General features: G+C 30.6%; 1 protein-coding gene across 1 annotated transcript; it reads right to left on the minus strand.

Annotated features, from left to right (window-relative positions):
* Window positions 1-107,309: 107,309 nt before the first annotated feature.
* On the minus strand, window positions 107,310-243,464 carry LOC148282231 (acetylcholinesterase-like). The gene is made up of 7 exons (XM_088225411.1): window positions 243,308-243,464; window positions 187,300-188,876; window positions 163,527-163,669; window positions 160,737-160,889; window positions 125,655-125,818; window positions 117,501-117,658; window positions 107,310-114,598 (listed from the first exon to the last, which is right to left on the minus strand). Exons 2-7 carry the CDS (start codon window positions 188,486-188,488, stop codon window positions 114,465-114,467), a joined length of 1,941 nt encoding a protein of 646 aa, XP_088081537.1. The 5' UTR covers window positions 188,489-188,876; window positions 243,308-243,464; the 3' UTR covers window positions 107,310-114,464.
* Between the last annotated feature and the right edge of the window lie 27,752 nt (window positions 243,465-271,216).

Below are 271,216 nucleotides of genomic sequence, written 5' to 3' on the forward strand. Positions count from 1 at the left end.
TCACTTTTACGATCGGCGTTGGCATCGGCGTCGGATAGTTTTTTGAAAAAATGTTTTGTGTAATTTGAATTTATTTTAATAAAAAACAAAAATAGACAGTAAACACGTTAAGTTAGCGGATTATGCATTCAATATTCATACTTGGTTTTAGTAAGAAGTACAATATGTATATATATTTTTTTATTTTAAGCCTTGACGAAGGAACAGTCATGTTTTGAAACTGGTCGACATATTAATTATGTGTATTTATTGATTGTACGCTTTGGACCAGGAGCATGAAAAATTCAAGGAATGTTGCTAAGGAGACCTTCCATGATCTTTGTCACAAAGTGTCATCTCCAACCAACTTAGTTTTTCACAAGTTACTCAATAAAAAATATCTTTGAATTATCTTATCTTATCTTATCTTATCTTAAAGGAGATCTGACGAATATTAAATGAAATATGCCCAAATGGTATACTGCAAAGTTAATTACAAGTTAAAATGCAATATATAAATATGTATAAATATATCTAAAGATAAATAAAACCTAAAGCTCTAGTTTTAAATCCACGATCAACGACCAATTTTTATTTTAATGACTGGAAAACTATTAAGCTATCTAACTAGGTAAATTTAATAAAAATACAGATTTCTCAAAATTTCAATTATCTTCCTGAGGATAACCAGGGTGAGATCCATTTAATGGTCATTTTCTTCAAGAATTTTTCTAGCTCCCGAAGGTTTTTTATTGAGTGGGTAGTTTTTAACTTCCAGTTTCTTCTAGTTTCATACTTCAACAAAAGTAAAATATGTTTTTTTGACGGGATAACTCCCAGAATGATATAAATATGTTGTGGATTTCTCATCCAAAAGCTTTAATATTTCACCTTATTTGCAAGATGCAATTGAAAAATACATTCCAAGCTTATTCAAAGTATGAACATGACATTATATATTTAGGTTATATAGGGGGAGCCTTGTGTCAAAATTGAATCAGATTAGTAGTTCATTCAGTTTTACATTGGTCAAATAAAATATGGAGTTTCAACTCACGATTTGGCTCCCATCCTTGTAGTTTATGGTACCATTTCTATTTCTGTTTGGTTCACTTTAGCGATCCTGAATCAGGCGTGTTTTCTTGGGAACGCCATTGTGACAAGAGACGCGTTCAAGTAGCGACCTGTTTTATCGACTCCAAACTACAAAATAAATCATTCGAATATTTTTAATTTTTTATGACATGTTAGTCACTTAATCGGTAACATGACAACACGAAGTAAATATTTGTTTTATTTTTTGACATGAAAAATCTCAAAGATACTGCTTCAAATATTAATGTTATTATTATCAAGCTTACATTTGTTCTGTAACTCATTGGAATAAAATCTTATGTTCATTATGTAAAATCAAATCTGCACATTTTTATATTTGATTATTAAAGCACTGTTTGATTTTAAATGATGCAATATGCCTGAAAGCATATAATATATTATGGCTATTTCTTAAGTAAATAAATAATTTTATTTTAAACTATGGATTTTTAGATAATTTGCTATAATATATTGATATTCTATACGCATTATTGTTTTTGTAAAACCGTTTTATATTTATATTTATAATTTATTCATACACATTTGTAAATATGCACATATTTCGACTTATGTAGATAAAAGATAAGTGCAATACTACGCTAGCAATATAAAAATAATAATGATTTAAAAAGTATTTTCTTTATCATGTCTATCCACTCTAATCTCTTCGCAATTAATTTCAAAAAAACTATTTTCACAAGGTTGATGTGCTGACCAATTAATGCAATAGACGTAATTTACTATCGTAGTAACAAGTAGTCAAAGAAAATCTACCTAACAAAATACCGCAGTCATGCAGAGATCTTTGTGATAACCATTTTCCTTCAAAAGCTTTGAGGGTTAATAAATAATTTTTTTAAAATTGAAAATGTTGGCGATCTTATTATTTACCAAAATATTTCGATTTTGGGGGCATTTTCAGCGAGTTGTAAATTACTCACTATTAGAAAATGGGATACAAGTTGAATTAGAGTAAGGTTCGAACCTCAGAACTCTGATCCGTGAGTCCGCAACTCTAGCCACGGGACCACAACCCGATTCGACAATTACTGATACAAGTGATTAATTATTTATTTATGAATGAATTATACTGAAAAATACAAAAATGTTATTATCATCATCATCATTCCCTTTCCACACCTTATGGTGCCTAGGGAACTTCATTAGTACACCAATCGCATCGTATCTTTATTTTTGTTACATGAAGGCAAGATGATCAGTCTTGCCCTTCAAATATCAGTCCAGGGACTTTGAAATATACTAGCGTGAAAACACCCTTTTAAATATTTTGTTTTTTGTTTATTTTTTTTTATAAAACATAAAATTACACCATGTTAACAAAAAACAATACATAATAAAGCAAAAGTCCAGAAACAAAAACCGAAACGATATACCAAACCAAATAGAGGCAACCATGTCGAGAATCGAACCTGAGACCTCTTGCATGGTAGGCAAACGCGCTTACCATTACACCACAAGGCCGACAAAAAATGTTTTAAGAAATAATAATAAAATTAAACAATCACACACGCAGTCAAATGATCCAACATTATTATGTAAAGAAAAAAAAAAAAATCAATAATACATATATGCGGTTATGTTCGAGTTTGTTAAAATTATTATGCTCTTTATTATTTATTAGTTATTTATAACCATAATGCTTTTATGGTTTTTTTTGTTTTCGAATTTGTACTATTATTTTAAGTCAAAGTTATTTTTGGTTAACTACATTTTTTATTTTAAAAAATTATATCCTGATCGATTACAGTGCCGCTATTATGAACGCTATCTTCATCGGTATTTATAGATATGGTATAAACTAACATGGATATTTATGTACAAAAATGTGTGTATATTTGTACAAAAATTCTATGTATCTGCGTTGGTAACTTGTAATTGAGATTGTGAACATATTATAATTTTTATACAGAAAACTTAATTTTACTTTGAAGATAAAATTGAAGATGAATTTTTTACTCCCATTAAAATACGGACCCAAGACTTCAATTCTATTTCAATGTCTTTGAGAATATAAAAATATTGGTCAACAAAGCTGGTTTCCACCACCAAGGAAGATAACACGATAAAAAAAACAATGTAAAAGAGAAGGAACACATGTTTGAGATGGGAATAAAAAATTGATGGCAATTTCGAAGACCAGTCATTAGCTGCTTTAAATTATTATTAAACACACCGCGCTATTAATGTTAAGCAAACATTAGTCCAGAGCTTACTTCTTCCACTCCTTGACTATGCGGATGTATGTTATCCTGATGCTAACTCTGAATTACTTGATAAGTTAGAACGATTGCAGAATGTTTGCATACGTTATTTATTTGATCTTCGCAAATTTGACCACATAACCAAATATCGCACGCAACTACACTGGCTCAGTATTAGGCATAGAAAAAACATTGACATTCTATCACTTCTTTACAATATTTTTAATAATCCCACTTTGCCTGTTTATCTGAGAGAGCTTTTCCAACCTTTATCACAACACGGACTATTTCTTCGTTCTAGGAACGAGAGAACCCTTTTAATACCCGTTCACCGCTCTAATTTTCTTGCCTCCTCTTTCACAGTAGTAGCTGCTCAATTCTGGAAGAACATACTTACTAATGTTAGAGACGCCTCTTCTTTATTTACATTTAAGTCGAGATTGAAATGTCACTATCTAAATATTCAAATTGTTATTTTATCCTTCTTTCCTTCCCATCCCCTCTCCGCTCTTCATAGTAAGTGTTATTTTTTAATATTCATAGTTAAGTGATTATTTTTATATATTTTTGTTTTATTAATCTTTGTTTATAATTTTTGTATAAAATTGTAAGATTCAATGTGTCCATGTAGGGACTTGTAATTTTCTCCTAAAATTACAAAACTTAAAAAGATCATTGCGATGATAACACGATACATTAAAATATACGTTTTTGTTGTTGATTAGTTTGATAATCTATCAATATTTTTTTTATTTTTTAAACTACTTTACTTCCTTATTGTATGGATTTCTGATAGTTTTAAAAATTTTAAAGATACCAATATTTTTTTTTACAACAGAAATACTTTTAAATAACTCTTTAATATAAAACGTTAATATAAAACAGTAAAAGCGAAACATAAAATAATTTTGGAAAATTTCAATGGTTTTTGTTCTTGTCTTAGATTCTTAAGTATGAATTAGTCAAAACCGTGTACAGTTCTACGTTTTCGCGTTTAATAACGAGATTTAAAAAAAAGACTAAAGCTATTTAAGCTGATGAACCTATGAAACGTGAATTATTATTAAATCGGATAATACATGCGTATTTATATTTTCTTTATGTTTTTTATTATTCATTAATTACCTGTATTATAATTACTTGGCAGTTTTTTTTTAGATAATCAAAATACATTTTAAAGAAAAACCGTTTTTTTTTTGGCTTTGTTTATCCTAACTCTCATCTTCGGTAAAACGATCGATAATATATTATTTGTTTTTTATTAATTATACTATATTTTTTGAAAGTGTGACAAAATATGTACTTTTCTAGCAAATTATGTTTGGGAGATTTAAAAAATTCCCAGTTTTCATACTACAAAATTACTTTTTTTCGTATACGCATATATTCAACTAGATTTTTGTTGGCTCATACAACTGGACTGACAACTTGATGTTAATTTATATCAAAATTATCTTCAAAAGACGCATTTCATTTGCCATTAAGCGTGACTAATACGTTAACAAAACCTTTAAAAGTATTAGTGATACGCTGGAGTGACAACATGCGTTAAAAAAGTATCACAAATTTACTTCATAAATTTGGCAAATGTCTTATTTATTTTATTGTAAAACGTGGGCAGTTTGAAATATTATCTACCCACATGATAGTATAATCAAAATTATAATACATCAGACCACCACATTATATTATGATATGTGCTACATCAATTTGGTACTCCCAAAGGAAAAAAACACACTTTTTTATTATATTTATCCTTCTTTTCATTATTTCTCTTTTAAAGTAAATACATTTTAGCAGTAGCTATGAATTTTCTATTGGGAAGAGTAATCAGAACTTTATTTACAAAATGAGAAGCACAATTTGAACTTCTTCAACGATTCAGCTCTCCGCTATAAACGGAAGCTGGGTCGTTTATTTATTTAAACTAATCTTCCTCCCATATTAAAAAAAATACACACATTTCAAACACCACATTTCACATATCTCACTACACTCACCACACTCCAAACACAAAATAAACAGTAACAAAACAAGCATAAAAACTACTTTAGTGCTATGATAGAGTTAGATTTTTTGATATATTAAATATATTAAATAAAGAACATATGATTTTTATGCATTAGATAGGTTATAAATTATTTTAAGGACATCGGCTAACCCTTATCCGAATTAAATGATGCATAGGGTACTGAAGCTCTCGATTTGTTGTTATCAAGTTCTTACTTATGTACCTAATTAAAAATATGATTTATCGTTGTTGTAAAACTCTTTTACAAAAACGACGTTGTATACTAAGCCAAATAATATTTTGTAATGTTAATAGGATCTCTCGTACACCGAGAATATTATCAAAGAATGTGGATTGTGGTCTCACTGCTATGCAGATGATACGCAGATTTATTTTTATTGTAAACCGAGCGAGAGAAATGTGCTTGTTGATTTGATTAATGGATGCATTGGATGAAAATAGACTAACACTTAATCCATATAAAACGGAACAACTATGGATGGCTTCAGCCAGACGACAGAATTTAATTCAGGATACGGCACTACCCGATGTGAGGAGTACCGCTTTACCCACCGTTAAACTACTGGGAGTCATCCTTAATTCTGACCTTTCTCTTGACGCTCAAATTAGTAGAACGATAAGTTCATGCTTTTACCAGCTGAGACAGATTAAATTCATACGCAAAAATTTACCAGTTGATGCCGCCCGTCAATTAATAAATGCGTTTGTAGTGTCTAGAGTCGATTATTGTAATGGTATCTACGCAGGTCTTACCGATGAATAAAATGACTCGCCTACAGGCTGTATTAAATGCCGCAGCGAGACTTATTTTTGGAATCTCTAAATTCAGTCATATCACTCCACTACTTCGGGAATTGCACTGACTTCGTTTTTCACCGAGAGTGGAATACTAACTCTGTTGGCTTATGTATAAGTCACTGCACAACTCTGCTCCAAAATATTTAAGAGAACTCTGCATTCCAGATGGACTAGCTGACAGACGTCTCACGCTTAGATCAGCTACATCTACGTTGAAAGGAAAAGTTATTATACCTCTACGCAAACAGCGCACTAAATTCGGCGAACGTGCATTTGCGGTCGCAGGCCCTACGGCATGGAATGCTCTCCCAGCAGAGATCCGAAACTGTGAGAGTGAAGTGATGTTTCGGAAGAAACTTAAAACCCACTTGTTCTCTAAATCATTTGAATAAATTCTTAGCATGTGGTGGAAAAGTAGTATGAAAAAGTACATTATTTTTCTTAAATTAAAAAGTTAAAGTTAAAATTAAATTTATATCTTTATACAATCACTTTGTAAAGTGCCCTTGGGGTATTATATTACGAAAATGGCGCTATATAAGTTATCCATTATTATTATTATTATTATTATTATAAGGAGTGCAAAATGCTTATTTTTCTTTTAGGGTTCATTGTGTTTTTTTTAACAAGACTTAATTCATCCATCTGGTTTTGTCGTTTACAATAAAACAATTATTTTTTACTTTAAATTATTGAATAGTTTTCATTGCGAATTTCCGTACTGTATTTAAATAAGATGCGTGTTTTTTTTTCATTATGGAATACTTTTTTTTATAAAATAAATTGTTTAACTATACAATCTTAAAAACTATACTAGAAAATGTAAACCATTAAATCTCATTTACTTGTTCTGTTTTTAACGAATTTAATGTTTTATTCTTTTTTTTATTAAGAGGAAAAAATAAAATCAAAACTTCATAAGGTTATCATAAAAAATAACGTGATTCACCCATTTTATTACGGAAAATGTTATATTTTTTACTGCATAAGGCTAAAAATTAAAATACAGCAAAAAAAAATTATCTCTTATTTTTGCAATATAAACTTTATATACGCGTTTTTTTGATAATTGATTTTAACTTTGCTATAGAAAAAATGTGTTAAAATTATTAATTAAGATCATTTAATTAATAAAACCATGTTCTTCGAACACAAAACTGCATTAAAATAAAATGCAAAAATCAATATGAATATAATGTTATTAATTATTTGTGTACGTGACTTTTTTATTCCATTAGTTTTTACAGCTGTAATATTTTAAATTTTTTGACATATTTCTCTCCAATCAAATGTTAATATTGAACTGTATGACGCATCTTTGTCAAAATTATGTTCGAATTGGAACTTTGTATGATCGTTCTCACGTAGGACTCTCAGATATAAATTATGAATATGAGAAAATTGTATTCAGAATATTCTAAAGCAGACAAGCTGTCTCCAAATGAATGTTTGTGACTAACTCCTAATATATTCAGAGTCTACGTGCCACCAAAAGTAGATAAAAATAGCCATGAGTCGCTCAACTGATTTTAAGAGAAATCGATTAAATGTGGTTGTAAATGGGGGTTACTTTGAGTAGCCAGAAATTGCTAATTTTACAAACGTCTTTCGTAAAATATTTCAAAAAAACTATTTTGTCAACGGGACAGATGTAATAAAAAAATACAATTTGGTTTTATAGTATAATGGTTTTAGTGTTTAATTACTATGAACAAGATTTGAATTTGATTCTAAATATTACTTTATCTATATTCGCTTCCTTGGTGGAGCGGAGCGTATTGTGTCTACGAATTCTCACCAGCGTTTGCCAGTAACCAACTTTTAAGTGTCTTCCTAACAATTTTCGCGTCCTAAAGTTTAGACATGAACTATCGACAAACTGTCAGCAATGGGACTCTAGGATCTAAAACCCTGATATTTTTTTTGTAAAGTATGCAAGCGTAGTTGAGACTTTCTTAAAGCATGCGCATCATGTGGCCTAGTTAAACTTATTATCTCCGCTGTTACATAATTAATTATTCATATGTATTACAAGAAAGCTTACGCATTTGTTTTATCAATAAGTTCTTAACAAATGGGTTAAAATATAACAGATTTAAAAAACAAACATCGTCATCTTTCGGAAACACATAATTTAAAAAACATCGGTGTTTCAATGACATTAATACGAATATATGCTACATTTGTCAAAATAACGTTAGAAAAGAAAAAAAACACTTTTTTTGTTTTTCGTTTTGTTACATTGGTTTTTGCACCACAGCAGGCTAAAATGCCAATAAAATTGATTAAATACAACACAGAACACCCAGGTTTAAGACAAATCACACCGAATCATTGTAATCCTACCGGAAATGGTACCCAGAACCATCCGTACGTGAGGCAAGTATCTTAGCCATGACACCATGGGAGCCACGGATATGTTAACATATTTTAATGATTATAAATATTATAACCTTTATCTCATGTCTTGTCATGACGAACGCGGGCTCAATCGGAAAGGACGTACTATAAGATGTAAGGCAGTTATAGAAACAATGTAATGGATGTCATGATTCAAGATAAACGTATGTGGTTTTCTGTTCTCTCTGACTACGACTTTTGCAGGGAAATGGCGTAATATTACCTTTAATCTTTAATTTCAATGAATAACTAGAAATAATTCAATAACAACCGACGTTTATTAGGCTATTTTTACTTACCTCTACATGTTTTAAATATATATAAAATTACTCTCGGCTCAAGTAGCCTCACTTTACCGGTATACAATAATATCGTGAAGCAGTTAAACTGTCGTTAAAAAAAATGTTGAATGTGTCAACGGAGAGGTTAAAACACTTGATCGCATATGATAGAATGACGAAATCGATATTTTTAACGCTATTCAAAAACGGTTTTATAAATTCATAAATCCATAGAAAGCTGACTTTAGTATTATTTGTATCGTAAATGCGTAGTTTTCTATCAGAAAGTTGTTTTTACTGCTTGTAAAAAATAATATTAATTTAATAATGCTATAATTCAAAAATGTCACTGTAAATTTGCATAGAAAAATGAATTGGAAAAAGCGGAGGTTGCGCGCAGTCGATTATTCTATTTTTTTTTTCACGTGTTCAAAATTATTTATATGTTTCACATTATAACATTTTGTTTTTTACAGTTACAGATTACGCAAACGTAGTATCAGGGTAATCAAATCTTAACTTCGTTGCGCTGCACGAATTGTGCAATGTGCAGACAGAAAATAACGTTTTAACGTCCTTTTCTTTATTTTAGTACCACTTCATGGTGGAGATTGGGCATTATGGCAATTTGATTTTGTCCTCAGTTGCCCTGAATAAGGATTTGAAGCTAGAGTGGAACAACCTTTATTAGTTTTAAGCCAAGAGATAAATATTTGTCGTACGCCGTGTTTTTCTTCAAATTTTCATTACAAATAAAACGTTTTTACTAGGTTTTTCGAAATATATATTTTCTTCTTTTTTTTTACATCGGCTTCTAAGTGGAGCATGCAAACATCACTAGATGCTTTCAAGAGGCCCTATCGCCAGCCAGCATTCTTGCCTCCTCCCACATCAATCCAGCGTTCGTTAGTTTCAACTAATAAAATCGAAAGATCGTCATCGACGGCCTTCCAGGAAGGCGGGAGCCCGCAAGTTTGAAGAAGAAGCAACTTGCGTTTAGGTTCTCCTGAGGTATGCGCAGCACGTGTCCAAGCCAGGCCCACCGCCGCATTTTCAAGACGCTTTTTATATGAGGCTGCTGTGTTTGCTCTTGGACTTCAATGTAAGTTATAAAATCGAACCACCTTATGTCTTATATTCTCCTTTAAGCACTTACTCTAAAACATTGAAAAGTTTGGTGTTCTAAGATTCGCACCCATACAAGAGTACTAGAATTATACAAAAGTTGAATAATAAGCATTTAGTTTTGACCAACTATAGACAAGAATTCCAGACAACACGCATCGTGTAAAAAAAAATGGTTTAAAATTTCTTCACTACATGAGGCTCGATACTCTTTGATGGTGGAAAGAGTGCAGAAGAAATTTCTGCGCTATCTGTACCTAAAAGAGTGTGGATATTATCCTTGGCTCTTTCCAACCGACTTTTTGCTGGGGATGCTAGGCTATCAGTCATAATGAAGGAAGAAAAAAGTTCATTTGGGTGCTCACTTTTTCCAGATGATTGGTGGTCGCATACATAACTCAGAAATTCTAATGGATGTAGGTCTGTTCGTACTTGATAACTATCTTCGACAAAGACAACATCGATTTTTTTTACCTATCGTGATGCAGAACCAACCAGCAAATGGTTATGCCGGTTGGTAGAGCAATCTTGCTTCTTAATCGCATCGCCTCGGTTGTCGACATATTTCACGACAGTGGCACTTTCCAACTTTTCATTTTTCTTTCTACATTTTGTTATATTATTTTAATAACTATCTACTATAATTTGTAATCAATTATTGTATTTAGAATGAATTGTATTTTCTTTCTGTAATGTTCTAAATATATGAATAAAATCAATTAAATGAAATCAAAAAAGTGGCTCTAGCAATTCCTAGGCTTTTTTGGAGGTCTTTGTGCATTAAACTTGTCAATTTTTTTGATGCTCTGTTCCTTATTAAAGAGGCTGATCAGGGCCAAAACTGGATTTGTTGCACATAATCTAAGTCTTTTTGATATAAATATTAAGACAAAATTCGTAAGTTTTAAGACTCAAAAAGTAATTTAATTTTTGATTTTTCTGTAAGCGCTGTAATTACACTTTTTTTTCAAGTAGGTGACGTGTCATTATTTGGGTTTTTATCAGAAGTGTATTTGATGCAGATAAGTATATATTACGTTAAAATTACGAAAGCTCTTTGTCAAGACATTTGAAGTGCAGAGCATTTGAATGTATGCCTACGAGATATGGTACCGATTTAAAAGGGACAAAAAGAGACTTAAAGCGTTCGAGGTGTAGTCCTATTAAATAATTCTGGTAGATTTCCAGAGAGACCGCATTACAAATGACGAGGTTCCTAAAATAATCAAAAGAGAAAGGTACCTGCTTAAAACCCCCTCTGCTTAATGAATTGGTCAAATAATAGCGAGGGTGTCTCGCCGAAAATATCGAGAGGAAAACGCCAGGCACGTGTCATATGGAAACCTAAAGGTGACCAAAGCGGAGTGGCAGAGGAGATGCAAACATTTCCTGCTAACAAGTAATCTTAAAGGACTGAAACCAGGGAGAGGAAACCATATAATATGGTGTATTTTAATAAAATATAATAATTGTGAAAGGGATAGGAAGTTCAATTTTTTTTTTTTTTCATTTAAAAAAATGTATTTTCAGTTCACAAACGGTAAAAGATATCACAATATATTTACAATTCATAAGATACAAAAAATAACACTCAAACGTCTTTCATAAATTATATGTGAACACCAATAATCACAAAACAGTTAATAAAATATTATATATTCATTTTTACTTTTTTTATTCTTCCTTTTGATTCAATTTATTTTTTTTTTAAATTAACCACTTATTTCTTTGATTGTGTATTGCCTTAAGCAATTTTTTTTGTGGTTTATTTACAGTAATTTTATTTATTTAAAAAAATTCCTTAACGACTAACATTTATTAGGAATGTAACAAATTTTGAATGACTTATTTTCTCTTTCGGGTATGGCTTTGATTATAAAGACAACTTTATTAACCACTCTGATATTTTGTAATTTACATGCATTCGAATTCCCATATTATGAAAATCTGTTTTCACATAGAATATACAGAAACACGAAATTCTATTCATGTGTTGAAAACAGACACATTGAATAGATTTTATTATTGTTAGTCCAGTATATTAAAGTATTTTAAACCACTATAAATTATTCATATATAATATTCCTCTTCAGTTTGATTTGAGTCTGACGTCACGTGATGCATCTTACTAAAGTCATGAAGTCATCATTTCGGGGGTCAAATCTATTCAAGGGTCAAAAAACAAATCGACGTTTTTGATCGGAGCATTTTAGTACTCTTTTGATTTTATGATCTCAACTGAATGAGAGGGTTATCGGTTTGTTTGAAGTAGCGAAAACCATCATCCGGTCTGATCATACAAGCATTTTTTTTAATTTTTGTATCAGTTTAGCATGCAGTTTTACTTCAATTATGCATTTTCGTATTTTTGTAAAACTCACCGTTTTCCAAAATTACTATTGACTTATTATTATTGCCTTTTACATAAACATAGACCGGTTAATTAAAAACAATGAAATATACTAGTTTTATTAGATTTTGGTACGATTATAACTTTTATTCGAAACCCCATTTCTACAAATGGCACATATTCAATTCAATTGATTGGAGTAGTTTTACGTTTTGACCATTAGTTTCTTTGTAGATATCGCTCAGTACGCAACTCCCGATTTGAATTCAACTATGCCGTGTTGTGTCGTTCCAAAGTGTAGTTATGCTGCTGAGATAAAAGAAAAACAGGATTGGATCACATTTCATGTGTAAGTAGCAAATGCATGTGTAAATCTCATCTAATGAGAGAACTAACGAAAATTAGACCTTTCGGATTAAACAACGCCGTGGTGGACATTTGACCGACATTATCTTTGAAACATAATATCATCAAATATTATTTAACATGACATAAAAATATCCGCTTTGTGTACTCGTCTAGTAAAATTATTTTAATTTTTTAAGTTCAAAGTTTACTTATTCACTTACTCTTATTAAATGACCCTTTACTTATCTAGTTTGTTGTGTCAATAAATTTTTCCGCGTGCACAACAAAATTTTAGAGAAATATAAAAATTGTTTCTTCAAAAAATATAATTATTTATTTATGCTTAATTTAGTTAGTTCATAACATCTTAAGAACTAATATAAACTTTTAATAACATTACAATTTTTTTATCAAAATTTCTTAACATATTTTTTCAAATTAATTCAAAATCTTTCGATCTTTTCCATCTCCTTTATTTCTTCAGGTTACTCATTGTACAGTTTCAATCCTCTGAACAATGAGTTTTGAGATTCTGTTTTTCTTACATTTGTGTTATGATTATATTTTTCGCGATCTGGCAACATTACGCGGTGACTTCACGCATGCGCGCGGTGAAAGTGTTTTTTTTTTACACAGTTTGATGTATTTAAATATGAATCTACCCTCCTTCTGGACTGTTCTTGATTCTTTGCATATATAGATACATTATGAATTAATATTCATGTTATGGCGAAGTTCATCATTTCCAAAACAAATTTTAGAGTGGGGATATATATTTTTTTTAAAACGCACTGTTTGTTTATTATTGACATAAGCTTAAAAATTGTACTGGTATATGTTATGAATGGCGCATTGTTTAGTGTTTTATGTTTAAAACAAGTTTAAGTCAAAAACAAGTTCAAAATGAATTATTCATTAAGTGAAAAGGATGTTCAGAATTTACTTTTGACTGACACGGACAAAGTGGAGGATCAATATTTATTTACGAACAAAGTTTATTCGCCTATTGCGAAATAACGCCCCAAAAACATTTAGGAAACTGCAAAGAGTAAATTTAAAAAAAAAACATAACACAATTAATAAATAAATTAGATACTGAATTTTATTTTTATGTTTTAAGGAAAAACAACAGATGTTTTATAAGAATACAAAATATAAAAAAAGTACAAACATCCAGTTAAAGTTTTTCACAATTATAAATCATTTGAATAAATCCGTAGCATGTGACAACAAAATGAATTAATTTAATTAAACTACAAATTTAAAAGAATCACTATGTAAAGCGCTCTTGAGGTATTTTATTGCAAAAATGGCGCTTTATAAGTTATCCATAATAATAATAAGAACATGTTACACAGTAAAGAGAAAAATAATATATTATATAAGACATGAGAAAGAAAAAAAAAGAGCTCGTAAGAAGGTTAAGGGATGAGGAAATAGAGTGGAGGAGTAGAGAAGAGGGATTTTCATAATATAGTTGACCAATTCAAAATTTTGAAATAATAAAATAAACATATTTAAATAAACATAAACTTATTACACGCTGACAAATGTTTCATTTTACAGTGTTTCAAAAAGTTTTTTTTTTGAAGTCACAAAATTTTGTATTAAAAACACTAAATGGGGACAAAGTAAATTAAATTTAGAGCAGCTACGATAAATAAACGAGCTTTGAACTTTTTTTTTTTTGGGCAATGAATTAAAAAAAAAAAAGAACTTTTCATGTTGACTTTACGGGACAATTTATTGAAATACGCTCCAAGAGATATGGACTATCGATAATATTGTAAAATTTTGAAGAGGAAAGACAGATCAGAAATGTTTTTACGTTTAGTAAGCAATTATTAAATTTGCTAGACTGTTTTGTACGTAAATCATAAAACTTTGATTAGTCATATATTTATTTATAGGGCCTCACTTATAAACCTCGTGTAAAAGTTACGCCGAGGCATAGTGGCAGAATAAGAATGGGAATACCATCCTTATTATAGTAGTAGAATAAGGATGGTATTTCCATCCTAATTTTACCACTTTGCCTAGGCGTAACTTTATACCAGGTTTATAAGTAAAGCCCATTGATTATTTGAATATTTATTCACTATTTTGTCAAATTTTGTATGCAAATGAGAGATTAGCCTGTGATTTGAAATTTGTATATTTGATTCATAATATAATAACATAAAACTCGTTTGTTGAATTCCCTCCAAATTCTAATTGAAAAATGTTTTATGAACCAATTAAAACGACATTTAAAGAATTATATTATTTCTACAATATACATCTAATATCAACAAAATAATGTTTGGTGTTACAGTGTGTCCAAGTAATTAATTAACCAAGCAATAGGTCATTAGCTTTGTAATTATTTAGAAGTAATATTCTTTTACTAAAAATGGCGTCATTGGTACATATAACTGAATAAGTTTTTACCAAATAAATTTGAAGGTCAATTTCACATCAACCTTAAATAAAAAACCTCACGGTAATATTAGTGTGTTTATAATTTTAGTGTACAAAATAAGGGTAGTTAATTCCTAGACTTCCATTTTCCCCTTTAAAAAATGTATTCCGTCTATCGGCAACAAATAAAGATATTATTAGATTGTTAACCGGGACAAAATATGTTTAGTATTTTATGTGTTATATTGTTTGAAAAAAATGTAAATTTTTACGACCGTATATAATAAGCCGAACTGTAAATTGAACTAAATTTTTGGAAAAATATTGCGAGCTATGTTTATTTTACGCAAAAAGGAAGCTGCAGAAGATAAAATTGTTATGGTAAAAAAGTTTAATTTAAAATTAAGTATGCTAATCCCCTATTGACACTTTCACGAACTTAACTGGTTTTCTTTATGACAACTTTACAGGTGAATGTTATTATTAGACATGACATAAGTGTTGACTTATAATATTACTTGTCAATTTATTTTACTGGCGCATAACCCCTTCGTTTCTACAAACTTATCATAAAAAATATTTTTATCTATTTTATTCCATATTCCGAATCAAAGTACATATTTTTAAAAATAGGATTTAAACAATATTCAAATAGTTATAAGGCATGGGGACTTGTATTGTCTTGACTTCTTTTAAGAAGTCATATATTATAGATATAGTTAAGGCAATAAAAGCAGGATAGCAGGACACCAAATGCCGAACACTCTTCAAATAGCTCGGAAGGTCTATTAACGAAGGACAACAATATGCCTTCTCCCGGCGAGTTTTCTGTGGTTTTCTCGTCATTAGAGCAAATGCGCAAAAGGTTCTAAAACAGCCTACAGACGAAACATCCCACCTCATCCTTTTATACCTATTATAAACATAACAAATTTATAGTATTTTTTGTAATTTAAAAAATAAATCACCATCCCTATAAAGTAAATATAAACATTTTACCCACGTCAAAAGCAGGATAAAAATAGTTCATTTTCAATATAAAAAAAGCCGAATCATGTCTATAAGTCCACAAATGATTTAAAAGTTTTTCCTGATCTTAATTGCCGACTAACTGTCAGCATAAGATGTCCAGGCTTTGCAAAATAGACAAGCGTAATTAAGGCTCTTTCGGTCATAAAAATATTCATAAATAATAAATTATAAAATTTGTTTTATTGACATGTTTTATAGTTTTTATTTGCATCTCCATTATGAAACTCGAAATATTAAGAACATTCATAAAACTTATCAAAACTTTACTTAAAATTTCGTACAACAACCGATTTTTAAAGCGTTAGACTGACGTCCGTTTAAAATATTTTTGCATGAATAAGTAATTTTATTTACTGTTTTTGAAATGTTTTATTAGCCAGAGCATGTAATAAGTCACGTATGTATCAAAATAAATTATGTAGGTTTGATCGTTTTAAAGAGTAAGGAAAAACTCCTTTTTTTTAGGTTTTATTACAAAAAAATAAAACTGAATTTTTCTAATACCATTCGGTGACTCGGAGACAAAAAACAAATTTTCCAGTTATTGTTTTGATATCATTAGTTCCTATTTTCTATCACAACAAATTAGTATGTTAAATCAAAAATAAATATCGTAATAAACATGTTAAAACCTACTCTCTCTCTAAACACAAGCATCTTGTTCCATTATAAGGGAAGAAATGTTATGTTTATTTTTGAAAACTATAATTTTTTTTTATCCAATAAATAGAATAAAACGATGGATTTAACCGCTAATTAAAACCAATAAAAAAAAATTAAGAAACAGCACCATAAATATGAAACCAGAGATAGGAAATAAATATAATTACAAAAAAGAGAAAACATAGCTTTACATTCAAAGAAAAAAATGTGTTCGTGGTAATATATCATTTGTTATGAAAATTAAACACTTAGGTTTTTAGGTTCTATATAAAATAGTATTTTTTTGGTATTTGGGGTAAACAGTTTTACGTAAGAATAATAATTAAAAAAATTGGAAATTGGAAAACGACTACGACAAACCAGTGACTTTAGACAGAGAAAAATCATGTTTAGTTATTTGGATTCACCGAAAATCATGTAAGGCGCGCAAGACTCTCCGAAAAATCATGAGAACTATTGGTACACCTAATTTTTTAAAATATAAAGTCACATGTTTATTTTTATTTTAGCCCTATTTCAAACATATCACAGTTATAAGGCTCGATATAATTGATTTGTATTGTACAATTTGTGTCAAAAGCTTTTCTGTTAGCATGTATTTAGTACCTAAATACGAATTAAAAATGCGTTTTCTGCTCGCGCTTTTACGTTCAGAATACCACTCCTGGAACGATTTGACGTGGCAATAGAACATAACCAAATATTTATAGCAAACGTAATGTATTATTACATAGTCAGCATCAAGGTGTACTAATAAGTGCGTTTGCCTGCAATGCCCAAGTTTTTTGACAGTTGAATTTTGGCAGGAACGTTGAAATTATTTGTTTGAAAAAAACCATTCGAATTTTACCGTTATTTAAATAAACGCACCATATGAAATGAGCCCATTGCTGGTGAAATGTACTAATTGACATTTCAAAGATGAAGTATTTCATTTTGTTCACTATATAATTCATATTACATTTCTATAGGCACAATGTCCACAAAATTGAAACATTGAATATAAAAGTTTTGTGAGAGACCATTTTGTGAGTTCGATGACTTTGCCTGCAGTAGAAACTAAATAAAGTTGAATCCGGGTAAGTACTGAAGCAGAAATAAGTGTGTTAGGTATTTGTGAATTTTATTCGCAAATCTCACTGTTTTATTTTTTATGACGACGCGACGTTAAAATGTTAAAAAAATCTTCAATGATTAGTGAGCATAGGATAATAATATTATTTTTATCAAAATAATATTTTTACATTTAAATCCAACAAGCTTTTGCTATTGAAAATAGTATGCGTTGTATTTTTAATCGGCGATATAAAAATTCTATTAACTTATTCTTTCGAGTAGAGTACGGTTAATCGTCTAACAAAGATAATTAAATTGTGATTTGATTATATTGGGGTAAATTGATCCAAAATGCGTAGTTTATACACCTTGCATAATTTTATTACTCCAATAAAATACGAATTATTAATTTTGTTTTATATTTCGATCAAAGGGGTTAATAATTAATTTCGATAAAATTTTAATGGTTTCATTAAAAAACTGGTGATGAGTCATACATCGCCTATAACAGGTATTTTACAAACGTTAAAATTCAAATTCTTTACCAACAACGAAATGCTTTTAAAACCATTTTAACATATGGGTCTAACGACTTGATAAACTCTTTTCGTCCAAATTTATAGATATTTCATTAACTATAGAGTTTTTAATTTCTGGTTCGATGGTGAGATCATCGAAAAAACTGGAGATTCTAGATAAACTGTAATATGAATCGATCCATTAACTTATCATGTTAAAACTATTCGATCTTGAATGAGATTTCACATTTTTTAAATGAAGACTTTTTTTACGGGGTAAGTTTCCCCAGACATTTCAGTATTATTTTTGTCTGGGCAAGGGGAGATGAAACTTTTTATTTTATGTGTGTAAAAATTTGGACCACTGTTCTTAGTTAAATAGCTACTCTCAGGTAAAAATCCTAAAAAATATCCAGCACACACATCATCACTTGATTATCTTTTTCATGATTTAAACTGTCAACATTTACCCTGCGCTCAATAAAAAAAATATTTACTTCTCTTTCTCATTTTAAATAGGCTTCTGTGATAAAAAAACAGCCACCCTAAAATGATTTTAAATTTAAAACTATCGTAATTAAAGCAAATATTACTCCCTTGTACATTATTTTTGTCACATTCAGTGGATAGTTACCTGTATCGTTGGGTACAGGCCCCCTCAACGGCTATCGTTGAACTTTTATTAAAACTCGAATATGTATAGCTTCTGTATCTTCCAATACCCTATAGTGAAACAGTGTAAATTCATCGTGATGACTTTGTTTTCTTTTGAATAAGAGTCATGCTAGTGATACAAATCATTTTTTTAAACAAATAGATTATGAAAATACTAGGTACACTCAAAAGCAAGAAGAGAATACTTGTAATCGTAAGTAACCTAGTAAAAACATACAAAAATGTGATAATCTAAAAATTTTAATAATAATATAATTAACTCTACTGTATCTGTTGTGCTTCGCACCTCTATTACTGACCATTACACTACTGTAGTTGGTATTAAAACCACAGTTTACCACTCAAAAAAGTCGATAACTCCTCAAATTACATTTTTAAGATCCATATTTTTAAAAAGATTATCGTTTTTTATTTATTATTCAATTTTGAATTCATTTTCTCAAGATACCCCTAAAAAAAAATGCTGTATTTTATATTTAAAAAAATAATGCTGTCTCACTCAGAACAGGTACTTACTATACCTAGTGAGAATAGTCAGCGCTTAATATGTTTGCTTATATATTTTTAATTTTGCTTACTTTTTTTTACCGCCTTCACTGTTTTGCAAACAAAATATAAAAATACTATGCTAGTAATAAATGCCAATTTTCGGCTTTGAACTGAACTAAAAAAAAATTTTACTCAAACAAAAAACCTAATTCAATATTCTCTTCAACTCGGCTTTTATCAATTATACGTATTACTGGCGCCCCATTAAAACTATGATACTGGAAATAATTAAAGACTAATTATTTACCTAAATGTGAAAAAGATCCACTTATGGTACATTATTACTATTTCTTGGTATTATTGATGAGCCCGTTACACGGAATATTCCATTAAACTTGTCTCAAATATTTCCATTGAACTGTGAATGTTCGGAAATACTTGTTCATAATATAACGAATCATCACCGGAAGACTAGTTCCAAAAACATAAGTTACTTTTATTTTATAAATTTACTTTTTTTGTTGATTTTTTTATTAGAATTTTTTATTTATTTATTTATTTATACCTTTTATCAAAAATACAATTTTACGTTAACTTTGCCCGTCTAACAAAGGTTCATACCCCGTTCCAAGCTAGGCAATTACATTCTAATATATGATAATAGTTAACAAATTAAAAGAGAGCACAGACTAATACAATATAAACTTACTTGTATATGTTTATTTTGATACATATACATACATACATACACATATATACACATATATATACACATGTACTTACACACACACGTACATACACCCATGCGCATACATATATTCATAAAATATAGACAATGTATTTATAATGCGAAACTTTATGGTTACCATCGGTATATATTTTTTTAAAATTATTCTTTATTTTCATATTTTATTTTCGACATCCAGTAAGAATCTCCAACACGTGGCATGCATCAACTTTTCTGACTCCATACGACCAATGTCATGAAAGAGCGAGGTCAACACTTTTCGCAATTTGACATCACTCCCGTGTTTCCATGATTCTGGCAAAAGGTTATGGACCTTTTTGCCCACGTTATAGTGTTGTCTCGATGCCAGAACAGTGTTGACCCCTTCACTTAGTATCAGATCCCTATTGGAGTATCTTGTTTTATGGTTGTTATGCTTGTTAATATATTAAAAACAATACGTACTCCATCTATAATCCACCACTTCTACGGCCCTGCCAATTAGTAATCCGGCGTTTTTACACAGGCAGCTACCGGGTATAAGCAGGTTGCTGTTGATGCAAAACTACAGTAGTTCTGTATTGTAAGTTTTATTTATTCGTTATTGTAGTTTTAATTTAATGTGCATGGACTGATATATAGGAGAGAAGATTGGTCTACTTCTTTAAAGTGTACAACCTACTTCCATTGTCCATAAGTACAATAAGTTAATACTCGTACTATCACTAAAGAATCGCTATAAGGAAATGGATTATGGATGAGGAATGTGCACGGATTCATGAGTGAATCAGGCCAAATAAGCAAAAATATGTTTTTATTTGTAATGTTTTTATTTGTGAGTTTTATATATTTTTATAATGTTTTATATGTATTTGAGATAAAGATTTTATTTTCATTTATACAAACCGGGTTGTGGTCTCGTGGCTAGTATCTTGAAATCACGGCTCAAAGGTTTGTGGTTCGATTCCCACTCTACCCCAATTTCTTCACAGAGTATCGAACATCTGTTATTTCAGTGCCTATTTTTTAGTTTGCAACGCCATAATCTTGAAGCAGAATGCAGGAAAGATGGAATATCCTTAACATATATCCACACTGTAGTTAAAAGTAGTTATCACGCGCCATTGTTCTTGAACTTTGCAACAATGGTGATTGGACTCATAAAGGTAATAAACCAAAATCAGTGATCGAACATCCCATTTCTAAGACAAACAAAAACGATTTTTTCCGAGTACCTTAGCCTTGTACATGACACGTAAAGGTACTTAATACAGGGGTTCAAATATATTTTTAAAAAAATAAAAAAAACTCCAACTTAATTCCCTGTTTAATAGTGATTTATGTACAACTCGTTGAAAATTGCCCTAAACAATTTAATGTTTAAGTAAATCATGAGAACGCAAATATTTCTTTTTTATAAAAAAAATTATACGTGTTTAAAAAGGCATGTTTCAAAATTATATAAAATTTATTGTAAAAAAGTAATACATGCATTGTAAAGGAACTAATAAATAAAATTAAAATAAATAAATATATACTAAGGAATACAGTATTACATACTTATGTGTACGAGATGATGGAGAATGAAGTGCTCATTGTGAAATAGAACCAGAGCCCTTGGATGAATGCTTTTGACTCGGTATCTACTCTCTGGTAAAAATCCTACAAAAAAGCACAGATAATTTCGCCTTGAAGTGTAGTGGTTGGTGCGTTTGGCCCTCATGCTTTAGCTCAAGATTCCAAAATCCGCTGCAATTTTATTACCAATTCAATGCCTTTTACACCACTAGATTAGGGTTCGAAAATTATCATTTTTAATTTATTTTATTTATCTCATGTTTTTTTATGCATTCCACCGAATTTCGTGAAAAATAATCAGTTTCGATGAACTCCTGAAATCGTATTGTTTTATACCTATATTATAATCTTCTCCATCTCCATTCCCTTTCCGCACCTGATGGTGCATAGGGCACTGCATTGATACAATCATCGCAGCGTATCTTGATCATTTTTTTAACATCAAGGAAAAATGATCAGTCTTACGCTTCGGGTGCCAGTCCAGGGACTATGAAATATTCTAGTGTCGAACCACCGTTTTAAATAATTATTTCACATTAACCATGTCGGGAATCAAACCCGAGACTTCTGCATGGCAGGCAAATGCGCAGGCCACTATACCTTAAGGAAATGTAGAAAACTCAATAAGGAAGAAACTTCACCGAACAATCTATTCTAATGTATGAGATTGCTTCGGGAATAAATACGAGTATATAACATCGCTGCTGTCTTCATTATTATCCATATACGTAAATGTGTATTATTATAACACTTCTGCATTCCATTTTTCGACATATATAAATTTTACTACTTATATTTTTCTATTATTATTGTGTATATTGTTTTGATTATTTATATATTGTTTTAAAATGTTAATATCGGTTATCATCGAATTATTGTTTAACTTTTCTGCATTCCATTCTTCGACATGTACAAACTTTTATTATTTATATTTTTCTATTTTAATTTTTACCATCTATATTTTTCTATTATTATTTTGTACATTGTTTTGATTATTTTGCATATTGTTTTGATAACTTGTTTTTTATTATAATATGTAAATAAATATTTTTGATTTATATATCGAAGAGTCCCGACTCAACACTGAATTTTTAAACAAGTCAGGACATAAAAAACATATATTGTGTATTTTGTGCATTAAATAAATAAATCTGATGCTCTTATTCTTACTGCGCGTAAGAATACATTTTTTATACAATTTTCCGTAGGGCTAAACTTACTCATTAGATACCCATAAAAATTTAACCTCACAAAAGTGTTACAAACGAACATATTTGACATTGAATAATATTTGTAGACACGTAACAATATCAAACAAATTATACATAACCTTAAAATGGGTGTTAAACTTCGGTAATAAAATTTTAAACTATCGTGTTTTCTGTCCTTGCCATTTTGTCACCATTTGTTAATTGATGATCAAATCACTTTTGTGTTTTTGTAGACATTGTTTATTGCACGTTATATCATATAATATTCAATCAAAATACAAACATGAAAAAAAAGAATTTATTTGTCTATAAGAATGAAAATAACAACAAAAAGCTGTATTCTTACACATGAATATTGAACATTTAGACAAAAGAAATATCAACAATGCTTTGAGTTTGTCCATATGTTTGTACACTGGTCACATTTCTAAGCGAGTTATTAAGTTCTTAATCAATTGCAACAGCGAGGGAAAACATTTTTAAAAAGGTAATATGGAAGTCTAGGCCTTTACTGGGCCTGTCATTGGCAGGTTTAAGGGGCCACTTTACACACTGTGTAACATTTGCCGTTCTGCTTTTGTTTAAACATCCAAGATTTCAGGACTTTAACTTCACAAAAGTCGACAGATGAAAGAGCTGAGGATTGGTGAATTTAAACAGTGTTTAAAGTGGCCACTTAAACCAACCAATAATTGGTCATAAGCCCTGTAAATACCTAGAATTTCATATTCCCTTCTTGAAAATGTTTTCCCTCGCTGTTGCAACAAATTTAGAACGGACAAAAAATGCATACATAAAATTACTATTAACACATTGTCTGGCTTTTTCCTGACGGGATTGATACTTTAAACATTTGATATTTTAAACAGAAAATTAATCACTTTATACATATAACAATTTGCTGATTTTATTGAAATACTGTACCTATCTAAAAAAAACTATTTTTTCAATTAAATTTAATTAAATTTAATTTAAAAACAGGAACACGTTTTAAAATTTATTTACCTTCGAGTGTTCAATATTTTGGAAAAGCGTGTTAAGCTCTCAAGAACAAAATCTTTTGTCAAAAAGAGTTTCAGAACTAAATCTTCCTTGGGGTTTGAGTGAAAAACTCCTTAAATGGTTTTTAAATATCTGAGGTAGTTTATTTCAATTTTATTTTTTCATGTACTTCAATTTTTTTTTTCGTTGCATGTTTCTTTTATATGTTGATATGTCATGTATTTTATAATGATGTTTTTGTTCTGATCAATATACAAATAAAGTGATATTGATTTTTAAAGTGTTATACATATATTCGTTCCAACTTAACACAGGACATTGGTCCCATGGAGTTGGGATTTGTGTATCAATTGAATGAAATATAAATATGATGTATTGTATATATATATAATTTTTTTTAATAGGCTTTGAAGTCAAATACCTCATTCTCAGAAATATTACAATTTGTCTCAAGAGATAATGTCAGAAAACGTGTTTTTTTACTATATAATATACACGGCCTAAGCCAATTACATTAATCATACGAAAAAACAAATGTACAAGAAACTGAACAAAAATAACATAAAAATATCCAGCAAAGACAAACATGGACAATAAAACAAATGTACAATTTATTAAAAAACACGACCAACATATGAGACTTTGAGCTAACCCATGCCAATCCATCTTCATCCCATACTGTGTATACATACCAAACTACGAATTGACTTATCTACACAATCTGGACATTGGGGCATAAAAACTAATGTTACGCTTTGAAGATTTGATAAATAGCTGACTTTGACATCTGGTGACACTGCTGGGAACATAAAAAGAAATTTATAATTGTTATATTTCTAAGAAATTTGATGAATTACAGCATTCTTAAAATATTTTTATTTTCCTAATTTGTCAATAGCAAGACAAATTAAAGATATGTATATTAGTATATGTAAATATTTGTATGTATATGTTTGGCTACGAATTATGTGTATATGCATTGGACAAGTATTGTCACAACTTCTACATCCTTTGTACCCACAAAAACTTTTTACTTCCCACCTTAGTTTTCTTTGATCATCCGCCACATTAAGACCTCGTAACGTACATCGCGCGTTTATTTTGTTGAACGTGTGCTGCATCATAAACTTTGCTTCCACCAACCACCAGTGTTGAGCCACCACGGTGCCTGCCCTCGTGCTAGTGCCGCTTGCAAGTGACCAGACAGACCACAACAATTCTATCAAGAACAAAGATGAGATTAGTGGCCTCCATTCCTAATCCATCTCATTTGTTGGGGTTGTGACCGGTTGACACTGCATACCAAATATCGAGGATACTCACTTTTTTTAAAATTTAAATTAAATACCCTGTGTGTTGAATTTGTTTCGACGTTTCGGCTACCATTGCAGGAGCCATTTTTAGAGTAAACTGAGTGTTTTGTAAAAAAGAGCGTGTTAATTTGGGCACTATGATAAATCTGCGATTGCGGAACACTTTATAGACACCGGACATTTTTCGCCTTCAATCCGAAAATTTTACATAAACCCAGTCATTACAGTGCACGAATAATAAAAGAGGCAATTGAAATACACAAACACCCAAATAACATAAACAAAGACGACGAGTTTAAGTTAAACCCAACATGGTTTCCAGCACTACATACTACAAAAACGAATAGAAATATGCCTACTGCCGACTGCGACACGGTACAAATTACTAGTACTTAAACACACCTTTTTTTACAATACACTCAGTTTACCCCGAAGATGCCTCCTGCAATGGTAGCCGAAACGTCGGGACAAATCCAACACACACTGTATTACCTAAAAAAGAATCGTATTGGTTACAGTGGCCGTGAAAACCTTCGCACCTATATAATTACAGTTTACTCCGCTAAATAATATCGTGGAAGCCCTAGGGCTTCGTCTCCCGCTATTTTTCGCCCTGCGTCTGCGTGGGAATTTGTTTTACCACCGATGTAAATATGGTTGAGTGTTAATGCTGACTCCAATTAGCTTTATTAATTAAGGTAAAAATAAATTATTATATTTATCGAACCATCTCTACTGAAATTAGACATTTCCGTTTCTAAAATGGTTATAAAAGACTTATAAAAAAAGAAGGTTATATTTTCAGTATTCCTGATATTCTTTTTATCTACGTCTGAGCGGATGTTCGCATAAAGCATTGAAAATAGCACAAAGTGGTCCATCTCAGATTAGGGGTGTATGTTGCAGTATACAGTTTGGCAATGCGCATCCGGGACGGAAGTTTATACTCGGTGGCTATTCTCGGGTAAAAATACAGAAAATAGAAATCAAGTAGGGGTAAGTCCACTAGTATAGGGGATGGCACGCGGTTACTATACTTTGGGTCCCAAGTTCAATAGAAGGTTCAATAGAAACCGACGAGAAATATGTATTTTTACGTTGGTTTTAATCCTTAATATTTTACTGTCCCTGGACTGGCAACTGAAGCTTTAAACCGATCACCTTATCTTAAATGTAACAAAAAAGTATCAAACACACTGCAATTGGAATTTTTATCCAGTACCAAATGTACCTCTCGGTGCAGATATAAAAATGATGAGTAAAACCTTCTGACTTCCAAAAGTAAAATTATATTTTATAATGAATACGCTAGCCACCAAGATTCTTTCGAAATGTTTTATATTCAGACATGTAATTTTTAAACTTATACTGATGCGCGTAATCCATTAAGTAAAGTGCGTAAAAAACTATTAATTAAATATCAAATTACTTATAAAGTTGTAATTTTAAGTGCCAAGGATGTTTCCTGAGGCGATTTCGGCAAAAGTAATATCGACAGACAAGTGTTTAGACCCCAACAACGCGTTTTAATTAAATTCAATAAATCAAAAGACGAGTTGACTTAAAAATCATGTATATTTGTGTTCCGCTCGAGGTTTCAATGTTAATTTAACGGAAACGGTAAGCTGCCCTCAAACCGAGTTTTTTTTCTAACAAATATAAAATCATATTTTTTATAAAATACAACACAATATTTTAACATATAATTGCGTAGGAAAATAATTTTATTAAAAAAATCATTATTTCCATTTTCGCCCCAGTTGGGGAAAAGGGCTCAGAATTTGTAAACCAAATGCAGTGTATTTCCATCATATGTTACAAGATAAAAAAGTGATTAGTCTAACGTTTCAGGTGCCAGTCTAGAAACAATGAAATTTGGCATTGAAAACTACCTTTAAAACAAATATTTACGTTCACTCTGCCAAGAATTAAATCCAAGACATCAAAAATCGTCGGCGAATGCGCCACCTCAAAACATGGCGGACTAACCTCCACTCAATTTTCTCGTTCAGGATTTTTACCTGAGAGTACCCAGTGGGTCTTAATCCCTCGTCCAGGGTTCTGTTTCCATTTCACACAGATGACTGTATTCTTTGTACGTCTGAACACAGACAGATATTATATAAAATGCCCTGTAAATGGAGCATTAAACTAATAATATGTTTTGCAATATATATGAGGGATGATAATCGAGTTTATGTGCTCGTCCAGAATCACATTGCACTTATCTTCTCTAGGTACCGTATCAGGTCTCACTGACATTGGCAGCCACCGTGAAGTAGAACTCTCTATTTTTCGTCCTCTGGAACCGGAAACAGTCCACTCACGTTTGTTCGGAAGCCATGATATCCGGTGTCGTCCCATTCTTTCGTGTCACTTTAATTTGCCTTTAACAATAAGTTGTAGCAGTTTATACTTGTCCCCGCGCAGGAATATGCTTAAAATAATGAAATCAACAATGCTTTTAAAAATATCAAACATTTAACAATATTTTGAGGATGTCCAAAGCTTACCCCTTTTCGACAATGTATGTTGATTGTTTTCTCTCTACTTTTACTACTTTCATTTTTCTACTAACGGACCTAAAAAACGTTGTCCTGCTCTCACGTTGCTTTGTCTGATATTAGCTTGGAAAAAGACTTTTAATTGATTAGTAGGTACCTAGGTACTTGTTAATGATTAAATTCCAAAACTAAAAATTATTAATATTCAAATATTGAATTTAAGTAGGTAATACTTGTTTATGGCTGAATTCTAAAATATAAAATAATAACTTTTCAAATTTAGAATTTATTTTTGCAAATGTCAAACTTGGCTCTTCTCACCAACAGGGGTGCACTTTATTCATGAATGCAATTTTCAAAAATGTATTGAATGTCAGGTAATATTATTTTAGTATTACCGAAAATCCAGTAAAAAGAAGTAAATGGGTAGAAATTATAAAGAATTTCAGGAAATAATTGGGATCTATAAAAAGCAAATATTGTTTTTAAACATTCAAAAACAAACTTTTTTAAAACACAAAAAAACAACAATCTTTGATTTTTTTGTGTATGCATTCTCGTTGAATGCAACCCTGGTAGGTCAATGAAAAAAATATTTATGCTCTTAACTTTTTTTTACCGATTCGATTGAAAAAAATAATATCCACGAACACGCGCAGCGCAAAGATTTACATTTCGCTGAAAACCGCATGAAAATTGGTAATGCCGTTTAGGAGGAGTTCAGTGACATCACATGTACAGAAGAGTTATATATATAAAGATCGCAGGCGCAGTTGGTTAGACGGCTAACTGTGGAACTGGCGTCGTGGGTTCGATTTCTCCCAGCTGCGGGAAAAAAAAAGAAAGATTATTTCTCAATTGATCTGCGTATTATGGTGTATTATTCATAACCTCTTTCCATATCCTCTCTTTTCCAACTGCTAACAAGTCTCTAAATAGAGGCCATAATTATAATGGCCAAAAAACCTAACTTGAGCCTGGGTGTTCCGATTCAACACTATAATTGTATCGTCTCTTGGCCCGTTGCTGTGTAAAAAAAAAACAAAAACGTTAGTAAAAAAGTTTTTTTTTTTTTTAAATTATGAAAATTGGAAAAAGAAACTGTTCTATTGTGTGTCAACTTAATTTTTAAAAATGCATATATTCTTAGGTTAATGAAAAATAATAAAAAATATACTGGTCTTAATACGGGATAATAATTTTTGTTAGACTGGCAATAATACAATAAAAAATAATGGAAAAACAAATTACAAATTACAAAAAAATACAATAATAACGTATCTCAAACTCTATGAGGCCAAGGGCCCTGTGTTAAATTGGGATACAACATAATAGAAAGTGGAAGCATGTACAAATGTACATAATTCAATAATAGCAAAATTAAATATCATTAGAGAAACCAATATATATTTCAAAGGGCGTTTAGACAACACGCTTAATAGCATTTAAATCTATGCAATATCTCGCAGCAGTCTCTGTTTACTTTATAGATTTACATAGGTAGATAATAAGCATCGGTTTCCGGAGGAACATTTTTATTTTCCCAATGAATAAATATTTTTCTCTTGTGAACAAGGTGTGTAATTAAATGTTTCACCGGTTATAAATTTGTTGGAATTGTGTATTGATGCCAAGGATTTATATTTTTGCGTGTGTGTCCATCTACCTACGTGGGATTTCGGATTTATGCATCGGTTTTCTATGTGAAGGAAGTTGTGGTCAATAGAAACATAGGTCATTGCTTCACCGTTGCCCGAAGGAATGATTTTTTATGTGAGATTTGTTTTGTGTCCAACCAAAACCTTGTCTATTTTATCTCAAAATGCATCGTCCTTACAAAAGACAGCTAACCGAGGCTACAATTAAGAGTTTTGTTCTCAAGATATGATTTAAGATGTGAGTATTGTTCATCGTATTCCAACGTTATTATTCCTGCAACCAAATTTACGACAAAAAAGCTACGTATGAAAGTGGTTTGGTAAAAAAAATAATTAAAACAACCCCCTAACAACATTAAAAGCATCCACTACATACCTGAATCCGTTTTAAAGACTACATGTCTTTCTTCGGATTCACTCATACAAGCAAGCATTGTTTTTTTCACTACGAATTGATTATATTTCATCCTTTACTAACCAAATTCAGTTAGGAAAAGCGCGAACAAATATTTGCATTTACAGCTTTCAATGTCCCTTCTACTGTCGCTCTAAAACCACCCCTCATCGTCTACAAGGTAGGGACAAAGGGAAGTACACCCTAACAACAATAAACAAAGTTCTAAAAAAATATGTGTTTAACCAGTAAAAACGAAAGAATCTTAGGGCAATCTATCATGTTATTTAAAAATTTATATATAAAAATAGTGAAGGCGAGTTTAGAGAGTTTGGAGTTTAGGTGAGTTTGTAGATTTATCTGGACCTGTATTCCAATACAATACAAATTTTGAAAGTATCTAAAGACAATTTGGTTGATGTGTTTCACAGCAAAGAAATTTTTATAAAAGGGAAATAATGTGTTCACTTTTCGACGGATTATAATTATCAATAAAGTAATGTCTTGTCTCTGTAAAAGGAATAAATTTTCTATTTGTATGTTTTATTGTTTACATTTAGTTAAATGTTCTTTTGAATATGTTTTGTGAATCTCCAATAAATTTCTGCTGATATGCTAATTACTAGTCAAGTAATTATGAGTACAATTAATTATTTTTTTTTTACATTTTTTTACATTTTATTCATATTTTTTTTTTGCACCACAACAGGCCAGGAGGCCTAATTACAGTGGTGAATTACATCACAGAGCACCCAGGCTTGAGAAAAGTCACATTTTAATTTTTGTGTTCTCACCGGGAATCGAACCCGGAACCTTCCGTGCGTGAGTCAAGCGTCTTGACCACTACACCACGGAGGCCGCCAATGTTAATGTTAATTAATGTCCCAACGCGTATTGCAGTTAAAGAGTGCATAGACTGTTGGGGTTCTGTTTCTTCGTTTCTAATTATAATTTAATAAAAAAAAAAGATAGAAGCCAGATAACAGCATGTCTAAACGCTACAAACAGCATTAATGATATGAAATCTAGCTCCCATTTACACTATTTTAAATTAGAATTATTTTTTCAAAATCGTCGAAGATTACAATAAGTAATGTAGCTACAAAGCACATAGACGGTGGAAATTTCAGACCCTATTAATGAATTTAGAGTTTGAAAGAATTTGATTCGTAATATTAAAAATACTTAAAAATTACAAATCCGTTTTATTCGTAATATATGTTTAAAGATAACGTCCATAAAAGTAACTAATTATATTTAATAAAGATTGATCGACTCGCTATCATTTCGCAATTTCAATCAATCTGCTTAATATCATGTTGTTTACAAGTTGTTTTAATACAATATATCGATATTTTAAATTACTGACGTGTAAAAAATTTATTGAGATGTTCAGATAACTTTAATGGCCCCAAATGAGGTCGTTTATAAAGTCAGACAAACAGGGGGTCAGAGGCATTTGTAGTTATTCATAATTTAAAAAAATTTAAAGTATTACACTTGTTTATTTATTTATTTAACACTTTTTATACATATACAGTTTATATACATATAAGGGCGGGCAAATTGCCTTAAGGCAGTTTCTTCCTACCTACCCAAACCGATCAGTTTAAAAAAAATACTTGTACATATTGAATCTTACAATTTTATACAAAAATTAAAAACAAAGATTTAAAAAATAAAAATACACAAAAAATTAACACTATACTATAAGGAGAGGAAAGGGATGGGAAGAAAAGAAGAAGGAACAACTTAAATATTTAAATAGTGACATTTCTATCTTGACTTAAATGTAAATTAAGTAATATCTAACTTAAAAGGCTCATTTAAAAAAGCTCTGAGTGATTGTTATTTTTGATGGAATAAAATTGCACCTGGGCAACAATAGTGGAACAAGTCCAAAAATGACGTTTTTGAGCTTAGTATGCAAAAATGTTCTTGAATATTTTGAATCAGCATAATAACAGTATAATTCTTAAAAATATTACTGCGGTCCCAAAATCAATGACGCAGCTTTAAGCATCATCAACAAAGAGAGGGAGCTACGACCACTGTCAAACGAAGAAAAGCCTCATACTTTGGTCACGTATTCCGCAATGAGAAGTATGCCCATCTCCAACTTATTATGGAAGGAATGATAGATAGCAGGCGAGTTATGGGACAGAAAAGACCATCATGGCTCAGAAATGTTAGACGGTGTGTCGGTGCAGCAGCGCTGATTAGACTGGCCCAGGATCGTGATCAATTCATATAGACGGTCGCCAATTTCCGATAGGAGCAGCAAAAGAAGAAGAAGATGTAAATGAAGTGCGTCATTTTTAAAGTTTTTATAAACTCTAATTAAAGAAATAACATTAGCATAATGATCATTATATTTTGCCATTGTTATTTCTGAAAACATTAAAAACTAGATGGCTAGATGGCACAAGTTAGTGAACATTGAGTGGTGCCTTTGTTATTACGAATGAATGTTATTTTACTTATATCAAGGGCAGGTGGAACAGCTCTCTTTTGCAAATATTTTTTCGAAGTTGTTTTACTACCGGGGTGAGAAGCAATCTTTTTTTAAAAATCAAATGTAATGGTTTTTTCAAAATCAAGTAAGCACTATTCCTTTGATTAAGAGCTAGTTGCAAAAAAACAAGTTAAAAAATTGCTGCGATTTCATCCAAATGGACAAAAGAGTTCGGGCAAAAAAGTTTTTAAAAAAACACATTTTGACAAAAACGCAGTAGGTAATTATTTTATTATCTCTTAAATGTGTGTTTTTATCCTGGATTATCTCTCTATCTTCTTTCAAACTTATCTCTTGATCCAATATCCTATGCATTTCATACATCATCATGTAATATTTTTTTTTTTTACAAAATCACTAAAGTAATACGTTTCAATCTGTTTCAAATGTACTATCTACCCAAAAACAAAAACAAACATATCTAAAAGTTGGCAAGTTAATAAACCTTGATCAACTTACATAAGTCTGTTTTTAGTTATTTAAAAATAGTATTTATGGCTATAAGCCCGCCACCGTTAGTACATACATTTATTGCATTATAAATGGAGAACATTTTAGAGAGTGTAATGTTGAAATCTTGGCAGCTACAGGGCTTTTGATCGGTCATTGTCTGGTCTAAGCGGACAGTTAAATGCCTCGAATTCCTTATTTCTTCTCTTAAATGTTATTCGTCTCTGTTGTAATATGTTGACATTATTAATATTTTTTATAATACCTTAATACGACGAAAGTCATCACAAAAAATATTTTTTATAAAATCCTAACATTACATAAAATAAAAATACCTGTATCAAGAATGGAAACTGATTTTATTTGTTCAATTTTTCAGTTTTCCAACTTTTTTTATAAGCGATGATGAAGCTAGTGCCACAAAATTAATGATAATGTCTAATTGGTTTTTATAAGTCTATTGAAATATACCGCTCGCTCAATTATTGTATCATAATATACTTTTAACGACCCATGAAAACCAGCTTAAACATGTTTATAACTACTTGTTTTGTGTAGTTTTCATAATAATTATTAGTACCTCACGATAATTAACTTCTTCATTATTTCAAGCAAAAAATAACCACTGCACGACATTGGTACAATCATAATTTGAAAATTTAAGTTCACAATTTTTGAATTACATTCAAATCAATTCTTTTTACCAGAACCTTTGACGTGCGTTTTCCACTACATACCTACTAACTACTCTTAAGAGGATAGACGGTGTCTGGGAATTTTAATGGATAGGTATTTAAATATTTTCTTTCTGTCACTTTCTTGCAGATGACTTCCTGATACAGTGCGAAAAAGACAACTGCACTACTGATATTGGCTAACTAAACTAATTTTGATAAATTTTTTTAGGCAAAGTATCAGAATAAAAAAAATTGTAGCGGTACCTTTACCGTTTTTAAAAATTATTTATCTTGTTTATGTACCATATATTCGGAGATAACAGATAAAACTGGGCGCTGTTTTGGATTTTTGGATGGCCCTAGCTCCCATTAGAAACAATTATCGAAAAATCGAAACCATTAACACAAGCCAATAATGAATATCTATGGTGTGCAAATAACTGCTCTAGTGCCATAATTCAGGGAGGAAGTACGAGATTACGTTTGCATGAAGAAAGGTCTGACCTTTCCTCACACTCGAAAATTCCTGGAAATTGGAATCGAGTGGAAATAAGGCTGTTCCATGGTGCAGTGGTTGGCGTCTTTCTTTGGATGTTTGAGGTTTTCCGATCGATTTCTGTCAAAATCAATATGAACCTTGATTGAACGTAGTTATGCAGAAAGCAGCCAGTCCACAATTTTGGAAAAATAAGATATCGATGTTATCGGGTGCAGAAAGGTCAATTCTTTGTTCTGCTAAAATCAGCCAGACCGCATACAAAAAACTGTATTAATCATCTTCGGAAAAAGGTGTCGATCACAAAAACGGAATTTCTCAATTTGCAGAAAACACCCACAGCACTAGAAAAATCTTATGGTACTTTAAAAATCATACAAACTGGTCCAATACATTTTAAGATTCTTGATTGTAAAATATATAAAAAAACTAATGTATTTATTGTTTATCGTTTGTTAAAGTCAAAAATATTCTACTTGTTGTGTAGATTTTATAATTCACTCTTTCTAACAAAATGGCTATTATCTCAGTTTCCCTTTTTTATGGCTGGCTGCTTTCTGTATAACTACGTTCAATTGTCCCTTGACTGGCATATTTTGAAAGCAATCCCTGCTACATGCAAACATACAGGCAAACGGCTCAAAATTAGACGAAGAGGCTATGAATCTCTCTCACTTCTTTTTACTGTTCTTTATAGTCCTAACACTCATTTATACCTCTGTGAAAAATTTGAACGCTCATCAGTTAACCTTTTCGTTCTAGTTCTCAAAGCACCCTCTTATTACCCGTTTTGAATTTCCTTTTTCTTTTCTTACTCATATAGTGTCTGTGCGGCTCGTCTGTGGAATCATCTCCCATCCACTATCAAAGATGTTACTACAGTGTCTCTGTTTAAATCACGTCTAAAGAAACATTTTCTTTCTCTTCCTTAGTCTTTCCCTAGTTTTTCTCTATTCCCTTTTTCCATTGAGTATTGATTTATGGTCATTTATATGCAAATACAGTTAGTTATATTTTTAAATATCCTTGCCTTTTTAATTTTATTTTCTCTTGAATATGTTTTACACTTGAATTATAAAAAAAAAACTTTCTTTTACTGGTTGGTTGAAAGAATTTGCCATTTGGCAATAAACCCGCCAATGTACAATAAATATTATGTAGAAAATATAATAAATAAATAAAATGAAAAAAATTAAACCGTTTTAAGGACCGAGGGTTTTCCTATTAGTTTTGCTAATACTAAAAACTTTATTTTTCTGTAAACTCTAAACTTCAATTTTGTCTACCGCTGTTTTAATTGAATTTGAATCTACTGCTTTTGTTGCTCCTTTCACTGTGAGTTTGGTCAATTGTATGGAAAGCTTATGCCGGATATTGTTATTTTTCTTCATGAACAAATATAAATTACGATAACGGTTGCGAAATTCTTGGTTTATTAATTTAAATAATGCAGCCACGATAATTCGTTTGCATTGTGTAAATTTATATCAATTAACAATAGTGTTTCTTAACCGGTTCACCGGGGAGGACTGGTGCATTGCAAACTTGTTGCAAGTGCACCACGAAAAAAAAAAAAGAAAATTCCGCGAGATAGTAAATATCGAGAATAAGTCCCTTTAGGAAGAATCTCTAGTTTCGAAAACATTACTGGTCCACTAAAAACTGTACTTGAACAAGTTGTTAACATTATAAATTTTATCAAATTGACTCTTTTAAAAACACATAATTTTTAAAAAAACTTGGCTTTTTCACACTGGTATGAGGTGTTAATATTAAGAAAAACTTACAAATTAAACATTATTAAATGTTATTAAATATTCTTATTTAACCACATTACGACTTTTGCATATAAAACGGTTTTGAGACGTACCCGTCTCTTTGTCAGGACACCAATTAAACTAACATTCAAAAGCCTTCAGCATAGTTGGTGCAAAAGTATAAAACCAACATGCCGATCTTTTAGTAGTCATCTCTTACATGCACTGAGTATAGTTAACGAAAATGTTTAATGTTGTGGAAGAAAAAGTTTTTTTTAAAAAAAGGTTGGAGATGTAATGGAGGCGGTGGAGTGAGATGATAATATTAAGAAAATCTTACAAATGAAATTCTGTTTTGCTAAGGGTAATTTTAGTTGAAGTTTTTCCATTTATTTTCATTATTTTTTTCTTTCTATATTATTTTTTAAAAATTTTATATTAACACTTTGAGCACCGGCCAAATACACATAAAACTTACCCTGTGCCCGGCCCATTTTTTAAAATTTCATGCTTTGTGAAGCATTTCTTAAAAGTGTCATAATTATGAAAATACTCGGTTAAATCAATTGAAACTTCTCAGATTTATTTGAAATAATTAAATAAGTAATTTTTGTATGACGGTTTTGCGAACATTGGCCTTTATGAAGAGCCACATGGCGCATTGCAATGTTTGCAATGTTCGCACATTTACAGGACCTCACTCCTTTTTTATGCTTTGTATCCCGGAGCCGTGTAAACGCGTAATTATTATAACCATGCGTTGTGTCCCGGTCCCGTATTTTCACGTGGTTTACCAGCAGCGAAAAAGTACTAATAAAAGTCACTAGATGTCAATAAAATGCACTTTTTTATATAGCTGGTAAACTACGTGAAAACACGGGACCGGGACACAGCGAATGGTTATATAATCACGTGTTTACACGGCTCCGGGATACCAAGTGTTAATAAATTTCATAAAAGGTACAGGTTTAAAAAAAATTCTATACATGTCTACTTTTACGCATCTAGTAAATGTTTTCACTGCAACTCTCCAAAAAAAGAGACTAACTCTTGTGCTTGGAGAACGACTTACAATGTTGTCATTGTTTGTTTATAACTCTTATTTTATCAGTTTAATTCGTATTGAAAGTTGGGTCCTCTTGTTTCGACAATTTGATATCCGTAAATTGGTCCGTGAATTTGGAAAGTTTATGAGCCACTGATTTAACAACATCAATTTGGATTATTTTTATCATTATTTTTCCTTATCCTTATTTTACAAATGACTTAGACTCACTGCATTTAATGTGCCGATGCAATACTCTATGTAACATGTGTGTGGATAAGTAAAATATAGCGCTAACAGTTTTTTATTCCAACGTTAAACTCTGAGAGACCTCATCCAACCTCTTTCACAACACGGACTATCCCTTCGTTCTAGTAACGAAAGAACCCTTTAAATACCCTGTCATCGCTTTAATTTTCTTGCCTTCTCTTTTATAGTAGCCGCTTGATTGTGAAATAATCTACCCACTAATGTTAGAGACGCGCCTTCTTTATTGACATTTAAGTCAAGATTGAAATGTCACTATCTAAATTATTAAATTGTTCCTTTATCTTTCTTTTTTCCTTCCCATTCCCTCTCCTCTCCTCATAGTATAGTAATAATTTTTTTATACATTTTTATTTTTGTTAATCTTTCTTTTTAATTTTTGTATAAAATTGTAAGATTCAATATGTCATTTATTTATAATATTCTCAAACTGAATGGTTTGGGTAGGTAGGTAGAAATTACCTTAAGGCAATATGGCCACCCTTATATGTGTATATATTGTTTATGTATATAAAGTGTCAAATAAATAAATAAACTCCCTATCACATTCTTAAATGTAGTGAGAATGTCAGATATATAGAATTATAATAGTCAAGAAACCGCGTACGCGCATCAAACTGAAGCCGACTAAACTACTCATGAATTTTATTTTATTAAATTTTAATAATAATTTTAATATAAAAATAAATCATTAAACATAGATTTATTTTCAAATAATCTTAATGACGTTCGGTGTTTGCTTTCGAAATAATTCGTAGTATTTTTTCATTTCTTTTGGATTTACATTAAATTACTATTCATTTTATGTTCGAGAATTTTTTTTAATGTACTGTGATGCTACTTGTGAAAACCTGTAATTGGCTTATTTGTTATTTGTTTTGTTATACATGAATAATATAATTATAGCTGTTGGTTATCCAAATAAATAAAATAAATAAGATAAAATTAGTAGTTTTGCGTTTTGGCCATTAGTTATTCTGTAGACATCGTTTAATACGAAACTGCCGATTTAAATTCAATTATGCTGTGCTGTTTTGTTTGGAAATGTCTAAATACTGCTGGGATTAAAAAGGAATAGGGAGGGATAACATTTCATGTGTAACTAGCAAACTCACAAATAATATTATTTGAATTCGATTATTTTACCGTCCGTCAGATTGTTACATAAAAAAAAGTAGACATTTTGTTAGTATTACTGGAGTAGTCGATTCTTTTACCCGACTTTATTAAAACCGGAAAAATATTCATCATCATCATCATTCCCTTTCCGCACATAATGGTGCATAGGGCACTGCATTGGTACACCAATCGCAGAGTATCTTGATCATGTTTGTTTTAAGAAGGTTAGATGATCAGTCTTCCGCTTCGGGTACCAGTCCAGGGACTGAAATATTCTAGTGTGAAAACACCCCTTTAAATAAATACTTCATTTCAAATATGTCGGGAACCGATCCCGAGACCTCTCGCATGGCAGGCTGATGCACTGACCATTACACCACGAGGCCGACATTTTTTACTTAATTACTGAATGATTATTCAATATTTTTTTTACGCTTGCCTAATAAAAGCACTGTTATTTTCATGGTCCAGTGAGTAAAATATTTTTTTGCGGTAAAACATAACGTAACATTTGACAAAACTATCTCTTATTTTTGGTATGACATTATATTGTTCGCGGTCTGGTAACATTACGTGGACATGATTGTATCGATGTTAACATGATTCTTCGCTCCTTCTGGTATTTTTTAATTCTATGGTCAGATAGTTTTCAAATATGTTATAAGATACAACAGACAAACAAACCATAATAGCATGTCCCCGCAGGGATATAAAGAGAAGATAGAACGCCACATCATTATATTTTTGCATACATACCTGGCTTTCTCTCAGGGGCGAATCATCAAAATAAACAATTATGCACAGCTAACCATTATATTTGTCTTTCGATTATAATGTTTTAGAGTAATCATGTTTATGGGAATTTTTTTTAAGGAAATTGAGAAATACTAGAGCTTTTAATATTTACTCAAATATTTCAGTTTTCAGACCATATTCTAAAAGTCGTAAATAAATTTAGCTGGAAAAATGGAAATCGAGATGTGGTAGAGGGGGATTTGACCTTTGGTCCGTGAGTCTACAATTCTACCACGGGACCACGACCCAGTTCATTTATTACAAATCACCACCGCCGTTTCTATCTTCCAACAAAAATATCTATGAAGTGTACCCAGCCCGTTCTCAGTGAACGATAAAACAAACCGATTACCTCAGCCTATTTCTCCATACAAAAAAGTACACTGTATTATTTTACATCTCACCCAAGTCAGCTTTTTTAGTACTAAAACAAGCTTCCAGATTTAAAATATTATTTAATGATTCTCTTTTTGAAAACTTGTATTTCGAACATTATTTCCGAAAGACTATTTTTCTTTAATAGGATACCGTTGACATATTATGTGTCACATAGGACATGTGGCGTTTGCAGGAACCGATTTGGCATTATTAAGTTTAAAAGAAATCGGCCAACGCTCAGCGTTGATAGTTTAACCATAATCGAAATACCTGCTTAATATCATTGTGGTATTTGTTAATAAACTTTTGTACAAGTATTGTATGAAAATAGTGTAGAATGAAGCTACGTATATCGTGTGATTAGTAATAATTTTTGTTTGAGTTGATTTTTTCAGAACCACAGAAAATAAAGTCATTTATAATTATATTACTAACATATTATGTACTTATATGTAGGTATAAACAAATAAACATTTTTTGAAGATTACCTATAAAATTAATAACGGCTCGCCACTGCTTTCTCTACGTTTTTACTGCTACTCATTCACGCCCGTTGATTATTTTGACCTTTGACATGTCCATCTTAAAATATTTCTTAAATTTTGATGAAATCGATCGCCCTTGGCATGAGCCGTGTCTTTCTTTGTATTTTTAGTTTTCTTCATCCATCAAAATTTGCATCGTAAGTATTTTGTCGTTCTTTCGTTGTCCATTTGTTCAACATGTCCAATCCAACGCAGCACCCATTTCTTAATATTCTCGATAATGCTTAACTCTGATTTGCTAATGCACGAATTTTGTCATTATTAAACATTGTTACCACGCATTTGCTTGTGAGATCATATTTTGAGTCTACTTACACCTTTGTGTATCCAATTACATTTATTCTTCCAGGATGCAGGACAAATTTACCGCTGTTAATGCCTGTGTGGAGAATAATTGGTCTGTTTGACAGTCTACCGAGAGAGATGGATCTTTTCCATGCTGGGATTACCAGTTTTAGTCTCTTCCTCTCTAAATCACAATGTGTATTCGTCTTTTTTTACCATTGTTTTTGTAAACCTTAATAATCCATTGTACTTTTTTAACGTGTTTTTGTAGACAATTTATTAAATAATTTATGTACATTGTAATTAGCAGAAGTTCTGTATTGTACATTTAAATAAATAAACATATTTTATACTTAACTTATATACATTAGCTTCTTTACATTAGCTTCAGTACCAGGACTCTATTATGATTTGCTAATTTCAGCCTTTTTCGACAAAAAATGATTGATATAAAACGAGATGATACATAAAATCATTTTGAAATCATGCACACATGTTTTTACTTTATACTATTAAGTTATGTTTTCGTTGGTAATAAGGATCAATGGCGGCCTTTCTCTCAATTAATTACATGAAACATTGCATATTTGATAGGAAATCTAATTGATTTATTAAAAAAAACATTTGCCGAAATTCGAAAAGCGGAAGGTAGGTACCAAATAAAGATTTATTTAAGGTTACCAGTTTCTAACCGGTCAACACTTTATAATTGGAAGAAATTTTTGGCCATCGACCTTTCTTGGGCAATAAATTACCGTGTGACCACTTTAATTTTTTTAACGACCTTTTTCTCCTAAAGCCTGTTCAGAACAGGTACTGTGAGATTTATGAGATCGTCGAATTGAAATCAAGATGGTTAATAAATCGATCGTCTTGGTTATTAGTCAAGTATCTCCAAATTACAAATTAAAAAACATTGAGAAACGAAATATTTATATAGCCACCTAAAATTCGGTGTTCTTGATTTATGCCTTAATTATTTAAACACATACTAAGTAATATTTTTTATTTATAATTTCATTTTGTTTCAACTTAAAAAAACATTATCAATAATAATATACAAGGTGGCGCAAACGTCATCACCCCATAGGAAGATGCTTCAATTTTTGCAAATGCTGGAAAAATTCAGTTCTGTTTTGACATTCGTGAAGCTAACATAAACAAAATACACGTCAACAAGATATGAATCACAATACCTCTCAAGAACGTGGAAAAATTACTTCGATTTTTTTGCGGAATAATTCTTCGGTGATGTTGGCGCAGCGTGGATTAAAGCACAGATTTTCCAGCCGTCCGACACCAACTGGGTAAGCACTACGGCGTTTAGCCGCTCGCCTAGAAGTGTATGAAACATCAGAAGATGCGGCCAGGTCTGGCCGGCCCCGGAGTAGCATTTTTGCTGAGAATATCGCGGCTTTGGCTGAAGATGTTGCAGAGAACCCCGGAGTATCGACCAGACGACGAGCTACGCAATCGGGCATCAATTGGCGGTCTTTATAGAGAATTTTGGGATTGAAAAACAAGTGGTTTCAACAGAATCGATCAACGGCGCATGCTGCACGAGTCACAACCAATATTTTGAAGGCTGTATTTTCAGGTGGCCTAATCTCTCGTTTTGGTGATTTGCACTGGCCGACAAGATCACATAATTTGACCATTCCAGACTTCTTTTGGTGGAGTTTCTTTAAATCAAAAGTCTATGTCAACAAGTTTAGACTTTTAAAGCCCTTAAAGAGAATATTCGTCAAGAATGCGAGCACCTATCGCCGGAAACTCTGAAAAGAGTGATGTAAAATGCCATAAATCGGGCCCGTTCGGTCATCAATTCTGGCGGACAATTTTTTTGAGTTATTGGGAAAAAAATAAGATATCAAATAAACACAATCCAATAGCAGAACCACATTTTTTCTTTCATAAAAATATCAGAGAACATCGGATGACATTTTTTGCGCCACCTTGTACATATAACTTATTAAATTAATATTGGGTCTGAAATAAGTTATCACTGTTAAAAAAAACTGCAAAGCACAATTCAGTGAAAGTTTTATCTACCGCTAGCTACTATTTTCACCAATCTTTCTGGCAGCATATGAATACCATCTCGAAAGAACAACTCATCTTTTGAGTTATCCACGAGTTGAGCCATTTTTTGACATCTTCATAAGAATAGAAGTGCTGCTCAGCCAAGCCATCGATTGGAACAAGCAATAATCGGAAAGAGCAATGTCCGATGAATACGGGGGGGGGGACTGGGACTTCCCATTTGAGCATTTCCAAATATGTTTTGGCTGGCCTTGCAACATGTGGCCAAGTGTTGTCTTGCTGCAAAATTACTTTGACGTGTCTCTCCTGATGTTGCGGCCGTTTTTCTTTAATGCTCGGGTTAAAACAAATGAATTGTAGTCAATAGCAATCTCCCGTGATGGTTTCGTTGGGTTTGAGGAGCTCATAATAAACTTTTTGCATTACGCTACGATGCGGGCTGAAACTAATTACGTATAATAAAATAGACACGTTACAAGCGCGTAATATAAGGCATTTCAATTCATGTGTTCCCGTCCTTTCCAAAACTTTCATTTGTTTTTTATCGGACTTTCATCGTAATCTGACCTGATATTACGAAAAAAAGGCCGCCATGTGTAATGATTAAGTGTTTTAATTACTCAGTGACCCCGAGTGTAAAGAGAGGGTAAATTAAGGAAGAAAGGGGAATGTTTCTTCACACGTGATTTAAAAAGAGATGCTGAAGAAACTTCTTTGTTAGTGAATGGGAGGTGATTCCGCAGTCGAGCCGCATGAACACTTTATGAGAAGAAGCAAGAATTGTGGGTCGGTATTAAGAGGGTACTTTGAGAATAAGAACGAAGAGGTAAGAACTGATAAGCAATAACAATTTTTACGGGGTAATATAGGAAACGTAAGGCCTATGAAGTATAGTAAACTGATGTGAGAGGGAGATACATGCAAATATTTATAGGAGAAAGATATGCAAGAAAGGCAAGTGAATTGAAATACCTTTTGCTACGCACTTTTGATGTGTCTAATAACACGTCATTGGGCTGAATATTAAATGTTGAACAGTATGTAAAGTGATCACTTAAACAACCCTTGGACAGATCATAAGACTTGGACAGATCTATTTATTTATTTATTATGGATAACTTATATAGCGCCATTTTCGTAATAAAATACCTCAAGGGCGCTTTACATGGTGATTTTATTGTTAAGTTAATTTAATTGAAACTTTTAAATTTGTAATTTAATTAAAATAATTTATTTTGTTGTCACGTGCTACGGATTTATTCAAATGATTTAGAGAACAAGTGGGTTTTAAGTTTTTTCAGATCATAAGACTTGTAAAAATCAAGATTTCAAGATTAAATATCTCAAAACATTAGAATTGAATCGTCAATCAGTTTTTTTTACGTATGCAATGAAAAATGTTCTATGAGTCCTTTTTTATTATATTTAATTTTAAAAATACATAAAATAGCATCGTTTAGTAATAATTTGTTTAGTTAACCAACCCCCTGGAGAGATTTTTAATTGAATTAGTGAAGCAGGTTTGTATTTCGTTTTATATCAAAAGCCATTTGGACATATTGAAAGCTTTAGTGCAAGCAATTAAAAATCATGATTATTAATTACTGTTCACGATTAATTTAATATAAAATCGTATTTGGTATCAAATTATAAAAACAGACAAGCTTTTTAAAACATTTATTACATAAAATGTTTTAAATTTTGCTAACAATGTAATTAATTTTCTTTTTTGTATATTTTGTGTGACATACAAAATACTAAGGAATTTAGAGGTCACAGGTTTTTCCTAACATCATGTTTTTTTTGTTTTAAGTGTCTTATAAGTTTATTTTATACCCGTATGCAGAGACAAACCTTAAGGTGAGGAAAGTGCATTCTAATTTCAAATGCAGAGAATAACCCGAAGGTGAAGACAGTAGAATGTACTTTCCTCGCCTTAAGGTTTGTCTCTGCATACGGGTATAAGTGTTTGACTATTGTTAAACGTTTAATGAAAATACACGCATACCAATGTGCTTGTACGAAGGGGTACCCAAAAGAAACCGAAGTCATATCTTACAATTTAAAAAAAATATATTTATTCAATTATTTTATTTTTTAAATATTTTGTTGGCTTCAAAATACTCTCTGCTTTCGTACATTTATGAATATATACGCATAAATATGAAAATAGAGCAACTGAAAGAAGCGTGGAAACCTGGTACATTTGTCTATACATCAAAATAGTTTTATTATGAAAATAAAACTTTGTTATTAGTGTTACACAATTTTATTATTTTACGAGAACACAACTATAATTACAAAGTGAATGCCGATTCAATTAAAAATATCAAAACAGTTTTGTTCATCTTAGACCAAAAATGTTTATAAATCTGTTTTTGTTTAAATCAAATAATTTAAGTTGAGAAAACAAAGATTATTAAATAAATCGTAACGGACTCTGACAAAGAAACCATAAAAAGAAAAACCAAAAACACTGATATTATTAGATTTATTTTATCAGTGTATTTTATCAGTGATTATTAGTTTAGGTTTATCCTTTTGTTCAACCTCTCAAGAATCTTTAGAGCGGACATTTTTTCATCAACCTTATTTTATTGTGAAATGATTCATTTGTAATTTAAAAATAAATCAATTTATTCCTTTATAAGCCCAATAGTTGAAATCGTGTTTAATGTAAAATATATGAAAAACAACATTATAAGTGATATATTTTTAATGATTTATGTGTAAAAAGTTCAGACGGTTTGAAATTGAACTAAACGGAACATAATAAAAAAAGGGGACATGTTTTTAGGAGTACAAATGAATGAACACCACTTTCAAAAAAATATAAAACAGTTTCGATTTTGGCATTTACTGATAATTTTAGATTGGAAAGAAAGGAAAAACATTATAATACAACATAAATAATAGTCAATAATAAGCAATAGTTTTCTTTATAATAATATTAAAATGTTTAATTCGTTAAAAATTTTAATGATTTATTCTTGTGTGTTATGAGATACGTTAATAAAAAACTTACAACTGCAAAATACAATAAAAATATTGTATAATATTTTTTCAATTAAAAATAATAAATTGTACGAATGACGCAATATTTGGCGTACATCAACTTCTGTGCGTATAATGATAATAAATTTTTGAAACTGACGTTTTAAATAGCATAACTATTTCGAATGTTTACTTTGTATAAAATAGCTGTTTTTTGCTGTAAATTTTAAATGAATGTGGTTCTGACAGATGTTAGGCATTAGTAGATATAAACAAAATTGATTTGCTTAAATTTGCAAAATATAACTTAACTTGCGAATATTGGGTGGTCCCTCCCACACAAATTTTAATTTATGAGATTACACTACAAGTGACTTCATATTCAATACAAACGTAAATAAATTTAAGGATACTTGTCACGATAATATGGTATGCTTTTCCATTTATATAACAGGATATTTTATCAACTACTCTTGAAAATGAATTTGAATCAAAGCTTTTTGGGCTAAAGAAGTTTTTTCAAGGCCAAAACTGTCGACGTTATTTTGTTTTACCTACCAAATTCATTTCGTTTTTAAAATATTTTAAAACTACGGCATATTTAGAAAAACATATAATACCTATCAAATGATTTTGAAAAACTGAAACGACTCGCAGTTGGCATCACGTCATTTTGACGTCACGCGTTATGACCATCAACTGCGTTCCTAATAAAATTGCGTACAAGTTTGGCGCCAATACGCCATAATATGAGCCGTTTGTCCTAAAGGGCGCGATGCGTCTCGTTTTCGGGTAATTTAAAATATGCGTATTTTAGACCTTTTATCCAACGTCTATCGAAAAAAATATCAAAACCTTTACAATCGTAATTTTATAGCTTATTCAATAATAATAATCATCACTTTTAATCCTGTAAAATGGCTAGTGCAGAGCCAATTCTACAACATAAAACAAAAACGTATTTTATAACTAACATACTACAACAGAGATGAAGAACATTTAAGAGAAGGTAATATAGAAGTCTAGGCATCTACAGGGCTTATGACCTGTCAATGGCTGGTTTAAGTGGCCACTTTACACACTGTGTAACATTCACCATTCTGCCTATATTTGAACATATATATTCCTTCAATTCTTTCATCTGTTGATGTTTGTGAAGTTAAAGAGCTGAAACCTTTATTTATACGGGTGAGATTCATCTAATTGAATTATTTCACCTACATACTAGGCAACGCCTGAAAATATTATTTTTTCAATTTCTATACTTCTTCATGGACCAGGTAATTTATCAACAATATATTTTTTTATAACAATGAAGAGATAACTTACTAAATATAATATATATAATATACGAATATATTTTTTATAAATCAACTAAAATAGAAAAAATATATAATCAACTTTTTATTTTAAAACAAAAAACCGTGAAAAGACCCTATTTTTTCCAAAGTAGTTTTTTTTTCATTTTACTTGTCTCGTTTAGAATTTTTTAATTTTTTTTTTAAAACTTTATTTGTCTGTAATAAATCCTTCATTGTCAGCGCGTTTGCCTAGCATCCAAAATATTTCGGGTTCACTTTCCGACAAGGTTGACATAATGCACCTACGCACCATTAGGTGAGCAACTAATGAAAAATCAAGAAAATTAAATTATTGACCATAATGTTTTCGTTAATCCTTAAATGCTAATTTTCTAATTGAATGTTTTCAGTTTTTTCATTTAAATCACTCTTCATCTTCAAATCGCGTCATCAATTTTCTTAGTTCATTAAAATGCTGACTATTTTTTTCACCTGCTGTTATTAAGAATCTTAACAAAACCTTGATGACGTATTTTCTTTTTCCACCGATTTTGCACTTACCCAATACATCGTTTCACACGTTTATGATAAAAATTTGACACTGAATACAATTTTCTGTTAAAAAATTAATGGTTTCTAAACCAATCACCAGAAGACATACCTACGTCATTTTTAGGATATTATGTGCAAATAAATGCGTAAATAGGACATGTTTTTCCATAGTAAATTATCGTATCCTTAATGTTTTAAAAATATGTTTATGTATAAATTATATTATATGATTAATCATAGGCATAACAAGAAATTTACCATTTCTTGAAATATTTTGAATCATTATTTACAACGTCCGGGAGTCATGGAAAAATAAAAACGAGTGGAAGTTAGTCCACTTTCCAGTGTATTGGTTGCGTACTATAACTGAGGTTCAGGATTCGATTCCCGGCTAGATCGAGATGAAAAATTATTAAAGAAGGATTTCACTATAAATGATTTCAAAGTCCCCGGACTAGGTCAGATGTATAAGACTGAAGATGTTAAAAAGTTAAAGAGGACACGGGGTGTGAATTTTCATCATACACACGTATTCCAGTATTTTCTTCCTGGATTATTTTAATTTTATTTTTCTACATTTAATGATGCAAATACCCTCTACATATTTACATGTATTTATATATATATATAGTACATCGCACATATAGCTTACTTTAGATTAAATTGTACAGATGTAATAACTTAACACTAGATAATATAAAATATACTTAAATTTACAAAATACTGTATCTTTGAAGAACGAAAACATTAAAAAAAAACATAATATTATGTAGAATTGTTGAAAAAAATAGAAGGTTTATTATTTTAATATAAAAACCATTGACAAATTATACATAGACATGCCCTATAAAGTAAAATGTTTTCAAATTAGTGACACGAAAACATATCCATAATTACTAACTACTGTTTATTTTGACTAGGGCTGCATTCAATAAGCATGCAAATGCTAATGAGAATTGAAGGATACTCATTTTAGTAGACAAAGAAGTTTTCATTTTAACGTTGACAATCAATATTTGTTTTTAATGTATCCCAATCAGGTTCTTACAGAAATTTCTTATATTTTTACCCATTTATTTATTTTCACTGGATCTCTATGAACGAAAAGGTAATATTAACTCTCATTTATTATATTTTAAAGACGTATTCCTATTACTGAATCACTGTTACTAAGAAGAGCTTCGCAATTGCGCCGCCGCTCTTTCGGTCGGTTGCTGCTTGCAGTCAACTTTTACCTTCTACAGGCATTATACATAATTCATATGTTTTCCTTATCAGATAAATCGGAATCTCTTCTTTTTCTAGTATGTGTCTGAGTTTTTCAAAAGCTCATTCCTATTCTTCCTGGGATAGCTTTTATTATTGTACACATAAACATTGAGCTTGCGCACTCATTCTAAAAAAATAATTTGGTTGTATTAAGTTGATTTGTTTAGTCTGACTGGCTACAGGCGTATTTTATGGAAATTAGTCTTTTAAATGAACTTTAGAAATTCAAGTCACCAAGCCGTCTATAATAATGCTTGGATTTAGCATAATTTATATCTACAGCTACAAAATAAGGTATTTATAAACATGTAGATATTCAACTAATCAGCCGTTAAGATACCACAAATCTATTAGTTTTAGTAATCGATTTTATCACAATATTTCAAAGCATTTTTACAATATTTAATAGTCTCAGTATTCTAGTTTTATTCCCGGTTAGATCATTTTATGAATTTTGTCCCCAAAGCTCTGCAGCTTGAATAAAAAAAAAACAATGTCGTAGATCATAACATAACTTATAGGCGTTGATAAACATTCACATTTAGGCAGAATTGTGAATGTTACACATTGTGTAAAATAGCCACTTAAACCAACCAATGACAGATCATTAGCCCTGTAAATGCCTGAACTTTCATAAATGTTTTCCTTCTCTTTTTTACATATTTATATCTAAATAACTCTGTAGAAAGAAACTCCATCCTGCTGCAAACATTTGGACATACTAAAAAAATTGTAGATTCCATTACAATTTGATTAAATAAATCATATCGCAAAGTAAAATAAGTCAAGGTTTATCACCAAAAAAAATTGACAACCCGTAGGAATTTCACAGCTTTCACACGTAGGAATTTCACTGTTTTTAAATTTATTTATTTATTTATTCATTCAAAATTACACTAGTATATATATATAAACGAACTTATTAAGGCTTTCTAGGCTATGACCGTGTCAAGCCATAATAATTAACATTAAAAATACATAGTAAAATTAATTAGATAAACTGTTAATGACATGTGATGCAATAGAATAACTATCTAGGAAAAAAAAAAGAATGAAATTTCAAAGAATGCAATGCTAAAAAGATAATCAGAAATAATTTTTGAAATGAAATAATTCAAATTAAGATTCACACATAATCAAATATACATAATAATGGTATCATTAAATTCAACAAAACGATAGTAAAATATAGTAGTATTAAAAAAACAAACAAAATAAGACTATCATTGAAATCAACCGAAAAATAATGTATGTATAAAAACGTAATTGAAATGATAATTAAGATAAGTTTTTTAGAAACTCACTCAATACTATAGTAAGAAATAGGAGTAATAAATAATATGCCAAATAATAGTACGTACTAAATTAAGTGATACAAAAATACATAATAAAAAAACATAAAAATATCAAGATATGTAAAAAGCAAATTTTGTAATATTTATTGTATTATACCAAACCATTTGATGAAATGGACATTTTTCTTATTTTTTAATAAAAATAAATTTTTGCGTTCTTATGATTTCCCTAAATATTAATTTTTAGGGCCATTTTCAACAAGTTTTAAATAACTCACTATTAGAAAATGGGAATCAAGTTGGGGTAGAGTGGGATTCGAACCATGGACCTTTGAGCCGTGAGTCCGAGACACTAGCCGCTTAATCGAAACATTTAATTGAAAATTGAGATTAAAATCAATAAAAACTCCTTAGTTATGTTTTACTTTATTTAATTTAACCAACTTGTTGGTTTACTTATTTTAAACATTGAATAAAAGCGCTTGTGCTTTTATTCTAAGTTTAAAAAAAAAATATATATATTTTTTTGGTATATTTAACAATATACATAAGAGGTAAAACAGAGAACTAAAAAAATAAAGTCTAGTTACATAGCTGTGTAATATATATTTATAGTAAAAAATAGTAAACAAAAAATCCCACAAAGGCATGGCTTGTTCGTGGGTACACAAGAAAATGTTTATGAATTTTTGCTCCTGTAATAAATAGACAGTTTTAATATTTTTGTGTAACATAAGAAAGAGAAAATGAAATATTCTGTAGATCTTTCGCTTAAGTAGGCAGGCATCTTCAGCATTGATAAATTGTTTACAATATTTCCTACTTTTATACAATATAATTACAACTAGCTTGCAAAAAAGATCATTTGTATCTTGGGAAAGTTTTTTATGGGACCTGTTTTGCAAGTTAGTTTTAATTAATAGTGTCTAATAGTTGATGTTTCGTGATATATGGTTATATTTAAGCTTTTTTACATCGGGAAATACTACAGCCACCTTCATGGTGTAGCTCCACCAATCTTGAAATGACAATATATGTTATTTTGCCGACGTGTAAACAGCATACTTTTTCATAGCGTTAAACATAACTTTTTTTAAATTGTAGCTGAAGCACATTTTATTCTTGTGAAGAATTACGTGACCATGTTCTGTCGGAACACAAACAAATATCAGAATTATCTCTGCTCTGCACCGAGATCAGTTGTGTGAAGTGTATCATTAGCTCTTTACACCCAACAAATTGTTTTAACAATGTTTGAATATATCATTCATTTGGACATACTCAAACGTTGTTGAATTACTACATGGTAAAAGAAGAAGTATAAAAATTGAAAAATTGTTTTCAGACGTTGCCTAGTAGGTGATATGGTTCAGCCGGATGAATCTCACCCATGTGATAAAGGTTTCAGCTCTTTTACTTCACAAAAGTCAACAGATGGAAAAGTTGAGTTACACAGTGTGTAAAGTGGCCACTTAAACCAGCTAATGACAGGTCATTAGCCCTGTTAATTCCTAGTCTTCCATATTCCCTTCTCAAAAATGTTATTACTCTCTGTTGAAATAATTTTAAATACAATTGTTTTGTTTGAGCCGAGCAGTAAAGGAAAAATGGCCGCAACACGAAGAGAGATACGACAAAGTAATTTTATGGCATGACATACTTGGAAACCCTCAAATGGAAAGTCTTACCTCACCTGCCATATTCACCGGACATTGTTCCTGCCATTTGCCACTTATACAAATTGGTAACTCATAGCCTGGCTGAGCAGCACTTACATTCTTATGGAGATCCCAAATAATGTCGCGATTCTTGGATTTCTTCAAAAGATGAATTGTTCTTTTAGATGATATTCGTTTGCTGCAAGAAAGATGGAAGAAAGTATTCGCTAGCAATGGACTGGACAATACTTACAATGACATGACCTTCACTATTTTTTTTTTTAAATAACAAATAGAATTTTTGTTTTTTTCCCGAATTAAAATACGTATCTCATCTCCCCATATCCCAACCTTGTAAAAAATAGTAAAAAAGTTGAAAATTTTTAAAGCGCTCGTTGGTCAAATTAAATAAAAAGAAACTAAACCATGATTTTTTTAATGATTTAATCGAAATCGATGGAGATTCATCAAGAAATATCTACAAAACACGTCAATGTTTGTTCTAAAAAATAAAAATGAACATTATTTTTTTTTAAATGTTATCGAACAAAATGACCTTCGCGTCTAACAGTTACGCGGATTCTGTCTGTCCAATTTTTGCCCCCTTTTTGCAACAAACCCGGCATCATTTCCGAAATAGTTCGTATTTATTGAATTTCAATGCTTCAAAAGCTGTTAGTTTGTTTTTACAGACCGTAGACTTAACGTAGGCCCATATAATACAATTACGTCAACTTACAATTATATTAATAGAACCATTTCTGGAAATAACGTTGGCACCAAACTTGTCACACGGTATATTAAAGGTTTCGTATCGTACTGAACAGTGATTTTTAACTTTTAATTTCCAAAATTTGCAAACGTCGTTCGAGTGCAGAGCGTTCTGCCATTCATTTGAATTATGTGACAGCACAAATAATGTAAAAGAAAAAAACTTTTGTCGTTAGTTTGATAAGATGCAGTATTACCAATCGAAAGTTTTATCACGACAAAAAAAACATTCGATAAAATATGTAAGGTAATACTGGTTCCTATTTAAACTTCTCGGCGCTGTGACCACATTGACACCTGTTGCTTGGCGTGTTTATTCGGAAATAAGACAATAATTCAATAATGGAGAGAGAACCTTGGAAGACTGGTGCGGCGTCATGGAGTCTCAACGCCGCGGTGGGTAACAAGTGTCGTGTTAAGCTATATGTACTCCGGTTTACATACATAGACGAGACGACTAGAGGGAAAAACGATCAGGCTTAGTGAAAAAAAACTTTTATTACGAAGTAAAGCCCAGTCCAGGGCTCCAAAAAGGAGATATTCTTTTTTTAATTTTATGTAGTACGATAAAAGTATTAAACAATTATATAAATGTAGTTTAAAGTATATTTTCTATTTCTTTAGTTAAAAATGGCGGAGTCAGAGCTAATATTATTCATGTCCCAAATTGAGTTTTTGTAACTCCTAGGAATGTAATTTAACGTATTTTACTTGTAAAATACTTTGTTTTATATGATTTATAAATTTAAAAAAATAAAAAATAAAATGTGGCAGAAAAAAAATATTGAACCAAGAATGACCTTTACTGTTTTTTCTTAATTTTTGGTGCTCATTTAAAAAAAAACGTCAAGTTTGATTATTTAAAAAAAAAAAATATACTTTTTCAGTCGCGAAGTTATTTTTTATGTTTATTTTACAATTGAAATATTTGCAAAAATAATCGAATATCGATACAGTTGATCATCTTACCTCCATGTAATAAATAATAATAAAACGTTTTTTTTATTTATAAAGATAAGAATCCCATAAAAAATATAAAGAAGTGAACAAATGTATTTCTTTACTTTTTCGTCACAGTAAACCAAAAATAAATTGACACATATAATATTTAATTTGATCATATTATTTTATTACTAAAAGTTGTTGTATTCAATCTTTCATACTAATATTATAAATGCAAAAATGTGTTTGTGTGTTTCTTTGTGTTTCCTTTACGTCTCAACGGACATACCGATTTAGATTTTTTTTTCATAGGAATAGCCGGAGAATTGAAAAGTAAAATAAGATACTTCTCTTTTATATCGAACTAAAAAAAGTACAGTAAAAAAATAAATTATAAATTAACTGTGAGCAACATTATTTGAAAACGGGTACCAGCGCCCTTGAGGTGATTTTTTACAAAAATGGCCCTATATAAATCAGCCAAATATTATTATTATTATTAATGCGGTAAGGTGGAATGTCAAAAATAGTTCATTTTTAATATTTCTATAATTGACTTGCTTTCTATCTATCTATGGTTAGTTTGGATTGCTTTTCGTTTTGGTTTTAGAATATTGAGTTTGTTAACAGAATAACAATGATAAGTCGCCATAGACTAACACATCATTTTATTTATTGCATAGCGATAGTAAGACCAAGCTATTTACAATGGTAAACGAAAACTCTTATTAATTAAAGACACAATTAATAAACTATCTAAATCATTTCTCCCTAATATCACGTGAGTGAAGCCACGGGTAAAAGCTAGTAATTTATATTTAAATGTTTTTCTTTAATTAATCATTAATCATTGTGTGTAAGTTTTTTTTCAAATACCTAATGGTAATTTCTATCTGAAACTCGTAATGTAAAATTAGTTAATGATTTTGAAAATTATAAATAAAGTTATCAATAAAACTTGGTTTAATTTAACTTTTTATTACTTTTTTATTATTTACCATGTGTTTTTTCCCACCTTTTAAATAATAAATGCTGAATCCTATTTTGGTCCAATAACTCCCAAAAATGAACTGTTTAGCATTATGGTTGTAAATATTTATGGTTTCTGTCCCCTGTTAAAATACTTATTCGATCTCCTTTTCTCCAAAATATGTTAGAAGTAGTATAAAAGCTGTAAACTTTATAAACAATTTACCAGTCTCAAAGATGCCTACTTAAGCACAAGCGCTCGTTGGTCAAAATAAAAAAAAAGTAAAACAAAATCAAGAAGTTTTATTGAAAACTTTATTTATAACTATATCAAAATCATTGATTGTGGAGTTTTTCCAAGAAATCTCTCAATAAACATCAATATTATCAAATTAGTTAATGAAATAAAACCAGACTTGATCGTTTTTCCCCGCACAGTTTTCTTGGTGTATGTATAACGTAGGTAATAAGAACAAAATGGCCAAATGTCAAGACTGAGATAAACCTTCTCTTTTTCTCTATCTTTTTGTTGAATTTTACATAATTTATTTGCAACTGTCATTATTTGCCTGATCTTTTTAAATATACTTCATTTTAATGAGAGATTTTTCCTTGTTTTAATTCGTTATTTTAAGAATATAAAAACAGCAAAAAGAATTCTTGCCGTTGAGGTTGTTTTTTATTTTTTTCAATTGTTTTTTGTTTGAACTAGTAAGACAATCAAGCTTTTATCAATGTTGATTTATTTTGATTCAAATTAATTATCAAACCGCTGCTTGGACTATTATTAAAAATCGCAATGATTAGCGGCATTTCTAAAGTTCATACCATCATTAAAGGAATATGTACACAGCCTAGCACAAAAATTGTTATTACAATTACTTAATAGAAAAAAAAAACTTTGTTTATACTTTGCTTTATTTTGTTTTCATTCAAATAAAGAATTCTCCAGGATTTCTTATTTATATTATGTTATTTTTCAATAAATTATAATATGTTTGTGATATTTGTTTTGTAATGTGAAAAAAACTCTAAATTACGAAGACAAATGACAGTTAACAATGTTTTAAGTATGTTCAAAGGTTTGTAGATATGCTGGATACTCTTACTCGGTGATTATTTAGTTCTAAATTTGTTGCAATAGAGAAAGAAAACATTATGGAAAAGGGAACATGAAAATCTAGGCATTTACATGGCGTACAATATTTCATTGGCTGGTTTCAAATGACCACTTAAAAGACTCCGTAACATTCACCATTCTGCCTTTGTTTAAACATCCTTATTTTCCAAAACAAAACTTGATGAAAAAAATTACAAAAGCCAGCAGATGGAAGAGTTGAGGAAAAGTGAATATTTAAACGTAGGCAGAATGCTGAATAGTACACAGTGTGTAAAGTGGCCACTTAAATCAGCCAATTACAGGTCATAAACACAGTAAATGCCTAGACTTCCATATTCCTTTCTCAAAATATTTTCACTCTCTGTTGCAACAAATTTAGAAAACAATTACAGTAATAATAGTTTATACGAAATATTGAGTGCTTACCGTTTTACCGCATTAAAAAATAAGTTTAAAATAAATTGTCAGAATTAGTTTTAATTAATCGAAAGAAATACTGTAGCTATCTAAAAAGTTTTCCATTTTTATGGTCTTCGATACCATTAATGCCTATTTAATAGCTTGATCAATAAAATAAAATATATCAAAAATAGATAATTTACATTAATTTGTAGCATATTAGAGTTCTATACCGTCCACAAATTATTGCTTCCATTAAGTTCAGAAGACCCAATTACAGAGGGTAACCCTTTCGTCCCGTAACATTGAGATTGGTTTTCATTTTGAATTTTTAATAACAAACTTTTTGTGTAAAAAAAATACTGGTTTAAATGTTTACTGTCAGCTTCCAACACCATACAAGTAAATTTACAAAAACAAATGAAAAACCCGCATTGCATTTAAACCACTTTTTTTTTTTTAAAAACCTACTTTCTATCTTAATTATTATAATATTGAGGTTTGTAAATGAGATGTAATTTTCACAATCAAATGTGTGACAGCTGTACGCAAAACTGATCACCAGGAGTCATATTTTGGAACTAATTACTTTTCTGTTACTAAATATGTACCAAAGGTGAATATTTACAACAAATGTATTCTCATATAAGAATACTGATATCTATTATTATTAGTATGGAAATGATTGATTGCGTCTGTCCTCTCTCTGTACGAGCCCATTTTGCCCGCTGAACGTCCAGTCAACGTGGGGAAACAGCCGCAGACGCCCGACCTCAGACCATCCCCACGTCCATACCACCTTAACCGACCACCAAGTAACTGGATTACAAAAGACGCCATACTTCCAGTTAACGAGGACGACAAAAATATTATACATATATATATATGAAACGCCTAGCGGTCGAATCCTCACACGTGTAATTTTTTTATTATTATTCAAATGGCTGATAAAATATTTATATAAATTCTGATAAAACAATTTTTTTTCAATAAATAAAAAAAAAACAACTAAAATCTAAGCTTATATATTTAAACGTTTCACAGATCAGCCGCTTGATTCGTAAAAGCAGTTATTTTAATGTTTTTGTTTTGCTTATAAAATAATATCTAAAAAAAACATTTGGTTTTTTGTGTTAAAAAAATATAATAATTAAAAAATAAAAATAATAAAAAGCTTAGTAAAAAGTTGTATTAATCACATTTAATTATTATGTTCTCAGCAAAAATCGAACCTTGAACCTTCAATGCGTGAGTCAAGGGTCTCAACCACTTCACCACGGAGGCTGACGGAATTTTTAATATATTATAACTGAGTGGCTTTTGAAGCGTTATTCTGAGTGTCATTTTTTAAAAAAAAAAAGTATTTGTGTTTTAATCGTTTTTTGGGTGACAGATTATTATTTTAATGTTTTTTTTATGATTTACCCAACTATTTATTTATTACAAAATGAGAACCAATTTGTGGTAGAGCGTAGTGTGATGCTCGCACCTCTGATCCCTGGGTCCGCGACACTAGCCTCGAGACCACACCCCCGGTTCATTTATATATTAAGATTGCTCCTAACAGCAAAAAATAAATTGTGAGGCTCAAAAGGGTGAAATTTCACAGTGCCTGTGATTCAAATAATTTAATTGGGGCCCAAAGGACCGATCAACTGAGGCCCACAGGGCCGATAAAGGAAGGCCCGAGTGGCCGAATTTCCTAGTAAATATAGATTTTCGTAGATCTCGTCGCCATTAACACAGTGTTGGCTCAAATATTGATCATATTTTTGAATATATTGTTGCATATTACTTTATTGCTCTTTTTTTCTATTCAAATAACTAGTGGGATTGGCTTAGGCGGCATATTTAAAAATTAAAAATATGAGTTATTTTACACCTGGACAAATTTATACCGTCAAAAAGTAAAGGCCTTATTATATCAATGAACACACAGGGTTGAGAAAAATCAAGTTGAATTATATTTCTGGTTCTATTTCACGCACATAATCAGTGTTTGGCCGAAATAAATAATACAGTATTATTCATTCCGGCCGGGCACGGACTCTCTTTAGTAGCGAATTTATTTATTCATTCAAAATTACACTAGTTTACATATTAATGGATTTATTAAGGCTTTTTAGGCTATGCCCGTGTCAAGACACAATAAATAACAAAAAAATACACGGAAAAATTAATTAAATCAAATTATACTGACATGTGATGCAATAGAATAACAATCTAGAAAAAAAGGTATAAGTAACAAATAATAAAATTCCAAAGAATACAATGCAAAAATGGTAATCAGAAATAATTTTAAAAATATAAATTATAAAAATTAAGAATCACGCATAATCAAATATACAAAATAATAATTAAATCGTTTTAATCTGGAAAGTGGATAAAGTCCAGTCTTTGTTTACAAACATTCGTACAATCTTAAAATACTGTTCATGTAATCCAAATTGTTAAATATTATGTGTTCAAAAAAGTATTTATAAAAACTTTCTGAAATTGAAATGTATTCAATCACAACCTGATACGCGCGTCAAAGATTATCAATTACGTCACCATCCACGCCATTTCAACTTAAATAAACGCTAAATTAATTTAATAATGTGAAAATTATTAACTTTTTAAAACGCAGGATTTTACGATATTTGTGGATATTATGTTAATCCTATGGATATTTACTTATTACAGATGGGTCATACAAATCGACACGGCATGGTAAAATTAAGGTGGATTGGTTTTTATTATTTGTTTTTTTCATCATCATCACTTCCTTATTTATTTATTTATCATACGGCACAAGTGCCGTTTACAATTTGAAATAAAACAATATATTGAACAATAAATCAAGATAAAAAAAATAAAAAAACTTTAAACCAATATTAAAACATGGGTTTAAAAAGAAAATTCCAAGAAAAATACATGCATACATGTATGTATGTCAGCATACAAAAGATATAAAAAATATAAAATGAATAGACACCAGACCATAAGCATAAGTAACTTTTACAAATAATTCGTTAATCGTTACTATAGAACATCATAAAATATTTATAAAGAGATGATTTGAATTCACAGAGACTCGAGTTAAAAACTTTGAAATGAGGTACAAAGGGGAATGGATTAGTACTCCATTGCAGTGTATCTTGACCATTTACTACGTAAAATCAAGGTGATCAGTCGAACGCTTCAGGTCAAGTCCAGAATCTATGAAATACTGCAGTAAAAAATCACATATTAAACCAATATACCAAGTTATCAAGTTTATTTCCCGACATGGTTAACATGAAAAATTTATTTTAAATGTGTTTTTACTCTAGAATATTTCGTAGTTCTAAAACTTACACCTGGAGCGTAAAACTGAGCATCATATCTTTATAGAACAAAGGTGATTAAGATACGTTGTGGTTGGTTTACCAATGCTTTGCCGTATGCACTATTAGTGCGGAAAAGGAATAATGAATTAATAATGTTGCCATGGAGTCAAAAACTCTTGTCCGGGTTTCTGGTTGTATTTCACTAACAAAACTGTATTCTGCATTCCACTTGGACGCGGGAATAGTATAAGACAAATCAAGCCACTAAATAAATCAGAGCAAATGAAAAAGAACACAATTCAGTTTCAGTTTTAGTACCAAAATAAGACATTAATTGGACAAAAAAGAATATACCTACCTGCTCGCGTAAGAGCAAGTTTTTAAGAAGTTGCATGGAAATAACCCTTGCAGCTTCACTGGATACACAAATACCCGTTCTAAAGCTAGATAATATATAATATGATAGAATTACAATACAAATATGAGTATACTTATATGTTGGGGCCAAAACCAAATTGATCAATATTTCGTTTATTAAATAATACATTTTGAAAAGAACACATTTAAATTACTAACAACTTCGTTCCTAAGATTTGGCGGGTTAAAATAATGCTTTACAAAGAACGCTTTATTGGTTAATTTTGTATACCGACTAGCAATTTCGGATATTATTGTTCTGCTCTGCAACATGTTTATTTCAAAAGTGTCGTATATCGTGAATTATTGTTTTATGCCCTTTTAAATGTTGTCTACTGAAGTTGAGATATTTATTTTTCTGTGTATACTTTGTACCCTTGTATTTTTTATGTAATATTTTAAAAAACCGGGCATTTGTCCTATACTTAAGTGTTTAAATCCTAGTTTAGTTTATTGTTTTGTGTCCAGGATGTCACATATAATTTAATTTATTGAGGAAGAGAAATCTTGAAATTGTTTGAAAAGGTCGTAGAAATATTTTGTTTGGCACTAATTCAGCATTATTTTTTGTAGAATGCAATTAAAATAGCAATAATTGTTTTTTCTGTGACATTGACTAGTGAGCGATGACGGAAGGTCCTAAGTGATAGGCGAAGCTTGTACGCATCCTCGAGTGTTACGAGTTACGAGTGTGAGGGTATGATTGCCCTGTGGTTTTATTTGAGCTGATTTTTGTGTTTAATGAATATGTACCGGCTCAACTTTTTCAGACTATTTTCAATTGTGATTTATGTGACATTGCGGCATTTAGAAAAAAAAAATATTTTGAAGAAACTGTGTGTCTTTTTCCTCGTTCGCATGTCACCCGAGATTGGCGAGACCGTCAAAGCGAGAACCCTGCACCAGCTGGCGTGAACATATATAATAAATATTTTCATAAAAGATTTTTTTTTTTTTTTTTAATTTTGCAACTTGCCATCAATTTTTTTAAAAACTATAACGAGTTAAAAATAATTAGATTTAAAAAGTCGAGAAATAAATTAATGGAAAATAAAAAGATGAGTTATTAACCGAAAAAATATATTCTTGATGTCAGCATTAAATTTTTAGAACTTTTCTATCTGACTTTTTCCGATTCTGAGAAGTCACTTATTTAATGCTACAAGAAAGATTTAGCGATCCCTTGAGGTAACTTATAAATATTTCATTATAATTTATCACATTAATAACTGACAACTTAAAATTAATATATGTACATCAATGTTTCTTGTGCAAATATAAAAGACCTAACATATCATAATTCCGCTTTCCGAACCCAGTGGTGCAAAGGGCACTGGATTTATAAACCAAATACAGCGTACTTAAATCAGCTGTTACACCAAGTTAAGGTCATCGCTCTAAAAGGTCATTTACAGTTAGATATTACAATATTGTTTTGATCCAGGACTCGACTGTTGCCCGCGTGTGAACAGCAGATTGGAAAACAAAAAAATGTCCTGAGACATCGCCACTGAGGTAGACGGGCAGCCTATCCTCGCATTGCCTTCGTGTGAACACGTCGTAACGGCCGTTTACACGTGGACAATACGACAGATATGACAATTTTGTCATGTCCCAGCTCTGTGAACAGCCTTGACCGCGCAGGACATAAGACTAGGACAATTAGAAAATTCGGCCGGAGTTGAAACGTGAGGCCTGCAAGAATAAATACTTGACGGCGTTTGTTACGAGCGAATTCACGAAAAATAGTTTTGATTTTATACGAAGATATATTGAAATTGTTAAAAGAAGATCTAAATCATAATTCCTTGGGTGCTATTCTGAACTACTCTCGTGCCAAGAGAAAACAGTTTTTTTCGTGTGTTTTGTATGTAAATACACGAAATAATACGGCCATGAGAGCGTTTGGAATACCAGCCCTGGCGGCAGAATTTTTTGTTTGGCAGCGACAAATTGCTATTTTCACATGTTCAGCTTCGAGTGCTGGCCCAGGAAAAATGAAATATTACAGTTTGAACAACCTTAAAAAATCGGTATTTTACGTCTACTCTTACCTTGCGACAAATCGAACCGAGGCCATCAAAAATAATAAATTAATGTGCCAACCACCACACAATTAGACGGACTTATCCGTACACAATTTTTACCTGAGAGCAGTCATCGAGTCGAAAACACTCGTCCAGCGTTATGGTTCTATTTTATACACAGAACAGTTTTCTTTATCCGTCTGGATACGGAGATCTATAAAAAGCATGATTTTTTTTATTTTTTTTAATATTTGGTTTTCCATTCATTATTTTTCCTCTCTGCATCAATTTTTCAATTTGTGCAAAATTTCCGCTGATGATATATATATGGATTAATGTATGATTCACCAATACAGGTATGGCAATTAATATTCAGTACACCTGCGAAATACTTGCACCAGTCTAGCCAACATCCAGATTATCCGATTGCCATTGGTTTGACATTGTAAAACAGGAAATTAAACATTTTGCCTCGTCCAAACAGAAATCTTCACCTGAATAACCAAGTTATCGAAGATAATAAAATTGGCTTAGTGAAATAAATCAATAAGTTATTGATTATTCAAATGTAATCAAAGAAAAGGCTTCGAATGCAATTTATTTGCATAAAAAAAAAGTCTTTATAAATAAAAAAATATTCGTTTTTAATATTTTTAATTCGCGTTCGTGCTGCAACGGATATGCTTATTAATCTTCTGAACACATCCTGTGGTCTTGTATTTTTTCCTATCCCTATAAATACTGGATGGAGCTTTTTGGTACCACCGATGACCCTTTTATTAATTTTGTCGGATATCTATATCTGGTGGCTTCAATAAATTTAAAAACTTATTTTAACATAAATTATAATATTATTTCCAATATAAAAAGTCAAGTATCAACTGAATATTACACAGTGTGTAAAGTATTCACTTAAACTGGCTCATGACAAGTCATAAGCTCGGTAAATAAGATTTCCCTCTATGTTGCAATAATTAATATCAAGAAAGGTCATTTATGTTCACGTGATGTTTGTTAAAAATGACTTTTATTTTTTTTGATTTTTAAAGAAATATTTGCGTTTTTACAACTTACCCAAATATTTCAAGTTTATGGTAATTTTCAACGAGTTGTAAATAACTCACTATCAGAAAATGGATATCAAGTTGGAGTTGAGTGGGGTTTGAACCACGGGCCTCTGATCCGTGAGTCCGCAACACTTATCACGGGACAACAACCCGCTTCACTTACATAATCAATTGTAAAAGAAATCTTTGAAAATAACAGTAAAAACACATAGTTTTATCATAAAACCATACTTTAAAATTTTAATTAATATTTTCTTATTTTAATATAGTCATAATAATATCTTTATTTGGTATTTGAAAATTTACATATTTACATAGTATAAAATAATACAATTTACAATGTATACAAGAGAAAAAATATTTATCTATTATCCCTAATTGTACGGTACTATGTATATTTTCGAAAGTTTTTTTTGTATCTGCGATTACGTATGTTGGTAAATCAGTGAAAACATATATGCAAGTTGTATGTCTAATAGAGGTGGTAAAAAATATACAACTGCTGTTTTAAAACAGTTACTCTTCCGAAACACGTAAAACAGTTTCAGAAAAATAAATTAAATCATTAAACAAAACAAAAACCTAATCACCAACCGCAGAAGTAAATAAAAAAAACATTTCGCTTAGCTCGAATAAATCAAAGGCCCGCCGCAATCCATACCGCGCTTTGCCCTTCAAATCTGTATCCATAATACCTACCAAATCGTATTGTAATCTCCAAAGGAAGAAGTACATACACATATACGTAAGAAATCTCCCCAGCTCGTCTCCATATTAGTAGTAAAAAAAGAACAATAAAGAAATCTTATACTTTATTTTTAAGGGCATTCTGCTTTGTCCAAGAGCCACATCGCCATTGCTTAACACTTAATATTTAAACTTCAAGAAGATCGATATGTCGTTTTCAAGGAGTGTAAATTGAAATATTTAGGCGTACCATCTTGATATATCTTTTAATTCTATTTCTAATTTATGATATATAAAATATTTTATTCCGAAGGTGTGTGTTGAAATATTTTGGCGTAGTAATGGCAAAACACTGAGATGTTTTTTTTACTGATAATTCGTGATGGAACGCAATAATTGTGATCAAGTAGCAGATCAAAATAATGTTTGGCCATAGAAGATTGATAACTTTTGAATACAGAAGTATGTATGTATGTGTTATAAGAAATTCAATATACCTACACGTTGGCCGACTACTCGTATAAATCACGACAATACAGAATCAAATCCCGGATCTTAATTATAATAATATACATGATCTAAATTTATTTCAACAGAGAGGGAAAACATTTTTGAGAAGAGAATATGGAAGTATATAACTGCTGTTTTAAAATCGCAGTTATAAACTGGAGCGGCCTCCATGGTGTAGTGGTCAAGACGCTTGACTCACGCACGGAAAGTTCCGGGTTCGATTCCCGGTGAGAACACAAAAACTGAAATGTGATTTTTCTCAAGCCTGGGTGCTCTGTGATGTAATTCACCACTGTAATTGGGCCTCCTGGCCTGTTGTGGTGAAAAAAAAAATGTTTAAAAAAATGTAAGTCTAGGCATTTACAGGGCTTATGACCTGACCATTCTGCCTATGTTTGAAAATCCACATTTCCTCAACTCTTCCATCTGTTGACTTTTGTGAAGTAAAAGAGCTGAAACCTTTATCACATACATATATATACATGATCTGTTGTCAGATACCATTACCAAACCCAAAATAGAAAATAATTCATAATATTCATATTCAGTTAAATAAATAATACATGTTCAATTTACATCCAATTTCATGTTTTACCATCTTTTATTAATACATTATTTAATTTAAATTTTGATTGTAAGGCATTCAATAAAGTTTAAAAAAAAAAACAAACTTCTGAATTTTGTGTTTGAAAATAATGTTTTGTATAAGGTGGTTTGATTTTATTTATGTTGGAGTCCGAGAACGGACGCAGCAGCTTCCTATAACAAGTGTTAGAGTGCGTTGCTGGATTTGGCTTGAACACGAACTGTGGATGCCTCAGAAGAGGGTCAATCCAAGTTGCCCCTTCTTCACACTTGCGGACTTTTTTCGTGCTGGAAGATTGTCGATGACAATCTTTACGCTTTAATGGGTAGAACTTAAAGACGCGGGATAGCATAAAAGAAGACAATAGTGCTGGTTAGCAATAGAACTTCCTGGAAGCGTCTGTTTATATCCACATGCTTCACTTAGAAGAGGATTTGTAAATTTGAAACACTACAACTTGAGGTGGTATTTGATCATTTCTGGGCATGCTATCTATCGACGAAATTCAGAATTGGCTTCTCTAATGCGAAAATCCTGCAAAACAAAATCGAGTAGAGATTAGTTTACATCATGGTCAGCCTTGCCTAAAGTTCTGTGTTTAATTCCCGACGGAATCAACGTGATATATTTGTTTGGTGGTTGACTTTACTGCAGCATTTTAAAGTCCCAGGATTATGACTTTTACAAATTCAATGGTCAAGAAATACTGCAATTGACACCAATGCAGTAGCCTATGCAACACTTATGATGATAAAAAAATAACCCTTATTTTACCGTATCATCTGACTTTGTACAATCCTTCTGAAATAAGCATCCTACGGTTTTTGCAATTCCTACCCTACTCTTTATTAATTAATGCTCTTCCGCAGAATATATTCATGTCTTCCTTGATAAGAACTTTTGGTGCCCTGAGATCACCCATTTTATTTTTACATCCCGTCTATCGCATCGCAGCCTTTGCAACTTACAAAAGCTTCAACTTTTACACGAAAAAGGCAATAAAAAATATAATCAACAGAATAAATATCAAATAATAATTACGGATTTATGACTCCGTTGCATTATGTCATTTTTAGTAGCATCGATCGGGTTAATCAAACAAAGGTTATGATAAATTATTTCAATTTTTTGTCCATTACTATTTATTATTATTATTTGACACTTTATATTTATTTATTTATTTGTAAATTTACATTGTTTGTGTTTTTTTTTATACTGAATAATGTTCCCTCACTGGAGTGTCACGTGTCGAGGAAAACATTTTACAAAAATGTGAAACATGCCTAAGATAATAATATTTAACATAGTTATGAGATATATCAAATTCAACAAAGTTAAAAAAATTAACAAAATAAGAACAATAAAAAAAACGCAATTAATCTAATTATAATAAACATAATAAAAAACAAAAATATTCATAAAAATCATAACCAATTTATATAGACTAATTCATAAAATTCATAAACGGTGCATACATTTTACAAATTTGGCTTGATCCACTCATCGATCCGTGCGCAACCCACCTCCACTATCCATTTCTTAATAGCAATTTTATATTTTGAGAACTTACTTATTGTCCTTATGGATAATGGAAGTAGATTGTACACTTTAACCGAGTAGTAGGTCAATCCTCTTTGACCGAAGGTTGTATTTATTTTTTTATTTTTTTGCAGCATCAGGGTGGAGTATCTAGTAACTATTGTATTTGTAATGGAAGGTAGAGAATAATGTTTACGTGCGTATAGTAACAAAGCTTTTGTATAAAGTGGTTTTATAGAATTTACATTGAGATTTTCAAATGTACCGAGGGAGCTAGTTCGAACGGGACTCTTAGGATAATTTTTATTAAAACTTTTTGTCCAATTTTTATTTCCTTGATCAGTGTGTCATTTGCACATCCCCATCCAATTATCCCATATTCCAAAACTGATTGAGTAATTGCGTAATATATTTTTACAAGTTCTTATAGGCTAATTGTATTTCTTATAGTTTTGAAAAAGCAAATTTGTTTTTTCAATTTATTTTTAATATGATTAATTTGATGAGTCCATCTTTAATTCCCATCTATATGAATTCCCAAATATTTCATTGAATCTACTCTGTCCAACGCTTTACAAATACATTCAATATTCAGAATTTGGTTATTATAATTACAGCTGTGAATAGTTAAGGAAAGATTTGGATTACATATAGTTTTATTATTAATTTTAAATGTTATGTATTTTGTTTTCAAGTGATTTAGTGTTAGATAATTTGAGTCTAACCATTTTTTTACTAAGTTGAGGTCATTTTCAGCCTTTCAAAATACAATATCCCATGAGCTTCCTTGAGACAGTAGTACTTCCACAGTATCATCAGCAAAACTAATTATATAGCCTTTTATAGATAAGTTACAAAGATCATTTATATAGATAAGAAACAAAATTGGTCCAAGTATGCTTCCTTGAGGGACGCCATATGAAGTTTCGGTTTCATCGCTAGATTTATTATTAATCTTTACTATTTGCTCTCTGTTTTTCATGCAACTTTGGAACAGTTCCCATTCCTTATTAAGGATTCCTATATTCCTAAGTTTTTCAAAAAGTACATATACAATAAATATATATATAAGGGCGGGCATATTGCCTAAAGGCAATTTATTCCTACCTACCCAAACCGTACAGTTTGAGAAAATTATAAATACATGGACATATTGAATCTTACATTTTTATACAAAAATTAAAAGCAAAGATTAACAAAAATAAATACAGATATAAAAAAAATAATAACACTATACTATAAAGAGAGGAAAGGGGATGGGAAAGAAAGAAGAAGGATAACGGAACAATTTAAATATTTAGATAGTGACATTTCAATCTTGACTTAAATGTAAATAAAGAAGGGGCGTCTCTAACATTAGTGGGTAGATTATTCCATAATCGAGCGGCTACTACTGTGAAAGAGGAGGCAAGAAAATTAAAGCGATGACAGGGTATTAAAAGGGTTCTCTCGTTACTAGAACGAAGGGATAGTCCGTGTTTTGAAAGAAGTTGGAAGAGCTTTCTCAGATAAAAAGGCGAAGTGGGATTATTTAATATATTGTGAAGAAGTGATAGAATGTGAATGTTTTTTCTGTGCCTGATACTGAGCCAGTGTAGTTGCGTGCGATACTCGGTTATGTGATCAAATTTGCGAAGATTAAAGATATAACGAATTCAAATATTCTGCAATCGTTCTAACTTATCAAGCAATTCAGAGATAGCATTTGGATAACATGTATCCGCGTAGTCAAGGAGTGGAAAAGGTAAGCTCAGGACTAATCTTTGCTTAACATTAATTGGCAAGAAATTCTGTAATCTTTTAAGTGAGTGAAACTGCTATAAAGTTTACAACTAACTTCGTTAACCTGATCGTGTCCCCTAAATGCTTATGAATGATAATACCTAAGTTTTTGACTGAAGTCATGAATGGAATTTCTGTACCATCTATTTTGAAAAGAGGAAGTGTGGAAAAATTCACTTTTGAATACATTTGCTTACTACCAACAAGTACAATTTGGGTTTTTGTTGGATTTATGAGAAGTCCATGTTTTTTAGTCCATGAAGAGATATGCTCGAGTGCAAGTGACATTACTCTATGTGTTTCAACAATGTCGACGGGTTCAAAATGAATATACAATTGCAAATCATTGGCATATAAATGGTACAAACATTCGGTCATTACGGCCATTCAGATGCAGTACATATTTTGGAGTATGTCGTGTGTCGTTCGCACTCTTTTGGTTTCGATTCGCATATCGGCGTGCATCATCTGGGTTGTTGTTATTTTTATATCAATGTATGTATGTATCGTTATGTATTTAGGATAGTACCGCGATTGTTCGCAGTTGTTGCTATCCAGCCTGTAAAAAGGCGTAGACTGTGAAACGACATAAATTTAAAATTAATTGTATAGTTTAAAGGACCTGTATGTAAATATTGGTGTGATGTAGGTATTATACTCGCTGCCTACCCCTACGGGGAAACAGCGTGTTTTATGCAAGTTTTTTTACATGGCATCACTTATTATAATATAAAATAATAAATGTTTTCTTCACATAGTGTATTCACGACGAACTGAAATGAAACACACGTAAAGCTGGAGATCGTATCTGTTGACACTTTTCGCGGAATACAGAATCCACGTATTGGGTATGATATACTGGGTGGAAAGCATGATGATTAAACTTGTCTGATGTGACGCAACGAAAATAAAACAAAATGCATTTTTTTTTCTTATTTATCGCTTGAAAATAATATAATGATCGTGTCAAAAGATAATTATAAAAATAAAAGTCAAGTCATAAATTATTCTGCGATTTTGGAATCACCCGTAACCAATTTGATATTTCTACCACGAACTTTCACTTATAAACTTGAATTTAAAAGGAAAACTGACTAAGGCTGCAGTATTTTTTTATAAGTCTGTTAAACTGAAATTAATCAAATATTTTTCATCGGTACTAACGGACAGATCATAAATAATATTCGTTATGCCTATGATACTGACTTCCTAACGAATAATCTTATATCTATACATATTAAAATGAATGTATGAAAGTTTCTCCTTTATAGACTCGATAACTACCGGACTAATTTAAATGTAATTTTTTGCCAAATAATCTAATGTACGTGACTTAGGTTGGTAAATAATAATATCTCCAATACCTTCATTAGAAAAAAAGTAAGGAGTGAATATGTGTTTTTTATCGAATTTTCAGGGTTGCATTCGACTAAAATGCATATATTGCATATCCCTAAAACTCGGAGATTGTTGTTTTTTTGAATATTAAATAAGTTTGTATTATAACGTTTACAAACATCCATAACTTCCAATGGATACTGAATTGCTTAATTTTCCTACAATTTTAATTTTTTTTACACATTAACTAATTTTAAATGGATTTATAGTAATGCTTAAATAATTTATTTCTTTCTCAAAATGCACCACTGTTGGTAGGTAGCGCAAAGTTTGACATTTGCAAAAATAATAATATATTTGAAAATAAATTATTTTATGTTTTGGAATTCAACTATAAACTAATACCCGGGGTACCTAATTAAATTCAATATTTAAATACATTTTTTTGTAGTTTCAATGAAAAGTCTTTTTCTCCTTTTCAAATTATTTCGATCTGAAAAGGATAATCATAAGTCTACAAAACTATTTACGGGTGTTTTACGTGTCTAAAAGAAAATAAATCATTGTCTAAATTTTGACTGATTGTTTAAACCAACTAATTACTCTTATTTTTTTGCAACAAAGGGAAAACATTTTTGAGAAGGTAATATCCAAGTCTAGGCATTTACAGGGCTTATAGCCCATCAAAGGCTGATTTAAGTGACCACTTTACACACTGCGTAACATTCTTCATTCTTTAGTATATTGAGTTTTCTATTGACATTTCTTGGTGGAACTGCATTTTAATTATAATAAAAAATATACGTATATACTTTTAATTCCACTTTTACTTATAATTTTTTGGACTTATTTGAGCTCATTTTGAAGACCAGTCTTACGATTTTGGTCACGACGAAACCCGGTCACTGGTAAAAATTTATAAATAAAAGTAGAATAAACCTATATAGTATTTTTATTATTATAATTCACCATTCTCCCTATGTTTAAACTTCCGCATTTTCTCAACTCTCTCATCTGTTGACTTTTGTGATATAAAAGAGCTTGAACCTTTTATCATGTGGGTGAGATTTATACGGCTGAACCAAAAACAGTTTTACAATTTTTATACTTCTTCTTTTACCAGTTAGTTGATTCAACAATGTTGAATTCCTTGTTGGATTCCCTCAGTTGCAACCAATTTAAACTTGAAGAGGAAATTCAGCCGGTCTACAAACATTTCGACATACTCAAAACGTTGTCAAATAAACCTATTTCTTTTGCGTTGGTACTCAAGTTGCAGCGTAACTAGATCTGTTTTGATTCATGGAAGGTAAGGTAATCCATCAGTTTCAGGCTAAGGTGCCAGTCCAGGAACATTGCAGTGTATAATAACTTTTTTAACCAAAATTTCACGTAATTGCTCAAATCAAACCAAGGACCTCAAGCATGATAGGCGATAACGTAAACAAATATATAAAATGTTGTTTCAGTGATCATAAACTTACGCCGGTTTTCAGATTGATCTTCCGAATTTCTGAAAATCTTCAACTTATTTTAGCTCATTTCGAAAAACAACCAACATGCTAGCGGTATCAATATTTGTTACATGATCTGTTGCTGAGGCATGCGATATTGAAATTTACGCTTTTAGACGTGCGTGGAATATGTAATGCTCGAGGATTGAAGGCCAACAAACAGGTTCCTCTACCCACTTTCGATGCCAACTAGTCTGGTAAAATTTATCTTCTTTTAGAACTATACCAGAAGCATGTTAATTACTAAAGCGGCATCTATTTTATATTAGTTATCACTGTTATTAAACATATATCACTGACTTTGCAATTTGGTAGACATTTATACAAATATTCTATTAATAGTGTTATTAACGACAGTGAATTTAATAATTTAAAATTGCTTAAGTTAACTTTTTGTTTATTTTTATTGAGTGATAACAAAAGTAAATTGCTTAAGAATAATACAGTTCTGTGTTTAAACTGGAACTAGAATCTTACACTAGTGATGTTGACGTGACTGCTACTTTTCGGTAAAAATCCTGGAAAAGGAAATCAAGTGGACATAAATCCACCCCGTAGTGTAATGGTTGACATATTCGCCAATCATGCATACGGTCTCGGGCTCAATTTCTGATAGTGTTGACTTGAAATATTTATTTAAAACGTGTTTTTATATAGAACATTTTTCTCTCGGGCTTTATAAATCACGTCTGAAGAAACATCTCCTTTCTCTTCCTTAATCTCTCCTTCTTTCCCTTTTCCTCTTTCCTCTTTTTTCCCATTGAGTAATAGTTTTGATTTAAGGTAATTTAAAAACAAATACGTTTATTTCTATTTTTATACATCTTTTGCTTTTTAATCTTTTTTTTTATTGAATATGGTCGGTACTTTTAATTATAAAAATAAAACTTTTATTTTATTGGTTGGTGGAAGATATTGCCATTTGGCAATAAGCCCGCCAATGTACAAATAAGATTATGTACAAAAAAAAAATATATATAAATATTAATTTTTTTAAAGATGTCTAAGAATGTATCTCTAAAGAAAAAGACAATTCTAAAACTGCAAAACGTTTTGAAAAGATTTCTCTTTATTAATTGTCATAAAATAGCTGGTAAAGAGAGGTAGACGGGACTATTTTATCAAATCAGACTTGGTTGTCTCGGTCGTCTAACTAACTAATGTACTGTCATACCCTATCACCTACAAAATTGGGAAAATTAGAGTGATGATGACAGCCAACCTTAATATATTTACTGAGGTGCGCTGAAGGTGATAAGGGACATTGTAAGCAGTGAAAAGTGTTAATTATAAATAAAGCTAATCTTTTTATTTATAAAAGCGTTTCTAAAGAAAACTATTAACCGTTCATTGTAGCAATTTTTTTTTTGTTATACGTGGATCTGAAAAGAAGCCACAAGACCTCAAGAATATATCAGGGTAAATAGAAGGGGCCTCCAATGCAATTTTTTACTGTCCCTGGCACCTGAAGCGTAAGACCGATAACCTAACCTATATCTAGTATACAATGCACCTTCGGGTGCGTATAAAAGTATAAGTGATTTTCCTTTTGTTGGCCGGTCTTCCGCACGTTCTTAAATTTACGTTGACGATTATTTTTTATTTATCCTCTTGCATTCCAAAAATGTATGCTCGCGACCTCAGTGGTGTAGTGGTCAAGACGCTTGACTACACAAAAGGATCCGGATTCGATTCCCGGTGAGAACACAAACATTAAAATGTGATTTTTCTCAAGCCTGAGTGTTCTGTGATGTAATTCACCACTTTAATTGAGCCTCCTGGCCTGTTGTGGTGCAAAAATAAATAAATAAATAAGTACAATATAATGAGGAATTAATTTAATCATTTTAATTTTATTTTAAAGTGTATTTCTGGAGCAAATATATGAGTTTGTCATGCATAATCACCGCCATGAATGCTACAACGACTATTTCAAACAGCTAGTTCAACCGGTTTTCGACAGAAATAAGTTTGAAAAAGCATTAAACTATACTTATGAATGAATCAAGTCAATCCATACAACTCGACAAAAATGTCTCTGCCTACGTTTAATATTCATATTAAATACAAATTACTTACTTAACAAAAACTATGAGACACCCTGACGTTTATGAAAAAAACAACGTCTTAACAAAAGCGGACTTGCCATTATTTCCTGACTATTTAAGTGAAATTTTTATTTCGAAATAACTCTTTAATAATATTTTTTGGTCAATAAAGTTAACCTATAAAACGCAATGTTTTTTTTCAAATGGTCAAACACATTTTTATCACCAGCATTAGTTTCACAGTTTTTCATCGAATTTTTTTTAACAAAATGAATAGAAGTCTCAATCATATGAATGAATCAATTTGACATATGACCTTTGAACGTGTTTTTTTTTATTGTTAATTAAAGAAACCGCAAGATGGTATTTATGTGCTAGTTGGTTCATTGCAATACGAAACACTGCCTAACGATCACTAATACTGACGCATTTTTAACTGAAGTAAACTCTATGTAAACCCATATACACGAGTACATATTTTTTTCGTGAAATAAAATAATTGCCACATGAGTAAATAAAGCAACTGCGCAGGCTAATGGCGGCGAGCCGGTCGGTACGACTCGACGGAGTAAACGAATTATGCTAAATTTCATTTCTGAAATTATTAATTCCTTTGGGATAATCTAGAAAAAGGGGCGCTGTTTATTTGCCTCTGTGGAACTCAGTCCAATAACTATACTTGTAAAAAGTATGGCCAGACCAACCGTGGAATGTTTATGTCTCAACATTACAGGAATGAATAAATTCGCAATATTGATGTAAAATAAAAGAAATCATCGTGTGGATGCAATTTTGTGTTTAAAATGCTAATTTCGCATCCGAAAATAATAATCAAATTGAAAGTAGAGATCAAACGTTTGACCTCTAATTTAAATTATTATTTTTAAGGCACTAATTAAAATTATAATATTTGTGTCTAATTAAGTCCTTATGCTAAGTAAGAGCTTGTTTTGTAGAAGTTAATGAACAATAGCCGTGGTACCTACCTTAAATAGTTGTTAATTTATCAATACGTGTCGTCATCTTCTCATTGACTCACTGAATAAAATAAAAAAATTCAAATGTTTTTACGTGTCTAAAAAATTTTTATATTATTTTCCTTTTTTTTCTATTCTGAATAAACACTGTCAATTTTATTTAGTCTTCATTTAGAAGATAGAATAAACTAAACGTGTTTTTACAAAAACAATTTTTTTTATGCAAATATTGCTTGTGGAATATTTGACACCTTAGAATGAACATTTGACTGTCAAGTTTGAAGGGTTTAGATTAAAATTTTGACAATTGTAGAGCGATAAATGCCTGCTGGCATCTCGCTAAGTATATTATATATGTTTTTTTCTTTGAAATGTAAACATAAAATAGAGTTTTAAAATATAATATAAAGGTGAAAGGTTGAGGTTAGGTTTTCACTTAGTCAAATGGGGTCTGTTCAAATAACAATTACACAAAAATGTAAGAAAATCGATATTGGAGCTCACGCGATAGCAAAAATTAAACCACGAAGTCTTACGTCAAGTTTTGACGCCCTACGGGTTGCTTTGGGCTTACATCTCCTGATTCAAGTTCACCACGTTGTTTGGTGAAATATTCGGAAATCATATTTCGAAATTTGAATTTCGTCGTCGACGGATTTTTGAGAGAGAAGAAATTGTCCGGTTAGGTTGTTCAACCTTAGCTCGGAAAAAGCAGTTCTGACAACATTGCAAATTTGTGGCAAATTACGGGGCTAATTGACATAATGTACCTACGCATATGAATTAATTCGTTATACTGTGTATAATAAGATTAAGAATAATATTTGCGAATTTACGTTTTTTTTGTTTATGGTTAAATATTTAATTACTTTGAGTGTTAAATATTTAACAAACATTGTTAACGAACGTTTTGTTTTATTGATTTAAAGACAAAATCAACGATATCATTTCCACTATATGTAGACTATTTAAAGTAAGATAAATGAAACAAGTTTACATTTAAATTAGACATTTATTTGAATGTATTTATTATTCTATATTTATAAACGGGTTGTCAGTGTAAGATATTATTGCTTTCATTCGAAAAACCCACAATTTAATTAAAATAATAATACATAATGAAGCAAGTTCATTGCCAAATGCCAATTTACATTTATTATTTATAGAAATTTACTAAAAATTACTAATTAATTGTGACATTTAAATTATTAAACAATGTTCTTACGTTGGTTTTGATATTATAAAAAGGTAATAATAAATATTATGAAAAAAATATAACGTTATCAGCTCTAAAATTTACGTTAAAAAAAATAAAACTTACCTAATAGGTATAAAATGACTTACCTAATAGGTATATATAATAAAACTTACACAATATGTGTAAAACCTTTGTGCATATTTTTATATTAGAAAAATATCAAAACGGACTTACACATATTATTTTCCTCGCGAAGAGATTTTCCGTATCTTTTGAAGTGTTTTTTTATTGTTTTTATATAAAGGATTCACTTTACTGCTAAAAATTGGTAAAAAAAAACTGTTATTTTAAATAATTTTGTTGAGATATTATTTATATATATTTTTTAATTGAATTTTATTTTAGATTTGTTATAACGGTACATTACATAATAAAATAGTAATGTATCCTTAAAATTATATAAAATCTAAAGCCCTGAGTCAAATTGGGATACGATATAATGAAAAGTTGAAGCACACGTATTAAAAAAATACAAAAATAAACATTATAGCATAAATGAGAACTTCATATCACTATATAAAGTATATGCTATGCAGATGATGGACCTACATATAATAGTTATCTGAAAATGATCTACAAAGAATGTTGTACATGTTCCACCTAGTATCACGAAGGCTAAACATGTGAACATCAGGCAGCAAAACACAAAGTCTTACAGTATCCAGAAACCTTTAAAGTGGTAGCTGGCTATTGACAACAAGCCAGTGTGAAACAAGTCATCAGTTTCAGATACCCAGGAGTAGAAATCTCAAGTGATTGCAATGTGTACACTGAATTCCGAGAATAGAAGGTTAATCACAAATAACTATCGACGTGCTAATAAGCGACGTAATAACAATTTCGCACCATGGTTGTTTATCGTATTCGCGATCACAGTGGAACATCCGTGAACACTTACTATTAAATGTGGAAATATTTACGTTTCACGACATATAATCCTGCTGCGCAATTACATATTTAAATTTCACCGGTGTAAATATGGAAAATATTCGAAAACTGCTATTTTTATTTATTTACTTATTATATTTCATGCTATTTATTGTATTTTGCCGACGGTTGGCAAGCCAAATGTCAAAAAAAGCAGTCACCAAAGTAATCTTAATTTAATTTTATTTGCACTTTTTTTGCACCACAACAGGCTAGGAGGCCTAATTACAGTGGTGAATTACATCACAGAGCACCCAGGCTTGAGAAAAATCACATTTTTTTAATTTTTGTATTATTCGGGAATCGAACCCGGAACCTTCCGTACGTGAGTCAAGCGTCTTGACCACTACACCACGCAGGCCGCCAATTGAGACTTGTCAGCAAGTGGAATAGACGGAATATGGAAGGAGGTAATAAAAAGTTCACCACAACACCCAGACCAATTGAGAAAAAAACCTTTCCTAGATTTCCCTCTTGCAACTGGCGGGAATCAAACCCGCGACGCCAATTTCACAGTTGGCCATCTAACCAATTACGCCTGCTTTGTTTGAAAATTCATATTTAAATTGTTTAATTTACATAAGAAACTTTTAATACATAAAGTCATAACGTTTTAGTATATTTACAATTACTGTTGTATAATATTGTTGTTAAATGAACTCAGACATTTCTATTACTGTAAAAAGTTAATACATCTGTTGTTTTTCCAAATAAATATTAAAACTAGGAAAATTCAGCTTTTTGGACCTCATTTAAATTATTCGAATCTCGGGCACTGTGAAATTTCACCCTTTTGAGTCTAACAGTTTATTTTTCGCTGTTAGGCGCAATTTAAATATAATAATGAACCGGAGGTGTGGTCCCGTGGCTAGTGTCGCAGATCCAGGGATCCGAGGTCCGAGCATCGCACCACGCTCTACTACAAATTAGTTCCCATTTTCTAATAAATAAAGGGTTTGGGTAAATCATAAAAACACAAATATTCATTTAAAAAATAAATGAAAAAAGAACAATCTGTCACTCAAAATAACGCTTAGAACACAAATATTTTTTTTTATTTTTTTTTTTTTAAACTCACCTAAAATAACACTTCAAAAACCACGAAGTTATAATATTTTAAATATCCCGGCAGCCTCCATGATAAAGTGGTTAAGATGCTTGACTTACTCATCGAAGGTTCGTTTCCTGGTGAGAACACAAATATTAAATGTGATTTACGCTACTTTTTCTGCCTGTCTGTTATTATTTTTTTTTTTTAACTGCACCACAAACCAAATACTCACTTTTTTTTGTTTTCAAAACCAACTACTATTTTTGCCTGTCTGTTGCTATTTTCATGTTTTTATAGCCCAAAAAAAACGTTTAAAATAAATACATACCTATCCCACGTGAAACCGTTTTTATTTTATAAAAAAACGGCTTTTTATGAATTAAATTCTAACAAAGTCTACAGCAATCAAAAATACTATAAATTGTGTTTTGGTAGTTCGCCAATTTCTCTTTATAATAATATAATGTTAAATTATTCAAGTCAATTTTAAAATTTTAAGGTAGGCGCTAATATCATTTTGACATGTCAAATAGCCGGTTATATGAGTCACTTGACGTATGGTAAAATGATGATAATTTCTATCACAATCGAATAGATAGTGCGAAAAATGTTGCATCATCTTCCCTGTCCAATACTTATAGTTATTTGGTGAGAATTGCTTGAAATTAACCCCAAAAAGACGATTTCAAGAACTCTATACTTTTTTTAATTCCCATGCAAATAATCTTTTCTTTTTTTTCCAGATCAGAATCATGAGATCTAAAGGTAAGGAAAGCATGTTTTTAAAAGTTTGTTCATATCTTTTAATCGTTTTAAATTTACTGAACTGATCTGGAGGCCTATTCTGTTACAAATTCGTTTTGTAAGTTCGTTCGTTCGTCATATATCCATCTCACTCTAGCGCAATCAAAATCGTATTTCTGTCTTGTTCCCTCTTATACGATCCGAATGGATTTACGAAACGAATTAGTTACAGAATAAGGCCACTGGTGCTCGTTACATTTGTTTAGAAACATATTTTTTTTTTAAATTGACGCATGTTTTTACGTATAAAATAAAACCCTTTTTTTCCTTAAGGCATCGTCTTTAAATATCACAAACTGTATAAATTTTTATCAAAATGATGTTTTTTTTTATCTAAAGTCAATAATTTTACTACTTGACGTGAAAAAACACGTCCGTCAGTAAATAAAATCATAAAATTTAAATGATTAGCGCTGTGAAAAAGTTGGTTAGACTGCCATTTGTCAAACTAGCGTTGCGGATTCGATCCCCACCAGTTTCAAGAAAAAAATCCGAAAAACCTATTTTTCGCAATAAGTCTGGGTGTTTTGGTGTATTTTCATAACTTCCTTACATATTCTTTCCTTCCCACAAGCTTTTTTAATACTAAGGTCTCATGGCATTGAAAAGATCCTGAAGAATAGAGACGAAGTGTTGGCCTCTGTTCATACGGCCTTCTCCACCTCAATAATCTGCATAGAAGTTGTATTCTTTGGTAATATTTTGACTAACTTTTTGCCATGCGCAACTGGCAGAGACTCTTACAGGACTGCTGATGAATGGTGGGTTTTTTTAATCCTCTCAATATTTTAGTGGAGTTGTTGGATTAAAAAATTAATTGACTTTTGAATAAATGACCCCAATGGGCCTCTAGGGTTTTATAACCGTACCTATTAATATAATACATAGGTACCTACATACTCTCTACACACACTGGCTGACCTTTACAATGTGTATATCTGTCACTTCGTTGATGCCGTGTCAAATTGTTAAGGTGTGTTTATACTTAATGCGAATACACATCACTCGGATGAATCACAACCATTTTTGAATTGATTAACGCAAATGTAAACAATCAATCTTTTTGTTCATCATCTCGTTTAATGCTGAGCGTCCGTCGTGGTCTTCCGGGAAATCAGAGACTAAATAAATAATGTGTCGCCATTCCTTCCGATCTTAGGTCAATGTGAGGACACTGTTTAATGAGGGCCTTACTAAGTCTTGCTCGTATTCCCTCAACTGCTCCTGTTATTACCAACTTTTCTAGACTCTTCTCGTTCTTCCTTGCAATATATTTTATATACAGCATGTCCATCACAGTTAAGGAATGTTAAAGATTGTTAAGGATCTGGGCGTTAGATTTGTGAGCACCCTGACATTTTATGAACGCATAGAGACAATCGGTGGTAATGTATTGAAGATGTTAGGATTTGTTCTGCGTACTGCCAGGATTTTTGAAAATACCCACATACTGAGAACTCTTTACAACTCCTTGGTGCGAAGCAGACTCGAGAGTGGATTGATGATTTCGGGGCCACATGAACTGAAGTACTCTCTTATGATAGAGAATATCCAAAAGAAGTTTCTGAATTATCTCATTAAAAGATTGCGGGTATTATCCTTGGCTTGGAGTTTCTCCAGGGTATGCTTGGCTACATCAGTTAGGAGACTAGAAGGAATGTGTATTTGACTACACATTTTTATCGATTGTTGCGCGGTGTGATCGATAATTCTGAGATAATGATGATTATCAGCATTAGTTTGTATGTTCCTGATAATTATCTAAGACAGCGTCAGCATATATTGTTTAATATTCCGATATACAGGACCAACCTGCCTATAGTTATGCCTGTTGGAAGGGCTACCGCTATGCTTAACAACATCGTTCTGGATATTGATCTGTTCCATGTATCCGAAGGGGGTTTTCCGGAGCAGAATTCTCCTACTACTTTGACATGAGTCTCTTTCTTGTATTTTTTTTATTTTTTACAATATGTACTCATTGAATATATGTTTGTCATGTATATGTTATATTTAAATTAATGAATAAATTTAATTGAAAAATTTAATTTAATCAACAAGAAAAAATTGCTTGTTACTTAAAACGAAAATCTGCTCGAAGAAGATATATATAACCTATTTGGCATTTTTGTGCTGAAAAAAAGTAGTCCAAAAGTACGTAACTTATACTTTTAGATTACTTATTTATTTATTTATTTAACTTTTTGTACATAATGTTATTTGTACATTGGCGGGCTTATTGCCAAATGGCAATTTCTTCCAACCAACCAATAAAATAAAAGTTTTATTTTTATAATTCAAGTTACAGAACATATTCAATAGAAAAAAAAGATTTAAAATTTAAAGATATATAAAAATAGAAATAAACGTATTTGTTTATAAATTACCTTAAATCGAAACTATTACTCAATGGGAAAAAAGAGGAAAGAGGAAAGAGGAAAAAGGAAAGGAGGAGAGATTAAGGAAGAGAAAGGAGATGTTTCTTCAGACGTGATTTAAACAGAGATAATGTAGTAACATCTTTGATGGTGGATGGGAGATGATTCCACAGTCGAGCCGCATGGACACTATATGAGTTAGAGAAGAAAGAGGAATTGTGTATGGGTATTAAGAGAGTGCCTTGAGAATGAGAATGAACTGATAAGCGTTGAAATTTTTCACACAGGTATATAGGAGCGTTAGGACTATGAAGTACATTGAACAGAAGTGAGAGGGAGTGATAATCTCTCCGCTGTCTAATTTTGAGCCATTTCAGTTGCCTACGATAATCAGAAATGTGGTCATATTTTCTAAGACCAAAAATGTACCTTATGCATGTATTCTGAAGTCGTTCAAGTTTATCGAGTTGCTAACAGCTTAAATCAGTCATGGAAACATCAGCGTAATCTAGAATGGGTAGTAGTAATGCTTGTACAAGAGTGCATTTAGTACTAATGGGTAAGAATTTTTGCAACCTTCTAAGTGAGTGTAGACTGAAAAATATTTTGCGGCTTAATTCATTAGTATGAGCTCGCCAGCAGAGATGTTCATCCATTAGTACTCCTAGATTTTTTACGGATTTTTTACAGATTACCATTGGAAAGAAGAAAAAAAAACGTGAATTCTTCACTGACTGGGAATAATTTGACTGGACACAATCAATTTGCCGGAATTCAAATCGTTTTAAAAACCGTAAAATCCTATTTGGGACCTATCAGATCGGTATATACGATAGGACCTATTAAAAGGGAACGAACAGTAGCAAGAAGCTTCATTTGGTATTCAGAGAAAAAGTTCAAGCCAATTAGAACCTGGAGTCCCTTCGTCGAGTACGTCTTATATGCTCTAGCAAGATCCGAAGAGATTTTTTTTATCCAAAATAATTAACCTAAAAAATATAATGAACATCAGTGAGTGCCCAGTAGTCAGCTGCATAGCACACGTTGTTTACGTTAGTTGTTTTAAAATAGGCAATTTAAATTTTCAAAGAAAACCAAGAGATGGCTAAGCATGCAACTTTGTCGAAAGCTCTTGAAAATATAATCAAAATTTTCCTGAATATACAGCTTTTCTAGTATGAAAAATATAAGACAATTTTTTTCAAGAATTACATGAAGGTTGAAAACAGAATTTAAAGCTCGAAAAGGTGTTCCCAGGAATTCGATTGAAGGGGGACAGACAAGGATACTTTTCAATGATAAAATTGAGGTTGCATGAAGAGTATAACTTTATTTATTATGAATACCTTAGTTGATTCTTTCATTTAATGCACTGATTACATCACGTTTAAGAGTTCTACGGATATAACTCTCAATCAAAATCATTCCATCATCGAAAAAACTTTAATCATACATGACGAAGGATAGGAAAGTTTAAATTCATTAGACAAAAGTGTTCCCAAAACAGAGCTTTGAGAATAGCCAGGAGATGTCTTACTTGAAACGAATTTAATTCCACCAGAATCGTCGTTCTGGTTGGAGAATCAGCTTTTTGTAATTTTCAACAGATTTGCTGTTATTTATTGAAGTTGTAGATTGAGTAAAATCATTAGCTACTAAGCATGATTGAAGGCACCTTTTATGTCAACTAATAAATTAAGGACATATTTTATATTTGTATTTTCAACAAAATTTCTAATTAAAAAGATGGCATCTTCACTAGAAATGATAGATCTAAACCAAAATGTTTAGCAGATAGCGGTCGAATTAAGCTCAAATTACCAAATTTCTGAGTTTTTATAGTAAGTGCTTGAGGAAAACATTCGAGGTCATTCAATTTCATAATTAACATTAAAGTCCGAGAACGAAAGCAGAAGCCTCCTATAAAAGAATCTTCACCTAAGTTGCCACTTTTCCACACTTTCGGGCTTCCGTCATCCTGGAAGGCCATCGTTATCGATCTTTTGGCTTTATTTGGCGGAATTATTACAAAAGACACAGGGTTGACGTGGGAGGATGCGTGAGTGCTGGCTGGCGATGGGATCTCCTGGAGGCGTCAAATGTTGTCCATATACTCCATATTGGATCGGAAGTGGAAAAAAAGAAGAAATGCGCAGCAATCGATTTAAAAACACATAATAATTCTCTACCTTAAAAAATAAACCAGGGGAGTCACATTGAATGTTCAAGAAAAGAAATTTTGTGATTGTGCGATTTCCAAAACTTCATAACTTTTGTACCAAATGAGATAATTTCAACCTATAAAGGACTTTCAATGTATTTCTTTTTTATAATAATAGTACATATTAAAATAACGTATCTGAAATTACTGATGATTTTTGCATTGAAATAAAGTTGATTACAGATTTTTATTTCCATTTTTGAAAACAGTTTTATAACTTCGGTGTTTTAATCACGTATAAAATTGCTTATTGCGATAATTTCTGCATTTTAACATCAAAAAAGCAAAAAGTGAACTCCCGTGTTTTATCCTTTAAGGTATATGCATATCAAAAAAGGGTAAAATAAAAATCGTAATAATCACCTTCTCAATTATAGCAGTTTTTGCACAAATTCGTGTACATAACATTATCTAATAGTCATTAGGGTCTTAATTTATTTTTTTACATATCTTTGCATTATGAATATTCATGTCGACCTTGAATATCGTTCATGGGAAAATGTATTTTGTACAATAACGTAAGTTATCATTGTCAAATGTGTAGGCATGCACTAATGAATACATTCATTTGTTAGTATTGTTATTGAAAGTCTTGTTATGAGCTGTTCAGCGTTTATCTTATTACGATTATATTAAATCTAAGTATCAAATTTACATTCACATTACAACAAGTAAAAATTTTAAAGCATCATACAAACCAACCGAGGTTAAAATCAAATAAAAATCAATGCATTAGGTGTTAACATGCGTTTAGTTCGTTGTATCCAAATCTAAAAATTATCATCAAATGTAAAAGAAAATGTTCAGTTCTACAAAATGTTATGTTTGCTTTTTCTTTACACATATTATTTTATTTAATTACAAGTCGTAAACATGGAATGTTCAGTAGACGAAAGCGAGCATTTTTGACACCTCCTTCTGTTCGCGTTCAATCGAGAGAATAAAGCTTTCGATATCTGCCCGGTGAACAGTGCAAATACAACAGATTAGTGACATATTTGTTGGAAAAAAAATGAAACAGAACACATAATTTTGGCGCTTATTTTCATATTTTGAAAAAAACACAACTTACCAAATATAACAAATAATCATTTTAAAAAAAAAAGACAAAGTGATGACGCTCTATTCTCTCTGCCTACCCCTTATTGGGAAACGCGTGGTAGTAATTTTTTTTGTGGTTTTTTTTACTGAGAAAATAATTTTCAATATTTTATTAATGTATATTTGTAAAAAAATACAATAGGTATGGAAAATACCTTAAATAAGAGAATATGGAAGTCTTAACAGGGCTTATGACCTGTCATTGGCAGGTTTAAGTGGCCACTTTACACACTGTGTAACATTCACCATTTTGTCTACGAGCATTTGGACAAACTCAAATATTGTATTTATTTGTTTTTTAAATATTTGACTACAGAATTTTTTTTTTTGACATATGTTATTTTTCAGTTGTTATTTCTCAACACGAAAACAAAACGTACATTCTGTTTATCTTGTTTGTGAACACTGGTAAATAAATTCAATCAAAGTTGTCCGAATTATTTGTTATATGTTTTGACTCAAAGACCTGTCAAAACATCAGTTTGATTAACGTTTAGAGACATTGCTCAGAACATTTTCCTGTCAATATTTCATTTTATCAAATTAATATTCTTGTACTGATAATTTCGAAGCGTCATTTAAATAAATGTTGAGCCATTGTTTAAGGTGAGCCCTGACCTATAGCTCTCATATAAAATGTTTTTATTGTTTTTTTTATTTAGTTATATATTTATTTACTGCCTTTCTGTGACGCTAATGAAATATTATTTTGATTTCAAACTTCCTTAACCCTTTGCTCCCTGGCGGTATAATTTTGTCCTGGTGTAAAATAACTCAAATATCTCTTATACGAGAATGCATTTGATGTAACTACTCGTAATCACTATTTGAACATATTTGGAAATTTTTGAGTAGTTTCGGCCATTTCGAAGTAATTAGTTTCGATAAATGACACCTGGGAATCAGTTTCGCGTAGTGATATCACCCGTTTTGCTGAAAAAAATAATTTCAATACTATAACTGGACGTAGTTATGCAGAAAGAATCCAACCCTCAAAATGCTAAACATGCGTTTAATTCCGGTTTCAATAGCATACTGCGATAACTTTATGTGCTGAAAACGTCCAAGTTTCAAGTGCTATACTTTTTTGCCAATTAAAGAAATCAAAGTTTAAAAAAAAAAAGGAGCCGCAGAAAAACAGCAAAACTCTTTGAACGTTTTTAAAGTTAATACAACAGCAATAGCCGTGATGTGGGTTAGAAATTTCTTTAATTGGCTAAAAAAGCAAAGCACTTGGAGCTTGGACGTTTTTAGCACATACAGATATCGTAGTATGCTATCGAAACCGGTTCTACTCATTTTTGGCATTTTTAGCGTTTTTATGCTGTCTGCATAGCTACATCCAATTATCAGAGCGGGTAAGTTTTTTTTTGGAATATTTTTATCGGGCTTTTTGACTAATTTTTGTAAATTTGTCGTATTGAAAAATTATCCATTTTTATAGTGAAAATCCCCGACGTTACATAACCCTAATTTTTTTGGAGTTGGACAAAAAAAAAACAAAACAAATATGTAATCGTTTTAGCTACAAAAAACATAATTGAAAAATAAAAAGTTCAAAAACTCTAATAAATCTGGTGAATCGTGTAAATTGATTCACCTTTTGCATGTAAAATAAATTTGCGACGGCGGAGAGAACAATAAATTATTTTCTCCCAACTGACAATGTGAGCTAGTTAATTGTGCAGCCAACAATTTACCGGAGATGTACTCGGACCAGAGGAAATCAACATGTCTTCTTCCTTGTCAGCAATCAGCTCACACTATGAAGTGAATTGGTCTTCAGGAACACTGCAGGCTTACAATTTCGTCTGGAGGCGAAGGAGGATGATAAAAGGCGATGGATAGTGTTATATTTAATGTTTGTGACGTTGTGCGAGTGAAAGCGTACCAATAAAAAACTTACGCGGTGAAAAGCGGAAAACAGTTGTATCACTTGCAGGATGAATTATAAAATGCGCGCGTTTATATAAGCCGTCGAAAAAGCGAACCGGCGCGCGCGGGAGAAATCAGCGTAGCCAAACTAAAAATGTCCTGTCAGGTGTAGAAACCTCACAAAACCAAAATTAGCCAGTATCTACTTTCACATGACTTTTTTTGGCTAAAATACATTGAAACAAATTATCTGCTCAACTGAAATCAATGTTCAGCGATCAAAGGGTTAAATGTGTTTCAAAAAGTTATCTTGAATTTAAAATGGCGTCTCTAAAACTATTTTCTTCATCAAACTGTCGTTTAGAACAATCTTTCGCGTATAACTATAAAACGTCTTAAAAAAATACTATGCGAATATTGATGAATGCAAAAAACAAGTTAGACCGAAAAAAGACATGGCTTCACAAAATCCATCGAAGACGAACATGTCAGAATAATTGGCGTACGTGCCAGATAAGCATGTCTGATTATGTATGCAAAAAACGGAGTTTTGTAGCGTTCCATCCTTTCTGCCTTACCTAAAATTTGTAAATGTAGGTTTTATCTTTTTTTATTACGTAGGAAAAAATCAATTTAAAAATGGCTGTTTTATTCCGTGCTTGCAATTCTTTGGGACTTTTAATTCACCTGAGTAATCGTAAAAATATTTTTTTAAACACAAAAAAACATTCCTTTTCATGAAGATTCACCTAAAATATTTTTAAAAAAATACATCTTTCCTAAATATTGAATAAATGTATATATTGAACACTTCCTTTTTAACATCCATATAAAATGAACTCACAAAAAATGTCCATCCATCAAATGAAGATTTTATTGCCAATAAACTGCTAATGAGTTATCGCAACATTTTATTGGAATTTTCGTAATTCATCTTTTAATGACTTATACACCTCTCGCTTTAAAATATAAAATAAAACAACCAAAAACATTAAGTCTTTGTGGGCGCACTATAAGAAACGCTAAAAAATATTAAATACAATTGCAAAAAACATTGCGCACGACTAAGTGATTAAAATTCCTGATGAAACACAATACGTTTCCGTGTTGTTTGCATCAATAATGGAAACAAAACAGTATACTTTAATCATATTTTACATCTATCATTAGACGTTAATCTAATAATTCATAGTTGTTTTTTTACGGTTTTTTGTCATTATTTTAAAACGGAGATATAATTTAAACATGTCAAAACATCAACAAAACAAAAATGTTTACGAACATATACAAAAACACCTTTAAATAGTGAACTTTTTTGTGAATCTACTATGCCTGTTTCCTTTGCCGATATTTTTGTTTATATCATTTATCATAGGCTTTGTTTATATTTGAATGATTTCCAATTTTTTTCATATGAATATAACTTTTATTTTCAAAATGTTTTTGTTTGTCTTATTGCCTTTATAGTTTATTTTCATAAACTAATTATTTGTGCTACGTTGCATGCTGTAAACAATACATTATAAAGGATGGCGGGTCTAGAAATATTATACCCATATCTTGTATGTTATGTATGGATGCATGTCCAGTTGTGTGCTTTTGTTCGTTAATAAAATAAGTAAAAATAATAAAAACAATATGAAGCATTAAAACTATATTTTAAGCACCAGTTAAAATAAAGTTAAAAATAAAATATAAAGTTTATATTTGAAGCACTAACTTTGTGGTTATTCATTATAATAAAATAAATAAAACAACTTTGTTTTTCACCACTAATTTTTATTTTTCACCGACCGGTTTCAAAGCAAACAAGCTTCTTTGTTAAGGTTTACGTAACTAATGAATTGATTTATTTTATTTCTATCATGTTCACTAAATACTACACGTGGACCCTGGACGTAAACCTTGACAAAGAAGCTTGTTTGCTTTGAAACCGGTCGGTAAAAAATAAAAATTAGTGGTTAAAAACAAAGTTGTTTTATTTATTTTATTATAAATAAAAATTTAAATAACCGCAAATTTATGAAACTTTGGTTTATATACTTATTTTTATTCATTTACTTCACATTTTACAATAATTAAGGTTTATTTATACCAGTTTTATTCAATAAAAAGTCTTGGGGTTTTTAATAAACTATTCCTCTCCAAAAAGGAAACCAGCTTTAATGCTGGGAGAACGACTTACACAGAATTATTAATACAAATAAAATAAAATATTTTGTCTAGTAAAAGTATAAAACGTTGACATTATTCCTTTATCTATTATCTAGTTGTTTTTATGCAAGGTGTGTCTTTAACTTTTATTTATTTATTTATTTGTTTTAATAATTTATCGACAAGTATTCCGTTCCACTTGAAAAATGTTTGGTATTTTGAGTCCTGTATATTTTACCAATATCTCGCACTAACTTAACCGTGTTAGATACTACCTCTTATTTGAGTTTTTTTTTACGAATCACCGATCCGATGTCGGAAAGGTCCTCGCCCAAACTTCTGCATCGCGCCTCCAGTTGTTGTCTCTGAACGCTGAAAAAGAGGCAATGCATCAACAGGTGAGGGGCATCTTGAAGTGTTCATCATCACATGGGCAGCTGTCGATCTTGGGACGATGCAGGTAGCTCATGAACCCACCGTGACCCGTGAGAATTTGGGTTAGCTCAAAACCGGTTTTATGCATTCTCCGAAAATCAAAGGCATAATAAATGGTAGGGAAAAACATTTTACTAATTTGTCATGTAGTTTTATTCAAATAACGGTCATTCCTGAGTTGAGGGGCTTCATATTTTTTTTCTGGTATAGCTGAGCGGGAAGTTGGCAAAATCGGAGGCTGTCTTCTTAAGAGTAGCCTTGAGGAATAACCTTTTTGTCTTTTTCATTGTCAAGGATTCGGAAGTCCCCTTATCCAACCGATATAAACGTTCTGATGTCTGCATCTTAGCTTCTGGATATTTGTCTTAATGTCTTTATTTTTTTTTTTATTCAGAAAATATACAGTCATACATATAAAGTATTAAAAACAACAATTTTTTAATAAAAAAAGACCGATTTAGTTTTCATAAATTATGCAAAAAATATAAACATCAAATGGGACAAAAAAATAAAAAAAATAAATAAGAATTTCAAGTGAGAATAAAATCATTGTTAGCATTTGCGTTTTCCATGGAGGTAATAAATTAAAATAAATAAAAATACCGAATGCACACTCGAGCCATCCACGCATACACACATGAACGCACATATAAAACATACGCAAACATATACATTACATGCGGCAGATATACATAGCATAAACCACTCAAGATGCACATTCAGCAACTATCCCAAATAATCGACCCCATGAAGAAATTTGCTGTATAAATACAACGTGCAGTTAAAAATGTCTACATCAATACTGAGTCCATTATAATTTCTACAGGTACGTATGATGAATGAATTCGAGGAATAATTGTTTTGACAAGTTGGAATATAAAAAAGGTCTTTTACTAAAAGCCTTTTGTCTTTCCTGTCATTAGCTGATTCTTTGTATTAGTCTGCAGACGCACTTCATTTACATTACAATGTGCAATCAATTGCTCAACAACAAGTTCTGTGTAAGTCTACATTTTGACAATACGCGTCCAGGATTCTGTTTTGTCTTTTTCATATAGTTAAGTGTCATTTTACACGCAGCCAATTTTATTCTGCCTGTTTACCGGAAAATGTTACTCTCGATAATAATTAATTCCACAAATGTTTCTTCCCTCATAATATTAAGAACCCTAATTATTTTTTACATGGGTCTCGCTCAATCAAAATAATTCTTGAACAATTATTTTTTAACAGTTATATACATACATATTTACATAAAAATAGTTTATAAGATGCCACTGGAAAGACCACCCTCTTGAGATAGAGATATTATTTTTAAATAACAAACATTTTCAGTGTTTTACCTGCCATCTTAAAATTAGTATTGTTTTAACCTTTTCGAGCCCAAATGTGAAAAAAATTATCAAGTTCCTGAGGGGGTTAACAGGAATACCCAGCTCAAATAATATAAGTGTGACTTTAAAAAATAAAATAAAAAAACGTTTTGATTGTCATAATAATGTTTATAAAAGTGATTCAAAACATTTCTAGTTTTCTGCGAAATTCATATTTTTTTTCATAAAATACAGAGGATGCTGTGTGACTTCGCACTGTTTTCGCGGTGACACGACGCGTTGAACTTATTATTTTTATTTATTCATATATATATACATTACAATATGGAGTGTTTCTATTCATACATACAGAAATAGTTAAAATAAAATGTCAGTAAAATTAGGTTAATATAAAAATAATACATAAGTAAACATAATATCTTAAAAACAATATGTTAAAAAAATAAGAGAATCTTGTAACAAAAAACTCCCTCAGAGACGTTAAAAATGTCAAAATCCGAATTAATATTTTTCAACATAGAGATAGTTCTTCCAACAGGCATAATCATTGGCAGGTTGGTTTTGTATATTGGAATGTGGAACAGTCTTTATTGACGCTGTCTAAGGTAATTATCCGGAACACGAAAATTTTTGACTCGCATAATTTCAGGGTTGTCAATAATACCGCCGCAACAATCGAACGAAATACGTAGTTGAATATACATTCCTTCTGATATTCAAACTGTTGTAACCAAGCATACCCTGAAGAAACTTAGTTAGATAAAGCCAGCTAAAAGCTGATCTAATGTCACACAACCTATTTTTGGGGTGGTACAACGGGAAGTTATGAGTTGCGGGGAGTTGGAATGCACGTAAAATGTAAATCATGAAATCCGGATTCCTGTGGTTATGGCTAGAAATATACGTCCAAATAACAAAAGTACAAGTGCGAACTGACTAACATATTAAAAATGTGAATTATTATTCTAAGAATTCCGAAGAAAAATATTTTAGTAATTATGAAACAGTTTTATCATTATTTAGGATTATGCAAACAAAGAAGTTTATATGATGATTCAAAAAAGTTATTGAAAAAATATGCTATCTTGGAGATCCTAGATACTCCCCTTAGGGTTAGGTAAATATTTCATGAGAGTTGATGAAGTGTCTTATGCTAATATGAAGAGGACCATAACCTATAATGGCCCAGTTGGTTATAAAACAAGTAATTTTTTTTATTCGCGATGGTTTTTAAACGATAGGGTCACGTAGTTCTTGTCAAAATATTTTTTGAAATACATAATGATGTTGTTTTATGGCGCTCTTAAAAATCACATGAATATTTATTTGCCATTATGTTCTCTTAGAAAAAAAGTTTTTTATCTTCTGTACATCCGACCTTAAAAAGATTATATACATTGTTACCCAATGTTATTTTTTATAATGTTGTCTCCCTACAAGAGCATCTTACACCGTTTGAGATGAGATGTAAATAACATTTTACTAAGCTCTTTATTGTACCATTTTTAATACAATTTACAAGTTTTAAGCAAATATATTATTTTCATACTAACGCACCCATACAAACGCACCCTCTCCCTCTTTCATTCCCACACGCACATGTATCCTCTCCCTCATTCATTCACGCATACACACATTCACATACACATGAATACAAACGTCACACAAATACAATTACTAAACTTCTTTTCTTATATATTATGTGTCATTATATTTACAGTGGATTTTTTTAATTGGCTTTAGTATTTTTAAGATTTTTCTAATTATTTTGTTTATGTAATAGCTGTAAAAATCCCAAATAAAATGAAATAAATAAATAAATAAAATAAATAAATAAATAAATAAATAAACATAATATTTACGTCTTTTGTTATTATGGATAACTTATAAAGCACCAAAATTTATGAATATTGATTTTATTTATATTGTGGATAACTAATAAAGCGCAACCAATTGACCAATGCCCTTGAAGCCGATAAACTGAGGCCAAGCAAGGGGCAAGGCTGATCAAATCAGGCTCAAAGGGCTGACTTTACTAAAATGTAACAGTTGGCGATAGCTGACTATTATTATTTTTAATTTCTGATTATTTTCTACTTAATATTAATCAATGAACTGAACTATATTACTATATCTGTAATTTTGTGCAATTTTGGTAGAAATATTTTGAGGGTCTCCAAACAGCAAAAAAATCATTTGTAAGGCTTATTGAGGTGATATTTCAAGATGCCGAGATTCTTATCAACAAAAACCCAAAGGGCTGCTCATTTGAGGCCCATAGGGCCGATAAAACATTTCCCAGAGACCCGAATTTCTCAGTTAGTCATTAAATTATTGCGCTTATCGAGACCAGAAAATACTCTTTTACACGTTTTGTAGCTAACCCTTTTCTTATCATTTTACTGTGCTTATCAAATTCAGTTACACTTTAATTACGTGAAAAAACCCGATTTTTATTATTTTTTTGCCAAATTTATTCTAACTATAAAACAAGAAATAAAAAAAGCGGTTTAATTGTTTCTAAAAAACACGGGTACTTTTCAACAACAATATTGCAAATATTATGACTATTGATCATATATCATGTTTCTCAAATGACCAATTGATTTGATTCTCTAGTATTTTGAAAATAAATTATCATCATTTTATTATTATATGTAAATTTTAAAAATTGCTTTCTTATTTTCGTTCATTATAAAAACCGGATCTTCCTAGTTTTGCTATGCAACATTTCAATTAATTTTATGAATAAACAAGCCAAAATCTTAATTTTTAATAAGCATTATTTTAATTACTGTTTTCATTTAAGAATTTGTAAACATACAAAATTCACATTAGCAAAATCAGTAATAAAGAAGAAAGAAAGCGATAATAAGATCCCATACATAAATAAAAAACATAGAACATCAATACAAATTGAGATTTCTTTAAATTCAAAAACAAATTAATTAATAAATACAAAAGAAAGAAAAAAAACTCTTTTAATATGAACAATTGCATACGTGTATTTTTTAAAATTTATGAATGTTCATTTATTACCAATCATGAAATGGAAATAATTTAGTTTACTTTGTATGTACCACTTATTTTTTTATAATTTGATAATCAACTAGTTTCAGCAAAACACGCCTTCTTTAGAGTAAATTACGAACAAACATAATATTTATATAACATTTACTCAATGAGGGTGAGTGGGTGTGGCTAAGGAGGTGAGGGGTGGTAGAAACTGGGGAAAAGAAAATAAAATAAATAAAATAAATAAAATAAATAAAATAAATAAAATAAATAAAATAAATAAAATAAATAAAATAAATAAAATAAATAAAATAAATAAAATAAATAAAATAAATAAAATAAATAAAATAAATAAAATAAATAAAATAAATAAAATAAATAAAATAAATAAAATAAATAAAATAAATAAAATAATTAAAATAAATAAAATAATTGAAATAAATAAAATAATTAAAATAAATAAAATAAATAAAATAAATAAAATAAATAATATAAATAAAATAAATAAAATAAATAAAATAAATAATATAAATAAAATAAATATAATCAATAAAATAAATAAAATAAATATACTAAATAAAATAAATAGAATAAATAAAATAAATAAAATAAATAAGTAAAATAAATAAAATAAAAAAATATAAATAAAATAAAAACAATAAAATAAATAATCTTAAAGCAGAATGCAGGAAAGATGAAATATCCTTAACAGATATTCAAATTGTTGTTAAAGGTAGTTATCACGCGCCATTGCTCTCAAACTTTGCAACAATGGTGATTGGGCTCATAAAGGTGATTATGATGATTATGATTATGATTATGGTGACTTACTCACCAAAATCAGTGATCAAACATCCCATTTCCAAGATAAACAATAACGATTTTTTCCGTGTACCTTAGCCTTGAACATGACACGTAAGGCTATTAAATACAGGGGTTCAAATATATTTATAAAAAATCAAATATATTAATTATTGGACGCACTTGTGTGGCCGTTTTCACACCACAGCAAAAATCTACCCGGCGCGGCCCAGTAAAATAACATAGGGTGGTAAACGCACGAACCAGTACCCCATAAGGCTGACTTATTTTCACTCGAATGCATTAAGCAAAATTTCACCCGCGAGTAGAAACTAAAAAAACAAAACAAAAAAACGTAAGTATCCATCTACCCATATTTTACCGGACCGGGTGGATTTGGACGATACATGTGAAATGGGGTTATGAACAACTATTCTAAAATTCGGTTGATACGATCCGTCCGATGCGTGTAATGCGGGCACATGGGCGCCTACCTTTAATCAACGAAATCAAATACCTACGCGTACAGTAATGAAATTTAAATGTTTGTCTAATTAAAAAACAAAGATTTATATTAGGGTTTCTTATTAATTATTTACCAATCGTTTTGTTTTGCAGCAATTTATTTTTCTTAATTTGTTGCAACAAGAGGGAAAACTATTTTTGAGAAAGAAATATAGAAGTCTAGGCATTTACAAAGCCTATGAACCGTCATTGGCTGGTTTCAGTAGCCACTTTACACACTGAGTAACATACAATATTGCGTGCTCTAATAATAACATCAAATATTCCTATACAATGTCGGACTCGTTGTGTAGTGGTTAGTACTTTTGCGTACCATGAAAGAGGTATCAGGTTCCAAACCCGACTTGGGTAACGAGAAATATTTATTTTTACACCATAATATTTTATAGTCGCCGGACTGGCACCTGAAGCGTAAGATTGACCATATTTCCTTCATGTAAAAAACGCTGCGATTGGTGTACCAATGCAGTGCTTTATGCACCATTAAGTGCTGAAAGGGAATGATGATAATATCTTTTATACATTTCATTATATATTTTTCCATAAAGATGTTTTACTACCATTACTTTATTGAATTATTTTGTATATATTTTTACTATCAATTACCTAATTACCGAATTAAATTATAAAATTACTATTCATGATTAAATACATATTAAATAATTTATACATATTATTAAATAATTTATCTGCATTCCATTTCTTGACATGTATACATTTTTATAAGGTATATTTTTTATTATAGTTTTTTATATTCTTTTGAGTATTTTGTATATTGTTTTATATGTTTTTAAATGTTTTGATTTATATATAGAAGAGTCTCGACTAAACACGGAATTTTCTAACTAGTCGGGACATAAAAAATATAATTGTGCCATGATAAAATTGTGTATTAAAAACAACAAACATTGTTTAACGCTTACATTAATTTCAATAGTTGATATTTTTTTGTTTTTTCTCATTTTATAATACGTTTTTACTCGCCTTATATAAAATTAAATTCTGCGCCTTTGCTTTCATTCTAAATGAGAGTCTAATTTATTTTCTTTCTGATTTTCCTAGTATGTTGATGTTGACATTGTGTTTTTTTTTAAATAGTAATTTTAGTGTAAAATCTTATTTGCTTATATGTAAGCATTTGAAATTGTTTAAACATCGACTTAGATTTTTATGTTCACATTTTTTTAAAATTGTTATTTAAGCTTTGTTTTGTAATATATTTTTAAAATAATCTTTTTTCGATAAAAGTAAATTAATGCCAATTTCAATAGTTATTGTGTTGTTCATAATTTTCCATGAATCCTTCTCAACAATTTTCTTATTCTTACCAAAATAAAAATGGTTTAGATGCAAAACTTTATATGAATTTATTTAACAATATTATGAACAGTTGTGATTTAACATAGGAAACTTTTTGCTTAAACTTACCAAAAACGAGTCACTAAGGTGAATTTTGCGATAATATATGAGTAATAAAAATTGTGAACCGCATAATCTAAAATAAATTACTGGTTTCAGATTGAGTAGAATCCGCACAATTTTTTTTACCCAAATAAGTCTGACTCAATTCTGTCTCTAATCTAGCTAGTTTATAAGTGAAATATTGTCAATAATGACATTATCATATTTCGCTTTTTTTCCGATTATTGCATCATTTCTCAATACAAAGAATATTTGTCACTGACCTCAATGAGCAACCCTGGAACCTTATTTGATATTACAAAGTTTACTTATTCAATTGTCTCTAATCATAATTATATTGAGGTCACATATTATTTCAAACATTATCATAAACACACAAAATGCAGGTTTGAAAAGATGTAGCATTCAACTTTTGTAACGATTTATTTTGGTGTATTTTAAACAGTCGCTTGTGTTTGTTTTGCAAAAACTCTGAATAAAAAGGAACATCTTTTAAAATATTTGTCTTCCTGTTCTTCGAATTTTGTATATGTGTATTAACGAAATTCTTATCACTAACATGTGTTTTATTTCCTGGCCTTTTTGCAAAAAAAAATTTGAAATAAATAAGAAACTTCTTCGATAAGTCTGTCTTCTCAGAAGCACTATTATTCCATTTTTCGACAATTAAATTATATGTGGATGAAACATTAATATTTTTCTCATTGTTTCTTGCAATGTTGATTGAGAGGTTCTCAAAACCAACGAGCGCCTTGTTAGTGACATCTGTGGATTTTCCAGCACTAAACCACTCACACGCTGGATATTTTCATTAGTTGAAACAGATGGAGCAGACAGATGGAGTTTACAGCAGTCTCCGAAATTCTTTATCTAGTTCCCTAATTTCAAATTAACTTTATTGAGTGCGCTTTACTTATTTGTGCGAATATTGTTACGATAACATAACTTACGCCTGGCCAGCAAGCGAAAAATTTATTGTTGTGTGCCAACCAACAATCCATGGCAAATAAAAAATTGGCACTACCTGCAACTTCAAAGCCTCACCCCTCCCCTCTCAAGTTACTTGCATTCAAAAGTTGTTTATGATTAAAACATTAAATTTACTATTGGAAAACCGGACATCCTGTATGAAACTAGATACTATTGTAGTGATGTAAGATGTAATCATCAGATAAAATTACCGACGACGAAAAAAGAGAGTTGGAAAACACATTTTAAAGGGGTTTAATATTGAACTATGAGTTTCCTAAAGAAATAAAAGATTAAAAAAAACTCAAATATTTTTTTTAAATGTCGGCCTCGTGGCGTAGTGGTCAGCGCGGTTGCCTACCATGCAAGAGGTCTCATGTTCGATTTCTGACATGGCTGATTTAAAATATTTATTTACAAAGATGTTTTTACACTAGAATATTTTAGTCCCTGGACTGTGGCATCTGAAGCACAAGACTGATCACCTTACCTTTATGTAACAAAAAAATTATCAAGATACGCTGAAAAAAGTGTACTTATACAGTGCCCTATGCACCATGAGTGCGGCAAAGGAAATGACGATGACGAAAAAAAATGTTCTTGATAAATTTCGATATTAAATGGAAAATAAACATAAGTTTACATTCGTTCTTAAAATGTTATTAACTAACTTGTTATTGTTATTAACTATTTATTTTTAACAAACAAGTTAGTGTCTGCAATCAAATATTAATAATTTGCGTAATTGGTGTGAAAACAATTATTTCTGTTTTATTAATATATTAACTTTTAATTGCATTAACTTTGTGGTCCAACATTTTACTCAAAAATCTTATTGAATATTTGTATAAAACCACTTACCGACTTTTCTATATCTACCGGTTTCTAAACGGCATGTCTCGACGGGTACGTCTCGAAACTGGTAGGCATAGAAAAATCTGTAAGTAGTCATATACTAATAGTAAAATAATTTATTTCTTAACGTTGAAAAATGCAAAATGACCTTCGGCCGCGGCACGAATCCCATTGTTTTCACGTGTAACATTACATATTACATTACATTACATTATATTACATATTTTATTTGTACAAAGTATTCCCAATCAGCAAAAGGGCTGGTATGAGCGAATGTAATATATTATGACACTAATAAAAGTCGATAAAATAACATCACATATCACTCTTCACAAGGGCTGTAAAAACAGTTTTTTTACACAACAACAACAACAACAAACCATCACGCCGTTTCCCCGTAGGGGTAGGCAGAGAGGATAGAATGCTATAATACTCTTTTTTGGCATACAGACCTCGCTTCCTCTACATTCATACATCTTATCATGCACGCACGCCGATTATTCCTACTTTTGACATGTCCATCTTCAAGTATTTGATGGACTTGATCGTGCCATGTCTTTCTCGGTCTTCCTCGTTTTCTGCATCCATCAACATTTGCATCGTAGATCCTTTTAGCCGTTCTTTCGCTGTCCATTCGCTCTACATGTCCAAACCAACGCAGCACCCCTTTCTTGATTCTGTCAATAATGCATGTCTCAGCCTTACACACTTCACGGATCTCGACATTTGTGCACCTATCATACATCGTTTTACCACACATTCGCCTGAGGGATCGCATTTCGACAGCATTGAACCTACTTTCATCATTATTTTTCCAATTCCATACTTCGCTCCCATACATTAGAGTTGGAACTAGAACTCCGTTGTGAACTGCTAGTTTAGCCTCCTGCTATAAACATTTGTTTGCCAAAGTAGATTTTAGTGCACCGTTCACCCTGTTTCCGGCACTCACCATCCTTTCAATATCTTTCTCGGCCTTTCCGTCCCTAGCAAACATACATCCCAGGTACACAAATTCTTCTACCTGATTTAGAATATCTCCGTTCACGCTGATCTCACATTTAGTTATATTTTCATCCCTTTCAAAAACCATCACTTTCGATTTATCAACATTCATAAGCAAATCGCTTTTCTTGCATACATCGTAGACTTTTGTTACCAAGAATTGAAGGTCTTCTTTGCTGCTAGCAAGAAGCACGGCATCATCCGCATACAGAAGACAGTTAACAGTTATACCACTCATTTTTGCTCCCATTCTTAAATCTTTCAGTTCTTTCATACAGTTATCGATGTATATTTTTAAGATGTTTTTAAAGTGCGTATATGTTTTATATATATTTTAAATCATTAGAATGTGAATTGTGGAACTTTATTGTTGTAGACACAAAACTGTTTCTTTTTGTGTTAGTCTTAGGTTGTTCGTTAGTCAAATTATTTGACGCTCTTGTATTTCTTGAATGTACGAGTAAATTGAAGTTGAAATTTAATTTGAAATTCGTCATTATTTAAAAAACCATTATTGTTACTATTTTCACCCATTTTCGAGAAACTTCGCTGTACAATTAAATGTACATTGTTCACCATTAGAATCAGTTACACGGGTGTCATATTTAAGTATTCTGCTCGTATTTTATGAAAAACTGGGTTTTATTCAACATAAACAAAACATTACAAATAAAAACATCAGAAACTTGAGATTTTTGCTGCTGCGAGATTGCGAGTCTATAAAAATAATAAAAAAACTGTTTGTTGTCCTAGTGCGGAGTAAACTCGAAAATAACTCAATTATTTGGTCACCGTATTACAGGGTTTATGTTAAGGACTTAAGGAGTGTTCAGCATAAATTTTTGCGTTTTATCAATTTTAAACAAAATATACCGATTGAATATATAAATAACACGTATTTAAATGATTATTAAGGTATCCAAACATTAGGAAACCGACGTATTTTTTTTAAAATTTAAAATAATAACATCGATACAATGTAATTGCTCCAAAAATATTTAATGATTTATTGCCAATTATAAAAGACTCAAAATGTATAACAAATTTAAAAATAAAAGTAACTGCACATATTAATAGTGTAGCTAGAGATTTAAAAAAAAATATATGTAAATCAAAAAACGTAGAACTTTTTATAATTGGTACATATATAATTTTTATTTTTATGTATTTCATTGCTTTATATTTGTTTAATCATTTATTATACTATTTTATTTATGTTTAAGTAACATGTATTCTTGGCACATATGTATACTTCATATTTGTATAATAACTATTTTTAATTTCTTACATTTGATTAGCTAGGCATATATAATGAAGTAGTTTAAGTTTATCTTTTTTATGTTATTGTTTTATTAGTATAAGACTATTTTTACTCTAAAGATAGAAAACCTCCATCGTAGAACAGGCTGTGCCATGTTAGATGGAGACTATCATAAACAGAGAGCACTCCGTTTTGATTTTACGTTAATTGGTTTTATATAGTTTCCCTGTTATTAAGTATCTATGTTATTTTTTCGCAAGAAATTTGTAAATTAATAATAAACAATGTTTGATTGTTGTGAACTCATAAATTTTATTGATGTGCGAGTGCCTGGTCGAGTTACCTAATGTTATACTCTGTTGTACTGCGGTACATCATCGACCAATTACAGCTCGAATTTACCAGTAGTACGGATGCATTTACTTGCCAACCAATATACTAACGTCATCGACGCGACCCGACGTCTTTAACGTGAGTCTCGTAAATTTAAAAAAATAATGTACATGTTCCATATCAAATAGAAGTTGACATTATATCTTAATATTATGTACCTAGCTGCTTTTAACCTTTTAACTGTATTTCATTCATATGTTTGTATTTATTTGTTTATCTAATTTTTATTTTTAATATCTCATACAGCCTTTTCTATATTTTATTTCTTTATTTCGTATTTTTTATGTTGTTTATATACCTACTCGTGTTTTTTTATACATGTATGTAATAGCCACTGAATAGATAATACACAATATATCTATGGTAATAGCCTTATGGACGTGAAAAATTAATAAAATCAAAAATACAAAACAAAATATTTAATTGCTGTACTTGTTAGAGCTACATAGTTCAAAAACATTATCATTCTGATTTTTCTTTAGAAAATATATTTCTTTACGAGTTTACGGTTTCATATTTAAAAATAGCAAATCAACTATTTCAGTACTTTTTGTACAAAATCTTGCGTGCATTTATTTCCATATTTTTAGTTACGAGTTTTATCGATTCTCAGTTTTATTACGTGCAAAGCGTATACGAGTTTATATCTTTACGAATACAAATGCATAAACATATAAAGTCATAATGGTAAATAAATATATTTCATTATTTATATGCACTTAAATGTATTTCACACTTATTTTACGATCAATAAAAAATATTTCATTTAAAAGATTACTATCTCTTTGTAGGTGAATTTAGACTATGTCATCACTTTACTTAAAAGACGTTTTATTAAAGTACTTTGGTTTGGAATTTGAAAAAGCGTTTGTAATAAATGTATAAGTTATTTTGACGTAATTTAAGTTTTTTAATTTAGAAACGAAAAACAAAGCAACTGCAGGAATAATTAAAATTAAAAAATATAGATACGTCGTTATCGTTTTGTGTCAAATTTCTTAAGGCTCTAAACTTTTTAATTTTTATTTTACTTTTTGAATATTATTTTATTTCATTATATTGGTTTATCTTTTGACTAAGTTTTCTTTTTGTGTATTCTGTGTGTTTATATTTTCTTTACTTATGAATAAAACGATAAAAAGGTTTACAATATTTTGTTGATATTCATATAAAAATTAAGTAAAATAATGCTTTACATTAATTACAACCTAGAGTTTATTAATACCGCAAAATACGCTTATGCAACTAGAAATTAAATATGGCAAGCATTTTTCTATGGCTAAAAATAGCTTCAATTATCTAGCCCTAAAATTTTTAAACATGTTGCCAGTTGAAGTTAGAAAAGAAGAAACAATTTATCTTAAAAGATAAGTTACAGACTAGGTTACAAAAGGTATAGAAAATGTACAATTATTAAAAGAACCTGCATCTTTTGATGCCTATGTGAGAGTCTGCTATAACCTTATATTAATTATTATCATAAAATAATATTTAAAATAAATAACTACATTCTTTTAAAATAACATTTTTATTTACCTTTGTTTTAAATAAATGTTGTAGTTTTTATAATTCAGAATTGCTTCAGACAATTTTAAGATTGAAGAAAATGGTAGCGGTAAGGGCAGGTATGAAGGTCATAAAAACGTTAATAAGATGTTGTTATAAATTGAATATTACAACCAGAATAATCCTCTATAATATAAAAATATAATGAAATAAAAATGCAACTTTATAAAAAAAGATTTCAACTAAAATATTTCGATAAATATATTTTTTTAAGTATTACCGAAGGCATAATTTTACGTATAAATAAAGAAAAATGTCACAAAAATGTATGTGATTTAAAATACTTGTAATTCTTTTCAAAAATAAAAAAATAAGATTTTTTTGCCGCCACTTTTATATTAAATGTATTGTCTTTAAACTATTGACACAAATTATAGTTCAATACTTAGTCTTTATTGAGATCCCAGATACCTAAGTTAAGTCTTAATTTGAAATGGCGTAATCTGCCAGCTTAAAAGTAATTATATTTTACTAACATAAAACTTTTAAGTATATTTTTTAACAGAAATACATTGAAAAAATAGTTTTTATGTAATTTATGTTTTTATTTTTAAAAAAAACATTTGTTTTTAAATGGCAAAATCGTATGATTTCCTAATTTTGCGCGCGTTTTACCAGACTACAGCCTTAAGCAGTGAGCGAATCCGCAATACTATCATGGGACTACAAACCGACTCTGATTTAATGATTCCTAATAGTATTAAATTGACAATTACGTGTGCAAAGGATACGGATGTAGAATATACTCTAAAGGCCACACTAGAATACGAATGAGCAACTGGCGATCTTATAAAGATATACAAAATGTACATGCGTATTTTTATTTTATTAGCAAACTTAGTAATTTTTTTAAACCAGCAACTGAAAGCACATTCCAGGAAATAAGAGAAATCTAAATTTAACAATTTTTAGAGTATGTCCAAATGCTTGCAGACTGGCTGGATTTTCTCCCTGGGGAGTTGGTTGAGGATTGGATATATCTGATAGAGGTATAGAGAGGGGACCTAAGATTGAAATTTACTAAGTTAGATCCGTACATCAAATTTCTTTGTAACAAGCGTAACTGAATTTAATCATGAATTAGGCGGCAAGATATGTGTGTGTTTGTACTAAAATTCAATTGTCACTTTGTTTTATTATTGTTTTCATTTTTATTTTATTCCACTAAATTACATTTTCAATTTGTGTTTTGTAATCATTTCAGCTTCAGGGGTTTATATGTTTACACACATATTACAATATGATTTGAAAATTTACCTGCTGTTTACTTAAAAAAGATGCCGGCGGGGCATCTGACTTTGGAAAATACTACGGTGGGGCATGGCATAAAGAAGGCTGGGAAACACTGGTCTCACTCAAAAGATAACCTTATCTAATACAGCGTCATATATGATTTAAGTGAATATACCAGATACACGTGCAGATCAGATAACGACAACATGCCCTTCTGATAATCATCAATAATTTTGTAACCTTCCATCGTAATTACTCAAAGTTTATTATTTATAAACAAATTCATAAAGTTGACATGCAAATTATCGATTGTTATTTACTGTTAATGTTATTTTCAATACCAAACCTGTCGTAATTATGCTATTATTTTAATAAGTTCCGGAACCATCTTCCAATCAACTCGGATATCACATCCAATATAATCAATAATAAGAAAATACTTACCTGAAAACAGTGATTTATGCATGGAAATGATTTTACCATAAACTGCACCATTATCTATCTTTCATGATGCCATAAATATACAATTTATAGGTAATTCTCGGTTTCCCTATTAAAATATATTGAAGTTTTTGTTTACATTTACTCCGTAGAATTGTCGTTTTATTATGGAAATTTTCAGCTTGTTTAAATAGTTGAATTAAGTATATGAAATAAAGGTAGTAACTAAAGACTAACATAATAATAAAAAAAGTTTTATTTTACTTTTATTTATAATTTTTACCAGTGACCGGGTTTCGTCGTGGCCGACTGGTGGAAGATTAAATAAATGTCTATGTTATAAATGGATATGTTTTTTTAGATAAAATTTTCAAATCCAATATTACTACTGAATACAACTTTTACATGAATTAAAAACTTATATTTACAATAACGTTTCCCATTACGTAAAAGAAAAAAAACAATTCTTGTGTACGTAATGGGGGGTGACGTCTTAGAAAAGTTTGTTTATTTTATTTTTAATTATTAATATTTTTAGGATAACATGTATAAATTACAAAGAAATAAAAAACAATGTTTTTAATCAGTGGTACAAGTGCAAGCTATAAACGTATGTGCCCACTGCATATTATTATTATTAAAATGCAGTTCCACCAATAAATGTCATTAGAAAAACACAATCTATTGACTAACATGCTAAAAGTAAATTAAAAATTTTCAATTAAGAATATTACTCTTATTGTCATCAAAACATTTCGATTCTTAGAATGTGAATTGACTTGTGGGTTTTTTTTATTAAGTTTTGTAAAGAATTACTTCAAAACATTTTAACCTTATTTTCTACCAAATTCTGAGAAAATAAATTATTTTATTTTTTTAGGGATAAAAACGATATTTTTTTTAAAGTTCATACACATTCCATGTCCGCTCCCTAGTATGAGCACACAAAGAGCCTTCAGGTATCTCTGTCAGCTATCAGGTCATGTGCATCCTTCCAAGTCGGGTTGGCGTCCGTAGTACTGTCATGAACCGCCAACGAATGGTCAGCGGTGGCCGTCCAGGACGCCTAGAATCTGATGCCTTGTAAAGTAGGCACTCGTCTTTCATATGCATGGCCCAGCTAACCCTATGGCCTCCGTTTGTTGACAGTTGTCAGCGGAATTTTCTGCATCATTTCTCCTATTTTTTATTCATTACAATATCAACCGCTTTGGCGCTGTTGATTAAACAGCCAACTGTTAAACTAGCGTCCCACGGACTGCCCTACGGGAAATTGGATACAATAATTATTTTCTTACGCGCGGTAAAAAGAAGAGCATTGAATCTCTACCTCAGAGAAAAAAAAGGTACTCAATATCTAACAAAAAAAAATTCATTTATGGGAAGAGTACGAAATGTAATAGATATAAAAAAGTAGTATTCTTATATGTAGAACAATAATATGTCCACACATAAATTACTGTTCTTCTATTATTTTTTTATGTAATGAAGGAGAAATTTAAAATATACAAATTCTTCAAAATAAGGCGATGAGGATTATACTCAAAAGAAATATCTATTCTTATGTAGAAAGAATGCACAAAGAAATTAGCTTGCTCACAGTAAAGCAACCAATAAAATATAATGTAGCAATTTTTATGCATAAAATAATTAAGGGGATGAATAAAATAAAAACAATTATAAAATATAGCCAACAATATCATACATATGAAACACGGGGTAAAAAAAGATAAGAATACCAATGAGGAGAAAAACAGAATCTCAAAACTCATTGTACTAGAGATTGAAGCTGTATTGGTTGATTGAGTTACCTGAAGAAATAAAGGAAATATAAAAAATTGAAAAATTTAAAATTAATTTGAAAAAATATGTTTTTGAGAAATTTTGATAAAAAAATGGTTATATTATTAAAAGTTTATATTAGTTCTTAAGATGTTATGAACTAACTTAATAAAGCATAAATAAATAAATAGACGGATGCAAATCCAGATTTTGATGAAACGACATATCGATATTTGTATCCACTTTATGTCCATTGATTTTGAAGAAACGTCCTATAATGAAAGAACCAATTTATTAAGTATGCTAAAAATACAAATGAATGCTATAAATTATTAGAAATCAATTAGAGAAAGTAGATTCTTTAGACTATATTGAAAATTTCACGTTTGTATTTGCATCCGTCTGCCTCTAAGATGCAGAAATTATGCGGCAAACTTTCTCAAAAAAGTAAGAAAAAAACATTTGAAAAGATTTCAATAAAAACGAACTACATTAAACGACGTCAATGATCAGAAAGTTGTTGAAAAATTCCGGTTAAAAATCATATCGCTGATAATACGATACATAAGATTTTTTTGAATTGCTTAGTTTAATAGTATAGTGCATTTTACTTCAACCTAACTTCACTTTACATTTTTTATAGCCTTTTTAAACATGTTTTCATTATTAAATATTTTAATGGATAGTGGACGTAAGTCATGGATTTTTATTGCAAATACTACGTAATAGTATATTTGACCAAAAGTGGTGCATATCATTATTAGGTCTATAACAGCGCTTGATAAGTAGGTATATATATGATATAATGTTAGTTGTACACTTCATTCTAAAGAATTTATTTTGTAAGCGAAGAGTTAAAATAAAAATTGTAAATGAAAATTAAGCTTTTTCATAATTTTTTTCATTCCTACTATACAAATATTGAATAAGAATCAAGAATATTTGCATAACTTGGGTCGTGTCCTTAAACACAAGATAAAACGCGATTTCTTTATTCAATATTTGCACAATTATTCTAGCACTTATATGTTAATGGACAGAACGAATCTTAATTGTAAAACTAACATTAACATAATAATCGAGTGTACTTATTATTCAACTTTACTTAAATTCTTCATTACTATGCACGATGTCCACTGAAATGCTAAAATATTTTTACTCTTACCTTTACCACCTACGAGTACATGAACATCAATTTCCGTCATCTGCTTTTTTTAACTACATATAAATTAATTCATAAAAATACTTCCGTCATACTCGTAATATGTTGAAAAATGTGGAGCCGGATTTGAAAAGGAGTTTGAAAGAAGACTGGACGAGGATCTAGGAAAGGAAATGAATTGAAATTAAGAGAAAGTATGGTTCTACGGATATGTAGTTACCTTTTTGGCGTTTCCTAAAGGTGGCCAAAAAGGGTGCATATCGTACTAAGAGAAAAGGCGGTTTGGTTTGACTTTTCTTCATCCAATCAGACATTTTCAGGAGAAGTGTACAAGTTTGGATTTCGTCTAAGGGAAGACACCATTGCAGCGGACTGATGCGAGATATTGCATAGATTAATATACTATTAAGCGTGTTGTCCAGATGTTGATTGAAACCAATACTTATGTAATAATTTTCAATTTTATATTTGGTATTTTTTTTCGGCCTCGTGGTGTAATGGTCTGTAATGGTCTCGGGTTCGATTCCTGGCATGGTTAATATGAAATATTTATTTAAAAGGGTGTTTTCTTACTAGAATATTTCATAGTCGCTGAACTGGTACCTGGAGCGTAAGACTGATTATCTTACCTTCATGTAGCAAAAATGATCAAGACACGCTGCGTTTGGTGTACCAATGCATTGCCCTATGCACCGTAAGTGCGGAAAGGGAATATAGATTGATTGATATTTGGTAATATTTAATAATGTACATGCTTCCACTTTCCATTATGTTGTATCTCAACTCAACACAGGGCTCTTGGCCTCATAGAGTTAGGTATGCGTTGTGATTTTTTTTCGTAAAAAAAATATATTTGGATATTTATTTTTAAAAAAAAACGTACTGTCGCATTTTCTTCCTGGATTATGGCATTAGAGCGATATTTTTTTTTTAAACACTTTGAATATAAATTATTGACGTGTCCCTATCGTTTTTTTATAAATTGTTTCTTAGGGGAGCTTAGACCATTCCAAAACCCTAAAGTGAGTTCATTATATTGTAGCTTAAAAACACCTTTGACTTCTGATATATTTCAAGTCTTCGTTGACAGATTCATTGAATCGATCCTGAGACCTTATGCATGGCAGTCAATTGTTTAATCGGTGACTATAGGTATGCGCTAGTTATAAATAAAGTTACACTATTCGGTAGACTAAATATATTGGGTAATGAAAATATTTAAACAAACAAAAATATTCGTGTTCGTAATTCGTCTTGAATGTCGTTTGTAGAAAACACGTATTTTCGTCGTTTACGTACAAATCCAAAACCAAACGACTACAAACTTTTTTGTTCGTTTGGATCAGTGTTTTTTAACCTGTGGGTCGCGACTCCCAGGGGTGTTGGAAAGCCTTGTTTGGGGAGTCGCAATCGCAAGCTAGGTAAAAGAAAAAGCAATGGTTTGAGGTCCTATACTTACAATAACTTTCATAAGACTAAACCAGTTTTTTTAAACGATTTGTCGAATCGTGGTTCTGTTTTTTAAAGGCAAATAACCAAATCGTTTTTTAATTGGTGTATTTTTCTTTGGGTCCATCATTGACGAGAACGTTACTTCACATACATGCTAGTAGCATAATACATTAATGAATGGCACTAATAATTTAAAACTTCCCTTGCCAGCCCTGGGTGTTCTTCTTTTATCTTTATCCAGAAAACTTCAATCTAAAGTTTATTAAATCATAATTAAGGCATGACGTCAGTAGCAAGTTCTTCTTTTTAACTGGTTTTTCCGATTTTTATCGTATGGCTTCAATAGAAAGAAAATTAAATACCTCGTCTTTAAAATATCTGTCATACGAGAATTGAAATTAAATTAAGGTCGTATGGTGAGGAGGGGGGGGGGCAGATAGATTTTTCTCGTATAAGGGTAGTATTGTAGGAACCTCGCTGGTTTTTCACGACAAAACTTCAAAATCGTAATTCGAATTGCCGGGAGCCTTAACAAAACATCATATTTTACTATTATCAATGTATAAATAATAAACAACAATAAAAATGCAGGAATCCAACGTTAAAATATATTTTATTTCCATAGTCATACAAGGTTTTGTATATTCTAATGCTACCATAGTATATATGTTTGAACAGTAAGGTGAATTTTCTATGTAAATATTGATATGATTCATTTCATAAGAAGTGTTTACATTATAGGAAACCTACAAGTCGTTATATGAGATATTATTAAATATGAATGTAAATATGCTTTAAAAACTAACAATTCAAACGAAACATTTGTTTATTATAAATATCCTGTTACAAGTAGGTATTTAATACCTTAAATAACCTTCAATAAAATGGTACCAGATTCATGTAATATTTTTTATGTGTATTTTAAAATTGTGCTTCGGTGAAGTGTAGGTATATATTATTTTGTTTTTAATCTATTGAGTGAATTGAAAAGTTACTTTTGTGAACAAAGTATTTATTTGTTTGTTTATTTATATATCACTAAAAACATCAAAACACTGATATTATATTATGGATTTACGATAAGATACAGTTGGGCGGTGTGATTAACTACTAATACGAGTACATTGATTTTTCTTTGCATAATATGTTTTCAATACAAGCTTCGTAATTTTGAATCATTATATTTTTTAAATAATAAAACAGCGCTCTTTGAACGAATACGTCCAATTGAATTTGGCACTTCTCTATAAGATATTAATACATTTTCATATGAATAAAACGTACACGGAAAACGATTTTCGATCAAAAACATAAGAATCATTTGAATAAAGCGATACTACCGCAAACACTACGAAGGCGACAAATTAGGTGTCGCTTCTCCCACAGTAACTATCTGTGCGAAATAAATATACTCAGCAACAGGCTTGTTCTGTCACAGTTTCGTTTCGTAAGTTCGTTCGCTCGTCATATAATAATCTCACTCTAACGCAATCGAAATCGTATTTCGCTGTCGTTTTCCTCTCATACGATACGAATGAATTTACGAAACGAATTAGCTGCAAAATAAGGCCACAGACCTACTTAGCTGATCAGCAAAAATGTTGCAAAATAAAATTGTTCCTTTTGTTAGAATAATGTGACCAAAACACATATTTTCTTAAGCATACAAATAAATTCATATAAATATATTAATTTAGTATGTTTCCCAGAATCACATCAATTCATTCGGGGTGTCTTTAATTTATTTTACCTAAACTGAATACAAGAAACAAGCGACTTGTGTCCCTTGAAAACTTTACTCTTTTATTTTATTCAAAAAGTCTGTTTTCGTTCTCAGATCTGACTCCTTTTCATTTTAAAAACTTACACAAAAATAACAAGTACTTTTTGTGGAAATCGTTTGTCACTTTCATAAAATAAAAATGTTTGTAAAAGTTTGACTATGAAATACTATGTAAATTGGATATTAAACAAATAATATGGAAAAAAAATAAGTGTACTGAAATAAACGTACATTTTTTATTTGTTTCCGTTTTCTTTAGCTTTTTAGTAAAATATTTGACTTATGTTCGAGCACTCGATAATAAATTAAGAAGCGGCTTATCGAGACTTACATAACTGATTTTTTAAAAGTGAAAATGATTTTTTTTCTGAATAAAGACTTTGTATAAAAAAAGTGTGAGCAATGTTTAGAGAAAAATGTGTACGTTTCTTTCGTATAATTTTTCTTTTTCTTCGCCTTGTTTTTAAGCATTTTAAATTTAAATACCGCTCATTTCAATATGTTATATGAATATTAAAATAATAATTATACATACAAATACAACTTACTAATGAAAGCTTGTCGGTGGCCTTATTATGAATGTTTCTTTTGTAAACAGTGAAACAATGCAGCATTCGTCGGCGGTCCGTTCCGATTTTAAAAAAGCCACGACTGCGATTATCCACGACTGCTGAAATCCAGTTTTTAACCATTTATTTTGTTTGCCGCCACGCGTATTATTTCTATGGTTATGGGTTTCTTTGAATATGTGTGTTTTATTTCATCCGGTAGTGATAGTTTACTTAAAATTAATTCTACACAAGCTGGTAAGAAGTGTTTAAATACATTAAAAAAGAAAAATACTGGCGATTCAGGCCCAATAGGGAAATATCACAATTTTTCCTATATTTTCAAAGTAAAAAAGGGTCCGTAATTTTTTTTTTAATTCTTTCAAAAACGGTAATTGCATTGGCCACACCCCTAATACGTCACGATTCATGTTCATTTTCAACTTTGTTCCAAAGAATTCGATTTTTTTAAAACATCGTCACGAATCTTGACGTCACACCTATAAATGCCAAACATGTCGTGTTTTTCTAGTGACATATTTTTTTTTAAAGTTAAATATGAAAACATTTCTCCCCAATATCCATATTGATTTTGGGAATACAATTAATTGTTTTAAATCCATTTAATGTTTTTATTGGTATTCGTAGAAGATTATATTTTTATCCCCATTGCAACAAAAAAAGTAAATTTAAAAATTAAAAATAAAATTGCGTTTTATGTCAAAATTTAAAAAAATGAGTTGTTGTTTTTTTTATGAAACCTGTTTTGTTCGTGTTGACAAAAACACAAAAATTATTAACTTATTATAAATCAACTTTGTCTGATGCAACTGGCCCTAATAAAAACAAAGGTTTCGATAAAAAAAAACCATTTCACGCCAAGGAGCACTCCATGAAGCCGACTTATCTCTACCGGATTTCATTAAGCGGGATTTTTATTTGAGAATAGCCGCTAAATAAATTTTAAATAAACACAAAATATTACAATAAATGTCACTCTGCCCAAATTTTACCGTGCCGTGTGGATTTGGACAATACGTGTGAAGTGATCCAAATGACGATACTCCGGGAGATCGTTGGCATGTAGTTTATATAAATTTCATATTATCAATTAGACAGCCGTGCTCGAAAAGATCGAAATCGCATGTCGTGGACAAACAAACTTTTGTCGATAAAAAATACTGCTGACGATAAAAACATTCATAATCGGTCATCTTTTATGTTTTTTTGAGCTTCGTCCTAGCCACAGGCTGATAAAAAGATAAATAATAAACACAGTCTAGGCGAGGCCTAATCACATTTAAGGATACCTATCTTATTAATTAATATATTATCAAAATTCCTACATTAGTTGCACGACACCTAAAATTTGGAGTTTGTTTCCATACAAAAAAAAACACGAAAAAATATAACGTTTTTGAAAAAAACATCACACAAAGCATTTTTTCTACATAAAATCACTAGATGCATTTCAAAGCTTTAATTATATTTAAAAAATGTAAAATTTACTATAAAATCAAATAATTCAATACTTTTCCTCAATTTTACAAAAACAAGACTGTGGCAGTTATGATTATTGAAATAGGTACGAAATAAATCGATAACAATCAAAAATAATCTCTGAGATTATTTTTAAATAAATAAAACCCTAATATTTATTGTGGCTATCTTTGAAGAAATCAATATAACATTTGATATTTTTCAGTGGGAAGTAATTATATTAATTTCAGTAAGTTTTCGTAACGATACAATAACTATGCGTATTTATTTCTTAAAAGCTTTTTCTATTTGTGTTTATTGTTTTTTAAAAGTAATAATGTCTTCAATTGATTTGAATCTTGAAAATGTATATTATTATGTATTGTATTTTCTTGGAAATTTCTATTTTTTACTTATAGTGACATCTTTTGATAAAATATCCAAATGAATTTAGTTGGTGGTTAAGAATAGAGCTTAACTCGTAAAATCTTAGATGTCTCTACTACATCAAATTAAAAATGCATGAACTTGTATTATTTAATTCAAGAGTAACATAACTACTTCCAGGGTGCAATAATACTACAAAAAATAAACAAATAATTCTTCCTAATACTCATTTATAACATTGATTTTCACGACCATCTAATCTTATTTTCTAGTTATAGAAAAATTTCTAAAAAAGTAAAAAAAGAATCAAGGCTCATTACTCTATATAATTTGGTAAAATAACAATTAGTCATTTCGACATGTAAAGGTATAAGTATATTATTATTTTGTATGTAGTGCGTATAAAAGCTTTAAAACTAGAAATCCTCACTAAAATATTCTATCTCCAAACTGTGCACAATTATTTTATACGTAAATATTATATTAATATAAATTTCGCATCCAAAAAGCACTGAAAAAACTGAGGTATTATAGGGTTCTCTGGAACGGGCGTTCGTGTTGCCAATAAGAGAACTGGTAATAATAAATACTAACAAATAAATATTAATGTAATACAGGTGTTAATTAAAAGTATGTTCCTATAAAATATGAATCCGATTTTTTTTTATCAATTTCCATAAGATAAAAATAACTGTAATTTCAGTATTTTAAACCATAAATCTCCGTTAAAATCACTCATTTTTTAATCGGGCCATTTGCAAAAAAAAAGTTACGTTAAAAAGTTAGCTATAGTTTTTGTCAAAATCTTTTGTTGCTTGTAAACGTAATATAAAACAACATATTTTGACAAAAACGCAACAATTATTAAACTTCAAACCTTTTAAAAATTAACCTTTTTTGTACAACTGGCCAAACCTTTTTTTGTAAATATTTTTTCGCCTCGACAAAGGAACGGTTCAGTTCCGAAACCGTTAGGCATAGTTAAATTATGCAGTGTCATCTAATAAAGTTAAGTATATAAATAGTTTAATATTGAAAATCGCGATGTTAATTAATGAAAAAATTAGTAATTACTAGAATGTTTCTTTCATTATTAGTATGACTCGAAAATATGTGTCATTTGTATGTCCTCACAAGAGATCAGTTTGGTAGACACCAAAACGCTTTTTTTAAATTACTTTTTTTTTCCAGCGCTGATACGTTAGATGTTTTTCAAATTAAAATTTACGATGCAAAAGCCAAATCATGTTTTAATTTCATAAAGCTGACACCATTTTGCTGTAACCCTATTTTAACATTTATACTTTCTCCCTTAATCATTTTATACCACTTTACCATCAAACTGTTTATTTTCCTTTTTTTCTTATTTTTTTAAGTTTACTACTCACAATTTTTTTCTAAAGGCTAATTTAAATTCTACGTCTTACTACTTCTTTTTTAAAGAAGAGTTTACAGAAAATTCAATCGAATTGATATGCATTAAATATTATACCTACAAGTGTCGTATTGTCTACTTTTTTAGCATTCCGAGGTACTACCTACGTGTTAGAAAAACAAGAAGCATTTCAATTTAAAAAAAAATCCAACTGACGTTTTGACCTTAACCTTCCATTTTTTAAATCAAAAAGTTAAGGTTCAACAAAGTAGTTGTTTTATTTCGTTCAATTTTTTTTTTTAAAAAGATTCTTGACACGTCAAAGAATCACAAAGTAATGCAGGCGTTTATTTTTTTTAATAACTGGAATATTATTGGCGAACAATTATTTTAAATATTGATGATGCGTAAGTTCTTTTATAAACTTTTTTGCAAGTAAGCATTTAATGTATTACTTATAATCAAATACATAATCTTTTCTGAAAAGATTTATAATAATTAAAAACATATAAATATATATAATTTATTTTGTTTCTGAAGGTATAGCAATTTCTCAAACCTAAGCTCGTAGTGATTATTGGCTAGGATTATTTATTTAAAGATTTCCCAAAGACTTTTTAATTTCCTTTATACATGGACCAGCCACGTAGCTAAATGTTTGAAGTGTGCAAACATTATGTTAAAGCCGAAAAAAACACATGAATATATTTAGTACATTGTACACAAAAAGTGTAAATATTTAATTTATTGATAAGTGTCATCATAAGATAGGTTTCAATTAACTAATTTATCAAATTAATAATCCTAGTTTATAAATATGCTTATACTACTTAAGACAACATATATATAAATACTTGTGTCAATATGTATACAAAATATTTGTGTAAAAGCGATAGTATTTCTAGGACTTTGATAGAGTAAAAAAACCAGAGACATTTGGTTTAGTTAATAAGATGGTTAGAAAAAATATCTGAGCCATTTTAAGCCGTTTGTAAGCCGAATTCTCACTAATCTACGACAAAAAGAATATTTGGTCATATAAATATAAGGTGACACTTGTTATTTACATTTTTTTCTCGGGAAAATGTTGACCCCTTGCTGAAAAGTATCCAAAAAGTTTCGCCTAAAAATTAAATTATTTTTTGATAACTGCGATGTGAAGTAATGATTTACCATACAAAGTTTCATTTTTGAAGTAATAACCTAGGTAAAGTTTTTATTCTAAGAATTGAATGAATCGACCGCAAGTCTATTAATAATGCTTTCTAATTTTCAATAGCAACCGGTTTTAATATTTTCTTCGTTTACATATTTTTGGGTTATTAATTTGTTACTTGTTATTAAAGATTTGTTTTATCGTATTTCAAGAAAAAAATCTTAACGACGAAATAATTGAAATTTTAAAAGAGGACACCAAAAATACATCTTATGATTATTTTCTAGGTGTGTACGCGATACATGGTATAGTATTAATAGTTACATGACCCTCACACTACCGGGTAGCTTTGATTATCTAATCACAATTATTAATATTAACAAAGATCACAATGATTGACACAGTTATGCACATAAATGCACACAAAGCGACACTTAATATATCCAATAACGGAACATTTATTTATATTATATAATACGTAGTGACAACATTCAAACATCGAAATTGAAACCTGATTTTTTCATAGTTTACGTAATGTTCTATTGAAAATTAATCCGATTACTGTAAAATAAAAACGCTACCGAGGGTATTAGATGTGTACCTACTTTAAACAGCTCAAAATAAAACACATTAGCACATTTAAACCTACTGCAAAAATCGTCGTTTACTCTTTTTTGCGGTAATAATTAAATTCTAACACTTTGAAATCAATACGTCGAGTTGACAATAGTGCCTTATTTATTATGAAGTACGTATATGAACGTGTTAAAAACTACATTGTTATATAAATGCCCGAGAACTCCATGTACTTACAACAATTCGCTATAGTGCTGTGCATATCGTATTTGACTATCCTCTATAATATGAAAACTTTGCGAAATTCGTATCTACTTCGAAAACGTACATTTAGGCCTGACTTCTAGTCCTACTTAGTGCATATTTGCATTCCGTCTGCCTAAAGCATCCGTCTACTCTCATTTTGTATAATCACATTTTTTCCAACGGGTTTGATATGCATAAATTACAGCGCGAACAAAATGGCGGATAGGATTGGCAGTAAGATGGCCGCCGTCGCTAAGTGCAAGATGGCGAAAGAAGATGCAGCGCTGCTCAGGGGGTGTGTGACTGCGCCCTCACACGGCTGGGCAGGTGTGTCTGAAACATTGTTTTGTAAACAATCATCTATTTAAAATTATCTACTGAAAACTCAAACATGTATGAAATAAATAAAATACCCCAAGTTACGGGGTATAAAACATTTTCAATCCAATGATTTCTTGAAATAAATCCAAAGAAAATTTTTTATTGAAAAATTATGGTTTTTTAAATATTTTTAACAGTTCAATTTAAAGAAATGCTTATAGACACATGATATGCAATGGCAACGTTAACTTAGAATATTATATACCACATCAGAAAAAGTAGTCCTGATTTTCTGATTAAAACCATGCGATTTGAAAGATAATCCTTGTATTTTACTATTTTTTTTTTATCTAAAATAATCGATCAAACATCACAATAGTTCTCGAGGTGCTATTTTAAACCGCTCTTGCGGCACGAAAAAACAGTTTTTCTCGTGTATTTTGTACATAAATACGCGAGATAATACATTCGCGAGAGCGCTTCGAATACCACCCCAGCTAGAAAGTTCAAGACTCTCGAGACAAAGTCAAATCTTTTGTAAATCTTGCGAAATGTATGTAGATACGATAGTACACGTAGGAACTGGGTCGTTCAATCGTGATATTAGTTTTCATTTTGCTTTTAAAACCCGTGTAGTGCTACATTCAAATTATTTTTGGCTGAATTTAAACAATCATGGATTTCATGAATGCAAATTTTTGAATTCAAAAAATGAGAGGTCTATGCCTAGACTTTAATAGTTAGTTTTAAAAAACACTATTTATCGGCAGTTTAACTTCATTAGTTTGAAAATGTTCTAACACGGTGAAATAATGGTCCAATTTTTTTTTCTAAAAAATGAAACACACAAAATTAGTAGACTCAATTCAGTATTTGATTTTGATATTAAAGTTATTAGGGGCAATTTATATTTAGCCCAATCATGGCTACGGGCCAGTTTTTATACTTATTTTTTGTGACTGAAAATTTCATGATGATTTTAACGTTCTTTATTTTTTTGCAAGCTTTATAGTTCAACTCAATAGATATTGACTGAGACAAACATTTTTTTTTAATGAGTTGAAAATCTTTGCAAAAAAGGCTGATTTTGAATGTGTTAATAATTTTGTATATCAAATTGAGCTTTGCGCCAAACCACCCCAAACTCCCCCTAAGTTTGCTTCCAAAGACTCCCAGCTACCTAATTGATATCCAAAGACTAAGTCCACATACATAAGTCCATAAAGTGCAGCTTAACTTTGTTTCACCCTTCAGAATGTTAAGGGTGTTTGGTTGTTGAGCATTTAAGCCGCACCTTATAGGAAAACTTATCCTTTAACGTTACTATCAATTAGCTTTTGACTTATCTCAGAGAATCATTATGACATATATTTCAATAAACATACTATAGAAAATTCAAGATGGAAGGAGTTTCATGAGTTACCACCGAAAACACTTGTTTATTCCCTCTTTTTGATTTAAAAAAAGTTTGTCGAAACAAATTCACAAAACAGCAATCTAATTATGCCTTAAATTGATTAATATAAAGTGTTTTCTGATCGTTCGCTTATTTAACTCAATATTTTCATGAATACTTTCCAGTGCCTTAAAAGAACTCTTAAGAAAACTTGCTCATAAATATAATATACTTCCAATAATACTATATCAAAAACAATTCAAATAATATTTTCGAAAAAACTCTACAGATAATAAAAGTGATGATTTATTTGTGAAGTTTTTAGAAAAAATAATTCGATTAAATAATCAATATTTTTACAAAAAAATGAGAACGTCAACAAAAACGTCACAGTATGCACGATTGTCATAAAAATATTTCAATGATAAGGGTGGCTTAGATATTGAATTGTCAAGATTAGAAACAGAGAAAAACAATAAACTAAAACATTATATATTCGGTATGTTATTAATTATTTCGTATCACCATGATAGTTGTTGAATAGAAATACGGGTAAGAGAGCTGAATCTGAGGTTTAAGTATTTAAAACTTTGGCTTTCCGGTGTACCCTATATTTCAGTGTCCGAAACTGAAACTATAACATAATGGTATTATTTCTCAAGTACAAGTTCACTTTTCAGTACAATTCCCTGAAACAGTTAGCTAACTTCCTGAATAATTACTCGGGCGCTAGATAATGGAATAGAGTTTCTTGTTTACTTCACTTGACAGGAATTATGTAAATTAACTGTTAAGTACAGAGCACACGTACAGACATATCTTAGTGAATTGTTTGCATTTATCTGCAAAAACCACTAAATCCACAGTAATTTATTCTCAGGTAAATAAAATATGTATGTTTTTTTAATATAATAAACAAAATACTCGAATCGTTAAATAATCGAGAGTGAAAAGTTTTAAATTATACATTGAAATACACACATATATATTTATACTTAGAATAATAAAAACATAAAAAACGGCTCTTTGGATTTTACAAACATTAAATTTATAGTACGCATTCAAACCGCCTTCACTCTAATTTATTGTGTCCTTGATTCAATTCTATGTTTCACTTCCACATGAAAATTATTACAACTCTTTTATGCACTGCCAGTCTAGCAAAATTGTTTTTTTGTCTGCATATACCATTCATAAAAATAAAAAAACAAAACATAACGCCTATACTCTGTAGGGGTAGGCAGAGATGATAGAACCCCATATCACTCGGTCATTACATGCACCCTTCTTTCATCTTTTTTGTCCCTTGAAAACATAGCACCCAAATTTTACTTATTCCCATAAAAGATGCATATATATTCGATTTATAAATTGTTTATTTATTGTTTTGCCTACATTCACTCTCGTGTTGTATTGTTTATCTGTTTTTCCATCTTCGCATACAATTTCCTTTGCCACGACGCCTGCGATTTAATTTTTTCGACTTGTGCATATTTCGATTATTTGAATAGCTCTCACCTGGATTATTGTGCAGTCTCGGTAAGAATTGATTCCAAAATGCACAGGTTTGTGCTCTTGGTCCTTTGCCTATTCCAGAGCCATCCGCATTAAATATATAATAATTCGGTTTTTCCTTGCTGTAGAGGGGCCAATTTTCTTCTTCTGGTACCGGTCGTCTAAAAGGCAAATGAATATCTTAGTAAAAATAGAAAAAAAATTTGGAGTAAATAAGGAGAGCCTAAAAACCCACTGATAACAACAATCTGAGATCTTTGCGTGAGGTATGTATTAAACCAATTTGATAGTGAGCCATCCACCCCAAATCTCTGAAGTTTTAATAGTAGAATATTATGATTGACCTTATTAAAAGCTTTACAGAAATCTGTATATATGGCATCAACTTGCAAATTGTTATCGATGCTGTCACTCAGTTCTTACAGCCCGTGTAACGAGTGATATATGATGTTATTTTATCGATTTTTTATTAAAACTGTTATGTCAGTTCTTACAGCCCGTGTGACGAGTGATTTGTGATGTTATTTTATCGACTTTTTGTTGAAACTATTGTGTCATAATAAATTATATCCCCCCATACCAGCACTTTTGCTGCTTAGGAATATTTTGTACAAATAAAACATGTTATATAATATAATATGTAAAGTTAAAACTAATCATCTTGAAGTAATTGTTAATAAACTAAGACATATAACCTATGTGTTCAAAATACTAAGTATTTACTCCCAGCTAAATATGATTAAAATGGTATATTATGCACTTGTACAGTTATCGCTTTCCTATGGAGTAATTGGATGGGGGAGAACTTACAACAATCATATTAAACCATTAGAAACTGTTCAAAAATTTATAACAAAAATAATGCTTCACAAAAATCGCACTTTTTTCTCTTTCCAATTACTCCAAGAAGCTAAAGTTTTAGATCTAAGACAAATATATTGTTTTCAGTGTTTAAAATATATATTTAAGAACCAAAACTTATTTACTAGTAATTCAAATAGATCAAGTCAAAGAAGGAATCGTGTGTTAGAAATACCACATTGTAAAACGAGGCTCGCATAGAGACATGCATATTTTATAGGCCCAAAAATTTTAAATTCCACTGATAATATTTCATTGATTATTAACATTCAAAATTTTCCTTCGTTTAAAAAACATGCACTATCCTGGATTCAAACTAAAGATATGAACTCTTTTTTTTTATGATTTATTTTGTTGCTCTTTAATAATAGAGAATATTTTTGTGTTTTTTTTTAATATTTTTTATTTCCTTTTTTAATTACTATTAAAAAAAATACCATGTTATATTTTACGGAATATTTTATTTTTTCTTTCCTATATTACACAAAAATATTATAACTGTCCATTATTTATTATACGAGCAAAAATTCATTATCATTTTATTGTATACACACGAACTGGCCATGCCTTTGTGGGATTTTTTTGTTTACTATTTTTACAATTAATATGTATTCCATTGCTATGTAATTTTTCTTTATTTTTTTAATACTCATACAAGTTTTATCTATTATGTTTATTGTTAAAAAAAAAAAAAAAAACGATATTTTTTGTCATAAATAAATAAATCTATCTAGAAAAACTAAAAATGATACGAATTTTCTAAGCGAGCAGTAATGTGAACATAAACCGGTGCAGCCAACCTATGATAAAAAAAACCCTTTAACACATTCCGATGTATTGGAGGTGAACGATTATTCAAAAACTATAATTATCCGTTTTAAAATCTTACGAATTTCATTTCTAACCTTTGACTTATCTCACGCAATGTTTAATTGCGATTTAAGCGGGGTAATTCCGCATTTAACTTTGAACCACAGCATTATGTTCGCAATAAGTTAACCGACTATTATAATGCTACCTAATGCCATGTTACAAGGGTACTTTTGTTTCAAATTTTTGAATAATGATATAACTGGGCAGTAAATATTAATTCAGGCGAGCGATAAACCGATAACATTTTGACTGTGTTACGCAATAACAAGTCAACCTTTTCCGACACTTATATCTCCGCGAAAAATTTCAACCTTTGTTAGTTTATTTTTACAAATATAAACATATAAAAATAAAACTTCGTGACAATTGTTTCGCCTTATTAGGGCATTTTCAAACGAATGTCACGAAACAATTGTCACGAAGTTTTATTTTTATATGTTTATATTTGTAAAAATAAAATAAAGTATTCAGTAGACTCAAATCAGTGTTTATTAGTTTATGTTTATCTTTTCGTTTTTACTCTTAAAGCACCCCTCAATTCGGGGCGAATCATCAAAATAAACGACTGTGCACATCTTACCATTGTATTTGACTTTCGGTATTAATGTTGATTGGAAAATAAATAAAATAATTTTATTTTATTATAAATCACCATCACCGTTTACATCTTCCTACAAATAAAAATATATATGAAGTGCGCACAGCGCCCACTCCGTTCTCACTGAACAATGACACTAGCCAATTACCTCAGCTTATTGCTCCATACAAAAAGTACACTATATTTTACATATTTAACCCAAGTCAGCTTTTTTAGTACTAAAACAAGCTTGCGGATTACAAATATTATTAAAAGATTCTATATTTGCAAACTAGTATTTCGATATTTATTTCCGAAGGACTATTTTTCTTTGATAGGATACCGATACCGTTAAAGTTCCTATAATGAACATTGAAGAACTGTTACATATAAGTTATCATCACTATTCCCCTTTCGCGCCTTATAGTACATAGGGCACTGCGTTGGTACACCAATCGTAGCTTATGCTGACCATTTTTTGTTAAATAAAGGTAAGATGATTAGTATTACGCTTCGGGTTCCAGTCCATAAACTATGAAATATTATAGTGAACAACTTTTTAAATAAATGTTTCATGCCAACCATGCCGCTAATCGAACCCGAGGTCTCTTATATGTTATATGTAAAACAGCATTAACTATGGCTTGCATGCACAAATGTCCCGATTGTGTCATATTGTAAACTCAAGATAAGATCTGGACTTTTTGGTGTAAGTCTTTATAGATTTAAAAAATCATTAAGATAGACCGGATCTTGTCTTGAGGTAGTAATTTTTTTTTTGACCTAGCTATAATTTTTCTTTATTTGTATTTTATTTTATAAGTGCCTGTATTAATTATAAGAAATTGTATTAACCATCGTTAGAATGGACTGCATAAGTCCGTCAAATAAATAAATAAATAACAATTTTGATTACAAACCAAACAATAATGTGCTAATGAGAAAGCACGAAATTAAAGATCTTGGGATTGTTTTAGACTCAAAACTACTTTTCGAATCGCATATCAATAAAATTACCTCCAAAGCATTGAGCATGTTAGGTTTCATAATTCGAATGAGTAAACACTTTGATAATCCAAAGGCCTTTATTTCATTATATTATACATTTGTCAGAAGCCATTTGGAATACGCCTCTCAGATATGGAATCCCCAGTATGCCATATATATAAGTAGAATAGAACATATTCAAAACAAATTTATAAATTACCTTAAATACAAAACCGATATTTCTTATGTATCTACTCTCACTGCCTCCACCTTCCATGGAATCATTTCTTTACAATACCGCAGAGTGTGTGCGGACCAACTACTGCTGTACAAAATTATGACAGGAATGGTTGACTGTATAGAGCTGCTTGGTTTAATAACAATACATGTGCCAGCCAGGATTTGTAGACGGTACCACCTGTTTCATGTACCAATAAGTAAAACATCGTATGTTAAAAATGCTTTTTTTCGTAGGACTTTTTCAATGTACAATACAAAATTTAAAAATATAGATTACACAAACATCACTCTGTCAGATTTAAAATTTACACTAAAAATGTATTATGTAACTTAGTAGACATTATAATAATAAGTATGTACATCTCCCCTCCCCTCCTTATCCTCTCTTCAAGCATTTTTGTCCTTATCCCGCCCAATTTACAGTAACTTAATGTTCTTAAAATTAATATTTAAAAAATCTTTGATTATTGAGTACATGAAAATAACATTTTTATATGTATAAATTGTATGTATTTATTTGATATGAAATATATTTTCTTTACTAACTTTTTATACTATGCGGAAATCTGTTATTAGTTCTGAGTTTAAACACTATATGTATCTGTTTGTTTACTAAAAATATGTATGTAGAACTGTTGATTTCCCTAATAAAATAAAATAAAACAACGAACCAAAAATCTCTAAAAATAAACGAATTTGTACATTCAATATGTGCCTTTTACTGTGTCGTAATTTTATTAATAACTTACTTTAATGTACTCGTAAGTAAGGTTTAACAATAAGATCGCCTAATTTTTTATGTTTTAGAGTGACTTTCAATTTATTTTAAAATGTTTCTGTTTCTGCTAAACTGGAACAGAAGCTGAAATTCGGTTTCAGTTTCTGCTTAAAAACTTTTTTTTAGGTCGTTCACTAATAAAAAACACCTTTTATTTAAAAAAATTACATTAGGAATGGAGAACATCTTAGAGAAGGGATTGTGGAAATCAAGGCATTTACAAGGGAGTGAAATCCGGTAATTTTTCTACAACCATTTGGCCAAACTTAAAATATTGTAACTATTTATTCTATTGGTAATTTGGAAAAGTAAATCCATATGGCAATAAGCTCGCCAATATACGACTATTTAATATGATGAAGAAGTTAAATAAATAAAACAATTAGGTGCAATTCTAAAGTAAATTAAAAGTCTTTCTAATAAGGTGAAATCGAGGTCTAGGTAATAAAGTGGACCAATAACTTGTCATAAAAAAATAATTCTTAGAGTTATATCCAATTAAATTTTGGCGGAATCCAATTAATATAAAATTATTCGAATAACCAATAAATATTTATTTTTAAAAAAAAGAGCCGAAAAACTAATTTTGTGATATTTTTGAAAGTTCGAAATATTGCAAACAAACTCCATACAAAAATGTACGAAATAAGAGGTGACGTCAAGTTTTAAGGTCTATATTTTGAACCGATTTTACGTTATTTCTCAAAAAAAAAAATCCACCCTGAAGAAAGGTACACAGTGTATACATACAGTTGACAGAATTGTCACTATCATTCCCAAAAATATCAAAACTTATTTATAATATCATATTTGTCAACTATCGGCCGCCTTTTTTGTCACTTAACTTTTATCAGTATGGTTTATACAAGATTTGTAAGCTTCATATATTATTATAGCGTCACTTGAAACAATCGCTCAGAACTAGCGTTATTTTTAATAATTCACTTAGACCTCTTTTCCACAATCAGGAATAAAATTAATATTTAAGCACATAAACTAAGTATTTTATAAATGTCACTTGTACCAGTCTAGTTTTCCGGCCGTTAAAATATATTCAAATACCTATTCATCAAACCGCTCCTCCTCAGCATATCCCCTTAATAGAATAAATCAATATATAAATATACATTTACATTTTAACTAATATGATGGATGACTTACTTTTGCTTAACAGTGTCCATTAACAAGGACGCGCCAAGGTTAATTATACAAATTTTGAGTGAAATTTTACTTGAACTTGCTTGTAAATTAACGCCATGTAAATTGTCATAATGATTAATTACAAAATCTAAAAATTAGATTACACCAACAATATTTTGAGAATGTCTAAATGTTTGTTGACAGATTGATGAATTTTTAAGAGTGTGTAAAGTGATAAATCAAACCAGCAAATGATTGGACATAACCTCTGTAAATGCTTAGACTTCCATAAATCATTCTGAAAAAAAATCTCAATTTTTTTGAAAATTTGAAAATCACTGTATTTGATTTTATTCTTGAATACAGTGATATACCTACGTTAAAAAACGTGAAACAAGTTGTGGTAGAGCGGGGATCGAACCTTGAATCTTCTGATCCGGAGTACGTGACACTACCACCAGCCTACAATCTGGTTAATTTTTATTTTAGTAATTCATATTAGTTTTCTATATATCACCATCATCATTCCATGTCCGCTCCATAATTGGAGCACATGGTGTATATAAACAGTCTTCAGGCCTCTGTCGGATAAATTATTTAATACGAATGTGTGGAAAGGTAAAATAAAAAAAAATGGTTTATGTGGATAAAAAAATTGTACAAAATCAACAGGTTTTCAAAATTGGATGCGATGTTTAAAATTATTTAGAAAATATTTTTTTTCAAAAAAATAATAATTTGAGAAAATATATAAATAATACTGTTTTATTCTTTTATTATTTCATATACTACTATAATATAATCACAAAAATTCGTTATAATAATAAATAAGAAGAAGATTCAAAAAACATAATCATGAAATTTTGAAATGACGGCTATTTTATACTTGATACAACTTTATTGTTGAAATGAAAAAGTAAGCATTTAGTGTTTTTATTCATATTTTTATTGTTTTCGAAAATATTATGTGGCGTTTTCTGTCGGTCCTATTTTCCTAACAAATTTGGCATTATTTCCGAAATGGTGCGTGTTTTATTGGCTTCCAATGCTTCAAAGGTTGATAGTTTGTTTCCATATACAAAAGACTAAACGTAGCTTCATAGGAAATTACCCAATCACATCAAATCGCAAAAGTGTTGAGGACAATTAACAGAACTATTTCTTGAAATAATGATGCTAAGCAAATTTTGCAGGTAGTACATTTATCGTTTGAAATAAAACCTATGCGTTTGCAAATTAAAAACTGATTGTTAGACGAACTGAAAGTTAATTTTTTTACATTTTGAAGGCATTCTACAAGTGCACGGTGTTTTATTTTTATTTTAAGTGTTGCTTAAGACCGCAAATTAAAAAAAATATATAAGGTACAGTATTTATTAATTTATTTATTTCGACGGCTTACGCCTTTAGCAAAGTATAAATTAATATTGAAAAACAATTATAATAAAACAAAACACCTGAACACAGTATAAAAAATATAGATACATGAAATAAAATCATCGGAAAATAAGGAATTAATAAAAAAAATGAACAGTAAATTATAACATAAGTATGCAGCAAGTCAACAATAAATCAAGGGTTTAAATAAAAAAAGTATTGAAGTAACAGATGCAATGTATAATAGCATAAACAGTAAAACAAGTATAACACTTAGTATATATTTATAATTGAGAAAAGAAATGATTAAAAAGTAATGATTTTAATTGGTTTAAAGATGAATTAAATAAATCTCAGTTTCCATGTTTGTTTTCTAACATGTAAAATAGTGGAATAAGTGAGTATTTGGCATAGTTTAAACTATGCAAATCAACAGCAAAAGAAGTATTTTGTCTCGTCCCACGCTGTTTCACATAAAAATTCACACAATTTAAAAGTTAGGGACTATCAAGAACATTATTTAATAACTTGAAAAGCAGCACTAAATCTAAAACTTCCCTTCTATCACTAATACAAATTAATTTCAACGGCTTCATTAAGCATTTATAGTTAATCTCTTTAATTGAAATGTTTAATTTAAAATTTTAAAATGTTAAAAACTTGTGTTGGACTTTACATACTGTTTATTTGGGTAACATAATGAGGAGACCAAACTGAGGACCCATATTCTAACTGGCTTCTTACTTGGATCATGTTCAATAATAATATTTTAAAATCAAGGAACTTTAGATTGAGAGAATTTGCAGAAAGAGAGCGTGAACGGCTTTGCGTTCCTTTTTATGACATTTAAATTCATTCGGAACCAAGCAGTGTTTTTGATTTTACCAAAACAAGAAACACTTACATTAACTAATAAAAAAATCCATCTTATTACGAATCGAAATTTATACGACGACAAAAAAAACCACTCGCTTTTTCAAAAAATCGACAAAATTTCTTGCCAGTTTTATATAAAAATGAAAATAATTTACAAATATCGAAACTCCAATAAAATAACTGATTCCTAATCACATAAACAAACCTTCGCAGCAAATTGAGTTTTAAGATTATTCGAAGGTACATACCCACCAAAAATCATTCGAGTTTTTCTATTCTCAGTTAACCGAATTGGTCTTCTCAAAGCGTTATCAAATTATTCTTTAAAAAAATCTTTTGAGACGAACGATAAATTGTACAAAATATATTTTTTTTATTTTGCCCGTCTCTAAATGCTTTAATTCGGTTCTAAATTGAGCGTACGCGGTAAAAAGTGGTTTTTATTTACCCTGTGAGCGCAAATCTGGAGAAGGCTTGCATGATCTTGTTGCTGAGGTCCCTCTCTTTGGCGTTGTATTGCAGAGACATATTGAGCGGGTGGCCAAACACGTACTCCATTTCATCCCCGTGCATAACTCCCATCCACTCGCCCCATAGGGACGTGCTGGTACGCTGAAATATTACATTATTATTGGTATTAATCCACGATACTGTTTAGTACAAAGCAAGAAATTTTCCTTTGCCCCCCAAACGATAGGATATTGAATATAAGTATATAATGTTGTAAGAATAGGTACCTACATAACAAAATATTAAAAGACATTATGTTATTTGGGTGAAGTCACATTACTCAGACATTTAGAGCTTCAAATGCAAAACCACCACTGTGCATGATCACTGCTTTTGGGAAGACCAACTAAACCAGCAGCAAAAATTCTATTTTTTAAAAGTTCAATATGCATTTTAAGCCGAATGTGCACATTGAACTTATAATAAATTATTTTACCACTGGATCCGTTGATCTTCCCATAAATAGTGATCATGAACGGTGGTGGTTTTGCATTTAACCCCCTCATTTGTTATCTTAAAAACTTATATTACGCCATTTTTGTAATAGATAACACGCCTTCAAATGCTAAGGATCTATTCAAATAATTTAGAAAACAGGTGAGTTTTAAGTTTTTCTACGAAATAACACTTTGCTCTCACAGTTAATAACTTTTATGCTGGGAGAGCGATCCATGTCATTGTGCCTGCGACTGCAAATGCGTATTTACCGAATTTAGTGCACTGGTTAAGGTGAATTTTCATATTGCAGTAGATGTAGCCAACCTAAACGTAATACGCTTTTCAGCTTGTTCATCTGAAATACATAGTTCTTTTAGATATTCCGGAGCAGTTTTGTGTAGTGACGTTTTGAAAATAAGGCAACAGAGTTTATATTTTACCCTCTGTGAAAAGCGTAGCCAGTGTAATTTTCGAAGAAGTGAAGTAATGTGACCGAACTTAAAGATTACAAAAAAAATATTCTGGTAGCGTTTAATGCAAACTGTAGGTGATTCAATGATAACTAAATAAACGACAAGTTATGCAGAATAGGACGCGTTTAAAAATAGTAATTAAAACGAAAACATATTCAAATTTTAAGAAACTATTATTTTTATGTAACGCAATGTTTATATAAATTTTGAACAAACACAAAAAAGTTTTTGATTTTTTTAACCTTAAAAACCGATATAAGTAAAGTTGGAGATCTGGTACCGCGGAGTTGAATGTGAAAATGGGTAGGTGAGATAATTATTTATTAAAACATGATTTTGAATACAAGGGTTATCGATTTTTCTAACCAGCGTTCTTAACAAACGGATTTATTCAAGGATAACCTGCTTCCACTATAATTCGATCATAACTACATAATTATTGATGATTATACTTCAATTATGGTATATGTACAACTTTATGTACAATTCGCTTTATCTATATCTACATTAAATTTGAACTACTGCTGTAAATAGAAGTACAGTTTTCGCAATAATTCCATTTTACCTTCTTAACGGAATCTGTGATGTTCTATAATAAATTTTCTAATGATTCGGATTCAACAAATTAATATTATAAAAAAGAGCCAAAACTGGAACGTATAGAAAAAAATAAATTCATGATATTGGGAAAAAAACAAACACCTTGTTTCTTTCGTGCGTTTTAGGGTCAGGACCTACGTTTTACAATTTTATTTAATAAACTTACACTAGTTAATAGTAAAGTCAATTTCAGCCATAAAACTGGTGGAGTCTAAAACATAGAACTTTGATAGAAGCAGAAAAGCTGATTTTTTTTTCACTCAAGCTGTTTAACAAGCTTCCCACAGAAGTAAAGAGCTCTACCAGTTTTGAGGAAATAAGCGGACGAATAAAAGACTATCTTATCAAAAATCAAGACTTCAAAGTGTAAGCATGTGTTCAACTGCTAATTTTCTTTTTTTAAATTCGTAGTACAGTTTTATTTCTTGTTTATCTGATTTTTTATGATAATTTACTACGTTTTATATTAATATTGGAAATACGATAAAGAACTTGTATGTACTTTTAATTATACTCTAAAAAACTTACCTTAGGTATATAATGTAATTGCTCCAAATGTATTTAATGATTTATTGCCAAATATAAAAGACTCAAAATGTAAAAAAAAAAAATTAATTAAAAATAACCGCACATATAAATAGTGTAGCAAGAGATTTTTTTGAAAAATATATGTAAATCAAAACACGTAGTACTTTGTATAATTGGTACACGTATTATTAAAATTTTTATGTATTTATTGCTTTATATTGTTTTTTATTATATAATATACTATATTATTTATGTTTCAGTAAAATGTATTCTTGGCTCATATTTATATATACCTTATATTTGTATAATAACGATTTTTAATTTCTTACATTTGATTAGCTAGGCATTTATAATTAAGTAGTTTAAGTTTTTCTTTTTTATGTTATTGTTTTATTAGTATAGGACTACTTTTGCTCTAAAGATAAAAAATCTCCATCTGAAAACAGGCTTAGCCATGTTAGATGAAGACAATCCTAAACAGAGAATACTCCGTTTTCATTTTACATTAATTAGTTTTACATAGGATTCCTGTTATTAAGTATGTATATTAATTTTTTGCAATATTTTTTTTTTAATTATTAAATTAGGTTATATCTACATCAGACAATCAAATCGTTGCGCTTTACTTGAGACTCAATACGTCCTAAATAGGTCCTAAATTAGTATGAATTATATCCTAAATAGGCAAAATTGCTTAAAATCGTCACCATCATTCCATGTTCGCTCCCTAGTTGAAGCATATGGTGTATACAAAGAGCCTTTAGACCTATGTATGCTGCCAGCTCCTTTGTTTCTTTCCAAGTTAAGTTCGCGTCCCGTTGTTCTGTTATAAACTGCTGACGAACAATCAACAGTGGACGTCCAAGACGCTGAGAACAAGATGCCTTGTAAAGTGAGCAGGTTTGGTTAAATCCATCTTTTGTAAACTACAATTAAAATTTACTACGTTTTAAAGGTGGAATTCCAAGATTTCTAGGCATACATTATGTATTGCGAAGTAATAGAAATAAGTACGAAACTCCCTTTTGAAGTGATAAGTGACAGCGGAATAAATGGGTTTTAAAATAAACTTGACAGATACTTAAGAAAAAAATTAACTCAGTGATATATTAACATATTACAACAGATATGAAGAACATTTAAGAGAAGGTAATATAGAGGTCTAGGCATCTACAGGGCTTATGACCTGTCAATGGCTGGTTTAAGTGGCCACTTTACACACTGTGTAACATTCACCATTTTGCCTATATTTGAACATCTATATTCCTTCAATTCTTTCATCTGTTGATGTTTGTGAAGTTAAAGATATATGTTACCAGTTTTCAGTGATATATGTTACGAGTTTTATCGCGAGCTTATCAGTAGTTTTAACTGCCTTGCTTTTATGGGTTAGTTTAAATAATTAAGCCGAAAAAATTATTTCATTATGAGATTCGATAAGAAAAATTAATCAATTCAATTTGTATATGCATGCGTAACGATTTAAATAAACTATTTTTGCTTTATCATTTATCAGTAACGCTTAATCTCGCGTTCTAGTTATTTAAAGCTCAATTAAATTTGCACAATTTATGCTTGCGCTGTGTAAACGGGCTTCGCAATATGTCCGTAGCAACTTTTTAATAAATGTGAAACTTTTTAATTTCAAACTAAGACTATTAATCGACTATCTAAAGGGTTTGCTGCATTTTCTTTCTATGGCAAAGACAATAAAAAAAATATAAAATTATCAGCTCACTATTCAATCGATCAAACTTAAGTACCTGCCGACAAGTTAATGAATGTTTTGTCTTTCTGGAAACGTAATTAGCTCCGATTGAAATTTGATTTTATCCGAACTAATTATTAAAAACGAAAAATAATAAAAATATAAGATTTATGAAAATATTACAATTTTGGGGGCGTTTTTAACGAGTTGTAACAACTCACTATTAGAAAAAAGGAATCAAGTTGTGGTAGAGTGGGGTTCGGACCTCTGATCCGTGAGTCCGGGACACTTGCCGCGAGATCACAATCCGGTAAATCTTATTGTTGTTTAATTTTCACTAAGTTAATTAACTATTTATACATGTTTACTTAGTTTTTATTATAAAACTATTTATATTTTAATAACAGTTTTGTTTTGCTATAATATTACATCCTGGATTATATTATTCATCCTAACTTAACACAGTACTTCAGTGCCACGGAGTTATTTCCTATCTACCTATCTATAAGGGTAAATTAATAAATTTCAATGATAGATGAAAACAAATTCGAAAGATGAATGAGTTTGAACATGATTTTTTTGGGGCAATGGATTCTAAAAAAAATTAACCGGTTGTGTTTACATAATGGGACAACTCTAAGAGATAAGGACTACAGATATTAAAAATGGAAAAATTTGAGCACGGAAGTCAGATCAGAAATGCTTCAGCTAAAATTTTTGAGATTTCATTTGTAGCCCCGTTAAATATCAATGGTTCATATATTCACATTTAGTTTCTAAAAAAAAATTGAACAAATAAATTTATTTTAATGAAAAAATCGAGCGGTTTCAATTCTTTTTTTGTTAATCATAATATTTTACACTCATCCTGTGCAAGGAAAACTAAAACACGTTCTCTTGCTACGAGTATATTAAACCAGTACGTACGCTAGAGGGATATAAATATGTATGTAATCTACTATGCCAGGGGTCGGCAACCAGTGGCCCACAACATTCTAAAGGCGAGGTTACATTGTTATGTCGTGCTGTGGACTGACGTGTTGGAGAGCTATCGCAAGACACCAGTCCACAGAAATTGAACCCATTGGATCTGAGATATTTTTTTTATAAAAAAAGCAATGAGTTTAAGTGGCGCTAGCTTAATGCAACACAAATTGTTGTGGTGGTTAATTCCTTACAGTGTGCGGAATTAATCGAAATCGTGTATTGATCTTCAACGTCCTGTAGTAACAAAGTCATACGCAAGTAAATATTACTTCTACGATAACATTATGTTAAATGTACTTACAAAATGAAATTAAAACCGTCTGATCTCGCCACTTGCCGGATAGCAGATGGACTTTTTAATTTATTTATTTTTTGCCAAATTTTGCTTTTTTTACTTGTTCGCCGATTTGGCGTTTCTATGCGTTATCTTTATTTACTTTGCCAAATAAATGTTTTTGTGTACACGTGAATATTTAAAAATTTTGGCGTAGGATGAAATATCTCAAAAAAATAAATAAAAAATGTTAAAAATAGTATTCATTTTAAAATCGTAAAAAATGACGTCACTCCTTATATCAACGTGTAGTATTTCCGGTTTCCGCTCCCCCCCCCCGCACCTTGTAAGGAACGTTTTGACCATAGAAAAAAAAGAGTATAGAAATCCGGCCAATAATACTTTGTTGACATTTCATCCAGAGATTATGTCAACTTTCTAAGTTTATCTAAATCGTAACGTTCGTAAAAACAACCACAACTTAGAAATGAGCAAATTACGATATAGTAAATGAAGTAATCGAAGCAATATTCCATAGATTATTGTCAGTTTTGTTATTGGCTGAAGAAATACAACTGACCGCGGTCAGTGGAAGTAAGACGGCCAACCGTTTCATGACGTCACTTCTAAAAAGTGACACACTGATTACAGTCATTTGGCGCGGTATTTGATAAATGTAACTTTAAAAAATCATATCTTTGTAAATAACGCACAAAAAATTATAAATATATATTTTTGATTAGTTAAATAGTACGCTTATAGAAAAAAAAAAATAAGAAAACAGTGGAGTTCCTCATTGCCAATCTTGTACTGGGATTCTTCCAACATGAATATTTGAACATTTCTCTCGCGGCAGGCTCTATTAGATCCTGTGGTAGGATTTGCACTTGTCGGTTTCTTAATTATGGATTCATACTTTAACGCAACATAGTGGATTGGAACGACTTATTAATAGCTTAAATAACTTTTAAGCAATCGTGCTAAAAATATCAAAATCACATTTACATTCGGTGACATTTCGGTTGTTATTGGGCCGAGATGAGAGAGTAAAAGATCGTACCAACAGTAAGATAATTACAACATTCTCACTGGGGCTCAGTAGTTAGCAATAAATTTAACACAGCAACCTAGTAAATGTGCAATACACAATAAACATAGTACATTTGGCGCAACCACCGTGACTACCTAATTTCGTAAAGATACGAGTATATACTTTTTGCTTATTTTCTGATGTTAAAGTATTATATCATTTAATGTGAAATCATGTCATATCTGATGGCAACGTTAGCGTTTTGCTGACTGATGTATTACGTTGCGAGGGTGCGAGAATACACAAAATGAACTAGTATAAGAGATACAAAACATACGTAACTTGCTTTCTTTTAACCTAAAACTTTTGTACGGATTTGGCCGTTGTACGGCATTATCCTTCACTCCTCTATATTTATTAGCCAGAGAAAAAAAATTCTTAATTCCCGAAAAAATAAGCGCTGTTTTCGGTTATGAGACTCACATTTAAACGCAAAATTACGCGTTTAAAATTTTCAAAATACCATCTTCTATTTAAAAAAAATCAAGATTCAAATGCAGCTACATAAATTTCATTGATTTCATTAGCTTTAATGAATCGTAACAATATATCATTTTCATTTCATTTTTAAAACTAAAATATTTATTCACTTATGTATAATGTAGGTATACTGTCTTTATATATAGCCCAAGTGCGGCCCGCATTAATTCACGGGTAAAGTATTTGGTTCTCTTACAACAGAAGGTTACCGACCCATGTGCTATGATAAGGAAACGGAAACGACAATTTATAACAGCACAATAAGCTTAACGGGCAAATTGTTGTACAAATAGCGTTTGGAGATTAATCTCAAAGAACCATTACTCTTTTCTTATTTGCCGATTAATGAAAGCATGAAGTATCCAATGAATGTCTAAAACCTAATTATTTTATTTACTTTATTTATTATGGTTCACAAACATTAAACCATACATACTACATTTGCATAATAAACACAATTTGTTACTTCAACAATATTTGAGTATGCCCAAATGTTTGCAGACAGGCTGGATTTCCCTCTCTGTTGCAACAAATGTAGATCTAAATAACTACCTAGGGAGGAATGTGTATGTATGTACTTATATTATTTAAAATACTAAATATCGTAATTAGAAAATTACATAAAAATAAGGAAAATAAATGCCTTGAGACGAGTTATGCCCAGTGAAGTGTTCATATAGAAAAGAAAAAAAAAGTTTTACGTGAAAAAAATAAATAATAAAAACGTTGGTACCTACAGACTTTGGCCTACAATTACTAAATTCAAGAAATAATAATGGTACAATTATCATTATGGCACTGCTATTTCAGATTTTTTTTAAAACTAGATGAGACGAGTAAGTGAACATGAAGTTATGCCGTTATTTTTGCGAATAAATGTTTATTTATTGATAGCGCGGGAATGAGAGTAACTACTCTACCTTAAAAGTGAGTTTTTTTTTGTTGTGACACTAATATTCCCAAAGTACGACATATTGCCAATGCTTGTAACCATTTAAATAAAAAATAATAGTCATGTTCAAATCATCAATTTCATATTAATAATGACAGTTCATGTATTTTTAATATAAAGAAATACATTTTCGTATGACATCATTTGCTAGCCATCCTATTCCATTCGTATCGTAACATTTTTTCACTCCACAGGACAAATTAGAAAGAGTCCAGATGGACAACTTTGATATGTTGTGACCTTTGTCGTACATTTCGTGGACGGGTTAAGGTCGGAGGAAAGAATACATACCTACCCATCCCCCTCCGACAGCTGCCGTGAACCATTATTTCTCACACATCCGACAGCGACAGGGAGATTCCACCTCGTAACAAATTGTCTGTTTCGGCCGACAGATTACTTATGCCTCCATAGCTGTGTACGATTAACTTATGCTTATAAAGCCGCCTATCAGGCCAAAGCTGAAAACACAACGTTAAAATACTTCAATTTAATTTTAATTTTTCTCTTCAAGTTTTACCACGAGAAACTCTGATTGATGATAAATGATTTTTTATTTACTTTCTTTGTTAGTTAATTTAACATTCTTACTAGATTCAATCAATTATCATAACACAGACTGGAAATATAGCAATGGAACTTGTTAATTGACGTTTTCATTCTTAATTTTTTTTAAAGTTGTTTTTATTTTTATTTATTATAATTTTCTCTTTGCATTTTACAAAGGGTTACAAATACAAAAAAAACTTGCAAAAGCATGGTCCTTGTGTGGGAATAAATTTTATTTTCAATTGAAAAAAGTCTACTAGAAGAATACGATAGATATAAAAAAGTTATAAAATAAGTGCTTGTATTAGAACACAACTTTTTTGACGATAAAAATGAGAAAATTATTTTAAAAGTATATTCTATTCATTAAAAAAAAACTGTTTTAAATCTGTTTTTTTTTATCTATGATTTCAACAAAAGTTGTGATCGAAACAAATTCAATGAATTAATTTCTATCATATTGTCCTTTTAAAATTCATAAAACCGTTATGGAGCTATGAAAAATAAGTGTCATTGCCTAAGTTTGGATTTCAAATAAGAAATTTAATGTTAACTATTCAATCATCGACTAGATATGAGTTAGAAACTACTTTGAATATATCTCCTCTTCAAGACCGTCGAAATAAATCCGACCTATAGTCCTATTTAAAATTCTCAACTTACTCTTCGATGCGCCTGAACTACTGAGCTCAATAAAATTAAATATCCCAACTAGAAACCTCAGACAAAACTTACTCTTTCATACCGATAACCATAGAACTAACTATGGTTTTCATTCCCCTATGCCCAGAACTCTAAATGTGTCCATAAAAATGCCCATTGGGCGTATATATAAATAAATAAATAGACCCATTAAATTTTTTAGGAAATAAATGTCAGCGCATAAAAACATATTTATAACATTTTTGTTTAAATTGTTTAGTATTTTTTTTTACAATAACATAGCATTGTGTATAAAAAATTTTCTTTGTATTTCTGTATGCGAGAGTTAAACTAAAGTATCTCCAAAAACTTTTCAGGAGAGACAATTAGTGATTTTTTATACTTTAAGCATCTGGTATTTTTAATGAGTAGTTTCAAAGTAAATTTGTTTTTCAAAATAAAAACATAATATAAATATTTAAAAATCTTAGGAAGTATTGTTTACTTTCTTAGTGTCTTTAAACTCTTGTGTGGAGTTACAATAAAAAATACATTAATCGTCTTTTTCAATAAATAAATTAGAAGTCAACGCTATATACTGTGTAAAAGAGGACAAAAGAATTTATTTAAAGAATTTAATAACCTGATTTCATCATATTTGGAATAACCAAAGTTAACCTCTCGCATACAGACTGAAAATTTCAAAATGACGTTCGAAAATGCTGAAAAGCTACAAGTTGCAACATAAAATTTACCCTAAAAGTTAAGTGGAGAAAACATCAATTGTATGGCTCATTATAAAAATGTTAACACTTTCTCAACGTTTTTTTCATTTCGAACCCACAATTTAAAGTATTTTTTACACGTTTAGAGAGCTTAACGACAATTTAATAACACCCCGCCACCTTCAAAGCTACGCGTGTTAACCTTGAGAAATTTTGCGTGCTCAGAATTTGAAGGATTTTTCTTCCTCCATTTCACTTGGCGGCTCATTAAGCTTTTTAGGTCATTATAAAAAAACATTTTCTTTGACGGAGCATTATTGTTAATTGACCTTACATCGCCTTAGGATTTTCAGTCAGACTTAAGTAATAATTAAATATTAAACCGTTACTAAGTATTGAATAAAATCATCCTTCTTAGGATGGATTGCCTTAAAAAATAAATTACCAAGAGCGGCCTTTTTCTGTTCTCAATCGTGGATCTTTTATTATAAAATATCTTATTAGCTCACTTTTTATCTCAATCGACATTTGCAATAAATAACTTCTTTAATATTTATTGTAAACTGCATAAGTATGAAATTCCAGCGTATCATGAGTGTTTAATTAGTTTAAATGCCTCGTGAAATGAGTTGATAACATGTAAAAAATTTATGTATATAGTTAATTCATCATCATCAATATTTCCCTATTCATAAATGATGGTGCAAAAGGGACTGTATTGGTAAACCAGCTTACGCATCAGGTACCAGACCACCTGCGAAATGTTCAAGAGTAAAAACTTAACTTAAATAAATATTTTCAGTCAAACATGTTGGGAATTAAACCTGATGTCATATTGCCAGAGCATTTGCCTACCATACAAAAGTTCTAAGGTTCGATCATTTCGGCTAAAAAAATGTGTTTTTATTCAAAAATATTTAATAGTTATTGTAATGGCACCTGAAGCTGAAGACTAATCATCTTACCTACATGTTATAAAAATGATCAAGATACGCTGCGGTTGGTAAACCAATACAGTGCCATATGCACCATCAGTTGCGGAAAGGGAACGAAGATGAAATGATGATTTTTGTTGTTAATTTGTTTAGAAAAAAATGTGAGCAAATATTACAACTTAATCGGGTTGCGGTCTCGTGGCTAGTGTCTCTAACTCACCGCTCAAAGGTCTGTGGTTCGATTCCCAATCTACCTCTGCTTGATTCCAATTTTCTAATAGTGAATTATCTACAACTCGTTGAAAATGGCTCTCCAAATGAAATATTTTGGTAAATAATTAATGAGATCGCAAATATTTATTTTAATTGTTTTTTTAATACAATTTTTTGTATGAATTAAACACATGTATTTATGATGTAATAACTTATGTTTAAGTTACAATTTAAATTTGTTGCATTAGAAAGGAAAAACATTTTTGAGAAGTGAATATGGAAGTCTAGACATTAACAGGGCTTATGACCTGTGATTGGCTGGTTTAAGTGGCCACTTTTCACACTGTGTAACTATCACCATTCTTACAATAATGTGTTCGTTTAATTTTTGAAAAGCAAATTTTTTCAGGGTAAAATATAAATTACAAAAAAATTGTACGGTGTTTTCAATCGGTGCTAGACAAAAAAGAATTTTAAATATAATTTTTGACTTCTTTCTTAAATATGTTTTATTCCTGACTGCGCTTTTTATTTTTTTTGTTCATATAAGTAAAAAAAATATTCCTCTCAAAGTGTAACGATTTTGTAGTGTAGTGGTTTTTAATTTTGGAATTAAAATGTTACCAATAATTGTTTTAGATCGCATTTCATTTATTTGTATGTACCGTTTTCCGCATGCCCTTATTACTTATACTTATTTTATTAATTTTATTTCTCTAGTCGTAACCTATAAAAAATTATAGATTACAACATAAATGCGGAACATTTTTTAAGTGGTAATAAATTACATAAGTATATACAGGAATTATTTGGCTAGATTGAATTTTTTGTTCATAATCTTTATTTAATATATTACACACATTATTACAATATTAATACATTATAAAGAAAACAAATTGTAAAAAAATATTTTGTCCCGATAAACTATTAAATAATAGTTTGTCATCGGGTGCTCAGGCATTAGTTTTGATTGAAAATCAAATAAAAGAGTACAAACATAACACTCTATACGTATAAAATAATGGAACACATATAATTTTTTTTTGATGCTTTGAAAAATATAATTAAGAAGAAATAAAAGAAAAAACTCAACAAAACCAAATAAAAATATATATATTTTTTTTTAATAAGAATATAGAGTAAAATAATACAATTAAAATTAAAGAATATCTATCAACTTGAATATATTTAAAATATAGGAAAAAAATATATATACAAATATAATATGCGGTAACATTCACCATTCTACCTATGTTTAAACATTTACATCTCTTGGATTTTGTTGATTTTTGTGAAATAAAAGAGACGGAACCTATACTGCGTTTCAAGTTTTAATGAAGTGTCGCGTTTCTCGAAATGGAAATTTTCGAGTTACTTAACCCTTAAATTATTCATAAAAATTTGTTTCTCAATTCAGCTTTAGGGTCAACTAAATATACGATTTTACTGATTTCCATAATTGAGAACATTCCTGAAATATTTTCTTTTCTGTTGTCGTTATATAAGATAACGGGCTCTAAGAGGAAATGCGGTGAAAGTGAAAATTGATAAATATGTATTTGAAAATAGTATATTTGTCACTCTCTTGCTGAGGCTTCCCGATATTATTCTAAAAAGACAGCAGCGTGTCGGACTTGATGTTTTGTTGTTCCGTTTTCCGTACCCCAAAACTAAACCGAATTTGATTTTTTTTTAGAAAGAGTATCAGAATAAAAAAATCTGTTTGGCATTTTTTTATTATTTTAAACTATTAACCACATTTGTATAACGTACGTCCGAAGACGGCAGATAAAACTAGGCAAGTTTAAAGGTTTTCGAATGGTTCGAGCTCCCGTTAAAAATAATTTAAGAAAAAAAAATTGGAGACACGCGGATGATAAACATATACAGTGTGTTAAAAAATCACAGCTCTAAAGCCATTATCCTTGGAGAAAATAAAGCAAAAATTTCTCCTAAGAAAAGTCAGACCGCGTTCCCTCTTAAGAAATAATGTTTAATTTTATTTGAATGCATCTCCAACAGTGGCTAGAAGTCCACACTACGTAATATTTACCATTCTGCCCTTATTTGAACATATCTATTCCTTCAATTCATCCATTTTTGTGAAGTTGAAGAGCTGAAACCTTTAGTGATGCGGGTGAAGTAAAATGGTAACTCAAACCACCCAATAACAGATCAGAAGCCCTGTAAATGCTTAGATTTCCATATCCCCCTCTAAAAAATGTCCTTCATCTCTCAATATACGAGTACTAACCATTATTTACAATTATTGTTCTGTTTTTAAAAAATATATATTCATTTGTTGTACAATAATATCCTATGAAAGCGTTTTAAACACTTGAAAGGTAACTAACGAGAAAAATGACAAGTCATAAAGAAAACCCTTCAAAACTGTAGTATCCGCCTTTGAGGCGACACAATCTAATACGTAAAAAATGTTCCTATCAAAGTTTTAAAAACAAATATATTTTATAAGTATACCATGCGTGGTATTGACTTGACTTTTCCCTTTATTGGATAACTCCGAAAAAAAATATTGTTAACAGTCACTCTTGTTTAAGGTGCGATGTAAGTATGTAGGTTAATTTTTTATTACGTAGAAAACGTCTTACCTCAGGGCCTGGCGTTACATTTTTACCAAAAGCAATTTAAAAAAGAAGCAATTTGTAAATGATTAACGTAAAGCCTTTTAATATTTATGAAAGAAAATTTATCATAAAATCGGGGACTTATTATGGCGTATCGATCAATGGCCATATTACTGGATCTTATATTTTGACATAAGCGCAATTTATCATATAACCTGTCAACTCCATCGTTTTTTTCCACCTTACGAGAACCTATCAAACCTGGTAGTTTTTGTGCCTAAACGATTTTCATGGTGACCTACAGTAATCTGAAACCTAATATGCTTTCATATAAATAAAATATGGATGTTGTCTAAACATCATTAAACTGTTTTATTATATCATCGGTCGTAGGAATTGTTTATATATATACAAAAGAGAATAACTTTAGTTTTAATACGAAATTAGAAAAAATAAATATATAATAACTCGAGTGACAACTTACGAGCGCGCACATACCTTAGTTACTCTTCCAAACACTATACGAGACATAAAAATACATATTGATTTTTTTTTTTTCGTAGGACTTTTTCAGTGTACAATTGAAACTTTAAAGATATAGATTACACAAACATCACTCTATCAGATTTAAAATTTACACTAAAAATACATTATGTAATTTAGTAGACATTATAATAATAAATATGTACATCTCCCTTCCCATCCTTATCCTCTCTTTAAGCATTCTTGTCCTAATTCCGCCCAATTTACAATAACTTACTGTTCTTAAAAATAAAAAAAAAACTCTTTGATTGTTAAAAAATATTTACGAGTACATGAAAATAACATTTTTATATGTATAAACTTGTATGTATTTATTTGATATGTAATTTATTTTCTGTACTAATTTTGTATACTTTGTGGAAATCTGTTATTAGTTCTGAGTTTATACACTATATCTGTTTGTTTACTATAAATATGTATGTAGAACTGTTGATTTTCCAAATAAAATAAAATAAAATTTAAAAAATAAAATGAAATAAAATGAAATAAAATGAAGTAAAATGAAATATATTGAAATAAAATAAAATAAAATAAAATAAGCGGAAATAAAAAATAAAACTTATATTTAAGAAACAAAGATAAGATACTTGTAAGTCGTAACGTCTTTTGGCAACAACGCAATTTACTTTGCCGATCATTTTTGTTTTAATGTATTGTATATTTGAGGAGCTGGCGATCATAACACCATAATTTTTCCATTGGCTATCAAATCAGTTCAATTTAAATTAAAAATATTTTCATTCCTTTAAAGAAAAAGTTTTGAAAAAACAATAGACCTACTTCAAACAGTTAATCAAATAATTATCTTTAAAAAAATGCGTGGAAGTACGTGTCTTGTTTTTTGTCTGTCCTGTAAAATTGAGTTTGGCTCTCTTCCGTTTTGTTTGCCAGTTTCTCGTTATAATTTATTTTTTGAAATCGTGAAAGAAACTTGTTTTTTTCAGATTTAATTTTCTGTGCAAATATTTCTAAGTAACTCACTGTAAGTACAGGGTATCAAGTTAAAGTAGAGTTGGGTTCCAACCTCGGACCTCTGATCTGTAAGTTTATGACTCTACCACGGAACTAAAATCCGGTTATATATATAACAAGTATGTTCACTTTTTTTCAGAAAATGATATAAAAAAGCAATTTTTAAATAAAAATAATATCTTCTAGGTACCGGAGTTTCGATAAACATGATAATCAAAATTGTTTGAAAATAACCGATTTCCGAATAAAGGATAGTTTTATGTATACAGGTTCTTATCTATATGTAGGCTTCTATAGATACATTATCTCATATCTGCACCCTTATTCTAATGTACCTAATGTATTACTCAGCCGCTTTGAAAGTTCAATTGACTACCATTTAATGTCAATAGTTACTTAAGGGTAAAATATATTGCTTTCATAGATAAGACATTGTAAAATGTAGCCAAGCAAAGAAACAATATTTTGAGCGTGTTCAAATGTTTGGCTGGATTCCATTTTTCATGACTTATCCAGATTAAAAAGTGTATATTTTTTGGTTACTATTATGAAACGTCCTAACATTTTACATATTTATCTTCAGAACCCTAATTTTTCTAATATTTTTCTTTCATGAATCCTTTTACTGTCTCCTTCACCCGTAACATTGTTCCATGCATTCCTTTGCGTATAACGTAATATAAATTTATTATTTTCCATTCAAGATTTTTTTTTTTTTTTTTATTATATTGAAAACATATTATACATAATTATATACAATATTCCCAAGGAGTTTTTTTAAAAAAAACTCATTTAGGGACATACAGATAATAATTTTTTTAGAGACGTTTTTAAATTTTAAACTATAATATTATTTAACAAAAGCAGAAAAATTAAAATTATGATATACTACAAATTAAAAAGGGTATGAAAAATACTTGAAAATAACAGAATAAACAGAATACTAGGCATGGAAATAAATTCAAAATAATGTTTACATTATGCAATCTGGGAAAGAAAATTGAAAAAGTTTAAAAATTACATGGATGTATATATACATACTGAACTAGTACAAAATAAAATCATTTTTTTTAATTAACAAAATATTAACAATAACTTTAACTTTGTTATATTAACAATATTTTGAGTTTGTCCAAATATTTGTAGACAAGGACTGGATTCAACTCCCTGGGGAGCTGTTTATATTAACATATTACAACAGAGATGAAGAACATTTAAGAGTGTTATATTATGTCAATTGTTTAATTGTATTTTAATTGCACGTTGTTTATTATATTAACCACTTGACGAATTTCACAAAAAAAACAACATTTCAAAAAATTCACAATTGAGAAACCGCATATATTCTATATAAGCTTGTGTACTTTCACATTATTCTACATTTCCTCATAAGCGATATCTCTTGACTTATTGGTGAAGTTTTTCTTAAAGCTATATTCTTACTTTAGCTCATAACCATTCTTTCGAATTAAGTTGTCTAGTGCTAGAGTGTCGGCCTCGTGGTTTATTGGTCAGCACGTTTGCCTACCATGCAGGAGGTCTCAGGTTCAATTGCCGACATAGTTGACATGAAATATTTATTGAAAAATATTCTTTTCACTAAAGTCCCTGGACTAGAACCTGAAACGTAAGAATGATCGTCAAACCTTCATGAAACAATAATGATCAAGATACGCTGCGATTGGTATAATAGTACAGTGCCTTATGCACCATTAGGTGGAGAAAAGGAATGATGATGATGATGACGGGCAAAGTACGCTTTATAGAATGATACAATTCATCAAAGGTCACACAATTTCCAAAGTGATCACTTAAACCAGCTAATGACGAGACATAAGCCAAAATTTCCACTATGTTTGAGTATGTCCAAATGTTTGCAGACTGGCTGGATGTTCTCCTTTTCTAAATTTCCACATTTACAAATAATTTCCTTATCTCGGTTGAGATATAAATCAATTGTATTTGTGCCTCTTAAGGTATATGAGGGTTTTAAAAGCAAACTTAGAAATCTCAACCAAAAACGGAAAATGATTTATTGATGACAAAACAAATAAATATAAAAACCCACCTACCTAAACAATAGCATAATTCCAAATCGTCTCTAAATCTTGCGCAAAAAGTTTCAATTATACTACTTGACACCGCAAATTTAGCGTTATCTATTGAGTTAGTGAAGCATAATTACAAATCTCGCAATTTTTTTTTCAAAGTTTTTCGCAAATATCTCAGTAACTGCTTCAATGAAAATTTCTAACTTAACTTTTAATACTGTCATTTGACTCTTTAGATATGATACTTAAAAGGTTTAATTCTGGTAAAAGTCTTGAAAAATGTGGAAACAATGTTATTATTTTATCAAATAAATAGAAAACTTTGAATAAACAATAATTTCCTAATGTTCATAACTATTTAAGTTCGTAACAGTTTACGTTTTATTATCTTTGACTATAATATACCTACATTAATTACGTCTTGCACTTTTTATTTTACATCTGGATGGTTGTTTAAAAAAGAAAACTTTATTTAGGGTATCATTGGGTCTCTAGTTTACCATATCTCTAGGGTTTACTTGGGTTACGTACGGCTAATTAGATTCTTTATTTACCTGCCACATGATTCTTTCGATCTAAACTTACGTTGATAATAAACCTAGCTTATACCCTACATATATAATCTTACTGAGAACGCTTGGTCAGCCTGTTTCAAGTGTAATGTTTTTCTGTTGATAGCTTAGACAAGATGAATAAATTCTACTTAATAATTCTTTTCAGCTATTATTTTTTTAAAATATGACACAATCGATCATCGAATGGTAAAGACGTGGAAAATTTCTCGTGATAGAATGATACCTTTGTATTTTCCCACGATTCGTCAAATCTTAGACACAATTTCATATCATTCGATAATTTTATCTTTTATAATAAAAAACTCAAGTATGTTGATTGACATAATATTGGTAAACGCGTCTTAAGCTGTCCGCATTTCATATGTTAAAAATCTTGATCTCTTTTTAAGTACATAACTTTTCTTTTGATTATTGGTTTCTCCATTTTACTTTACAACTAACAACTAGTAATCTTAAATATATATTTTTTTTTAATGTAGGATTTATTTCCAAAATGAAAATATGTTCATTCTATGCCTTGTGAAAGCACACAATAGTTTCCGAATTACAAAATAAATATAAAATAACATGATTCTGGGTAAATTAAAAATCTTATATTTAATTTAATTCCATATAAAATCATTTTCCAAAACGATTATGAAAGTTTTTCGCAATACTCGAGTAGTCCAAATATTTTCAGAAAAGTAGGTACTGAAATTTAAAAACAAAACGAGATAAAAGTAATTTTTTTATAATTTATTATAAAAAATATGTTGACAATATTATTTTAATTGTTTTCGAGGTTCTGTCATAAAAATAGGTAACAAGTATAATTATAAATGAAATATTTTTTTATTTTCTTAAAATTTTATTTAACCTTATTGATATTGTTTTACATATCTACTCATTATCTGTTGAATCGGAATCGACACAAATCTCAATTTCATCAATAACATATTTTTATTTATATATTTTGCTTCTTTCCACAACTGTCTGTTGTATTTTTTTAAATTTGGAAGTACAAGCATACTGGCGCTTCCGATGATAACTTTTTTTTTTCTTTTGTAAATCTTGGAGTGAAGATACATAGAGAACAGATACTATATTAAGCAAATTTAATAATATATCCTCTTTAGTATTGATTTTTTAGGATTTCCTCCCAAACGTCTTACGTCCTTATTTCTAGCTTCTTCCAAAAGTTTTCCGATTGGTAAAACAGCTTATTCTATGACTTCAGGATCATGTGAAAATATGGCGTTGAAAATGTTTTAAAAACAGAAGAATTCTGTTATAATCAAAGATATAAATTTAAAACATTTTGGCTTGACGGGCATTGATATTATATTGATTTATTTATTTATTTTTGCACCACTACAGGCCAGGAGGCCCAATTACAGTGGTTAATTACATCACTGAACACCCAGGCTTGAGAAAAATCACATTTTAATTTTTGTATTCTCACCGGGAATTAAACCCGAAACCTTTCGTGTGTGGGTCAAGCGTCTTGACCACTACACCACGGAGGCCGCCATATATATTTTAGTTTTTTTTAGATTGATTGCTGTGATCTTTAAAATCAGATAAAGACCGCCCTGCTTCTTTTATATAATAATTTATTATTTGAGGCAAAAAAATTAACATGGCAGGTGCCGTGGCGCAGTTCGTTAGACGGCTAACTGTGAAACTGGCGTCGCGGGATCGATTTCCACTAGTTGCAAGAAAAAAATTCAAGAGAGATTTTTTTTCAACAGAGTAAAGGGGGAAAGTGTACTATAAATCAACGCATAATACCTTTTTCATATAAAGACTGTACCAATAATTAACTTGAATATTTCTCTACAAATATGTGTATTTTATTTATTAAAAATATAACTTTACTTCACAATTTAATAAAAAATATTTATGAAAATACAAACGGTTAAATAAAACACCGGGATTCATCGCAACACGCCAATATATGATACATGTTCCAAGTAATACTTTATTATTAAAATAATTAAACGTCAACAATGTTTGAGTATGTCCAAATGCTTGCAGACTGGCTGGATTTCCTCCCTAGGGAGTTATTCATATTCAAACTTATTTCAGCAGAGTGGGAAAACATTTTTGAGAAAGGAAAAGCAGTAGCCACTTCACACACTGTGTAACATTCACCATTCTGCCCATGTTTGAACATCCACATTTCCTCAACTCTTCCATCTGTTGACTTTTGTGAAGTAAAAGATCTGAAACCTATATAACGTGGGTGAGATTCATCCGGCTGAACCAAATCACCTACTGGGCAACGCTTGAAAACAATTTTCCAATTTTTATACTTCTTCTTTTACCAGGTAGTTAATTCAGCAATGTTTGAGTATGTCCAAATGCTTGCAGACTGGTTGGATTGGCCACTTAAATCAGCCAATGACAGGTCATAAGCCCTGTAAATGCCTAGACTTCTATATTCCCTTCTCAAAAATATTTTCCCTCTTTGTTGAAATAAGTTTAAATATAATAAAACGTCACTTAAAAAACTTACAGAGTCAAACAACCGCACTCCCAAAATTCTTCAGGCACCTATTCTCAAAACTCAGAATTTTGTTGTTTTGTGCCCTAGTGAGGTGTCACGATTCACATCCGTAAAGGAAAATAGGCGTTATGCAGGCGTTATATAGACGAGCAGAGAAACAACGAAGTAATTTTGCAGCATGATAACGCTTGGCCACATGCAGCAAGGTCTATCGAAATATACTTGGAAACGCTCAAATGGGAAGTCTTACCCCACCAGCCGTTTTCACCAGATATTGTTCCTTCCGATTACAGCTTGTTCCGATCGATGACTCATGGCCTGGCTGAGCCGCACTCTCATTCTGATGAGGATGCCAAAAAATGGCTTGATTCGTGGATAACCTTAAAAAGATTAGTCGTTCTTTCGAGACGGCTTTTAAATGCTGCCACAAATATGTAGAAAGTAGTCGCAAGCGATGGACAATACTTTTAATGACTTATTCATTACTAACATATTACAACAGAGATGAAGAAAATTGAATAGAAGGTAATATAGAAGTCCAGGCATCTACAGGGCTTATGACCTGTCAATGGCTGGTTTAAGTGGCTACTTTACACACTGTGTAACATTCACCATTATGCGTATATTTGAACATCTATATTCCTTCAATTCTTTCATCTGTTGATGTTTGTGAAGTTAAAGAGCTGAAACCTTTATTTATGCCTGGACTTCTATATTACATTCTATTAAATGTTCTTCATCTCTGTTGTAATATGTTAATATAAACAGCTCCCCAGGGAGTTGAATCCAGTTCTTGTCTACAAAAATGTGGACAAACTCAAAATATTGTTATTCATTACTGTTATTTATTTTAAATAAATCATTAATTTTCACAAAAAAACATCAAAAACTTTTTCAGGTCCCCAACCTAAACTATATTCATAAATTATTTTAATAAATGTGTACGATCAAATTTATAAAATGGCTTTTTGTGTAATTATTCGTGTTATAAACAACGCGTTTATGATTTTATAATACCCCATTGTGTGGCTGAATAATTAGAGAATTAACAAAAACTAAGATTAATGATTAATACGAAATACGCACGCAAAGTTTTAAGAAAGACAGCGGAGTCTTAGTACCAATCATATAACATGGATGGAATGTATATGTACAACAATATATATAATATAAAAAATACAAAATTAGTACTACATATAGGTATTACGTATAAATAATTATAAAGATTACAAAAAATGATAATGGAGACGTGAAGAAGTAAAATAAATTGTGTCATACGGCCTCGACCAGGTATATATTTTGAATTCTCTCATCCGCACCATTTTTAAAAAATATAGTTACATAAATTTATTATGCATCTTTGATCAATTTTAATATAGAATCACTACAAAAAAGGCGCCTTACATATGATTATTTTTTTCTTTTCAAAATTCTCAATAATATAGTTGATTCGCCCTATCTTTTACAAAATATTGGTTTCCGTTGTCCTCTTCGTTATACTAGATTAAATTCCCTTTTTTATGTACCAACTTGTAAAAACAATTATACCTCGAATTCATTCATTAGACGTACCTGCAGAAATTATAACGGACTCAGTATTGATGTAGACATTTTTAACTGCACCTTGCATTTGTACAGAAAATTTCTTCATGGGGTCGATTATTTGGGATAGTTGCTGAATGTGCATCTTGAGTAGTTTATGCTATGTATATGTGCCGCATGTAATGTATACGTTTGTGTATGTTTTATATGTGCGTTCATGTGTGTGCGTGGATGGCTCTTAGTGTACATTCGGTATTTCTATTTATTTTAATTTCTTGCCTCCATGGAAAACGCAAATGTCAACAATTATTCTTTACTCACTTAAAATTATTATTTATTTTTTATTTCTTTGTCACATTTAATGTTTATATCTTTTTAATTTATGAAAACTTAATTGGTCTTTTTATGTTAAAAAAATGTTGTTTTTAATACTTATTTTGTATGACTGTATGTTTTCTGAATAAAATAAAATAAAAAATAAAATAAAATAATACATGTTTTGTATATATAATTAATGTTATAAAACTGTAACTTTCCAAAAAAGAAAAAATATACAAAATAAAGAGAAAAACAGAAAGTAATAATACAGTAATACTATTTTTTTTTTAAAAGTTTAACTTTATTGCCACCTTACTTTTCCGTAATTACTTTTCTAAATATACCATTTTCGTTTCCAGGAGAATAAAAAATACAGTTCTGCGTGTGAAATAGAACCAAAACCCTGGACGAGTGTTTTCAACTCAATAGCGGCTCTCAGGTATAAAACAAGATAAAAATTGTGAATCCAGAAATGAGGTACGCCCGTCTTGTTGTGTAGTAGTAGACGCGTTTGCCTACCATTCTTAAGGTGCCGGATTGGTGAAGGATCAACGTGGAATATTGATTTTGAGATAGTTTAAGCTGCAACATTTTAATGTTTCTCAACTGAGGTCGGAAGCGTAAGCATGATCACCTTACCTTTATGTAACAGATTTATTTAGTTTGCGAATGCCGTGCAAATCATGGAAATTTACTTCATTAATCAGTGTTCATTTTGCCAAACGTATAATAGGACTCTTCATGAAACTACGATTTTACTGCCTGGCAAGGTTTGCGACAAAATTATTTCCAGAAATCGTTCTGTTAATTGGCCCTCGCGATCCTGTGATTTGACGCCATTGGATTATTTCCTATGGGGCTGGATAAACAGAGATAGGTATACAATCGTAAAGTTAGAAGGTTTCATTATCATAATCATCATTCCCATTCCGCACGTAATGGTGCATAGGGCACTGCATTGTCGCACCAATCGCAAAGTATCTTGATCATTATTGTTGTACGAAGGTAAGATGATCAGTCTAACGCTTCAGGTACCAGTCCAGGGTCGATGAAATATTCCAGTGTAAAAACACCCTTTTAAATAAATATTTTTTACCAACTATGCCAGGAATCGAACCCGAGACCTCTTGCATCGTAGGCAAACGCGATGAAAATTATACCACTAGGCCAACGAGTTAGAAGGTTTACTTAGATATTACTAAGATATTTTACTGGCCTTCTGGAACATTTTTATTCTGATTCATGGCCGCTATTAGACGAGTAACATTGCTTCATGTATGTCGAACCATAATCGAAAAAACGTCGTAATCGACAAATACAATATTTAAAGAAGAATAAACACACATATTTTTTCAATAAGTTATCCAAAAAATAATTTACAGATGATTATGACATTCTATAATTTACTTATATTTTTTTTTAAATATTCATATCACACGCTACTTTATTTTACTTATTAAATATTTTTTTCCTTCAATGGCAAAAGCTGACTTTTCTTCTTTTTTTATTCTTCCGGTAAAGCGTTGTAAAAGCAAAAGTTGTAGTGAAAAAGCTCCTAATTTATGAATGTTGCCTTGTTTTTGAACTTTGTTTATAGTACATTCTAACTGAACTAGTTGTCATTATGTGAATTGTTATTTCTGTTTTTTTTATATATTTAATTCCGTGTGTTTAAGTTCATTTAAAATTATTATTTTTAATTTGTTTATGCGTCTCTAATAAGTGAACATCGGGTGTGTTATATTGTTTTGATCAATCAACTTCTGCTGTAAGAGTTAAATGTGACGTTAAAAAAACAAACAGGTATAAGTTTTACAAAAAAATTTTTAGTTTTAACATAGCCATTTTCTCTGTTCCCGCTAAGAAAATGGTTTGAAATCTACAGAAACTCATATGGATCGAGCACAGACAAAAAGTTAATTTACTCACTTTTAGTTACAATGGAGATAGCCACGATTGATTTTTAGCTTCACAAATATGGTAAGTCAGTTTAAAAAAAATAATTGTTATCTTTACAATCTATTAATATCTTCTTGATTTATATACCCCAATAATGGAATAATATAACATAATTAAGATTTAACTTAGGCGTCTTTCATTAATTTATCTCCTTTTAACGGTACGTAATTTTTTTTTATTCAATAAACTACATATTGTACAATTTTATCTACCCGAATGTCGTAAACATTTTTAACTTTCTAGTTCAGTTAGTCTTTTTCCGTTTGTACAGGCTTCAAATTTATAAGATTTTTTCCTCATCACAAAATGATTGATGTTTTAATGATTTTATTTTTTTCATTATTTAGGAATATACTCTGAGAACTAAATTATACTTGTATATTAGAAACAAAATTCATTCTCAAAGTATGTTCCTTAATAATGAAGAATTAAATATACACCTTCTGTCACTTCTAACATCGCTCCATTTTTCCGTAGGGGAGGACAGAGAGGATGGACTGCCACACACGTCCATCCTGCCATACCTTCTGAGCTTCATCTACATAAATACGTGCCCTTTAGTTCTGCCTGCTATTAACATGACCTGACTTAAGATTTTGGTTTATCTGAACATGCCACGTCTTTCTTGGTCCTCTCAGTCCTACGTTACCGTTCATTCTCGCCATTTATTTCTTTTCTACCATTATTTTGCTATCCATTCGTTCTAAATGACCAAACCATCTGAGGGACAGTTTCTTAATCTTATTAATCACACCAATTTCAGATTTGCTCTCTCGCCTGATTTTATCATTTGTAACCCTGTCATACATTTATTTCGCACAAATTCTTTTAAAAGATCGTATTTTGACCGCTTTCACTGTACTTTCATCCTTTCTCCGCCAGTTTCATGTTTCACTTCCATACATAAGTGTTCGGACTTAAACTTTTAGCTTCGATTGACATATTTTTATTAGCAATTACTACTTTTAGTGAACCATACATTTTGCTGCCCGCATTTACTCTCCTTTCAACATCTTTTTCTATTCTTCCATCTCTTGAAAACATGCTTTTTACGTACACAAATTCATGTACTTGTTCAAGACATTCACTGTTTCCATTTATTATGCAACGAGTTATTCTAATATTCTCCTATAAAATATTATTTTTGTAGGTTACGATGTTTTGGCTGTCATGACTTGACGTAATTGTGTTTGTATTTCTCACGTTTTCAAACATTAATATATCGTGCATGTTTTGTAAGCAAAATAGGTTTGAAAAAATAAACAGCGACAAATACCTACAAAAGCTACACGACCTCTGAATAAAGGCCAATGTTTGGTTACATTTAGTTTGCGTGTAGTAAAGTGGAAAGCTTACGATAAACGAGCAAAGAAATAAAAGACTATAGCTTTTATACAACCGTAGAGCTTTCTTAAAATCCTCAATTTTATTCGTGCTTAGAATAAATGCATTCCCTAAACGTGATATATATTCCCTTCTCAAAAATGTTTTCCATCTTCGTTGTCAGATATATTAGTCCTGATAACTTCCTAGGGGGCAGAATCCTGTATGCATTTGAACTTAGCGTGTAGGTTGCATGAAAAAAAATTGCTAAAACAATACATTTTATCCATTTTATTTTATTTTTACGTATCTTATTTCGATACATCTTGCCATGGCCTTAAGAGGAATTATATCCTATATATTTTGTAATAATTTACCGGTTTATAGTCCATGATTGATGATACACACACGTGCTATTTCATTTCACCTGAAATGTGGTGCAACGATCAATGGAACGAGTCAAAATTTTATATTTTATATAGAACCATTGTTCACGATCTCGTAACTGTATCCATTTACCCCCTGCACATTTTTTTTAATTCGGATTGAGGTCACTCCTTTGTATTGCTTCTTCTCAATATAACCTTCTGCCTATTCACTTTTAATTAATTTCTTATAAGTCTACCAATAAAAATCACATTTTATCAAAAAATCATTTGCTAAAACAATTTTTCGATAACTCTTGACTTATGTAAGCTAATGTTAAATGATTAATTATAATTTGTTTTTTAAAAAGTCTCCAAGATTCGAATATTTTTGTTTTAATTATGTAAAACTATAAATGATAATATTATTAATTGTTACTGTCTCAGAAGGAGTTTGCCAATTAATGGGAATACAATTATGTATTGGATACTTTTTGTATTTTGTTTTTTTTTAAATAAAAAACGAACATTGAATACAAGACTAACAGTATTGCGCATAACGACGGTTACATCGTTCTGCAGTACATTTACATCGTTCCTACCATAAAGATATGAAGAACAAAGGAACGTGCCCTATAGAAAAACCACAAGGTGTGGTATCGCCAAGTCAGTCAGTCAATCAGTCAGCATCAGTTAGCCCAGCCAGCCAAAAGAGTCAGCTCAACACAGTCACACATTTCCAGCATGCAGTTCAAGTGTGGCCAGTTCAACTCTTTGTCGCCGTAACACTCGCGCGACATCATTTAATTTATTATTTTTTTGCCGTGTAATATATCCGCATTCAAATTACAACCTTATCTCTTCTGTCTATCACTAACTGGGGCAGGATCACCACCTCACCTTTAATTCCTGCATTGGGGACCCCGACGTGACCTACATATATATCAAAAGCGGCATCTAATGTATCGCATTTTCCGTGATAGGTTCCACAGAAAAGGGGTTTTAAGGACTACATATTCGCTTTAGAATTCACACGCCTCCGCTTTAAGGAATAAAAAAAAGCCTCAGAGTGTCTAGAGAAAGGATATTATTCAACGAAATTTGTTAAAAAAATCTTCTTTGAATCCGTTCAAGGGGAAAATAGCAAAAATAGATACCCGAAGTATTCCATAAAATTTCAACAATATTTTGAGAATATTCAAATGTTTATAGACATGTTATTAACATTGTCATTCTCTTTTTGTACCTGATGATGCATAGATCACTGTATTGATATCTAATATCTCAGACAGTCCAGGAAGAGTGACAAGGAAATATTGCATTCTAAAACCACCATTAAAACTAATATTTCTTTATTATTACGTACGGGATTTAATCTAATACACATTTTTTTACATAATTGGCCTGAAATTTTAAGATGTACATCTCTTTAAGAAGGTATAAGAAAAGTCCGCGACTGCATATTATTATTTTTTTACACTTTCCCTATTAAGAAAAAGTCCGTTTATGTTTTTCACTCATTCTTCTAAGTATTTATTGGAATGACTTATTTTTAAAAAATGTTTATAAAACATAACGTAAAATCAATAAAACAGCGTTGCTACACAGTCACTAAGGACTTCCTATAAAAGCTGTTTATAAATGTGGGTTTTCTACATCTGGGTTCCATTATATGACCTCTCAATGCCTGTTTATAGTGATTAATTTTTAAGAATCAATTACAAAATCTAGGGGTTGTCTCAAAACATTTGGATTACGTTAAATATTGATTTATTTATTACAGCCATACCCAATTAGTACAAAATTAAAGTTAAATACATAGTTACATAATATAAAGAAAACAAAGTTAATGGTAACGGTAAAACTTAGTAAAAGTAATGTGTAGTAAAAAAAATAATAAAAGACTTATAGTAAAAAAATTAAGTATAGAAGAAAAGTAGTAAAAAAGATATGCATTTTAGGTTTGTAAGTCTTACATAGGCACACATTGTTAGGCACAAAAGTTCAGCAAAAATAAAAATAATTAGACATTTCTATGAGTATATTATACAAACAGACTGAATCTCCGGTTCATCGATTATTGTTGCAAAGTCAGTAGTACTTACTTCCTGTGTACAATCGAATGAGCATAAACCCATCTAGGTAGCAAGTATGACTGCTTGTATGTATACTGTTTCAGGGGTCTCAAACGAATTATTTTATTTATTATATTAGATTGATTCAATATATAAACGTATATTTTAGTCTCCCTTTGCACGGGTTTTCTCCTACTAGGCATTACTCGAAACAATGTAAACCTATGTAGGTAATTTTAAAAAACATGAAAAAAGTAAAAAATTATAAAACAAAATAATAAAAAATGTACATATATCCTACGTCTTAATCTAGAACTGAAGTTGTTTTCCTTCAATGTCATACAAGGAAACTAAAATGAGGTGAATGTACTTTTTGTTAAGTATTTTTGTACTGATAGCAAATTGACTGTAAACGTGAGCCAATTAGAGCTAATTTTTTTTTTCCACTTAGTTATAAAGACTTTTTTTTAGTGAATTACTACATATGAATTGATTAAAAATGTGGGAAAGGGAAAAAAGACACTACCAATAAAATAAATACTGAACAACTTTGTTTTTAACGACTTTTTTTTCTACTGACCGGTTTCAAAGCTTCTTTATCAAGGTATACTTAGCTAATTAATTATTTTCTATTTTATTTTTACAGTGATCACTTGATATTACATCATTGATACATATTATGGAGCTAATAAGTCAAGTGAATTGTCATGTTGTTCTTTGAATGACGGGAAGTGTGAAGTGAGATGGATACGATTTTTAAAACTAGACCTAAGTGGACGAAATATTGTTTATTTAGTTATTTATTAATTTTACCTTATTATGAATCACTTTTTTAATTTTTTACATTAAGATTTCCAAGTGGTGTTATTTTAATACTTTTCCTTCAACATTAAGAACTTCAGTATCTTTATTAAAATTATGATAATTTTCTATCATATATTTTTTTCAATACGATTAGACACAATATTAATGATATCCTGTGCACCAGTACATGCATAAAAAGGAATGATGATGATTTTGTGGCATTCGAGCTTTTTCCTAAAAACCTTCTATAAAATATGAAAAAACGTGTTTTGGGGTCAAAAAAACGGTAAAGCTATGTTGGTTTATTGATGAATGAATTGATCAAAAGCTACATCTATTCTGAAACGAACACATTGTCTGTCAAACTAATGTATACAGTAGTAATAAAAATAAACACGTTATTTGGATAAAACTTAACATATTAAAACATATTTTAAGAACATTTAAGAAAAGGTAATACATAAGTCTAGCCATTTACAAAGCTTATGACCTGTCAATGGCTGGTTTAAGTGGCCACTTTACAAACTGTGTAACATTCACCATTCTGCCCCTATGTTATATGTAAATATAAACATTTCTCCAGAGAGTTGAATCCAGTCCTTGTTTTCAAAAAATTGGACAAACTCAAACTATTGTTGTATAAAACTAGTAGAAATTTCATAATGTGAATATAATGGCTTTAGTCTAGGAGGTAGGTGTAGCTTTTAAGTCTAAATAAGGTGAATAAAAGTTTTTTTTTAAACCGGTGCAAGAAACTTAAAAACGAACTTTTTAGACGTTTATATTAACACTAACATATGTTTCCCTAATGTTCAACCCGTAATTAATTGGTTATTACATTAAGCTGTAATTAAAGATGTTTTATGTTTGAGTCTAAACTAAATAAATTCCTTTTCTCGTTGTTTTGGTACAATTCATAATTTGGTGATATTATTTGACAGAATACTGGCAGTAGCTACTGCTTTTATAATTAATCTGTACTATTCGTTGGTAGAAGTAAACTTGAGAGTGGCTCTCTAAATTGGGTGACGTCTGAATTAAAATACTGTTTTATCCTGATGAAGGTTTAAAATATTATTTTATATTTTTCTGCATAAGGGAGTGCTCTTACTCTAACCAAGTGAGTATCTTGAAGGTATTCTTTGTAACAGCTGTTTGAGGATTTTAAGTAGGGTTGCCAATTTAATCGACTGAAAATCCGGGTGATAAAAAAATAAGCGACTACCTTATATCAAATAATAGCAGAACATATTTAATAACACATAGTTTACTAGTGAAAAAAATGTGATATTTTAGCACTGTGGGATACTTTTGGTGAAGCAACTATATCACTTAAAGTTGATGGTGAAGTACTTCGATAGGGAAAAAACTTAATCATCAATCACCGACATGAAACGATTTCAGATCAATTTCAGTCATAAAACTAGCAGAGTAAAAACATATGAATTTCTTGTATTGAGGCTTAACTTAACAAGCTTCCCGCCGAGATACAGAACAATACTAGTCTAGAGCAAAGAAGCACACAATCAAAGAATTTTTTCATAAAAAACCAAACCTTCAACTGATGCGTTCAATTATTTATTATTATTTATTCAATAACAGAACACAAGCCCTGTTTCAAATTTCTATAAATACTTTTTAAAGAGATTCTACATCTCTGTTAAGGCTGTAATCTCACAAAATAATTGGGAAATTATACAATTTAGAAAAAATAAATAAAAACGCACATGATAAAACTGTTATTTTTTAAAGTTACGTGAAATTTTCTTAAAAAATGTACTTAAACGTTTTGTAAAACTACAATATAAATTCCTTTCGACCGGCAGATTACGCTTCTTAAAATTTAGACCAAACTTTGGTACATTTTTTTCTTTATTGCACACTTTCTGTACATAAATAATTAATGTAGATATAAGGGCGGACATATTGCCTTAAGGCAATTTCTTCATACCTTTACTACATTATTATCATATAAAGACTTGGAATTATAGTAAAATTTGGTTTAATAATTTAATAAATTGAGCAAATTAACTATCGCGCCAAAACCTTAATTTTTTTGTTTCTTAAAAGAAATACAAGCATTTTAAATTAAATAAATTTTGAGGTATTTTTCAACAATTTTTAAATTAGGGCATATGACTACAGCCTTAATAATATTTGTCAAATTTCATTTTATTCATTTCTAAAACCTTTCGACGAGCGAACGGAAATTAAAATGTTATGAATGAGGCAAAAACGTTCTTGACCTGTTTCTAATTTTTGGTTTATATATTAGAAATATTGGCAGAAATCTTCAATGAAAAAGAATTTTCAGCAAAAATTCAAAAGTAAATTCTTTGAAATAGGTTTATTTTTGGAAAGGTATTCAAACACCCACGCATTTTCATTTTGTTTATCAAAGGTAGATGTTTAGTTTACTTAACTTCTGGTTAACAAATATTTTGGAAGTTAAATGTCAAAGAACGACGCTCAAAACCTGTAAAAATGATATAACATACAATTTTTGAGTTTGTCCCAATTTTTTGGATATTCTTTATATTATAAAAAAAATAATCATCATCTTTATCATTCCCTTTCCGCACCTAATGGAGCATAGGGCACTGCATTGGTATACCAATCGCAGCATATCTTGATCATTTTTGTTACATGAAGGTAAAATGATCAGTCATTACGCTTCAGGTATCAGTCCAGAGACTATGAAATATTCTAGTGTGAAAATACCCTTTTAAATTAATATTTCATTTTAACCATGTCGGGAATCGAACCCGAGATCTCTTGCATAGTAGGCAAACGCGCTGACCAAAACGCACTGACCATAACGCGCTGTCACTAATTCCTGACCGGTTTTTATTAAATTTTTAATTGTTATGTACATTTTTTATTACTTTCCAAGAAAATTATCGTCTCTGTCCAGGCAAATGAAGAATATACGAGTAGTTCGCTGTTTGGAAAAGAACCATAACACTGAACAAATGTTTTAGACTCGATGACAGCACTTATGTTAAAAATTTTAAAAATAATGATTATGTCCGAATGAGTCTGCTTCTTATTGTACTGATTGGTAAGTTTGCTTGCCATGCTTAAGTTCCCGAGTTCGATTCCTAGTTGTATCATCGTAAAGCATTTTAAGGGAGTTTTTTTTTAATCCGCCGAAATCAAAAAATATATTTTACAGAAAAACAGTTTTTTTGTGTTTCGTCCGTTTTCATCAGATCAAGTATGATATGTCAAAGTAATTTTAGACTCAAGTATGGAATCAGATCAATAAAATACACGTTCATAATAACACTCACGGATCAAAGGTCCGAGGTTCGCACTGCGATGCACGCAGCATTATTCTTATTTTATAATAGTGAGTTATTTACAACTCGTTGAAAGTAACCACTTATGTATTTTTATGGCATTTTTAGGAGAAATGTAAAATTTTAAAGCTTAATTAGTATCGGATTTCACTGGTTTTGCTGCAAATAATTGTGTTTATAACGGCACTTTTACTTTGAAACTGATAAGTTTCGACACAACACTTACTCTGAGAAACATCTCTGAATGTGTTTTTACAGCAATATTTAACTATTTCTGGATCTGCGCTGATATGATACTGATTACCATAGCTTACATGTAACAGATGATCAAAATCTTAATTCGACTATATCAATTTGAGTCATTTCCTCAAATCAAATTCTTCTTATATTTATTTTAAAGAAAAACTTCCATTACCGTATTATTCAATGACTGATTTCAACACATGTAGTTTAAACCAGTCTTTTATAATACACATACCTTTGTCTATATATTGTCTTCGGCCTCAATAACGTAAAACCAGCAATCTGCGTAAACAAAATACTTACTTTGCATTGATTTTTTAAATAATTATCCAATTAATTTGTAGTTAACTGAAGTGTCCAAAAATTCCTTGCTTTTCATTTAAAATTCGCCATAACTTTCAATGTTTGAGTAAAGCTCGCCAATTCCAATCAAAGCTGGTTTTTAAAAGTTTTAATTAAAACGTTAATACGTGAAAAAACCAAGTGGAAACTTATACTCGGCAAATAATTGTGTTAATATTCTTGAATACCAACCTGGCAAATAATGAGAGCTTTTAAAAGTTTATCGCATATTCAAAGCATGATTCTTACTTGATAAAGCAATGTAATTTTTCCAAATCAAATAAATGAATACAAAGTTTTTCAACAATATTTTAAGTTTGTCCAAATTTTTTTAGACAAGGACTGGATTAAACTCCCTGGGGAGCTGTTTATATTAACATCAACAGACGAAAGAATTGAAGGAATATAAATTTTCAAATATGGGCAGAATGGGGAATGTTACACAGTGTGTAACGTGGCTACTTAAACCCGCTATTGACAGGTCATAAGCCACGTAGATGCCTAGACTTCTATATAACCTTCTCTTAAATGTTCTTCATCTCTGTTGTAATATGTTAATTCAAAGTTTTTCATTTGACCGTTTGATTGATATTAGTTAGAAAATTATAAAAATTAAAACCAGCTAAAATGTAGCCTTGAAAACCCAAAAACATTGCTTTTAATATAATAATTTACTTTAATTAACAATAATTTGAATTAAATTTCATGCCTTATTCGTTTAACAAGTAAAACAAATCTAATTTTAAAAAAAACTGGCAACCACAACAGTAATACTTAAAAAATATTACTTTAGTACGTACCTATTTCATAGGCTAGTATTTTTTGTATTTTTTTTTTCAAATTTAAATCGGGTTGTGGTCCCGTTGCAAATATTGCCTACATATGGATCAGAGGTCCGAGGATCGAACCCCACTCTATCCCAACTTGATTAACATTTTCTAATAGTGAGTTACTTACAACTCTTTTAAAAAGGCCCCCGAAAATGGATATATTTGTATAAAAAGAAATGGCACAAAGTTAGCGCCTTTTACATAAGTATCAGGTTAAACATACATTATTCAATATACATACAGGTTAGTGAAGTTAAGATATAAGTAAAATATATCAAACAAAAATAATAATAACTTCAACTAATACTTATTTACAGATATTATTAAAGCATTATCTTTCTTTTTCATTGTTGCCTTGCTAAATATTAGCCACGTTATGTTAATGTTAAATTATTCTCAGTTTTACTTAGTTATATTTATATTTAGAACATAAGATTTTCTCACTTGAATTGTTATCTTTTATTTATCACTTTAGATACGTTATGTTTCTTTTTTACGTTTTAGCAGTTTTTTATAAAAAATATTTTACTTTAACAAATTTGTTTAGTTTTAATTATTCAGTTGAATTTTGTAGTTATATTTTATATAATATATTACATAGTGAATTGTTTATTGATTATTTCGGTAAAACTTCTTTTTGTAAAAGGTTCTTTGAACCGTTGATATATAAATAAATAAATTATATGGGTCAAAAAATGGTACAAGATCAATGAATATTGTATCGTATAATTAAAGATTGGGTGATATCAATCTGAGTTCAAATTCAGAAAAATTTGAATACGTCAAATTTTTCAACAAATATTTGAATCCAAACCTGCGCGCGCGTAAAAAATGTGCACGCTTTAACTGTTAACTTCAACTGTCAACGCGTATTAAGTATTTAACTTGTTGCTAATGTCACTTTGTTTACCCTCGGACTTATTTGTTTCACTACGGTTTTTCATTAAACGCCTACCCTTTTTTCTTGAAATACTGATTTTCAATAAGGATAACGATTTATGTTATTTAGAAACCTAACGTTGATTGATTACTTATGGCAGGGTAATGTATTGTTAGTTGTCAGTCGCGTCGGTTGTAATAAGATGGATAGCTTTTGTCAACTGCGAAATTTGCCACTTTATGTCTTGGCGCCAAAAACATCGACGTACTGTGCTCGCTCAGTCGCAATTTTCAATCCTAGAAACTCCTCCGGATAAAAAACCGAATAAAATGGCCCAATATTTAGAACAAGAATTATTGTACAGGATACTTTGAGAAGCTTTAAATTTAACAGGAATGTTGCGTCTCAAAAAACAAAACAGTACGCAAAAAATGGACAGTAAACCGCTGAAACAAAAGTTACTACACGTGTGCATCGACTATCTTCCAGGAGTTAGCCAGCAGCCAATAGACTACATGGTGGCAGTATCTACCTACAGTCTACAAAAGCTACTTTTTTTAACTTTTTAAAAGGAATAACCCGCTATGCCTTTATTTAGAGGCTTGTCAGCAAGTGGAATAGAGTGGATATGGAAGGAGAAAATTAAAAATACATTACAGCACCCAGACTGAGAAATAAATCTTTCTTTATTTTTTTCTTGCTATTGGCTGGAATCAAACCCGTGACGCCAGTTTCACAGTTAGCCGTCTAACTAACTGCGCCACGGCTCCTGTCTCTACTCTACGGATACCTGTTTTTATTTTGTTTACCATAATGTTTAAACAGTGCTTCATTTATTTTATTGCTTACCTCTTAGCATGAACACTTGACAAATTTATTTCTATATGCTATGTTTATGTTTGTGTTTATTTTTAATACATTTGTCCATATAATTTTGAGTTGCTAGCATTCCACTCGTCCATGGGCTCTATGAATGCAAGACGTGCTGTAATCAAGCTCCCATCTATTATAATTGAAATATATCGTAATTGGAAATAAGGAACTAGAATCCTAACCATCTATGCGCTCTGTAGCTGCAAGACTTTCACAAAAATTGCGCTTCATAAATTATCCAACTGTAATAATACTACACAAATTAAATTAAACGTGACAAGTTACACTAACCACACTATGAAATAGGTTATTATCGGTGTCATTTTTTTAAATCACGAAAAAATCCTACTTACGTGAGTGAAGAAGTAATAGTATACTCTCAGTCCAGCTTTAGACATAACTTCTGCAAAGTGATTAGTAGGGCAGATGAAAAAGTAGTCTCCGACGACGTCAGCTATCATCTTCTGGTTCAAATATCCATCAGAAATCTCCTCCCAATCCGTGTACTGAAATAGTAAGGAGATAAATAGTTACTGTGAATAAGAAGGTAGAGTTTAGGTCAGATGTCCGAAGTTCAAACCCTGCCATCCCCCATGGTTATTCCCATTCTCAAATGTTGTCATTTACGACTTATGCGGGTTTTAGATGGTGCAAGAAATGGTACAATAAGTTGCATAGTGCTTGAAGGCAGAGTTGTTGTGTCTTCCTATTTAATTCAAGTATAAACAGCTATATTTTAATGAAGAAATACAAATTTTCACAAAAATAGTAATATAGTAACCGAATAGTTTCTTTTTTTTATATTTATTTATTTTGTTTATTAATTTTTCACGCCCTTTATGATTTTACATACATGAAAGTTATATAAACTATGAGTATATAAACAACATTAAATTTAAAAAATACAATTTAAAGCAACAAAAGATAGAACAGTGCTTAGAAGTAAAGTTGGTATAAAAAAGGAAGATAAGTATATAAACAACATGACTTTAAAAACATACAATATAAAGTGATAAAATATAGAACTGTGTTTAGAAGTTAAGTTGGTTTTAAAAAAATATATGTATATGAAAAAATATTTTTTATTTTTAAATAAGCTAAATAAATGCAGTTAAAGGCTTAAAGCAGCTAGGTACATAATGTTATAAAATACAATATGAGCAGAATATTAAGTTCTATTTGATATGGAACATATGCATTGATATTTAAAATTTACTTTAGATATGATTGGATTTGAAAAATAATTTTAGCTTATTTTATACACTTGACGTCAGGAATAATGTTGACTTACTTCAAGACTAGTTTATAAACTTTTTTTGTTTATTTTTTTTGCCTATTAAAAGATGTTTTTTAACCTATATTGGTAGGTACATAAACATAAAATATCATACCTCTTATCCTTACTACTGAGAGAAAACTAAATCAAAACACCGAAACCAGAGTTTCTAAATAATTTGTTTCGTCATGAAGATAATCAAAGTAACGCCTTAAGGGTCCAGGAAGACAGTGATTTTCAACACTTAAAAACATTTCGATTTTGACTGATTCAGGAATCACACCCGAGATCTCACGTACGTTAGTCCAACACGCTAATCCATGTGATAGATAGTATAGAATTAAACATACTAAAAGTTAATTTTTCAGTAACTAAATATAATATATGTATATTTATTTTTCATGTATATTTATTGAATAAATTTTTTACTATATATAAAATTACAAAATGGTTGGAACATATTATTTAATGAATAATAACGTTTCTACCACTCTAATAGCGTGAAAACTCGTGTTTGGAGAGGGAGTACGTTTTACATTTATTTCTATACATGTTTATATAGTATCTATTCACATATTATGCTATGTGTATAATTCACATCTTTCCATTCCTAGTGCCTAAAGCCTTAACATTTTTTTTTTTTTAAATGACTGGTTAGAAACGTTGTAAACGCCTACAATTTCAAAGTTTTTTTCTTTTCGAAAAATTTCTTTGTTGAAATAAAATTATGTTTTTTGATGTAATAAAAATGATATTTTTACTATCCAACGGTGGTGATAAGGATTTTGGATCAGATATATTTCACTTTGAAAGCTACCTACGTTATTTTAACGAACACATTTGTTTTCTTTAAATCCTTAGTAGTATTTCTTCCACTTGAATCTTACAGAGATTTTTTCTAAGTCAACAACTAAGATTTTTTTTGCAAGCTCAAGATTTTTAAGACTTTATTCTGCTTTTCTTTTGAGTTTGTTTAGGTTTTCTCATTTTAATCATTTATTTCAAATTGCCTTCGTTTCCGTGTACAAAATATTTTTTCCTACAATAAAGATTTTCTTACTGAGAATTTCGGTTTTTAGATTTTAAAACAACAATTTTCCTTTTTGATTCATCTAAATCATAATGATTTAGTCGTTCGAAAAATCTGCATAATTACCAAAGAGTTTTAAAAAAATGGAATCTTAAAAGATTTTTTTTTTAACCATTTTGAGAAGAAAAAAAGTCTGGGGATTCCCAGAGGTTAAAGAATTTGCAGAAATTACATGCCATTTACTAGAGTAGGGTACATTATCACGTTACACTCGGTCGCATTAACCATTTGGCCTATATTTGTGTCTGTGGAAATCAAATTCGGTAAAATCCATTTTCACCATGCACATTGGTGCATTTTTAAAATATGGATGCTTGTTTGGATTTTAAAGTGAGCATGTGATAACTCATCGCCTTTTGTTTTTATTTTCCTTTTGTTTTTTCTTTTTTTTAAGATTAATTATAAGTAGTGAGAACCCTTACATAGACAATAAATGACGGATTAAATTAAAATTGGTTATATTTATTGGTGAATTTATTCAAAACTAGTTGAATCCACTTTATTTATTCAAACGTAGTGAAATCCAAAAGAAATCTTTATTTATTATGTATACTGTTAAATCTCTTATTATTTTATTTTCATAAAATACATTCATATCTTTCTTAGCATCTAGATCTTGTTCTCTTAATAAATTAATCGAATTAGGATAATCTATTACAGAAAAACGCTGTTCCTGAAAAATCGTTTAGTCAGGATTCAATTCTTTTTTATACTAACCACATTTGTTCAATGAAACAGAAACAAGAGATTTTGTAAAGTAAATTAATTTAAATTTACCTGAAAAACGATAGCATCTCTTCTTAGTCTTGACATGTTTTTGAATATCGTGTCTACGATATCCAAAAACTTGTCTCTTTGTAGAAAGCTCGGTCCATCTTTTTCAAAGTAATCGATGAAATCATAAAGGATGAAATATGTCCCTGAAAAAAAAGCGATCGTTATTAATTTTGTATTTTCTAATTTAACACTTTAACACAATTATGTAATTATAAAATTCACATTCTCGGCAAATAAATTAATATTTTAAAAAATCAGTGTCCGGGCGGATTACGAATACAGTTTTATGTGTAAAATAGAACCAGATCCCTGGCCAAATGTTTTCAATTCAAAAATCACTAAAAATAGAAATCGGATGGAGTTAAGTATTTGGCGCGTTCTCCTACCACGCTTAAGATACCGTGTTCGATTCTTGGTGTGGTTTTTATTAAATATTTGATTTAAAAGTGGTTTATCACAGAAATGTTTTGTGGTCTCTGGTCTGGAACTAAAAGCGTAAGATTGGTCTTATCTTCGTGTACCAGATTAATAAGAATCGCTGCGTTACGAAGTGTTGTGCGCACCGTCAAGAAAACGATGATGATGAATACATCATCTACATATAATTCACGGATACTTGTTTAAACCATAACCTTAAGAAATAATATCAATAATAACTCAGTGTGGTATCACGGTATCAGTATCAAACGCTCACCGATTGATTATCACTCTACCACAACGTGATAACTGCATATGTTATAATATTATGTTACAGTAATATACTTATTTATTTATTTCATTAATTATTTATTCTATTAGGTAAACAAACAGTATGTACACATATATTGCCAATTTCTTTGTATATTAGTGTAAGAAACTCATGCACACACCAAAAAAATTGTTTACACTTAATACAATAATTTAAATTATGTTCAATATAATAAATGTAAAAGAAACGAAATGTAAAAATATATATATAATTATGATTATAAAGTTAAATATCTGCTTTTCTCAAAATTTCTATAATTTTTTACCTAAATACATTGTCACAAAAAATATCAGCCTCGGTAAATATATTGTTATATTGGTCGCATATTCTAGGTATTGTAGATTGTTTAAAATAGTTTGTTGACGCGTTTTCAGTGTAAAACAGAAGATTTTGTCTTATCGGTCTAGATGGCACACGGAATGGAAGTCTTTCAAGTAGGTTTGGAGAATCAATTTTTTTATTTATTAATTTGAATAAAAATAACTGGTCTAACACTATTCTTCGATTTTTAAGAGAGTTACTCCATGGTACTGCATACTTTCAGCATGATTAGAAAAGTTATTGTTTAACCGGTAGTCGACCTGCTTAAAAAAAATTGTTGGACCATTTCTAGTATATTAATACTTACTTTATAGTAAGGTGACCAAATAGGAGTCCAGTATTCTAGCTGGGGACGAACAAATATTTTGTAGAGTTTTTCATATGTATCTGCACGTTAAAATGGTTTTGATACTCGCATAATAAGTCCGACCATTTTATAAGGTTTTTTCAGGACTGATTCGATATGAATAATAAACAGTAGTTTTGTATCAATAATAACACTTATAGAAACCTATAGAAACCTAACGATTTTAGTAGTAAAAAGAGATACAAAAACGTGAATAATTGTGTTTAATTTTAAAAATATTTATTTAAACTTGTTGCAATAGAGAAGCAAAACACTTTTGAGTGGAAAATATGGAAGTCTAGGCATTTACAGGGCACATGACCTGTCATTGGTAAAGTGCGTCACAAAAGTCAACAGGTGGATGAGTTGAGAAAATGTGGACGTTTAAACATATTCAGAAAGGTGAATGTTACAAAATGTGCAAAGGGGTCTTTTTAACCCGCCAACGAAATATTATAAGCCCTGTTAATGCCAAGACTCACATATGCAACGAAAACGTTTTCACATTCTATTGCAACAATTTATAAATTAAATATATTTGTAATGTTATTATTAGAACACACATAACAATATGTATGAAATGTGTGCCCTACTTTAAGATTTAAATAAAAAATAAAAAATAAATAGATCTTTATAACTCCCAGGGAGGAAATTCAGTCTGTCTACAAACATTTCGACATACTCAAAATATTGTTTAAAAAAATCTTATTACATAACGGTGTCAGAAACTCTCGATTAATAATACTGCCTCTTCTCAAACTAATGAGGATGGTTATGTCTTACATTTGTGTTCTTTAACCAAGCTTTTTCAAAAACAACATGACTTCACAAGGCGCCAAAACCTACATTTATTTTAAAACCGTTACTTATAGAAAAATATTATATGTGGCATTATCAACAAGCAGAAGCCTCGTACACTGGTTTACGGAAAACTTGTGTTTTTCCCATGAACCGGAACGTATTCGATAGCTACTGGTTTTGATGGAGCTGAAGCAATGGATATGGAAATATGGGAGAAAGAAATATTGTTTCTTGAAAGAATAGGGAATTTACTTTATCAAAAAGTTTTACCTTCAATTTTTACTGAACTGCAAATCAAACAGATTCCAGTAACTTTATTGTACTTTGAATTAACCAGATGCGATCGAGTGCTTCACTAATAAAATAAACGCCAATTACCTCTTTTGCGCCACAAATACATCAGATGCCGCTATTTGTATTATGCCAATAATTGATCGGATGCCATTTTTCACAAATCATCCAGAAACTAAAACTCTTCTGGTGTCTTCAGCTGATATTATGCAAACCCTTAGAATAAATCCGGTTCAAAAAAAAAAATCAAACTATCTTAGACGTAAAACAGCAATTATTATTATAAAATCTTTAAAATATGAATTCGATTAACTTAAACTTTTGGAAATTGATAAAAAATAATCAGAACATTTCATTTAGATTAGCCACTTAATTTATTCATTGTACATATATGAAATTGATTCACAATACAATGTGAATTTTAGGTAGGAGGATAAATTATAAGAAAATGTTTATTCCTAACTAACAGATTTCTACAGACTAAAGATGTTTTTTGAGGAAAAATGTACATTGAATTAATAAACGAAACTCCCACAGTGGAAAAATAAAACCTAACAAATTAATCTATAATTTAATTTACTTTGACCAAAATCGAATGTCTGAATCAAAAATGCTTGAGGTTAATTATTATTCAAAACATAAATTACACATGACATTGAAGATTTGTTTTTTTTAATTCTACATGACGAATTGATTTTATTTGGACGTTAAGTTCTAAAGCCATTATTCTTGTTCACGCAAGAACAATGGATCCCGAATTTACACCACGATACAAAATTTGAAATTGATTTAAATAATGTTGCCGTTAAAACTTCCTAAAACATAATTTTGCAGCTCGCTTGAATGTAATGAACTCTACTGCAGGGTATATTGACTTAAGATTAAAGAAGTAAAATTTGTCTATTTTTGAAACCATTAATGATTTTCGTGACAGCAGATAATTTTGTTTAATCCACGATTCAACAGGGAGTCAGTTTCTAAATATTTTAGCTTCATATCACTGTAGTGGTCATCAGATTCGAGCAAGATTATTTAAATTGAAAATTAAATTTCAACTTTGTTTTTATATCGGAAATGACCTCAGAGTAATAATGCGCCAAGCTGTAGAGGAGCTTAAACGTAGGATAATCATTCTATGACTGTTGGGTATTAAGTTAGCTACAGTTTGTAGCAAAACAATGGGCCGTACTCAGGTCGAGAATTGCCAAATGGACATTAATTTGCATTGTTAATACTTTTTAATATGTGCCTGTGTATATATCATTGCAGGGTTATTCCAATTAGTTTTTCTGTAATTCGCCTATATTTATTTTATATAACTGAAAATACATGTGTGTGTTTATTTTTTATTTATTTATTCATTTTATTAATAATATACTTGTTACATTTATAGAGACATAAATCCCAACTCCATGGAACTAAAGTCCTGTGTTGAATTTGTTTGTTTGTCCGTCACATCTCCGAAACGGCAAGTCGTAGCGGCCTTAAATTTATACACGTCATTAGGGATGCGATTTCAAGGTTAACGTTTCTATTTTCGAGTAAAATTTTTATCGACCTCTACTCGATATAGACTCAAACTATATATGGATGCCTAGTGCCACCCCGACATATTTCTCGTAATTAACTGTCATTATCAACAGTAAATATACTTTAATTCACAAATTTATCCCCTAAATTGAGAAGAAATAGTATCTCAAGTAAATATATTGATATAAAAAAGTTTTTAAATAACATAATACTCGTGTCGGTACAATAAATGCTATAAATCAATGTGAATCATAGGAAAATATTCGAAATCTATTACCGGTGAAAACTGACTCCTTTGACACTTTTAACGCTTCTACTGCTGCAACTAAACGTACTGCGATTCACCATGGTCAATTTTTATTTATCATAATGTAAATATCTAAGTTAATTTACAAACAAAGCCAAGCACAGCGACAAAAGCATCCGATAGAACCGTTATGTGTATGTTGTCAAAAAAAACAAAATGGCCGCTAATTTGTTGCTAATCAACATCGCTTGCGTACTATGAAACATGGTGATAGGGCTTCTATATAGGCTGACGCATTATTACTCTAAGGAAATAACCTTATAAACTGTCGCACTCGAACGTATGCGTCAGACTACATTCAAAAATATATTTTGAGGTATAGTTAGGAACTTGTAATGATTACAAATAAATTAAGCGTTCTGTCACAATGCTGATTTTTAATAGTTGAGAATATGATTTGAATAAACTTACCCATCTGGGTCCTGTAAAGATAAATTTTAGGGTAGTGTTCGAGGATTGCTTAACCGCCCGTTATGGGTGGCTTAAATTTCTTCCCATAGCCAAAATTGGCTCGGTATTGCTATTGCAAAAACCCGTGTAATAAAATGCCTACTCAAAACAATTCCTTACAATATGATAATGTTTAAACATAGCCAGAATTGACGTTATACGGAGTGTAAAGTATTTATTTTAACCAATGACAGGTACTTAGTCCTGTTATTGACTAGAATTTCTTATTTCCTACCCTGAAAACTTTACTAAAGCTCAAAACACCAAACTTCTGAGTTTTGAGAGTAAATGCTTGAGAAGAATATTAGGTATAAGGTGGTTCGATTTTATAACTAACATTAATGTCCGAGAACGGACGCAGCAGCCTCCTAAAACGAGCGTCTTGGGAATGCGGCGGTGGTCCTGGCTTGAACACGTGCTGCACATGCCTCACGAGAGCCTAAACCCAAGTTCCCTCTTCTTTAAACCTGCGGGATCACGCCGTCTTGGAAGGCCGTCAATGACGATCTTTAGACTTTATTCGGCGGAATGAGGGGCGCTGGATTGACATGGAAAGAAGCGAGAGTGCTGGCTGGCGATAGGGTCTCCTGGAGGCTACTGGTGATGTTCACATGCTCTACTTAGGGAGAAGATGGGGAAAAAGAAGAAGAAAGCTATTTATTAAGCTCGTTTAATTAAATAAGCATAATTACACACATATTGAATATATCGTCATCGTCGGTGAAAATTTTATTGCTATAAAAACCTAACCTTTTAATACCCTGTCATCGCTCTAATTGTCTTGCCTCCTCTTTCATAGTAGTAGCCACTCGATTGTGGAATAATCTACCCACTTATGTTAGAGACGCCTTTTCTTTATTTACATTTAAGTCAAGATTGAAATGTCACTATCTAAATATTTAAATTGTTCCTTTATCCTTCTTCTTTCCTCCCCATTACCTTTCCTCTCTTCATAGTATAGTGTTATTATTATTTTTTTAATCTTTTTTTTATTTTTGTTAACCTTTGCTTTTCATTTTTTTATAAAATTTTAAGATTCAATATGTCCATGTATTTATAATTTTCTCAAACTGAACGGTTTGGGTAGGTATGAATAAATTTTCTTAAGGCAAATTGCCAATGAATAAAATGACTCGCCTACAGGCTGTACTAAATGCCGCAGCGAGACTTATTTTTGGAATCTCTAAATTCAGTCATATCACTCCACTACTTCAGGAATTGCACTGGCTACGTTTTCCACAGAGGGCGGAATACAGACTTTGTTGGCTTATGTATAAGTCACTGCACAACTCTGCTCCAGAATATCTAAGGGAACTCTGCATTCCAGATGAACTAGCTGACAGACGTCTTACGCTTAGATCAGCTACATCTACGTCGAAAGGAAAAGTTATTATACCTCTACGCAAACAGCGCACTAAATTCGGCGAACGTGCATTTGCGGTCGCGGGCCCTACGGCATGGAATGCTTTCCCAGCAGAAATCCGAAACTGTGAGAGTGAAGTGATATTTCGGAAGAAACTTAAAATTCACTTGTTCTCGTAATCATTCGAATAAATTCTTAGCATGTGGTGGAAAAGTAGTATGAAAAAGTACATTATTTTTCTTAAATTAAAAAGTTAAAATTAAATTTGTTTCTTTATATAATCACTTTGTAAAGCGCCCTTGAGGTATTATATTACGAAAATGGCGCTATATAAGTTATCCATAATTATTATTATTATGCTTGCCCTTATATGTATATTTATTGGATATGTATATAAAGTGTCAAATAAATAAATAAATTAAAAAGTGATATTAAATTTTGTTTATGAGTAAAAAAGTTTGAATTGTTTTATGTGGAAATAAAATACTGTTTAAGTTCTATTATGTTATAAATGAATAATACTAATTTTCATATTTCTATTTCCCTTTCGATCGTATCCTTGTTGTCTGTAATGGCATTTATATTTTCGACAATATTGAATCCAATTAGCTCTTATATAAAGCTATAAGTATTAAAAAAGTCCTTTATCGTACCCATTCGAATATAACAATAGTTCCTATTAAAACTTTATCAATTATACGGAGAAAAATTGAAAACTCAATTAAGAGGAAATTGCTTTCTCAAGATCGTTCCACAAGTTTCCACATTTCTGGAAATGGAAACGTTGAACTCTAACTTTTCTTCAGAACTCAGAGCAGATTAAGAGTTTTAAAGAAATGTGCTTCCTCAGTAAAAAAAGTTTATTGGGTATTATAAGAAATGAGACATCAACACACAAACATTGAAAAGTGTTTTAAGGCATTGTCTAGTGAGTAAAATAATTCAGCGAGACGAATCTCACCCATATCAATTAAGGTTTTAGCTCCTTTCCATATAATCTAAATTATGTAATTATTTATTTTGTCCGCTTGTAGTCTAGAAAGCAACGTGATTAGCTACCATGCAATATATCACGAGTTTAGATCATGAGATGGTTTACATGAAATACTTATTATAATCAGCATCATCAGTATGCTTCATTAACCCTGAACTGGTATATTTTTTTATTATTTGACATTTTGTGCACAAAAAACTACAGTGCACCACACTCGCCAATAAGAAGAATTCTACAAATGAATACGCAAATGACGTAGATATATTTAATACAACACTTTTGAATTTTAAAAGGCAGTGTATCAATTTACTATCTTAAAATTGTAATACCTTAATAATACCATGTTGATTTCAATTGTTTACCTTTAATTGACTTATATATGTATTCTAAAGATTCTAAATTACTATTTTTATAACTTTTTCTAATTATAAGATTATTTTAACATAACTTATACGAAACATTATACTCCAGTTCTCCACTGCATATATGTTTGTATTATTATGTATCCCCATATATTTTCTACTAATATGTAAAGATGATTAATTTTTTTTTCTTACTCTTCTTAATTCATTTTTATTTTTTGCTCTTTTTTTGTATAAAATGCATTTCTGTCTTCATATTTAAAAATGCACTTCTGTTCTTTCCACTTTTATACTTATATGTAAAGATGATATTTTTGGTATTTTTCTTTTTCTTCTAAAAATTATTTACTACTTCTGTGTAAAATACATGTCTGTTATTATTTGCATATATGTATATAAAACATGTAAAAGCCTAAAAGGCATTTAAATAAATAAATAATATTAATTGTACAATGGCGAGCTTATTGCCAAAAGGCAATTTCTTCCAACCAACCAATAAAATCAAAGATTTATTTTTATGATTCAAGTGACAAAACATATTTAATCGAAAAAAAAATTAGAAAATGTAAAGATATATAAAAATATAAAGAAACGTTTTTGTGTATAAATTATCTTAAATCAATACCATTACTCAATGGGAAAAGGGAAAAAAGAGGAAACAAGAAAGGAAGAGGGATTAAGGGAGAGAAAGGAGATGTTTCTTCAGATGTGATTTAAAAAGAAATACTGTAGTAACATCTTTGATGGTGGATGGGAGATGATTCTACAGTCGAGCCGCATGGACAATATATGAGTTAAAGAAGAAAGAGCAATTGTGGATGGGTATAAATAAACATCTTTGAGAATTAGAACGAAGAGTTTAACCATGAACTTTTAAGCGTTAAAAAATTTCACGGAGGTATATGGGAGCGTTAGGACTATGAAATATATTGAATAGAAGTGACAGGGAGTGATAGTCTCTCCGCTGTCTAATTTTGAACCATTTCAGTTGCCTACAATAATCAAAAATGTGGTCATATTTCCTAAAACCAAAAATACACCAATATTTCACCGGTACATCAACACATTTCGTTGACCCTAGTTTTATTATTAGTTTTTTATAAACTATGGCCAAATAACATTGAAAGCCCCACCCGCTAATTCGGATCTGTTTTAAAGGTCTTAAGGCCTTTTTTCGGATTCGCATTCTGAAAAAACATTTTTTTTAGCTTGAATGAACGATTTATTAATTTTTCTTTTCAAAAATTCTTTGTTTACGTAAAAAATTAAATTATTATTATTATTATTTCTTTTGAATTTTTAATAAGATTCGCTTTTTTTTAAGAATTTCCATTTACTGCTTTTCATGCCCCTTTCGTCAACAGACCAACTGAAGTATATTTGGTCAATTTGTCGCCCATCTTATTTGCTTAACTTTTACGGCGTTAGGATATCTTAGTTCATTTGCTTGTCAGTAAACAGGAAAAAACAAGTCCAATCGGGAGAAACAGAACCGTCACCATACCACTGGCCAAATTACAGTGGTAAATCACAGAAGCAAAGAGATTTTTTTAGTTATCAGGAGAAATCTAACCCTGAACCTTCCAATTGTGATACTAGCGTCTATGTCATTACACCACAGAGGCCACCAATCTAAAATAATTCATAGATTTTTCCATTTTTCTTTAATTAAATTCTAATAGAAAAAAAAACATAAAAAACAAATAATCTGCAAATAAACTTAAGTTGATAAAACCAGTAAGTCCAAGAAGAAGTCAAAAAAACTTTAAAAATGTATTTTCAGGCGTTGCCTAGTATGGAGGTGAAATAATTCGGTCAGAATCGCATCCAGATCAATAATTGGAGTAATATCAATAATCAATAAACCAATAACCCGATGAAAAAAAAATAAGCAATATAGATGTTCAAACATGGTCGGAATGGTGAATGTTACATATTGTGTAAAGGGCCACGCAACCAGCCAATAATATGTCATAAGCCCTGTAAATGCCTAGACTTTCGTATTATCTTATTTTAAATGTTCTTCATCTCTCTTATAATATATTAATAAATAAGCAGTAAGTATAGAGACAAATACCCAAGCGTCAACCACAACCATAATACAAGATACCTACTCCAATAGCGATCTGATACTAAGTGAAGGGGTCAACACTGTTCTGGTATCAAGGCAACACTGTTATGTTGGCAAGAAGGTCCATATTTTTTTACCAAAATTATGAAAAGCGAAAGACTTGTCAAGTTGAAGAAAGTGTTGACCTCGCTCTTTCATAACATTGGTCGTAGGGAGTCAGAGAGATTGATGCATGCCGCGGATTGGAGATTCTTTTTGGATATTAAAAATAAAGAATAATGAAAAAATATACAAAAGGCAATCATGAAGTTTTATATTTATTAATTAAGTTATGTATATTATATGTTTGTATGTATGTTTGTATGTGTGTGTGTATATTTATGTCTATGGATATGTATGTATGTATATATGTATGTATCTATATGTGCATACGAGTAAGTTTATATTTTATTTGTCCGTGCTTTCTATTAACTTTTTAATTATAATTATGTATTAAATTATAATTCCCTTGCTTGGAACGAGTTATGAACCCTTTTTAGCTGGGCAAAGTGTAAAAAAAATGTATATGATGTGATAAAAAATATTTAAAAAAAACAGAATCATCATAAAAATACTTCTAATTTTAAACCAACACAGGAAATTTTAATTAATTGTAACACAATTTTATTTCAAATGAATTGCTTAACTCGTAAAAGAATGCGGCACATAAATAACATTCAAATTGTTCACCTAAATTTACAAAAAAAAACTTTTAAGAAATAGGCATAATAACAAGAATATTCACATAAATTGAAATCAGTTATAAAATTAAATAATAATACTGCCAAATCCTGAGATTGGTTGAACAAAGCATATTTTTTTAACTCATCCTATTTTGATGGCAAAGAAATATAATGTTGATATGACACAAAAACTGACAAACATAAATCATATTTGAAATTTCTCCGTAAAAATAAGAGCTCGACTTTGCTTGGGGGCGAAATTTTCTTCGCGATTTGGTTCATATCCTTTTGAAATACATCACCTCGGCTTTAGCTCACATCAACACGAGTAGAAGGTTTTCAATAAAGCAAACTTGGCTCAGTAAATTCGATACATAAACATTTCATGGTGTGATATACATAAACATTTCAATATACGTTCGTGTTTCCTGGCAAGCTCCTCTAACCGTAATACGAAGAACGAACTTATCCGAACTTTGCCGTGGGCGGTCGAAGGCTTTCGGAACATCTGCGATCCTTCTGATACATAGCCCAACCAGAATATAAACCTTAACTGATACGGGTATAATATTTTCTCATTTTCTGTGTAGTTTTTCCACGTTTCTTGAATACGAAAACATTAAGAAATCGATATTATGTCATTTTTATAAAACCAACATAAATGTTAGGTTAAAGAACTGAAAATACAACAATGCCTTGAGTATGCCCAAATGTTTGCAGACAGGCTAGATTTCCTCTCTAGGGAGTTATCTAGTTCTAAATTTGTTACAACATAGAGGGAAAACATTTTTAAGAAGGGAATATGAAAGAGAATGAATTCAGCCAATGACAGGTTATGAGCCCTATAAATTTTTAGAGTTCCATATTCCCTTATTAAAAATATTTTTTCCCTCTGTTGTAACAAATTTAGAACCGAAAATACGACTTAATTTATAATACTATGCATTTATTCTTAATTTTTACAGTCAATTAAAACAAAAAATGTTTTGAATGCAAAATAGGTTTAATATTCGTCTTATTGCGTCAACAAAATATTTTAAACAATCTACAATACCTAGAATATGCGACCAATATATTTACCGAGGCTGATATTTTTTGTGACAATGTATGCAAATTTAGTTAAAAAATTATAGAAATTTGAAAAGAAGCAGATATTTTACTTTATTATTAGAAACATATTTTTGCATTTTGTTTCTTTTACATTTATTATATTGAACATTATTTAAATTATTGTATTAAGTGTAAACAATTTTTTTGGTGTGTGCATGAGTTTCTTACACTAATATACAAAGAAATTGGCAATATTTGTGTAAATACTGTTTGTTTACCTAATAAAATAAATAAATATTAACAAGTATAATTTTTTTATTAAATTTAAATGTGGTTGAAAAATAGTATAAACCTGGATTGTATGGACCACCGATAATATAATGGAAAATTTTTCATACAATAAACACTTCAGTAAGTATAAAGGCTTGTGGACTAGATGATATTCCAGTCGAGGTATAAAAGCTTTTCAATGACGATAATATTGACTACCTACTGAGGTTATTAAATGGATTTTATGACACAGGGTATCTCCTAAGACTGGTTGAGATCTTCTTTTGTGACATTGCTCAAAAAACAGCAGCCAAAAAAATGCAGTGACTACATAATAATTAGTATGAAGTGATACCGTGAAAGTGTTCCTTAAAATTACACATGCGAGGATTCAGAATAAGTGCGAACACGATATTGGTGAGACGCAGTTGCCTTCAGTACAAGAAAAGCTCAATAAGCTGCCCGACTTGACTACTCCGCATTTTTTCTTCAATAAAATGGTAGAGATATTAAAAAATGTAGGCAAGTTTTAGTACAATGATAGAATTCTAACAGAGACGCTCGAACCAAATAAATATAGGAATTAAATTCAAAATTGAGGCAGCAAAAACCGCTTTTACTAAATTAAATCCCTCCTCTGCAATGATAATCTGAACTTGGAAATAAATCAATGAATGGTAAAGTGTTATGTGTGGTTTGTATTGTTGTATAGCTGTGAGACTTGGACTCTAAAAGTAAACACTATGAAAAGGCTGGAAACTTTTAAGATGTGGTTACATGGCAGAAAGATTAATATATCTTGGACAGACCTCATAATGAACTCAGCAGTCTTAAACCGAGCAAGAACGAACAAAGAACTCTTCAACAACCATACAAAACTGTAAAATTTGGAATCTGGGACATTTAATGCGTAGAGAAATGTACCGTTTGCTTCATTTGAATTTTGAACGGCAAGATTTAGAGTCACTGAGGGGCCAGAAGAAGGCAGATGTTCTGGCTGCGTAATATATGAGACTAAACTGGCTTTAAGACTGTGAAGCATATTTACCGGGTAGCACAAGACAGAGAGACCATTGGCAGAGTAAATGCCAACGTTGCAACGTTGGGGATACCTGATAGGGCACTAAAAGAAGAAGAGATAATTGTAGTGAATGCTGTTGAAATTCGATTTCTTAGGTGAGATTGTGATTAAATATTAGGTACAAACGTCAAGATTCAATCATTATGTAAGGCTTAGTCAAGCATTCTCGGCAATCTAATGAAAGAAATGCTGCGTTGGTTTGGACTTGTAGAGCAACTGCACGGTGAACAAACGGCTAAAAAAATTAGCTAAGCTAATGTTGATCGATGCAGTAAATGAAAGAGACGGAAAAAGACATAAACATTTAGACTGAAAACTAACAAATAAATCTACACCCAGTGGTGCATAGGGCACTCTATTGGTGATCGAATTGCAGCATATCTAGAGCATCTGTTGCATGAAGGTAAGGTGTCAGTCCTACACTACAGGTGCTAGTCCAATAACGATGAAATATTACAGTTGAAACAACCTTCAAAATCAATATTTTACGTCCACTCTGCCAGGATTCGAACCCGGGATTTCAATGATCGCTTTGATGCATTCCCACCTATCTTATTTATCATGCATATGGGGTTTCGCCAGCAAAAATCAGATCTCGGAAATACAAGTTCTTCAGAACAGAGCTCTAAGAAACATTCTTGGACTTAAACGGGATTCCCATGTCAAGGATATCTACCGACAAACAAAGATACTTCCTTTCAAGGTAATGCCACTGCATGAAATAACCAATACTATTTTAAATATCATCAACTTTTCTGCTCACTCAAATTTAAAACACACATTTGGTCATAATATTCATAATTACAATACGCGTTATTCAAGGAATCTTCATGTGTCTAAGTTTCACTCAACAAGTTTGGCAGTAGGTCCTTGGAAAATATTGGCCATTCCGAATATAATAAACTGCCTGATGAGCACGAAAATCCAGAAGTGTCGCAATTAAAAAATATTTCTTAAATATTTTTGGTATTGATAATTATTAATGTAGTTTATATAAGATGGTGTTTTATGATTCTTATACGATAATGTTTTCTTTTTATTTCGGATGTATTAATTTGTATGATATTATGTATTGTCAAATAAATGTTTTTTTTCTTTTTTACGGTCTCAAATGAGTTTCTAATAATTCCTGGGAGTATATTATGTAATTTTTGTATTATATGTTTTATTAATATTTAAAAAAAATAATAATAATGGCAGGCAAATGTGTGAACTACTAAACAACGACGCGGACTTATCTCCACTGGATTTCCTTATTCGCCATTTTTAGCAGTCATCTAGCTGAAAACAGTCGTCGAGAGTGCTGATTCTATGTCACGCACAGAACTGCATCTTTTATCTACCTGGACACAGAGTGAACTTCAGCGTCACTTTTTAAATTATTGTGAAAACAAGTATAGCCCAAATCAATGCATCTATTAATGTAAATCATTCTTAAAAAGATACTTTATAATAATTTATTTACTAATATAACCTTTGTTTTTAATTAATGTACCGATTTTAAAGCAAAAAAAAAAAATGCCGGTTTGACCAATAGACTATGTTTAAATATTTACAATATGTCCCTTAAAGTATAACAGTTTGGCTCATAGTTAAGACTTATAATTTTTGCCACTAGAGGCGCCGTCAGCACAAAGTTCTTGGTGTAAAAAGAGTTTTGGTACGCATCCACGCATAACATTTATAAAATATTTGTATATGAAGCGGTTGTAAGGTATAATTCTGTTACCTACCGGCATTTTCACCGTATAAATAATATTTACAAATCTCTGAACGGACTTTTAGAAGGGTTTGTGTTATTTCATTCTGTTTTACATCTGAATAGATTTTGATTATTTTCAGAAAATATTAGGCTTGATATTTTATTCAGAACTCCCTGAAAATATGAAAACGAGTATTGGAGCACGCGATATAATGTGGGATATTCTGATTTCAATAAATGTGTATTATGTCACGAAAAAGCGGAATTATTATTAATAAATTATCAGGTTTTGATTTTTATTCAATAAGTACATTACGAGAAAGATTATTTTTAAGGATTATCTCTGGAGATTACTAGGTTTTTTTTATCATTAGAAAATCTGTTTTTTCCTTTTTTTTCAAATATAAATCCTTTACGGGAAACATATTTTCAAACTTTGAGGTAAAAATTATCAACTTTTTTTTTCAACCAAAGAAAAACCAAATTTGCTTTTTTTTAATAAGCACTTTACGGAAAACATAGATAGCACCTAATGGTACATATGCCAATACATTAATACACCAGCCGTAGGGTCGCTAGGTCTCATTTTTGTTACTGGATGATAAGATAAGAAGTCTACCGCCCATCTCAAAACATCGTCGATTAAACGAACTAGTTCAAGAACTTCTAACACTATTTTCAGTCGGTTCCACCCACATTAACACTCAATAATAAAAAACAAAGAGATGGTAAAGAAACTTAAAAACACCTGACAACGGGTTATAAGCCGTTTTCATTTCTAAGCTTTCATATTCCCTTTTCTAAAAAGATTTCTTTATCTGTTAAAATATATGCAAAACAATTTTGACGTTGAAATTTCGCAAACCTATTTTTTAATAATTCAAGTCTTTTTAGAGATTTAACACTACTACATACAAAATATTGCCTTACTATAGACCTCTCCCGGAGAATTCACTCAGTCCGTAATAAAGATTTTTACCACTGGCAGCAACGTCCCTTACAAACGGTCTTGACATAGCCTCTGGGCTCGGAGTAGCCTAAAAACTTGAAAACACAACGACGCGACGTCGCAATGGAAAAATAAACCGTAAGGTAGAGTAATCTCTGTAAATTTCCTCTCTTTTATTTAATCTACTTGATCTCAGTCCTCCGGCCACTTCACAAAAAAACAAAAGAGTTTCCCTACAACAGCGCCAAGTAAATTAAACTTAAAGTTTCTTTTTTAATCCGGTGTAAATATTCCCAGCGTTTTTCCTGGTTCACATTGCATCCAACTTTTCATATTTTCCAAGCTGTAGATTTACCTCTGGTGATAAATTCTCTTCATAAAGAAAACGCTTAGAAACTACGAGGGGATATCTCGTGAAACGTAAGTGAATTACACGGAGAAGAAAAACGTTTAAAGTAGAGGCATAAGTAATATCCTTAAAAGAAACGAAAAAAACAACCTTATTAAAGATAATCGTTTCGAATTTATCATATTCCTGGTCTAGTAAAGTGTTCAAAAAAAATTCAGTTTTAAACCTTCGTTTGTCTTTTCAATAACATAATTTCATTTAAATAACATGAAATTTTGTTTTATTAGGTCTAAAACTTAAGAAGCAGAATTTGTTTAGGAAATTTGAGCGTTTATTAAAAATGTTTTTAAAAATTATGTGTTCTCACCGGGAATCGAACCCGGAACCTTCCGTGCGTGAGTCAAGCGTCTTAACCACTACACCACGGAGGCCGCCATATATTTTTACTGGTATTCGTAGTATTTGATATTTCACCGTTGTATTCTGAATATATTGACCATGTATGATACTACATCTCACTCACCCTCGCTCTTTGCTCAATATCCAGGCTATTTAAAGACCTTATCTTAGTTTTACCTGCAGTTTCATAATTACATAGGTACATTGGCTTGGGGGGCTAGAATTAATAAACGGGGACCCATCACAATAGACCTACACAGGTCAAAATGACGTTGGGACCTTATATAGCACGGACCCTTATTCTCCAGAATAATAATAAGAGTAATAGAAATTAATATGCCAGTACACCAATTGCAGGGTATCATTTTTGCTATAAATAAGTAAGATGATCAGTCGTTCGCTAATTTATGTTTAACATGCATCAATAAACAAACAAAAGGTGTTAAAGAAGTTTAAATACTATTTTGACTTTTTGCGTCCAGACGAATGAAGGATACAGTTCTGTTAGTGAATTAGAACCAAAATCCTGGACGAGTGTTTTCGACTCGATGGCTGGTCTCAGGTATAAATTCTGAACAAGGAAATTGGGTGGAGAGAAGTCTGTCTCCGTCCGATAGGTACTTATTTACGAAGTACTAAAAAACGGGTACGTCTCGAAACCGGTAGATATAGAAAAGTCGGTTGGTGGTTCAGTTAACCCTTTAAATATCAAGAACACTTTATTTAAATTGAGGTTTTTTTGTTGTAAATTTCAGGCTGATTAAAAAGCTTAAGCTTGTAAATCAATGTACAAATTCCATGTAGTTAATTTCAGAGTAGTTTTACTAAGTTCTACAGTACATACCTGTAACTTGGTAAATTTTGCCGCAAGGAATTGATAAATGGGAAGGTGATTGCGCGGCTTTCAGTCAAAGGTACACACAATTGAGCGGATCTCGGAGGTAAGAAGCCATCCCCCGTGTGGTGAGGGACAATTTAGTTAGACGTTACACCTTTTCGGATCTAAGTTCTCATGCAACCTTGAGGGGCAGCCATACTGTATCGATTTCCGAATATGTACCAAGCCATTAGGCGTACTGAGTACACCAAGCCCATAGGCCACTCGCTTTAGGTATACTTTTCCATACAAAACACATTATTAAAACAGGTGACATTGTAGTTATCTACCCTAGAACGATTCCCCCGTGGAAACCTTCCTCGAACAACCATGTTTTTTTTCTCTAAAAGCATTGAATTTGTATTTCTCTACAATCGATCATTAGCGAATTTTTTAAAGAATACTTTTGAAAAAGCAAGGTAAGTAGTGAAAGAGTCTCAAGGGGACAAAAGCGTATACCTATATTAACATTAATAATATTAATAAATGGTTAACATTTTTTATAAATTTTCCTCGTAAATAAGATGATCAAAATCACTCTCCAAGCACAAGAATTAGTCTCTTTTTCGGCGAGTTACAGTAATAACATTTGCTAGATGTGCAAAAGTAATTATTTATATATATTTTTTTTAAACATGTATATTTCATGAAATTTATTAATAAAAATAATTTTTAAAAAAGAGATTTATTTATTTATTACGTATTTCATTAAAAAAGAACATGGTTTTGTTACAATGTCACTGAGAAATCCCGTGCGGATTGTTTACAATTATGTGTCGGGGTGGAAAAAATACAATTCTTAGTCACGAACGTATAATCAAATAGATATGATACTTTATAGAACGATATGTTCAAATTGTGTTTTAAAAATAAAAATTTGGATGCCGCATCAACATTACCATGCAAAACTCGTAGAAAAGTAAAAAAGACAAACTGTCGATTGTAGTTTACTGTGAATTTAAAGCTGTATGTCGCGCCTTTTTACGCTGTTTCACATTTACTGACCGCTGCTCGAAAAATAATAATTCCCACCAAATAAAAGATAAGTTCCAAAACCTCAATTTAATGTAACACAAGACGCATGCTTAGTGCTACATTTAATAAAACTGTATATTGGAAATAACAAAAACAAAGTGTATAAAAAAACCAAAAGCCTGGATGAGCGTGACTACTCTCAGAAAAAAACCTGGCAAATTAAATTGAGTGGAGATGAGTCCACCTCAAAGTATAGTCATGGGGCGTACGCCTTTCATTTTTTAGATCGATTTGTGTTCGATTCCTGGCAGAAAAATCTTGAAATATTCGTTTTGTAGTTGGTTTGGTCTTATTTTATTTTTTTTGGACAGGCACCGGAAGCGTAGGACTGTTTACTTTTTCTTTCATGTAAAAAAAATGATTTTGATACGCTGCATAGAGTTGCTAATGCAGCACCCTATGCATCACTAGGTGCGGATAGAGAAATAATGTTGGTATTAATTTTTGCATTTATGTATTTCGTGAAATTAAATCTTGTTATTTGTTATGAATTTGATTATCAAAATCGGTTTAAGTATTTATTAGGTTTATTTTACCTCCAAATTCTTTGCTCAAATCTGAAACTTAGGATCTGCATCTATTACAAAACAACTATATTTCAAAAATATTTCCTCTGCTGAATATTTACTGTCGTAGTTAAAAATATTTCCGTTCAATAATCAGGTTGTGGTCGCGTGGCTAGTGTCTCGAACTAACGGATCTGTGGTCCGAGGTTCAAACCCCGCGTCATCCCAACTTGATTCACATTTTCAACTCGTTGAAAATGGCCACAAAAATTGAATATTAGCGAAAATCATAAGAACTCAAATACATTTCAACATATAAATTATTTTTAATTATTATTTTATTTCTTAAGAAACGTATACCCTCACTGCTCGGGGATGCTCCAAGTGGAGGGATGCTTTTACAACATGTTTCTGCGTTTTTTATTGATTACATTCCCTAAAAAAGGCATAAGCAAATGAAAACAATTATGTTTCTTGTAAATAGCAAACATGTCTTTTTTCTGGTTCATTATTTAAAATAATTGGTAAAACAATATGAAAACATAAAGGAAATTTTAACATTATAATCATGTGTCGTCAACATTTGTTAAAAGTCATATTCATTAAATAATAGTGTTGTAATTCTGATATTCAATATCAATAAAACATCAATGTTTAGTTTAGCAGTTAAATTTATTGATTTGTTTCCCAGCAGATTAATAATAAAGTTATGTGTGTGAAATGGAACCTGAATCCTGGGCCAATACTTTCAACTCGATGACTGCTCTCAGGTAAAAATACTGAATAAGGATATCGAGTAAAGATAAGTCTACCTCGTAGTGTACTAGTTGGCGCGTTCGCAATCCATGCTTGAGGTCCCTGGTTTGATTTCTGAAGGTCGACATGAATTGATAGAATAAGTGATTTCACACTAAAATATTTATCTTCCTTGACTAGTACTTAAAAAGTAAGTTTGATCATCTTACATTTATGTAACAGTGATCGATCAGTATGATGATGATGATGATTACATAAATTTATTGATCAATGAGCGTTTTTCCTAGGTAGCATCTTCAAGACTAGTAAATTTTTAAACATTTTTAACTTCAATTCTATTTTTTTTAAGTTTAAGGAGATGAAATTATATATTAGACATTTTTAATCTGTGGATAGAAATACAATAAAATTTTATTTGCAAAATGGTACAAAATTATTAACTATGGAGTTTTATTATGATAACTACAAAAAAACATAAAAAATATCCACAAATTACGATGGATAACATTTCAGAGGAGGAAATATGGAAGTCTAGGCATTTAGAGGGCTTATAAACTGTCGTTGGCTGGTTTAAGTGGCCACTTTACACACTGTGTAACATTCACCAATTTGCCTATGTTTAAACATATACTTCTTGAATTTCTCTATTTGTTGATTGATTTAAGTGAAGTGAAAGAGCTGAAACCTTTATTGCTGTGAAGATATTCATCCTGAAAACAGTTGTCCAATTTTTAAACTTCTTTTTGGACCAGTTGGTTTTATTATAATATTTTGAGTGCGTTCAAATGTTTGCAGTTTGTTGTTCTCCATACCTGTGGTAACTTGTTAATCTTTATGACTCCCTAGGGGTTGAAATCCAGCTTTTTGTCTAAAAACATTTGGCCATATAACAGATGCTGACGCTACATTATTAAAACGTTTTAAATTCTCATTTTTATTTAAGCATTGACTTTGTAATAAAATATTTCATTAAAAAACTAATACAAATATACTAACAAAATCGTTTATCAACGTGCCTTTAAATCCTGACCGAACCATTTTTTATTTTTGTATTTTTTTGCAAATCCAAGCAGAAATACTCAATTGACCTCGTTACTTGCCTATAAAATATTGAGATTTGCAGTCCAATTCCTGTTGCCCATTCTATGCATTACCATTTGCTATTTTTAGATTCATCCAACAGTATGGAATATGTAGTGATTGCAATTGGGTACATATTTTCTAAAACTTTGTAACGTCAAACCCATTTTCATAGGAAGAAGAGACATAAAAATGCACTTACAGTACTGTTGGTATTTATGCACAGTTTTATTGATCAATCACTTTAACTATTGAAAGTTACACAATAAACTTTTATCTAATCATTCAAATTTTCACAAATTTAGACGTTATTAATAAATGATGTAAAAAAATAATTATACAAGGGTTTTGGCACAGATATTGTTAAAACAAGTCTCTGTACGTAATCTCAAATACCTAATTACTGATTTGACATATAATTACATGCATGTTTCCAAATTTTATATAATTAAAATACACTCGAAAAACGAAAAACGAAAACGAAAAACTAGATCAAAAATAAGGGTTCCCAAGTCGTTCCCTGAATTATAAATTACTTTGAAGAACAAACAATAAATTGCGTCATTCCAAGATTGGTCAATGATCTCCCGTAAACCATCGTTAACATAGAACATACCCGCCTAGTACTTTTAAGTGACTGTTAAAAGGTAATAAATATGTGTCATATAAAAGTGTGTAAAAAAACCACTTTCAAAAAATTGTGTACCACTGAAAAGTCATAATATGTTACTAAAACAAAACAAATAACCGCTGTTCTGCAGCACTTAAACTGAACCAATTTTAAAGATGGTTGGAATATTTGCAAAAAGGAAAGAAGCACGGAAGTGGATCTACCTTTAATGCGACGAAGATTCACTGTTCTTCAACGATAAATGTTCTCTCTGAGTTATTTTACAATTTTTTAACAGCTTTTCACCATGACCGACGCCAACGCTCGACAATTCATATGATTCTTCTGTAATGTCAAATTTTGTATGCAATGTTCCAAATCCAGAAAAAGGCCGACGAAAAAATTCTATTGTATTTTAAGTTAAATCAAATAAAAATTATGAGAATTCTTTAAGTTTGTCCAAATATTTGTAAACAAGCACTGGATTTCACCCCTTGAGATTTATTAAGTTTAACGTCTTACAACATTTAAGTTAATACATGGTAATATCAAAGTCTTGGCATTTACAGTGCATATTACCTGTAATTAGCTGGTTTATTTTTTGTAATACATAAAACTGATTTTGTTTGCACCACCACAGGCCCTGAGACCCAATTATAGAGGTAAATTATAGCACAGTACACCCAGGCTTAAGAAAAATGAAAAATAAAAATTTTATGTTCTTATCGGGAATTGAACCCAGAACCTTACATCACGGAGGCCACCTTTACCGTCATGCTTCCATCTATCGATTTTCTAAATTCAGAGAGCTGAAACCATTATTGACGTGAGTAAGATTCATCAAACTAAATTATTTTAATTACATTCTAGGCAACAACGCTGGAAAATATTTTAAATTTTTCTCCTTCTTTTAATACCAGTAGGTTTTATCAACAATTTAATATACTTAGCTTGTTGTACCAATAACTGGTTTAATCACTCTCGCAACACATTCAGTCTGGTATGGTTTTGTTAACAAAACCAATAGATCTTAATATTCAGCATAATAATTGATTCCTTAAAATAATTTTACAAAAACACCTTCATCGGTTTTAATTATTTTTTTTATAAAAAATAAATAATTGTATTCTTATGATTAAACCAAAAATTTTTATTTGAGGGCCATTTTTAACGAGTGGTAAATAACTCACGGTTAGAAAATGGGTATCAAGTTTGGATAGAGTGGGATTCGAACCACCGACCTTTGATCCGTGAGTCAGAGAAGGTATCCACAGGACCACAACCCGATACAAATTTTGAATTACTCTTTATAATATAAAAATATATTTGTAATTTTTTAAAACTCCTACTTAAATAATTTATATATAACATACTGATTAAAAAAAATGTTTTTTGAACTATTAGGCACTAGCTTCTCCTACCATGAAATACAGAAGGTCCGTCCTCTGTGTACTAAACTTCACATGTAATGAGTCACCAACGACTTGGTAATTATTGTGTAGAGTGGGAAGTCTATTGATGACTGCATATTTACCATATGAAGTAGAAGTATTGTTGCCACAGTATCGGTTGGTTTGCCGGGTTGTCCTTGTAAAAAATAATTTGGCAACAATAAACCATTTATACATTTTGATGGAGATTTCTCATTTTTCTTCTAAATCCCTTAAATAAATTGAACACGTTTAAGGTTTTTTTTAAATATACTAAAATATCATTAAGATATTTTTTTTCAAACTCATTTTTTGTATGTCTAGCTACCGTAAAAATTTGTTATTTGCATTCAACCAGATACGTTTTTCATATATTTTTTATCGTAGTTTAAAAAAACTCTATTTCGTATAATTTATGACGTATCATAAATGTAACAAAAAGATGGGTCTCCTTTTCTAAACTACCGTGTACATTATACCGACCTGTGTGGGTCGTGGAAAAGGTGTGTGATAAATTAACATGCTTCGTGTAAAAAAGAACGATGCTCACTGCTTTTTCCACAACTCAAACAATCCCACACTCCCTCCGAGAGGATTTATTAAAGTAACAGAATTTTTATTTGATCCGAAATAAAAGCATTTATGACACAAAACTATCATTATGCATCAATACTTGATATCATTGTCTTTTTATTTTTCAAGCAACCCGTACCAGACGGAGCATATGACACAGTTTTGTTAAGTCAAATGTAGCGTATCTCGACCGTTTGGTGCAGGGAGGCAAGGTAATCACCATTACGCTTTATGTTCCAGTCTAGAGACAGTGCAATACTTTAGTGTAAAACTACCTTCAAAAATAAATATTTGCCGTCAACCCTCCGAGGAATCGAACCCGGTACCTCAAGCATGGTCTGGTCAAGCATTTCTATTTCATGATTTTAATCTGAGAGTACCCATCGATTAAAAAAACACTCGTCCAGGATTCTGGTTCTATTTCATAAACAGAACTGCATTTTTCATGAGCCCAGATACATACAAACATAGTATCCGCTTAGTAATATAATTGGTACCTAGCTTTTCATAATTTAATTTATAATGTTATAAAAACGTTAATGATGATTAAAAATTGATACTTGATAAACTAACAATAAAATCACAATTTCAAACAGATAATAAAAGAAAATAAAAACTTATGATATGAATAAAAGTAAATAAAATGCAAAAAACTGATTAATAAATCAGCTTTATTTATTAAAAAAATCTATGACAAATGAAAAAGTTCCACTGCTTTTTTATTTGATTGATAAATGACAACCATAAAAAAACATAAGCTAAGTGAAACAATACACTTTATTAAAATATAGTTTAAATACCTTCGTCTTGGTTGCTGCCAATCAGAATCTCTGTATCTTGAAAGTCTCCTTCCTTAAGAAGTTCGTCTGGATGTTTCGGGAAAAACACTCCGTCCACAGTTGGCGCTGAGGGAAACCCGAGGATTCCTGTATACGAATTCCATTGTTGTACTGATATCGTTTTGGCATCTACGCCCCTCATGCAGTCCATTACTGCACTTGGATTCTCTTCAAGAAGGGTGCTATTGCATCCACAATCGTCCACTAGTGTTCCTCCCACTTCTTGCGCCTTCTCTCCAGTCATGAAACTCCATGGAGCATTTATGGTCCCCGATTGCAATATTCCCCTTCTGACTAATCCTCTAGTGACTGGAGAAATCAAATGTAAGCTCACACTCCCGCCGCCGGCAGATTCTCCGAACAATGTTATCAAATCTGGATCTCCTCCGAAGACAGCGGCGTTTTTCTTTATCCACTCAATTGCCAACGCTTGATCCCAAAGCCCCATGTTCCCGGGCGCTTCCTCGCTGTTCTCAGAGAAGTAGTTATTTAAATATAAAAAGCCGAACGATCCCACCCTGTATTGCATCGATGCGACTATGACGTCACTAGTGGCGGCCATTATGTCCGCGTCGTATATATCGAGCGTAGCCGTTCCGCTCATATAGCCGCCGCCGTAAATCCAAACTAGGACAGGTGCCTTGGGCCAATCAGCCAATGGCTTGTCTTGGTGGTGCCTGATTCGAAGGCGTTGCGGGACCCAGATATTTAGATAGAGGCAATCTTCAGATATATTTGTGTTGGGATTCCACATTTCTTCTCCTTCGAATCCGGGAAAGTACTCGTAACGTTCTTGGAAGCAAGTGTTCGGTAAATTAGTTGCATCTAGAACACCGTGCCACGGGTCGACGGGAACGGGCTTCCTGAATCTGAGAGGGCCCAATGGTGGCTTAGCAAACGGTATGCCCGTGAACACATGAACTTCTCTTCCGAGAACAGTTTTGGCGTACCCTCTTACTAGTCCCGAACTCGTCTCCACCACCAGCGGGTCATTGTGGAAGTCTTTGGGACTAACTGTGGTAGTGGTATGAATCAGCGGTGTGGTCGTAGTATCTTGGTGATTTGCCCAAGACCGGGCGAACACCTGTCCAAACGCGACCGATAAAACTACTATCACGACAATTTGAATACAGTACGTTGAACACGACATTTTGATTAATTTTATAATCCTACTTATTCCCACTAAAATAATTAATTATACACAAATATTCTAGGTTTTACGAATTTCGTAAGCTTATCGCAAATCAAACCCTCAACCGGATGGGAGAGTGGTTTTTTCGAGTTGAATACTTTTGACCTTTCATTTCGCTCTCACCGAATCATGAATAACGCTACACGAAAACAGTTTGTACCACTACATAAAATATTCAATGTGTTCTCTCAGATGCTCCAACTTGCACAGAATGTTCCTTATTTAGCTTTCACTTTGCACTTTCGAAGATTAATTATTTTCTCTAATTTTATTCATGTTTCTCGTTTCTATCTTATTTCCAAAACTGCGTCAATATAGCAAATTTTAAACTTAATCCAAATGGTATCTGAAAAAATGAAAAAAACAGTTAGAAATATTTTGGTCCTTATAATAGGATTTTGAACAAAAATCTGAGGTGCTGAAATTCATCAAAATCTTATCATGTTAAAATTCGATCATAAAACCACACAAGTATTATAGAATTTCAAAAATAATTTATGCCAAGATAGACAAATGTTCGGTTTTTCATCTCTGCCTACTTTTACAGAAAAATTGAGTGATAGTTCAAGTTTAATCAGCATAGACGTGTTTAAATTATCAAGTGACAGTATGCTTTACTCGGTTCTTGAATACTGATTTACTCCTGAAGAGGTGTACGCATAAAAGATATAATAAAATCTGTATAAACCTTTAAACCCAAAGGGAATAATATGACTTGTATCTTCCATTTATTTATTTGTCAAGATTACTGGTACGGTTCTTATATAAAATACAAAATTTAACAAATTATTTTTCACTTTTTTTTTTTAATTGTGGGTGAAAGTTAACTAAATAAATTTATCTTAGCTGTTATATATTTGGTATCACAAATTATTAATCTATGATATTTTTTTACTACACACTATTTTGTCTTTGGTTTTATTATACTCTCAATATCTTTTATGATATCACTTCCTGTACGACAATAGGGAAATAAAGTTATATCAATGTCACTCCACAATGTGTTTATTATTTAATTACTCATATTTATTCAAAGAATGAAACATGGTCCTGTATTCACACACCATAATGTGTTTATTATATAATTAATCATATTCATTCAAATAATAAAGCATGATGTCAGAAGTCAATCAAGTGTTATTTAGTGACAGAGTTATGTTATTTTAACAATATTTGATTCAGTGATTTGTATAGTATAAAAATTTTGAAAAAAGGAACTCAAAATGGAAGGTATAAATAAACATTCAATCAACTACTTTTGTTCGAAGGTAACACGGCATTTAATTGAGAAAAATGGATGGAAATTTTTTTAATTTTCCTTATAGCATTTGCCAAAGATACAGAGTCAGACCAGAGAACGGTGTCCATAATTCTGAATTCTATTGGGGAAAAATGTATGAAAGTCTTTAATAGTTTCAATATACATAGAAATAAAATATTGTTTGATGGCTTAGTTAAATTAAATGATCATTTTATTCCTAAAAAAAAGTGACCATGAACAAGCACAATTTTTTAACCTACCTACAGGAAGATCAAACAATCAACAGTTTTGTTACTAATCTTCAGAATTTAAGTTTGTCATTTGAATTTAAAAATTTAAAAGATTCACTTTTAAACGACATGTTTATTTGCAATGTAAGTACAAAATACAATAAGAGAGAAGTTGCCACATGAAGATGATTAGAATTTTTAAATGCATTAAATGCATATAAGTCTTTGGAAATTTCTATTCACTTTGCAATGACTTTGAACAACCAAAAAATATTACAAATAAAAGAATCATGTCATATCTGTCAAATATCGCCCTTAAGTCAACAAGAAGCTTCAAGTAGTTTGGTCAAATCTGTAGATGCAAATTGTCGTCAAGATTATCGTCAAAGTCAAGATTATTGTGAAAGTCAAAATTATTGTCAAGGTTATCGTCAAAGTTACGATTATTGTCGCCGTAGTCGTCGCCATTTGATTTTAGATAAAAATCATTCTAATTTGTAATATTATAAGAAAAATGTTGATCAGTATTCATATTTAAATACTAAGAATGCAACTGATAATAATAAATAGATATGTCACAAGTTCTGGTAGAGTTATAAACTCGCCAACAAGGTTCAATTTTTCTGATTAAAATTGTTATTAATGTCATAAATAATTAAAATATTTAAAAAATATATAAAGAAATATAAAGATGGGGGATGTTATATATATGATATCACAATATTATTAATCTATGGTATTTTTATAAAACATAATATTTTGTCTTTGGTTATATACTTTCAACATTTCTCATATATATGTCACTTCCTGTACGACAATAGAAAAATATTGTTGATATCAATGTCACTCTACAATGTTTTTATTATTTGATTAATCCTATTCATTAAAATAATGAAACATTAGCCATCGAGCTTTTCGATAATAAAAACACTATGCCATAATTAAAATAAAAACACTTAGTTCTTAGCCACTACGTATTTCTTAAACAAGGTGTAATTTATTAATAAGTTGAATCCTATTTTATCATTTTGACGGTGTTTGCAACATAAATACTTGAACCATTTCCTCTATATACTCGTATACGTTAATTTCCCTTTTTATGTATTTTGATTTATAAAAACATTTTTTTAGTATTTTTATAAGATTTTATGTAGACACTATTTAATTAATAAATGATGTCTTGATAAAGGAGCACGTAGTGGTTCAAAAATCGTCGGTAATTGAATAAGTAATAAAAGGTTAAACCGTGTGTATTAATTTTCAATATTAAATGAATAACCAGAAATTTAGTTTTTTTTTTAGTATACCGTTTACATATATTAAATATATATGAAACCATCAATGTTTATGTTAACGTTATATTAATAATTGTTTCAGCATTTACTTTGTGAAATTACATTTTAATTATATGTTATATAGTATAATTAGAATCCTCGAAGTTTTGGGTATTCAGAATTACCCATCATCAGGTTAATATATAGTAAATTAGATGTAAATATAACGTTTTTATTTACATCTTATAATTCATGTCATTCTGAATACCCGAATCATATTGTTTCCTTACTTATATTTAACACGTGTGTGGCGTATAAATACAAAATGTTTTATTTATAAAAGAAGTAAATATTAATTAAACAAGACTTTTGCCTAGTACGGATGCATTTACTTTCGAACCAATATGCTAACAGCATCGGTGTCGGTTGTAAATAAAAAAAAATTATGTACCTATATGTTCCATATCAAATCAGTTCCATATCAAATAGAAATTAATATTCTGTTTTTGTTGTATCATAATATTATGTACCTATCTACTTAATACTTTCAAAATGTATTTCTTTATGTTACATATGTTTGTATTTTATTTGTATTTTACCAGTGACCGGGATTTTGTCGTAACCGGCGTCGTCAGACTGATGAAAATTATAAAAAAAGTGGAATAAAACTACATTCCTGTTTTTATTTTCATAATTAAAAGGCAGTTTCACCAAAAAATGTAGAAAATCTCAGTATAACATTTTGTTTTTAATACCTCATAAAAAAAATTATTTCTTTTACAGCCACTTTATATTTTTTCTGTGCCAGCTATATTGTTAAACACTGTTATTTATTTTATTTCTTTGTACTGTATTTTTTACGGCCCGTGTGTGCCGAAAATATAATATATAGATTTACTGCCGAAATAACAAAATTGTCATTTTTTATGATACTCTCCCAACTTTCGCTAATAATTACTTAGGAATAAATCTTAGTTAATGAATACACACGTACGTACAACTTATTTTTCATTGTTTTGTAAATTGTATAAGATTTTTTTTTCCTTGTATATATTATTTAAAAACGTTATTCTATTTTTTTAAATGTAATTCTTTACATGAAGATACATATGCATGGGAAATTGAATCAACTAATTACTTCAAATTGTATGTTTTCGAGAATGTATCTTTGCTGAATTACCTTAAAAAATAAAATAAAAATATACATTTTTTTAAAAATGTTGTTTATATACTTGTGTTGTTATAACGTATAACTATTATGTATGTTTAAACCTTATGGGCGTTAAAAAAATGTAAAACGAAATTTAAAAAAAAAATAAAATGAAAAAATATATCATGGCAGATTTAAAAATACGTTTTTATAACATGGAACGATATTACGATAATTGAGCCATATGAAACACCTAAAAGATAAAAAATAATAAGATTTATATTTTTTTGTATTCATCCTAAAGGCGTTGGCGTGTGGAAAAACCTTTCCGGTTTTAATTAGATCTATAAAAAGTCTATTTATTACCTTATTTTAGTGTTCATATGACCTATAATCTATTTTACTTCTTTGGAATAAGGTTAGGCAATCTATTCCAACGAATTCCGTTTCGCAACATCATTAAAAAGAGTTGATCTTGGTAAAATTGATACGAAACAGTGTTAACTCTTTCAGACCTTAATTAATTCCTAAGTATATAAGTTTGACCACTGTATGTATTATTAAGATATTTTCTTCATGCATACTTAAGAAATAATTAAAACTTTCATTTTCAATAAACTTCGACTGGCAAAATAACAGTAAATCGATAATTATTAATGGGAACATTGCATAAAAGCCAAAGCGATTTTTAATCTTAAAATAGTACACACATAATGCTACGTGTGTTATAATAATTAAAGAAACATTATTATTTTTACTGTTTCGTACACATGTTTGTTTAGGTATTAAATTTATACCTTTAATGGTTAGATATTAGAGACACCTTTTTGTGTTATTCCAACAGAATTACTATTACTGATATTTACACTCTAAATTATATACTGATAGTAAGGTGAATATTGTAAGGTATTGAAATCTCAAATATAAACTTCTAAAATCCACTGAGAAATACTATAAATGCAGGAACTTACATAAAAGCTTCCAAAACTTCCCTTCTTGTCATGCTCTCATAGACATTTTATTATAAAACCCTTTCATAATCGCAGATAAAATAATTTGACTAAATTCTCTCTATGAATTAAAACCACGTCTAAGTTTTTAAATTTTATTAATTTTTTGCAACAGAAGGAAAATATTTTTGAGAAGTGAATATGGAAGTCTAGGCATTTACAGGGATTGTGGTACAATATCCATATGGAATAAAAAATTGGGTAACAATAATTACGCTAGCTAGAATTGGCATGAAGTATCTTTCGCTCACAATTTGTGGACGATAGCGTCATTACGCAAAATGCGCAAATGCAAAAATAAGAATTGAAGCTGTCATTTTCACGCCAATACGCGAAGATATCGCACATCCTATAGAATAGAGTAAAACTAAAAAAAAACTCATTTTTATTTAAGTATACATAATAAATTAAATAAAACTGTTGTATGTTAAACAAATCACACAATCCTAGCTTAACAATTTATTAGCTTGATAGCTGTATGATACACTTACACTAACATATGTTTGAGCTCCGCAATTCCCAAACAGTAATATATTTTAATTATTTTATTTATGACGATCGAGATTTCCTTTGAAAAATGTTAATACTTCGCACTTTTTGACACAAATCTAAATATAATTATGTGCATCGGCATTGCTTTAAAGCATGAAAAATAAAACAAAACAAAAAATACGTTGTCATACGACATGCTATTTCAGTGTTTTTTTTAATCACGACTCTATTTTGTCGGTTGTGCGATATATAAAAGAACAGGTCAAGCGGAGTTCTATCTTATCCATTATTTTATTATTTCCCGATGACACTGCTGTTTGTGTATAATACATCATCACCCTCTTTTCCACACCCAGCGGTGCATAGGGTATTGCATTGATAAATTAATTAAATGTACTCACATGTAAACAAATCATATTTTACAATACGATGATGTTAGTGTATAGATATATATATTTTTAATTGATCAAAACCAACATGAACATAATTACAATATAAGAGAAAAGGTAAAAATCAGACTCCCGTTTAGAAAAAACTCAGTCACAAAATTCAATTTTTTCTAAGGCTGTTAAAAAATATTATGAAATGGGAAAAAACGTTTATGAAGAAAAAAAAATTAAATTCAAGCAGAAGGTTAAGTAGTATGTGTTAAATAATTTGTAAATGAAATAAACGTACATTGTTATTATTAGAGCACACATAAGAATATGTTTATGAGTGGCCCTAATTCAAGATTTAAAAGAAAATTTAAAAAACGAAAGCAGCGTAGTTAGATGATATGTTAAAAGAAAATATGGTGATTAGTGCTAATCCAGGAAAATATAAATATTCCAATAAAAAACTAAAAACAAAACTTTTAAGTCAATATTTCACGTCAACCCTGCCAGAAATCGTACCCAGAACCTTATGAATGGTAGGCGAACGCGTCAACAACGACATATCGAGGCAAACTCATCTCCACTAAAATTCTGAATTTAGGACTTTTACCTGTGAGCAGCCGAGACGATTGCACTCGTTTAAAATACATTACACGTATTCTCTCTTCTTCTTATATGTATGCTTTCTCTTATTTTGTGAAAAAAACAGTTTTTTTGTATTGCACGCATCATCAGGTGCTTGTAGGGAAAAACAAAATAAAATGTAATGAATTTATACCTCACGAAGTTGAGAATCGTTTTTACAAAGCGAGACTTATACAAAAAGTAACATTTTCAAGAGAAGGTTTTTTCATGATAAATAAAAAAAATAAGATTTTAACAGACCCAAGAATACTGACTGAATAAGTCAGTCAGATGAATTTCTTCACAACAATAAAGGTTTTTGATTTCACTAAAATCAATAAATGGAAGAATGGAAGAAATATTAATGTTCAAACAGGCAAAATGGTGATGTTACAAAGTGTGTGATTGATTTTTGTCGGGAATATAAATTTACTTTTGCGTGAAATCACTATTAACTGATTTTTTATTATATTTTATATGCCTATACCTATATGTACCTATGTATTGGGATGTTTTTCCTGAAGTATTTTCATAATATTACACAACTAAAAGATAATCCAATCCAATTCGCTTCGTTGCTACGTCGCACATATATCAATTTGTTAAATGTTAATTTCACCAATCGTGTAGAAGAATCGATTTTCGTCAAAAAACAAATTTTGTTTTTTTTTAATGTATTTAACTTTGTGGAAGTATCACTCGTGTTTTATTTATATAATAAATTTGTGGAAACGGTTCTCAATTGAACTTCTTTTTACAAATCACCGTTTTGGTTTACATTAAAACTTGTCTTTTATATTTATACTACATGGTCTTATATAATAATATCTGCCGTAACTGTATTTTTTGGAGTTGATTCAAAATAAAGAAACATATGCTTATATTTTCTTTTTGAAAATAATCGACTTTCCTGCATAATTCAGTTTAGGGAAAATCAGTATTTTTCCATGTTTTCCCGTCGATAGAATAATTATTTGTTTAGCTGTAATCCAATATGACAACTCCAGTACGGGGCAGTCATAGTTAAAAATATTTTATGGTTAAGTGGCCTAACTAGATATGCACCTACATTATAACGATGACACTAGAACATATTCTTTGTTAAACTAAAATAACCAAGTCATAAAGCTGACTTCCTTCTGTGCTCAAAGTGGTTAATTATTTTTATACAAAAAAGGTCTTGGTAAAACACTGAAAATTATTCTAATCAAAAATATGAGTTTGAGTACATATTTACTTTAATGGTTAGAGTTCGTTTTTTTTACCCAAATATATATACTTTTTAGACCGTTTCTTCAAAATTGTAAATAATTTGTGACGGAAAAATGGAAATCGAGTTGGATTGAAACTTTTTGTGTAAAAAAACTTGTTTGAGTACACAAATATATCAATGGTTTGAGTTTATTTTTTTTACTTTTAAATAATTGTGCCGAAAAATCGGATACTCGAAACTCGGATTTTCGATCCGTAAGTCGTATATGTCATAATGTATTATATTTATATAGTAAGATAATTTCGACATAATTTTTTCTCTTCTTCTTCTTCTCTTTCTTGAGGTTGGCGACCATCACTCTAAATTCATCACGATCCTGGGCCAGTTTAATCAGCGCTGCTGCATCCGGCACACCGAACCACTGTCTGAGATTTCTAAACCATTATGCTCTTTCCCGCCCAATACCTAACCTGCCCTATATATTTGCTTTTATAATAAATTGGAGGAGGGAAAACATCTCATTGCGGAATATGAGACCAAAGTATGAGGCTTGTTTTCTTTAGACAGTGGTCAGTAACTCCCTCCCTTTGTTCATTAAACCGCTTTATTGGAGACACGATCAGTCCATTAGATTCAAAGTTTTCTTCGGCACAACCAAAGTTCATATGCCTCAATTTTGTTCATTGTTGAAACTTTCAGAGTTCAACTCTCTGCAGCAACAGCAATACTGGCAATACAAAAGCTTTCATTGATCTCCATTTTGTGTTAAGTCTCAGATCTTGGTTGCGCAAGAGTTTCTGTCTTTTGCAACTTATATATTCCTTTGTAAATTGTGCTCTTAATGTAATTTTTTGGTAATTGTCAAGTTTTTGAGTAATACGAGTATGACTAGCTATAACTTAAATACCGATAGGCCTATTAGGAAAAGAAACATCTGCTATTTTTGCTTTAAATTAAATAATTATCATTTCCGATATTGTCAATTTTCTTAAAGCTACTATAGTTTTCCTAAAAACATTGTAAAACTGTCGACAAGGACATATTTCAATGTGAGAGAGGTGAGGTGTTAAGCGGAACGGGGACAAGAGTAGTGAACTTTGAACACTTCTATCCGAAGGTATCATATGACCTCAGTTTAAGAACTACATTAATTTGTTCGTTTTCAAAACACAAAATGACAGCTTGTTTCTCAAAATCGATAGTTTATGTCGGATTAATATTTCATGTTTACAAATATTTTTATTTTTCAACCTAACCTACAGCACATACGCCCCCAAATAAATCGATTTAAACTATTTTCACTTCAATGAATTATTCATTTTGCATTTGGAATTCGGATCAATCATTTTAGTCAGTATATCATCATATAGTATTTTTTTTGATAAATTACTTTTCTACCGAAGAAAATATTTTTAACAATTCAATTAAAAATTAGAATCAATATTTCTGTGGTTCGAAACTAAAAAAACTAATGTCGTTTGTATTAATATTACAGAAGAGTCATTTTTCAGCCATTACGTGGCGTTATAATGAACGGCTTGACATGTTTGATAACAAAAAATAATTTTTAAAAATACGACATATGTATAATAGTTGAATACACATGGTTCATTTAATTGACATCAACTAATTAAATTAAAAGGAGAAAATATGTCATGCTGGCGTAATATAAGCAGCATTTGGTATTCACTGAGTAAATATCCAATCTCCAGACAGCCTACATTCTTTGAATGCGGCGCCTGCTATTCCTAGCAGCACTTTCAGTTCTTTTTAAAAGCTGCCATTTTCCGTAGCATATACTCCCAGGTGTTTGAAACTCTCGACCCTTTCGACGACTCTTGGTTTGACAGAGTTGGGGGATTTTGGGCATCAAGGCACGAAATGTTACCCAGTACATGGGTTTTTGCAATAGTGATTAAAAAACCTATGCATGCGAAGGACCTATTTAGCTTATCCACAGTGACTTGAACACCCCGACTGAATTTTCGATAATAATTGCATCATCGGCATCCTTGATCTAGTGGAATTGACTACTTTAGGATGAAGTCCATTAGGATACAAATCGTGGCAACTTACTAAGACCCAAAATATCAAAATTCGACGTTTCGAGAACAAATGTCTCAGAAGAATATTGGGTGTACGGTGGTGTGACTTTGTAAAAAATTAAGTGATAAAATAACGGACGTACCAAATTTCGATGACAACTATCATCAAACAGAGTTGATATGGTTGGCAGGGCCATTAAGATTACAAGTACAATTCTTTCAAGATTACTAAATTCAAGACGAGAATAAAATATTGCAATGTAGAACCATGTTCAAAAACAATATTTTACGCCCACCCTGCCAGTTATTAAACCTGGGACCTCAAGCATGATACGAAAATGCGTCAATCATAACGACGCGGATGCGTTATTGTAAAATATTGAATAAAGGTAATTTGCGAGTTCTAAATTTGTTGGAACAGAGAGGGAGGACATTTTTGAGGAGGGATGAAAATCCAAGCATTTACAGAGCATATGACCTGTCGTTGGCTGGTTTGAGTGACCATTTTACAAACTGTGTAACATTTACCATTCTGCCTATGTTTAAACATCCAGTATTCCTCAACTCTTCCATCTGCTGATTTTTGTGAAGCAAAAGAGCTGAAACCTTTATCGTATGGGTGATATTAATCCGGCTGAATCAATTTGACTACTAAGTAACGCAACGCCTGAAAACAATTTTCGAATTTTTGTACTTCTTATTTTACCAGTTAGTTAATTCAACAATGTTTTGAGTATGTCCATATATTTGCAGGAAGGCTGGATTTCCTCCCTGGGGAGTTATTAAGATATAAATTTGTAGCCACACATAGGGAGAAAAGGAGGTCCCTCTCTGGAAATCCTGACTGTCTGCAAACATTTAGACATACTCATAACATTGTTGAATTAAAAAGTTTTTTTTCAGTTACATCGTGAAAATCTTTAAATATTTGCTTGAAATACGCGGAGCAGATTAATGAAGTTACGAGAGTATAATATATAAATTGGAAAAAAATAACCTGGGCGAATTAAAAACATGAATCAATGTAATTAAAATTTATTGGAGAGTTAAACAATTATACTGCACAAAGTTTGTTCTAATCGTTAACATGAGTAATTTTATCTGAAGTGCATCTAAATTAAGTGTTATCAGTATTCCGATGAAGAAACGTGTACATTTCGAAACCGAAAGACATGGAAAAGTTAGCAGAGATAGAGAACATTTAAGAGAAGATAGTATTGAAGCATAGGCATTTACAGGCCGTATGACCTGTCATTGGTAGGTTTATGTAGCCACTTTGCACATTTGTAACATTTACCATTTTGCTCTTTGTTTGAACTTCCATATTTGGTTTTCTTACAATTTGTTAATTTTAATGACTCCCTTAGGGATGAAATCCAGTATTTTATATACAAACATTTAGACAAATTCAAAATATTGTAATAAACTAACTGGTCCAAGAAGAACTTTACAAATTGGAAAATTATTTTCAAGCATTGCCTAGTTTGTTAAATAATTCGATCAGATATTTTTTTTCAAAACAATATCGGTTTCATCTCTTTAACTTCACCAAATTCACAGATGGAAGAATTGAAGAAATGCGAATGTTTAAACAACAACAAATGTGAAACATTTACCATTTAACCAATGTTTAAACAACAAATTACAGATCATAAGCCCTGTAAATGCCTCGACTTCCATATTTCCAACTCTAAAATATTCTCCATCCCTGTTGTAATTTATTAATCATAATAATTCCCTCGGGATTGAAATCCAGACTTTTGCCTTCAAACATTTGGACAAAATCAAAATATTGTAGTAATGTAGTATAATATCCATTTTAGACAGTTGTACAAAAAAAACATATGCATTTGAACAACTTACATTACTATCCTAACTTATATATAAAATAATTCAAAAAAACACAAATAATTTTTGTTCAATCTAGACGCTTTCTGTTGACACTCTGCATATAAACCATTTTATTTTTAACAAAAATCCAATCAAAGTACTAACATATCAGTTATATTCTCTGCAAAAGTAGCCCAAACAAAATTAGATTTAACAGACATAGATATTGATTTGTCCTAGTCTACTGTACTTATAATAGATATATTCATTTATCATCTGTTGAACTCCTATAAAATCAATATTGTATTTCATGAAGTCAAGTGTCCAAAAAATGATAAATGACAATGTTTAACGTATTCAAAAGAATGACTAAGATTTTCATAACAAAGAAAATCTTAACGTTTAAATAACGCAAAGTTTTCGATAAAATTAATATGAGTAGAATTATGTAATCAATCATACGAATCCGAAAATAATTTTATCTGAGTGAAGTTTTAAAAAGTTATTTAAAATACGCCATTGGTGGTCAAAAAATTACAGTATCGAAATATATCGTTGAAATATTTATAAATACAAATTGGAGAATAACTAAATTGTCTGTTTCATACGGCTCGATAAACTTGGATGACTTCGGAACGCCTGCATCAGGTGGAAATATGTATAATATTTATTAATATTTGATCTTTGGAAACATGATAACATTATAGGCAACTTGAGGGGCTAAAAATAAGAAAGCGGAGAGACTACTCATATCACACCCTCATATTTTTGTTCACTCTACTTCGGTTAAAAATTTAGATTATGATTTTTCTATTTGTTCAAATTCTCAAAGCACCCTTTTAATTCCCATCCAATATTGATACATCTTTAAAAACTAACATGCGATCTATGCTGATTGAGTGCAGAAACTAGATACCTTTAATGTCGTCGTCGAAATTTTCTTCTATGAACTGATTTCCGGAAGTACTCGTACATATAATACAAATATACTGAAAGAGATCAGTTAGTATGTTACTAATAATTATACTCGAGCGAAATCTCGCGCACTGTTTTACGCACCCAGAAGACGTACGAATGCAAGTCTGAATTCACTTATTAATAAGGCTATTCACTGGCTGAATACGACTTCTGCGGATAATATGAACCTTTTTTTTGTACAATCCGGCAGTTGAGTTACCTTTGTTGTTAAAAAAAGCCATAAAAAAAATTATAAAGGTCATAATTATTTGAAAGAAAATATTCTGCTTAACAAGTTTTTGTGTTTGCTTTTACGTTACATTTATGACACCATTTTCTCACCGCGTAGAATCGAGGGAATAAAGCTGCCGAAGCTACTCGTGATATTGGCGCAGTGAGCGATGAAAATTTTATGAATTATTGACTTATTTCAAAAAAAAAATAATGAAAGAGAATACATTATTGACTAATTTGCTGGAGTCAACATATTTAGTTGTGTCCGTTTTTTAAATTGAAGAACACAAGGACACAATAAAATAAACAATGAGTTGACAAAACTTATAATAACGTTAATAAATTTATTATATAGATACATTAATCAGTTGAGTGTCGTAGTAAAAACGTTTTCTTACATAAAAAAGTGAGTTTATTTTTAAAATTATAATAATGGATGTGTGCCAAAGTATAAAGGTAAAGGAGAAAAAAATACTTTTCAATGTCGTTTGGTCACATAGAAAACATAAAGGTCACATCTCTGTTTAAAGGGGTAACTAGAGAGCCTAGATGGAATATTTAACACCTTCGTTCAAAAACAATAAGCTTCCATAAAGGAAAATGTGTTTTATGGAACTACATTTCAAACGCAAAGTGAATAAATATACGCTTCCGTTATGATACGTCTAGCATTCCGGTAGAAAAAGAAAAGAAATATCTTTTTCTTGTTTCATTTATGGTTATTATTACTTAAAATAATACCAAAAATAAATAATAATTAATAATACACTAGCAGCTATAAAGCTGATGCGTGTATATCAAGTGTACATTATAAATTGATGTGTGCATCTAGGTGATTTTTGAACACATTTACTGAACTAGCACCAATCACTTTCTCGGGAAGGCCATTCCATTTCTCCAAAACTCGATTTGACAGGAAGTTCTTCCTTGGGTTGGATAAGAAGGAGGTAGTGTTGAGTTTCAACGAATGACCACTGAGATGGCGGTTTATTATTCATGGTGAACATTGATTTCAACTTTGGTACATTATATTGCTCAGTTAAGATTTTGAACGTTTTAATCAAGTCACCATGATGCCTCCGCTCTTCCAGTGAACTTAACCCAAGTTCGCTTAAGCGGTCCTCGTATGATTTATTTCATAGCGAAACTAGCATTTTAGTTGCTCTTCTTTGGACTTTCTCCAACAAATCTGTCTTTTTTAAAATAGGGACTCCAGATTTGGTAGGCATACTCCAAAAGTGGACGAACATTTGTTTTATAAATTTTGAGGAACAAATCTTGGGTGATATGAGCGAATGTTTTCTTTATTAAGTATAATCAAAGGTCTGGCAGACAAAGACCTGTGGAATTTAGGTTGTTGAGGGTTGTGAAGCTTCTACCCTAGTTAGAGACTGACAGAAAACGCGAGGTTGATGTTTGATTCGTGTATTTATTACATGGTGAATAAATAATGAATTAAATTATGTCAGGCAAGTGTTACGGCGATGAAGAATTAAACTGACTGCACTTGGACTACATGCAAAAACTGATTTGCTGCCAGACTCACAGCATCCGATTCGACTAATCTAGAGAGACCAAAGTCCCAAATTGAAATGTTTAAATATTGCTTTTCCTTAATACGGCTATGCTCTTGAATGTTTTTTTCAACTGGTAATCCACTTCAAACTATTTATTATGCCATGGTCCCCTGAAAAACAATGAGTCAAGTTACCGTTTCGGATGCATGTAGCCGGCGCGGCGGCCAGCTCGTGCGACCGTGAACGTTAACTTTAAGCATATATAACTGTGTTTTTTTAAACTTTAAGTACTTTTTAGTGATGAACTCTTAAAATGAAAATAATGATTATTTTTTTATGCATTTCAAATAACAAAAACATTCGTGAAAACTTAGCAATAATATCATAAAAAATATCATTTTCAAAACATTAAAAATAGCATAATTTAATTTCGGATACTGCTAAAGTATGAAGAAGTCAAAGCATGAAGAAGTTCTCAACATATCATCGCATCATTGAGATTTGTTGAGGATATAATTATTTTGTGTGATTATTTGTTATTTTCAAATTTTCCTTTATATGTGCCGGCGTATAAAATAAAAATTGAATACATTTTTACCTTACCCGCAAACTTATATCTTTAATTTTGCGCAAAAAATAAGATTTTAGTGCATAAAACAAAAAGAATTAGACATTTTGTCATGCCAGTAGGATCAGTACTGTCCGAAATGACTTTAGATGCCGACAACAAAGAAATTAAGAAGGTTAGATTGGGTCACACATCAAAAACTTCTCGTATTCGTATGAATCATGGTTAGATTAAATTTTTTTTATGTTATCTGATCCCTATATTTATTTGTTGCGGAAAATTTCTAAGAAAAGCAGCAAAAAATGTTTAACTTATACAAAAACATTTTTGAAACTTTAAATTATTCGAGTGAAATCAACGAAATTATATTTTATTTGCTGCACATCTCTAAACTGTCATTTAAAATCATTTGAAATCCTACAAGTCTGATTTAGATTTTTGTCCAGCTAGATTGATGAAATCGAATACTGCGCGACTGGGTTGACTTGCTTGGACTGACTGGGCATTACCACGTCCTTTTTTTTCTTTATAGGCCACGTTCCTTTGTTCTTCATGTTTCCATGGCGTGTTTGTACTGCAGGACGTTTTTTTTATACAGACGGATATTTTATGTGCAATACTGTTATTTGTACAGAATATAATTTGTTTTGCTTCATCGGTTGTCGTCTATTTCAAGTTAAGTGATTTCACCTGTGTGTGTCATCGATCAACGGACTTTGACCTCCATATACCAATAACCAACGTAGACTATTCATATTTGATCAGCAAAATAGCATCATTATTTAAAATAAAAAAATAATTTCCAAAAGCTAAAAAAAAAAGGAAAATCAGACATACATCGTATGCAATAACAAAGAAACCAAATGACATAAGTCGACTGCGACGAAAGCAACATAAAGTATTAAAGTTAACACATGACTCTCTTTCTCTAACTTCAACGAAAGAACTATTTAAAAAACTAAAACATTTATTTATTAATTGCAAGTAACATTTTTTGTAAACTTATTCGCTAACCTATTATGACTAATTATTAACTATACTGCTAACGACCAAAGTTTAGATCTCGATATATTTTATGACTCGGTTTGGCGAAATAAAAAGAAGTTGAATGTAGTTTTGTGAAAATTACTAATATTTCAAATTTTTTTAAAAGGAAAAAATAAGTTTCAAAACCATTATTGATTTTGTAAAAGAATCATACAATATATTTACTTAAATATTTCATTTATGTAATCATACATGTATTTGTGTATATAAGTACTAATGCATAAATATATTAACAAATTACAACAGGGATGGAGAATTCCTTAAAGAAGGGAATATGGAAGTCGAGGCATTTACAGGGCTTATGACCTGTCATTGGCTAGTTTAAGTGGCCACTTTACACACTGTGTAACATTCACCATTTTGCCTATGTTTGAACATCCATATTTCTTCGATTCTTCCATCTGTTGATTTTAGTGAAGTTACAGAGCTGAAACCTTTATTGTTGTGAAGAAATTCATCTGACTGAATTATTTCACAAACTAGGCAACGCCTGAAATCAATTTTTTAATTTTTAAACTTCTTCTTGGACCAGTTGGTTTCATTACAATATTTGAGTTTGTCCAAATGTTCATAGACAAAAGACTGGATTTCACCCCCTCGGGGGTCATTAAGATTAACAAATTACAACAAGGGTGGAGAATACCATAAATAAATGAATATGAAGACAAACTCAAATATTGCATAAATATATATCAATTAAATGGGCTAAAATAGATCAATGTATTTATTGAGGTGTATATTAAATATTTACATTTTTTCTTAATGCTATCATAGTATCACAAATCCTCTCTCTAGGGAAATTTAAAATCTTAATATGTCTTTTCTGACTGTTTTAGTATTTACATCCTTCTTTAAAAACCATAAGGAAATTGTTAAGTTATAAAACAAAATGCTGATAAAATCAAATGTTTTGTTTTTGAGATACGTTTTTCTAGTGTTTTCACGCTAATCTTAATGGCCTTATTCCCAAAGAAAGAATTACTAATGTACACAGTTTCGTGTTGAAATTCCCATGTAAGTTACTCACGGTATAAATTATATTTGGCTTGCCTAATTATAGCACCAACTTGCTAAACCTTAGTTTCAGCCGTGATTCTAAATACCAAATAAGAGAGATTGAGCTGAAGCGTGATGAGAATCAGTAAAAAACTGAAAAAAGCTTAACGAGCACACTGGCAATCGATTATTACAGAGCATGTAAGCACATAACTTGCGTCTGAAAAATGGCTTTTGCCTGAAAATTCTCACTGAAATGTTGGCCAGTACAGCAATAAAAAGGATGGAACGAAAGTAACGTTCTGTTATTGTAATATTTTCAAAATAAGACCTAAGATAATTTTACAAATTGCATCAAATTTTATCGTTTTCCTCGTTATGACGATGTTAACAAGTTAACAACAAATTAAAATAAACCGGGTTGTGGTCCTGTGGTCCAGAGATCCGATGTTTGAAATTTTGCACCAGTTGATTCTAATTTTTTCATATTGAGTTATTTACAACAAAAATTGAAAGTTTACAGTAATTCATAAAAACCCTATTTTTTTATCCGATTAATTGTTTAATCAAAAACTTCTATACCTAGTTTAAAGGAGTTTACATTTTTTACGGTCTAAGCACTCTGTAGCTGAAATATGTGTTAAGATATTTACTGTACAGCACCCTTTAGGTTATTTAATCCAAAATGGCTACATATTAATCATAATCCGAAAGAAAATTAATTTCGCATCCATGGGTACTTACATACACCAGCAAATACAGCACATTTTTATAATATATTTTACTTAGTGGTAAGATGATTAGACCATATAAGTTATCACTAATTTATGTTTTTAAATTATTTTATGAAAGTGAAATTAGAAGTTCACGTCAGTTTTCAATTATTGCGGTGCGAATTTTTAATGTCTACAGTATAACAAATTTATTTTGAAAATTTAAGATGCCGGAAGAATCTAAAATAAAAGTTTGTGATAGTATTTATTTTTATATAAAAAAAACATCATAAGATGATAAAAGTAAAAGAAATCAAACGAAAATGTTAGAGAGTATCAAGATATCAATTTTAAATGCTTTCTTTAATTAATTTTAAAAGTGTGATTCAGTTAGCATAATATGTAATTTATCCACTATGATTAATACTGTATTTTCCCGTATTTTCGAAGTAATATGTTTGTAGGGGACCAACTTTATCGCTGCCTGTATTTCAGGAATTTATTATACGTACTGTAATATTTTCTGAATATACCCAATCAAGCTTGGTGAAAGCTTTTTGGCAATAGATTAACGTTTATTTGGAAACAGTAAATTGTTTTAAGCTTTTTCATCAAGTTTATAAATACGAAACGTTTGACGTCGTTATTTTTTTTCAAACTTGTTTCACAATATAAAATTATTTTCCTAAGAGTTTAATAAGCAGTTGCAAATTAAAAAGTATTATACACAGATTATCATAACTTTTACATGTACCTACTTCTACTAATATAATTTAACTTATAAGTTGTATAACAATTTGGTATATAAAAATAAAGGCTGTTGTCCGGTAAAAAGCACAAAAAATTAGGAACTCATACGATTTTAAACTAATGTTTTTTTTAATCGCTCAGAAACAAAAAAACATAAATTACATTAAAAAAAATTTTTTTAATCATTTTTATTTAAAAATATACATAAAAAATTTATATAACTAAAATATAATTACTTTTTGACCGACAGATTACGCCAATTTAAATTTAGACTTTACTTTAGGGCCACGAATCTCTTATAAAGACTTAATAAATGATTGAAGAAGTATTTAACTAAAATTAGTTCAAATGATTCTAATATAATAAATTGAAAATGGGTGAAGCGAAATCTCAATTTCATAATTTTGAAAAAAAAATACAAGCATTTCAAATCACATAAATATTTGTGACATTTTCCTTTATTTCTATGTAAAATTGCGCCTCCGGTAATATTTTTGAAAAAAATTGGTTTTAAAATATTTTAGTTGAAACCTTTTATGCGTAAAGTTATATTTTTTATGAAGAAAAACACGGGTTCAAGGTGTGAACCTTGAGGGACATCAGATATATTTTTTTAAAATAATGAATACAATATTTTAATTATGATTAATTAACGATGGTTGTTAACGCAGTTATAGGTATATCCAATGACAGAGACTACACACATAAATAGCATTAACCTTCGAATGTTTGCGAAAGAATATTGAATAGTTTATTATAATGCTAATGAACAGTTTAAAACTCGTTATTAAAAGCAATGAGATTGTAAACATAAAAGATCACCAAATATGTATGACTGTAAATCAACGAAAGGCAAATTTGTTTTTTTTTAGAAAAAAAGATTGCAGTTTCATTACTATCTAGTATTAACACCAGGCTTCATGTCATGAATTTTCGCAACTTCAATTCGCAAAGAAAGAAGAAATTTTTGTGAAATTTATGTTGAAAACTTGATGAAATCTTGTGTGGTTTTATTTGTTTGTACTGTGAAATTAGTTTAAGAATTTAAGTGTATACATGTTTTTAACTGTAGCTGTTTTTAAAAGTTTTTAATAAAATGAAAATATTTTTCTAATTTTTCTAAAAATGAGTTTTATTTGCTAAGCTGTTAAATTGATGTATGGATAAATTTTTAGTGTAGGAAGATAAATATGCGATTTATAACAATATCGTGACTCGGTTGGAGACAGTTAATGGAATATACAAACTGATCACGAGAAAGATTTTGGTATATTGCTTGATTGTGATTAATTCTGTTTTCTTGATGATTGCTTGTCACGCAACATTTAATTAGGACGACAAATATTAGGTGCCTTTCTTTTATATAATTTCAAGTTATTTTTTAGAAAAACAAATTATTTTGTGAAGGAAACCTTGAATATAAATATAAAAATACGATTAAACCGCGGGTTTTTGCCTAGCATTCTTTGTTATTTTGCTTTTTCTAGTCGAAATTAATTTTGATTGTTCACTTTTATTTCACGAGTAAAAATCCCCTTTAAACAGTTTTTTTTAGAAAATTTATTTATATGGAGTGATAACACATATCGACTGTAAAAATGCTATGTGGCTGATGCGTTTCTATAGCCGGAATCGGGTTGTTTTTTCGCAATGTTTAGCTGCGTCGTATGAACCAACATTCATTCAAATACCCTACTGTACGTAATGGACTTCATTACTATTCGTACCATTGATTTTATAGTATTGTTGTGACATGAAAATTTAATAAAACCGATATAATTTTTATTATAATGTCTAATGGTTAAAATATGTTATTCTTAAAACTCGGTTAATTTAATATTTTCAATAGTTATTATCATTGCGCTTTCATATTGGCACCAACTGTACCAATATCTGATCTCATTGTTTACTTTACTACATAGTCCTAACGCTCCTATATACCTCTTTGAAATATTTCAAAAGTTATCAACTCATGGTTAAACTTTTTGTTCTAATTCTCGAAGCACCGGGACATACGGAAACACCACTTGGGGACATTCTTTTGCAACAAACATTAAATACGTACAAAATGTTCAAAATGCACTTGTCAAATTGATTGCACCCAAGTATGTATACAATTAGAAAAATAATACTCCATTTATGTATAATAAATTAAATCTCTTACCAGTTAAGGGTATTTTATGGAGAAAAATTATTATCCAACAGATGATCAGCTCGACATAAAAATAAATTAGAATACAGCTATCTAACAAGATTTACATCTGTTGATGGCCTTGTTGTACCAAAATTTAAAAATAAATATGGACAACGTACGTTGGATTATACTGTTCCAAAAATATTCAGTTTGTTGCTACTTAACATGAAAACATGTCATAGTAAAAATAAAATTATATATTTCTATTACGTAAGTGGTTAGTAGACAAAACGTTCCTATATTGATTTATCATTTATGTAAAACATTTTTATCTCTCATTGAATACATTTTTGTTATTTTCTTAGGTTAACCTTTTCTTTTATTTCATTTACATTTTTTAGATCTTTATTTCCACATGTAGTTTTAATTTTCTTTTTATTTTTTATTTTTTTGTAGATATGAATTGAAATTCTCGATTTACTTTACTTTGTTGAATTTATTTTTTATCTTGTTTTGATTACATTTATGAGCACACACTATTTATAAATGTGTTTATTATTTTTTTTCTTATATTTAAAACATATTCAAGTAAATTATTATTCTTTAATTTCAATTGTATTATTTTACTCAACTTTGTTACTTCAAAAAAAAATAATCTTCAATCTATTTTTTATGTTTATTATTTTATACGTATACAGTATTATGTCTGTACTCTTCTTATTTGATTATTAATTAAAACTAATGTCTGAGCACCCGATGACAAACTATTATTAAATAGTTTATCGGGACAAAATATATCTTAATACTTTGTTTTCTTTATAATGTATTAATATTGTAATAATGTATATATTTTATTGAATTATTGAACCCTCTTAATACCCATCCACAATTTTTTCTTCTCTAACTCATATAGTGTCCATGCGGCTCGACTGTGCGACTCATTTCCCATCCACTATCAAAAAAGCTACGGCAATATCTCTGTTTAAATCAAGTCGGTAGAAACATCTCCTTAATCTCTCCCCCTTTCCTTTTTTCAAATTATTCATTTTTTCCATTGAGTATTGGTTTAAGGTAATTTGAATAAAAATACAGTTTTTTATATTCTTGAATATCTTTATATTGATTTATTTTCTATTAAATATATTTTGTAACTTGAATTATATTAATAAAACTTTTATTTTATTCGTTGGTTAAATGAAATTGCCATTTGGCAATAAGCCCTCTAATGTAATATTTACATTACGTACAAAAATTTCAATTTTAAAAAAAGATATCCGTTATTACTTTGTGTATGTATGTACATGCAGGTACAAATTATAAAAAAAAATATCATGGTATACCGATAAAAAAGTCACAGTTCGCCACTGATAAATACTTAGTCCAAAACCAATTATATACCACATTTATTAAAATGTTAAATTGTGTTGTATGAGCTGATGCCCATAGATATCGGACTTAAATTTTATCAACATAAATAAAACCTCTTCTACGACGTTCGTTAAATCCTTTTATATTTCACAAAATAAGACGTTTTTTACAAACTATTGTTTATAATTACATTAAAATTAATTTTGGCAATAATCCTACATAGACCTTATAGTTTGACCTACAAAACACCTGTGTTACCTCTATCGTGTTGGAATTGATTTAAAATAAAAACAGTTATGCTCATTTTTAAATATTTTTTAAAAATACTCTCCTTCATAATTCGCTGTATGCAATATCAGACATTGTTTTAAAATAAAAAACATGATGGTAGTAAGGATTTAAATATTTTAATTGATTTATTAAACCTTATTGTTAAAGTAAAGACGTATCCGTTTGCGTTTCGTTTATACTGTTTTTTTTTTGTGAATCGAAGTGTTTCTGGAATGTTTTTAATTTTGAATAACTAATATTTCGAGCAAGTAAAAGTGTTTTTAGATTACTGTAGTACTTAGAAGTACTGGATTTCAATCACTTTTGTTAAGATTAATACATATTTTAACAGAGACGTTAGAAAGAAAACACAGGGCTTTAATACTGAAACCAATTATAGCTACAGAAATTATCATTTGCATATTATGTATTTAATTTATTTTTTTGGTTGCTTAAACACTTTTGTTTACAAACTACAAGAACATCTTAAATGTAAATTAGTCAAAAAGGGTGATTTTTTCTACCAATATTAGAGAATTTCAAGGCGATTTGAATGTTTTATTCATGCAAAATGAACAAAAGGGTTGTCATAATTTTATTCCTTGAATTAATAACAAACGGTAGGTACGCATCCTTTACTTTAATGTTTTAATTCCTACTTCAATATTATGAAATACTAAGTCCTTAGTTGGGTATGAAAGCACTTACTGTGTTCAGGCATTAGATGAAATTAATCAGTTTTCACTTAAATATACGAATTCCCGTCGCCTTTTGTGAAAATAAATGATCAACACTATATTTGTATCTCTAGTAAGCTGATTTTTTAAGCTTTCGTATTTTTTTATATTTACCAAGGTAATTATCTTAAAGTATCAGTTTAAAACTATTTATGGTTATTTTATAAAAAATCTCCTATCTAGAGGATACTCCATATTAATGTTAAAACGGTATTAATATTTAAGGCATTAACTTTGTAGTCAAATATATCAATAAATGCTAGTAAATATTTGTTCATAACCAAGACTTTTTTATGTCTACCGGTTTCAAAAAGTACTTTTCTCTTCGTCAGGACACTAATTATACTAACATTCATTTCCACTATACTACCGTCATAAGCAAAAGGGCAATTTTTGACAACATTAACAAAATGTGTTAAATATGAAGTAATTTTCTACGATAAATCTCGAACAATTCGATGTAATGAGCAGTAAAAATGTTTCTTTACTACGAAAACCAACCTTACATTTATTTTTGTTTTAGGCAATAATTAATTCATAAGCAAAAGCTCAGTGTTAATATGACACGTGTTGCGGTTATGATTTATATTTTTTGAAACTTATCGGAGCCACTTAAACCGCCAAATATCAGCCTATAAGGCCTGTGTCTAGACTTCCATATTCTTTTCTCCCAAATATTTTTCATCTTTGTTGAAATATTTAATATCGCTAGCTCCCCAGGAGGTACAATTCAGTCCTCGCCTACAACAATTTGGACCAACTCTAAATATTGTTATTTTCACAATAACTTACGCAATATATACACTTTAGTCATTTGTGCTACTCGACCATAATTTCTCTATCTGCACCCAGTGGTGCATAGAGCACTATATTCATATTCCACTTGCAGCGTTTTTCAATCATATTATTACAGGAAGGTAAAGTGATCATTCTCAGGCTTGTGTTGCCAGTCCAGGGACAATGAAATACGAGTTTCAGTGAACCTTAAACTACTTTGAAAACAAATATTTCATGTCGACCTTTTCAGGAATCAACCCGAAACCTTAAGCATGATAGGCGATTTAGCTAGTAACAACACTGTCAGGCGGACGTTTCTTCACTTGATTTTTATCTTAGAGCGGCCATTTAGTCTAAAATACTCGTCCAAGACTCTGGTTCTGGTATTGGATGCTCACATAAGTTGTGTTCGCTTTTTTTTTCAAATAAAAAAAATTACAACAAAGTAGTTAGTTATGTATTCTCCTTCATTATTTTACCACAAATTAGTCAGTGATTCATAACCTCTTCATCGTTCTCTGCGCAAATATCGCGAGCAGCATTAGCAGTTTAATTCTTTCGATTGAACGTGAACAGAAAGAGGTGTCAAAAAAGCTCACTTACATCTACTTGACATTATTTAAACACTTTATTAACATATTAATGCTGATGATGATGATTTTTACATACATATGCATTAAGGTGGGCATATTGACTTAAGGCAATTTCTTTTTGCCTACCCAAACCGTTCGATTTGAGAAAATTAGTGGTATATGAACATATCGATGGTTTATTAATAATTTCTTCGTAGAACAAAATATTGATAAAAATATGTATTTTTTATGAAGTAAAAAATTATTTAAATCTACACTGTACTTTAAAAAGAGGAAAAAGTGAAGAGAGAAGGAAAGGAGGAGAAAAAAGAAAAAACTTAAATTTTCAAGAAGTGACATGTCATTCGTGATTTGAATGTAAATAAAGAAGGGGCGTCTATGACATTAGTGGCAAGGTTATTCCATAATTGAGCAGCTACTACTGTAAAAGAGGAGGTAAAAAAATTAGAGTGGTGAATCGGTATTAAATGGTTCTCTCGTTACTAGAACAAAGAGTTAGCCCATGCAGTGATAGAGGTTGGAAGAGCTCTCTCAGATAAACAGGCGAAAAGGGATTATTTAAAATTTCTTTTTGACATTACATTTTGAAGTCTTGTTATTTAATAAAATAATATTATAACGTTACTGCAAACACAATTTCTTGTGGAGCAGAAAGTTTTCTTTTGAATGACGTACAATTTTGTTTCACTTTTGGTGCTCATTTTTTAACTAGAATAAAAACGAACGTTACATTCAAAAATGTATTCTTAAAACGCCCAGATTCACACACTCTAAAAATATGTCAGTTTATAAGTTTTTCCAATAAAATCAATAAAGAAAATTGATTAATTTAGCTGTGCGCCATTGACATTCATTTGGTGTTCTTAGTTAGCAGGAAACTTTAACAATAAAAGTGGAATCTTATTACTTCGGCGTTAGAAAAACATTTCTGACTTCAATAATAATGAGTAACCCTGGTTAAGCAAGGCTTTCCGTTCTGTCGTGAAATAACTCTTCAGAGAATCAATAATGGCGCTTCAGTAATTACATCTATTCTCAAAACTTTCTGCTTGGATTTTCAGCAAAGTAACCAATTAACTCTGTCATTAACGATTTTCCTGGTGACGGAAATAATTAATAATATTGTTTAACCGTTATTTTTCTTACCCCAGCAAGTAATTAATAACTGCGTTATGTTTTTATAAATTTATATGAAATGTAAACGCAACGTTTGGACACAGGTCTAAGGATTATTTTTATGCCGAATTGTTTAATATGCTTCCACATGAAATTAATTTAACAATATTTCAAAAGACAAATCAAAATCTGACTGAAAAAAATTAGGATAGAAGAAATCAAAAAATGTTTGAAAGACATATGAAATATATAAATAAAATGAACAATTGAATACTGTACAGTCCTCTTAAAAACATGTTTTCCTAGTGAGAAGAACTCTTAAACATAATTTTGAATGAAAAATATTAATGATTTTTTTTTTTAATCACAGCGTAAAAAGTTAATTTTTAAATCGACTGTTTTATTTATGTACACACTTTACATTTGCACCATGATGTTTAAATGTCTGAAAACCATTTTTTTTTCGACAATATTTTTAATATGTTCTAATGTTTGTAGACAAGACTGATTTTCAGTAAGTTATTAAGATTGAAACTTATTTCAACAGAGAGATATAACATTTTCGAGATGGACATATAGAAGTCTAGGCATTTTACAGACAATGCAAATCTTTTTTATGCCTATACTTTCATGTTCTCTTGTCTAAAATGTTTATCATTTCTTTTGTAATATGTTATTCTTGTAGGGGACGAAATTCAGTCCTTTTTTACAAAAATTTAGACGAGCTCAAAATATTGTTGATTAAACCAACTGGTCCAAGAAGTACAAATATTGAAAAAAGTGTTTTTTCTTTTAAATTATATTGATTTTTTTTTCCGTGCTAACCGTAATTTATTTATTTTTATTTATTAATTACATTATACATACATTTGTTAAGGACAGAGACACAGTTTATAGCGACACAATCAGGAACGACCCATGTCTGTGAACTTGCTCCGACTCGCTAGAAATACCGAATGCTCTTCAAGTGGATCGGAAGATCTGTTGACGAACGACAACAGTCCGCCCTCTCCTAACGAGTTTTCTGTGGTTTCCTCGTTACTAGAGCAAATGCTAAGAAGCTCTTAAAACAGGTCTACCCGATCCTTTCATTTTATATCAACTTAACAAAGTTTTTAATTGAAGTAAATTTAATAGAATACTTTTTTTTAAATAAACAAATAAATACCTATACTTTTGAAGTATATGTAAACCTTGTACATTACAAGTAAGGTAAAAATAATAATGCAACTCACATAATAAATAAATAAAAAGCCAATAGCAGATCAGCCGATCTAAACAAAGAAGAAGAAGAAGAGGAAATTGCAGTAAAAATTACTAACCTACGAGACTGTCGAATAAACAAAATACAAATAAATCAACAAATTGAACTACTTACTTTCTACGTCACGATATTCTCCCCGAAATAACCGCTGCCACAAAAGCTCTCAAATTTTTCATTCTTAGCTTTAAGCTCCATTTTAGCAAAGAATTGAACGAGGGCAATTAAAAAAGGTTAGCGAAATTGAAGAGATATTTCTTGGTATATAGAGGGGTTTAAATATTGAGAGTCTGTTCTTGAAGTTTTCAAGTATTTTGTCTTATTTTATTTATCGAATAAACTTTTTACATAATAACGCTTTAACAATGAATATGTGTCAAATATAATACATAGTAAAAAATAAATGTTTCATAAATTTCAGTTCTTTTTCTCCTCGCACATAACCGAAAGAACATCGCATTGTTACCTTGAGCAATTTCAGTTTATATTTTAAAGCATTTGATGTGCGTATATTTTAATTATTTTTTATGTATATCCTTTAGCAATTTTCGAAAGACGAAATAAGACATTATTTTTATTTTCGTAAAATAATACCTCAAGAGCGCTTTAAAAAGTGAAAACATAATAAAGAGGAATATTTTAAATTTTTACTTTTTGAATGTCTAATTTAAGCAAAACAATTCATTTTGTTTTCACATGTTACGGATTTATTCAAATGATTTAGAGAACAAGTGGATTTTAATTTTTTTCCAAAACATCACTTCACAGTCTCGCCTCTTTGCTGGGAGAGCATTCCATACTAAATGGCCAGCGACCGCAAAGGCGCGTTCGCTGTTTGCGTAGAGGTATAATAACTTTTCCTCTCGACTCGTAGATGTAGCTGATCTAAGCGTACGACGTCAGTCAGCTAGTTCATCTGGAAAGGAAAGATCCCTAAGATATTCCGGAGCAGAGTTCTGCAGTGCCTTATGCGTAGACATATATAATCATTCGAATCTTTGGAGATATTTACATTTTAAGCTTCCGTTTTGTCCGATTAAAGTTGAGTTAAAGTTCACATTACCAAAATTAGGAATAATGGAAATAAAATATTTATGAATCTTATAAAGGTCACAACATTGTTGAATGTCAGAAAACCTGAGATTAATATTGGTCTTCATTCGCAAAAAAGGTACGAAGCGGTAATTTTATTTATTTATTTATTATTTTATAAATTTATTGCCTAAATTAATTGTACATATTTATTAACAGGGAATCTTTATAAAACTAGTGAATAGAAAATTAAATCGGAGCGTTCTCTGTTTAGGATAGTCTCCATCTAACATGACTCAGCTTGTTCTAAAATAGAGAAGTATAAGTAGTTCTATACTAATATAACAATCACAAAAAAAACTTAAACTACTTTATTGTAAATGCCTATCTAATCAAGTGCATGAAATTAATAATCGTTATCATACAAATATCAAGAATGTATTTGTGCCAAAAATACATGTTAGTTTAACATAAATAATAAAGTATGGTATACAGGGCGTTTTTTAAACCCTGTCACATCCAAAACCACGATGATATGTATGGGCAAGAAGACATATTAGAATATAAAAAAAAATATTTAGATCGACTTTTTAAAAAAAGGGTAAGTATTAAAAAAAAACAAGTGGTTGCGTACTTCTGCACGGGAGAAGCGAGGGGGGTGCCGCAGCGCGGTTGACGGTATATTAGACTCCTCCTTCCCCCCTCCTCGTTTCGCCCCTGCAGAAGTAAGCAACCATTTTTTTTTAAGTATTTTATTTTTGTAAATTTTATTCGTTCTAAAAATTTATTTTAATGTGGCAATATGTCTTCTTGCTCATACTGATCATCGTGGCTTCGGATGTGAAAGGGTTTAAAGAACACCCTGTGTAATAAAAATCAAATATAAAATTATGTATAAGAAGTGATGTACAATACATAAGAATATAAACAATATGTTTACCATTTATATAAAGTACTACGTTTATTAATCTACATTTATTTTTCAAAAAAATCTCTAGCTACACTATTTATATGTGCAGTTATTTTTATTTTTAAATTTGTTTACATTTAGAGTCTTTTATATTTGGTATCAAATTATTAAATATTTTTGGCGCAATTGCATTATATTGCTTTTTACCAAAGGCGGTCGATACAAATAGGACAATCAATTAATTTGTGTTGCTGAACGAGTGTTTTTATTTTGTTGGGTTCTTTTGAACTTACTCTCTTACTAATTTATCATAAAATTTAAGTAGGTAGGCACCTCACAAACAATTGTCTTACATCCAATGTCTTAAACTCGGCAAATAGATCTTCCATTAGATACCTCGAGGGTTTTTAAGAATGATCTTCATAATCCATTTTTGTGCTTTTTTCACTGGTTCAAGGATTGAAAGATCAATCGTTACTTTCCGTTTACTTCTAACGTTGAAAAGATTATTTTAAAAACATGTTTTTATGAAAAAAAACTACGGTGAAAACATTGCCGATCTGTACCTTTATGGAACTGTTTGTATGAAACGTGGTTACGCGAGAATGTTTACTGCCATTTGTATATTTTGGTTGTCGGATTTATCTTTAGTAGTAGGAACCTGAGCAGCCTGACACTACCTACCACATTAAAATAATTCACAAATTTCACGTTCAAAAATAAAACTAACAGGTTTTGTATTTTACTAAAAACAAAATAAGATGCCCACTTCTGTCTTCATATAATGATAGCTAAAAAAGTGTTAATGGCATTATTATCACCGTATGCAATATCCAATACTGATATGCAAAGCCGAATTGAAAAAGTAGTAAACAACCGCATTATAACCGCAAATAATACCTGGTGGAGCGAGGGGGAACACTTAAAATAGGTGAGTCGATTTCCATTGTATATTAAGTGGCAGTAAACGTCCTTAATAACGTGTGTGCTGGCTGACCTTGATGGAACATCTCGAATAAGTTCATGTTCTCTGGATATCGAGAAAATAACTTTTGCGCCTCTCTCTCGTGTCACCAAGATAGACAACCAAGCATACTAGGATAAGAACATAATAAAGGTTTATAATTTAGTTGTAGGCTGTTTGTAGATTTTAGATCTTCAATCTAGACAACCTAACACCGATTGTAGTGCTCTCCAAAACTGTGAAACACCCATTCACGATTTAAAAAAACATGAAACTCTCCAGCTAGTTCATTAATTTGCACAATCACACATCAATAATAATAATATCCCGCGGACAAAAGTAACTTACATACAAGTACACAACCATAACACGAAGACATCACAAAATACTACTTAAAAGTATATGCAAAGAGTAAAAACAACAACAAAAAAAACAATTTAAACTTGCAAAACAACGAAAACGTGTTTTGAATATACACGCACAGTAACCTTCCAGATCAAATTTAAATATCCACTCTAAATGAACCCAAAAATAATAATCTTACTTAACGTACCTAGCTTAAAATAATATTATTTACATAAACGCCAAACTAATCCTTTTACATTCCGCCAAAAAATGATTGGGACATTTCAAAATACTTAAAATTCAAGCAGAAAATGAAGAATATATTAATGGATAAAAATGCAACTAACCCGAAAACTTTGGTAACTCTTTAATCCCTTTAATCCAAGTTACCTTAACTTAGTTGAGATTTGAAATAATATGTTTGTATTTCAAATCAAATATTTTTTGTAGATAGATTTGTCGGCCTCGTGGTGTAATAGTCAGCGTATCTGCCTACTATGCGAGAGGTCTCGGGTTTGATTCCCGACTTAGAAAATATGAAATATTTATTTAAAAGAGTGTTTTTACACTAAAATATTTCATAGACTGATCATCTTACCTTCATTTAACAATTTTAAAAAAAAGATCGAGATACACTGCGATTGGTGTACCAATGCAGTGCCCTATGCACCATTAGGTGCGGAAAAGGTATGATGATGATAGGATACATATATGTTTAGATATACATAAATATATATTTATCTGTAAAAATTCTATTCATTGTGAAAAAAAAAATATTTAACAAACTGTATAAAATTATAAAACGTCTTCCTCGGCACGGGTTTTCCCACTGAGGAATAAACTGTTAATTAGATATATTTTATTTTTAATAAAAGATAAATATTTGCGTTATGTTTTACCCAAATATTTAATTTCAAGGGACATTTTCTACGAGTTGTAAATAACTCACAATTATAAAATCTCGGAATCAAGTTGGGGTAGAGTGGATTTCGAACCACGGAGCTTTGACCCGTGAGTCCGAGACCCTAGCCACAGGACCACAACCTGATTGTGTATTCTTTTGAAGTATTAAATAAATAAATTATTAAATAAATAAAATATTAAATAAATAAATGTTAAGTGATCTTGAGTTAATAATTCAGGGTTGTGAAGTCTTTGGTTTTCCTGTAAAGTTGGAGTTTTTAAAGGCTTCATAACAAAACAATCAAATATCTTTTTTCTAAGTAGCGAGTATACTCATCCAAATCAACCAAAAAAACATCGGAGACAAAATATATATTATTCTAATTGTTATTATTTGTTATATTCCATGGTCTATTTTAAATTAAATGCTAAATTAAGTAAAGAAAAAAGGTTTAATTATGATTATCCTATCAAGGTATTATGTAATTTGGTGAGTTTTTGAGATTTTATCTCGGACAAAAGTTTTCAAATTCATTTCGCCAAGGTAGACAGGAACGTAAGTCAACATTTTCGTTGGAATAAATCGAGGAAATTAATGTTTGAGTATTAATATATCAAAATGTCAGAGATTAGCGCGAACTCGAAGATTTCTTCAGATAATTTTCTTCGTTGATTACTTGCAAGAAGTTTTGATATAATAACCAGCTAAGAAAATAATTTATTCTGTTCCTAAAGATGCTGGATGGAAAATTCCATTAATTGTGATAAAATAGATTATTTTGTTTTCAAATAATTTAAAGGTTACGAATCACAAACCCTGAAGAACGAATAAAAATAAACTTACTTTTAAAATAATAATAATAATAACATATTCGTAACCAAACAATATAGATATGTGCCTGTATCCAAAGAAATTCACATGAAATATTTCATATGGAAAAGCATAACAGGGGTAAATAAATCTTGTTTTGTGGAAGTTTTTGAGTCATACATATGTAGTTAATATAAAACAATATGATCTGATACTATTTTTTCTTTCTTTCTGTACATTTTTGAGTCATGAAGAAAATTATATGAATTAACCAGATTGAACTCCTTTTTTTATGTACCAACTTGGATGGCTTGGAGTGTGTATTCGGTATTTTTATTTATTTTAATTTATTACCTCCACGGAAAACGCAAATGTTAACAATTATTCTTTTCTCACTTGAAATTCTTATTTATTTATTTTTTTGTCCCAATTAATGTTTATATCTTTTGGATAATTTATGAAAACCTTATTGGTCTTTTTATGTTAAAAAATTGTTGTTTTTAATACTTATTATGTATGACCGTATGCTTTCTGAATAAAATAAAAAATATATAAATAAAATAACAATTCATTTAAACCCTGTTTTTTTTTCATTCTGTATACTTTTTTTAATCATGAGTACTAGTTTTTTTTTTTTTTCCTTTCTTTGAGTATAATTTTCAGTCATTAATATAAGCAAATGTATGAAAACACACCATAATCCTATTTTTTTTGTAAAAAAAAAACATATCTTCGTATCTGTATCACATATACTCAGACAGTTTTTTTTTTGTTTTTCAACTATAATGATTTCTGTATCCATATATGGTTTCGTTTCCATATAAGTTTGCATAAATATCGTATAGGTATGCTATAATTTCACATAAAATTATACAAAATAATGTCTTTTTAATTTTTTTAAAAATATTTGTAGGAGTTTATTCCGAATCGCTCTTACTCACCATAATTTGAACATGTATTTTTTTGTATATTGTTATATTTTAATAGATAAAATAAAAAAAAATGACCTGATATTGGGTTGTTTATGTGATCACTTTACGCACTGTGCGACAGAATATTGTCTATGAGAAAAGGTGATCAAACTTCGGCAATACACGTCGAGTATGTTGACAGACACGTGTTCATGTTATACGGTACTTTATAAAACAGTGGCACGACATTTTCATGATAAAAATATTTTCAAGATATTTTCTTACCGTGGATAAAGGTTATTTGCATACGCAAATATTTATATTTGTTCAATGTATAAACATATGAAAAACAGCAAAACCTTGAATTCTAAAAAATATTTACGTATTGATCTAATCATCAAACAATTTGTTTTGCATTGCATATATTTTTTTTTTTATCATTAATACAACATATTATACATGAACAAGATATTATACTCCCAAGAGTTATAAAAAAAACCCATTCGGGACAGTACATAAAAAGTTGTTTTTTTTGGGAAAATAGTGACAATACATAATATCAGTTAACGTATAATAATATTATAAATTTTGTTTAATTTCGTCCCCAAAAGTCCTTTATTTAATATATCTTAACTGTTTTAACCCAAAACTTATATAATAATGCCTTACCTCTTCATTCACATTTTCATAGGGCCCTCTTAACTATCATTCATATTTCAGATATTTTTCACATACTGTAGAGGCGTCTCGATAGTCAAATCATTTCCCATCTACGATCAATAGCTTCACTAGGAATCGCGAGGAGAGATCATAAATAACAATGTGTCGGGGACAAATTGAAAATAAACATAAATAAGCACATAATGACTATACTTACCACATGAGACGTAACGTGATTTTACCTGCCTTAAATAATTTATTTTACGGCACAAGTGCCTTTTACAATATAAAATATAACAAAAAATAAGAAAACATTGACATATAACAAGAAAAATAGTTCACAAAAGATAAAAGAAAAGTCGGTATATTATGTATATAAAATAAGTAAAAAGTAGTTCGTTAGCATAAGTGGCTTTTGCAAATTAATCATTAGTATAGAATATCATAAAATATTTAAACAGAGATGATTTGTATTCACAGAGACTCGAGTGAAAAATGTCGATATGAAAGGTATATTTACTCCCTAGTCTGTGTATATGCATTAGAGATGAGACAAGAATAGATTAAGAGGAGTGACAATAATCTTGAGTAATAGTTCTACGTTTTGGTATGTTAATATTTATTATATCCAGGGGTGTGCAACAATCGAATTTAGAATAAATGCTTTTTTATAAAAACGTTTAATCTGTGATTATCCTGCGATCCTCCAGAGGAATACGCAATTTTAAATTAATGATTCGAAAAATTTTGTAAATGAATTTTGTAAAAAAGGACCATATAGTAGATCTGTACTCTAATTGGCTTCCAATCAAGGATATATACAATGGTTTTAATACTTTAACTGATTCAAAATCCTTTAAAGTTCTAGAATAGGGACCCAAAGTTTTCATAATGTTTATAGTAATGTGGTTGATATGGCTTTTAAAGTAATGTTTTTATGGAACTAAGATCTTGAATCTCTGTGATTCTTTCCAGTTGAATATTGTTTATTTAATGTGGAAATAAAATTGGAGATTTATTTCTACACAAAGATAATAACTTATATTTTTCATCATTTAAATATTATTTTTTTAAAGAAATGACAGTTATTTAATCTTTTTAAATTTGATTACAGTATGTGGCAGTCATTTTCATCTGTTTTTTCCTTGAAGATCTTAATATTATCAGCAAAAAGAAAAAAATCGACATCAATAAAACATTCAACAATATCATTTATAAAAACTAGGAATAATGCTGGCTTTTAGATGGCTTCCCTGTGACAAACCGCTTGTAGCGGGAATACGAGATAGACATGATTTTACTTTAGTGAATAATTTTCTGTTAGCCAAATAGCAGGTCGTTTATACCTAGAGAGTGAACTTTCGTAAGTAGAATTTTATGTGAGAGCTTATCGAAAGCTTAAGTGGAATCCGTGTTAAAGATAAGTTAGTTGCGATTATGTTACCATTATCTAATCCATTTTGCTTTTTGTCTATTAATTTCAGAATCTCTGGATATATTTGGTCCAATACAAGGAATGAAGTACTGACTATATACAAATTGGGTGATACTTTTAATATTCAATTCATCTCCTTTTTTCAAGATCAGGGTAATGCAACTAGATTTTTAACGATGATAAAATGGTCCAGAAGCAAGTTTATGGTTAAAAAAAAATAGTGAGTGGTCCCGCAATTACGTGAGCGCATTTCTGTAAAAAAATTGGAGGAATTGTATCTTGAAAAATTAAACAAACTCGGTTTCATTTCCAACCTTTTGGCATTCGTGTCAAGTTATTTACATTATTGTACGCTTTATGTAATTTACAAAAACCACATATCTTATTAATACAATACAAATTCTGAAATCCCAACATGGGGCCTCTTTTTTTCCTTCTATTTATGAGTAATATTGGTGACTCAATCAAAAATTCCAACTACCTTCTCTTTGCTGACGATGCCAAAATTTTCAAATCTATTAAAAGTGCTAAGGACTCATCTTGTCTTCAAAATGATTTTAGTAAGTTATGGCATTGGTCTGTATCTAACAAATAATTTTTAAGCATACCAAAATGCTGCATTATCTCGTATAATACTTCAAGCATAAAAGAAACATCACTATTTTTTTACAACATAAATAATGTAGTTTTACCTCGGAATGACAAAATTAAAGATCTTTGTTTTATTTTTAAAGCGAATTTCACGTTTTAGAAACAGATTACTAGTGTTGTAGATAAACCTAGTAAGATGCATACATTTGTACATCAAAACTCTAGATAAGATCTTAAGGTTTTATTGCACATAATTATGTAAAAGGTTCATAAAACCGTAAAAAAAAAAATTCTATTTTATCTACTAAGTCAAATTAAGTTTTCTCCGTGAAAAGCAAAATATGAATACATTTTTTTTTCTAAACATGTTTAGTTATAGGTTACTGACCAAAAATATTTTAAATATTCATGCAAATATACTCATTTTTGTACACAAACAACGATTTTTCTCAATAGACAGTCGAAGATAACTCTGTTAACTTCCGATTGTAATCGGGGCCCTGGTATTATATTTGTGTATTTCAACGTTTTTGGTTACTTTAATGTACGTTATCGTCTTTTGGGTTTCCCTATGCGATTTTGGATGTAATTTCAGTAATAAATTTTTCACGCATATATCACATTTCATACAATATTCCACAATACTTTTTTGATGTAAAATTTCTTCAGATACTCTCTTAGCAAATAAAAAGGAAATACAAGGGTTGCTTCTTAAGTTTTATGGCAAAATCAGTCTGAATATGTCAAATCTGGCATTGTCATCGTAAAATTGGCCATTTTTAATAGTGAACGTACTCAGAACTTTTTGAGAGTGATATTTGTGTTGTTTACAGATACTTGAAAAGAAAATTTTGTTAGAAAACATTTTTGTGCGATGATTTTTTATGACTTTTGAAGTGAATTAAACCAACAACAGTAAGCCGATCAATTCGCTGCAACTTTTGTTGATAAAACACCATTTTGAACAACCAGTGTTTTGCTGGTTTTCTGAATTCAATCGTGGTCGGACTTCGTTATAGGACGAATTTCGTAAAGGTCGTCCAAAATCGGCTGTTGTGCCAAAAACATCGATGCTTTGCGTGAACTGATATTGAAAAATCGTCATGTGACATGTCGTGAGATTGAGGCATGCTTAAACATTAGTTTCATTAATTTTTAATTATATTAATTTTTAAGCATACAAAACATCAAATTGATGGGTTATCCACCGTACAGTCCTGATTTGGCACCCAATGATTTTTCTTATTCCCGCATATCAAAAAGGAATTGTGAGATCAACGTTTTTCGGCGCCTAAAGAAGCGGTTGATACGTTCAAGTCACATGTTTTGGAGGTATCTCAATTGGACTGGAAAAAGTGCTTCGAAAATTGGTTCCAACGTATGCAAAAGTGTATTGATCTTCTAGGAGAATATTTTGAAAAAAAATAAAGCCATTTTCGATTATAAATATTTGTTTTTACTTGTCTATCTAAAAACTTAATTAACAACCCTTTAGAGTCGTTGGCATGGGACACTCCAGTAAGAACATATGTTTTTTTTGTGTTTTATAAGTGTACGTAAATCACAATAGATAAAAAAATATTTTTAAAAAGAAACCCGTGAATATTGATCGTTAAAAACACAAAAAAAAAACAATCGGCTCTAATACATACCCTGTTTTTTGTTAGTAATACATTTGTTTGAAATAAAACTACGTGAACTCTCGTATATGTTTTCAACACCTAAAGAAAACCAAGCAGGTGAAGCAGATTTGAAAACTCGTATGAATTCTACAGACATTAGTTTTCACGAAATCTAATCAAATTTATATTTCTAATTAATGACAGGTATCTAGTTAAATTTTTTTTACCTTCTTTGCTAAATTGCATATATTTTCATATAAATAAGCATGTTCTAAGAATTTCGCGCTTTAAGAAATATCATTTAACATTCTCAGGTTTTTGTTCAAAGAATATTCCAAGAACCACTAAACCCAATTTGTGTTCATACATGCCTAAAGGCTGGGTTAATTTTTTTCAAATTATGTCTACGGAGACATAAATGCAGAAAATAATAAGAAATAAAGAAGTAATTCTGTTAGAAATTTTAAGAAATAATTTGAATGGAACTAATCATTTTATACTAAAAATTTTGATATTACGTAACTTAAATACCAAACCTTTCCCAATCAATAGTCTTAGTTAGTTTGATACAGTAAGTATTTTTTCGTATTTAATATAATCGTAAATCTCTTGAAATTGCAACTTTACAGTTCAAAATGCATCATCATCCTAATCATTCCCTTTCTGCGCATAGTGGTGCATAGGGCACTGAATTGGTACACCGATTGCAACGGATCTCAATCATTTTTGTGACATGAAGGTAAGATGATTAGTCGTACGCTTCAGGTACCAGTCCAGGGACTTTGAAATATTATTGTGTAAAAACACCCTTTTCAATAAATATTTTATATCCACTGAGTCGGGAATCGAACACGAGACCTCTTGCATGGTAGGCAAGCGCGCTGACCATAACATCACGAGGCCGACAAAATGCATAGTGATTTCGCATAAAATATAATATTTTACAAAAGATGTGTTACATGAATTAAAAGATATGTTAAAATATAAGGTTAAGTGTAAGAAAGAGGGTAATGGATGTTTACCCAACAACTATTCTCCCCTTAGTACTGCCAGCATGATAACTCTTTTTATCAGGGGGGGGGAGGAGGATATTTCTTGGGCTTTCGATCTAAAATTGTTTCACAAGTGCAAACAAATGGAAATTAATAAATATTTATTAATTTATATAAACGCCAAATAGGCATTTTTAAGGACATATTTAAACACATAAATTTATTATAAAGGAAAATAGAAAGACATAGTAGACTTGGTGGGACTGAAAGCGGGAGAGAGGTGTTTATAATTAAATTTGATTTAGTGATCGTTTGAAAGAAAACAACTTGTTATCAAAGAAATCAAGACTGGTATGTTTGTTGGCAGACCTGAGAATTCTGGGCAAAGGGTAATGAAAACCATAGTTAGTTAATTTTGTCTAAGGTTTCTAGTTGGGATATTTAATATCATTGAGCTCAGTAGTTCAGGCACATCAAAGAGTGAGTTGAGAATTTAAAGAGGACTATAAGGTCGGATTTATTTCGACGGTTTTAAAGAGAACATATATTTAAGCTAGTCTCTGAATAAGCCCAACCTCCAGCCTATCTTTCTTAAAAATCGATGTTGAACTGATTCAATACGTTTAATGTGAACATCATAATATGGAGACCAGATAACAGAAAAATACTCTAGGTGTAGGCAAACTAGGGAGCAGAAGAGTTTTAGGTTTATTTTTTTATAAAAACAAATAATAGTAATTATAAAAACAAGGTGATTTAGTAGTTACATGCTGTTTAATTGAGGAAGCACATCCTAAGCTAAGCTGTTATTATAAAATTATTGAAGGCCATTTTACTAGACATGATGTGACATGCACACTGGCGGATATCATGGAAAGTGCAGGTGAAAACCCATCCAGGAGTAAAACTGTATAGTTGCCGCATACATCAACCGAGAGTCATAGCAAAGGAAGGTTTGTTGCACTACTTCACCGGGGAACTTGAGAGAGTTCATAAATTTGATTAACAATTGACGTAAAATGGGTGAATGGTGGAAAAACTGTACCTAAGGTGTTGACGCATTTTTACTAAGCGTGAAACTATTAATTGACTCACTACATTGTGGACAATGAATACGTATACACACAATATGCCCATCACGGCACTCGAGAAAAATGTTTGATAAAACACAATTATTACTTTAAATCATAAATCTCCTCCATTTACTATTTGGATTTAAAGTTATCAGTTTTGTCTGACAAACTTGAACGTTGACACGGTGTTACTCACGCGAACGTAACCCGAAAAGTAGCAGGCGTTGGCTCTTGAGGGACTATATGAAGTCAGGCTATAAAAAATATTCGTTATTGTGTGAAAAAGACAAAGCTAATGTTTTAAGCAAGTTGAAAGGAGAGATATGAGAAAAATACGTTAGTAAAATACGCCAGTCATTGGCACGTGTAATCAAGGACATCCTGACTGGTGACTGAAGTTTGAGATATTTGTTTGTCCCGAAATCTTAATGTATTAGAAATCAATTGTACTGGTTTCAATGGATTTCAGCCATACAAAGGGGGTTTGGATAGTACGTTACTTTTTAAAAATAGAGAGGTTCGAGAAAATAGTAGACGTTAAAAATATTATCATTAAAATAAGAGTATGAATTTATAATATATTTTTTTAAAACGATGGTTGTTTGTTCAAGTTTTTGTAAACAAGGACTGGATTCTTACCTCTCTAGGGAGCTGTTAATATTAACATATTACAACAGACATAAAGAAGATCTGACAGAAGGGAATATGTAAGTCTAGGCATCAACAGGGCTTATGACCTGTCATTGGCTGGTTTAAGTAGCGAATTTACTTTATATTCCCTTCTGTAAAATGTTCTTCATGTCTGTTGTAATATGTCAATATTTACAGCTCCCTGGGGGGGTTGAATCCAGACCTTGTTTACAAAATTTGGACAAACTCAAAACATTGTTAATGAATCCACCTGGTCCAAGAAGAAGTTTAATAATTAAAAATATTTTCAGGCGTTGCCTAGTATGTAGGTGAAATAATTCAATCTTGTTAATCTCACCCACAACATTAAAGTTTTCAGCTCTTTAACTTCGCAAATGTCAACAGATGGAAGAGTTGTGGAAATGTGGATGTTTAAATATAGGCTTAATGGTGAATGTTACCCAATGTGTAAAGTGGCCACTAAAACCAGCCAATGACAGGTCATAAGCCCTGTGGATGCGTAGACTTCCACATTCCCTTCTGTAAAATGTTCTTCATGACTGTTGTAATATGTATTTTTTTTTTTTATCAACGTAATAATTTCCAGGACAGCAGCATCACGGGTGACGAGGTTTTTAGCGGAATCGAAGGAGGAAAGCACTTGAAAGCTTAAGATTATTTCTGAAAGACGCGCTAGATTCCGGTCACATAGTGCATCACGAGGTTCTCATGCATGAGGTAATAGAGGGGATGCCTGGGGAGACCTCCTCGCCGAGAACACCTTGAGGATTTATGCAAAGATATGAGCTGCAGGTCATATTATGTAGAACTTAAGAGGGCCGTACGGAATGGTTTGGGTGTTTTTTTTATTCGGATAACAAGCAGCTACATTTCGTCGCATTGAGAAAACAAGATTTTATGTGAATTCATACTTTTTTGAGACATGAAAGTTTGAAACGAAGACATTATCAAATATTTTTTTATTAATTTTGTCTTAATAAACTAAATAATAAGTAAGGAGGAATTTCGTTTTTTTTATTAAATTTTAATGCACATAAAGCCGATATTTAAATATAAATATACTAAAAGTTCGATGTAAAAAACATATTTTGTCAGATACAATCTTGTTTCCCCAACGCGACGATTTATTCGATTTACAAAATAAAACAAATAAGCCAATTACAAGTAGCACCCATAGTTATTGAAATATATTTACTAACTTAAGATTTACAATATATTACAACAGAGATGAAGAACATTTTAGAGAAGGTAATATAGAAGTCTAGGCATCTACAGGGCTTATGATCTGTCATTAGCTGGTTTTAGTGGCCACTTTACACACTGTGTAACATTTACCATTCTGCCCATATTCGTACATCCATATTCCTTTAATTCTTTTATCTGTTGATGTTTGTAAAGTCAAAGGGCTGAATTCTGTATTTATGTGGGTGAGATTCATCTAATTGAATTATTTCACTTACATACTAGCGAGCTAGTTGCCTTGTCAACAACAGCTCCCCAAGGAGTTTAATCTAGTCATTGTCTACAAAAATTTGGACAAACTCAAAATATATTTTTAAAAAAACATCTTACATCAATCTAAAAGAAAAATAAGAAATAATACAAATTATTTCGAAAGACACGTCATTATGATTATTCCCAAATAAACCCATTTTTAATGATTTTGTTTTTTCATTTAAATTATTAAATCATCAACATCATCATCATTCCTTTTCCGCACCTAATGGTGCATAGGTGCAAGGCGCACCGCATAGGTACACCAATCGCAGCGTATCTTGATCATTTTTGTTACTTAAAGGTGAGATGATCAGTTTTACGCTTCAGGTGCTAGCCTGGGGTACTATGAAATATTTAAAAGTAAAAACATTTTTTAAATATATATCGTATCGAGAAACGAACTCAAAATTATTAAAAGGTAACCATAAGTATGAATGTTGCTACTAATTAGATGAAACAAGAGGAGTATGGAGAAGAAAGTTGTTTTCAAGAACTTTTGGGGGAGCATTAATTGAATTTGGATAGTAATTCAGGACAGTCAATCAAACCAGAGGAAATGCAAAATTTCAGAAACATAAGAACCTTGCAAAAAATGTTTTCTTACGCCTGGTGAAAATTTAAGCATTAAATTATACCGCAAAGTGTCTTTAAAACTGCAAAAACGGATTAAAAAATATTTTAATAACAACGAACAACTTTGGACGACGTCAGTAGTTCATATGAATCAACCAATGATAAGGAAGTTGCGACAGACTTCCGGTTTACTTACCATTAACAGACCAAACGGCAGCTGATGAAGAAGAAGCGGAAGAGAGCTTAAGACGTCACACGCGAAGCAATTTCAAAAATACAAAGAATATTAGTCTTTTAACAATAGTTTTGTTCTTTTTAAATAATGAACCTCCTCATTTTCAAAAGAAAAATTGATGCAGATGCTAAGCTTTGCTGTAAGTCAATCCAAAGGATTGAAACTGTTGATTAATTTAATTTAATTTAGAAAAGATTGAGTTAGGATTAATTATTGATTCTAATTTTAGTTGGTGTGTTAGTATTGGTGGAATCTGCGAGAGATTAAGGTACTAGTTTAAAGTCATTTATGAAATAAAAAGTATATTACATTTTAAAACGTTATGATTCATATACTTGTATACCTCGCTCATTGAATCAATTTTATCTTACGTAGTGCGTGTCTGGGGTCTCACCTTCCAGTCTCATCTGGGTAAAATCCATAATAATCAGGTAAGACTGTTTAAGGAGACTGTACCGAATAGCATATTCCGTGGGGCAAAGCATATGACTATATGTAATGTCCTGCCGGTAAAGCAACTCTGTGACCTTAAGGATGAACCATTGTAGCGTTTGAGATTAAGAGATATATAGCGAACTTAGTTGCCTCATAATTCCGAATCAAAGATTCTTCCAGAGTATTAATCTGAATGTGATAGATGCCATATTGGTTAGACGGCTAACTGTAAAACTGGCGTCATGGGTTTGATTCCCGCCAGTTGCAAGAAAAAAATTAAAGAAAGATTTTTTCCTCAATTGGTCTGGGTGTTGTGGTGTGATTTTTATAACCTGTGTTTACTGTTATAATAATATATTTTTTATAATTTATAATAATAATAATGTAATTTAGGCCAATTTAAATACGACTTCATAATTTTTTTTAAAAATATTTTTTATTACCTCTTTCCATTTCCCTTCTATCCCACTTGCTGATAAACCTCTAAATAGAGGCATAGCGGTTGATTCCTTTTTCGAAAAAAAATAATCAAAAAGAGACAATATATACATATATAAGTCTAACATTCTATTAAGACTTATGTGACATCAATAAATAAGGGGAAAATAAACATTTATACGCACCAATGAAATAATAAAAATCAGGTGGAAGTGTAACAAGAAAAAGTTATGCGAACAATTTAATGTCTAATTATTGATATTCCATCAGAAAAAATATAAAAAATCTTACAAAAATCATCAAAAGGAAAAAACACCATACTATCTGAGTAAAATTTAGTATTTGGAAGTCGTAAATATGAAACCATGGGATGGTGGTTGCAAAATGGCTACAAAATATCCATAACGTGGCTACGAAATAACCTTGAATATTAAGTCATTAAAACTTCCCTGCGGGAGGGTGTTATATCTCAATCAAAAGCTTTGATAATTGAAGTTCTGTTATTTGATTTACCGCTTTCGTTACGAAATTCGTATACAAACATAAAATTTAAGACCTGGTAAATAATTAATGTTCACAATATTGAGGCGTTAGAAATATATTTTATAAAAGCAAACGGGACATTGTTTTTCAAACGATTTGATCAAAAAATTAACTCGAAAATGTATTTTAATTCTTATACCCCGTTTCTAATGACTGTGTCCAGACGGATAAACAATACAGTTATTTATGTGAAATAGAACCACAACCCTAGACTAGTGTTTTTGACTTGATAGCTGCTCTTAAGAAAAAAGCAATGAATAAGGAAATCGAATTGAGATAAATCCGCCTCATTGTGCAGTAGTTGGCCCGTTTGCCTACCATTCTTGAGGTCATAGGTTCGATCCCTGGATAAGACTGATCACCTTACTTTCATGCAACAGATGATCGAAAAACGTTGCGTTTAGTTTACCAATGCAGCGCACCATGCATCATTAGGTGTGCAAAGGGGAACGATGGTAAATTACCATAATTTATTTATTTTATTTATTTATTTACAGACATTATTTGAGACATAAGTGCCAACTCCGTGGAATTATAGTCCTGTTTTGTGATGGGACTAGCAATTAGTTAACACAGACACATAAGTATAGCACCACAAATATAGGACCGGAAACATAAAAAATGTCTTTTTTTTAAATACATATATAAATATGGCACATCAATATGGTAAACAGTAAACTCGAAACATTCGAAAAATCATCATCAATCAAGGAGTTTCCTACTCAAATCCCTCCCACTAAGGAAAATCCAGTCCTTAACTACTTTCTTGAAAATAGTTTTTGTCCTTGAGAGCTTAATACGCTCTTCCAAAATATTGAACACTCTCGTTGCGGTAAATAAGAGATGTCTAATTTTTATAAATATAAAATGCATTTGAAGTTTTTATAAATAAATTATTACAATATAAGATACGAGTACATCCAAAGATAATGTCATATTTCCGAACTTCGTGGAATCGCAAGCCCTATGCTAAGTACTACTACTACTACTACTTCTATCATCACGCCATTTACCCATAGGGGTAGGCAGAGAGAATGGACCGCCACACACGTCTATCCTGGCATACATTCCTAGCTTATCCCACATTCATACATCTTGTCATACGTGCCCCTAGGTTTTGTCTGCTTTTGACATGACCAGACCTAAGATTTTGGTTTTTCTGATCATGTCACGTCTTCCTTGGTCGCCTTCGTCTCACGTTGCCGTTCATTTTTGCCATATAAACTTGTTTTACCATTCTTCCGTCATCCATTTGTTATATATGACCAAACCTTCTCAGAGACCCTTTCTTAATCTGATCAATAAGACTTGACTCAGATTTACACTATCGCCTGATTTCATCATTCGTAACCCTGTCATACATTGATTCCCCAAACATTCGTCTAAGAGATCGCATTTCAACCGCGTTCACTCGGCTTTCATCCTTCCTCTGCCAGTTCCATGTTTCACTTACATACATTAGTGTTGGGACTAAAACTCCGTTGTGCACTGCCAGTTTAGCTTTGATTGACATATTTTTATTAGCAATTACTGTGCTAAGTAGGGACAAATAAATATATACATACATATATTGAAATTAATTCAAACTGATAGGGTTAACATAAATGAATAAACAAAATTAAAGGAGCGAGTATAATAAAAATACACGCATCTTTAACAAATTCCACACAAAAGTAAAATCAACTGAAAAAATAATCAACTAAAACAGAAAAAAAAAATTGTGTTTTAATTGTCTTAATTATTATTTTATCCATTGTTATCACATATTCTTTTTTTGTTTCGATTGCTGTGATTGATTTTCAACCAGCCGCACTTTATAACTGGCCATGTTACGTGTTTTTTATTGGTATATTTTATTCATTTTGAAATTTCGTACTATACTTGTCCGTTTCAATAATACTCAGCAGTTTTTTATATCCAACAAAGTAGTTCATACTTATTGAATTTTATCAAGACTCTTTCTTCGGGGTTGGTCCTCGGTTGTAGTTTGTACCCCTACCGTTCCTTCCAAAATAATATGCAGGAATTATTGTGTCCCAAAATATGGCCAATCTAAGTGGTACGTCTTTTTAATGTGATGTTGAGCAAATGCCGAACATCCCTAATTCTTTCTAGCAATAAAACGTTCCCCTTAAAATACATTCTACTGTACTACGTACTACGAGAAATATAAACAATAATTTCAGACAGGTCAGAGGAGAGTAGGACATACGCGGTATTATTGACAACCCTGAAATTATGCCGAGCATTAGCATTTATGTTTCGGATAATTACCTTAGACAGCGTCAGCATATACTGTTTCACATTCCAATAAACAGAACCAACCTGCCAATGATTATGCCTGTTGGAAGGGCTATCTCTATGTTGAACAATATTACTTTGGACATTGACACTTTTCACGTCTCTGAGGGAGTTTTTCGCTTCAAGTTTCTCTTACTTTTTAAACATATTATTCTCTGGTTATTATGTACATATATGTGTTATTTTTATTTATACCTAATTTTACCTTTTTATTTTAATCATTTCTATATGTATGAATTAAGATATTTCATTTTCTAGTGTACACATTTATGAATAAATGAAATTGAACTTGAAAAATTAAACCATCAACTTTATTATGTAGATTCAAGGCCTTGGCACTGGAAACAAAACAACTGTTTTTAGAGTCCGAAAATGTTAACTATTAGGTATAAACGGAATTGAAAAATGTTTTTTTTATAAGCTTTTAAATATAAAACACATATTAAATAATTATCATTCATGTTTTAAGCATTTAATTTGTTATCAAACATTTTAACTTGCGTTTGTTAATATTAAAAAATAACTACTTATTTTATACCTATAATTATACTCATTATTATTAGTATATGACCATTCTTTTCTTTTCCCAACTAGAAATGGGTATATCGATTTTTTTCAATAAAAGTAGCAACAACGGTTACCGTTTCACAAATTAAGCTGTTTCGTGAAGACGGTTAAAAATCTAAGTTAAGTGCACTGTGCAACCCCAACGTCGGCGGCCTCCGTGGTGTAGTAGTCAAGACGCTTGACTCACGCACGGAAGGTTCCGGGTTCGATTCCCGGTGAGAACACAAAAATTAAAAATGTGATTTTTCTCAAGCCTGGGTGCTCTGTGATGTAATTCACCACTGTAATTAGGCCTCCTGGCCTGTTGTGGTGCAAAAAAAAAATGTAATGTAAATGTAAGTGGTAATATACTAATATTTACTAACATTAGTTGTCAAGGTATTAAACTGAACCACGAAAAACCATGATTCAGTTAACGAGACTTCTATTTATTTAAAACCACAAAGTAAATGCTGAAACAATAAATAATATGAGACTTCTACTTATATTATATTATCAATATAATTCGGTTTAAATGTGCATGTTTACTTACGCTGCACTGGAGTAAATGTTTGGCTCAGAGCCATTTTCAACGTAAAATCGAAGCGTGAACTTTTGAGCGTGATTTATAATTATCGTTTCACTTGGGAACACAACGCTCATTAAACATTTTCATACATCAAAACCTTGCTTAAGTATACTGAAATAGTTTTACACTTATTAGTAGTTTTTTTAATAGCCATTTACTAATTTTATTGCAAAAAACGCAAGCGGGCAGTGATTTGACCAACATATTTTTGGTAACGGTGACGACGCTTGATTCACGCACGGACGGTTCTGGGTTCGATTACCGGTATGAATACAAAAATTGTATATGATTTTTCTCCAGCCTGGGTATTTTGTGCTGTAATTCATCACTGTATTTGGGCCTCCTGGCCTGTTGTAGTGAATATGTTCCTTGAAGCATGACAGTTTGGCTTACAGTAGTAGAGACTCTTCAATGGCCACTTAAGCTTATTCTGCCGCTAGGGGCGCTGTCAGTGCCCAGGCCTATGGAGAGAGGTAGTAGTAGGATTCACTTAATATTGCGTAAAGAAATGAGACACCTGCCTATTGAAAATGTTTAAATTATCATTATTTTCAAACCCTTATTCGTACCGAGTGGTTTATTAAGCACTTTCTTGAGCAAGTTGTCAAATACAATGCAACGTATCTCGATCATCTTTTACAGGAACGAAAGAGTATCAATCTTTACTTCAGATGCCAGTCCAAGGAAAGTTAAATACTTAATTGCATTGAAAGGATCCTTAAGCCCACCATCCACCCGCTGCTTTTAGAGAGTTCTGGGGAACCCTATACGGAATTTTATTTTAAATATTCCTAAGGAATTAATTTGTTTATTTATTTATACATCAACGGTTCAAAGAACCTTTTAAAAAAATAACAATTTACAGAAAAAATCACAGCAGTGCACAATAATCATGTAGTACATGATATGAAATAAAAGAACAATTAATAAATGAAAAAATTAGTGAACATATAATAAAATTTCTATTCAGATTAAAAAGGGAGAAAAGGTTGTATGGAGGTGTATCTATCGAGGAATGAGGCCAACGTGTCGTCTCCAGTGTTCACACATTTCAGAATCCCCCAAGGTTTTTGTTTTTCATTAAAACAAATGTTAATTTAAAATTTACGTTCTACGCAACCAAGTGCTGTATCTTATTTGCCATGTAACAAATACGCATCAAACAGCAACCTCGTGTCTTCTCTGTCAATCTTTGACTGGGGTAGGAGCTCCAACCAACCCTCAACTACCTAATCCTACATATTTATTCTAAGCTATGCATTGAATCCAGCATAAAATATATTTCTAATGTCTCCTTGATGCATAGTGTACTTTTTTGTGCCTTTATTATTGCTATATCTCATTGCAAATCAGCAAATTCACAATTTGTTAACTTTTGAACAGACTATTGTCTAGTTGGGCGTCAAATTGTGAGTTGCAAATTTAATCTTTATACGTGTGAACTGTTTTTTTTTTTTCTGTTATTTTCTCTTTAATTTATATAAATATGTACGTAAATCTTAATCAATATATAAATAAATAAAAATGGAGAGCGATTGAAATACTTCCGAATGGCTGATCTCTGAGTTAAAAGGGTAAACATGACCAAAGTAATTTGATTTTACCATTGAAACGCTGGATTAGCGTTTTTGATAGTCACACACGTCCGTTTGCATGCTGACTCATTCGCTGGCCTAGTTTTTGTCTACAATCAGTAGTTTGATATTCGGTATTTCAAACTGATATTTTTTCGAATACCGAACATATAAAATCAAAAATTCAGCGCATCTCCAGTAATTATTATTCTAATACCAATATATTCGTACCTTCAAAAACATTCCTCAAATTAAAATAAATCATCGAAAACCATACATTTACATTTTAAACAATATTTTGAGTTTGTCTAAATTTTTGTAGACAAGGACTGGATTCAGCTCCCCGGAGAGCTGTTTATATTAACATATTACAACAGAGATGAAGAACATTTAAGAGATGGTAATATAGAAAAATATTGTTGATAAATTACCTGGTCCATGAAGAAGTATAGAAATTGAAAAAATAACATTTTCAGGCGTTGCCTAGTATGTAGGTGAAATAATTCAATTAGATGAATTTCACCAGCATAAATAAAGGTTTCAGCTCTTTAACTTCACAAACATCAACAGATGAAAGAATTGAAGGAATATACATGTTCAAATATAGGCAGAATGGTGAATGTTACACAGTGTGTAAAGTGGCCACTTAAACCAGCCATTGACAGGTCATAAGCCCTGTAGATGCCTAGACTTATATATTATCATCCCTTAAATGTTCTTCATCTATGTTGTTCATTTGCATTTTGTTATTTATTATCCTTCTTGGTTATATGCCTACCATAATTTGTAAATGCATGTTACTTGTTTACAGCTGATGTTATCATGTTTTGATAAAATGCCATAATAAAGGAAAAATAAATCCGTGTACATTTAGGAAAACACAATTTTCTTTGGTTTTTCAAAGTAAAGAGAACATTGATTTAATCTTTATTTCGACACATTGCTTTTTTTTTACTTTTGAAAAGATTGTCGTTAACTATCTTTTATGACTAAGTTTAATAACTTCAAGACATTTATTAATTATTTATTAATAGCCGTATCCAATTTGTAGAAATTGCATAACACAGTTACAAAGTAATACAATATTTTATTTAAATTTTACTTATTTGAAAAAAACAACAGGTGTTATATAAGAATATTAAGTTTATAAATCTTACGTACGTATTATGATGTACATATAGGAACATTATGAATGTAGCTGCAAGACTTTTTGTAATCTATCTTCTATTTTCAAAAATTTGTTTTTCATTTCATTTTTTTAAATATCACTCAAACTCTTAACTTCATTGTCAAATAAAAAATAAATAAAATGTTAATAGGGGCTAGATTTTGTATTGTCCATGCGCTCTGTAGCTGTAAGACGTGCTGTAATCTAGCTCCTATATATCATAATTAAAGACGAGGAACTAGAATCTCAACCGTCCAGCTCTGTAGCTGCAAGATGTGCTGGGATATTTATTTATTGTACAGCGCCCGTGGGGTGATTTTCACAAAAAATATGTTTTGTTAATTATTCAAATATATGTTGCATACGTTAGTATAAATAAATTTTATTTTAAATATTTAAAAACATATTAAGTTTTGGTCCATTTGTTATTAATTGTTATAATGTCAGTGGTACCCATTTCCTTTATACAACAAAATAAGTTTTATTGCATAGTTTGCAGGTAAAAAAAAATCAATCAGATGAATCTCACTCGCACCAATAAAAGTTTCAGCTCCTTGACTTCACAAACATCAACAGATGGAAGAATTGAAAGAATATAAATGATCAAATATAGAAAGATCGGTGAATGTTACACAGTGTGTAAAGTGGCCACTTAAACCAGCTCATGGCAGGTCATAAGCCCTTTAGATGCCTGAACATGTATACTGCCTTCTCTTAAATGTTGTTCTTCTCCGTTGTAATATTTTGACAGTTCCCTAGGGGATTAAATCCAGTCTTTACAAAAATTTGGACAAACTCAAAACATTGTTCTCCACTCAAAATATTGATTTAATCTTTTTAATGTGAGTTAAATATGTTTTATAATAAACGAACATTTGGAAAAACTCAAATATTGTCATGAAACCAACTGGTCTAAGAAGAAGTTTTAAAATTGAAAAATGGTTATCAAGCGTTGCCTAGTGTGTGAAATAATTCAGTCAGATGAATCTCTTCACAACAATAAAGGTTTCGGCTCTTTAACTTCACTTAAGTCAACAAATGGAAGAATTGAAGAAATGTGGATGTTTAAACATAGGCAAAATGGTGAATGTTACACAGTGTGTAAAGTGGCCACTTAAATCAGCCAATGACAGGTCATAAGCCCTGTAAATGCCTAGACTTCCATATTCCCTTTTTTAAGGTATTTCCCATCCCTGTTGTAATTTGTTAATTTTAGGACTAGTTAACATTTTAAACATTCTACTCAAATATAATTTATTAGGACAGCAAGAATCCGCTCTAAAACAAAGAAACCAGCCAGAAGCCAGCCAACTGTCAAAATAAAAACCGAACTTTATTTTGTAATTCCAACTACCAACATAAGCAGAAAAATAGAAACGTATTTGAGAATACCAATTACTAGAAAATAAACTCACAGCTTTATACTTTCGGTGGCTACGTGTGTAAATCAATCTTAAAATCGTGTATATTTTATTATACACCCGGGATGAAAGGGTTAATTCGATCAGGCCTTGTACACGCATAGTATTCCCAATACCAAATTTACTGTTGCTTGGTTCTTCTCGTAAGTTCCATCATCTTTACAACATGCCAATTATTATCAGTTTTATTGCTTTCTTAGCGAGTTAACGTAGCGAGTGTTAGGTGCTAACATAAGTTGTGTCAAAAAAAAAAAAAAATAAGATAAAATAAATAGTAGAATTTCTAGGTCTCAAAACGTAGGTACGCCACCTAGAGTAGGTGGTAATATCTTAATTCGTAAAATGAAAACAACTACTGCACAACATAATTTTCCTTACAGAGGAATATTTTTCTTTAATTAAATGAACAAAGATAATAAAAATTACAGTCAGGAATACAATATATTTAAGAAAAAAGTAAAAAATTACATCCATAATTCTTTTTTATGTAACACTGATTGAAAACATCGTTCATATCTTTTTTGTAATTTATTTATGATATTCTAAAAGTATTATTGATAAAAATAAAATAATCTATTGTAAAACGATACTCTCCATTATGTACACAAGAATTGTTTATTTCTTTTATGCAATAAGAAACGTTAATGTAAATATAAGTATTTGATTACTGAAAAAAATTGTATTTAGTTGTAATATTGTATTTTTATTTGTTATAAATAAAAAATAATAAAAATAAAAATTACGATCTGGCGATTTATCAAATATTTACATTTATATTTTTGAGGACATTTTCAAATAGTTGCAAATAACTCGCTAATATAAAATGGGAACAGAGTTGTAGCAGAGTGGATAATTGAGCCCTTGACTTTAGATCCGTAAATCCACGACGTTAGCCACGGGATCACAACCTCGTATCTTTTCATTGAAGTGGATTGCAATAATCAATTTAATCCTAAGATTGTTTGCTCAAATATTTGTTTACGTGGATTTTGATATATATCTAAAATATGTGTAATTATAGTCCGTCGGTATAATTGTAGTTTTAAAGGTAATAGTTTTAGTCTAAGAACTAATTGTAATGTTTTTAGAAGTAGTCGTGATATAAATAATAGTACCTAATATTGTCCGTAGTACTAGTAAACGTAGGGTGTTTAACGGCATTGTTTTCGTCGTATTAGAAGTAGTAATACTAATATCTATAGTAGTTGTAATCGTAATCTTAAAAGTAGTAGTAGTAGTGGTATTTTATTAGCTCTAATCGTAACCTTTGCTATCGTAACGTAAAGCTTTGAGGCCCACAGGAGACGGAAAACAGGCATGTACCATAATCTTCATGCATGTACCATAAAACAAAGTCATGCATATTTTATAGGCCCAAAAATTTTTATTCTTTTTTTACTGATAACATTTCATTGATCCCAAACTTTCAAAATTTTCCTTCTTTTAAAAAACACGCACTTTCCTGGATTCAAGTAAAAGATATTAACTCTTTTTTTCTATGATATATTTTGTTGTCTTTAATAATAAATAATATTTTTATGTGTTTTTAATAATATTTTTTATTGCCTTTTTTAATTAAAATAAAATAAAAAAGTACCTTATCATCTTTTACAGAATATTTTCTTTTCTCTTTCTCATATTACACAAAAATATTATACCTGTTTTTTTTATTTTAAGAGTGAAAATTCATAAACATTTCTTGTATACCCACGAACAGGCTATGCTTTTGTGGAATTTTTTGTTTACTATTTTTACTGTTAATATGTATGTATTTCAATGCTATGTAATAATCCTTTATTTTTTGAAACATCTGTTTTATCTCTTATGTATATTGTAAAAAAACAAAAATAAAATAAAATAAAAAAAGGATAGTAAAAACAAAAACTGACGCTAAAGGAATTTAGAGTAGCGCTGGGCTAGTCTTGTGTCAAATAAAAAAGCGAATAGATTTCCTCAAATGCTACAAATGCTGGAAAATGTTTTTTTTTAATTTTTATACTTTTTTGATCAGTTGGTAAAACGTCACCAGTCGATTCATCTCATTGAACTCCTTTTAAAGGATCAAAATCCTTTGATCCGTTCCTTAAGCACTTGTTCTTCTACTTTTGTTTGCCTTGTGACCTGACCAAACTACCGGAAAGCACGCAGTTGCAGGTCGTTCATTATTTTATTTCCAGAAAATCAAAATATCAGTCCTATAACCGTAGACTAGCGGTGGCCAACCGGTCATCTGCGGCAGAAAAAAATAATAGTTGGTCGAATTCATCAGTTATCCTTTCAAAAATATAACTTGCATAATGTCCCACAAATTTGTAGAGATGCTTTCATATTTAACTGGATATTTTTTTTTTTTCTGCGCTGCAATATATTTCTGAAAACACGGCCAGGCTCTGGTCTAAATACTTAGACATTGGTTTCTAAAGAAGGATATCTGAATATTAAAAAATATGCTGAACAATTGTACTCGTGTTTTAGTTCAGCATATTTATTTGAATCGACATTATTCTACTTAAATCAATCGAAAAATAAGCACCGTTCTTGCTTGACATACGCTAAATTATTTAAAGTTGACAATATCCAGCTACAAACATTATTTTGCTACCCTAGCGAAATTTTATGTACCTGATCGTATTGCATGCGTAATAAAGTTACATTTTTCAATTAAATGATTGACACGGAAAAATTGTTTATCGAACTAGAAAAGCTGCCTGAAGGATCTCTCTACAATCTGGTAGCCTTAGCATATTTGCGGTGATAAGAGATAATCCAAAAGTTCATATATACGCTTTATTGATTTGATAAAAGGAGAGAAATGAATTCTTCACTGTCCAGGATTAAATTAATTGAACGTGATTAATTCGCCGAAATTATTTTTTTAAAAGCCTTGAAATTCTTTTTGGAAGCTAACATATCTGTATATCCGACAGAACCAATAACAGGGCCATAGGTAGTTGTGAAAAACTCCATTCGGTAATCGTTAAGAGAGGAAATGGGGCTCTGCATAGCGAAAAGTAGATTTCACAACCCCTACTATAGACTGTCTATGACCGTGTTAGGAAGCATCTGTATTCCTTCGCTCTTTTTTCCCAAGCTTCAGGTATCCATAACATATAATGAGATGGAAAAAAAATATGGCAATAACCATTTTGTGATGCCTCTTTGCTGGCATACGTTTTTCAACTTCTCTAATGCGAGCCAGAGCCTGTCGTTTCTCAAAATCAGCATCACAACCTCCTTCGAACGTTACCAATGCGTAAGTTTACAACTAACCTATAACAGGTTATAAGCCCAGTAAATGCCCGAACTGACTTATTATCTTTTAAAAATGTATTTCATCTTTACGCTTTTCAATTACAGTCATGATTTAAAAACTTTATTATCTTCATAAATTTTCCTATTTGAGTAGTGCGGAAAATGTACCACGTTACCGACGTGGCGCTGGCGTTGCAATACGATTCCTCTCGTAGTACCTACGGTACACATTAATACAACACTACTGTTCCGTTTGTACATATGCACGAATATTTTCTCGGCACCTCATTATTTCAATTGTATTACATCCTCCCAAAGATTGATCATTTGGTTCAATGACATGCTATATTTTGATAACACACAATAATTGATTTTAAATAACTTAAAGTAATCTACAAGTAAAATGCAATCATAATTATTATGAACATATCACTGTGATACGAATGAAAAAAAAATTAAAAGCGATCAAAAAAAAAAAAAAATTTAAAAGTTTATTTTATAATTTCTAATCATTTTTCTTAGTTCTTTTAACTTCAAGCATTCTGTTTTTTTTTTTGGTAATTTAACTTTTTTTTATAGTGCGTACTTAGTTTGTATTGTTAGAAACCATATTACCTACTTATTTAATTAATAGTTGACATATAACTAAACAACTTAAAAAATAACTTACTTTAAGTTTTCCATATTTTCTGTATGTGATTACAGTATTTTAAACTTATTCAAAAATGTTTTTATCCATTTAAAAAGGCTTTGATGCTTACCTTTATTTGAATCCAGCTCCAAAATAAAAACACCGACGGTCAAAAGTTTTACCAACAATTCAACATTTATTTCCCAACAGATGTGTAATTACAACAGGTGTTTTTTGATACATACAATTTTTCACACACCACAAAACTACATTAAAAATACAGCGTATACGAGTCTCAAACGTAACACGATTAAGAAGGTAAATAAAAGTTTGTATAAATAAATTTACGATAGAGGCATATGTATGATATGTTCAGTGTAAAAAGCGAAAATATCAAACGCACCTGACGGAAGATGCGAGCGAACTGAGCACTCCGTAGGTCAGTCGTAGGAAGGAGAGTAGGGGTGTCGCGAGGGGAGGGGATGAGTAGAGGGGGTGATAGAGCGGGCCAGGGGGGGTAGGAGTACAAGCGGGCGGTCGATAGTAGGGCTATGCCAACTATGTCAAAAACCTTTTCAATCCCTTTCAACATAAACGGAGCCATTTGCCAAATTTGATACTGTTGAATTTGAACCCCGAAAACCCCAAGTCATGGTCACGGTCAAGATAAATGAGGGCAGCAACATGATCCTCAAATATTTCTACCTTGAAATTCGTACAGGCATTTTACGAACCAGCATCTTTTTGGGGGTAGCTTTATTTTAAGTTGTGATGCCATATGTTTTAGGGCCAGAAGCATCGAAAAGGTTTTTAAGTTTTTAGTAAATTAATACATCGTTATGTTTTTTGTGGAAATAGACATTTTTTTTAAAAATCAACTCGTTTTGTTATTCTGACGAAAACGTGACAATTATTGTTTTACTTTAACTTAAGTTTTTTTATTAACGGGTCATTTAAATGTATATTCAAAAAATTTACTTTGTGGTCAATTTTTTTATCAAAGGTCAGTAAATAATTGTTTATAACCACTTTCCGTTTTTTAAATGCGAATTGTGGGATTTGCATGTCAGTGTAATTACAGCCTAGAGACGAGTACGTCTCAAAACCGGCGAACATTGAAAAGTTGGTAAGTGGTTACATACAATTATTTACTAACATTCGATATAAAGGTACACAGGTAACTCGTACTTGTTAATTTAATAAACACAAAAACACGTTTTTTTAACTAAAAATAATGCTGATTCAAACACTAGCATTAATTATATCAACTTATTTGTTATTAGTACTCAATTTAAGTATATACGTTAATTTAATACGGAGAAAAAAAAGTAATCTTGTATTTTCTATTAATTTGGTATGGCGAATGTTCACTGAAAAGTTTTTTTACGCTTTTTTATCATGGACAAACTTCTGAATAGAATTCGATAAATCAATAAAAAGAGAAATACAGAATACGATAGTAGTAGAGTTATAATAAATTTTATTAGTAAAATAAAAACGAAAAACGCTTTATTATGCAGACAAAAATCTTGCATGTATTAAAAAATGTACTAAGGTAACTAAAATGTATAAATAATTACATCAAATACTAACGAATTGTCAATGCACAAAATCAACATTCGTATTTAAATAGCAAACATTATGGACCACAAATATGTATTTTATCAAAATTATCTAAAAACTTGGTTACTAAACTTCAAAATAATTTTTTTCTCACAAATTAAATTACATTCAAAATATTAAACTTGAGGTACTTTTCGAAATGCGGCTATAACTTTATCATTTTCATTTTTTGCACCACAACAGGCCAGGAGGCCCAAATACAGGGGTGAATTTTTATTTACTTTGCATAGCTGACTCGACTCTTTATATGCGAAAACTCATTTGTCCTTATGTTTTTATTGCAACGAGTATATTTTTTTTGCTTAAACTTGATAGGATATGCGGTCGAGAGAATTTTGATGAATAGGTATTTGAACATTATTTTTCTGTCACTCTCTTGCAAAAGCCTCCCCGTTAACGTGCGAAAAAGACAACTGCACGTCGGACTGGACTGATTGTGCCTAACTAAAACCGATAAAAATGACGTTTCATAGACCCATTTTCCGCACCTCAAAATTAACCGAATATTTTGTTTTTTTTTAAGAAAGAGTATAAAAATAAAATATTTTAAGTCGGCACCTTTTGCATTATTCAAAAATAGATATCACATTTTTACACCGCATGTCCGAAGACGGCAGATAAAACTGCATGCTTTTAAGGGTGGTGGGATGGTTCTTGTTCCCGTAATAAATAAGTTATTTAAAAAAAAAACAAAATGTTCGGAGCACAAAAATGGTAGACATCTAGTTTGTAAAAAATCACTGCTCGTGTGCCATAATCCATGAAGAAAATACTGAAATACGTTTGTTTTGAGGAAATTCAGACTGTTTCCGCCTTAAACTTTTGCAGTTGTGATGTTGGACATAATTCAATGACAATTTGTAAAGATGTACTCTCAAATGTTCAAATCAAATACAGCAATAGTACAATGTATGTTGATTGATCCTTATCGTGACTTTATTGAACATGCACCCACATGATTTATGTTACCAAATCAAGCAACCTCTATTTAATTATCCATTAGTCCATGTCAATAGATGCTTCAGATAGGGGACTATCGTAAAAATGTATTTCAATGCAATGCACAATGGTTTGGTTTAGAGTTGGACGTTTTGGTAATTTAAAAGAATCAGCAGCAACAGTTCCTGTTTCACAAATTAAACTTATTCATAAAACGCTACTTTGAACTGTTTTTTTTTTTAAGTTTCAAGAAGCAGTTTTATTTTTGAATTTGTAATATTTAATAAGTTAAATTTTTGTGTGAAGCTCTTTCAACTGTTTTTATTTTACCACTTCTAGTTTGCTGTATGAGGGTTCCAAGGATAAGAAGCCGAGAAATCGATGATTACCGACTTATAATGAAATTATTTCTAAAAAACCTCACGTCCATTTTTTTTCATACCGACAGGTTTCATCGTCATTTTCATTTCTCTACATGAACCTAGTGGTGCAAACAGTACTCCAATAGCAGTGTATCTATATATTTTTGTTACATAGAAAATAAGATGATCAGTCCTACGCTTCAGGTGCCAATAAAGTGCTTTTAAAATCAAGATTTCATGTTCTCCTTGTTAGTAGTCGAACCTAAGACCTCAAGAATGGTAGACGAACGATACAAATTTATCTCCACTAGATTTTTTTTCCCAGATTTTTTATCTGAGACTAGTCATCGAGTCAAAAACACTCGTCTAGGATTCTGGTTCTTTTTCACACTCAGAACTGTATTTTTTATTCACTCGGACGCAAAGATGCTTTCATGTTTTTTCATACCTACTGTTGTCAGGATGTATCCATATTTTTGTTAGGACATTTAAACCATATCTTAAATTCCAAAATTGTTTATCTGTTGCTACATTTAGACTACATGCACAAGACCCAGGTTCGATTCCGAAAATTTCGCCATGAAATATTTTTTGATCGGCTTCTTTTTCTCACAATATTTTATATTCTGTGGAGTGCAATTTAGCTTACTGTGATTTAAATACGGTTTTTCAGCACGTTAAAAGGTCGACTCTGAAAATGTATAATTAAAATTGAAATTATTTCCACTCATTTCCAAAACCATTCAAAACTATCATTCTACAGTATCACACATTAACTGATAATTTTAACCTTCAAAAATCAAACCGCGAAATACGTTAAACTTAAAAAGCATCGATTTTGCACCTCCGTGCAGTAAGTTTTATGATTTTTATCTCACTTAGAATCGAACACGAAACCCCTGCGTAGTCGTGTGTTAGTATTACAAACTTCGGATGAGCGGCAGAGGTCGGAAGTTAACTTTTTGTCCTACCACAACTTTATTCGGATTTTCTTACTCGGATTCTAAGGTCTAATTATGAATACCCGGAATATTAAAATAATTTATCAAAAAGAACACTTTTCTGTCTCCAAATAGACCAAGAGGCAACAGACAGTAGTCAGGTATAGCACAAAACACATAGGGAAAAACAGTTATGTACAATATTTAAAATTCTTATCAAGAATCAAACCAGAAACATTTGGTTGTTTGATCAAAATCTTATTCGTCTGTCTTCTCAGCAGCCTCACCACGTTAACCGCAAAATTATTTTGGTGAAAATTCAGCATGTCTACAAACATTTTGACATACTCGATTTCCTTGTCTAAAACATTGAAACATACTCAAAACATTGCTGATTAAACTAATTCGTATAAAAGGAAGTATAAAAAATGTTTTTCTTTAGGCGATGCTTAGTAGATGAAATAATTTAACCAGGTTTATCTCTTCTTTTGTTTAAGCGCTTTAATTCACAAAAGTTAACAGATAGAAGAATTAAGGAAGTGTGGATGTTTTAAGATGTTTAAAAATTAACAAATTACAACAGGGATGGAGAACACCTTAAATAACGGAATATTGTCTGGTTTAAGTGGCCACTTTACACACTGTGTAACATTCACCAGTTTGCCTATGTTTATCTTAATGACTCCTGAGGGGGTGAAATCCAGTCTTTTGTGTACGAACATTTAGACAAACTCAAATATTGTAATTTTTTAAAGTGTTACATGTTGTGCAAAGTGGCCACCCTAACCATCCAGTGATAAGTCATAAGCCCTTAGACTGCCATAATCCCTACTCGAAAATGTTTTCCCTCTATTGCAATGTCATAAAAAATATTCTAATCATTCCCTTTCCACACTTAATGATGCAACGTGCACTGCTTTGATAAAAACAAATGCAGCGTATCTCGATCATTTGTTATAAGAAGGTAATTTATCTTTGTGGTCCTGTGGCACGGACCAAGAACCGTGGTTTGGATCCCCCTCTACCCACACTTGATTCCATTTTTTAATAGTGAGTTATTTACAACTCGTTGAAAACGGCCCTCAAAATTAATTAAATTTAAAAATTTAAATTAAAATTTATTAATGAAATATTTGGGTAAATCATAAGAACGCAAATATTTATTTTTCTTTAAGAAAAAAAAAAGTTGTGGCTACCTTCCTTTATCTGGGTGGGTCCCGTTTCTTTTCGCCGGACATTCGCTTTTAACTCATCCGGCCGCCGGAGTAATTAAGTGAGATTTAAATAAACATGTTTTTTCAATTAGCATGTTTTTGTGCCCAGGCGAATGAAAAATATAGGTCTGTATGTGAACCATCACCAATACAAGTGTTTTTGACTCTATGGCTACCCTCAGGTAAAAATCCTAAAAAGAAGAATCGTGTGATGAGTCTACCTCGTAGTCTAATGCATGTCACATTTGCCTACCGAGCTTAAAGTTCGTTTCTTGGCAATGTAGACCTAAAATATTGTTTTTTTAGCTCGTACTACACTGCATTAAGGATCCATGTAAAATTATTTGTAACACAATTATTGAACCACACATAATCTCTGTAACAGTGCATTATTTTTATCAAAGAAAGAAAATTTAAACAAAATAACCAAATTACAAAACAAAGTTTCAAGAATTATTTTGAAAAAAAAACCGATACAGATGTATAAATTGGATGTTAAAAGAATTAAAAGTATTACCATTAAAATATTTATATTGCAAACGCAAATGATATTTTTCAATACGATATTTGTGTACGATAATATTAGTTTTTTATAAAACACAGAATTTAAAAAAAATTTATCAAAGCCAGAGAAAAGGTTAAAATCAGACTCCCATTTAGAAAAAAGGCAAAGTCACAAAATTCAATTTTATATGACGCAATAAAAAAATATTGTGACATAGGGAAAAAACGTTCATGAAGAAAAAAAATATCGAAATTCAAACAGAAAGTTAAGATATATGTGTTCAATAACTTATTAATGAAATATAATATATGCGCATTGTTATTATTAGAGCACACATAAGAATATGTTTATGTGTGCCCTATTTCAAGATTCAAAACTATAAAGATAAATAAATTTTATTTTATTTTTGCTGAACTTGATCTGAAGCGAAACACCAATCATCTTCCCTTTTGTATCAAATGATCAAGATAGCTCTGCAATTCGGGTACAGATTCAGTCATCTATACACCACTGGGTACGTATAGGGAAATAATGACGATTTTAGTAGGTTTTATATGGGATGTTTCAGTGAGTATTTTTGACCTTGCTTATAATACACAGTTGACTTCCTATTCTAATCCCGAAAATAATACACGTTGTTTTTTAATTAATTGTATTGGTCTTATTTGTAATCGTATTTGCACGTTGGTCGGATGTCATCATTGCCAAATTGCATTTCTTGTAAACAACCAAAAAAATAGAGGTGTTATTTTTTTTTATAAATGTAAAAAAAAGGTGAAATCAAATAGAAATTAAAATACAACTTGCAATATGCGTATATAAATCTACTAAGAGGGTTCTTTAATTCCTTTTTCATTTTTAATTTGAGGATGAGAGATTCAACCTGAGCAAGTTCAAGCAGGTTTATATTTATTATTTTATACTTTATTTGTATCACTTAAACAGTCAATGACAAATCATAAGCTGATAATGTCTTGACTTCTATATTTCCTTCTCTAACATGTTCCACATATCTACTGTAATTTATTGATTAATATCGATACTAGTCTTCAATAGGAAAAGGGGAATGAAACACGGAGAAGAGATGGGGGATTAAGGAATAAAGGAATAAAGGAATAGATGAAAAATGATTTTTTTCAGACTGAGTTCATGTATAAAACTCGAATAAATTAAGAGTCACGTATAATAATGCATACATGCAATTACTCGGACTGACTGGGTATTGCGGTGCCTCCGAAATGTTAACAACTGGACGGGTAAACACCTTCGCTGTCCTACTTTGCCAAAGAGCCTATGGGAACGCCTGAAAAGCTCTAATAACGCTCTTCTCCAAGCCACTGCAGGGTAGATATATTCACCGTTGTTCGAGCGTTGGCGGGAAATGCTAAGATCACCATATGTGCTGCAAATATAAAATTTTGTTTTATGTTTATGTTTATATTTATGGTTATATTTATGTTTATGTTTATATGGTAGAATCGGCTCTGCACCATGTAGCCATTTTACTGGAATAAAAAATAAAATATATATTTTTTTTAAATGTGGTCGCGAACTATGTGGGTATGCATTGTTGAAATATTGTCACACTTCAAAATCTTTTTTACCCACAAAAATTGTTTACATCCCACCTCAGTATCCTTTGATAATCAGCCACAGCAAGACCTCGTGTCGAATATACTATTTCGTTGAACGTGTGCCGCATTAAACTCATTGTTTCCACCAACCACCAGAGTCCAATCAGATTGGTGTTTGCCCTAGTGCTGGTGTCACTCGCAGGTGACCGTTAGACCCGAGCAATTCCATCAAGAACGAACCAGGTTAGTGCATTCTATTTCTGATTCATTTAATTTGTTGGGGTTGTGACTGATTGACACTGCATACCGCATAGAAGGATAATAATTTATATTAAATTAAAAATACAGTCCACTTTATCGTAGAAGCCCTAGGGCTTCGCCCCCGCTATTTCTCACCCCACATCCACAAAATTCGTTTTTCCACCACAATGGGAATATTAAAGATATGTATAGGAATATAAAATGTATGTAATTATAAAAAAGAGACGATTATTTTTAATATTAAATTAATTCTATAAACTTATAGTTATCCTGCATCCCATGTGTGTCCATTATATTTATTTGTATTTAGTGTACATTGATCAAAAGTAAGAGGATATGATAGTCTTAAATTCAAATAAATTACAGTTTGGCAGCTTGACCTGTAATCCGGATTTATGTAAATGTTTACCTGTTTTTGTAAACTGCTTACGAAAATGAAAAATACATAATACTAAATGTTATTAAATATTTATATCTAACCACTTACCGACTTTTCTATGTTTTCCGGTTTCGAGACGTACTCGTTTCTTTGTCAGGACACCAATTAAACCAACATGCAAACCAACATGCAAAACCCACTACACACCTATACTATGGTTGTTGCACAAAAATATAAAACCAATACGACATGCATTTTAATAAGCACATGCACTGATTAGGACAAACATTCACTGATTAAACTTATGAATATATTATATGTTGATGAGAAATAGTTGATAAAATGTAAAGGGGGAGGAGGGAGGGGGTTAGGTTAATAGGTTTGATAGGTTTTATAGGTTTTATAGGTAGACATAGAAAATTCGGTAAGTGCTAAACACAAATATTTAATAATATTTAGTAAAATGTTTGACCACAAAGCTAATGCTTTAAAAATTACTAATAAAAATATAATACTTTACTTTAGAAATCAAAGAGCAAGCTTTGCTTAATTCTAGTAACTTTTTGAAGTATCATTCGTTGAAAGGTTTTAGTAAACAAGAGGTAATCCATGATCTGAAAAGCGTTGAAGTTTTTGACGAAGGCATATCGTAGCGTTAGAACAGAAGTGAGAGAGTGTTATAGTCATAGTCTTCAAAAATTATCTTGACTTGTAATCCGGATATTTACCTTCAATTTTGTGTGTGTTTTGTGAACTCTATTTAAACAAATAAATAAAAAATTCTGTATTCTTAAAAAAAATATTAACAAATAATTTTCGACAACGAACTCAAAAGTATTAGTAAATAAGAGTTAAGCCATCATATATAGGAGCGTTATAATTATGGAGTACAGTGGACAGAAGTGAGAGGGTGCGATAGATGCGAATCAGGTTGTGGTCCCGTGCTCGGTGTAGCGGACTCACTGATCAGTGGTCCAAAGTTCAAACTTTTACCCCCCAAATTGATTCCTATTTTCCAAAAGTGAGTTTTTTGCGACTTGTTAAAAATAGCCCCAAAAATTTAAATATTTGGGTTAATCCAAAGAACACATATATTTTGTTACTTTTTTAACTATCTTAAAGTTATACAGTTTGACAGCTTAACCAGTTTGTTTTTTTTTCATTTTTTTTTTTTCAAAAATATTTACACCAAAGTCTTAAAATTGAAGTCCTGCTGAATTGTAAGCATACAACTCGTCAGCAGGTTTTTATATGTTGCTTCGATTTTTCATACTAAACCTAAATTGATCATAATTCTATCTAAAAAACATTACATATTTTATTACATTAATAAAGTTTAAAAACTATCATTAATACAAAAAACTTTTTTCCATAAGCCATAATTTGTAATCCAGATATGTATGTTTATGTAAAGAAATAAACATCTAAACTTCCACCAAGAATTTTCACTAAAAAACGTGAAAGTGTTCATAAATAAAAGGTAAGGCATGACCTGATAAGCGTTGAAATTTTCCACCAAGGTAAGAATAATTCATTAGATCGTGATTTTCCCAACCCTGCTAGGGGGGCGGAGCGGGCGCGCGGCCGTCCCTACCCCTCCCCGAGGCAGACAGTACGAGGCTGAGTACGAGGTAGGAGCGTGCAGCGCCGATCGATCATCCGCGGGCTTCACAATCCCCGGACTGAATAGATATCAACAGGATGAACTTGATTCTCTCCCCGCGACCTTCAATCCACCGAGTGCATCCACTCGGATCAAGGTGCCGGGTTCGAGGCTCGTAACTGCCCACTCCTCCACAAATGCGCCTTTTGCACCCCGAAAATGAAATCATGTATCCCTCAATTGAATTGCGGCTCAAATTTGCAATGTAAACCTTGATACTTTCTATTAAATATGTTAAAAGGTAATTAATAAATATATTGTGTGTGCAACATGAACCTGCTCTAAAAAAATGCATCCCACTGAAAAATTTCTAGACTTACTTAGTAGGTAGCAAAAATTATAATATTTAACTTAATATAATATTATAATGTACGATATATTTTGTTTAAATGATAAATTAAAAGTAAGTAAATCATTTACCGACTTTTCTATGTCTACCGGAATCGAGACGTACTCGTCTCTCTGTCAGGACACAATTTAGACTAACATGCATATCCCACTATACCTTCACCTTCATCAAAAATATAAAACCAACGTGCTGACAGGACGCATGAGATGGAGATCATTTTAAAGAAGAGAATACAAAAATTTAACAGTATTTTCAGAAGTTGCCTAATAGACTAAATAATTCAGAATAATTTCAACTGCATCAATTGAGGTTTCAACACATGTTTACTTATAATTAGGTCACAATCCCTGTTACCTTATTTTTCATAAAGCCCTTGACGATTAACCCTTTCATCCCAGGTGCTCATTCAAATATACAAGAAATTTAATAATTATTTACTAATTTCCTTACAGAAATCAAAAAGCGGCGAGTTTATTTTCAAATTACTGGTATCAATAAGTAGGTACGTCTTTACTTTTTTTTCCTTTAGAAAAGTTCTTCGTCCTATTTTTTAGTTTGACAGTTTAGCTAGTTTGGCTCATGTTGTCATTATAAATATGTTCACCAAAATTTTATTCAGTAAACATAAATATCTATAGCCTTAGACAATAATACATATTTTGTGAACTTTGCTTTGTGACTTTTTTATCAGTTTCAAATCCATCATTAATCAATAATAAATTTTGAATGATTTCGTAAGTATAAAAGTATTTTTAAAAAAAAAATTTTTAAGAGTTTCCCACACTCACAACACAAGATTAAAAACTAAAGGTTTTATCCCCAAATTAATTCAGAGAAAGAACATTTGATTTCTTTAATCTAGAATTGTTCATTCATCTCCCAAAAACCATCATTCACACGGAAAAACTTCAAATAAATAAAAACAACCTTCTTATTGCCTTTAGGTAAATGTTAATTATTAAATGCATGTGATATAACATGTATGTGTGTATTAGGGTGGACCGATACTATTTTTTTCCGAATTTTGAAATAAAAGGGGTCTAAAAAGTTGCTTTTTGGATTACATGGAATACAAAATTTTTTTTAAAAAATATTCGATACTACTTTTGGCCCTCAACCAGAGCTTGAAGTTTTCGAAAAAGTCGATTTTTTGCGCTAAACCGGCTGTCATTTCGTATTTAGGTAAGAAAATCAGTACAATTAAATTTTATAATGTGCATTCAACCTTATTAAATAAGCATCTAAGAGCGTGAGTTGCACTTTGTTTTGTGATAAATGGGTAGCATTGTTTTAATGAGCCATTGTTTTCGTCAATATTAGCCAGGCGCTCAACGGAATCAGCTCCACTGAGTGTAAACTTTTTGCATTTTGGTAGTTGTAAAACGTGTTCGAATTTGTAATGAGATTAAGTTATATCTTTACTAACAAAAAAAATATTTTATCAGTATAGATAAATTACAAAATGTACAGACACTGATAAACTTCAAACCTCGGTTGAGGGCCAAAAGAAGTATGAAATATTTTTTCAAATAATTTTTACGTTCAATGTGATTCGAAATGCATCTTTTTAGACCCCTTTCACGTTGGTGTCTAAAAAAATAAAGAACTTCATACATCATCGGCCCACTCTAGTGTGTATGGCAAATGTATAAAAAAATGTGTCCCATCAAAAAGCCTCTATCAGAGGGTAACTAAAATTATAACATATAATCGGGTTGTGAGCTGCTAGGTGTTGTGGACTGTAATGATACATTACGTGGGCTATAAATAATTGGTTAACCTAAAATTTACGCATCTCAAATCTAAAATATTTTATTGTAACGTCCATTCGTTCCAGGACTTCCTTTCATAAAAATAATTCCTGGAATCTCCCCATTTCTCGTGGTCCACGTGCAACATCTGTAAAAAATCTGATCCATTATATTCCTTTGGTAATAAATGCTTAATTCGAGGTCTGTGTTTTATTTGGTAGAAAGAAAAGTCATGTAATTCACTTTCGTTCAATATTTATTTACTATAACTAAATGACAAAATTGTTGAATCTAGTATCCACGCACAAATCTAAGATCAAAGAATCCTGCTTGTTCAACTGATTTTAGCTGAGGTATAACTTCATAATCGAATGTGGAGGTAGGGATGAATATTGAATGACAATTATTTGATAATTATAAGTGTCTATGTGGTCCCACATTTGCACCACCTTCCACTTAAGGTAAAAGTAATGGTTATTTCCTTGTATCTCGTCTTAGATAATGTAACGTAAGGGTTAGCGCTACAAGACTCACGGATCAGTGGTCCGAGGTTCGATTTACATTCTACCATATCCCACTTTTTAATAGTGAGTTACTTACAACTAGTTTCAAATGCCCTCAAAATTGAAATATTTCGGTAAATCATAAGAATGGAAATATAAAAAAAAAACTTAGTAAAATGAATTTACGTTGTTCTGCAGCATTGAAATAAAAAATATTCTATTAGTATAATATACAGAATACAAAATATTGCTTTTATACACTGAGAAATATTCTGGTCTGAAAGGGTTAAGAAGTAAAACAGTAAAACTTTACTAGGCTATTTTATATCACATAATATTTCCAAGTCATAAAAGGTGAGGAATAAAAACCGTTGGTACTAAACCCAATGTTTATGTCATACGGGGAGTATGCGTGGCCATGGTCCTTTTATAACACAGGTGTTCCTAGATTGTTAGATTGGCGTTTACTCTTTAAAGTCTTTTACCTAAAAAATACATTACATTCGTTGATCTATGAATTTTGTCTAGACAATACTCTAATTGCTCTAGGTAATTGAAAAAATCTATTCTTATTTATTGAGTTAGCGTTTATTTTGTAGAAGTCCATATTATTATCTTTATTTTGAAATTTAACAATGATTTGAGTCTTTGAAGTCTTGAACCATTGTTTCGTTAGAACGAAAAATTAAGCTTGTTTAAAAAGTTCCTTACAAGGCGAAACAACTGACTGATTTTTCTCTTTAAAAATTAAAATAGTAAATAGACCAAAACAAATGTTTGATAAAAATATTACGATTAAAATAATTTTATTGTAGATTCTTCGTGTTTATCAGCAGTGATGAGCATTTTGCGGCGCCACGCGCGATTTGTTCATATGTTAAGTGTCCTCCCTGAAAACCGCGTGGTCACCCGCGCGCGGACACCTGGCCCGCGTTGCCGGGAACTTACAAGGTACGACTAACAAAATAGCGAACTCATTCCCTTCTCCGCGCCTTCTAGTGCTTAGGTCACTGCATTCGTACACCGACCGCAGCGTTTCTCGATCATTCGCCCAGGGACTAAGAGTTTAGTTTAGATATACAATTGTAAAGCGCCCTTGAGGTGTTTTTTTACAAAAATGGCGCTATATAAATTAGAGAAATATTATTATTATTATTACTATTATTATGAAATATCATTCAATTTTTTAAATTATTTTTTTGCTCCACGACAGGCCAGTAGTCCCAATTACAGTGGTGAATAACAGTACAGAATACCAAGGCTTCAGAAAAATCACACTTCAATTTGTGTGTCCTCACCGGTTACCGAACCCGAAACCTTCCGTGAGTAAGTCGAGCATCTTATCTACTACACCGTGGAGGCCACTAATAGCATCATTCATTATTCCCCTTTTCGTAACCAGTGGTGCTTAGGAAACCGCATTATTAAAGTGTTGATCAGTCCTACACTTCAGGTGCCAGTCCACGTACAATGAAAGATTGCAGTTTAAGTAACCTTAAAAATAAATATTTCGCTTCCACCCCGCAGGAATCCAACCTAGAACCTCAAGAATGGTGGGCGAACGCGCAAACCACTACACAACAAAGCAGACTCGTATGCACTAAATTTCTGCAATCAGGATTTTCACCTGAGAGCATACGTTGAAATAAATATTTCGCATCAACATTGTACGGAATTGAACCTAAAATCTCTTGCGCAAACGCGCTGACTTTTTGACCTCGTGGCGAAAGGTATTGAGCATATTCTTTTAAAACTTATTTTTTACGAGTATATACCTACATACGAGTACCCTCTTATCTATTATGTACCTCCATTAACATGGCGGCCTCTGTTTAACTCACGCACGGAAGGTTCCGAGTTTGATTTCCGGTGAGTACACAAAAGTTTAATGTGATTTTTCTCAACCCTGGATGTTTTGTTTTTATATATTCTTCTTTTCATATGTTCATTATTTTCATATGTTATTTTTTATTATTATTGTAATGTTTTATTTTTTCACAAGTGGAATAATACGGAATGGCTTTTCATGGGTACGCTTTTATTTCTTTATTTTTTTGCATTGTATTTACATATATATGTATGGAAAACTAAATTGGCCTATAATTTTGGTTTATTTGTAAATATTGTTTTTTTTGTTACAATTACTGTTGTTTTCTTTTAATAAAAAAGTCAATTAAGTTTTAAAAATATGTATATATTAATGTTTTGTTTTGTAAATCACCACTGTATTAGTCCGAGCCTCCTGGCCTGTTGTGGTGCAAGAAATACATGTATATATTTTTTTGGTTTTCTATATTTAACCTGAATAAACAGTAATTTAATAAAAATGAATTCATTTATTTGTTGCATTGTATTTAAAAAACTACATCGATAATAATATTATAACAGCACATCAGTCTTTAGGTACTGTTGATACTCTCGTGATGATAAAGATAATTGCATATTTTAGTACATATTTAGGTACAGTGTTAATATGTCTAGCGTACTGACGATACTGCAGGCTTATTCTGTCACAGTTTCGTTTCGTAAGTTCGTTCGTTCCTCATATATCCATCTTATTCTAACGCAATAAAACCATATTTCGCTCACGTTTCCTCTCATACGATACGAATGAATATACTAAACGAATCAGTCACAGCATAAGGCCACGGTACGTCTTAAAACCATGAGGAAATCAGTATTTGATTATTTATCAATGTTTCGTTTCTTACGAAGCCGTGATTAAATTCAAGTTTTTTTTTTTTTTCTGAAAATAAAATCAAAGAACATGTGCGTTGCTTCTGAGCGGTCTTATAAACAAAGTATACCAAACGTCATAACATGCAAATTAAATATCGTTTTTAATCTCCAAATATTTACATATTTTGATACGTTAAGAAAACTTTGTTTTTCGTATGTACGTAGTGTCTTAAATTTTGGTTCTCCTATTTGGAATCCTCAGTTTAATATTTATAAAAGTCTTATTGAACATGTTCAAAACTGTTTTCATAGACAATTATATTTTTAAAATAATGTTACGTTTTCAACTAGAACTGAGTCCGCTAATTTTCATAAAATTCTAAATCTCGCAGCTCGGCGTATCATGTTGGATATAAGTTTTCTCTATAAAATTTATAATAACCTAATCGATAGCCAAGGAGTTGCTAGAAACATTTCATATCGAGTCCCAGTCCGTAGAACTCGTCTTTCTGTACTTTTCGACATTTCGAGCTTACAGACTACTAATGAAGAATAGCACTCTTCAAAGAATACAGACATCCTTTGATGACAGTTTTAGTGACATCGGCATATTACACTGTAAATACTTTAGTTTCATCAAATCTGTTGGAGACATTTTAAATTTATCTTCTGCTTAACTTTTAACTTTTACTTTTACACACATCTACTACCTGTATCTAATGAATTATTGTTGGTTGTGATTTTTTTTAATAATTAATATAAATGTTCATGGAAGCAGAGAAACAGAGAAGAGGACGGTAGAGTTGGAACTATACCATTTCTTCTTCCTTTATGTACTTTTCATTAAATTTTTGAATTTCTTTTTTTTTCGTTTTAAATTTTTCCCCCTTTCACTGTTATTGGTTCTACTTTTTTTTAATTGTTTTCTCGTACCTTGATTTTGTTAAAAAGATAATAAATGAATAAATATTATACAATCTACAATCTGTATTGAATGCCGCAGCGAGACTTATTTTCGGAATCTCTAAGTTCAGTCATATCACTCCACTACTTCGGGAACTACACTGGCTACGTTTTCCACAGAGGGTCGAATACAAACTCTGTTGGCTTATGTATAAGTCACTGCACAACTCTGCTCCGGAATATCTAAGGGAACTATGCATTCCAGATGAACTAGCTGACAGGCGTCTCACGCTTAGATCAGCTACGTCTACGGCGAGAGGAAAAGATATTATACCTCTACGCAAACAGCGCACTAAATTTATTGAACGCGCATTTGCGGTCGCAGGCCCTATGGCATAGAATGCTCTCCCAGCAGAGGTGCGAGGCTGTGAAAGTGAAGTGATGTTTCGGAAAAAACTTAAAACCCACTTGTTCTCTAAATCATTTAAATAAATCCGTTACACGTGACAACAAAATAAATTGTTTTAATTAAATTACAAATTTAAAAGCTTTAATTAAATTAATTTAATAAAAGAATCACTATGTTAAGCGCCCTTGAAGTATTTTATTACGAAAATGGCGCTATACAAGTTATCCATAATAATAATATAGGTACATACTGTGTTTACAGTGTATTGCCGAAATGTTGTATTTACACAGAAAATAATATTTTTCTACCAAAAAAAATGTAAGTTTGCTTGTTTTAATTTGTTTACTAAGCTGTCCATGTTGAGGATGATAAAAAAAAACAGAAAGCTTATTGTGTCACAATTTCGTTTCGTAAGTTCGTTCGTCAATCTCACTCTTGCTTAATCAAAACCGTATTTAGCTCTCGTTCCCTCTAATACGATACGAATGAATTAAAGTGCACGAAATAGAACCAAAATCCTAAAAAACTAAATGAAAATGTGCCTTAGATCAGTAATCTTTTTTAACCGTCCACAGCGTGTGAGTTGAAAAATGCATAAGAAACAGAAATAAAACAAAAAAATAGTTGAGAAATGAACTTAAAAAAGTGAGCATAATAAAAGTAAGTATGTATTTTTGTTAACATAAGTTGTGTCCGTTTTCTTCCAAATTTCAAAATGAGCACCAAAATTATATCGGAATTGCAAAAATTATACTACATTTGAGAAAACATGAGAGGAAGATATTGCCATTATGAGCCCTCCGATTTTCAAATATGCTTGCGCGAAAAGTTAAATAAATAAAAAATAATCAAAAAAAATCTTATAAAGATGAGCATCATTTGGAATTCAATTCTGTGTAGAGAGGTGGGTAAAGTTTAGTGATGTAGGCTACTTCATTATACCTTAAGGGATGCTAGACATTGGAGGCCCAATGACTGTATGCTGTCCCACTCACAACTACATTATTTTTAATTGATTTCATAATTGCCATGTCTATAATTAAAGTAGCACAGACGTACGAAAAATTATACATATTCATACATTTGACTTAACGTACAAATGTATTTCATGTACATCGGATCATGTCAGTGCTAAATAAGCTCCCGACGTCACTGCGACCTGTGTAAATCTGTTGTGTCAATTCTCGCCTTCCAACTCTAAGAAAAAGCCAGACTACTGAGCGATTACAAACGTTATCTTCATCGGTAGGTACATACCGAAACGGGGAAAATTTGAAATGATATTTATGTTTGAAAATGAGTAAATTTGTATCAAAATTTAAAATATCTTTATTGATAACCTGTAATTAAACATGTTTAGAAAAAAAATATGCACATATTCTATTTTTCATGCTGAAAACATAATTTTACTTAGTTGATAAAATTGAAGATAAATTTTACCTTCTATTGTAATACGGACCCTGGGCAAATAGGATATGTCTTTTTATTTAATATGTTCAGTTATAGGCTACCGACGACGATATCGTAATTTTTTATACAAATATACACATTTTCGTACATAAATATCTATTTTATTTTATACCGTCTCGATATGTATCGACAAAGATAGCGTTTAAATCATGGCCCATAGCCTCAATTATGATGGAAAGATAAGGACGTCATACCTTTACCATGACGGTATAGTTGAAGATAAATTCTCTTTGGCGATTACGGAGATACACTAGCAACCCCCCCTTCCTTAATATGAAACAAGAGGAAGCGTACGTCACGGTACACAAATCTACGCACTAAAATGATATAGCTTCAGAATGACGTCATAGTTGAAAATAAAATTTTCCCAACCGATCACGAAGATACACTACCGATCCCCCTAAGGTCAAGTTTTTATGTAAGTACATCAGTTTGTACCGATGGGTCTAGAACCCCTCGATACGTTTATCTACGCATTAAAAGTGGAAAAAGTTCTGTTTCTTGGAGCAAGTTTTCCTTTAATTATGATTTGTTTCCATTTTTACTCTTTCTGAGGTTGGCACTTTGAAAAAAAAATTTAAATATGAGAGAGAAATAAATAAATTTTGAAGTCGAATGAAATTTTGACATAACGGTCAGTTTCGAAAACGAGCGGAAAAATTCAGTGACTAGATTGGCTAGATGCTGCCCTTTAAACATACAAAAGCATCTTGCCGTTAAATGAATTTAGTTATTATATTTTTTCCATGTGTTTTACTATCTATCTGAGTGTCTGTATCGAGAGCTGGGCTTATAATTGCGCAGTAGATAAATACAGACGATCGTTAAGTATACCGTCTTGCTAATTGTCAAAAATCATTTTCAAGCGAGCATGTTTTGCTTGAATTGGGATTTATTGGAGTTTACAATAGCTTTGAAATGGGCGTTTTTTATCACAGAAGCCTATTTAAAATATGAATTAGAATTATTTTTAATGTTAATAAAGTAAGGAACGCGGACTAAATTATTGGGGTCATTAATTAGTTAATTTCGATCATAATGATGTCGAGATGACAAGCAAGCAGAACATACCGAGGAAGATACAGATAGTACAGAAGTTAAGGATACCGTCTCGATATGTACAGATGAAGATAGCGTTCATAATTGGCCCTGGTCCTTAACGTATCAGGCAACGATTTCCTTCCAACATATTCTAAAAGACAAACATTGCATTCTGATTGGTAAACTTAGCCACAGAAAAGTCGGTGAGTACAAATATTTAATTACATTTAGTAAAAATAATAAACTTGGCAACTCGGTATAAGAAAACGAGAAACTTGTTGTGGTAGAGCGATGTTTCAGGTTTATAAATATTTGATGCAGGATTGCCACCTTTGTCTGGCATGTTTTTTATATGAAGACACACGCACATACACAAGTGACACTCAAAATCAATTGGCTATGGCCGCATTCAATCATAACGTAATAGACATTTACTGTCTCGCCTACTCTATCAACTACATTAAACAATATACTACTTACAACATACGTCATCATCATCATCATCATCATCATATACATATATATATAATACAGGACGGCCCTTCATCTGTATTTCATGGGTAGGAGAAGCTAGTACCTAATAATTCTAAATAGCTAATTTTGTTATCATTTAGTATTCTTAAAGATTGTTTAAATTTATTAATTATTTTTTTTTTTCTTTTCTTTTCTTGATTTTATTTATAAGTACAAAATATTAATCCATAACAATTTTTTTATATCAGTATGTATTTATATGTTTATTTATACTAGTTACCTAAGAAGTAGTTTTAAATAATAATAATACTCATAGTTTATTAACAAAATAACAATTACTTTATCTACTACATACACATTTAGGTAATAGATTTTTCTGGATCATGTCTAGTCTGCCTAACTAAGTACAACCTGTTTTAAGGCAGACATTTTTATGCAAAAATAAACAATATTACTAACTACTAGTTAATTTACTTTACAGTTATTATACCATTTGTTATTTAAGAATGTATTTTGAGTAAATTTTTTTTTTATTGAATCCGGATCGTGGTTTTACAATGTTCGGGTAATAAAACATGTATTTTTTTTTATCGTTTAGTGTTATTCCAAATTGTTTAATTTTTTTTTATTAGTACGTATTGCTTTTTTGTTTTTTTTCAGGTTCAAAATATTTCTACGACCAAATATTTTCTTTTTTAAAACTTTGTATCTTTTTTTGACTTCTTAATTTGTAAATAACTATTTGGTAATAATTTGTTTAAAAAACTGTACTTTACTTAAAATTCCACTTACATTTATGTATTTTATAGTATATGCAACTAATATGTTAAAGGTAACTAAGTGCCGTATATTTCGAAAAAATAAAATAAAAAATCATTCCATGCCCGCTCTCTTGTTTGAACATTTTTTAAAATAGTTTTTATTAATAAAACTGTATTTCGCATCAACACATTCATAAAAAAAAAAATACGTCGGCCTCGTGGTGTAATGGTCAGCGCGTTTGCCTACCATACAAAAGGCCTCGGGTTCGATTGCCGACATAGTTGTTTAAAATTGCATAAAAAATCATATTTTAAAAAATTGTGTTTTTACACTAGAATATTTCATGGTCCTTGGACTGGTAAATGAAGCATTTGACAGATTATCTTACCTTCAAGTAACAAAAATGATCATTATACGCTGCAATTGGTGTACCAATGCAGTGCTCTTTGCACCATTAGATCCAGAAAAACAGTGATGAAGATGATAAAAAAATAATAAAAGGACAGTTCAGGTTGAACTTGCCAAAAAAGATTCAAGGTCTTCTGTTTGGCAAGTGCACAAAAAACAAAAATGCATTACAAAATAACAATTGAAAAAAAAAAAATTTTTTTTCATAAAAATTAAATTAATTCATAAACACGGGCATATATTTATATACGTAATATGCATATATACCACATCCACAAATGATATCCACAATCAGCCTAGGCTGGCCTCTACGGTCTTTAAAACGGTTTTGGATATGTGGAGTGGAGTTCGGGTATACTTCATTTCATATTTTGTACATCTGTCTCACTCTAACACATTCAAAATCGTATTTAGTTTTTTTTTTTTTTTTTTTAAATTTATTTGGAAGTTCAACAAGAATACATACAATACATACATTTTTTAAGTGAGCATAACTAACGTTCTTTACATATATTCTCAATTATAGAACTTCAACATCTTTCATAAATTATATAAATAAGAGTGTAAATTCAATTTAAGTAATGGTAAAAATTAAGTTTAGTGAAAGGTAAAAATAAAGAAATATTTTTTTTTTTTTTTTAAAGAAAAGAAAAGAGAGATTAAAAACATATAAGATATAATAAAAAAGACTAAAATTAATTTACATACACAAAACTAAGGATTAGGCATTTGATCTAAGATACATAGTAATGTTTTTTTTATAACCATTTGCTCTATCATGATAAATGTCAATGTTAACTTTTTTTTCCATTTTGTTATAGAGTCTTAACATACTTGCAAGAGGGTTAAAATGTGCCATATTGTTTGTAAAAATTGGAAGGTAAAATGTATTAGGTGATCTAAGGCGCCTACGGGGAACGTACAATGACACACTTTGAACACAAAACACTGAATCAACATTATTGTGAATTATATTATACAAGTACATCATATCTATAATTTGTCTCCTAGTTTCTAACTTTTCAATTTTAAAATACTCCAAGCGCTCTTCATAACATTGAAGTATATTATAGTAACGAAGAAATTTTTTCTGTACAGTTTCAATTATATTTTTATAAATCACATAATGAGGTGACCAAACAATACTTCCAAATTCCAACTTGCTACGTACAAGAGAATTATACAAACAAATTATTGATGCTGCATTTCTAAATGGCTTGGATATTCTGTGTATGAAGCCCAGCATTTGTAAAGAAAAGTTCTCGTTTCGAAAGTTCTCGTTTCAAATACATACGAACGAACCCTCTGTGACTCTTGTGCTAACTACTCTGACATGAACTACCGATGAACTTACTTTGTATAGGAGTTACTATTGTGGTGCTTTTAAACAATGTTTATAATTACCTCAAAGGGATAGTTATTTCTTTATTTATAAAAAAAAACTTTTTTCATGATCAGTGCGCTAACCTACCATGCAAGAGATCTCAGGTTCGATTTCCGACATTGTTGACTTAAAATGTGTTTTTATACTATCATATACATAGTCCCTGAGTGGTACCCAAAGCGAAAGACTGATCATCTTACCTTTATGTAACAAAAATAATTCGTTAACAGTATTTTAATTAAAATTTTATGACGAATATAATTTACTTTGTAGGGAGAATGAGTATAGCCGTCAAGCTTCCATTATGAAATCAGAGCCTTGGAGTAATTACTAAGATATAATCTACCTTGCGAATGATCTTAGGTCTTAATTACCAAACACAGAGAAGTTACACTTTCAGTTCACGGAAAAAAGTACTTTTTTTTTATTTCTTCGAATATTCTATCTAAAAAAAATATTTTTTTGCATACATTTGTAAACTGCCTCCGTTACATTGTAATAATCAAGTAGCCGACAAATAATATGAATAGATTTTTTGTGTGCAAAACTCAAGAAACCAAATGCATGAATGTTGTATGTGTTGTACTGTATTTCACAAACACATTTTTGCTTTATCTATCAAATTTACCGGGAAAAATTTTACCTTATTGATAATTAAGTAATAGTGTGCGCAATATTTGGAGGAAAGTATGCCAATAATAATATTTCCATTTCGATAAATTTTGTCAAAAACCTTTTTCTAAAAGAAACAGAAAAGTCAGTATTTAAACTACCCTCAAATAAAAATACAATAAAGGTAACGATTCATGGTCGAATTTTCAGAAAACACGGGAAATATTTATACTCCCTGAGAAACAGATAACGCAAAAAAAACTGCACCCTCTCTATCATTAAGGCGTATGTGGTTTCATTTGGTGATCAAATATTGAAACTAAATTCCTAGCGCCTTCTTACCAAAGAATTATACAACAGTTTTAGAACTTGAATATTCGAAAAAATCTTGGCATTTCTAAGAACAAATCCAAGCATTTTAATTGAGTATGAATTTGAATTTAGATTAAAAGATAACTTAGCGCCAAACGGCACCCCGAGATCCCTGGACGTTGACGCTCCTTCAAGCTTTAATCCATCAATGATATAACGGGAACAAATTGTTTTAAACGCTCTTGTGTACGATATGACAAAACATTTAGAGACATTGAAGAACATTTTTTTTGTTTACTGCATTGTATAATATTTTGAATGTCATACTGAAGCTTTAAACAGTTTAAAGAATTTGCATTTCACAGAAAATTTTCAAATCGTCGGAAAATGATAAAAATTTCGAGAATTCTTAAATTCATTGCTTATGTCATTAATGAATATTGTAAACAACATTAGTCCTAAATTAGATCCTTAGGGCACTCCCGATGAGGTGTGAAAAACTGGAGATTGATAGAGTCCATATGACATATACTGCTTTCGATCTTAAGATCTCAGAAGAATGTCACAGAAGCCCATTTTATGATGTTTCTGAAGCAAAAGCTGGTGATCAACTTTTCAAATGTTTTTGAGAAGTTATTGTAAATGAAGCCTCAAAATACCAACTAATAATTGGGTGCTTTACCCTTATTGACGAAAACTCTAAATATGACAATTTTAATTATTATTTTTCATTGTTATTATTACAGGGCGGCCTCCGCAGTGTAATGGTCAAGACGTTTTACTTACGCCCAGAAGGTTCCGAGTTTGATTCCCGGTGAGAAAATAAAAATTCAATGTGTTTTTTCTCAACTCTGTGTGTTTTTTCTTGTAATCCACCACTGTAATTGGGCTTTTTGGCGTGTTGTGGTGCAAAAAAAAGTAAAAGTATTAAAATGCTATTATTAAATCAAATAAATATCACCGTAATTTATTTGTATTTATTTAAACGCTTTTTAGGCTTTAACATGTTTTACATACATATATACAAATGAAGACAGACATGTATTTTACAAAGAAGTAGCAAAAAATAAATGAACGATTTTTAGAAGATAAAGAAAAATATCAAAAATATCATCTTTACATATTAGTATAAAAGTGGAAAGAACAGAAGTGCATTTTTAAATATGAAAACAGAACTGCATTTTACACAAAGAAAGCAGCAAAAATAAAAATGAATTAAGAAGAGAAAGAAAAATAAAAATTAAATAAATAAAAAAATTAAAAATCATTACATATTAGTAGAAAATATATTCGGATACATAATAATACATACATATGTTGAAGTGGAGAACAGGAGTACATTTTTGCGTATAGGTTGTATTAAAATAATCTTAAAATTAGAAGAAGTTAGAAAAATACTTAAATAATTTATGATTGTAACATAGTATTTTCTCAATACAAAATGCGGCTGGTAAGGAATTAACCTGTCTATTTAATTTACGTCTGTGATTATATTCCAGAGTCGTCATAAAGTACGAATTTAATATTCATGTTTCTTTCATGAGTGCTGCAGTTATTCTGTTAGTGCATAATGGATAGTAAATAATGTACTGTAATTCAACAGTTGTAGCCATGTTACGTGGCTATTGTGTACCTATCTGTTGCTGACCTTGACTTGCTTTATGCCATCATATCATATGAACTCCCACTACTTTGATTAATCGAAGCTAAATGTATTGTATGGATTAGATTTTGCCTCGTATATTACTCGAAATATTGTGTCACATAATACACAAATTGGGTGAAATCGACAAACCTTATTCTACCCTTTCAGAACCCTAATTCGTTATTCCTATGGATATGTACCAATCCAGTGTCCTATGGGCTATTAGATGCAGGAATATTTTTAGTAAATGAATGATGCTATGTTATGAAGGAATAAATACATTTTTTTCATAAAAATAAATAAAATATTCATCTTTAATGTTTAGAAAAAGCTTTTTACTTTTATTTTAAAGGTGAATTCTGGTTCTGTAGGTAGTTTTATAGACTCCAAGTTGGAGGTCCGAGGTTTTAATCCTACTTCACTACAGCTGGTTTCTTATATTCTAACACAGTTACTTATGACGAAAAGAAAATGGTCCTGAAATGAAACATTTCGGTAAATCATAAAAACGCAAATATACCCGTATACTGTAAAATAAATTAAACCCCGTTTTCAAACTGATAATTAATTGCGATGCTTAATAAAACATGTATCTTACAATATACGTATTGATATAAAAAATGATATTTTCTTTGTTATGCCGACTAACAACAACATTATCGATTATTTCTCTAAATTAATTTTTTTATGTATATATACATATTTGGACCCCTGTATTTAGTAGCCTTACGCGTCATGTACAAGGCTAAGGTATTCGGAAAAAAATCGTTTTTGTTTATCTTGGAAATGAGTTGTTTGATCACTGATTTTAGTTAATTACCTTTATGAGTCTAATCACCATTGTTGCAAAGTCCAAGAACAATGGCGCGTGATAACTACTTTTAACGAAGTGTGGATATCTGTTAAAGATATTCCATCTTTCCTGCATTCTGCTTCAAGATTATGGCGTTGTAAACTGAAAAAATAACAGATGTTCGATACTCTGTGAAGAAATATCATCGCATGGACAATAGTCATCATTCCTCAATTTAAACCTATATGGGTAACTTCTCATATCTCCGTGTCCGTTGAAAATTTGGGTAGTTTCGAAAGTACTTTGGTGATGACGACGGAAGTTTGCTGCATCAGCCAGCGTTGGGAAAAATATTTTAGTAATTTTACCTGTAGAAGAAACGCGGTAATGATCTTCCCAACGCTGCTGCGTACTTTGTTTTATACAGCGTTTAGCAAAACTAAGAGGAAACTCTGAGAAAAAAGATGCCGTTCTTTTACAAGTTGCGGCTCTTACTAGTTCATCTGCTCTCTCATTTCCTACGATACCAGCATGTTCTCTTATCCAGCATATTTGAATAATCATCTCTCTGATTTATAGATGCTTGATTTTACTATGAATGTCTGCAATTAATGGATTTACCTATCGAGTATCAGTTATAGCTTAAATGCCCGAACGACAATGTGATAATACTTTTGCAATTAAATTTAGGTATCTAAACCTCAGGCTTGTCAAAATTGCAACTGCTAATGTAAGTGAGCTTGCAGTTACTTATAAATTATTCATGGGCCACCCAGTTTCCCATGTCTTGGAACATCGTCTAAATCTTAAAAACTAAGAGAACCCGAAGATTTTTTTATTTCATTTATTTATTAAAGTTTAATGCTGTGCACACAGTTATATATCTAACTCACAGTGTCCATTCATGCGGTTCGACTGTGGAATCATCTTCCATCTACTATCAAAGATGTTACTACATTATCTCTGTTTAAATCACGTCTGAAAAAACATCTCTTTTCTCTTCCTTAATCTCTCCTCCTTTCCTTTTTCCTCTTTCCTCTTTTTTCCTATTGAGTAATAGTTTTGATTAAAGGTAATTTATAAACAAATACGTTTATTTCTATTTTTATATATCTTTAGCTTTTTAATCTTTTTTTTTCTATTGAATATGTTCTGTTACTTTAATTATAAATGTAAAACTTTTATATTATTGGTTGGTTGGAAGAAATTGCCATTTGGCAACAAGCCCGCCAATGTACAAATAACATTATGTACAAAAAGTTAATTAAATAAATTAATATATTGGTATAATATAGTGATATTATTACTAAAAAAACTCCATAGTTTTTAATATAGAGTATGGTTTATGAAGTGATTTGTGTAAAATGTGCTGTTTGTTTCATATCCATTTTTTTTCTAAAAGAGGCTAAATATTATTATTGTACATGAGACTGTGCTTTTGTTTGTAGCAGAGAGCTGAGTCGTTAAATAAGTCAAGATCGTACATCTTCCCAAATTTGCTAATTGCTCTTCCTAATAGAGAATTCTGAGCTGCTCTGGTATTGCATTTGTCGTTGCTCAGTAACGTAGTATGTCTAGTGCGGCGAAAGGGAATATGAAAATTGATTTCAGCCAGCAAATCGGCACAATTGATCCGATTATTAAGTAAATTATAGATGAACAATTTATCTGTAATCAGATAAAAATGTATTTATTAATATTATATGTTTATAATAAAAGTTTACGGAATGTGAATAAATGCACGGCCAGTATTTTTGGTCAGGAGTCACACGTGCTTAGCACATTCGTAAACTGTTACTTTAAAAATTTTCAAACAGACTAGCTGAAAAATTTCAGTTTGTAAATACAAGACAACGAAATTCCGATTATTCAGCTCATGTACAATTCCAGTACTCCAATGGGTGCGAATCTTGACACCTTACCAAAACTCAAAACACCAAACTTCTACATTTTGAGGGTAAGTTCTTAAAGAAAATATAAGCAATGGGTGATTCAATTTCATAACTAACATTGAAGTCTAAGAACAGAAGCAGCAGCCTTCTATACGAGCGTTTCAAAGGTCCGGCAGTGGACCTGGGTTAGACACGTGCTGCGCATGCCTCAGGAAAACCTAAAGCCAAATTACCTATTCTTTACACCTACCGGCTCCCGCCGTTCTAGAAGGTCATCGATCACGATTTTTCGGCTAAGCAGGATTGACGTGGGAGGAAAGGAAGTACTAACTGTCGATAGGTTTTCCTGGAGGCTGTCCACAAGTGGATGTGAAAAAAAGAAGGAAAAAAACAAGACATACGAGTAAGTGAATAATGTATTAGCTTCTTTTAAATTTCTTTTGTTTTAAGTAGAGATGATTCATTCGAATGAAAATAATCGAATGCATTCGATTACTAAGATCATACGAATAAAAGTCCGAATTTATTTATGCTTTATTGAGTTAGTTCATAACATCCTAAGAACTAATTGTAATTTTTAATAACATTGCAAATTAATGTGAAATTTTCTCAAGAACATTTGTTATCAAATTAATTTGAAATATTTCAATGCTTTCCATTCATTTTATATCTTTAGGTAACTCGTTAACAGAGACCCTGTTTTTCTCTTGATTTGTAATATTTTTTTATTTTATTAGTTTCATATGTTTTTCACTGTTAGTCAAATTTATTATACTTTTTATTTTATTTACCGCTTAATCATTTTATCAATAAAAAATGCTAAGTTTTATTTTATTTGTTGCTTTACTGTAAGCAAGCCATTTTTTTGTGCATTCTTTCTACATTAGAATATTTATTTATTTATTTTGAGCATAATCCTCATCGCCTTATTTTGAAAATTTTGTGTATTTTTAATTTTCTTTTCATTACATTAAAAAATAATCGAAGTACAGTCATTGCATGTAGACGTATGATTGTTTTAAAGATAAAGAACACTCCTATTTATATTAATTACTTATCTCAACCTCAACATAAATGAAAAAAAAAAAATAGTATTGAGTATGTATTTTTTAATTAAAATATTTTTCCAAGTACACTCCGATATACTTTATTATATCAATATAATTTATGGCTAGATTTTCAATAATAGTA

The sequence above is a fragment of the Micrasema longulum genome, unplaced genomic scaffold (genome assembly GCF_059751315.1).
Source record: "Micrasema longulum isolate JH-2025_06_02 unplaced genomic scaffold, ASM5975131v1 h1tg000357l, whole genome shotgun sequence".
Lineage (NCBI taxonomy): Eukaryota > Metazoa > Arthropoda > Insecta > Trichoptera > Brachycentridae > Micrasema > Micrasema longulum.

Excerpts from the sequence above, each read along its gene's own strand:
- LOC148282231 (XM_088225411.1), bottom strand. The coding sequence starts at position 188,488 with ATGTCGTGTTCAACGTACTGTATTCAAATTGTCGTGATAGTAGTTTTA. Across the intron at positions 125,819-160,736 it reads ACTATTACTTCTTCACTCAC|CGTACCAGCACGTCCCTATG; the intron begins GTAAGTAGGATT and ends GTAATATTTCAG. Across the intron at positions 114,599-117,500 it reads GAGACTGCACAATAATCCAG|ACACACCTGCCCAGCCGTGT; the intron begins GTGAGAGCTATT and ends ACAATGTTTCAG.